Genomic DNA, 288,358 nt, shown 5'->3' with positions numbered 1-288,358 from the left:
AGTTTTCTGCCTTCTGTCTCTCTTCATCTCTCAATTAGAAGAACACTGGAAATTTAAGAAAAAACCCTGATTCTACAAAGTTCTGATTGCTTCCTGTAAAAGCAAGACCAACAGAAGGTAATCGTGGTCAGTGCCTCCATAAACAGACTCACCTGCCAAATCAAGAGAAATACTGAGAAATACTGAGAAATCAAAAATATAAAAAAGCTAGTGGAAAACCTGGTTTATATTTAGCAGAAACACTTTGAGTTAAACTGCGGAACTGAGAGAGTAAGTGAAAATGTTTCTTTTATGCCAGCATGCAGGGTATGCAGTTGAAATCATTTCTGCTGTCCAGAAGAGGGGACATCGAGTTCCTAATAGAAGCCAGCTGTATTCATAATGCATTAATTTGAATCATGGAAGTTATTCTGAGTGATACACTAACAACAGGAACGTCACATACCTCAGCATTTTGGTTTACTTTGGATAAGGGTACAAAGGACATTGATTCAGGCCTGTCTTTACTATATACTTGATCAGAATTCAGGACTATTTCTCTGATCACAACCTTTCACAAGGTTTCCAATCTGATGCTTTATTCAGTGTTTTTTTCAAAGTGCACAGTGTCATTTTAATCAGTTGGGAGCTGCTTAATTCACACTCTAGTAATACCATTAAAATTTATTTCATTATTCATATTGGAATTATATGGTTGGTTCACAGAATATGTTTTGCACTCATTTTTTTCTATATCTTTGAAAATTAAGTCCTAGATGTTTTCCTACTCTTAATTTCAGTTCACACTAGAATCTCACATTTCAGTGAGACAAATATTTCTCAGCACAAGCGAAAGCAACAAGATATTATATTTTAGTATATTTCATCTACTTTCTCTGCATCAGTTCAGGTAGCTGCTTAGCCAAATACTATATTAATGTAGTGTGCTAAATTTACAAAGAGCTCTATTCAATGAAACAGCAGAATACCCTTTTGGCTTGCCCAACTGGATATATCTGTAAAGAGACATTTGGAAAAATGGCCTAATTTCATGTTGTAAAAAAAAATGCAGAAAAGTAAGACCTTCCCTTGTTTTCCTTTAGTTACTGAGAATTATATAGTGTAGACAACTATAATTCAAAAGATGGTGTTATTTTAAATACTTTTCTGAATAGTATTTAAAAATTTAGTTCTTTTTTCACCTACACCTGATATATGCCTATTGCTATTCTGACATTTCCAATGATTTATCTCCTCCAAAATCAAGGACAGCCTCTTAGGTCAATTTTCAGTGTTTAATTTTGTATTTATTTACAGATACAGAAAATAGACCTGCTATGTGTTTGTTTCCTCTCAAGCTGTTTTAGGCTAATTCTTTTCCCACCATGGGGCCACTCTGTCTTTATTTAACTTTGTTTTATTTAAATTTTGTCCTGTAACCTTTGCTATTTTTTTTTCTTAATAGAAAAAAGATGATGCACTATTAATGTGGCTAAATTTTCCATTTAAAGAATTCTAACTTGGTGTGCTTCACTACTTAATATATTTGAGATTGCCTAAGTTTTTCCCTCCATCAAGACCAAAGAGAAACATATTGGTAAAATGAGCAACTTAAAGATGACAAGCTTACTGTCAGTATTCTGCTCAGCATGTAAATTTGGCAGCTGCTTAACACATATTCCACTTTCATAATGATGGACACTGGAAAATGCAGTATTTTTCTCTCTCAGCCTTTCCTAATTCACTCCATATGTAAGGAGGACTTACCTCATGTACCCAGATTTCTAGCACCCCCTCCCCAAGTAGGGCAGGGTCTCCAAAGCAAATAAATAAATAAATAAATATGACCTTGGTGGTTTGTGGTGTTTATACACACTCTCAGTCACATATACTCAGAACCACTAAAATTCACCAATTCCCCAGAGAGCCAAGATTTAATTTGGATCACACATTACAGGCCAGACTAGAGAGTATCTTTACAATAACAATATTTACACATATTCATCAACAGATGGTAAAACAGCATAGGGATAAATGCTTGAAGAAAACTGAGCAGTTTTTTCACAGAAATAATGGCCACATCATCTATAGATCATCAATAAAAAGCAAATCAGATATGGATAGAATATTTAATTCTTGTCTAAGTTGGGTTTTCAAATTATATTATAGATCAGAAATATTTTCCTTATGTGTCTAACCCAAAACTGAAAATCAAGCTTACATTATTACTCTCTGGATTTTTGCCAATGCCCATTTACTATGCAAGACAGAAATCAGAAACAGCACTAGGATGATATTTGGCATTTGCAGCTGAAAACAGAACTTTATTTAGAGCTGTTTCCAAAAAGTTGACTTCACCTGCCATAGTTACATGTGTCCATATGTAGAATTAAGAGAGAACAACACAAATGTCAAAGCATAACTTCCACAATTATTTAGCTGTTTTTTTATATACATCACTCTTCTTTGCAAGACTGCAAAGACTAATACAATTTCTTTCACTGGGTTTTCCTCCTATATCATAGCAATATCATTTCTTCAAATCCTGGTGTATAATCCAGCTGCTCAAATTGGGCTCCCACTGAACTTTCCCTTTATACACTATCTGCCTTGAGTTAAAAAAATAACATAATTCTCCTGCCATGCATCCACACTTTGCAAAATAATGCTATGAAGAAAAGAATTCTCTTGTAACATAGATTGTCTTAATTTCTAACAGTGTAACACAGCTCCCCCTCACCACCAGGAAAATAGATGATGTCTAATACTCCCCAAAAAAAGGTAAAGGAATACCTCAGAAATTACAATTATTTATGCTGCTTGGAGAGAAAGCCTGCAAAAACTGGTGGTACAGAAACCGCTGTTTAGATAAAGGACAATTTGCTCATTAAATTACATCAGATGTCATTCTTTTTAAATGCAGTCTGAAAAAGTCACCTGGAATTATTATAATATGATGCAGAAACCTTGACCATCAATCACATGCTGGAAAATTGTCAAGTGGCAATAATACTGGCAGATAAACTAACATTTTTTTATATTCTAGCATTTCATCCCTCAGACATAGAAGGTAGACTGCTCAAAGGGTGGCATAAGACTTAGTGAAACCAGATGATCTTGTTAAAGAGACCAATTTTTTAATGTATTTTACTTGCTGAAACATAATACATAAAACTGGGGGTTTTTTCCTGACATCAACTATAATAGTAATCTCCTTCATGACTCATCTGCCTATGCTAACCATGCTACTAAAATCTAGTTCTTTTGAATCAATGTTCCTTAGGACAATTTACTACAGATGTGGAAGGAAACCTCAACCCAGCATGAAAACAAAGGCTTGTTTAATAATTATTTTAAGCATTCATGTGAAACTATAGAGTGAATTTCTGTTTGTACAACATGCAAAACTTTACTTGTAAGATACGCAAATGTTTCAATCCATGTCCTCTTTCTGATCAATTGCTCATTCAAATTTTCAAGTAGTGAAAATTACATTTAAAAAAAGAGTAGCAAATGAAGACTCCTGTGGTCACCTTTGGAAGTTAAGATGTGTGTTTACTTGGCAGTTTACCACAGTGGAGAGGAAACATTGCTGCTGGCAGTAAACTGAGAGTCCAGTTGCACAGTTTAGCTGCAGCAGAATGATGTTCTGGGTAGGTTAATTTAAATAATTTTTGTAACTATGCTGTAGACATACCATATCTAAAAGTGAATTGTAAAAAAGAGATGGAGAATAAAAACCTTGTGTGATGTAATTCCTCAACCATTATAAGTAAAAAATCCAGTGATGCATAAACAAAAGACAAACTTTTCTTGTCTTCCAAGGCTGTGAGCAATGAGACTATCTGGTTATGTACACAGGATCTTCTAGGCAGAACAATAGTTTAGAAGCTCTTCCTTGCTGGTCTTTTTTGGGGTTTTCCCATCACTAGTGACTTTTCCTGACATTATATTGGTTAGCTATCACCTATAGAAGCTTTTAATTACTAAAATAAATAATTTTAAAAGCATAGTTATCAGCAGTATCATAATAATAATCTTTTTTTTTTTGCTGTAAAAAAAGTGTGCATTTGTTTACATCTTTTATCTGGGCCCATCCCAAGAAAGTACTTCATGTCCTAAGAAGCACTACTTTCCTACCCTGGAAACTTTGCAGGAACCAGCCTCTAAACAAGCAAAACAAGGCACATTCACAATAATATGTAATTTTGGACTAAAACACTGTGCACCAGATGTAGATGACACGGGTTCAATAGAAAAGTTCATGGAAGAGAAATCCACTGAGGCAAAGACACCTCAACCCACATCATTATTTCTGGTTCAAGATGTCCCTGACTGTCAAAGTGTTGCAGAACTGGGCAGATGCTCTCAGGAAGTATCACTGCCCTTCCATGCCTCTGCAAAACCAGATTTTATGACACTGGCAGGACCAGGATGGAGTGTGAGCACCAGAGCCACTCCAGTGAAAACACTCGGCAGCACGTGCAGGTCAGCGCTGCCCGACTTCAGCACTTGCTTCAGTGAAAACCCTAATGCACTGTTAAGAGAAAGCAACCTTTTGAGATTCTTGTGGACAGTAGCTGCTTATAGAAGCTGTAAATTAGAAAATAAGCTTTTCTGGGCAGAAGACAGATTTTCTGTTATGTGTTTGTATGGTGCCCACAAAGAGTTCATGTAATGAGGACAATAAATTTACTGGGACAGCAAATCCTGAACGTTTCCAGTCACAGCTTCACTTAAAGGGCATAATGACCTCTCCTTCTGTAACATTTCTGAGATTATGTCTCTATTCCTAGATCCTGTGCCTTTTCTATTTCTCTGACTATAACCCCAAACAGGAATTACAAGCCCATATTTGGGAATTAGTGCAGCCATAGATTCTTGCCAGCTTCTGTTGCCACTTAAATAGTACCAAAGATACAAGTACTTGGAAAAGGAAGGTTGAATATGAACCTGCCAAGCTGCAACAACAGTGCTCTTATCTGTGGTACAATAATATGAACAAATGAGTACAATAAAAATAGTTTATAAGGGCAAAAATATCAACTTGCCATAACAGTTAAGCTTTTTCTCCCTTTAAAAATCTCTAGTAAACAAAATATAAAGATGTTAAGAATTATTCTTTCCCTATTTTCTTTTGTACATCTGTTATCTTCTTGCAGCCAATTTTTTACTGAAAAGTTGATGTTTTGTTGAAGCAAATCCAGTAGCTGTACAGCTGTGCTGCTGTGCAGAACAGCAACCCATTACTCACCATCATGAGAACCATGCAAAACTTGGGAAGAATAATTGGCTCTGAATTTCAAGGTTCTCCATATTTTCTTCCTTCTTACAGTATTCTAGAGATCAAGGGGTAAAATACAGCAGTCTTTTATAGTACATAATCTAGTCCTGCCACAAATGCAAGGTAGGTTCTTCCACCATTCACCATGGAGAAGTGGCTTTTCATTTAGTTTGCATTTTCTGCTTGGCAACAACCTGGATATGAACAACCCACATGCCATAGATGACATATTTCTAGTTGACATTCTAGCTTATCTCTTTCATATACACTTACCTTAATGAAAAGAAATATGAAGGTCACTCGTTTTCAACAGCAAAATGGTGCAGTTCTGGACTTTTTTTAACCTCACAGACAACTCAGAAAAACAGGGTGACCAGCTCTTTTTAATTTTACTAATAATGGTTTGTATATCAAGTACAATTCTTTATCACATGGTAAAGTGTTTATATGTGTCCCTAACATCTAAATCTGAATTTTACCAGCTCCTATGCAACTAAATCTAAAATAATAACATTTTCTAGCATCCTCTCACGTGGAAGATAAGAATTTTTCATAATTCATGCTCCAAAATTTGTATTCCTGCTTGGTAATTTTTTTGTTTTCTTGACCAGCTTTTCTTTGTGTATTTCACAGTTGTACTGGTGCAAGCAATGTCCACTGGTGGAAAAATATGTGTGTGTCAAGTGGATATTGAAAAGGCTTCACTATTTACGTCAAATGTATTTCTACACCTCTAGAGGAAGTTCCTCATAAGTGTTTAGATATGCAAATATGAACACTTCATTGCTACTGGTCAGGTACTGTAGGAATTCAGTATCAAAGGACACTTATTCATGTCTGCTAGAGTGTGGACTGAGTTTTAGTTGGTTATTGGTTCAGTTGGTTAATAGTTAAGGATTTCTACCTTCTTACTTCCCAGCAATCTTTGAGCATTGCATACTTCCCTAACGTGAAGTTTCAATGTACTGCTGTGCAAAAGCTCTCTGGGATATCTCATGCTTCTGCTTATTAAAGAGGCCCACAGATGGGTTTTAATGATCATTCTTTTGTTCTGTATATGAAACCAATGTTCTTTTCTAAAGAAAATAACACTGTGGATAAGAGGTATGTTCCAGTTAGTGCTAAATTAGAACCAAAGTATTCAAAAATGTCTGTGTGTTCCTGCCCTCAAGTGTTGGCAAACTCTGTAACATACTTTTATAACACGCTCATATTGAGTGCTTCTTTAAGAGGAGATGTATAAACCAGCATTACATGAGGTTTTAAGGGCAGTAGGAGGAAGGCAAGAAATGGTACACAAAACAAGTATATGAAATCCTATCAGCAAATCTTTCCTTTCTGGAACAAAATATTCTGACATCCAGTATCAGAAAGCTATCAGTTCTGAAAGGCAATAAGCAGTGAAACACACTGGAGAAAATACACCAGTCAAGTGTGAAAATTATTTCCTCAGTGACACACCACCCTAACACAACCTTTCTTTTATCTGGTACCTCCTTGACATTTCTTTCATTTTTGCTTTAATGTTATTCAGTTCCACAATAATGGAATTACATTCAGCTTTCTCATTTCACTCCCTTCATTCTCATATATAATTTCTATGGAAGTACTATTTTCATTTCATTAACACCATTTCCACCTCTCAATCCACCTCATTAGCTCCTCTTCACCACTTCGCATTTTTTGCACTAATTTCTGCTCTTTTATTTTGTATCTTCCTTTGCTTTCTATTTAAGCTCTTTTAACAACACCAAAGAAAGGATGTTGGACCATTTTTCACAACAAAGAATAGATATTTCATTCTGCATCTGTGATTACATCATGTCTTGCACTGCTGTAGATATCTTCCCAAGCACTCACACCCCTGATGTGCATTTGGGTGGTTGGAACCTGTCCTGCTCAGCATGTCTTCATCTTCTCACAATCATTTTCCAGAAAACTGTGTGTTCACTTTTCCACCCCAAAGCACAGTCTTGGCCAGCAACTTCATCACAATTAACCTGCCTCTTTGGCTAAATTCACAGGTTTCCTGCACAGGCTTCTTTCCCTCATGTGATTGTATTAGTACTGTGCTCTTTCTCCATGTTACAAGACATGGCTTCATACTTTGCCTTTAAGCTAACAAGCCAGCATTTCATCAAAAATTTAATGAGGTGTCTGATAAACCATTACCTATATTTTTCCATGCATCACCATGTGTATGGAAAGCCAGTCTTCTTTTGAGGATGCTTCATCAAAAAATATGTGGAGTATTTTAAAGGAACAGATTGTCTGCAAAGCAAGATCTAGAGGGTGACATTAGTGTGAATACCTAAATATTTCCTGGGTTTTCTGTATTCAAAATTACAGGTGTAGCCACACAGATTCCCTGATACAGGTTCTGCTCATAGTTGCTAAAAAATTAATGATTAGAGAAACGAGGAAAGGAATTATGGTGAAAACTACTTTTATAGTTGAACTTCCACAAATGGATGTTAATTTGATGAGTGAGTGAGTTTGATGGAAATAATAATCAGTTAATATGTCTCATATTTTAAATTCTAGGTCTTCATTGAAGGCAAGCCTTCCAAAGGGCCACCTAAAGTTTTATTTAGATTTTAACAAAATGAAGCAGATAAAGACCAATCAGCTTGGAACTGAATGAAAACCCACAACAGGCTAATGCAATGTAGATACGTTTGTGGAAAAAAAAAGTGTATGTAGCGTATGCACAAGATTATACCACATGAAAAAATACACATGAATTTACTAACTTCAGGCCAAAAATTATGTTGCTATTCTTAAAGAAGGTAATAATGGGAGGATTGCACCAGCAAATTAACAGTTGTTAAACCAGTGGAAGAAATGTTGGGAAACTCCTGCTTCCCTTCAGAATATTCATGCTTAGAGCATTCAGAATATTCATGCTAAAGCATTTCGGACTCAGATGTCTAATTAGAGAAAAGTAAGTTTTAATCAAATCTAACTGAGGACTATGTCTCTATTCAATATAGACATTTGAATATGTGAATGCCTATATAGACATCCATACCTACATAAATGTCGGAGCAGTAGAGAAAGCAAAAGCACAGGAGGTAAAACCTTTTGCTTCTCTCTGTGACTTAACAAAAGTAAGACATTTCAAAAGAATTTCATCCACTTTATCCATCAGTTATCCCTCTTTAAAATAAGAACTTGCTTCTATCTCAAATGGAAGAACTTGATGAGAATTGCATTAATGGGAATGTTTGCTAAAACTGACCTCCACTACGAAATTGCATCCTATTTCCAGTGGAAAGGAAAACTTCTAGCAATACTGTTGAGCTACAAAGAAATATATTAAGTAGAGCAGTATTCTGAGTGTTTATAGGATCTGGAGTGATGGAGATGCAGGGAAACTTTACAGATAACTTATTTTCATTCGCTTTATAACTTTTTCTATTCAAATATTAATCACAATAAATGCAATACACTGGACAAAGAATTGCATATGGATTTGTAGTACTGCTAATTTTGACCTGACTATAATGTAAACACATCACTTCTCCCAAAACAGAAGACAAAATAATGCCACTCTACATTGTATCTGCCTCCCTGACGTAATTCCTTGGAGAAAGATTTCTTTTAAGCATTGTTTTTACTTTCCCTTAAATCTGTAACATAAGCTGCACACACATGCATCTGCTTTCAATGGATATAATTTACTATTTGTGAGGTCACAAGAGTGTTCCCACACTGTTTAGATTTTAAAGTACCATTAATGGGAGAAAAAACACTGCATCTCTTTCACGTATGTCTTACCTCACAAAAATATAAAGAGGTATAGTCCCCAATATGTGATGCTCAATGTTTTTGAAATTACAGCACTTAAAAATTTTTTTGGCATTAAATTAAAAACACTAACAAATTGCTAGTGGTAAAACATTGCATGAACATTGTTTCTTGCAAAATATTGGAAATAACTATTGTAGCATTACTCAACAGTTAAGCAACCTCTGTTTACTGTAAGTATTAGCTCCTTGAACAACGTGTCCTGCATATGTAAATTTATTCCCTTTGGAACAAAACTCCCAACTCCTAAGATTTGGATTTAAAAAGTAAAACTAGATGAATAAGTTCTCTTGCTAACTGGTCTAATATCCATAGCTGGAAGAAATAGCTTACTTCAAATGAATAACTAAATAGAACATGGCTAAAGAAAAACATGATTGTTTTTCAAATATTTCTCCACAAACAGGTCTAAAGGATACATTTCATTTAATGAAAAGCATTATTTTGTTTTGCTTCATGTAGGTACACCTGAGAATCAAACTGTGTAGCAAATTCTCTTTGGAAAAGCAACTAGAGCACTGTCCATCCTACAACCCAGAATCCCTTATTGGTCAATAAATTCCTATTTCAGCAAAAAGAGGTTTAACATATTCTCTTATCTGTCTCTATCTATGAAGGGAAGAGGAAAAGAAGTGAAAAAATTGAAGAATTTCCTCAATAATGGATAAGTTCCACAACATGATGGAAAAGTATAACTCATTAAATTTATCTCCTTTTCCTCCACATAGAGCTAGATCCAGAAAACTAATAATGGCTTCTCTTGGAGGGCAGGATCAGAATTGGTTGGCTGCATATTCTCTCTAGGATACTGTAAATGGAGACAGCCTTGATGTGTAACCTTAAGTCTAATTTTGTAGTTTTCTTCACCCAGATTTCTTAGATTGTCCTCCTTGGATTTTGTAAACATGGAATAGAAGAAGCTTTCTGGATTGAAATATTTCCAGTTCTAATCCATTCTTACAATGGAACTAATACTGACTCTTGTCTGAGTTCCAAGAACAATTCTAATTATTCTTTCACACTTTATTCCAAATATATATTGTAACAAATAAAGAAGTGGTGCTTTTTTATCCATGTCTTTGTGCTTTATCTTTTTTTTTTTCTCTCTTAAGTAACCATTATATATAACTTACTAATTCTAAAAACATCAGTCTTAGGGAGAGCTTGTTATTTAATTACTTCTACTGTGGTTGACAACTAACATACAGAAAATTAATTTAGATACCACATTAATCCCAGAAGCTTAACAAAACTGGAATTTGGGAAGGAATACAACCATCTCCACTGTACACTGAGAGGAAAGAATGTCACAACACATTTAGCACATACTATGCCAGCAGTAGTAAAGCAGAGATGGGAGTTAGCACCTGTTTAAGAGGAGAACAAGCATGCTAACACTGGGAGTCGGGGGAATTTCCCACTAAACTACAACATATAGAAAGTAGGTCACTTTTACTCTTTTGAGAATGACAAAAAGCAACAAAATTCTGAATTATATATGAACCATTACATTCAATTTTCTTCTTCTCCAGCAGCTCCCAGGAGTCTTGAGGATAGAAAAATCTGGATTTTACGACTCTGGCAATTATCTAAGTTAATGCCATAGAATTCTCCACAACCATTTTTATTATAGTTACAGATCTGTCAGCCTTTCTATTTCACTCCCCTTTACAATTCTTTCTGTACTGCTTGCCTCTGATTTAGTGCTTGCTATAAAAGTTTACTCCAGACATAACTTGGCACACAAACATCTTACAAACACGCTTTACCTAAAATAAATCTTAAATATATCTGCAATTTAACTTATGTAGCTCTCTTGCCAGGTGTTATTGGCAGGAAATAGGGTCAAGTTCAAATGTCTGAGACATCTTCAACAAATGTGATTGGCTGAAGTGCCCCACCCAGAAACCTGGGAAAACAAAATATCTTCCCTGAGTGACCCTAAAAGTCAATTATTTTCTATTCTGAAACATGGGGTCTATGCAAAACAAGTAAAATTTGATGTGGGGAAAAGGAGAACTGCAGTTTGACAGCACACCAAAATAAACAGTGACATTTATAAATAGGAATAAGAAATCTGTCTGATAATACAGTTGAATTTAGGGGTCACATTTTATTGAATATAACGTAGTAGGCTAAATGTAAAAAGCTGGTTACAACACTTACATGGAAGAGAAAAAACATTGAAGGTCAGCACCCAAAACAGAGGCCTAGTAAAAGAACCATCCACTGCAATTTTCCTTAGGGACCAAGTTCAAACTCAGGGCAATGAATGTTGTTCAGTTGAGTTCACCAAGGATGAGAAAGGGCAAAAATACAGGCACAGATAGAGCAGGCAGCAGGAAAGCCCCAGAGAAAACTAGAGAGCATGTAGGATGATTTTGATAAAGAAATGAAGCAAGAAAGAGGGGCTTAGGGTAGACAATTATCTGAAGAGACTGTTAAAGCAATGAGCCTCTCATGTTTACTTCTGACATTCAGGGAACTGGAAGTTTGTAAATATAGACAAAATTGCAACAAAGAATGATTACATTTCACCATAAATTTGTAAAAAATATTGCATTCAGATATCAGCTAATCAAAATGGGCTAAAAGGAGTGAAAACCACTCAAAATAGCTCAGCATCCTTGCACCTGAATCCTACTTCTCCCAGTGCAAACGTCTCTGTTACAGCCCCTCCCCTTTGCCTGCTGAGCACCACATTTCTGCCAGCACAGCACGAGAGTGTAAAGGCAGATTTTGGCAGGTCTATTCCCAATGGAAATGCCTCCCTGACCTCATGACGAGACTGCTCCAAAATGAAGCTGGGGAGAAGTCAGGGGCACTGGTGTAGCACAGCTAGCTCAGGCCCCTCCATCCCTGTCAGCCATCAGGCCTCACTCACATTTTATTCATTCTTTGCAGCCTTTAAAAATTAATAGCACCAAAGGCCTTAAACGTAGTCTTTCCCATCTGGGAACACTGGCTTGCCACAAGGCTTCAGTTCTGTTACAGTTTTCTCAATTTAAAGCCTTAAGAAATGTGTTGTTTTCTCATGTTACTACTCAGCATGTGGCATATGGAAGATGACAGCAGAGGTCGATCTTGTGAGTTCCACAACAATATAGAAAACACAATTTACAAAGAGACAAAATAAGGGTGAGAAACAAAGGAAATCATCAACATGGAGTGATGCCAGGAATGGTGGATTTCCAAACAAAATCTGTGTCCAGGCAGTAAAACTGAACACCAGAACTAAGTCTCCCTGAAGAATTTATAATGGAAGGAGAAAAAAATCATTGGTATAACACTGAGGGGCTATAGTGGGGCGAAGATAATCAGGACAATCCTGTTGGAATAATGCCCCCAAATGCTGGAACAGATCATCAACATATTCAAGGAGGCCAGTAGAATGAACAGCAGATACAAAAGTGTTTTGTTTTGCCTTTACCTGGATAAGTAATTGAAAAAAAAAATGTTTATAAGGCAGAGTTTTCATTCTTGGCACCCACAATTAATCTCAGAAAGAATGGAAGCAAATAAGTCCTACATTTTTAAAGCAATAGACCTAGTCTAAATATGCAACTCATCGAAAGAGCAACTGAAGTGATCAGTGAAAGAAATATAATGATAATGTATTGATACAGAACTAAGCAAACAGTATGGAGCATGCAGGTGCCATGTATTGTAGATGCCATATAACACATATGCTCCAGACTGCAATTTGACAGAAAAATTAATGGCCAACCTATAAACTGCAGTGACAGAAACAGAGGAAGCAGAAACGATGTATCTCCATACACCACTGACACGCCAGGAAAAACAACCACAAGCATCTATTCTTGCTGATTCCGTGACCATTTGGAAAGATTTCCACTGAAGGGAAAGCAATCTGCAGCATCAGTTAGCAGATGCAGAGATTCTTTATGTACATTTATTACAGAAAAAGGCAGACAGACGCTCAGCTGCCATTTTTGCTCATATTATTAAGTCAGCAATAGATCTAAATCAAACTAGATGGCTGAGCCACCTTCACTTCAGCTTCAGCCACATCATGAATTAGTAAAAGCAGGTGCTGATGAGGTGTTATGAAAATGTTTCAAGACCAATAGGCCAAAATAAGCTGTTGATAAGAAGCCCATGAAACAAGTGATAATAATTCTTGGATTCAATAGCAGATGACAAGATTGGATTTTATTTAAAAAGGACCATAATCCCTTTGGATTCAGTAGCTGACACCAGGAAATGGATAAATACTTCACAACTGAGAACAGGCATGCCAAACATAATTCAGGAAGCACAGCTCTTGCCAGAGATAAGTTCTGGTTCTGAGTGTATACAATGCAGCATGAGGTGTGCAGAAATGACTGTGATCTTTGTAACAGAGGGAGACTGCAGATTTCATCAACCCCAGCTTCAACTGGGAAGAGATCAGAACAGACCTACCCAGTTTCACTGATGAAACTCCATGGTTCAACTACACCACTCCAATTTCTCCAAGAAAGACCATCAGAAAGACACAGACAAAAAGTTTTATTTGGAAACTGAAAGCCTGGCACAATTAGCAGACTGTGATCAAACTGCTAGTATGTCAAATCTTTTCCTGCTGTAATCCTTAAACACCACATTTTAAAATTTTATTATGCAACTATCATAGTCAGAAAGACAACATTAAAAGAAAGGCTTTTATGTTATGCATGTCCCCAAAAGAATGGACTTTCGGGCATCAACACACAACTCACAATGAAGACACCTCTGAAATCTTAAACTTGTTCTGCTTTGTTTAATTTTGTAATATTTTCACACCTACTGTTTACTAATATAATGCTTATATTTAAAAATCTTCTTTCTTATACAAACACTTTATTCTAGTCTTCAATCAGTAGCTGTATGAGACAGAAAGCAGGAGCAACATAACTTTACTAAAGGTAGAAGAATATAGGAAAGGATCAGGATATGAAGCTCTGGTCAGTTTTCCTCACATAACTATCTGTGGCTGATGACCACCATATGAAATCATCCCATTATTCACTTACTTGTTAACTCCTGTTCAAATATTACCTAAGTAGCACCCAATTATTATACCAGTCAAGATCCACAAGTGATACTGTATATTACAAACAGACCAGATTGGCCAGATCGCAAGCTGTGAAAGAAACCCCAGTTTTATCCCAATTGCCTCAGAGGTTTGGCAAATTAGTAATACATGCATATTATACAGAATATTTTCTTCTGAAGAATTTCAGCAGATCTTCAGCATAAACTGTACTTTGAATACCAAATGTGATGTTTGCACCCAAAAGTGATCTTTGTTTTTTGCTTCTCAATGCAACTCTAGCTACTATGACAAAAGGGAGATAGGAATTGTCCTTCCCTCAGGCCAGCAAATACACCACCCATGACAGGACAGTGCAAAATGAGGTGCAACACTTCTCTCCAAACACATTCTACTCCCATTTTGCTGTTGAGTTCTTGGGTTCAAATGAGACTTCCTTTTAAGTAATATGGTGCATATTTCTGGTTATAGACTCATTAGCTTCATGGATTGTAAAAGCCCAATATATATTAGCAGTTTAAAATGAGTAATAACAGTTCTGCCTTCTTTCAATCTGATGAAAACTGTATAAAGGTCACAGCACTGCTGATGCCCACATTTTTTTCTGTTTTACACAACTGAGTAGATGAAGTGACTCATGACAGCCAAATTCTGAGATCAGGCCCTAAGCAATGATGACATCAGATGTTGCCAAAAGACATTTGATTCCTCTATTGTGAAATGCCAGCTTGGTACTAGGACATGGTGAGAAGCCAACTCAAGTTTAGAAAATGCTATAGTGAGCTATTGTTTGATACTAAATACAAGATCATCACTCCTGCTGCTGCTGCAAGTCACAGGGCATCCAAGGACACATCTAACAATATTGCCACTTTCTACTGTGTTTGCAAAATACAGCAACAAAGCTTCACGCACCCAGACTATAGAGAGTGTCTGTGCAAGAATGGAGACAAGGACTTGATGGCAGAAGTACAAATTAAGAAGCTGAAGCTAATAAAGCTAATGAAAGCCTATCACCAGCAGTAAACAGCATGTTGCTTCAAAGGGGATCTCATCTCCTACAAGTTTCTCTGCATCTGACATTTTGCAAAATCCTTTGATTTATTTCTGAGCAATACAGTATTTTATTAGGTTTTTCATGCAACTAAAAGGACTAAATACTCCTTCGTGACTCTCTGATACTATTTTAAATGCCTAAACAGAAGTATTGTTGATTTCAGCCAGTGAGGGTCCTGTCCTAAAGCATGAGTGATGATACTGTGGTAGATTTACTATTTTCACAGCAAAAGCAGAAAAAGAAAACTGAGAGAGCAGCTCCTTAAACCTAAGTAGTTTTTGCTTAGTAGATGTGGGCTTGCTTGATTGGCAACTGTACAATTCATTTTGCAAAACAATTTATGATTAGCAACATATATTATGCTTTTAATTAACTAATTTTCTATTTTCATTTTTGACTGTGGAATGCAGGACAGTTACACAAAAGGAAAAAATACACAATTTATTTTATTCCAAATAAAGTGATATGAAAAGGTTCTCAGAGTGCAGAGTGCCAAATTAATCTTACTAAAGCAATTTTATTGTCTTTTTAAACATATAGAAATATGACAAGGATAGCAAGTGTTTTGCACTGATAATGTCAGTATTTGAAAAATTCAAATAACACCTATACATAATCAGATACCCTGAATATTTGGTTCTTTTTTTACAAGATTAATTCATAAAGACCCTCCCTTATTTTATTTTACCAGATCAAGCTTCCAGTTTACCCACCAGCCATTCTTGATGGTGTCCAAGACAGATCCCAGGAAAAAGTGTGAGAACAGTGTAATATACAACACTAATTCCCCAGAATATTTTTCAACCTCCTGGGATTTGTGGCTGATGCAGGAACTAACCAGATGTAGCAATTAAATCTTTAATAGTCCTTAATGGTTTCTTCTTGGACTTTTCACATCTGAGAGTTTTTTCACTGTCCACAGCATCTTGTTGCAATAATCCTGACAGGTTAAAAATGTAATCTGAGGCAAAAGTACATCTTTTTTCCTATTTTGAAATTTACACTTTCTGCTTTCACTTTACATATCCTACTCCTTTCTATAACTCTTCACAGTAAAATTGTTACATATTCACTTCTGTGCCTGCAAAGATAATGGAACAGATCCTCCTAGAAGCTGTGCTAAGGTACATGGAGTGATTGTGGCCTTCCACAATGGCACAACCACACCAGTGGACAAGGGAAGGGCTACAGATGCCATCTGTTTCTGTAAGGCCTTTGACATGGTCCCCCCAAAAAAAAACTTGTATTAAAACTGAAGAGGAATGGATTTGATGGATGAACTGTTTGGTAGATGAGGAATTTGTTGGGTAGTCCCATCCAGAGGGTAATAATCAACAGCTCAATGATATAATGGATGTTCAATTCTAAATGGAGATCAGTGACACGTGATGTCCCTGAGGGGTTTGTGTGGGTCTCAGATTCAGTCAAAGGAAGAAACTGAGAGTTTCTATCCAGGCAGAGGCCTGGGAAAGCGCCGGACCCCATCACTTTCCCAGGCCTCTGCCTGGCTAGAAACTCTCAGTTTCTTCCTTTGACTGAATCTGAGACCCACAGGTTTGTACTGGGAAAAGTACTGTTTGAGATCTTCAGCAAAGGCAGAAACAGTGGGACTGAGCTCACCCTAAGAAAATTTACAGACACCACCAAGTTGTATGGTGCAGTTGACATGCCTGAGGGATGGAATGCCATCCAGAGGAATTTGGACAAGTTTGAAAAGGGGGCCTGTGCCAAGCTCATTAACCCCAAAAAGGCCAAGTGCTGGTGCTGCACCAGGGTCCAGGCAGCTCTGCTATCAACCCAGGCTGGGGATGAACAGATGCAGAGCAGCCCTGCTGAGAAGGCTTTGGGGTGCTGGTGGATGAGAGGCTGGACATGACCCAGCCATGGGCCCTGGCAGCCCAGAAACCACCTGTGTGTGGGGCTGCATCCATAGCACCAGGGGCAGCAGGGGAGGGAGGGGATTCTGCCCCTCTGCTCTGCTCAGGTGAGACCCCACCTGGAACACTGCATCCAGGTGTATGATCCTCAGCACAGGAAGGACATGGAGCTGCTGGAGCACGTCCAGAGGAAGGCCACAAAGATCATTGCAAGGATGGAGCACCTCTGCTATGAAGACAGGCTGAGAGACTTGGAGTTTTTCAGTCTGTAGAAGAGAAAGCTCTGGGGAGACTTATTGCAATCTTTCAGTACTTAAAGATGACTTAAAGATGGAGACAAACATTTTAGTAGGGCTTGTTGACTTAGGACAAAGGGCATTTGTTTTAAACTTAAAAGAGAGTAAATTTACAGTAGATACAAGGAAGATTTTTTTTACAATAAGGATGGTGAAACACTGGAACAACTTTCCCATTTGAGGTCAGGTTGGATGTGTCCCTGAGCAATCTGATTAAGCTGAAGATGCCTCTGCCCATTGTAGAGAGTTTGAACAGGATGATCTTTAGTGGTCACTTTCAATCAAAACTATTCTATGATTCTATCATTCTATTCAGAATAACTTAGTATTGTCAGCAAACTAAGATACCTCAAAAATTTCTCCTACTCATTTCTAGACCATTTATTAATATTGGGAACATTGGAGGCTCCAGGACAAATCCCATGGATACTTCACTGGTCATCACCTTTTGCTGTGAAAACTGACTATTTATTGCTGACTTCTATCTCTTTCATTTATCCTCTGACTTAGGTTCTTTAAAAGATATAACCTAATAGGTTAAATCTATCATTATTCCTTTATCCACAAGCTTATTGACTTCTCAGAAGACTGTTACTACATTTGTAAGGCATGACCTACCCTTAAAAATCTATATTGACTATCTGCCAACAATATCAATTCCTCTTCACTGGTTCTTCAAAACAGTTATTTACAGTAATCCAGCTTCCAAGCTTCTCTAGAATCCTTGGGTGAACATCATATATTGCTGTTCATTATTAACAACTTCTTTTGTAAGCACTTCTACAGAACTATGAAGTTTAATAACTTCTTGGATACAATGTGCATTTGAGCTTCCCACTGCTTACACAATCACAAGATTATGGTTATAACCATGTAACCAACAGCTAGAGTGAAACCCAGCACAAATTAATGGCATGTGGAGAAATGGATATTATCACTTGTGAACATAAAGAATGCAATAGGACCTTGACTTCTTCAAGACTTATTTTCTACACTCAAATTAACTGAGCCTGAGAAGCAACTGTAGAACTAATCCTTGCAGGAATGTCTAAACATGAAATATCAGCTAGTGATATAACTTGTCATCCTACACTTCCAGGTCAAACCTTTTCCTTCCCAGATATGATATAAACCCCAACCATAATCCTACTTATTATATGGACAGTGAACTAGTTCTTGCAGCTAAAGTGCATTAAAGAGAGTAACTGTATGGTTACCAACAGTCTCTCCAAATAGGCACCCTTCCCACTCGGGTGAACAAGGTATTCCATAAGGTATTGGAATAACAGCATTCACCCTTCATGATGCCCTGCATGATGCATTCCTACCACTAAAGCTATTCCAGACCCAGTGACAAGCTAGGCTCAATGGGTAATTTCTTCTTAAATTCTACTTTTAAGCCAAAAAAAAAAAAAAAAAAAAAAAAAAAAAAAAAAAAATTAAACTGAGTGAACATCTCATTAAGAAAAATTGAGATTCATTACAAAACAACATTGTTTCTAAACTTTGTTGATCCTAAACAATCCAACAGTGAGCTTGGCAGAAGAAGATTCCCTCTTTTATATCATAATGCCACACTAAACCTAAGCCTAATTTTCTTTCTCTTTTTTTTTAACTAGAAGTGACCAATTTGTATAGTAAATCAAATTATAAGGCATTTGTTCCCAATTATGCAAACTTTCATCCTATCTCTGCCAGTCTTGCAGAATGCAAGAATAAAAAGGCTTTCTACCTTTTTTTATGAAAACCTGATTCCAGTCCTAGCCCTAAAATTATCATGTACTGTAGAGAGAGGAAGAATCTGTACTGGAATACCTAATATGAAGCATATGCTCCTGCCTACGCCATAGTACTCTCTCTGACATGTTTTTTTCCAGTTCCCCAGCTTTATCCCAAGCCTTCCTTAAATGGAAGATGTGTCCAGGAATACTGAAAATAAAATATTTGCTTATGACTACCCTAGCTTCCTTCTGAACTCTTCCAAATCCAGCAAAAATCAGACTTGCTACAGCCTTCCTTTCTGATACCTTCTCTTTCCCCAGTTCCTAAGCAAAAAATTAAAGATATTCACCCCCAGTGATATCAACACTCTTATTCCTGCCAGTCATGTGGATATGACACAAAAATAGGTTCTTAAGCCTTCTCCTTTTTTTTTTTTTTTTTTTTTTACATTTCAAATCTAACCTATAGATTACCTGTACCAGGAGCCTTCTGGAACAACTGAACATATCCATTCCCTCTTTCATTCTTAATGGCCACACAAGTATCTCATTATAAGATGACCTTTTGAAAAGTTGTTTTAAATTTAAATCCAAACCTACTGTTAGAAAATTATTAATCCAGAATAAAGTTCAAGAACTGGTGAATTAAACCACAGTGGTATTAAAAGGATTCCTTCAAAAGATCAAAAAACAGTTAAAGAACAATAGTACGGCAGTGGGTCATTTAAAACTCATTATAAGTACATTTTTGGAAGTTTATAACTAAACTTAAAACAGTGAAAGAGTGTTTAACACTGAACAAGCAATAAATAATGCTTGCCTCATGGAACTCAGCATCTAAAAGAGAGCCTTGAAGAGGACAGGATGCTGTAGAAGGTTTAGAAGGGGACACTAAGAATGTGATTTCATTGCAGGTATGCCTGACCCATCTGATTAAATAAATGTTAAGAGTAAAGAGATTAAATAAGTAAATGTTAAAAGTAAAGAGATTATTTAACTGATATTGTTAAGTATTAATATGTCTTTAAAAGACACAAGTTTAAATGAGATAGCAGCATCTGGTATATCAAATTCAGAGGTTAGTTTGCACTTGGAGCACTTGGTAGGCAATCCAAAGATGGGAATGAGAGATAGAGTGGGATGTGAGAACCCCTGTGTATCATCTGTGCTTTTGCTCATTAGATGGAAAAAAGGTACATTATATTCAGCAACATATTTGTGGTTCTGGCACACATTCAACCAGATTCAGCTGTTGCCACATCACTCTGCATTATACAACCCACAGGGATGACAGAAACCACTGACAAGGTGGATGCAAAAGACTGGATAGTTTTTTACTTTGACGGGTTAATATCAGCTAACTATCTCCAATGCATCTGTCATTCCAGAAATATCTGTTTTTAGAAGGATCTAAAAGAGCATTAACGACTGCAATACAAATTGTCTGCAGGCAAAACTGCAAGTGAAATTTTGGACATTTTATGTAAAACCATGGCTACCAAGATGCCATTGCTCCAAGATAACCTAGGTGATAATTTAAAGTGTGGATAAATTACAGATAAATACATCTACAGCCAATGTTATCTTTGAATCAGCCTCTTTCTCTGTAGAATTGACATTTTTCTCAGGAGGTGCATATGTTTTATTACACATACAATAATTTATAATATTAGAAAGAAAGTAAAGCCAGATTCAATTGGAAAGACAAAAATCCATCCAAACCACTTACACTGGATTACTAAGCATTCCCTGCAAGAAAAGCTTCTATGGTCTTGTCAGGAGTGGAAGCAATTTATCACTGAATTCAGCCCTTAGGTGTCTGCACAGAACTTCAGATTTCAGAATTGAGCTCTTTGACTTTCTTTTACAGGTTAAAAATACTTGTTAAAGTCATCTAAACTGTTGCTAAGAGAAATGACACATTTGGCAAGGATATGTGAGTGATAGCTGGATATTCTTGAAAATAAAGTCAATTTGGCTTACAGTTTGTTTTTTTAAACTTCAGAATTGTTAGTAATAGTTACCAATAAAATTCAAATCATTATATAACACAAATTCAGTATACATTCACCAAAGGGCTTCTGTGTCTTCCTCAGAATCTTCCTTTGAAGCCACATCAGCTGAGACAAAAATACAGACAAAAATTTAGATGTAAATTTTAAAACATTTGCAGAAATGTAAAATAAACACGTCCCATGTCCTACATGGATTTAAGTACAGCTTTCCTCTTGCAATAGAGAACAGTGAGCCAGACTCAGCTCTTCACAGCTCTCTACACCAGTGTACCTTGGGTGTTTGTCATTCAGATTGCTCTTAACATATACTGGAATAGGTGTGTTGGGATTTAAATCTTATCAGGCTAAATCGGTGTAAGAACGTGACTAGAAACCAACTTCACAGGTTATGCATGTCTATGAAATCCTTAAGGAAATAAGAAGTTTGATTTGTTTTCTGCACTGTTTGGAAGAGAAATGTGATGTTACTCTGTGTACTTCTAAATGGTACTATAGAAATATGAAGGCAATGATTTAATAGAAATGAAATTGTTACTTCAAAACTCTAAGTGAAGTTCTAAGCCACTCCTTGACTACAAGTACATAACTATTTCCCCCAGCTTCCCTTGGGTTTCTCGATGGTTTATGAGCTCCCTGTTGGACTGTATAATGATCATGTACAGTATTCTGAAGCTGAAGAGCAGTCCTGTAACTGGGTTTCTAGCACTAACATCTCAGACTGTCTATTGCATTCTTAAGTGTTGTCTATTTCTTAATAATACAAGGGGAAAAAAAGCCTTGATCTTGTTCTGTAAACACTGTTGTCGGTCCAAAACAGCTCCAAAATCTTTAATAGAAAGAGAGGAGTATTGCTTGGGATTTTCATGCATTCAGATGCCAAACTTCTTTAAGAACCTTTGCATTTGTTGTAGCCATGACCTCAGCTAACCCAAAGAAAGCCACAGGCATGTCTCCTTTCCCTATTGGCAGCTACTTTAATTGGCAGGTTCACAAGGAGGACTTTTGTTTGCATCCTAAACATGCACAGCACGATTAAAATGTTTAATACTTTCATCCTCAAAGTGCAGCAATCAATATGTTGGGTTTTTAACAGGCCAAGTCATTACACATTTAAATAGCATCATTCAAGCCCTTAAGGAACTTGTTTTACAAGAACTCAAAAGGTTCCCTATTGAAAATTATATGGATTTAGTTCAGTTTAAAAATAGACATTTTGTTTGTTTTCCATTCAGTTGCTCTACTATTTGATGCTCTTTTCTTGCACATGTAGTCTCTGAGTATTTTACTACCCCCTGCTGTATGGAAAGAAAACTGTGCAATAGATGTGGACTGTGCTACTAACACCTCTTGAGGGCTCCCCAACAGCTGGAACACCAAGGGGGTGGATTCAGAGTGGCTGGAGATACAGGGCTCGCTGTGGGTCATCACATCAAGTTCCTAGTGGCCGTGGTGTGGGTAACAGAGAGCAAAGTTTTCTTGACAGCTCCAAGATTGTAGACTGCTACAGGAGTACTGCAGTTACTGGGTTTGTATAGTGCATATCCTCATGTTTCCCAAGCAACTAAAAGTGCTTTGCGAAGCAATGAGTCAGATGCTGCTTGTGCAGTAACCACACACAGGGATTTATGTTTTCAGGAACTATGTGTCCAAGAGCAGGATATTCTTATATAGGTCTCTGGCACTAAACCTGTTGGGCAGCCACTGAATTAGACTGAACACCTCTAAAGCTGTGTGAGCAACATTTGGTGTACTAATGTGTACCAGCACAACCCACATAATATTCACTCACTTCAGCTGCTATATTACATGAAGAAACTCTCCACTCTCAACCCAGATGAACTGCCTCTCTTGGTAAAGGGCATAACATTAAATTGCCTTCCACACTTGCACAAAAAAATACACATCCCACATGCAGTTTGTAGGTCAAATAAAGTGTACAATAAAATTTTGCTCACCCATTATAAGAAGCCAGAGAAGAACATTTCTCCTCCATTTTCTTCAAGAAGCAATTTGCCAGAAAATCTCCTTGTTTTTCTAACATCAGTTCCCTGTGCTGAAGAAAAGGGGTTTGTGCTCATTGGCATTTCCTCTCCTACTAAGTTCACACTGGGTTAACCTCGTTCACAGAGGTAAATTTGTTTCAGATTGAGAATCCCCTGATATCAAGGCTGGTTGGTGGATGGTTCACTATTACCCCGCCCCACCTGCCTTGCTAAGTAGCAAGGCGGTCTGTTCCTGGACTCCCCAGCTCTTTGTCCTAGCCATGCTGCCTGGCTTTTTCAGTGTTTCCAAATCCACTGAGACTCTCCCAGATCAGATTTGGGGATTTTTAATACATGCCTTACTGAAAACACCACATACTTGTATTCCTTTCTGGTTTTGGATGCACATTATCATTATTAGAAATTACAAAAGTGCCTGTGAAAGAGGAAGTATATTTCCCACAATACTATTTACATTGACTGCAAGGGTGGTTTGCACAGCTTTGCTGGTAGCCTTGAAAATAATACATGAGGAATATTTTTTCCATATTAAAATGCAGCACCCTAAAAAACTATTTTTTTAAAGGTAATAAATGTTGGACTGTAACCTAGCATCAGGCTGGAATAATGGCAATTTAATATATGTATTCCCCAGCAGCGGAACAAGTCCCAGATGGGAACTCCCAGAGTTTCAATTCAATGAAACAAGGAAATTACCTGCTCCAAAACTTTTGCTGCACCAATCCTTTCCTGGTCTGTGCCAAACCTGATGCATGTCTAGTGATGGACAAAAAGTCTGCCAGGTCTTCAATGCTGTTTGCAGGAGACAGAGAGTAGTTTGGCAGTGCCTGTTCATCCCTATCACCTTTGACAAAGGCTTAGGCAGAAACTGAAAGCAGCCCCTTACTTATTCCTCTGGGTGAGCTGGGACCTTAGTCCATAGATCATTTCTGATGCCTTGGCACAGTGCCTCTGTCTGAGTAAGCCACCATTGCACGACCCTCCTTTCAGGGCAAGCCCTTTGCAAAGGGCACACAGCTACACATGCACGGCTTCCACCACTGCAGCAAAATGAGCTCAGCAGGTAGACACAGACACCTGTCCAAATCTCATTCCAGTCCCTAAAACAGAACTGATAATTTTTGTACTTTGGGTCCTCTGATGACATTCAGCACTGAGTGATGCCAGTGGATGATACATGTGCAACAGGCAGGGGCTGTATAACATATGCTGTGAAAGAGATGGATTAGCCAGACAGTTTCATACAGCCAACTCTTTGCAAATCCAGTCATGTCCAGCACAACTGATTTCTCTAAATTCCTATTAACAATTCTTTTAAGAAGTAATTCATTTAACTGTATTTTGCTATGATGTCAAATACTTTATTTGATGATTTTTTAAAATTTAATATTTTTCAGACTGTTCAGCTAGCTCAAATAATAAAAATGCCTTATTCTGTCTTCATTTAATTCACTTCCCATTTCAGGGGAAAAAAAAGTCAAGACTAAACATCTACCAAATGTTATTCCTCTTCAACTGAATGTGACGGATCGTCTGACGATCACATAAAAATTAAACAAAAAGTGCATTGTTCCCTTCCAGATTTTTCAGCTGGTGTAAATCAACATAGCTTCACTGATGCCAAGTTGCAGGGATGTACATCAATTGAGAATCTTGCCCTTTATCTTCAGAGAGAGAGATTTCACCTTCAGTTTAGTTTCTCTGTTTTTTGAGGCTCAGGAAAACCGCAACCTACTTTCCTTTCATGCTCTGCATATCACCATAAATAATCTGTTTTGGTTTAAGTTCATTACTTCTCCTAACCTCAGAAGAGGTATTGTGGAGAAGGCACAGAACAGATGTGACTGGTCAGCCACTCTGTCCAAGCCTGTTGGGCTAAGATCCACATATTGCAATTACTCAGTGTTTCAGTTCTGTCTTTAGCAAAGACAAATATGGACAGGCTTTCCTCACCCCTGGCTGTCCATTGATCAGGTCCCATGGTGCCATCAAATCTATAATAAACTTTGTATCAAAATGAAATAATTTTAATTTAAACTAAAATGCAGTCTTTAACGTACTATTTCCCATTCAGTTTGATCCTTCTAGCTCCCTAACAACAGAGGAGCCCAGCTACAGCAGGGATCATGTATCCTCTTCTGACCACAGGGAAGTTGCAAGCACAAGAGGAAAGAAGCCTTGAAAAGGTACTGCTCCAGGATTCTCAGTCTTCCAAAGCTCCTTGCTCAGGGTGCCTCATACACAGGCACAAAGAAAACTGCAGCCTAAACTCAGAAGCACATCTGCACCACCAGTTCACTTCTCCAAAGGAGCTGGAGAGACCCAGCCCTTGAACAATCTCTGCAATGCTGTTCCAGACTTTTTCCCTCACTGGCTGTAGCACCATTGGTTGGTTGTCTTCCCTCAACCTTCCCTGCCTCCCTCCCCATGATCCTTTTCTCTTTCCCATTTTCAACCACAGTCCCTCCCAAACCAGACTAATGAAAGTTTTGTTTTCACTATATAAGCCCAGTACATAATCAAATACATTTTAAAAAATAACAAAACTGGGGAACTGACAAGACATATGTCTACCATCACCCTATATCCAAACACTGAGGTTTGAATTTGGCTCAGACATCTCTGAAAATGCCAAATGTGGATTTCCACTAACAGAGGGAAATGGATCCATAGCTGATGCAAACAGAATAAAGGTGCATTGCTAAGTTGCCTAGCAAACACATGGAGTAAACCATAGAGAAGGAAGTTGCAGACTTCGGCCTGACAAACTCCTACAATAAGTGTTTAATATTAAGCAAGAATTCCACCTTCAAACTGGACACTCACATGGTTAAAGGTAAGTAGTTGCCTAAAAACTTGAAGGACAGAAGTCTCAGTCCTGTAGGTTTTTTTCATACTGAAAACTAACCCATATGTAGCCCTTAGATATTTCTGTAATAATTCAAATCAGGCAACACCAAACTTCTTTTATTTTGTTTTAATTGGTTTTGAGGGTAACATTAAAAACACATTAGCTCCCCTGTAATAGAATTCAACTGATTTGCTTAGGTCTACTAGTGCAAGTGAAAACAGAACAGAACTTAAGGGATCATTCAGGATGAATTACAGGGGAAAAAATTGCAAAATTTCGGATTTCTCACAGAATTTTTATGGAGGATCAGATGTATATGGCAAGCACTCAGTTCTGCTCCAGGGTGTCTGGCCACAGACAAAACAAAAGCCAAGTCACCTCTTGTCCCAAGGATCTGACAAATTTGGACAACAAAGCACACTGGCAGCCCCTTGGAAGCTTTCAGATGTTTTCACACCATTCTGATGGAGCATCCAGTGTGGACATTATTAGAAGCACAACAGTTGCATTCCCACCCCCAGGGTGTCCAGCATATGCTGGGCTCTGGCATTGCTCATGGCAAGTGCGTTGGTGAGCTCACATCTAGCCAGATCATCTCTTCATGGCAGCAGGACACTGAACTGTAGACATGTCAGGATGAGAAAGGTCAATACAAAGGAAATGTGGGGATGGGATGGGATGGGATGGGATGGGACGGGACGGGACGGGACGGGACGGGACGGGACGGGACGGGACGGGACGGGGGTGAAAAATGAATGGAGAAATAAGAAAGCTAATTTATGGAGAATAAAAGATGTTTAAAACATCAGCTTTCCCTGATGTTTTTTCCCTTTCCCTGAAGACTACAATTCTCTTTGTGTCTGGGGTGTTACTCTGGATTTTTTGTTTGGGCTGTTTGGGGTTTTTTGATATTGTTACATCTAATTTTGCTTCCAATACACTCTTCTATATGGTAATAAAAAGCTTCACCATTGTCCATTACTGAAAATTATTTTATGGAAGAAGGAGGTAGTAAGAAGCACAATTCCTATTGCATGATAAGTAAAATTCTCCCAATGGGTCTCTGATCATGATAATATATGCTATCAGAAAAAAAAATTACTACAAACAAGCAATATAACAAATAGCATGTGCAAAATGTACAGTATAGTAAATACACTACAGGGACTACTTACAGAGTATCTTCCACTCCATAAGCATCATCAACCATTTTCTGTGGTTTGGCACATCAAATACTTGCTATGTACTGTACCATTTTAAAAGCATTGCAAATCCTTGGCTGGACACCAAGCAAATGCTGTACATTACATTGCCAATTGTTGCCTTGCATATTCAATGTCTGACCTCACCTCCCTCCACAGTTAAATGTGTAGAAACACCAATAAAATACATGATGTTTATTTCCAGTGACACATATTATCAAATGGCTCTGTCACACTGAGAAAGCAAAGGATTTCTCTTTAAGGGCAAGTCTCAAAGGAAATCACCCCATTAGGAGACAAAGAATTCAAAATTAATTATATTTGAGAATCAATTCTGTTATTCTGTTAAAGAACTGGTTTACAAGTCAGGTAAGGTCCATTATCTGAAGAGCAACATAGGACTTTGTGCACTGCTGTGGATGGACAGGCATACAAGCGATCCTTATGCATTCCTTAAATACAACACTGAGGAAAAACACGCTACACAATTATTAATAAATATGTCACTAATGTAGATAAATACTCCAGATAGAACCATCTACACACATAAGGTAAAGGAAGAGAGAGAAGAAATTGTAAGCAGGCAAACAGGAACATTTACCTTTGCAAGAGGCTTGACTGGGCCAGAAGATCATATTCCAGAACAGCTCCCAATACTAGAGATTAATCAGTCCATCCTCTCCTAGCAGGCTGGACAACCTTCAAGGGTTTTCTCACTCCTGCCTGCCTTGGGCACAGCACAAAAATCAGCACTGCAACACAGGTTGCAAATTGTGATATCATGCAGATTCTAGCAGAGGGAAGAGGGATTGCCAGCTTACTGAGTGCAACCTAGATATCAGGAGTTATCCATCATGAGTAGGAACCAAATACTGGGATGTTGTCAAGTCACCCTAGCTCAGATTAGTAAAAGGAGATTAGAAAACATCAACCTCACTGCAGGGTGATCATGGTTCCATGATCCAATGTGTCCAATTTCTTACCAGAACATCTGATATTTTCTTACCAGCTCTAAAAGACTTTCACTACTGGTCTGGCCTGTATTAAAGCTGGAACCTGCAGCAAGAAAATTTCCAAGAATTAATCCTTTGGGATTAATTACAAATGAATCTCAAACTTTTTAGTCTGTACTTCTTTTTAAGGAAATTTTCTGTGAATAATAAGAATGAATTTGCAGAAATTCAAGGAAGAGTATACAAAGAGTACTCATTCATTTCTTAAATGAAGAAATACATTCCAGATTTCATTCTGAAAAACAGTATCAAGAAATCAAAACACGTACAGCATGCATAAGGGTGACACAGAAACTATTATTATTGCTATTATATGTCAGTCATAATGTCACTAAAAATCTTGTGAGTTCCCATGGATTTGAGTTTGTATGGAAACTGTGTTTATTATGTACTGCTTTTAAAACATGATTGTTTAGCATATTACAGTTCCTCTTAGGTCACTGAGGTTTTTTTCTGAAATACATTAAAATGTAATAATAACAGCCCCCACAGTTCAGCACAAAAGTTTAGGATTTTGTACTCTATTATGACAGAGGACACATCTAAGTATTACATTAGCAAAGTGTTTACCTCACTATGCTGAAATTATATCAGTGAAGAATACATGCCCTAGGGCATCTAGCTGTCTCTATTTGTACTCCATGACAATCTTTCCTCAGAAAGTGCATCCCTAGCAAGTGCATTTCTGGAGCATTAAGTTATCTGTATCCTGTGTGACATAAATTCTTTCCTTAAGGTCAGCTGAAATGTAAATTCTGCCCTTCCCCTCAATTCTATTTAGATCAGCAGACAATGCTGTATTTGTCAAAATATCTCCTTGTAGAAATGTGGCCAACTCTATTTACAGATTGATACTTATGCACCAAGGACTGATACCAAATCTTGGTTTGAGTTATTTAACCCAAGGAAAGGAGCCAGTCTATCCCTGTTTCATCAGAAGATTGATTACCAATGGCCACCTGCCAATGCTAAACTGATCCAATTTGAGAATGGATTTCAAGTCCAGACATTTTTTTCAGGAGATTGTTTTCTTCTATGCCAGCTTTTCACTCCAAAAAATATGTGAATGTCCAAAGTTCAGAGTTCTAAGGATAAGTTATAAATTCAGAATCAAATATTACCTGACTCTGTACTGTGTGACTGAAGCTGCAAATTGAAAAAAAAAAAAAAAAAAAACAACCCAAAAAACAAACACAAACAAAAAAAACAAACACAACTTTAAAAATGCAAATAGCTTTTGAGAAGCAGAACCTGAAAGTCGCCTCAAACCAAGTCAGCACTGAGCCCTAATAACAGCCCATGTCTAGTGAACGTCTGCTATTTCACATATGTTTTATGTATATATTCCACATGTCTTAAGCATGTTAGAGTAATTTCCATATTCTTTTGAGAATGACTTCTTATTTCAGTCACTCAATGTCAATACCTATTCAGAATTACTGAGAGTGGGACAGTAGCCCTCAACCACATACTAGCTTCTCTACAGTCCTTCTGTAGGCAATTTTCCAGAAGGGCTTTGGCTCCCCAGAAGCCTACAGTCTTAGCTAAAAAGCAGGAAATATAACCAACAACGTAAGACTGCAACAAGTAAGACAAAGAAAACTTTGAAGATCACTAGATCTGAGATCCAAAAAGACATCTGATTGTATAACAGAGGCCACAGAGTTTCATCCAGGTACTTTTGCACTGAGCCATATAATTTCTGTTTGAACAAAATATATCCTCCATAAAGGCATTTTGTCTTATTTAGAAATGTCAAGAGAGAAAGAATTCACTTCTGGGTAGTTTGTTCCAGTGGTTTACGCCAACAGTATTTCCAGAGCCTACAGAATGAAGAGATATTTTTTTGCACTTATATAATTCCAGTTCTCATCTCTGCAGACAGAAATTCATTAAAGTCAACAGTCCTCAACCATCACTGATTTAAGCCAAAATCTTTAAGTTTCATTGACTGTCTTTACTTTTAATATAATCAATTTTTTTTTTCATGCCAAGAATCCCCAAGATGTTTACTTGTTTGACAGGGAGGAGGAAGAGATTCTTATGCTGAAATGTTTCAATCAGAAAAGGACTGAGGATGCTTGGGTGTGCAGACAACAGGGAAAATATGGATCTTCAGACAATTACCCAAAACAGCATAGTCATACATTGTTGACAAAAAAACCTCATGATAGGGGAGATACAGCTTGGAAAGAAAATCAAGCATTTGCTAAAGAACTGAATGATCTAGATGATAAGTTTAGCATGGACTTAGGAACACAGAGGGTGGTAAGATCATCCCTTTCTTCTGCTTTAGAAATGTCTTCCCACCAACCCACTTACTCAGGTGAACTGATTTGGTATTGATACTTCAATAATTTCTTGTTACCACTATCTTCATTCATTACATGGTAAATATGGTCAGAGTCTCCTCAGATGTTTGCAATAAAGCTGTTGCAGTGAATGTCTCTGCGGGGTGGGTTCATCATCATTGCAGTCAGCAGTTACTGCAAGCACTCCTAACTCCAAAACTGCCACAGATGCAGTCAGCTTCTGCTTGTCTCTCACAGCTGGCCTTCTAGCAAATAAATGGAAATGGCACTGCTTTGCTGTAAAGGAGCACAGAGTAACAGCCCTTCACATCAACCAAAAGCTCCAGTTCAGCTGAGAAGGGGAAGGGTTAAATTTTGCATGGGACTTGTAGTTAAAGTTTGGATGGGATATAAGAAAGGAAACACAGGGAAGCTAAGGTTCATGAACAAGAATAGTTGGACTGAATAAAAAACCATGAGAGCAATTAATATAAAAAATTATGTAACAGGTAATGTCATCTTCATCAAAGTTTTGTGGATACTCCTGAAAAGCACCCTATTGTAGGTTATAATGTTGTTCTTTTAGATTTTATATATATCAGTGTAACAGCCCTTTGGGATCTTTCTGGAGCACAACAGAACACTGCTAGAATGTGTCCCATGTATGGGTTAAAGAAAAAAATTAATAGGGAGACCAATATTGCAAACACAGGCTCCACCCTGTCTATCATGGAAGTAATATTATTAATCATTTCTTCTGGCACTTCATAATTCTGTTCTGGTGGGAATACGTTTGGGGAAAGCAACTTTTAATACCTGAAGTGCCACTCTAGTAAATATTTCTCACGAAGAATTCACAAAATCTCCTACGTAAGCTAAATTGCACTTTCCCATTCTTCATAAGAACAAACCTTGAAAAACTTTATTTTAGGACATTTTAGGACATTTCATTTTTAGGACAAGCCTCTGTCCATGCCTTGGCATTAAGAGAAATAAGAGGAACAACCTGATGTTGAATGTAAAATCAATACTTGGAACTCCAGAAATTTCCTTGCCATTTAGCCTTTAGACACAAGATGGCAGCAAGAAATTCATTTCAAGCATTTGCTCCCAGTAGCTCAGCATTACCTGCAGTAATTGTTAAAGATTTGGGTTTGTGGGCTTGGTTATTGTGAGCACTTGATGGCATCCACAAACACTCGTGCCCTCACACTGTTCTCCTAACACCCATGGCCCTGAACTCTGCTGTTGACTCTAGTCATAATGACCAAATATTTATTGTACTCCATACACAACTGTACACAAAAATACTTCTATGGCAAACAGTGTTGTTAAGGAGTGTCAAGCACAGCCCTTCTAGTGGACATAAATCAGGGGCAAACTCATTCATTAAGTCTTACTTTATTAAGTGGCACTTTATTTCTACTCTTTCCTATTGTGACATTTTTCCTTTCTCATAATTTTAGCTTTTAGGATCTAGAGCCTTTAGTAGTCCTGAAAATTTCCTTTTTTTATTTTTTTTTTTTTTAGGTTTCTTCAACCTGTGATGTTTTAGAACTTATCTGATCCAAAGTACCACCTTTAGAGCTGTTCAAGAAAGTTTTTGCATCTTTCTAACTATTCTGTATCAGAAGGAATTTCTGGCCTTTAAATTCAAATGAAAAGTGGGGTTTGCCATTACACAGGAGAATTATCTAATTTTACTCCATTGAGAAATGAGTAGTGGAAAAATTCAGATTAGTCTACAGCTCAAAAGTTCCTCAGTATTTGTGAAGCATTCACAACTTTTGTTGATAAGAGAAACTGCTCTGAGGACTCCTATGACCAAAGTAGTGCTCTAAAATTAAAGGTTTTGAACCAAACTTGCCACCTACAGCCTATAACAGATTCAGATACTCTTTGGATCAAAGGAACATATATATAATACAAACACACCATAATACCTCATAAAAATTAAATAATAAAGAAAGTTAAAGAGAACCCAGGTCATTCCCTCAGATAAAGCAACATTCTGGAGCAACATTCCTCATGTGGCAAGCAAGCCAGAGCTACACTGACATTGCTCCACCTAATGCTAAAGTAACATGACTAAAACACACTAAGTGAAATTTTTTAAAAAGTAGGAAAATCTAATAAAGGTACCCATATATACATCTGGTTTTATCCATCCACCTCCTAAATTGATTAAACTTACTTGTAGGGAAGCTACTCATTTTAATTACACAGTCCATCAATGATGCATGTCTGTCTACTTTACTACATATTTTCATTGTTTTTCTTTAAATCATTTTCTTCAGACTGTTAGCAATTGATTTTTTCAAGCATCTTGTTAAAACAGGACCATCTGATTTGGCATGATAATACATATTTAATCCTTTAATATCTCAAAATAAATATTCTGGTTCATAGTAGCCAGACATTGCACTTGACATTACAAGGACACACAGCTATTATATCATCTTGTTTGGGAAACATGTGATATACAAGTATACAGAAAATTTGGCCCTTTGTTTAAACCTTGTAAGTGTTTCTTTCCCCTCAGAAATACATATCTGTCCTCCAAAAAAAACATCTCACAAGATTAATGAATATTTCCTTTGTTAAGAACTTTCATATTCTCTGGTTAAGAGGAACTATGTCCAGCTAGTAATTAATCTGCACTCTGGTTCAAGGACAGAATTATTTACTTACAAACTTGGAATGCCGGAGATTGAAAACACATTTTTATTAGGATACTAACAATACTAAGAGTTGAGGTGAGGTCTGAAGAACTCAGATGAAATTCTTAAAATATTTACCAAAAAATATATTCGCTTATTTACTGGTTTTAGCGCTGAAGTTTCTACTGAAGATCAGTATGTCTGTCTCAAACTAAATAAACCTAAAATGAGCCACAAAATTACATTAACTTTTTTGCTTCAAGTAGTCCTGAGGTTCCCACAAATACTAAAAATATGTGCAGCATGTATTGTGTGTTTAGATGGAAATCAATTTTTCTTTTCTTTGAGAACATTATTTCTAGCATAATAGAGACCCTGCACTTACTATTTTCTATCCACAAAGTTCTGAATATGTTCTGATTTGACCTGCATTTGAATAGCTGAAGATTGAATTGCATTTTTTACTTTTCCAGATAGGAATTCCTATTTTAAGAACATTCGTTTTTATCTGCTATATACAGAGTTCTCTTCAGAAAACAAGCACTGCAGGAGCAAAACTCTCTCCCACCAATCCAATTACAGCAAACAGACTCCCAGGGCCAAAACTTCACGCCCCATTGTCTTCCTGAAAGATTTTGTCACGACCTGAAATCTTCACACCTTCTGCTGGTAAACTAAAGGCAAAAGACGGAAGATATAAATTTTATTTGTTATCCTGGGAGACAAATCCTGGCACTTCCAGTAAATTGTTGCCCAATTTCAAGGTGAGTGAGATTTTTGAGGAATCTCCTTAAGCTGTAGATCATGCAAGGAGAAGCACAGACCTGGTACAGGGACATCTCACATGGAGTAGCTCTGGGACAGTTTTCCACTGACACAGCACAAAGCAAACAGACTCAGGAGAAGAACCAGAGCCAAAAGGTTCAGCTGGAAGAGTAAAAAGCTGTGGCTGATCTTTCCATATTGGTCACCTGTCCGGTGTAAAAATCTCAGCATCCAGGGTTCCAACAGTCCCTCAGTTCTGCACTTGGTGCAAAACCTTCCTCCTCTGAAGCCAGCAGATCTCAATTGCAACAGAATGCAGCTACAAATTACATAATTTCTAAGGTCATCCAAAATAATGTAAAATTAATTGTTTGTTTCCCTTTCCATGTATTTACAAACAAATACACCTTGAATACGCTCAAATATTGTTTATAGGTGCTTTCCACAAATGCTCAATCATATGGTACAAATACTATACATAAAAGTGAGCTTCTGAACTGATGAACAAGTATTCATAGAAACCATATTTTAAAACTTCATTATGAAGTTCACTCAAAAATTTATCCAATTTTTTAGCAGAAGCCATCTTTAATATGCATCAGAAATTAAACAGAGCTACACTTAAGTTTCAATTTTATCTGAATCAATACTCCCAGGGAAATTATCAATAATGATCTTTTTTTAATTATAAAATTTGTTAAATCTGAATAATGAATAATTCAAAATATCTGCTTTGTTCTTAAAATGTAGTAAAATAAAGTGAGAAACTACATTTATCAAATAAATTATTCATTGCAAGATTAGTCATTCTGTTCTGCCAATACATATCACACAAACAGATTCAATTACTAGAATTATGGCTTGAGAAGAAACCTTGTCTGATCTTAGCTTACAGTTTCAGAAAAATCACTTAGTCAAACACAGGACTTCAACACAAAGGCTATCATTAAGATAATGTCACATATCAAAGAAAATAAATGTAGTCTGAAGAAACCACTTAACCTAACAAATCTTCAAATAAAAACATATAATGTAGCTTAAAAAATAAGTTATATGACACCATTGAAATAATAGGCTGTTCTGGAAAAAAAAAAGGGTATTATAAATTTTTGAAGAAAAAGATAGCTATTAGAGAGTATAAATACAACATTTTTGAATACTGATATGAAATTTTGCAAGAAAGTAGGAGTCTTTAATTTGGATTGCAGCCTGAGACTCAGTTACTTTAGAAACCATTACACAAATATTAGCTCTTCGAATTCTTTTGTCTCTTTCTAGTCCATCTAGTGAATCAGTACAGATAACCTGCAACAGAGCCTACATAAAACTGTTTTGCTGGAGAACAGAGATTTCAATAAACTCAATCCATCTTAAATATGGAAACAAGAATAATTGTTAAACTATGTGACATTAGAAATATAAGATATTTTAAACTGAAGTGAGCCCTTATTATTTGTGAAATATTTGTTATAACTCATAAATGTGATTTGTTTCATTTGCCTAGACTTTTTTATACTCAAGAGATATAATGACTGTTCAGAATCAAACAGAAACTAAGTGGCACACACAGAAGTAAAACACAGAGGTATTAATACAAATACTTCCTACCAGGAGCTTAAAAATAAGATAATAATGGAAGAAATTATTGAATTGTTTACAATTATTTTGCTTTTTCCTTCAATCTCCAGGTCTTAAAGATCCTAAAGAATAGGAAAATTCATTTCAAATGAAATTACTAAATCTCAAGTTTGTCACAACTGAAAAACAAGCTTTACAAAATTAAGAAAATGGTTTTTTAAAAATTAGAAACCAGAATGCAATTAAAACAAAATAATAATAATTTATTTGTTGGGACAAACAAATTGATACTGAGATTAATCTGATTCGTGATTTTTAATGTCTGCTGCAGCAGATTGCTTTCAACTAACTGATTTACTTTTATTTCATATCATGTACTATCACCGAATCACAGGATGGTTTGGGTTAGAAGGGACCTTAAAGAAGGGACCTGGTTCTAACACCTTCCACTTGACCAGGGTGCTCAAAGCCCCATCCAGCCTGGGCTTCAGCACTACCAGGGCTGGGGCAGCCACAGCTTCTCTGGGTGAGCTGTGCCAGCGCCTCAGCACTCTCACAGCAGAGAATTTCTTCCTCATACCTGATCTGAACATCTCCTATCCACTCTCTTTAGCATATTTGATGTCATTCTCTGTTTTCTCATCACTGCATCCCCTTGTAAATAGGCCCTCTCCCATTCTCTTATGGCCCCTTCAGGTACTGGAAGGTACAAAAAGTTCTCCCTGGAGCCTTCCCTTCTCCAGGCTGAACATCCCCAACTCTCTCAGCCTGTCTTCACAAGGGAGATTAAACCCTTTCCTCCAACATGTCAATGGCACCTCACAGCTTCATGTCATCTTCAGACTTGCTGAGGGTGCCCTCAATCCCACTTTCCATGGCACCAACAAAGATATCGGAGAGCCCTGGTGCCATTTGGACCCCTGAGGAAAGCTATTCTCATTAATAAAAGGCAGCAGTTCTTAAAAGTCAGTTATCAACAAAAAATAGAACACATTCTAGACCTTGGTTTTGGTCTTACTGTAGTGCAAAAGTTCTTCTCAATAAATCTTATTTGAAGAAGACATAATATTGAAAAAAAATCACCCAACAGAGAGCATTGTCTAATGTCCAAGTGCATTTGCGCTGAGTTAGTAATGCAACCACTGTGCAAGTATTTTTCAATGCCTCAGAAAAGCTTCATTAAAATTAGGATCTGAAAAAGTACTATGCGTTATATTATCTGTGTATTATTGTATTTATATTAACAGTCATATCTCATTATTCAGACTCTTATGCAGTAAAGCCTTGCTCCACAAAATCACCACACAAATTACTAGAGGCATCTATCTACATAACTAGAAAATTATTGCACTATTGAAGTCAATGGTTCTTTATACAGAAGATTTAGTGGATTGAACATATTTTGATATTGCACTTTACTTGTGGAACTTTACTAAAATCTGAAACTTTATTGATGCTAGGGGAGAAATACAATATGGATTCCATACTATCCAAGGTGACTAAATTAAATAAATAAGTAGATAGACAAATAAAATGGACAAATAAAAATACTGAAACATTTTAAGCCCACTCATATTCAAGAAAAATCCAGACTCTATTTTGATAAAAATGATCATCTGAACATTTCAATCTACAGTGCCCATTTTAAAAATAAGTAGCTCAAATGCTAGGCTTGAAGGAAAAGAAAGTAAATAGCAAAAAATATCAGATAAAAGAAATGCAATTTAAAAAAATATTGTAAACCAGAGACAATTGTATAGTCCTAACTGAAAGAGCACAGGAAAGAGAATGTGATAGGCAGGCATGTACTTTTAGAACCAACACACTTCATTTTGTACAAAATGTTCCCTTGGCTCATCAAAGTGTAAAGAACAAACACCAACCAGGAATCTTATTCACCAGAAAATTATTTGTGTTATAGCTGAACTCAATTAACCACCAGCTGAAGAATTTGATCCAAGATGATTAGAAAGAAAATAAGTCAAATGCAAAGTACAATTTTAAAATATTTTAGAATAACTATATTCCAGTAAAAAAATAAAAAGCATACATTTATAGAAAAACATAAAAATACATATATTCTCTCAAAAACAATTTCTTCACTAAGAAAACTAGTGGAACATTATCTAGATATTATTGCTATAATTTAAGTATATAATTCTATGGAAAAAACTGAAGGCCAATGTCTCATTTTTAAACTAGATTATGCTTGAGAAGGCCTCAGAACAGCTGAAGTCATTAATAACTTGGTGGAACAGAAAATAGTCCTAAAATTTGGGCAAAGAGAAGTGGAAGAGACGGAAAGCAATTTGAAAGAGAAGATATAAAGTAAGTGTGATGAATTAACGGGGAGAGGGGAATGAAATCACTTAGATGAATTTTTTTAAGTTCAAAGTTCTGCAATAAAAGAAAATCTCAAATATACAGTATTGAAAAGAGATGGCTGGAAAAGAAACAACTGGGTAAGTTGGATCACAGACTGAATGAGTCAACTGTAGATGAACGTTTCAAAACAGAATAATATAATTCTGTGTTTATTAAAAATAAAGCTCTACATAAAACACGGAAGGAAATTATCCACTCTACTAATGACTGGTAAAGCCTCTGCTACATCTATTTTGGTCTCTCAATTTTAAGAAAGATGTGGTAAACTGGAAAGAGTCCTGAGGAGAACAAAGAATAAGGGGAAAATTATAAAATGTGACCTATCAGGAAAAAACAGAAGACTGAAGACAGAATTATAAACATCAGCCAATGTTGACTTTAAAAATTCTAAATTCATCACATATCCTGTTTCCATCAAAGAATGGCAAGAAATAATTAGCTTCATGTGTGAGAGAAGACTGAGATTAGATGTTAGAAAAAGTCTTTATAGCAAGGAGACAGGCCCTCCTAGTGTGGGTACAAGAAGGCTGGTGGGGAAAGTAACCACAGCATTACTTTGCTCCAAATAAAAATTTTCATCTGAAAATTAAGAAGTAAAATGACTGCAATGAGAATAGGAGGAGGGAGACCCTGGCTCTCCAGCAAATAGCCTCTTTCACTCACAGTAACTATCAAATACTCATGACCAACTCTTTCCTGGTAAAAACTACTACAGCTGCAATGGCTTGACATTTTTCTTGGTCTGTATTATCAGGTGGCACCAGACCCTATGAAGTGAAATGCTTTTATCCAAAGACAGCTGTGGAGAACTCTGGACAGTAGCCTTGCATCAGTGGTCGATTCCCTAACATCTTAACAGAGAGAGTTCCACACGAAGCTGTGCTTGCACTTCAGGGAGGTACCACACTGACTTCTCAATTATCTTTTCCTCTCTGATAAAGCTATGGTTACACCAAGCATCTTCCTTCTGCCCTTCCATTACACAAGCCATTCAAATTTATGGTCAGTCCCTAACAAGCAAATACACTGGACAAGAAGATAACAGCAGCAGCAAAAGAAACCACAAAATTCACCAAACGAGGCAAAAGGATATTAAATCTAAAACCCTGCAGTTGCAGGAGAAATATTTATTTGCCTCCATCTTGGTATTCTGGCCAAGCATATTTGTTTGAATTTGTAAATAGTCTGGTTCAAATAAACTGTTTTTCTGAGTAGTTGATTTTAAAGTTTCCTCTTGTGAGGAAATTTTCTTGTTGTTTTGCAGATAAAAATTGAATATATTTTGAAAAGACTGTCTACATCCATGGGGGTAGAATAATATTTTGACAGAGGAAATGCCAATGTTTCTCTGCTTCATTCCTGGCCAAAGTCACTCACCAAGGTATGGGAGGTGCTGGGCAAAGGTCAGGCTTTTGGGTGCACTTTGGCTAAGTTTCTGCCTGGCTTAAGAAGGTTATTTGGGAACTATTGGCTCAAATGAATGCAGATAGTATCTGTGATTCTTTTTTTGGGTAATTAATTTGTTTATTGCCCTTACCAACATGGAAGACCTTATTTTCAAAGAGTTAATGACTGAAAATTTGACTTATGCCCATTTCTTTTTAATCTGCTCTGGGCTATAGTCACTGCTGAAGTGTGCTGTAAGGAGCACTGCACACTGCAGTGCAGAATGCTGATCAGGTGACAGCAGCTGACTGCTTCAATTCAGGATCTCCTTAGCAGTAAAGTAATATCGTTGTAAGGTGACTGACCTTCCACACAGGAGGTATTGATAAGTTTAATTTTCATGGTGCTGCCCTATGCTTAGGCTGCAGAGTTATATCATTGGTCAGCTGCTTCTCTGCCTCAAAGCTGGGGTGCCCCAGGGTGGCACCTGGCTCCTCCTCCTTCTGCCACAGTGCAGGATCTGAGGCCCATTCTTCTGGATTATGCTGGATTATAACAGCCTCAGTCAGGAACTCAGCTGCCTGGTGTGCAGTCCCACCCTGACCCAACCAAAACCTCCCTCTGTCCACATTTGATAGCAGGGATGTGAGGGGTTTTGTAAGACGCCTCACCAGATGCTGCCAGATGTTGTCAGATGCCTTGCCAGAGTTTACCATGCCACAGCTCCTTCTCTTACCTATGCCCAACACGGTACAGCAACATCCCACCCCTTTCTTGGAGCAGCTTCTCCAGTTCCAGGCAAGGCAGGAGCTTTGTGTAACGTGAGTAAAACTTTAGGCACTGAAGTGCAACCCAGGCACAACAGCAGAACAGAACAGACTGACAACTTCTTCAACTATTCCACCTAAGCAGGAACTGACTATAAAAAAGCACTGGAGAACTGCATCAGCAAAAGGTTCAGAGATAAAATAAACACTGTAAACATAATACAGCCTTTCATAGTAGGAGAAAGACTGAGGGAGGAGGAACAGTACAGCCTTTGCTGTTTTGACTGGCATCACTGCTTGTCTCATTCTGACAGGTTGCCAGGTTAAGGTTTTGTTTTGAATAAGTCGTTTCCCTTTGAACAGTGGCAACTGTTATCATTGTTACCCTGTTACACTGAATATAAAACAAAATTTCCACCAGCAGCTTTCATACCATATGTTTATTCTAGGAGGCAGCAGGCAGCTAGGATTTGGTAGCAATCACAGTGAGGAAACATTTGCAGGACCTGTCTCAACAATATGATTGCCTCAATCACAGTAATATCATACAGAAGAAGACTCTGAATTCACCACTGCTGTCCATGAGACCTAACCTAAGAAATCTAATAATGTATTTTTTTCTCTTTAATTGAAAGATTACTATTTCAAGAATCATCCCTCTAAAGTGCAAAGCATACACTCGAAGAATAAGTCCTGAAATCTTGTCAATCATATTTTAACTGCAAAATTATTTGACACATTTTTTTTAAACCCTTTCACTTTTTCTCCACAATAAATCTAGACACAGCCTGGTAAAAGCAGTTTCCCGTAGAAAAGTGATATGAGGGGTGTAAAATAGGATTTCATAATGGTTTCATATTAGCACATTTCATATTAGCATATTACCAATTGGAAGGTGTCTTTGAATATCTCCAAAATCTATCATGATTTCCCAGTTACTCATGGAAAATATTGTTATAAAATTACTCCCATTTACTTATGATGTAGGTCTTTTCATTCAAATCATTTAAATATGAGGAAATAGATAAATTAAAAGCAATGTAATCTCTCTTTAATAAGAGCACCTTCACAGAGAAATCAGATTATCATTAGAGTGGTCAGTAGCTCATTGAAGAAGTTCAGTAAATACAAAGTGCTCCCTTTTTGCCTGAATTCCTCGAATGGACGACAAATTACCAGTGATCTCTCACTCCTAAACAAATTTTCTTAAATATTTGGTAAGATAGCTAGAAGTTCCTAGAAGTGGTTGAGAATAAACTACCCATATGGTCTCCTGGACTTAAAAAAATTCTGAAGTCTGATGTAATGTTACAGGCATTGGATGATAGTTTATTAATAACAGCTTGTATTTTTGAAAGAACCTAGAAGAGTTATACTTCCAAATCCAAGTGCCCTTTAAAGGGAAATTGTTGCTAAATCCCATAGTTTCTTTTGAAATCCCAGACATCATTAAAAACTAGGAGAGGAGAAAGATACATTGTTTTGACCTTAAAAGGGATCAGTTGTCAAGAATTTCAGCTGCTTGATATTGAATGAAAGGTATTTATTTTTATGAATGGGAATGAGTGGTCTTCAGCAATCCTAGAATTTAGCTAACATTCACATTACCCTTCTCATAGGTAAAATAAACTTCCTATTCCAAAGTAGTGTAGCTTATTTACTACTCTGGAAGTAGCTAGATAGCCACCTTTGACTTATTTAACTGCATTTTGTTTTTTGAACATTAACAGGAACACTTCATATGCGTGAGATTTATGCTGAGACAATTTTTACAAGATTTAGAAACCAGAATGTGAAGAAAGCAGATCTTTTAGAAGGTAAGACAAACAAGACAAGGATGGGGGTGTTGAGCTTTTAACAAAATATAGATGCAGATATCGTTGTAAGAATATATACACAAGGAAAAAAAGCCAAAAGTCTCAACAGCCAAAATTCATTGTTATGGCAATGGATTTGCCCCAGTACGGTCTGCCTGTCCTTGTTTTAACAAGTAATTGTTCATTTCTCAGTGCCAAGTGATTTCTCTAAGCATTGAAGTTGTTGCCTTCAGTGTTTCAGCTGGAGGGAATAAGCTATTCTGAAAAATTACCATGAAAGCAGATTAAAAAATAAAATAAAACACTGTATCAGAAAAGGGCCAGTCTACACTTTCACAAGTGGTAAATAAATACAAGACAGGAACTCTTTCTTCCTAGAAGAGTTTACCTCCTCTCCCCTCTACCTATTTATTTCCAAGATCACAGAGTACATAGGAAAAGCACCACTGAAAAAAATAGGAGTAGGCAAGAGAGGAGTACACAGTAGATGTTAAGATATGCACAGAAAAACATGCAAGTAAAAAACACAAATTAAATTCAAGGGGTTTGAGTTGCTTTCTTTTATTTACTTGTGCTGAAGACTAACACACTTTTCATTACATCACATTATGATCCTATTCTGTGTTATTAAAGTGTGTTACATTTACAGAATCTGAAAAACTGATGTGGTGAAGCAAGCTGCTGGAAAATATGTATAATGATGCTTGGACTGAAGTATTTGTATCCTTTCACTTAATAATGCTCAGTTAAATAAAATCTGACAGCTTCCTTATTAGAACTCTGAAGTGATGTAGAACATCCACCCTCAAGGACACCTCAAATGTAAAACAAACATAAAGAGGGCACACTTTTCTCTCTCCACAAAACGTTCCCATCTTTTGGCTGAAACAAAGAATCTGCATAAAGTTAGCTGCATGTCCCCAGTAATCAAGAGAAGGAATTGGAAAATAACCCTGCCAATTGAAACTGCAGGAGGCTTTTTGGCCAATGTAGTGTCAACAGTGTCCCTTTGGCCAACCAAGAGGTTATTGAAACAACAGGAGAAAAAAAATACATAGAGTTGTCAAAAATGTCCATGAAGAGATAGGGCCAAATTTTTCAAAGACAGAAGTCTGTTTCAAGCAGACAAAAGAATCAGCAGGAATTATACACCTGTATATGCCAAAGTGCCACATGAAAATGTCTGAGTGTAAGTAGATGAGAACAAAGACAGAAAATAAATCAGTGCAAAATGTTCAGTCCCCACTTTTTTTTTTTCTTTTTTCTTCTTCTTTTTTTTTTTTTTTTTTTTTTTTTTTTTTTTCCCACAGAAAGAAGTGCAAGAGGAATTTTCTGTTCTTCAGTGTTCTGGAAGTCAAAACTTTCAAATATATAAGAAGTGAAAATCTATGCAAATTTCATCCACAACATAAACACTCAGCTTACATCTGCTCTGGCAATTTGCACATAAGGAAATATAATCTCTGTGTTTTGTGATAATGTAAGCACAAGTTCTTGTATTAACTAATGAACCAATCGTTAAAGACAGAGCACAAAAAGTGATCATAAAGTTCTAGAATCTTCTATTCCAGAATTCTTCTAAAAGTTGATGACCCACTGCTAAACATTGGGAGAGATCTACCACAGCCAGTAAGACTTCTTGCAACAAATTAATTGGAAGGCTGACAACTAAACAGTTGTGATTTCAGAATTGTCTGGAGACTTGACTGAGTTTAGGGGATGAACCTAAACATGACTGTATTTCTTTTCAAATGTATTCTTACATTAGTGGATCCCCTGCACCCTCCAAAGCCCCTTGAATGAAACAGAAAATTATTGACTAAGTCAGAGATATCTAGCAGACTTAATGGAATGCACTGATTGTGTTCAATCACATCTGCTCCACAAAGAGGCACTACCTGGCTCTGTTCAGAATAAGCCAGGTGTCCAGTCAGCTGGAATGAGCAGCTGACTTCAGAGGCATCTGAAGAAATCAGAAATAGGACAAATATATACTGCCTTCAGATTAATCAAGAAATGGCCTTTCCTGTCCAAAAGCTAGGCATCCAAAGAAAAAAGGGATTGCCAGTTGAAGATTATGTGTCTCTCTAGAAGTATTTCCATAGGGACATTTCTTTGAATCAGAATGACAGGAAGGAGAAAATTTGTCAGTGTATACACTACATCCACAAGCAGCTTTCTGAGAAGTGGCAGCCAAAATGGCTTTGTAGCTTACATGAGATTTACATTGAATATCCCTGCTGCCAAATCAAGATTTTTGACTTTTTACACTCTCTTCAGAGGCTTTTTATTGAACATGGGGGGAATAAATTGTTTACATCTCTTTATGGCAAATGACAATATTTCTACAAATATTCTAAACTCTTGCCACAGGGAAAAAAAAAGAACCAAATCATGTTATGATTCAGGTCTGACATATACCTTAAATAAAATTATATAATAAAATAAATATACAAGGTAGCCTTTGGAGAAAATGCCCACATGAAACAGCTTCTACCAGAGTTCCCAAAGGACTGATTTTGTAAGATTCAAACTAGCATCACCATTCAGAAGCTAAGAGACCCAAGGAAGAAAACTGGAAAAAAGTAATGTTCAACTCTCCAAATCCCACTCTGCTACACAGGCTAATGAAAAACAGTTGAAAAGAAAAAAAAAAAAAAATCAGCAGAAGCAGCAAAGAGAAAAATATAAACAGAGAATATAGGAGTAGTCATGGAGACAGTTCAGTTACTGAAAGGATTATAAAGGAGTAGAAATGGGTGAAGTAACACTGAGACAACTTTGATATTTGGAAACCAATGAAAGGTGGCAAGGTTACAAACCAGAGGAAGTGAAACCAACAGGGGAGGACACAGGACAGCCATAACAAGACTTGGTGGACTAACATTCATTACTGGAAAGCTGATATTGAAATATATGATAATCTTATGAAAGATAGAAATAAAATCAGGAGCAGAATACTGCCATATTTTAATAAAGACTATTTCTGCAAATAAAAATTTGTAGTACCATGGACAAAACCATAGCTTTTAAGGTCAAAATCAATTTGAATGAAAGACTGTAAAATTAATTAGGGTCAGAAGTTTACCATTGCCTCACATGGATCAAATCTGAACCTGGATGAGTACCTCATTAATATTTTGTTGGAAGAAAAATGGCTATCAAAAATTGTATCATTGTGTGGACATATAAATTTCCAAGACATACTGTAAAAAACATGCTACCAAATATGGTAGGACTTACTTAGTACTGAATGTGATAGCCAACATATTTCTTCACCAAACGTACTGTGACTAATAGGTACTGTTACAAAAAATGTTCTGGTCAGCTGGAAATGAAAGATCAAGCAGAAGACCTGGGAATAGAATTTAATCACAAGATTACAATGAGTCATCAGAGTGATGATAGAGCACAACGTGATACTAGCCCATGGCACAAGCAAAGTATTTCCAATAGAAATTGGGATGTATTAATATTGTTATAAAAGATAACATAAACTGAAGACAGTGCTCTGTGTTATGCTGTGTGCAAAGATGAACTCAGACCAGAACAGGTGAAAGGAAGGTCCAGTCATCCTTGCAGAGAACTGAGAGTCTACTTTGGGAGGACAGATAAAAATGAGAGCACAGATGAAATGTGGCTGGTCTCTATGAATTGTGTTAGCATGAGGTAAGAACTGGAGGACTAACTACATGGTTATGTTGGGAAGGAAATAAAGTGGCCTGAATTAATTTAGGAAAGAAGAAAAGAACAAGTTTCCTTACAATCAGCTGCACAAAGCCTTGAAAGAGCTCCTTGAAAGAAGTGCAGGAAGAAAAAGTAATTGATGAAATTAATGATGAAAGATAATGAGGTTAGAGATGGGACTACATGATGCAGTTCATCCCCAGTGCAGAAGACTGCAAATAATGGTCCACTAAAAGCCTTCCCCTGTTCAATGTCCACATAAAATTATTAAGTGTATCTAAGATGCAAATTTTCATCAATAGATAGCAAGCTACTCACACACAAAAATTAATACCTGTGTAATATGGTACACAGAATCATAGAATGGTTTGGGTTGGAAGGGACCTTAGAGATCCTATTCCAAGCCCCCAATATGCTTAATACTTAGTCCTCTACATAGTGTACAAAGCTGTAATGATTTATATAAATGTTTATATAAATTGTTTAATATGTTAGAATTTTTTTGCACTGTATATAATAAGATTCATAAGACCTACACCACAGAAAATCTGGAAATATGAGCCAAATCTATGTAGCACCAACTAGTATCAAATACCACTCTTTTTTCACAATGGAGATTACATTTTTCAGTCCATTCTTTCTTTCTTTCTTCCTCCTACCTTCTGTTTAAAACACGAACATTAAATAAAACAAAAGGGTCACATTTAGAAAGCAGAGATGAAAATAGGTGTTAACTTGGACACATATAATTTAGGCTATGTTTAAAAGAGAATAATACACTACATAATGTGTTTCTTTCTCCTCTGGCTCAAAGCCAAATCCTATACCACACACAGTGCTGTGTATGGGTAAAGTTATTTTCAGATATTGTCACAAATGTTACAAAGTTTAAAAACACTGAATGCTTTTTTGTGTTATCTATGGTGGACCTGAGGATCAAACTTCTCCTAGCTGTCCTCAGTCATTGGACATTTAAAAGGAATGAAGCATTTATGACCACTAAAAAATTCTGTAGCTATGCAAGACAGAACAACAAATTCACCATCAAAATTGCATTTTTCAGGAAATAAGTGACTGTGAGTATGGGGTCAGAAAATAATTTCTTCTTAATTTCTGCTTTGATTTTGACAGATAAGGGGATATTTCAACTTTCCTTTACAGTAGGGGTAGTAGCTCTTGCTATATGAGGACAAGAGATGAGGTATGGGTTGAGGCTCTGGTGTGATGTCGTTTTCTTCCCTTTCACACAGAATGAGTCTTTTTTTATACTCTACATATGAGGACCAAATTCAGCAAAGAAAGCTATGTAAAACTGACATAACTGTAAGAAATTTCAGGGTTGAGCTCATAGAGAAACAGGGAAGGTTTTTCTCTAAAATTCAAGAAGCTTTTTGTGTGAACTTTTCATCAGTAACATACAAAATTATACAAGCTATTGAAATTTCATAACTAGTATCAGAATATCAGTGCTTGAGCCAACACCCTTCTGACCTCAGTTAAACTCAAAATTGTCATCTTGATGTAAAATTCCTCTCTAGTCTACAAAAAATAGCTTGACCATTCCAGGTAATGAGCAGAGTTACAGAGATTGTATGGCTCATTCAGAAAGAGCTAATTTGGAACTTGCACATTACATGTATATTTCTGCATCTATACTTGGTAGGCACATGTGACATACACAGTTGGATAGGAATGAAGGAGGGAGGAAAAAAGGATTCAGAAATTAATTACACTTTCCACATCCAGGCATGTACACTTTTAAGGTCCACGCATGAGATTTTAAATATCTGCAAACCACATCTCTCAAACCACATGCAGAACAGCTACATTACTTAACTTCAGATTGCATTTTAAAGTATGTAAAATCTCAAAGACTACTAAAGGGCACATATAACTTCCTCTAAAAAATCAAGCTTTGGGCATTCAGGCTGCTTCTCTAGGTACTCATCATGGAAAAGTGTAAGTTTGCAAGTCACAGGAAATATATTCAACAGCATTCTTCACGATTTCACCAGAACATGAATACAGCAGACCTCCACTGCCAAGGACAGTTTTGGTCTATCTGCCTGTGTTGGGCTCATTGGGGAACATTTTCCACTGCCTTCTTTTGGCAGGACATCTAAGAAAATGTGGAGAATTACATAAAATCAGATCCACCAAAATCAAAACACATAACCAATTTGAATAGAAACTAAGATTGTTTTCACTATTACAGCAAGTCTTCCGTGATACAAGTCCTAATATTATAAGACATGTGCTTGCATTGCAACAAGTGATTCAAATCATTCTCACACTTGAATCATGGGTAGATTGCTTGCAGTACATCTGTCAATCTGGAAATTTCAGATTTTGTTTATCTATTTTCATAGGAGTTTTGACACATCAAATACTTGGGGTGACAAAAAATGACAATTCATTTTCTCTAGGTAAACACTTGTCAGATGAGGAATGATAAAATCAAAATAGGCTTTTGTATTTGTCAGTCCATCAATTGCAGATTTCCTGGCTACTGGTCCAAATTTTAGTTACTGCTTCAATGCTGTTCAAGAAGAAAAGCAACACTCAGATAATTGTCAATTCTGCAGCATGAAGAGTTGAATGGCATGAGATGTGTCTAACAATAATAAAATTTCTACCCTGTCCAAAAATACACAGAACAACTCTTGAGGCCTCTTCACTGCAAGCCATCACACTGGGGCTGAGAGCAGACCAGCCCCACAGTGAAATGATTGAGCAAAGCCTTTGAAAAGTCAAGTACTTTGGATACTGGAAATTTAATAGAACTGAACTAGTCCTAGCTGGAGCTGTGAACCAGTCAGCAAACTTTTAGGCATCAATGGACACTGAGCTTGGCTCAGGAATCAGGGCTCTACTTGAGAAAAAATGAATTCTCATTACATATCCACCCAAACAATTGTAAATCCCTTGTAACCAGATGCTCCCACCATCTTAGATTCACACAAGACATAAAAAAGAACCAAAGAGGAATTTAAAAGCAACCAAAAGCCAGAGCAGTAGGAGAAGGTTTGGATTACAACCTGCCTGAGCTTGGAAAGGCTTCACACACTCTACTTTTCAGCTTGAGCCCATCTGCAGTTTTCAGTGTGTTTGTCAATTTAAATTAGACCTTTTGAAAAAATTATCTTACCACTAACTCTTTAAGTGTTATCTTAGCAGCTGGGTAAATCATTTGCACTGAAATTCTGACTCCTTCCAATGGGCCCTGCCTTCCAGGCTACACGAGTTTATGAACCCCAGAGCATTCAAATGAACTCTGCAGTGTAGTTGTCCATAAACATAACAAGCTCCAAAATCTCCCTCCACAGCCAACATCCCTTACTCAATACATACTCTGAATTCCTCTTCTTCTGCTGTCTCTAATCCTCTCAAACACCTCATGCTTTCCAAAATCAACTAAATGGAGACCTGAAATGCAGAGGAGATGAAGAATTAGATAACACAGTGTTAGTCTGATTCCCTTCCAAGCACAGAAAACAAAGCCTAAAGGTTCACTTACCCTGTGGAAATTAAAGATGTTTAAGACAAGCCTAACCTGCAGCCTGCATCAACCACAGATAAGGAAGGGCCTTCACATGTATTTATCCATATTTATTTTTCAGGTGCACAAAGTGTATGCACCACAATTCTCTGAAAACTTTGCGAAACACATCACACCATGGCAAGCAGCCATCAGAAAATGACCAGGACAGCTAAAGGAATCATTTATAAAACAACATTAAAAAAACCTCACTTAGTAGATTATTTGCTATAAAATGTAGCTAGGATGATAGCAGAGAGCTACATAAAAGCCTTGAAAATATTTGTTTGTTTTTAATGGTATGACTTTTCAAAATAATTGTTTTATTTCGAAATGTACTTTAAGGAGAATTCAAAATCCCACAAATATATGAAATAAAGTATTTTGGTGCAGAAAATGTTTAATGTAAGCATAAACAATGTTTTATTTGCATTACATTTGGATTTTTCATAACAGTGAGATAAACAAAATTTTTTCACTTTGAGTCAATCTGAAATAATTTCTTAGATTGTTTTAGTTCAGAAAGTAAAGGGGATAATTAATTATTCATTAAGACCTAATGGTGAAGTTTTCACTGAAGAGAGGCTGGAACTTTCTTCCAAGTACAAATTAAGTCTTATTTGTTTATTTAATTTCAGTTCAGTATGTGACTATGTATATATATAGAAGAAAATAATTGAGATTAACTTATCATTTTCCATGTTGTAGGAAGTGTGCTTCTCCCCAGATGTGGCATTCACATATCTAATTCTAGCTCACATGCCACACATTATATTACACATCAATATGAGGTGGTCAATGTGTCCTATAACCAATGCATCATGTCCCCTGCCTGAACCCAACCTGGTATAAGGTCACAAAGTAATTTAAAGTAATAAAGTTATGAATTTGATGCTAGGTTTTTACTGCTGAAAGACCAGCCAGAAATTATGCTGTGCATTTTACCCCATACAAATGTCTGTCAAACAGGCTGAAAGTAGCCTCTGGAACAGATACTTTAAAGTTCATCTTCAAGCACACCATGCAACCTGGCTTAGTGGAAAATGCTTATGAGCATGCAAGGGGCCTGAAATACTAAATTTATAGATCATAAAACATGAAGAAGACATTGGTTTTCTACCTCAAGATATTAAACAGCTGTGTTTATTGTGAGAATTTTTTTACAGATAGGAAATCAGACATATTGCCTTTTTTCTAATAGGAGTAAGAATTCTTTTTAATTCATTTTCTGAAGCCATTAGTTTCTGTCTCAGCCACTGTCTTAGCACTGTACATGCTTTCATCAAAATGACTCAGCTGTAACTATTTTCACTGGAGTCAAGCACAGGCTTCATAATTTCCAATTCAGTGCTATTCTTTGTCATCTTTCTTATTCCTAACTCTGAAATTAAGGCCTTATGCTTTAATAAGCTGTCTTAGAACAACTGCTGAAAGAATTTATCTGTGACAATACTTGGCAAACTCAGATTTCTGGGTTTAACCCCCTGAATCACTTCTAAGGACTTTGCCATCCAGGTACTGCAGCATTTGAAACACCACCTGCAACACAGGAGTCCAGCATGTCTGACAGATTTTTTCACAGGCCAACAATACCTTAGTGCAGATAAAGAGCTGCCCATACAACATTATGTGGTTGTCTCAGACAGCTCATGAGAGTCCAGCCAGTCGTGGATGTGTCCTAACAAATCCTCTGAGGATTTCCCATATGCAGATATTATCAGCAAATAACATAGCTCCTTTTATGACTAATGCTTCAAATGACACAATGGCTAAGGGATGGCATTCTTCATGCACTGCAAGAGCCAAGCATAAATCAAACAGTTTTCATCTTTTTTTAAAATATTATATGGCCACCCACCAACACCATTTTTAGCCTTCTTTTAGTCTTCAAGATTCTGTATTTTTTTGTTTGTTCACTGGAGCCTCATAGCAGGCAAAATTTACTAAAAAATAACAGAATAACCTCTTTCCTATCTAATGATTGGCACTGAGAGAAACTTTTAAGTTCTGGTAAGTCTGAAGGTCTTCTTCATAAAGGTGATTAGCTTCTCAGCATTCTACAGGCATTTCTGTAAAATTACCTAGACAAGAGTGATCTAAACTGAAACCAAGATTTATTAAAAACAGAGAAAAGGGAATTCAAAGAAACAGTTTCCTGAATAGCAGAGAATTTAACACTTCAGAGAAACTGGATTTCTATGATGGCACATGGTAGTGATGGGGTGAGAAACATAAGTTCAGGTAGTTTGCAGAATACGGGTAACCTGATACAAACAAAACACTGTTAATATGTTCCATCCTCACCTGAATATACATTTGAGTACACATATTCCTAGTAAAATATCACAGTTCCAAATTTTTTGATGTTCAGTCTAAATACTTTTTTATGATAGATACACAAATTAAAACAAAGTATGTTTACACAAGGGTACATTCCTCAGGATCACTTCACATTGCAACATCCACACAAAGCAGATGGTTATGTTATTTTGTCTTCTGTCTTTAAGCTTGATAAAAAACTAATGGTAACAAAAAACCAGTGATTATACCTGGCTGCAGACATCACTGGAGTAACTGATGTAAAAGTTGGGAAAAAGTGAAAAGCTTTCACCAAGTGAGAATTGCTGTTTCTTTCCAGTTCTATCATTTCACCTAGTAAAAAGGCATTACCTCTATACAAAATTTTGCCCTACCTTACTTTACCTAAATATCTCAGAAATATTGCAAGTTCAAAATATCTGCTGATCATCTGCTCATTAGCTTCTCCCACTGTGAGTCATATCTATAGCTCAAGGAGAAGGACAACAATTACACTGTCACTACCCTTGCTAACCACGCCAGAGACCGTGCACTGGGAACGCTCAGATATCCTTGCCAGCACAATAAGATTTTCAAGGCCACATTTCATAGGGTAACCGTGGTGCTAAGCCAGAGCTGTGTCACTTCTCTGATATTTCCTGAACTGAATGAAATCTTCCCACAGCACAAAAGAAAAGGTCAATGTCCACTACTGGCAGATGTGCATGAGAATGGCTGGATTTTAACGATATACTGTGTTCAGTCTTCAAGCTGTATGTCCTCAGCTTTACACAGAGTGTAGGAAAGAGAAAGGAAATCTATACAATAGTAAACATCTTCAGAGCAAATGAAAAAACTTTATACACCTTAAAATATTGTTCTCAAGTTTCCTCATGTAATCATTGTCTCCATGGGTTTACATATATCTATTCATTGAATTTATTGGCTGTACATGCTTTCATCAAAATGACTCAGCCATAACTGTTTTCACTGGAGTTAGGCACAAGCTTCATAGTTTCCAATCTAGTGCTAATCTTTGTCATCTTTCTTATTCCTAACTCTGAAATTAAGGCCTTATGTTTTAATAAGTGAAGAAGATACAAGATACACTATTCCACAATCCAATAAAATTTCTCCTTTTTTTAGGCATATTCACATTGGGCTGAGTCTTTGTTTAGAAAATGGTTAAGGTTTCTAGTTATTGAAAGAGATCAAATATATACTGAACTCTACTTTATTCATTACAGAAATCAGCTTCAGTGTTTTGTTATGAAACTGTAAAACACAGCACCAAGGAGAAACACAGATTCCAAAACTCTGTCAGAGAACCCCTTGGGCACTTCAAGAGAGATTAAATCTACAGATTGTTCAGGACAAAATAACTTGGCTTGCTTTTTGGCACCAGAAAAAAAAATACCACCATTTCTAAGACCTCAGTTTCAGTTTGCTCCTGATTTCCCAAACGTCTCAAATTCTCACTGCTGGAATTCCTCATGGCCGAATTCCTTCCAGTTTTTGTTGAAGAGCCTTCTTTACAGAAATATCACAAAATTATCTTGTGGCAAAAATGGGTATTTTCTAAACCCTCATCTTAACTATCTAATCCCTACACTTAAGCCTTCATCTTCATTTCAATCATAACTGAAGGCTCCAAGCCTGATTTAGGGAAGTCAGGAGGTACAATCCCTTGGTTTAAAATAAGAAATACACAGAAAAGCAACAATACTGTACTCCCACATTCTCAAAAGCAGTTTCAGACTCTGTAAGTGTATCCTCATAGTCTGCAGAGGCAAGGATAGGAAAAAACCCACCCCTGAGAACCCCTTCCATGTGTCTAGGAAGGGCAACACAGACCAGCACAGACTCTCACTCACAAGGGAGAAAGATTCATCACCAGGGTTATCCCTTCATGCTGACCTGCTCAAACAGCCCATAAAGCACACCACCCAGAAGGTATATCATCCAAGCCTGGTTTTAAACACAACTGCCCCATCAAAATGAACACCTGTCATTCCCTGTGGCACCAACACTGCCTAATCTCAAGCCTGTAACATGACTGTACTGCAATTTCAAAGCAATATCCATTCAGACATCAGCAATATCTCAGTTCACAACATGCCCTCCTGTCCACATTAACTTTCCTTTTTTATATATTATTAGCTTTCAGTTGGCAAGGTTTCCTTATCTGACACCCTTTGCACTAACACAAACACTCCAGCAATCACAGCAGAGGGGTATGAAAAGGGCAGCTGATCCCTTTAAGTGATAGTACGGATTGTTTAGGCAACTCCAGTCTATTCCTCACTGACTGGTGTCAATGGCAATTAGCCATAATGGTATTTGCAATGCTGCAGTGGAAGAAACACTAATCTGTGTTTGTATTTATGTCAAATTGTGAGCCTGATGTATTAGCACTGACTGGTGCTGCAGCAGGCAAAAACTCAGAAACTGTAAATCTTATTTTCCCTTTGAAATTTCATGACATAAGAACTGTACTTCCAGGCACTTTTGTGCTCTTTTGCTTGTCAGAAATGTGGAAAGGGGAAAAAAAAAAAAAAAAAGCAATGCTAAAAAAAAAACAGGGACTTTTCTATATGGAAAGTATTGCCTTTCCTTCAGAAAAGCCAACTATTCAACCTTTTTGAAATTTGGTAAGAGAAAACCAAATAATTTTGGCCAAAGCCACATAGAAATAGTTTGGGGGTTTCCCACAAAAAGCCCTGCAAGTTTCTAAGAAATTCTAAGATACTATCTGGAAGTACATTCAAAAAAGTCTTTTTTCCTTTCAAATAAAGATTCAGACACAAAGGTCATTTGGGGTAATCTTCTCCTCCTTATTTCATCAATTATGATACTGAATTTAATTCCATCAGAAGGAAGCCTCTCATCAAGTACTATATTTTTTTTTTTTTTTAATTAAGAACTTTCACGGCTTGCATGGGAAAACAACACAAGCCATTTTTATCTGTATCTGTTGTTGTCTGCTGTAGTGGGAATCTCTAAAAAATAAAACCCAGCATCACTGGCAAGTATTGTGACACATAAATCCAACTGTCAATTATAAATTCTGACAATGCTTAACTGTTCAATTCAATCTCAGATGAAGCTAAAACCAGGCAGTGCTACTGAAAAGAAAGATGGTGACAAATTGCAAGTATCAAAATATCTTATGCTGACCTGTAGGATTTATGAGCCTGAAAGCATCTGACTTCAAATTTGAAGAACTTTGGAAAATTTTACTGTTGATTTGTTCAGCAGTATTTGAGGAAACAAGAATAAAACATATAATAAACCACAGTCTATGCATGATAACATAGCTAAACAGCTAAATATATAAAGAAGAGTTTTTCTATAATCCAAAAAAAAAAACAGCAGCAAAAGAAAAAACAAATATTTTTTTAAAAAAATACAATTTAAAAAAAAACAGACCAAGAAAAGAGAAAGGTCTTCACTTAGTTTTTCTCTATATCCTTAACAGTTTTAAAAGTCACATAAAGATATAAAACTTATATTAAGAGAAATATGGAGAAGAATAAAGAGAAATATGGAAGAAAAAAAAATAAAACCAGAGAGAAAAAAACCCAGACTTCACGAACACTCCTAAAAAATTTCCATACAGGGAAAAAAAAAAAAGTGAACTAAAATTTCAGGAACAGAGCACTTAGAATTTATTACTGCTTTCCCAATACCACAGATATAGGCAAAATCAGAGCATGTAAATGAGTTCATTTAAGTCTCATATTCCTGACAGTTTTCCAATGAACATTTCAGACTCATTTTGAAAAACACACCCAAGACAGATTTTCTTCTGGTGTTTGCCTGAATGGCAGTCTTGCCTCTGCATAAGAATGCTGCACTGTTTTCAGATCCATTCCAACACTTTTCCTAGTGTTTCACTTTGAACTGAACAAAATGAGAATTCTCAAGATGCACCCTTTTAGAAAACTGAGTCACATCAGGTCACAGTGATTTGGCTTCAATGACTACATAAAACACTGCAGTTGGCACAGATGTATCATAAACAGCTTGGTAGTGATTTTGAACGAAATGTGCATGCTTGGAAGCCTGCTGAAAGATGGAGACGTAGATTTTCACTTCTCAATTCTGTTCTTCATGCTGGCAAAGCACCTACATGTTACAGGCAAATGCCAAACTGTTTGGATGCAAGAGTTTACTCCCTCCCTCATTTATATCCACTTTCATAGCATTCTCATGTAGGCTTTCTTCTCTGTTTACTCTCAGCTTAGTGGTGTGACAGCCTCTGGTGTTCCACCTCAACAGTAAATCCCATTTCCAAAGTGCCTTCTCAAGAACCACACTGTAAGATTCATGCGTCTGTCTTCACCAGAAAGCATTTTTAAGGATTAGTTGGCAAATCTGGGGTTCAGAAATTTCTGCCAGGACCAGAAATATATCCCAGCTCTTCTATGCAATAATAAGTTTCCAGCTCCCACCTTGTCACAGCTGGGCATGAAGAGGACAGAACTGAAAGTATCGATGTGGCTTTGGAAGAAATTCATGCAAAAAGTAAGAGGAACGAAGCACTATTTTTCCCCAGCTTTTCCCTATGATAAATTCACTGACTTGAATGGAGTCACCCTGGAGTAGAATTAATATAATACAGTGATAAATCAGGCCTATTGATGCACTGACAGTGCCCCTGTAGGACCTTCTCCAGCCGCCAGCCTACTGAACATTGCTCACAGCATTGTCTTCCCAAGCACTGTGCCATGCCATTTCCACAGACAAATTGTTTCCTGACACAGCAGAGATAGATCTCCATGCTTCCTGCTTAGCTAATGCATTATAACCACATTGTTTTGCACTGGTTGCCCTCTAATTTGTGTGCAAAAGGATTTCTGAGTCAAACACACAGCCCTCAGCTGTGGCAAATCCATGTGGAGTTTTGACTCCTAAAGGATCCAAAGATCACAGAAGTTACAGATGCCAAATGTACTTCCCTAACTACTTTTATGATTTGATTATTTGGAAAGCCAAGAGAGAAAAGATGGATCAGGATACTGGAGCCAAGAATGCTTTCTAAGGAGGGAGTGATAGCCTAACTCCTGGCCTTGAAATCCAAGGTAGCAAAGGATGCCCTGAGGAAATATTTATACATCTCTTGGCCCTTTATGGACTCCTCAAAAATGTTCTGCATTTTGTTTTCTGACAGATATTAAACTCAAGAGGCAGTTTCAGGCAGTGAATAATTATGTCTGTGTCATAATTGTTTGGTAATTAGCAGCTCTCAGCAGCAGCAAGCCAAATAATAAACGTTTCTTCCAAGTATATCTAATCATTGTTTTGATGACACCTTTCCAACTCAAGGTTTCTCATTTCTGGCCAATGTCAAAAACGCCACAGGGGTGGGGCAACGTAAAATGAAAATCGGACTCCTCTTTGGAAATCAGATAGGAGTAAAAATACCTTAAGAAAAGAAAGTCCAAAAACCAGGACTGTTCCAGCCTTCTTTCAACAACTCCAAGAGACCTTTGATGGTAGAAACATTCTGGTTTTCTCCTGCAGATCCAAAATGCCAGTAGATTATGTGCTGTTCCAGGCAAAGCTACAATGACAAAAATCAAAATTTATGTTCAACATACTTACTTCATGCCTACCCTGAAAAGTTATGTCAGTGTTTAGAGGTGAGAAGGAAGGCAACATCAGAAGGAAGATAAAATACAGATCACCATCTCTACAAACTGTTCCATCAGTTTGTAGAAATACTACAGAATACAGAAGCAGAATACAAAAACTCTGGGGCTGTTCTTCTTGCCTCAATCCCCCTGTAATTAATAGATAGAGACATTGCTATGGACAGAGTCCATTTGCCATTTTACAGATCTGCTCTAGGGTAAGTAGAGCCAGCACCAACAGTCCCTTGACTACACTGACTTCATATCTACATATCATAACAGAATGCTCAAGGACTCCTATGATAGCATATGTTTGCATTTCAGATGTCTTTACATTTAATTAAAGTCCACCCTCTTTCACTAATTACAGAGGGCAACTGCCCTTGTAGGCCTATATGAAGAAGTCTCCTTCAGAAAATAATGACTGCCATCAAGGAAAAATACAGTTGTTTGTCCACAATCTTCAGGAAACACTTAGGGATGCTGGAGACAGAGAACAATTTGTCAAAAACTTCCAAGTTCCTCTGTCCCAAAAGGCAGAAAAATAGATGCAAGTCTAATACTAATGGGGTAGTTCCAACACATTTATAGCTGCTTTCTTCCAGACATCTGTCCCACCTTTTCTACCAGGAGTATATCTTGGATACGCCTGCAGTCCAGAAAGCCAAATGTATCCTGAGCTGCACCCAAAGCAGAGTGGCCAGCAGGCCAAGAGAGGTGTCCTCTGCTCCCACCTGGAATTCTGCATCCAGCTCTGGGATCTCCAGCATAAGACAATGACCTGCTGAAGTGAGTCCAGGGGAGGGTCATGAAAATTATCAGGTTATAGTGTTGGATCACCTCTCCTGCAAATAAACACTGAGAAAGTTGAGTTGTTCAACCTGGAGAAGGGAAGGCTCTGGAAAGACCTCATTGCTGTCTTCCAGTACTTAAAGGGGTCTTATTAAAAAAAAAAAAAAAAAAAGAGGGAGAGTGACATGTTCAATGGCTATATAGTGACAAGAGAGAACAAGGGGTTTTGATGAAAAGAGGAGAGACTTAGATTAGATGTTAGAAAAAAAGATCTTTACCCTGAGAGTGATGAGATACAGAACAGGTTTCCCACAGAAGTTTTGGATGTCCTATAAGTGTTCAATCCCATGTTGGTTGGGGCCCTGAGCCTTTCTATGATCTTCCTACCCTCTCTACTCTTTCTGTGGAAAGACATTTTGTCTAATTGTAAATTGGCTGACAAATAACCAGGCCTCAGTCCTTCACTCCTCAGGGCTAGGAAACTCCATCAAGAGAATGGGGAATATACTTCAGAAATGGGGGGAGGTACCTATTGTGTGACATTTTCAGACTCCAGAGCCACTCTCCTAGAGCCCTCACACACTGAACAGGCTGCTTCGAAGGTTATATCCATCTTATATACACTTCCATTTGTTTGTAAAGCAAAACAACCCCCACAAACCAATAAAGACACAACGCCTGCAGAAAAAAAAAACTCCACAGATTAACTAGATATCCCATGTATTTACTTTAGACTTCAGTGCTAGTGACGGTCTCTATGTGAATAAAATAAACTAGCACATTGACAAATTACCCAAGTTTGAAGGAATAACAAGAGTTGAAATTATTGCAATTACACAATGTTCACAGGAATGCCAAACTGAAATTCTCTGAACTGTAAATGAGACCTGAGGGTCAGGTTCTGGCCCAGGAAACACATGAAAAATCTCAACCAAATAAGTGAAGTAGCACTAACAGTAATCCAGTGCAGGACTGTGTGGGCTGCCTCTTCCCTGGGGAAATTTTCCCACCATCTAGGCTCTGAGTCTTTGACTTCAGCATTAAAAGTACTGTCTTTTTCTAAGTTCAGTCATTAAGCCTTTCTTGCTCCTCTACTATTTATTTTCTTGAAGGAGAAGCTGAGCCTCAGCTGTGAGAACACAGCAACCTGGGCAGCCTGACCTGTACCTATTGAACTCCATGACTTCTCCACAGAGACAGATGCCTGAAACACAAAGGGATGCTCTGCTTTAAATAACCACAGTCCTTCTGAGATCACTTCAAAGGGATATCCCTCACACATGATTCTGGAGCCTTAGGTCCACAGTTTAAACTCAGTTCTACTTTACCAGCAGACAGAGTGAGGAGGAGGAGAAGTAAACTAAGATCTCCCTAAATCTAAGTAGCACAACATTTGCCCAGCCTAAGTGAACAACAGATCCCTTTAGACATAATTGCCTATGGTTACCACAACTCTCAATGCCATAGGGAGGCTTTCTTGGATAACCTTCAGTCCAGGATAATCAACAGACGCTTCATATATTCTCCTGCCTGCCCAGCCTGCTTGCTTCACTGTGACCACTGGACTGTTTTGACTTACACACCTTCTGCACATCACCAGCATGACGGAGACAGAGTTGTTTCATCTACTTCCCATTCCCATCTGATACAAACCTGGTGCAAATTAGAACTACTTTCATGTGTTATAAGTTGGCAGAAAACTTAACTTGTGATCTTCCAAAAAGGCTTTTATTACTGAGCTTCATATTAGGTGCTAAATTCTTATTCTTTAACACTTTTCCTATAACTTGCCTTCATTAGTTAAATCGATGCAGCTGATATCCCATAGATTTGCAGGGGTTTGCACCCCCCTATGCATGACCCTGGAAGCCTTTTTAATGGGATGTTGTGGAGTATATTTTGGCAGGACACTGAAAACAAGTTTATTTTACTTGCAAGATCACATAATCAGCTCAGCAGTGCTGAAATGTGGCAATGAAATCCTCTCATCGCGTAGAGATGATGATCAGCAATACTACCAATAGATAGGAAAAACTAACCGAGTCGTCCTAGTCAGTGGATCTTACTTGCATTTAAGGCTGACACATACATAGCAATTTGCCTCTGTTCTACAGCAGCTGCAAACTATTAACTATGACAATGAAGTTGATTTTTAAACCAACAAATATGATGGCTATTATGAAAGTTTTACCACTGTCACATGGTGTGCAGTCTTTAAATTCATCCCTTGCTGTGTGGCTGAACTTTTATTGAATTTTTTTTTAAATTAAAAGAAGGTCATTTGAGGACAGAAAACCTCTTTGTCAATCAGACTGTGCAGTGCACAAAACTCTTCCAGAACTCTCATAAAAGCCAAGACCAGCACACTGCACTTAAAGCTCAGTGTTGCAGAGATACCACAACTGCATTTGACAGATAAAAAGATACTCCCCCTCATTCCCTATTGCTTCTTTCCGCCTCCAAAATGCCATCATCTTTGCTGGGTTCCCAGAAAACATAGCTCTGAATGATCTATTTGCCAACTTTTCACCATAAGAAGCCTTCAAAATTATATCCATGGTCCAAAGCACACACCTTTGCTCTAATGCACTGATAGAAACAAATCAAATGACAACAGCTTCCAATCCAAGACTTACAGAGAAGAAAAAGAAGGATTTTAGCTTCTTTTGACAGCATGTGATGCACTGGGGGTATGTTTACAGTCAGATATCATACAAAATGTCTCTCATCACGTACAAACAAATTGTGGCCAAATAAATTTGTAAAAATCGAGATGTAATCTTTAGATCATTTTTTATTTTCCCCCTACATGCCCAGTGAAACAGGACAAAATTTTTTGATTTCTAGAAGCACTTATAACTATTCAGCTGAAGAAGTGATTCCTCCTGGTTTCTATTTCCATTCATCTTCTTTCTCACCTCATCATATGAGCTACCCTTCTCCTTCAAAAGAACTGTGCAGAAACCCACAGGCAGAGCAGGGGGTGAGCCTCACTATTTTACATAACAAAATCATATGCATCAAAACACACACACACACACACACACACACACACACACACACACACACACACACACACACAACTTCCCAAATGTCTGAGGTTAGTTATCCTTCATGTCCTGACAAGTTACACCCACCTTTCCCAGAGGAACTAACTCACTCCATAACAAATCCCAGATTTTTGTTAAAACAGCAAATAAATTAGGACCACCTACCACCCAATCCTGCAAGCACTTACTGGTAGACATCCCAGCCTGCCTACTGCCATGCACAACCTCAGAGTTTCAGTTGGCCTTTCAGTTGTCCGTGACACAAAGTGCCGTATCTCCGGCAAATGTTTCCAGAGTTATGCTCCATTGCTAGGTCAAAATCAGCTCAATTCTCTAACCCCTGTTTACAGTCAGCCTCCAGCACTGGCTTATGTTGGAATAATTCATAAGAATGAAACACAAGGATGGATTTCAGGATAAGGCCCCCAGTCAACATGTGAGAGCATTTATGACTCTGTGAGACCTACACTAAAAAATAACTTAAAAACAAACAGCATTTTCCTATGAGTGTCCAGTTTTCCCATGTTCCAGTTTGCTTTTTCAAGAAGGCTGGTAGGCTGAGATATTGGTCACTATGCGAAAACGACAACATTCAATTAAAACAATGGCAATTTTCAAGAGACACTTTTTTTGAATAGATGTATGACATTCCTAGACATTCTATTAATTAGCAGGCCCCAGGCAACACATTTGGAAAAACAGAACAATCCGGCCTTTGATTTTTATCCAGGCCTTACCCAAGATCACACAGAGGTAGCCAAACTGCTGATAGATCCCCCACACAGAGCATACACCCCCAGCAAACAGCTGTGCTAAGAACTGCGTGTAAATCACTTTGAAGAATTCTCAATCTGCAGAGAAAGAATGATTTATTCATTAATGAAAAACTGCTGGTGTTGGACTAGGCAATCAGAATTTGCTAAGTGGACTCTACTAACAAGTCCCAAATTTGTTCCTGTGTCCTTTTTTCCAGTTACCTGTTTTAACTTCACTTTAAAAGTCATTCTGAATGAAAAATATATCCTGGATGTCTTCTGTATTTCAGGACCAGGAATTCAAACAAGCCCATTACTTTCAAAGTATGGAGGTTATTAATATCCTGATGAGCATCTGAAATTAGCAGCATCTCATGTTCTACACCTACATGATGGTTATCTAGGAAACTGGCATCCTTGTTACACCTTTTATGGGCAGCTATAGCTATTATCCATCGGTAAACTGGATGAAAAACACCATCTCAACAGATGTTGTAAGATGCCGGCTGAAACACTCCAGCTTTTGATACTCCCACCTGCATTAATAATTTGTGGTTGCATTGGATAAAGATCTGTGAGTTCCTTCACTTTTAGGAATTTATTAAGGTAATCAAAACTTTAGAATCGTTCTTACTGGTTGTATTATTCATTTCATCTGTAGACAATAATGCCCCTCTTACATTAAGGATAATTAGGGCCTTAGATGGGTTTTCCACATTTTCAGTAATGCAGCTGTAATTAAAACAAAATCCAAAGGGAAAAGGGGAGGAGTATTTGATCTTGAAAGAAGTCAGACTGTCTGGAGGATATGTATTTTGAAGGTTTTATTGGTAGCCCTCAGAGAAAGGCAGCTATAACCTAAGCTTGAAGGCTAGCAAGGGCTATGTGGGTTTGTGTGGGAGGGGGTTAAGTCTAATTTGTAAATGGTGAGTTATTAGCCCTGACATTTGAGAATAGACACTGCATTGTGTTGATGATGAGAGCAACCCTAGTCTTCTTGTTAATGGCAGTGATTCATTCTTTCCCACTCAACTATTGTTCCCATTTACCTGGCAAAGAGAATTACTTATGTGTTTCCAGTTGCTGATTTCTGGAGAGACTGCTCAGATGAGGAAAAGCAAAGGAGAAGACATCCACAAAACAGGCAGAGTTCTGGGAACAGCACTAGTGGATCTCCGAAAGGCTCTGTGGCCTTTCCCCCTCCTCTACTCCCCTTTGCACCTGAGAAAACCCTAGCTCTTTTCTGCCTTACTCAGAGTTTTCAGACTCCCTTCCTTTCAACTCAGCATTCCCTTAAATCCATGCTTTCAAAATTATTTAAACTATGTGAAGATTTGTAAAATATTTGGAAGCTTTAAATTACTTTAAACCTATGTGTAGTCATACATTTGGTAACACAGAGCAACCAGCTTTGGATTTTCCACTACAGCCTTACCCAGCTGCACAAAAGCAGCTATGCCAACAACTGGCCTGCTACACCACATGAAACCACCCAGAAATCCCACAAGGGGTCTCAGCTAATTATCCTCACAGAAGGCCATATATTGAGTTTTTTTTAAATTGTCTGAAAGCCATGGAATATCAGGACAACAACCAGGAGTAAGTAAATCAAGACTGAAGCCTCCAGAGAGAGCTGTCTCTCCAACAGTGTTTTGTAACATGCCTGGCTACCGCACTCAGATTCTCTGTTTGTCACTTGGCGAGCTGCAAACCCAACACTTCTGAGGCTGCCTCCCCTCCTCCCCAGCAGACCGTGACACTGGTAGATGGGCCTGATCCCTTGCTAAAGTGGAAGAGCTGCATTGACGTCAGTGATGAGACTTCTCTTTCTTGCAACTACCAATCTGGCCCTCCCACTTTTACAAATGACCCCAAGGGGACGATATGAAACACAAAGCTTGGAAAAGTACAGAACTATGACTTGGGAACAGCCCATGGCACAGATTAGGGAACAGTAGCCATAAAGAGTTTGAATCCAGATGTGAAATTCCCCAAAGCCAGGACTATTCAATCCCTGTCTCATATGTGAGGCAAACAAGCAAAATTAACTATTGGGTCAACCTTGCCCATAAGACACAGCTTACTGTGAGTAACTCCACAAGAAAATCTTTGGGAGCTCTTTACTTTCAGGACATGCAAACAGCTCCATGTTTGTGAAAATGCTGCACCCTTGGTGCAGCCAGCCAGGACCACTGCAGCAGGCAGGGCAGGGCAGCTGACACTCTGGGGTTTGCTCTATGCAAATACTTCTTGTGCCCAGGGAGCACAGAAACCACAGCTGCAGCTCTGCCAGTGGGGTGGAAGGTGTCACATCCAGAGGCAGCAGTGGGCACTCAGCTGACCTCAAGCAAACAAAGCCTAAGTGGAATGTGGTATCCTCAATTCCATCTTGGGTTTCAAGTGACTAAGTGAAGAGATGCATGAAATTCATATTGAGTCCCCAGATTACTACATGCATAGAGCTACAGCTCTCTCTGAGCTGCCTCAGCCAGCCATAAAGGTAGCTGGGCCTTGGCCATGCAGAATTCCCACAGATTTCAATGGGAATTTCAGTGTTCCAGTCTGGACTCCAAGAATGCGGTGCTGGACCCAGAGCTCTGATGGCTGGAGCCGTATTCAATATCAGCGTCTGGCAACACCCATTTGTAAAACAGTGACTCATTCACAGGCAGAACTTTAGAGGGACAGACAGGATGACTTTAATCATTTCCATTTCGTTAACAAAGCTCAGTAAAACCAGATGAGCATCCTGGATGATAATACTTGGTATTAACCTAACAATTGCACTGATCCACTGCCACAGTTAGGAATAGTTTTATATCCTACAGAATGCATGGTTTTCATTTGCTTCCAGAACATAGCAACTAATGGACTTCTGAGGCTAAGGAAAAAATAATTTTTAAACACTCATGAACTTATTTAGGAACAGGGCTTTTTTCTGAAAATCAGAAGCATGGAAATAAATTATAGAAATTAATTTGCCAGAGAACATCTTCAAAAGTACCTAAGTGACTCAGGAGCCTGAGACATCAGATAAATCAGCTGCCATTAACACTTTCCATTCGTTGTTAACAAGAGAACAAGTGTTTTGTGAAATGGACTGTATAGGGAGGGACACTTAAATCAGGCAGCTATTACTGCAAGGTGCTTATTTGTGCACAGTCCTTTCCTTGGACCTGTTTGGTTTAGATTTAAATATACAGTTTTAAGTCTTTTCTCCTAATACAAGCATAAAACCTCAGACCTGAGAGAAAGCATCTGAAAGCAAATTGCTAAAGCTGGAATTTGGCACTGGATTTTTACTCAAGATTTTTTTTAAAAGAATGGGCTGTCTTCAGGGCACCATTTTTTTCAGATCACATCTGGCTAACCCTTTTAACATATTAAGGATGCAATTCCCTGGCAGATTTGCAAAAGGATGCAATTCCAACTGCAAATGCTCCAAGATGCCCTGGTAGAAGCTACCTCTGATCCTAAAGTCTAGTAACTGCAACCCTCTGATTCTGATCCAAAATTAATATGCTCTGCTTCCCAGCAGAACTTATCAGTTCAGGCTCAGCCACATACTAATGATGGCTACACAGAATCCCATTCCCAGGCAGCTTTCATCCAGCCAGCTTGGAGCATGGACAGAGTGAGTTCATATCTGCCTGCAAAATTCTGAGTAGATGTACCTTCAGTAACTCAAGCAGTTAGGAGTAGAAATGCAGGATGATCTTGAGCAATATTCTCACAGTTCAGTAAAGGCTGGCTTTGCTCACTAATTTGAAAAGCCTGCCAGAGTGTGGTAGTTCCCTTTGCTTTCTGGATTGATATGATTATTCCTTACTTTGAGTATCAAAACTTTTCCTGGCTGACACTTTTCCAACTTCACAGTAACTCTTGCTCCACTAAGAAGACAGAGTGATCTCCTGTTCAAGAGCATGTGTTCCTTCAGGAGTTGCCTCCTTGAGAGAATATAAAATCAACAAGTGCACTACCTTTCATTAACTTAATTTCCCATATTCAATAGGGTAACAGGTCCCTAGCACGTCACAAAGTATTACTGAATGGATGAGATAAACACATTTAAATTCAGCACTGATGTCTGAAAACCCTCTGGTTAAGATCATAGCAATTAGGCAATACATGAGATTTGCTACAACAGCATCCATCTTAGAAATGAGATAAACATCAGAATCTTCAGTAGAATTAAACTTTCTACAATGCACACAAATCCTATTGCTTTATCTTCCTATAGTAAAATGTATAACTGGATTGCTTCTGAATGTTGTCCACTTTCAGCTACAGTCCCAGCTTACTGTGCAGTTCTATCATGTCTCTTCCAGCCCTTTCAAGATCTCAGGCCATTGGTGTGAAAATGGTGGTTTTCACTCACCATTTTTATAGCAAAATACATAACAGTAAGTTTGTCCACCCCCTCTACCCATTGCATATTTAGGTTAATGCAATAAATCAAGTGGAAACTACCTGCTTGGAGATCTGCAGTACTTCTAATCTCAGATAGTATCAGGAGTTAAATGTAAGACAGAGAATTCATACAAGCTATTTCTCCCTATCCTTCCAAATATTCTCTGCTTTCTTCTCAGTTTTCTCCTCCACCATCATAACAGAACTTCATCACAGTTACATTCTATGTAAAACCAAAAAACCTATTTAATCTTTCAGCAACAGTTCATCTAATTTTGGTTTTTGATGACCCCAGAATCATTTATTTTCCATGTTATCTTAGTAATCATTGTTTTTTTAGTAGTATATTTGTCCAGACTCATTCTAGTCCATACCATATCTGTAGTTCATTTATTATTTATTTTTAAATCATAGGGATAATTTCTCCAGGCTTATACAACACTTCTAGTTGGGCAACACCAGCCTGTCAACACCTTCTTTTCCTTTTTGCAGAAATTCTTCCATCATGACTGCAGCATCCATACGTATTCCAACTTTTGCATAACCTTGTCCACTGTCTCTAGTATTCACTTAAATTTGAATTTGTCCTTTTCAATTTGCTTTAAACAGAGTCTGTAAAAGTCCATCTAATTCAGCAAAATCCTTCTTTAGGACTAGTAATGGTGTTAAGACATTGGGATTTTCATGCTTTGCTTAATGCATTTTCTCCTGCACCTCTTGATTTCAGTTACTTTCTGCTAATACTTTCCATCCAGCCTGGGTAGCAAGGCAGTGGCAGGTGTTATTGCAGCAGTATAAATATATATTTAGTCAGTCTTGTGTTGTGACAATAAACTAACAGGTTTGAAAATTAAGGTGTGTGAATTCTTTGAACACATTTGATACCTACAAATTCTTCATATGCTCTGACAAAACTGTCTAGGAATGCTAATCTGAAAATGTGCAAGAACTATAATGACAAAACCCCCCAAATGTTTAATATCCTACAAATATGTGTTTACAGGTTGAAAAAAGTAAATACTGCCTTTTTCTTTTACTGTCCTATTTAGCTCTTTCCTTTCTCTTGCCTCAGTTAATACTAAAAGACCTGTGGAGATGAAAGCATGATGTCTGTGACACTCTGATGCATGGTCCAGGTGCAATACACACTGATGTCCTGCATGTGAGCATGTCTTGCTCTACTGCACTGGCTGAGAAACCAGCTAGATTATGTTCAACAACAAAGCAGTTTTCTTTTTACTCTGCCCCTGGCTTAATGACAATGTCACTTAGCATTTGTGATCACAGTTTGTTGTTTGCAGTGCTTATTTATGTGCAGCGCTATAAGGTGGGTAGCACACACTGCCTCTCACTTATTTTCATAAGCTGAAACTAATTAATGTTTTGCATGCCATGGATAAGAGGACAGCTGGAAATCATCAAGGGGAAATGCAAGCAGTACATGAACTGTTCTTCAGTCAGCTGTTTCACTGCCCAAGGCACACACAGGCAATTCACAGCTTTGTCTCTCAGGTCCAGTCTTGCTTTGCTCTGTCACTCAGAAGTCAATACAAGTATCCCAACTTTGCAGTGGTATAACAGAGAACATACTTGGGCCCAAATATCCTCTTGGTACTTCAAACATTCTGGTTCTATCAGAACTTGAGACTTAAAGCCTTCTGGTGACATGGACAATCAGGATAAATTAGCAATTAATACTACATAATTGCTCAGAAATCTCTTCCAACTCACAAATAAAAGTTCCCATACTCAAGCCACAAGTCTCGGACTACATACTCCATCAATAGACATATCTTGTCACATCTCCCAGAGGCCAAACACAGGGTTTGTCTTAACCATGAGGAATAGAAGCAGAGAGCTGAGGTTCACTGCAAATGCCATCTTACTGGTCTTCATTACCCAGGCCTGGGAACAGTTATCCAGAATGCTTCTGCTAATCTCAGTTTCTGGTTAGCTCTCCCTCACTTAACCCTGAACCTTTCACATACACATGAAGACAAACACCCAAAGTTCTACATGCTAAGACTTAAGCAAACACATTTTGTGCCAGGTGGCATAGGCCAATAACCTGCAAAGGTCCACACCCACACAGAATTACACAATGGACCACACGTAGTTTGGAGTATGCCATTTGCCTATCACTAAGAATTATCAAGCACCAGTCATTTCCAGAAACTGTTTGCTGGTCTCAACAGATCAGTTAAACTGCATTTATTTTTGCTCTAAGCAATACCTTCTATGCCTGTCATTCATACCAATTTGTGAGTTCACCCAGATACCCTTTTCCAGGTCTTCAAACTCAGTAACATTTAATTCACCAAGTGGAATTTCTCTGGCTCTTCTCTGCAATCCTAATTTCAACTTTTATCCTGATGAGCTGCCAGAGACAGAGTCTACTCCACAGGGATCCCAAATGCTACAGCCCACTGCAGCCCAACACTACATGACAGCAAATATTTTGAAAGAAAGAAAAGACTCCAAAAAAACATCACTGGAGCCCTAACATTCCAAAATGTGAATTCATACGTCAGTTGTGACATGTTCAAGCCTCGACACTCGGCCAATGCACAGACCTCCCCAAAGGCTGAGCGTGAGGTACCTGCCTGGTGTCTTGGGTCTCAACTTTAATCCACTGGATGGCAAGGGGCTTGAGTCCAGCAAGGCCAGCACTCCAGGCAAGACCAACACAAGAATTTTTCTCCCTGCACAGTAAACAATACACTATTTAGCTGATAGCCTCAGTGATTCTTTCTGAACAAATACAAAGAATAGACGTGGATTTCCAGGAAGTAGCTCCTGATCTCATCCAGAATAATAAATTGCAAGATATTTTGTAGATTTTCAGCTGACATCGGAAAGGCCGAGCTAACAATCCAATTAATCTCAAAACAAAAACAGCCCTTAATCTAACATATATCAGCAAATTCCAGTTTCTCTCTTTTCTAACAAAAATAACAACACTGTAGTTGCCAGTGCATTAATAAGATCCTATTTCTGCTCCAGAGACTGAATCGAACCTTTGTTCTTCACAGCAAAGGATTAAGAAGGTTGCTATTTTGGTAATGAGATGTGGAGAGGTACTTACTTTGCAGCTGAGATCCAGGCTGCATGCCTGAGAAAGGAATAAACTGTGTTACCTCAGATGAACTTTATTTGTATAACCAGTATATCAAACTCTGTTAGTTTGATGCATATCATTAGCAATAAAGAGAGACTATTAATGAATAATTACAATTTGATTAGAGTTTAAGCTCATTTACAAAATATGCCTTATGTTGTAGATAAAGTGATGAATGTAGATTTTAAGAAAACAACACATAAGAAATTAGAAAAAGTAAAACTACTTACTTTCTAGGTTGCTATTGGCCAGTTGCTTTTTTTTTTTTTTTTCTTCACAAAAAAGTCCATTTTTTTTCCATATATCTCACTTCTTTTATCAAGCACATCATGGAGAAACACTGTCATAAAATGACACATGAAGGAAAAAAAAGTGTCAGAAAAAAAAGCACATGGACAGGGACAAATAGGAGAACACTGAAAAGAAGATCAAATCATATGACACAGATCCAAGTGCTGAGGTACCAACTTAGTGCCCAAAATGATTGAGAAAACTGTTTGTGAGGCTGTAAAAGGAAGCAGTGACCTGTGAAAATGAAACCAACTTCATGAAAACATTAGTCATATAAAAAAATATGTTGTTTATAGTTATCATAACAACATTTTCATTAAACAAACATGTTTGGTATATAAAGTTGCTGCAAGTAAAACATTTCCAAAGGACTAGGGTAGGTAAGGTAGTGTGGTTAGAACCTGGCACCATTTCATAATTACACAGGGATCAACTTCTTGCACTTAGAAATGGAAATGTTTGGGGCTTACATCAGAGGAGGTCTGAATTTCTAAATGAAAAGTATTTTTGTAACAAGATCTAGGAGCATCTTCAGATATAGCAAATACAAACAGAAGTCAAGGCAAACACTCTCAACATTTCACTTGTATCCTGCCTATTGGCTGTTGACATGAGGAAATACTTTAAAAACATGACAAAAAGTTAAGCTATTTACTAACTCATTTCCAGTCTATCAGGCCAGTGTATTTCAAACACATATATCAAAGACCCACCATGATGCAATACAATCCCAGACAGAGCCAGAATGTCAGAAAGAAATTGCTCCATCAGTCATTGCTGATACCCTCTGGGAATGATGATTTGCATCTGATGAAACTTGATCTCTCCTTCTCTAATGAATAGCAAGAACAGAATACCAAAACTCCACAGAAGTTCATATATGTCTAACAGGTGCCAGATTTCCTAGGGAAACAAATCTTATGCAGTCAAGCTTTGTCTGCATGAGTGGTCCCATACATATTACCCCTTCAATAATCTTTTGGATATGATCACCAATTCCAGCTACATCTGATAAAAGCAGACACCTCAGAAACAATTAATTTCTTAACAACATGCAGAAAAATCATTGGATGGGTGAACAGAATGGTGTTAGTAAGAATTTTAACCTGAAAAAGTAAAGGTTTACTATGAACATAACCTATTAGGCTTCAGAGAATCTACTAATATCGAGCTCTTGGGAATTTCCTAGACACTGGATAAGCTCCAACTAGAGCTTGTGCCTTGTTAGAAAACCAGAGAATCCAGTGCCATAGGATACAGTATTTTATTTACTTCAAGGTCAGAGCAACTGTTTTTCAAAATCAACATCAGTACAAAAGAAATTGTGTTCACAAGATTACATTTACAGGTAAAATTTTAATCAAACATGAAAGGAATTGGGCTCAGTGCAGAGGTGACAGAGGAATATTTTTTGGCCTGTAATATGCAGGCAGTCAGAATGTACAAACAGTTCTCACTCTTTGCGTCTACAGAACATGTTGATTTCCTTTTAAATCCTCCAGCAGGTTAACTAGACAAAATATTTATTTACAGCATAAAAGAGGATGAAACTCTTCAAGGACTGACATCTGAGTATCAGTGTGAAGTTATGACAGGAGGATCCACACTCATTAAATTTTCCACTTTTACTCTGCCCAGAAACACCAGTATTGAGCATAATTGCAGATTATAAAATAACTCCCTCTTTGAAAACTTTAAGAATTTTCAGCATGACTTAAGTTTCATATCATACTGGTTAACTTTCAATAAAAAGTGTTAAGGGCCTGGACACTAAAGGTTGATCCACAATGGTGCAACTCTGATAGGTCTCAAAGACAGCTATTCTTAGAGAAAAGAAAAGGAATCCAATTGATGCAAGACTGGACACTCAGATTTAATATGCAGATTCTTCACAGACTTCCCTAATATTTAGATATTCAGCCAACTAATGAAAATTCTTTGGACTCCTCCCTAGGAGGAAGAAGAGACATTATGGTTGAACAAGATGATTGAACATGAAATTCTGGAAGTGGCAGTTTCATTGGGGGGGGAAAAAGAATATTTGAAAATTAAATTTGGCTGCCATATGGTGTGGGGAACTCAAATGGAAAAAGAGTGTCTTCCATGCTTCAGCTGAGTTCTCTGGTAGCTGACTGTGCCTGCTCCATGCAGCCTGTGAGGTTGAATGGATACCCCAGGAGGAGGCAGATACACAGCTGGGTGACAGCTTTAACAGCTGGCTTCCATTTCTAATGTGCAGTCTGAGTTCTGAGAGCATGAATGGATACACAGATGCAGGGGTACACGTACACACATTTTTCTTTTACAATGCACAGACCATCATAAAATCACCTAAAATGCTCTCTCACTCTGTGTATAATATGTCTACAGACTCAGTAATTTCTATGACAATAGCCTTCTTTGTTCAAATTTTGTATTATCTCAGATTTCAGGACTTCATAGAATTATAAAAAATAAACCCCCTGCTTCATTTAAACCACCATTTAAATGAAATGGTTTGGTGATCAGCAGTCTCTGTAGCACAGTTAGCAGACAATTCCCCAAATTCTATCAAATCTCTCTTTCCCAAATATGTAAGACAATGCCAAAGTCAAAATCAAAAATTACACCTGGTGCATCATTCTAGGTAACAGGGAGAGGCCCAGGGTTCCAAACATCAGTTCCAAGTTATACCAATTTAAGAGCTGAGAAAATGCAAGTTATATGCAAGTTGTATTTATATGCATAATTAGAATAACCATGGCCTTTCTCTGGCTTAGTGGCCTTTTATAGAAGCTGCAATGCATCAGTGCATCAGGGACACAGAGGGAGAGGGACAGACCTGACACTGAGTACCCTGCACTTGCAGAAGTTGGAAACACTGGCAGGAGGCAGCCTAGGTCCATCTTCACTTGAATCAACAGGTGTTTAGAGTGCCCAGACTTGCTGAAAATTAAGCCATGGTTGTCTCCACTTGGGCAACCACACTTCGAAGCACTTTTTGAAAACGTAGCCTGCAGGGAAATGAGGGTTAGAGTGAAGCTGTCCTTGCTCCCAGGCCTCACACAGAGGCAGTCTGTGACTGCAGGACTCCTTTTTCCTTTTTTCCCTCACATACCCTAGCCCTTTGCAGTGAGGTGGGGCCAGGGGGAGGCATTTTCAGCCTTCTGAGGACCTTTATACTGTATTAAAAATATGGGTTCTTTAATGTTTCCTTTCTCAAAAGTAGTAATATAAACTAACTGAGTGTGCTCTTAGGGGAGCTTTTGGCAAGGGTATGGGACAATCCTGTGCCAAACCTCATCTTTGGCATGAAGAAATAAACAGACTGTGGTTCTGTATAAAGACAAAACTTTTGGAAAGCCTTTAGAATATTTCTCATAATGAAATGGGGGGGGGAGGGAGGTGGAGTGGGGGGGTATTTTTCTTGAAATTCTGAATACTCTCCAGAATACAAATCCAACCTTTAAATGTTTTGGTCTCTTCAATTATGAACTCAGCTTCTTCACTAAAAAATTGAAACAATTAAATTATGAATGATGGATATGATCTGATTTTGAACAATCCTCATTAAGGCTATTTCCATACCATTTCATCTTTGTATAGTAAATAGAAATATTGTATCAGATAAGAATTAAATTATTCTCATCACTCTACATTACAGAAAGGGAAACTGAGATTGAAAGATCATGTGCTCTGTCTGTCTAAAGCCACAAATTATCCACTGCTCAGAATAGCAGTGCTCCAAACTCTGGCTGCTGAACCCTATGCTTCTTCATAGATGATGTTCCCATTTCCCACTCAAGGTACCTGAACGAGAATATTGTCAAAAAAAAAAAAAAAAAAAAAAAAAAAAAAAAATAGGGAAAGAAAGGCCTGGTCTTGGATTTTACTTCTGCTTGCTCCCAATAGTGTTCAATAATAAAATGAATGGCAATGCAGATTGTATAGGGGATCCAGAAGAAAAGCAATCACAAAATTTTGGAAATACCTTAGTAAAAGGGTCCTGACAATGACATTTCTCATTACATCATACACAACTTCTGTGCTATAGAATAGCTCAACCTCCCATATTTAGCAAATGAGGTTTATCACACATAGATCTGAAACACTTAGATGAAGACTGAGCATCCAAAAGGCTACTGTGGTTTGCCAATACACACACAATCCTTTTGGACTACCCAACATATCATGAGTGTTATTAAAAGAAACTGAATACTTTAAGAACAAGTTTAAGAACATTTTAATAGTGTTCCTTTTTGATTTTGGGTGGAAAGGGATGCTGTTCTCTTCCTTTTGAGGATTATTTTTTCTAAGTACATTTCTAAGTCCTACTTAGTTCTGTTTAACTCCAGCCTAGTAAACCCTTTGTGTGTTTCTTTTGCTCTCAAGCCTCTTTAAGCACTTTTTAGCCCAACAAGGGTTTTGCTGTATTTTCCCTTTTCATTCTTTCAGAAATCAAGTCTCTTTGCCTACAATTTGAAGAACTGCTCCCATATACATCCCAGTCTACTGCTGTAGGCAACAGAAAAGTTTCAGAATTAATAACCTATGAAAAATGAATGAGGCAATTTTTAACTCATAAAGCTTTAAAGTTCTCTGCTTACTCGAGCAGATATGTCTGTAGTAGATTCATTCATGCCAGATCATCAGCTTTTCTCTGAAATAATGGCAATAACACAAAAAATGATTTAACATAGATGCCAAAGTTCTGATGTCATCATGGGACTGCTCAAGCTGGAGCCAGGACTCTGCTGGAGGTCAATCCAGACCTTGACATCAGTCTACCACTTCCAGAAAATGGACATACCTCTCAACTCCACAGCCCTCCATTACAGCTACATAGTTGACATTTTTTCAAGCATATCACTGCAAAAAGCAGTGGTTAAGCCCAAAGCTTCAAGAATTTCACTAAAAATGTACCAGTATCTAGTTATGCAAAGGCCTTTGGTTAAAGAATACATAAACTCCAAATACCACTGAGACTTGGGGGTTGCATTTTTGGGGGTTTTCAGTTTAGGAATTTAAGTTGCATCTTACTGTGAAAAAAGAGAAAGCAAAAACAACTGTGAAATGGTACTAGTCCACTAAAAACTCAGAGTCATAAGTTATGATGCCACAATAATAAAGAAAAAGTTCATGTAGGACAGAAAGACAGGCTGTGACCTCAATTCTACTAATTATCACAAAGCTGTTTGCTTCATTTTTATGAATGCTTTCCTATCTTCACACTTAGTACACTTTGTTGCAGTGCTGCTCCCCTGATAGGTGACCAGTCCAAGCACTTATGTATGTCCAAGTGCTTCACATCAGAATTTAGCACTTCTTATGCAAGAAGAGAAGTTTTCCTTAAAAATTTCCCCCTTATTTTCACTATAACTCACTGCAATGTATGTAGACATTGTATTAGCATACAGAATAGGGCAAAATGGGGGCTTTTAAGTTTAAGATGCATATGGCAACATTTTAGGCTGTAAGTGATTTAGAAGCATTACTGGAGAGGTATTTCCTGTAAGTAGCACAATTAAAAAGTGGTTATTTAAAAGGAACTAACAAAGCAACAGGGTGGAAGTGGCTGACCTACTGGGAGGTGTAACATGAGGGTGGCATGAAGTCAAGAGTGCAAGACAGCTGCATAGTACCTTAAGAAGCAGGACACTGAGGATCAAGTGAGACTTACACAATAAAACCAGGGAAGAGGTTCAGTGGAGAAGAACTTTTCCTGCATGAGTGAGAAAGCTCAAGGCAATATTTTCAACTGAGTAAGCACTAGCTGATGCAGGGGGATTCCAAGGCCTGATCCAAGTCAATGAAAAAGGCTGAACTGGCCAGGGTTGCCATCAGGTGATAGAGTCCAAGTCCTCCAGTGAATTCAGATCCTCACAGTCAGGTACACCCTGAAGTGCTGCTAGTGTTCAACCAAAATGCAAATGTGAAGAGAATATTTCTTCCACAAGTGCTTTTTAGGCAAAGCTTCAAGGCCTATCATGAACAGACACTGAATTACACAGGCAAGTACAGACTTCCACTGGGTAAACATCTTTAAGGCCATGTGCATGCACAGTAGCTCTGAGGAGTACAGCTTGTGTTCACTCCACTGACCTCATTCTCATCCATCTATGTTTAATGTAGTCCACCACAGCAACTGAATTCTCTACTTGCTAAATACACAATGTGCATAAATTTTGGCTTTTTCTAAATTGCCACAGAAGGTAAATTCACAATTTTTTTCAGCATAAAAGCGTGGGTTTTATGCAAACTTATTTTCTTAGCAGACAATTGAAAACACATTTTAAATATATTTGTCTACTATTTAACAAAGAAAATATGAGCAGATGTTTTTTGGATGAGCTACATTGTTTATTATTTTCCTAAGATGTCCAAAACATGATACTTATTTAACCCCTAGAGTAGTGACACAGAAATTACATGATGTGCATCATACATCAAATAATGGTCACTCCTGCTGTTCTTTAGACATTTGGGGCTTAATTTGCAATTATTTGCATTTATAGAGCAAAGCTATACAATAGAAATGGGAACACATCTCCTAAGTTGATACAGAATTGATTTTCAAAGGGTGACATGCACCAAAAATCCTGTTGCGTGATTAGTATAAACATATAAACAAAAGAATGAGGAACAGCGTTGTCTGCTAATGGATTTTCAGTTATGAATTTCCATTGTTACAACATGTGATTAATTTACATGTTCAAATTAAGTCTCTATTTTTGCATGTTTAATTACGAGGTATTTGAGAGCATGGTTGGGTGTGTTTGATTATAAGCAACATCTAGGAAAAAGCTTGTAATTTGCAATTTGCTTGTCCTCATTTAAAATGTTCTCATTACATCATGGAATGAACAAGTTAAAAAAAAGGAATGTCTCTGTTCCTAGCACACAACAGACAAGTCATGAGCTTTCCTCCTAATATTTCCTGTAAGGATAAAAGGTATCTTTTTGACAAGTGAGTGACAGAGGGAATCTATGAAAACAACAGTGTGTCCTTGGAGAGTCCAGTAATGCACATACTGTGGATGCTATCATTTAATCTTACTTCAGAGTTCTCCCAGTTCCAAAAAGTTCAGACAACCCTAAATTTTAGTGGGATTTCCATTTCATGCCTCTGTGCCATGCATGAACAGCTCCAGGGACTAATGCTACAATTTTCCTAGTAAAACACAAGGGTCCAACTGCAAAAGAGGGCTTAGGGCTGTCAAATAACTGGTTTTTCAGTTCAGCTGCCAAGCCAAACATTTGAAAAAGAATGTTGTTCAAACTGAACCAAATTCACAATTTTTCCAGGTTTCCACACCAAAACCACTACCATCCCCACCCAGCCCACTGTACTTAGTTTAACATTAAATGTTCCATGTGTCTCAAGGGGAAGAATTTTTTGAAAATGCAAACATAAAAGACAAGGAAATACAATGCAAGATTTGCAAAATTGTTGCAAAGGGATTGTTCTCTCTCAGTTCATATATACAGTTCACTCTTTGTTATACTAAGAATGCTTCCTACTGCATTGAAGCCACAGCTTCCAAAGTGAGTACTGTTAACATAAGGCTGGAGTATCATTCTTACTCTATTGCTCTTTCACTCTCAACTATCATTGAATTAGTTTGCATGAACTGGCTTATTGGACTGCTTCCATTTTGGAATTATACAAAAAGCAATTGCTGAGCTACTCCTATGGGGAGTTAGAAACACAAATTCAAATTCCTGTCTTGATTGGACAGGGCATGGGTTTGAGCTATGATCTGATTTTGCTTGTGTGACTCATTACTGAAGGATTGTGAGACAGGTTCTCACCCCTTGTATTGAGAATGGCTCACTTTGCATGCAGCACTTAGGTGGCCACCACCAAACTGAATACCTTTAAAGCCAGCTGACTAGCACAAGCCCCTCACAGAGAGGGCATCAGACCCACAGACAGCTCCTCTGAAGCAAAAATGTGTAAAGAGGAGCAAATGAGAACACAATGCAGCAGAACTCACTGCTGCTAATTGTTTGTGTCCTGTCCTAAGAGACACGAGAGCAGGATCCAAATCTTCAGAGCATAAGGCAGAATTGAACCACAGAATCCATCACTGCAGATGAACAGCTTAACCACCAAGAGAGGAGGTAGAAGGCCTACCTCCTTCCCACCTCTGTCAGTATTCTCAGATTAAATTTTCTGGTACATAAGTATCACATTCTCCTAAATAATTCACTCACTGCCAGAAGTGACCTTTTTTGACACTAAATTTTTCTCTTGTTTTCCTAGAAGATATACACACACTTTTGAAAAAGAATAGTGCTTAAAACAGGAATATCTTGATTCTAGTAAAGTAAAAAGTCTGGTAAATATAATACCAAACTATTCTAGATAAGACTTGTTATGTATTATAGATCGTGTTGATCGTGCACATACTCATGGTAGTATACATATTTGGAAATGCTTGTATACATGAAGCATCAAGGCATTGTATCTCAGATCAACTGCCTGATTTACAGAAAAGTTCTGGAGAAAATCCAGCCTTTGCACCATTCCTACTCATTTCTACAATCTATGCTCTTTTCTGAATCTTGGCACTGTTTCCGCAAGGCATTGGTTGGATAAGCAGCAAAACGTAGTATCAAATACCTGAATTCATGAAGGCTTGTGAAGAAACGGCCCTTCTGTTTGGTAAGCTTTGTACATCTATAGAAATGCAATAATCTCAGAATCACAGAATGTTGAAGTGTTGGGATGGGCCTTAGACTCCATCTAGTCCCAAACCATCCTGCTACGTGCCGGGACATCTCCCACCAGATCAAGTTGCTCAGACCTTCCCTGTAGCCCCTCTCAGATACTGGAAGGTTGCTGGGGTTCCCACAACACCTTCTCCTCTCCAGGCTGAACAGCCCCAACTTTCTCGATCTGTGTAGGGGAAATGCTCCAGTCCTCTTTATCAACTTCAAGCTCCCCTCTGGACTTGCTCCAACAGTTCCATGTCCTCTTGTACTGGGGACACCAGCATTCTTTGCAGTGCTCCAGGTGGGGTCTCACAAGAGAAAAGGGGAACAATCACTTCCTTCAGCCTGCTGGCCACATTCCTTTTGATTCAGCACAGGGTTCTTAGCAGTGATAGCAGTAAAAAAATATTTTTTTAAATACATTTATCAGAACCAATGATTTCTCATATGACAGAGAATCAATATCAAACATTTTCACCTCATACTCGTCACTCACACTTGCTGAATAATGGCATGAATCAAAGCAAATCCTGTCCCAGAAGACAGATCCTAAGATGCTGTAACTATATACCTGAGCTTGCTGAAATTTAATTCCAAGTATGCTTTTCCAGGAAGAGACAGCTAAAACCTGCTAAAAGCCAACACCAACCACCATATATTTTGGCAACATTTTCTTTGAATGTACCAAATAACAAGGAGGTAACACCTTTCTTTCAGCATCAGAGGTTGAAAATATGACAAACAGAAATTTTATTAAATAGAAAAGTTTGCTTCACAAAATGCCTTTTAAGAAATGTTGAACAGGATTAAACCAAGAAATGACAATTTTAGTCAAATAGTGGAAATGAGAAGGAAATATATTTAAAAGGGAAAAAAAAAGAAAATTGAAAGTAGTGTTTTGGGTGGGGTTTTTTTGGCATTATTAACACATAGAAACACAGCTTTAGAAATTGCATGAAATTAAAATTATTTTGTGTTACTGAATACACTTTCATTTCTTTTGCTTTCTTTTTCATGAAGGCTTAACTTCTAATCTCCAGCAGTTATCATTATAGCTGAATCCTGCATTTATTGCTCAGGGGCAAAAAGCCATTTGCAGAAGGATATTAGGTTTATTACTAAGCAGTAGCTATGTGGAAAAAACATCATGTCTTTCAAAGAAGACCTGGCAGGTAACATTTATGACTGAGTAAATTCCATAATACTACTCCAAGCAATTGTTTTTGCTTTCTGCCATGTTTTTTGTGAGTTTCTATGCGCTTTTCACTCCACTTGAGGCATTCAAGTGGTTAGCTTCTTGACTAATGATGAGTTTTAGCTTCTAAATGTTGCACCAATGCTTTGCTTTACCTGCCACAGGAACCCAGCTATGGCTGAGGGCATAGTTGGAGGGCACAGAACTCCAGCCATTGCCCAGGAGACACAAACATCTCCAGTGGTGGAACTGCATTCAGAACACACCACGTAAAGACAGACAAGACGTTCAGAAATCAACAACAGCAAGCTGAAATACCACACTGGCACAGCCAGAATATTTCTTCTTCTGTGCTACGTTGTTCAGCAACATCTGAAGAAACTGCCTCTCACTGAACTGTGGCACACTGACCTCCCCAAAAACCCAGATTATGAGAATGCCTTAAAACACAGCTGGATCGCTCACAGGCAGAGTAATACATTCAGAAAGCATTGCAAGATCTCTAGCTTACACAGCTTTAATGTGGGAGGGCTTTAGGTGGAACTTTTAAATATTAGCTAAGGAAAAGAGCTCTTTATATCATTTCAGCACAACTCTTTATTCATTCCATTTGGATTTCTAATTGTAGCTTTGCTTTTATTCAGTTAGTGGATCATCAGAAATTTGCAGTATTCTGGACATTTTCAAACATTTCACATATTTCTGTGTTACAACTGCAGTGGATCACATGACATGCAGCTGTGTTAACATATTTAGGGTTTGGATACTTACAAACTCCTGCACTCTGGAGTATTATTTTTCTACTTGTTTACATTTGAGAATTACTGGATTTTGTTGGGTTTTCTAACCACAAGGTTAGAATTTATGGAGAAAAATTAAGCAATAAATAGGTACAGTGTCTTACATTCGTTTTTCATGTCCTGCCTGCCAGCAGAAGGATTAGAGAGATAAAGCTGGTTTTCTTCTGTGAAACTGTAGCTAGTCCAGTCATAAGTTCACAAACACTCCTTTCCGTTTCAGCTATACTTTGACCACACAAGTATGGTTTACAGATTATGGAAGTTACAGAAACTTCCATAATCTGTAACAGAAACATAGCAAAGAGCTCCCGACAGCCTGAATTATGTATCAGCAGGAAGAGATTCCAAGGGACCTCTCCATCCCTGCAGTGCTGAAAAACTTCTGGAGAAATCTTCCTGGATACTGACAATCTCATCTAACAGGGAAAACTGCTCTCACCCAGCTGCTTCATTGTGGGAAAGTATCAGTTCACAGAAAAATTACTCAAAAATACAAAATTTTACCCCTAAAACACAGATAAATTTGAGCATACCTGCTCAAATTCTGTTATCAAAAATAAGTCCAAGATATGCCTCATCACTTAGTTTCAGAGAGTGAAGAACAGACCCAATAATTCTTTCTAAAGGTGCATCATCAATAAACTAAATGTACATTATCTTGTTTGAGATTATTTTTTATTCTTAATTCTGCAGGGCTTTTTTAGTTGTTGCTGGGGTTTTTTTAGTGCCAACAGCTTCAGTGGTGGAATCCGAGACATGCCAGACACTGATACTGGATGCTACTAATACAAATTTTATCACAGATAAATCTGCAACTGGATATATAAAGAAGAAATTAATTGCACTATCTCTGAAGGAAATATCTGAAAGTATATAGACAACACTTTTTAAATAGGAAATTTACAAAGGAATTTGTTCATAAGGATTGTTGAAATTGATTTATTTAAAAGATTATGGGTCAGTCAGTTGGCTGCAGATGATTCAATGGTCCATTCTTCAAATCAGCATTGTGAAGCTTGGAGAAACAATAGCAGATTCCATGTTTGGAGACCTTGGAAGAGTATGTCACCTGCAGTCCCACAGTAAAAGTGCCTCAGAAGATACTCAATAAAGGGATGGAGTCCACCTATCCTTTAGCTGCTGCTACAGGTGTCTTATAGGCATTAGTTTATACCTGCCACTCTCAAGCTCAGACACACTTCAGAATAAAAAAGCTTGCATTCAAATGCCACCTTCAATCCAATTTCAAAGAATAAAATAATAAGATTTTTTTAAATGCCCAAACAAAATTTCTTATTATTATCTCAAGACTTTTTCAAGAGTAAGGGGAATAATACAAATGATTAAAATTTTCCTATCTGAGAATAAGAAGCACACTTTTGCAGAATTAATTACTCCCATTAGTTAATCTATTGCTCAACACTTAGTTCTAAATTAGAGATCAACACAAATTAGGGCACAATTCTGACTTGACCTTGCAGACCTGGTATAAGGTCTTCATTTCCAGAGAGCATCACTGTTCTGCAAAAGCTGATAAAAACTTGGACATTCTGCTCTGTAGGAAGGAACTATTCATATTTCCAAACGAGTCTTCATTCTAAACAGAAGTCAAAACATGGCACCTCCAAGTTTCCTGCAACAAGGAAATGTCAACAACATTCTGTCTTAGAAAAATAAGTGCATTTCATTGCTCCAGGGGAATCCTGAGATTGCCCCAAGACCTAGAATTGCTTGAGGAACACCCTTGAGGAGTAGGTTGCACTAAGTCAGGGCAGATTTTCGACATCCTCAGAAATAGAACTGTTTCAGCTACAAACCCATCTGGTTTCACACACAGCCAGCTTTGATGCACTACACATTCCTGAGAGCCTTTGAGCTTTGCTCATATATATGAAACAGAATCTGCATTTGGGCTCTGTTTTCACCCAATATCCAGTCTTGCCTTCCCTTTTTTTCCCCCTTTCCACACTGTCTGCCTGCACAAAGAACTGGATGTTAGTGTATATGATCAATAGAATTATTTTTTTCTGAGACAATGCAGAGGTTTATCAAGTCTTCCCTTCAGTCTCAGTGACAATTGATTATTTCATTGAAAAAACAAACAAACAAACAAAAAAAAAACAGTCTGGTATATCCACATGTACCTAGACAGAATTGGTTTCTTGCCAAATACAATGTCACCATCAGGGTCAAAGCTTTGCCATCAGACACCATCTGTCTCCATCTACTTTGGGTCAAACCTCTATTTAAATGTCATAAAAATAAAAAATAAAACTAATTTTTTTTTTAAAGTCTATCCAATACAAGCTATAATGCCTCAAGACCACTTAACAGAAACTTGTATTATCACACACATACACCCTTCTCATCCTGATCCAAGAAGATAGCAAGCAAGGCAACACCAAGATAAACCCCTTCATTTTATATTTTCTGATCCTTTACCCAGTACTATATCCTTATTATTACTACAACTACCACTCATCAAGGATACGTTCTGATGGAATTTCCATTACACTTCAGCTATCCAGTTACACTGATTTTGCTTCTGCTTTGCACTTCTGGTTAATTGCCTGATAAAAATCCAGATGCCTCTTCTGATTCTGGACAAACAAGAAAAAAACACCTTATCCTAATACCACAAACATAATGAAAACTAAATATGAGACAAAATTTGCCACAGGACTTTGAATCACAAGTGGGTGCAAGGAGCCAAGATACACAGGAAAAAGGAGCATAGACGTGTGAGCAGGAACAGGATGATGAACTTTTTAAGTTTATCAGTTTGGCCAAATCAATTGTAGCATTATCCAGAATGACTAGCCTCTTTTCAGAAAGAACAAAACACTTGTCACAGTAAAGACTGTTGGAAGACACATTAAATATTTCTGCTTTTCCTAGTAGTCCTATCCTGCATTCCCCATTGAACAGGGAAATAATGTGATTGCAAATGGACAACAGGATCACAGATGGGAAGCAATGATGTAAGCAGCTGTGAACAGAAGGGATGTGTGCAACAGGAAGCTCTTCTGTTCAGAAATGGGTCATTCTCTGAAAGTATTTGAAAACCTTGCAGCACACTGAAATGATTTAACCCATCTCAGAAATGTTTAATGGTCTGTACAAAACAGTGTCACATAACATCAATCCTAACCACTTTGAATGAGGCAAGTTACAGAGAAAAAAAGCCTGGACAATGCAGATGCCAGAAATATACCATCTGGATCCCAAGTGTCAAAAGAAGTGACAGGTTGATTGTCCAAACTCATCCTTTTCTATCCTCTATCAAATCTGCATTCCACTTTCTTTTCTGTACTACTGGAAGCAACCCAGTGTCAACACAGGTGAAAATGTTCCTAACAAGCATCTCTCTAGAGATTGTGAGAATAGACATGGTTTGCACAGTGTACAATTTGTTTTGTTTTCAGGAGTACAGCCTACTGGAATCACTTATCTGAAACAAATTTGTCTGGGTTTTGCAAGCCATTAACTTGGCTGAAGATTAAAATTGTTTACAATGTAGTCAAGTCTGCCAATCAACATGCTGCTCTGTGATTGTCCTGCACAGAATTGCATACTTCTCACCTAGATTTGCCATCTCCTGGAAAGCGAGGATTCCTTTTTTTTTTCACCTGGAAGGCGTAGCTACCCACAGCGAGGGAATAAAGGGATGCCAGAAACCATAGAGCACTATCTCATTTTAACAGACATGCTACAGTGGATAAGAGGCCAAGAACTGAACATTTCTATTGCATTAAAGGAATCAAATATTCACAAGTCACAGCAGCTGCGGAGGAAATCGGCCAACAGGCTGGTAAACACACAACTGGCACTGCGAGCTGCCCCAGCACACCAGCACAGCTCCCTGCCCGGAGCCAGGGCCTCTAGGAGGCACTATGGAACTGCACTGCGGGGCACTACGGCGCTCGCAAAAGCAGCCACAGCCATAAATCCTCTTTTCACATGTTGTTGTTCATCTGCTCTCTATGAGGAGATGATTTATTTCTGTGGTAGGGAGCTACTCAAAGGAAAGCCTCAAAACATCCTAACAAGGATAAGTGTGACATATGTGTTATGTCAGCCACTACCCATTAGAAGGCCCATTTCCTAGAACTGACATAGTTGCAAGTATTTTCTGTAAAACAGTCAAAGTGCTGACACCTTCTCTGGTATCATGGAGGCCATTGTGAACTAAAAAATGCAACTTCTACTGATCTTTTTGTTTAGAACATTCTTCATAAAATAGACATGTCAGGATACATCATGTTCTATATGTGATATACGTACCACATGATATATATCCTCCACCTCAGTATTCTGGGCCAAGCTTTTCTTCACACTCTGTATTGCCATGGATAATAATTCTTTCTCCATAAAGAATGAGCAGTGTTCATCCTCTACAAATCAGTATTCTGGTCAGGGGCAGAATGAGACTCCTTTGCTTCAGATAGTATGGGTGGTAAAGTTCCATCTTTGTTCAGTTGAACTGATCTGGTACAGAACTGGAGTAACATAGTGATGAGTCAAGCTCACTATGTTTGCCTGTGGAGTATTTTATTGTGTTCTTTTTGTCTGTGGTTCATGTACATAACCAAAAAGGTCACTCTACACTGAAAGCAGTTGTTTTGCCTTTGCTAATGGAAAAACAATTCCGCATCTCACAATCCATAACAATAAAAATAAGAACAACAAAACTCCACCCACATGAAAGAATCAGCCAGCAAGAAGATCCTATTGCACAACATCTCCCATCTCATAGAGGCCAACCCATCCCAATTCTCCCTAGATATCTGTTCAAGAAGCTGGGCTATAAAGCATGCCCTGAAGGTGAACAGCTCCAAGAGCTTTTGGTCCTTTGCTTGATCCAAGCAATTACTGTGACTCATTGTTCTTATTTCATGACTGACTTTAGTTTAAGGTCAATGTGACAATGAGGTTGTCATGTTTGGACAATAAATGATACACAGAAAGCAGATGTTAACAGGTGTCTTCATATTATTCCCAGTTGCCACTGGATATATATGTTTGCTGGCATGTTATGGTACAGACAAATTTGGATTCTGAGCTAAATAATTTGTCTTTAAAATTCTTCATAATTGTTTTATTGGAATTCCACTTTTATTGCAACTTGTGGCAGTCAATAAAACTTTATGGCTTTTTTTTGTATAAAGGTCAAATATGCATAAAGCGTATGATTTAATTGAAAAGTTGAAATATCTCAACTAAGAAAAACAATGTTTCTCAGTAGCTTTTAACAGACATTTGGTTTTGATGGTTTTCTTCTGATTTTACTTCTATTTTGCTGTGGTTTCAACCAGAAGTTAATCCACACTCTTTCAAAACATAAAACAAACACGTTACCTGGAGAGAAGGTAAGTTTAAGAAGTACTTTTTATATCAGCTTGGAAAAAAAATTCCAGGATGTTTTCACTTCTTCCACCAAAATTTTCCATATATGATACTAACAGAGTTTACATACATCATTAGCAGTAAAAGCTTCAATCTCTTCGCTGAAACACTTCAAGTCTTTATGAAAACACTTTCAAAATCAGCACTACCTCCCGTGAAGGAGAGGGAGTCCAGGGTGAAGTCCAAACACAGCATGGAGGTTACCCTGTAATCAGAATCAGAGGTCTGATTCACTGCTTGGTCACACAGAATTCTCCAGACCTCCATGGCATGGCCCTTTCCTCCATCAGGAAATGTTTTGCAATGGCACAAATCAAGCTCCTGAAACCTTCATTGCAAATCAAAAATCAAGACAGCTCAAGGCATATATTTTGGCTTATGATTTGCAATATTCATTAAGAGAACAGCCAATTCAGGTACAGAAAAAAATATCCTGAGCAAAAATAATGAATACAGAGTTTGTTACAGCAACAAGACTGATGGTCTCATCTGTAATGATCTAACAGTGGCTGCCTTTATATGGTACCTTGTTTTGATTTTCATATCAATAATTACATTATGTGCCTCAAAACATCTGGCTGGCTGGTTAGCTTGATTCATGTTAAAACCATCCTGTCTGTGGATATGCATTGGCATAGGAGCTATTACAGAGTTACATAACAGATTGCAGAAGCAGCAACGATTCCTCAAAATTTTGTGTGGCACCAGGTCCAAGGGGCACTCACCATGCTCCCTTCTGCCCTTAGAAGCTACGACTTGAATACATGAACTGCACTTCCCAATGCCAAATGAATCCAGTGGCACAAAAATTCCTCCTTGTGCTCTTCTCCGACAGCTTCTTTCCCCTGGCACAAAGTCAACACCAGAGCTAGTACACACTTTGTGATGTCACCTTGTCACCTAATGAAAAGTAGAGCGAGAATTTCTGCTGCACATGGTCCTGACAATTGCTGATCAGTATGGTCATGCTGAGATATAACTTCCAAATAAATTGCACTTTTCTTTTGGCTGTAAGGGTCCACATGGATGTCCATTCACAGGGTTTTGCATTTACTACTTCATGTGTGGCCTTAAGCACCTATGAGATAGCCTTCAACTAGGTCAGCCAGTCTAAAACACTACCATGGATTTGTCTGGCTTCTTCACTTCTTAGTATTAAATGGATTAAATCAGTTTAAGGGACTATTGGATATTTCTCTAATTTGTTTTGAAATTACAATATATTCTTTCCTCATATGCAGAGCTGCAGAATCTCATTGTGAATTAACATGCAAAATAACTTTAAAGCAATCACTAAAAAGCCTGTATTTCCTTCCCCTTTTTCCTGACTTCCTGGACTCTAACCTAAACTCTCAAATCAGCTTTTTCTGTTTGGGGTTTCAGTATTGACCATATGTTTTATCTGCTAGTTCTAGGACCAAAGCACAGGTTTATGTAGCATCAGCTTTCAAATATCTCCTGACCTATGGACAAAATAGAAATTTGTAAAATGGGCCGACAAGTAGATCATTATGTTATTTGCTTCTCTCTTGCAATAACTGTTTCTGACAACTGTCAAAGTTGCCAGACCACCAATTCTAATTTTATTTACATTGCAGAGGGAAGCTATAACCTGAGTGGGGAAGAAAAAGAAATGGTCTCTACCTACTTTACAAGTTGTCTTTTAAGACATTTTTAATATTATCTTTCATATTTACAACCAAAGTATTTTGAAGCCACAAGATGCCTGTTCTGACATCTTCATTAAAACAAGTAGAAGTAATTACACTGCTCGGCATGGTGTATACAGTCATTTGTGTTTGCTCAAGGTTGTTATCAGAAAGACTAATGAGTGTTTGGCATTCTACAGCATCTGAGTTTCCTTGTACAGGTCAATCCCTTCAGAGCAGGTAGTGGCTGACAGATGTCCAAGAGCTGCTCCATGTGCATGGGCCACTTTACATCACACGGACCAGGGAGAACACTTAAGTTTAAAATTGGCTGAGCAGTCACTGGTTTTAAGTTGGAGCCACAAAGACCTGCAGCACTGAGTTGATATTCTGGGAGAAGAGATGGTTCGATTCTTCTAGAATTTCCTTCATTCCTCTCTAAAGCAAGAATAGAAGCCAGGGAGGAAAGTACAAATCAGGATGTTTACTACATCCCAATTCTGGCACCAGTGGTGCTAGATACTTGGGGCACAATGCAAAGAAAAGCATTAGTTCTAAAGGGAAGCATTTAATTTTTTGCAGGACTTGTCTGGATACATAATTCATTCAGACCAACAATCAGGTTCACTGATAAAATATAAAATATCTTTTGATATAAACTCATTGCTTGCTCCAAAGTTAAATCTTTGCCTGAACTCTGATTTCCACAGTGATTTTAGTGTGAGGTTTGAAGAGTCTGTGTTTTCTAAAAGGGCAAATTGTAGGTCACAGATTAAGAAATGGTTTTAGACATCTGAGTCAAGATTCTTTCCACTTAATTTTTTAAAGACATAAAGCTCTGTGCAAATTCACAAGCTTCTGACAGTCTCTCTGATCAAAATCTCTACTACTCCTCCAGTACATTTTCCTCTGCCTATTCCCCACTCCTCCCTGTATCCTAAGGCCAAATTATGCAAATAAATGGCTTGGGTTTTATGACCTAGACACTCTTGAGAAATATTAACCCAAAGTAACATTAATTTTTTCTTGCTTCAAGTTCCCTGACAAACTTGACAGACAGAGTAGTTTTTCAAAAACCTCACTAAGATACAAGTTATCTTCCAAATAAGTACTAATGCCCAATAAGGCAAAGACAAAACAATTCTAAGATTTTGTACAGAGAATTGTGCAAGTCATGCATTTTAATGATAATTAAGGTTTTTTTAATTATCTTTAATTCTGAAAGGGTCTGTTTGAGCATGTAGAGGCAATAAAACGTTTCATTTGAACTCCCTAATAGATGAAAATTGTCAATTATGATGTATAAAGTCAGGGATGCCTGATTCACTAGACCTTAATGTTCAAAAGAAAAGGCATGTCCTAAGTCCAGACAGATTAAAAGCAAAAAAATCCTAAGGCAGCATCATAGTGTGAAACTACAGAAGACCAAAGGATTTGTCAATATTTACTGGGCTATATATACCCATCTGACTTTGTTGTGCAAATCATTTATATAAATTCACAACCCTTATCAGACATACACATGAAAATATGTGTTTGCATATACATGTATATGTATACATATACAGCTACCTGGGGAAAAAAAGTCAGGCTAGCAGAGCTACCAGAGATTTCAGTAAGAAGTTAGAAACTAAATGTCATAGAACAATTATAACTTTGACTTGTTTAGAGATACAGTGATGCTGAATTGAGCATTTGTGTTACCTACTGTAGCCCTCATATTGCTATGGTTGCAAGATTGGTTTTCTTTTAAAGGTAGTTTGACTTCCTGAAAGGACTTTCCATCCCAGCCTTTATTCAGTGAATTGCCCTATTGAAACCAGTTTGATCTGCATTTGCAAAACAGAGCAAGACCATGTTTCAGTACTGAAATTAAGACATACCTGCCCAGAGAACCTGATCCTGTTTGCCTCCTGCATGAAAACAGCTTAGTTAGGAACAATGAAACCACTAACACAGCGGAGGCAAGAAATTCTCACCTGAGAAGGATTAGTAGAAAATCACAGGAAAAAAAGTTTTGAAAATCCATTCCTAATGCCCAAGGTATGAAACTATTGTATAATGTAATCAAGACCTTTAAGAGTAGCAACCAAAGACCCTTGATATGCTCTGATTCAATTGCAATCAGCAATCTGTTATATAAATCAGGGCAGAATGCCATAAAAGTTACCATTGATGTAGTTGAACCCTAGTGACCTATTATGGGCATTTGGTTTTCTCTCAATTTCTCTTAGCAAGAGGAAATACATTTCAGGTTACCTGTATTTCTCCTGAGCAATTTTTTTTCAATTCCTACCTGTCTACCTCATCAAAGCTGTCTCTGCCTTCCACTCATCAGAACACACAAGACATTTTCCAGGACACAGAAGGACTACCACAGGACTGCAGTGAACACAGTACTGATGTAAATTCAAATTGCATGTATCATTCCTGATGATGGTCATTATTATTTTAATATTTCATTCTGGATTTAATATTCTGTCTGATCACTGTCAGCTAGGGATGTATATTTACCATACCAGCAGTGTTGTTAGGGTAAAGAGAAAAGATTTATCATTCTTTCAGGATGAAGGTCATGAGGTTTTGTGTTGGGGCATTTTGTTGGGGGGTTTTAATTTTTTGAGACAAACTAATTTGTCTCATCATATTAAAAAAAAAAAGTCAATAATAACAATTCTTTTTCCTCATTAGTTCTTCACTAACAACATCACTGCGATGTTTTCTCCGATACTTCACTTGCATTAGAGCAATTTTGTTGTTTTTCCAATTCCAAAGCAGAACAATAATGACAGTAGCATCCAAAAGAGTTTCTTGTAATTGCCTAAATTGTACAGCACCTTACCAGGATGTTAGTAAAACAGCCAAAGAATTTCACATTATAAAACTGGGCATATCATCTGATATAGCAATTTTGAGCACATTTTCAGACTAGTCAGAGTTTATAAGATTTCCCAACTCTAGTTTAGCCAAAAGTCTTTCATGGACCATCTGGTTCTAATGAAACAAAACTAGAATATTTGGTGTCTTTTTCACTATGTTACATTAAATTAAAGCTTAAAACATCAGTAAAGCAAAATCCATTCTTTTAATATTGTGTTTTTTAAATTAAACATTAAGTATTTTGGCTAAGTAAATGTGTTTATTTTAGTAAAACTGTACAGCAGATACTATAAAATACAGTCAGCAGAATCCTTAGTTCACTTACTCTTGCATATTCCTGGTCCATAGCCCACTGAGGCAAAGGGAAGTGTTTCCATTGACATCAATGGGCTCTAAATGAGGTTCCTGCTGTGACAGGAAGTCAAGGATGTGAGTGACACCACATCCTTACTCATCCTAAAACGTGAATGAGGTTTCTCATTTCTCCTGAGAGAAAAGGTTCAAATTATGCTTACAGTAGCTCTTCCTAAATTATGCAATAAAAGGACCCAACTGTGCATCCCATACACACTTGCGTACCTAGCTGAAATTCAGTGAAAACAAAATATTAATGTCATAAGAGGTTTTATAGTGGAAAGGCATTGTGAACTATATAATGTTTGTATATACTCTGTCTGGCTATAAATTGGCACTATAGGTGCAACTTTCACAGGTGCCTGCAAGACTAAATCTTCCAGCAGCTGTTTGAGCAGCAATGGAGTTTTGAGAATCCCACCCTAAATGTGGCTTATCATTTCTGAGCTCAGCCACAACAGGCTACAATTCCCTGCATATCACCATCAGTCTTAAAAGTTTGTTCTGCATGTGGAAATACAGAACAAGATTTCAGAAGATGTGTAGAGAAAAGTCCATTTTTAACATCAAAAGTGCCTAGTTCTGTAGACTCAAAGAGGCCAAATCAAGCAACCAAGAAGGCCAACCAGCCACTGCCTGAAGAAGCTGCCACCTTCCACAACTCAGCTAAGGTCAACAACAGCCAATATGATTTCTTACTTATGGAACCATTTTGTTTTACTGTAGCAAGTGGCCATCATCGTTTTTTCTGTATATTTTTCTTTGCAGCTCCTATCAATATAACCCTCATTGCAGAGATTTATTCCACTTATAGGAAACCCAGTAGTAAATATCCCACACACAAATATCACAGAGGCTGACAAGGATGCAGATACTATTCAAAGGGGCTATCACAGCTTGTTTTGTTCTATTCACTCCCTTAAATCTAGTTATGCTGGTAAGGTAGACTTCATTTTGTTTCTACTTTCTGTTTTTTTCTCCTTGGTAGTTTCCAGGTTATAATTACAAAATAGCTAGAAGAGATAGTTCCAGCCCTGAATTCCTTACAAAGTCCCCTAAACAGGAGTTTTTCTGCAGGAAGAAAGGGCTGAGAGAAGACTGCATGAATTGGCCCATACGGAGTTACATGCTAACTGTTGTTATTGTTCTCAGAGAGTGCATTTAAGGTTTTGGGAACAAACAATAAAACGAACAGCTGAACAATTTTAATCATGGCCCAGTTCCTAGTTACAATTATTTTTAAGCTGTCTCACCATTAGCTAGACTCTGATTTTTATTTTTTTTTCCCAATGAAAAAGTACATTATGTAAAACTTAAAGAAATACTGGCTTTAAATGACAGGAAAAATAAAAAAATAGATTCTGAAATGTAGCACGCTGTGACTTGTGCTATTATCCCTACATTTTTGTATGAGTTACACATGATTTTTAAAATATTCCATTCTCTATATACCTCATGTACTAGCCAGTTCTCTAGGAAAATATGCTTTCCTAGATAAGTTGAAAGAGTGGCCTCTGAACTATAAGACTAGACAGAGAATATCAGATTTTGACCACAAACATGTCTGAACAAAACTAGAATTCATGCTCATATGAAAGGCATATTTCATGTATTCTGCATTTCAAAATGCTACAGCAGGGACACATCAAATCAAAGAAAGATGACAGCTCACACAAGGAAATGGGAACGGGAGGATAGGATGGCACAAGGACGTGAAGACATTTGGAGAGACTACTGACCAAGAATATCCTTTTAAGAGCCCCTCTTCATTCATTTAAGGCCTGATCCAATTACTTCCACTGGAGTCAACAGGAAGACTTGTGGTCTTCAGTGTCTGTTATTGTGGCTTATTACTTGTGTTACAGTAGCACACTGAATAGTCAAAAAAGTCCAAGCACTGTAATACCAGGTGCTACACAAACACCCACAGTGGCAAAATCCTTTTTTACCAGTGCTTGCATCAAGCACATCAAGCAAGACCTTGAATCATGTAGGGGAAAAAAATATAGGCAAAAAAAAAAAAAAACCCCAAAAAAAAAAAAAAAAAAAAAAACCACCAAACAACATGGGAAAGAATCCAAAGGGAGCCCAAGGGATTTGGGATTTAAAATGGATTACAAAAAGAGTCAGTGGCAAAGCAAGGAAGACTGGTTGCCTGCCCTTTTTATTAACCCATTCTGTCTGCTGATGAATTTTGGGCCAAACCCACACCACACAGTATGAATTATAATTGAGTGAATTTAGTAAAATGCTTACCTGCTAAATAAAATTAATTGCCACTGTGTTTCTACTTAAGGAGATTCCTTGAGTACTGCAGACACACTGCTGTAAAAATATTTAGTGTGCAGACAGCAGGAATCACAAGTGCTCCACTTGCAACTCTTGTTTGTAATAAGAATTCTGCAGGAAAATGTCATAAACAGAAACACAGAATCACTTCATTTCCCCCCAGCCCACAGTACAGCAGGATCAGTTATAACCATGTCATTCCTAACAGCTTATTGTCCCATCTATTGATGGATGCTCCAAACTAACAGTAAGCAACCTGTTCCAGCACTTGTCCTCCCTTACCATTAGAACTGCTTTCCTTACTTCTAATCAGAACCTTTCTTGTCACAGTTGATGCTTAGTTCTTCTCCCACTATGTCTTCTCTTAGGTCTTCTCTTCTTTAGGTTAATCAACCCAAATACTTTCAGATCTCTAATTAAAATCATCTTGTCAACTGACATTCAGTTTCAGACCCACTGTTACCTTAGTGATTTTCCATAGTTTCTACTTGGGTTGTCCATTCTGCATTTACACATTTACACATACACAGAATTTACTCCTGGCTAAGTGCAATAACTTCTACTTGTCTGTCAAACAATCTTTGAACTTCATTTCTAAATGTATTTTTGAATTCTAATTATTTTCTTTAGGGCATATTGAGTTAGTGTCAACTGCAAACTTCATAAGTCTATTCAATACCATCATAAAGGACACTGCTTAAAACCTAGAATACTGGGAGGCCCCAACAGATACCCATTCAATATATTAAAGTACTAATAAAAAGTAGTCTTCAGATACACTTAGTGTAAGCCTCTTTTTTACCCACTACACAGCAGGTTAATTGAGAATATTTGCCTTGATTCTCATTAGAATGCTATATAAAGCAACATCAAAGATCTTACTAAAATCTGTATAGACTTGTTAATTCTTCTGTATTCAGGGTCGGCTGCTCTGTTGTGGATTGGCTTGACACAGACAACTGATGCAATTTGTTACTGATTGTTCTTCACACATTGGGTGCTGTTGTCTCTGTGTTCTATGTGTTTAAATTTAGGTTGTTTGCAAATTCTCCAGATTTGGAGGGAAATTGTATTTATATTGATCAGTCTGTTCTTTCTAACATTTCTTTCCTCTCCTTTCCAAAGCTAGTCACTACCTTTTTCTTTTTTCTCACCTATCTTCAGCAAGTTATCAGTCACTAATTATTCTGAACCTCATTTCCTTTAAAAATCTCTAAAGGTGTTACCTAAATTCCAGACAACCTGAAATCATCAAGCTAGTTAAATACCATGCAGTTAAAACCTGCAACTTTGTGAAAATACACAGAGAAGCATGAAGGTTCATTTTGCCATTTCCTGAGTTTTTAAGTGTTTTATTTTGGAATTTTAATTGCCCCTTCAATAAAACCTTTCTCCCCTTTTTAAACAATTGGTGGAAATGGCTGGTTATTTTTAGCAGCATGTGTTATTTATTGCCTAGGAACAAAGCTGGATCATTCACATACAGATTTAGTCTTATGGCTATGAGGAATAAATGTCCTGTTTGGACTCTTTGATGACTAAAAATAATTATTTCACATCTTTCTTTCCCAAAAGCTATAGCACTGCATAGAAATATCAATGAAATGCAGCATCTGAACTAATCAAACCTATTCCACAGAACTATTTATCCCAGATACAAAATAATGTCACAGAATCACAGAATCAATTAGGTTGCAAAAGACCTTGGAGTTCATCAAGTCCAATCTACAACCTATCACCACCGTATCAACTAAACCATGGCACTAACTAACCATGCCACATCCAGTCTTTAAGCATTAATGCTTTTAGATGACAAATAAAAATCTTCAAACACTTTTCAGAGGGGTTTTTGCACAGTGAGGCATCACTGACTTCAGCCAGAGCCAGATCAGAGTCAAAAATGGCGATGCCCTCCATCTACTGCCTTTTCTCTCAAATACAAAGCCAAGACTAATCTAAGTATACTCTTAAGCAAATGAAAGGGTTGCTTACAGTCTTGACACCAGTCTACTACTAAATTCCATGAATGTGCAATTATGAGAGTCCAAAAATTCCTGCCTACCTTGGCAACATAATACACACATTGAAACTGGAAAAAGAATCAGCAGAAATAGTCATAACAATAATCAACCTCATTTCATAGTTAGCTCCCTTTCCACCCTACAGTCAAAATGGAGAGAGTAATTAACAAGTCATTTATTTCTCTGTGACTCTATATTTCCAAGATTTTTAAAAAACGGAAAAGAGTTAATTGTGAAAACTTAAATAATCTTCATAGTGCATAATAAGAGTACTACATGAGAATATTTAGGTGGAATTGCCTCATTTGTTTTATTCTTTTTCAACTGTTGATAAGCATATATCTAATGATTCCAACTTCTATGAACCTCCTGCCCACTAACCACAACCTTTCAGTACAAGGCCCAAACTACTTAATAGCATCCTGTAAGTACAGTTGTTTTCAAAATAAGAGATTATGGAAGAAACTCTGTACAGAAGGACAAACCTATAAAAAATTCAGATGATTTTTATACAAAGATTGGCTGGAATATCAAACAAACTGCCAAAAGTTTTGCAGCCAGCAGTTAAAGTGACTTGTGTACATTAATTCAAGAAAAAGTTGGATTATGCTTTGGAAAAGAAGGAAATACTACAGTACAGCAGCCACTAGCTTTCCCCCACCCCTACCCCTCTTTTTTTTGTACAGCTGGGATTATGGTTAGACTGTTCCACATAGTTAACAAATATACTACAATTAGCAAACTTGCTTCTTTCATTTTCTGTAATCTGCAAGAAAGTTTCCCATGGTTTTACAAGGCTGACCAGTTGGTTCCTTTTGCAAGACTACATTTATATCTATTTGCTGAAGTAAACATGTCTCTTTTTTTTGGCTTAAGAATGCCTAGCAGCACTTTAAAAAGAAATGTGAGCCTGAAAAAACAGATGAGAAAGACCAGATAAAGTAGAACATCCTAATGAGTAGATAATTCAATAGATACCTGGAGAATAGAAAAATTGAAACAAAGAGCCATCTTCATTTGTTACATGTTCTGTCATGTTCCACCCTTTTGTTGTCATCAGAACTTATCACACAGCGGGAAAAACAATTAGATACAGGATAAATAGTTCAGGGAAAAGAACAACAATATGAAAAGTCATATGCAAAATCATTCTTCATCAAACTTTTATGTCATAATAAAAATGAAAAAAAATTGTTTTTGTTGGCGAAGTGATCACTAACTTTGCCAGAAAATTAAAACACTGAGATAATCACCAACCCAGGAAAGAAGAAAAAACAGAAAAAAACTGATATTTCACAGAGCTTCAAATATTCATTGGGAAAGAGAAGGTTCAAAGATTCCTTCGGATCAGTAAAGTTTTGTCATTCACTCAAGCTGTCCTCCTGGTGCCACAAACAGAAGAAGTAAACACAGAACAACTGGTAAGAGTCCTAAAGGTTGAGTAACTTAACTGCAGTGACCATAAGATGGTGGAATTCAGGATCCTTAGGGGAGAGAATCAGGCAAGAAGCAGAATCACAGCATTAGACTTCAGAAGAGATGATCTGGCCTGATTAAGAACAAGTTCAGGAAGAATCCTGTGGGAGAGTCCTGGAGCAAAGAGGCATCCATGATAGAGGGTTAAATTTCAAAGATCACTTCCTCTATACTCCAAAAGCATCTGTCCCCACGTGCAGGAACTTAAGCAAAGGTGGCAGGAAGCCTGAATGGATGAAAAGGGTGGTCCTGAAAAAACTCAGAGAGAAAGTATACAGGATGTAGAAAGAGAGGTAGGTAAACCTAGGAAGAATACAAAGGCAATGTTTAATCACACAGAGATTGGATAAGGAAAGCCAAAGTCCACCAGCAGCTGAAGGATGGGAAAGGGAACAAGAAAAGTTTCTACAAGTACAGTGGCAGCAAAAGGAAAGCCAGGGGAAAATTGGGCCAGCTGCTGAAAGATACAGGGTACATCAAAAAGGCCAACTCATTCATCTTGATATAGAAAAAACCTTTTTCATTTTCATAAGAACAATCAGTCACTGGAACAACCTCCTAAAAGGTGGAGTGGAGTCCCCATCACTGGAGCTTTTCAAGATACAAGTGAAAAGGGTGCTAGAAGATCTCCTCTAGAGTTCCTTTCCTGCAAAAGCTTGGATCATGTATGTTCTTACAATGTCTCCCTCAACATGTGTTGTTCTATGGTTTTCTGATTCTGATTCTATGATTTTGTATTCAATGCCCTCTTTACCTCAGTCTTTAGTAGGAAAGTGGTTTACCTTGATTAATTCCAGGCCCTAGACACCAGTGGGAAAGTCTAGACCAAGGATTACTCTTCCACCAAGGGTAACTAATATCAGTTAACCAAATTGGACACCTGTGAGTCCATAGGACTTCATAAGATGCACATATTTGTGCTGGCCAATGTCATTGTGAGACAATTATCCATGAACACTTAGGGTGCTCAGAACAGGTTTTTACATGGGAAAAATTCTGATTCCTGTATTCACAAAGAGCAAGAATAAGATTTTGGAGAACTACAGACCAGTCAGCCTCACCTTGGTCCATGGGAAGATGCTGAAGCCAATCTTGGAGGCCATTTCCAAACATACTCAGGACAAAAATGTGACAGACCCTTGTCAGTATGGATTTAGGAATAGGAAATCACCTCTTCTATGATAAGATTAGTCTGGTGGACAAGCAGTGCATGTAATTTATTTTGACTTTGGAAGGGCTTTTGACACTATCTCCAATACCATTCTTACAGAAAATGAATATAAGTGGAGAGGAAAGTGGGCTGACAACCAGCTGAATGGCTCAAAGGGCTGCAGTCAGTGCTGGGAAGTCCAGATGAAAACAGAATCCTTGTTGCTACACCCACACTAATTAATAAATAAGCCAGAATGAGAATAGAATATCAGGTAGCTATAATGTGACATCATCAGATGATGTTCTACATGCTGGAAGCAAAATATATCAGGTTTAAATTAAGATAGAGAGTAGATTTACTAGAAAGCTTTTGTTTTCTTGTTTCAAATATTTATCATAATTTTAGACCGACAGCTAGAGTTCATCTTTTGTAATTATAAATTATGGCTGGATGAAACTTGTCTGGGCCTGCCCTTGATTTCATTATTCGTTGCATTCCCTTAGTCTTTGAGGAACAAGTAGTCAAATTAGGAAGTCCTCTTACAAAATGGTTTACAAGAAAGCAGGGTTATTTCTGCAAACAATGGAAAAGTCCATTTGTTGAATAGCTATTCACAAGAGAGGAAAAATATGAGGTTATTTGGGAAAAAAAAAATCGTGTCAAAAGGTCTGCACAGTGACGGAGATGCCACAGTGATGTGATTTACCTTGGCATGAGGTAAAAAATTATACACCGAAGCTCCAGAGAGTAAAAGATTCACAGTTGTACGCTCAGGCTGTTACCAGAAACAAAGCTGCAGAAGAAAATAAAGATCAAATACTAAATTATGGACAAAGGTCAGGGAGAAAGGCAACATTTCTAAAAGAGAAAGCTTGAGATAGTATCTGTAAGCAGTGCTAGTGACAAGGGAGAAAGGGAGAAGAATTGTGTCTGTACATGTTTATTATTGCCAAATAGGTTGAAAAAAAAATCAACATCACTGTTATGGTATTTTCTTTCACTGGACCTAAAGGACAGCAGCAGCGGAATCTGCTGTTTGTGTTAAAGTGTCAGGAGGAGAAAGATCAAAGACATGGAAACATCTGCTTTTAGAAGCCACTTGAAAAATAATTATGCAATAGCCTGTGAAAAACATCTGTTAAAAATGCTGCTATCCACCCATCAAATAGAAGAAAGACACTTCAAGAAAATATATGAGAGACCGGAAGAAGATCAGGGCTCATTTTTCCCTTGAAACATCCATTACCTCAAATCTAAACTGAAACCCAAAGGTAAGTTTAGCAATAGAAATATATGATAGAAGCAAACAGCATAATAGACAACTGCCAAACAGATGGTACAACCTGTTATTACATAATCAATACAAATAGAGCCAGAAACCATGCTTAGCATGTACTCTTTCTGAAGACAAACAAATTGCTTCCTGGGAATTTTCAGCCCTCCCATTCACACAATATAAGGCCTTCCATTTAGTCAAGGAGTTCTCTGTTCCACAAGAGCAAGACAATTCCAGCTCAGAGACTCCCTGCCAGTCACTCAGAGGAGTCTAAGTTCACACCAGGTCTCCACTCATTATATGTGATTGATTCAACATCCGAATCTTTCAGGAGGACTACTGAGCCCAATACAGAATTGTGTCAACATAATTCTACCTGGATTTTAATAAATGCCCTCTCCTTACTCCTTTGATGTGCTGTACACATTCAACAGATTATTCAGTACTGGAATACATGTCCTGACATAGGGGATTTTATATAAAGCATTTTAATCAGCAATTAAGACAGACAATGCATATGTGCTGTTCCCAGGTTCCTGCTGATTAGCAGAAACTGGCTGAACTAAAAATTTAACACTCTTCTACCCTGTGCCTACTGTAGCAGAAGTAGAGTTCATATTTTAGTTCTTAACAAGCCAAAAAAGCAACACCTTCCAACTTCTGCATCAAATAATCAGCATAGCTAACTTCATCTACATATCAAATGGCATATTGGTGAGCTTCTTCATTGAATGTGACAGAAAGAGGCTGGGTATGAGACCTTTGCCTCTCTTGTATCCTCAAGTTCATACTCAAATTGAGTTGCAGAAGAAATTCTGCCTTTCCTACCAAAAGAAATTTCCCTTGGGCCTCAGAATGGACCTCTTGAATGTGTTGCTGCATTTGCCTCACAAGTGGATATTTGTCAATAGGAAGCAAACCACTTGCTACAGATAGAATATGGTATTTAATATACTCCTGAGTTCCTTATTCAGGAGTAAGGGACAAGACACAACAATGTAAAATATTATTTTCATATCAGTAAAAGAATGACTTCAACACATAGTCACCTTGCTGCTTATCTGTCAGAAGAAAATAGAACAGAGGGAGGAGGTATGGTTTTAAACATGCCCAAAAAAAACTTTAAAGCAGATTTTTAATCCATAGTAATTCACAGGAATTATATTCTCAAAACAGTGGTTTGTAAGAAGCATCATTGCAATGTTTTTATTTATAAATAAAGAATTTATATGAAACTTTTAGGCTCTGTTACTCCCAATTTCTTTCTGACCTATCAACAGTTCTTAATGCAGATGGTTTAATGATTGTTTTATTTTCTCTTAATTTTTTTAAAGGAACATTTAGTGAACCAAAAATTCAACCCAAATCTTCAGGGTTTGGTAAAAAACATTCACGGTTTTCTGCCTAAAAGCATTTACAGATGAGGAGTAAAATGCACTGAGTATGACAGCTTTAGGTATTTGTCAAGGAGTGGGAGGGCAGGTGGGAGAAAGCTATGAGTATGTGCTGCTGTCCTCAAGTGTTTCCTTGAAACCCATAGACTTCCAGCAGTGTTCCAAAACAAGATCAGTGTCAATCTTAAACATTCTCCTGCACATTCTTCTAAGTCCCATGGAAGTACACATGTTTTGGAGATCTGGGAAGAAAATTTATGAAAGTAAATTCCCTTCGTTAACATGACAGTGGAAGAGCTCTGCCTATCACCTCACCTTAAATTAACTGGAAAAGAGGAAAGATGTTGAACTATATTGCCCTTTGAATATTTTGCTCAATTAAACAATGCAAAATTTGGCTCAAGTAAATCATCTGCAAATTCCCCTCTCCTGAAGCTGGAGTGCAGTGAAGACATCAATTGAAGAGCAACTTAAATATTTTAACAAAGCACAATACACTCTGGTTTTGTGCTCCAAAGTACATGGAAGTCTATATTATGGAATGAGACTCCCAGATTAGAGTAGGCCTGCCTGTGTAGCAATTGGCTTCAGTCTAGAATTTCCACAGCTAACATAGGTCAAGTGTGTCAGACCAATTTCCGAGTCAGTAGAGCAGCATGTGCACACAAATGCTATATGGTTGCTCCCTGACTGTAAATGATCTAGTAACAGTTCATTACAATGCTGCCAGTGACTTCTAGTGCCAGTTAATTTAGGTCAGTGTAATTTATTCAAAACCTTCGGTACCATGTAATCTGTATTAAAAGCAGAAATTGCCATTTACTGACAATTTCAAGTTACCTAGGATGGTGGGGGGAGCGAATAACTATGCTTACTAATACATTTTGAGGTTTTTAAAGAATAACTAGAAAAGGAAATTCCAGCATCTTGACAGATGTGAAGACTGACCTACACTAAGAAGCTAATTTGGATTACGATAGAGCAATTTAAGTGCAAATCTTCCAGATTAACCCCTGAGATAGCAACTTCTGGTATGATTTGCCTTGCACAGACTTGCCTGAGAATTTGTGCAGAAAATTAATCTGAGGCAATTTATCAGAAGAAGCCTCTCTGGAATAATTTCCTGTAACAAAATCCCTGGGACTTCTGGTACAAGTGATGTTAGTTTGTACATTCAAGTCCTTTTCTACACCTGCCTGGGCTGTCACCTACACCAGCTGCTCAGCTCCACCAGACTCTACTCCCCAGCTCTACCAGTGAAGAAGCAAAAGCGTGATGGAGGCTCCCCTGGGCAGAGGGTCACACTCACATTTTCACCCAGCAGTGCTCTCTTTGCAGTTCACAGCCAAACTTCAACCACATGGGTCAACACAATTCCTAGAAGACACTAGAATAAAAGAATTAACCACTTTCTCACATGAGATGCAATCAACACATCAGTGAGACAAACTGTAATTCCCAACATATTGAGCAGGGACTGCTCCCGTCCAGCAAACGGACTTTGGTCCATGCTATAAATCACCACAAGCAGCAAAAACTCTGGAAAATCTTGGCCTCTCTGGAAGAAACAAATTTAATCTGGTCTTCAGACATTTGGTGAGGAAAATACAATGTATAAAAGCTGCTCACAGAAGGTCATGAATGATTTGTATTGTGTCGTGTTCTGAAAGCAACATGTGATAGTTAAATGCACTGAGAACACATGAAATCAGACAGGTTTCATTTCTGTCAGCTGCCTTATGAATCCTCTAGTCTTGCTATTTGCTCATTGTATGGGTCTCAAATAATTAATTTAAGTTAATCAGTCATCAATTAATATTATGCCCATTTCCACTTAGAAATCTTGTAGGATTTACAGCTAATTCATTTATGCTCCAAACTATCCCCTTTACAGTAGAAGGAAACAGCTTAGCAGCTAAATGTCAATGATGTCACCAATTATTTTTAAATTTTTCCTACTAGTCAATATATAGATTAATTTAGGGCTTTTTGGAGTTTTTTTGTTTGTTGGGTTTTTTTGTTTTGATTTTTGTTTCTTTGTCTGTTTGGGGTTTTTGTTTGTTTGCTTTTTGGTTTTTTTTACTACAAATCAATCTGCAATAAACAAAAATATGTAGTTCCTTTTCTGGGACACTAAAGATGTGAACATAAAGTTCCACAGCACTTAGAATTTTGTGGAAACTATTACAGAGTAGAATGAAACTCATATATATAGAGTGGAGCCTTGCCAAGACAGTTTAGCTCCCCAGGTGGATAGGTAAAATTTAAACCAGCAGCATATCAAATTCAAAGACAAAACTTGAATCTCAGTGTAGCATTTGAAACACTTTTGCTATTGTTTCTTAACTCCATGTATCATTTTTAAGCATCTTCCCACTGCGAATGCATAAAAACAGAAGGTCTCTAGAAACAGTCTGTCTCTAGAAATTGCAAGTAACATAACTAATGAATTTTAGTTTATTTGTGGAAGGTAGAAAATTAAAAATATACTGATTTCGTCCTTCAAAATTCTCCTACCACTTTTTCATTTTCAATCAGGCTGAAATAGATCTTGCATCAACGAAAGCACAAACTTCTGCAGTTTGAAATCGAGCAGTAACTGCATTCAGGTATAGCAGCACCAAGTCCTTGCTCTCTCTGGAGTGCACATGTTCTCTAGCATGCCAGGTCTGTAAGGAAAACTATGATGAGCTGGTTCTATCAGGTCTTCTACACCTCATCAGCTGCAGCAGCTCATTTTCTAATGCCCATTCTATTGCCACACCTGCATGATGCTGCATCCTCTGCCACAGACAGAGTTCTGTGGAGGACTGGCATTGGCAGAACCTTGGGCTCTTAGCAACATGAGAAGCCTCAGCCGTGCTGTCTCTGGGTCTCTGCACAGAGCATTTGAATCACTCCCTTGGATTTGGGTATCTAGATTCTGTCTAAGTTTTTCTTTATTCACCTAAGTGCTTTTTTGGATCTCACTCTAAATTCTTGCATATCATAAAACCTTTTCCAAAAACTCCATTAATTTCTCCAGCAATTATCAAAAGAACATGAGATTTTTTTTTTTCATTAAACAAAATAAAGAATGTATTAAATTGTTTTTCTGGTCTGAAATGAACTATTAAAGAAAACACATCTGCAAAATAAACCTAAAACACTGGTTTGAGTGCTTACACCACTTTATAAAAAAAAATATAGTGATTTCTGAGACCCTACTGTTGCTAGATCATAAAATCTAATGCATAACTGCTATGTAATGTATAAAGACACCTAATTAACCAGTTATATGCATACACTTTGCTTATCCACACCTAGAAGCACAAACACTGCACATAACTCTTTGCAATGTCCTCCACACTACTGAGAGATTACTCAGCATCTGCATGAAAACACACTCCTTCTGCAAGGGAACACAGAATTAAATAAATACTGCATGATCTAGAAACAGCAGGACATCTAATCCAGGCAAGTATAACGATTTTGCTGTGTTTTCTTGGGAAACAAAAATACTCTCTTTTATCCTTTCAGAACCCCAAGATGGAGATAACCAGCATCATTTCTCAGGGCTGGTGTCATAAAATGAATTAAAATAGTAGGGACAGGTTGCTAATATTAAATAAACCTGTGGAATGAGAAAGCATCCATATACATCCTCCCCTTCTCTTTAACATGTAAAATAAGAAAACTCGAAAGGTTTTCAACTCATTACCCTTACAGGAAGTATCTTTTATTCCTCCTGGCAGACTTTTAGTATTCAAGCTGGAAGATGTGGGTTCTGCTTTCATCTTCTTTGATTTATATAATGATCCTGTTTGTTTTTATGAGCTCAGTATACTGTCAACAACAACAGGACTCTCAGCTGGGCTTTGTGGATGCCGATGCTGAGCTGAAATTGAATTTAAATGGCTCTGAAGTTTGTCTGAACCACAACCTTCAGATTCATGACCAAACTTAGGATGGCATGAGACCCATGTTCTGTCCCAGGGCCATTCTTCTTCTACATGGTTGTTTCATTCCCTTGACACTCCAAGGATAACATCCCCCAGGAGGGATGGAAGTTTTGCTTCTCCCAACAGCAGAAAAGATGTAATACTAGGAAAGACATGCCCCTTGGAGATGAAAAAGAATGGCTACATAGACATTATCAGCCCATGTTTCTTTTCAAGAAAGTAACAGAAGCAGGTGAGCATGCAAAATCTCTAATCACAAAATTAAATACCAGTGTTAGTATTTTGGATCAGTGTTTTGACTACAAGGATACATAAAAGGTAGACTTGGAAGAGAAAAAAAAATCAAGGTAACATACAAAATTTGTAAAAAGTGTCCTCTTAGGGGAAAATATCCATTAAGTCTTTATCTGTCATGGCTCAGCCTCACTTTCCATGCAAATCCCTGTAAATTAAGAAAAATCTGAAAAAAAAAAAAAAAAAAACCCAAACGATAAGTCAGAGAAGTGCATGAAGCAGCTCTTGAAAATACTGAGTATTTGGTACAGACCTCCAGCACCAACTAACTGTTAACACAGCTAAACTGCTGCTTGTACTAAATGGAACAGAAGACTTTCAAAGACCCTGCAGAACGTCTATAGTCCCATAAAGAGACAGTACCAATATTCTAAATAAATTACTATTATAATTTAAACTATTGATAAAGTCATTGCAAACTTCACTAACGTGACATTAATTGCTGTGGCTACATTTGTTAAAGGAGGATCCAAAAATACCTTTCAACAGCAGGAGCAATATCAAGAAAGAGCATTCTGTGCCCTTCCAGGTCGCAACACGTGAATACAAAAGATCTTGTTTTGTTCTGCTAAAGAACATTTCTAGCACAAGTTCAAACTACTTATGTCTAAGTCAGGGGTTACCTCCCACTAAATTCAGCAGCACCAAGGGATGGACCTTCAAAAAGCTTCAGTTATGAGAGGATGTTCATGTCCATATGAAACCAAAGGTTTTATTTTTCACTCCACATCCAGTTCTGTCAACCTCTAACATGCTGCATTTACTCTCAGCTCCTAAAATATATTATTTTTTAAGATGAAGGGTGTGGGGGAAGCACAGAAACAGGAAAGGGCAGACTATATTAAGATCACAAAGCCACACCACATTTTCAGCAACTAGCTGATCTCCTATGAAACAGGATTTCAATCTTTGGATTCCCTACTAACAAATTCCCAAGAGCTTTCTGTGTATGATGATCACAAATTTTCCTTTTTTTTTTTTTTTTTTAATGATTCTTCAGAAAGGGCACAAACTGATCCTTTGGAGAGATAGTGCTTTTTATCTGCAGGGACTTTGTAAACAAATTGATCCAGATGTTTTGCTTTAGAACTCTCCAGACACAGTAAATTATTCCTTACTACATCAACACTTCATTTCCTCTATTTGCAACTAATATCTCAAAACAGAACCCTTTTCAAAAGACAAATAATTGAAATGTTGTATCAGCATTAACAAGATCATTTGGACACTTTCTTTTTAAAAAAAATCTGTCTTCTGTATATGGATGCATTTGGTTACATATAATCATTTCCAGAAAGGATCAAGATCAAATGTATTAAGAATGTATTTGGATCCTTTTCCTAAGCCACTGCAAATTTATCAAAGAAATACAAAGAATTTTATTTTTCCTTTCCTTTGTTACATGATTTGTCGCATTTATCTTTAAAAAAAAAAAAAAAAACAAACAAACACCCTAGACATGTGGCATGGTAATGGTCTCCAAAATCTGAGTAAAAACTCAGACAACAACTAGTTTATGTAATTAGAATGAAACTAAAGTGAGAATAGGACAAAGAGACAGAATAGGTATATGAATTAGGTAAAAGATATTTAAGAATATTTGAAAATATAGGCACATATACATTCAAAAATTAATGGAGAGGAAAGAAACCTGCTCCCTGTGTTTCTTGGTGGCATGCCAAATAGACTGCTTCTCATAAATGCATATAAATATGATATTTTAAAATTAATTTATTTTAAAACCAGTAACAAAAAGAGTTCATTTACTTTAAAGATATAAGGGGCTTCCAGAAATATAATGAAAAATAAATTTTCTGTAAAAAAAGCCCTATTTAATATATCCCAGATGAATATACTGTATCAAAACACATTTTGCTAACTTCCTTAACTACCTTCGGATGTTTCTCTTTCATTTTAAAATGTAAATGTTTCTCCACAACATCAAAATAATCTCTCCTATTTACATGCTTTCTGAAGATCTCATACTGTCAAATACAGCAACCAGGTTTCCATCCTATGCCTCCTGAAATAGAATATTTGCTTTAAAATGAAATCATTGGTAGCTTTCCAGTTACTGTGAGGACAGCAGGATCAACTGAGTGCACAGCAACAGATTAGGAAGCAGGTGGCTTGAGGCTAAATCTAAACAGTTTCCTCACATAGCTTTGTAAAGTGGGGTGCAGATAACTCCTAATGAGTGTTAAGGGCTGTCTAGTCACTTAGTTGTATACAAGGTCTAGACAGGTCAAGGTCTAAGGATCAGAGCTTCTAATTACATTCTATTAAATGCTTATTAGTTGTAAAAGATGTCACTAGAAGAACCATCAGAGATATAGTGCCTAATTATCAAATATTAGTGCCCTCATAAGACCCTCAGGACTTGAAAAACTATGATAAGATACTGAAAAAGAAAAATAGACAGCCAAAAAGGAGGTGAATCTGAGGACACAGCTGAAAATTGAGGTCATGGTGCTATATCACATTCCCCATGTAAAAGAGGAATTTGAAACTCATCATCTATTGAATCAGTCGGTATTTGGCAGCATCATTTCTTATGTTGAGTTAAACCATTTAGGAGACAGATTCGGAGAGTCTTTCATTGCAAAATGAGCAAATAATGAAATACATTTATTTCATAACCTGTATTTGCTGCAAACACAACTCACTGAACTGTTGCTCATTCCCTAAAAGCTAATAAAAAAGAGAAATAATTATGACTAAAACCAGCATGCTTTTTTATTTCCTTTAAATAAAAGCCTCATATGAAAGCTCTTGTGGTTTGGTGATGGTGTGCTGTTGCTGACTGGCAGGGCAGGATTTGGCCAAGCAGCCCCCCAAAGGCTGTTTCTGGGCTGTTTTTCTCCCAGCACTCACATTAGGACAATACAGCAAGCTGGACAGATAAAAGGGAGGAGCACATGTTAGGCATGAATTCTGCAACGACATATTTTAAAACAGCAACAACGTAAGTGAGTAGTAAATAAACAGTCCCAGGCTGTGGCTAGTGGGGACAGGCATCCACAGCCAGGAACATCAGCACCCAACTGGGTCATAGGCAAAGGTAACACCTGTCTCAGGTCAGGGAGTGCAGTATGCAGTGCTCGGGACTGCTAAGGACCTTGTCCAGCTGGGAAGATAATCCCAGGAGACAGAAATATGGTCCCCAGGGTTAGGAGACAATCTCCTGAGGTTCCCTTGAAGGCCAGCACAGCAGTGCTGGAATAACTCCAAAGAACTCTGGCCTTTCCCTTTCCTTTCCCTTTACCTTCCCTTTCCTCCTTCCTTTCTATTTGAGCACCCAAAAACATGACACCATTCAGATGTCTTGGACCTATGAAACATTTTGGAAAATTAAAGACTCCAGGCTTTATCATGACCTCTGGTGCTTCTCAGTCTCCTGACAGCCCTCAAATTACCTGGACTGCAGCCTTGCTTGCAATATCTTGGCTCTGCTGTTCCCTGTCTGCCTGGAACCAATTAATGCATTAGCACAAAAAAAAAAAAAAAAAAAAAAAAAAAAAAAAAAAAAAAAATTAATCATCCTTTTCTGAACCTCAAAAAATTCAAGTTTTGGACAGACCTCTATGGAGATGGGGCAAGATTTGAACTGAGTTACCCCTTCCTGACAAAACATTTTGCTATTTATTTCCCTTCTTCCCAACTGCTATCTAAGTTGTGGAACTGCATTTATCAGGCTTGCTTCCTTTCCCTCTGTCCTTTATAGCACCCTGGCAGAAGCTAAAAAAAGGGCACCACTTTCTACTCACAGTCTCCCAGGAGAATCCTCCCAGGATTCAAACTGCCCAGTACAAGGTGGCAAGAACCTCCTCTTTGTCATCTTTTCTTTTGGAGCGAATCTTTTTTAGTCTCAAACTGCAACGTACCAATGCCAACAGGAACACTCAACCTGTTTTTACCTCATTCATAAATGGAATAACTTATTTCTTCCTTCTTCTGAGGTGAATTTCTGAACCTCATAAACCTCTTCTGTTTCCTGTAATCCTATCTATCCAGAAAAGCACCTTTTAGTATCATTCCCTTCTCCTGGCATAGTACTTCATCCTCCCTGAGACTCACAACTACTCCTCCTGCCCTGACAACCCTCCACCAAGCCCTCCCACAGCCTCAGGGCATCCCTAAGCACATACTAAGGCTGAAAGAATCCTTAGATTCAAAACCTGAGGATACCCTCACTCCTGACAAGCCTCTGCCTCCTCCACCTACTCCATTCTGTAATGATAAGAAGAAAAGGAGGCTGCAAGGAAAGCCTGTAAGAGCAACTCACATCAGCAGTGCACCAAACACTGCCTTTGCTCTACCAAATCAGTCTCTAGATGCTCCTCAGGGCTGGCACCATTTAATAAAATCATTCCATGCCCCCAGCAAGCAGAGAGCAGCACGGGCACAGTAGGGTGGGGTTCAGTCACTCCTAGCGCAGAAAGACGTAGCTGAACCTCAAGCAGCTTGGCCACTCTGCACGTCTCCATGTCCTGCAACCCCAGAGCTACCAGGAGGCCCTGATCCCAACTACAACTCCTTTCAATTTTTTGTCCCTTTACCATATTTTCATTTCTGTCCCAAAATACTCCTGTATTTCTTTTTTTATCCTTAAAAACACAAGAGCTGACTTTTTAAAATGCCAATTAACCAAGAACAGAGGGGAAATGACACATCAGGAGTAAAATGGAGCACTCAATTCTCTGGCTTGCTAATTAGGATTTATGTACTGGAAAAATCCAATTCCTGGCACCGGTGAGTTAATAAAGAAATGAAAAAATGTCTGGAAAATTGGAAAAACTGGTATAATTGTATAAAAAACCTAGCACATCTGGTCATTTCGCCACACATTGTTATTAGCACCACAATTATTTCAGCAGGAGGCAAGCTGGGAAGAAGTAATACATGACCAATGAAGAAAAGCAGTAGCAAGAAAACCTATCATTCAGACACTAACTCCTGAGAGAAAGCAGACTTGGCCCTAAACAGAAAAGTCTATTTTAGCATGCACCTCTTTAAACACTGATTTATAGTGTTTAAACTGGAGATAATTGTTTCCACTAGGGGTATCACAACTGCAAAATTACCCTGTTCTTTCTGTGAAGTCATTTACATTGGTACATGAATTACTAATGCTTACTACTTACCTGCTTTTTCTACGGGTAGGGAGGAAAATATGAGGTGCAAAAGAAGATAAAACAGATCTCCAGATAGCAATTCATACAGCATGTATGTGTGTGTGAAGAGGATTCACTTACATGCTCCTGAGACTATAATGCTTAGCATAAAGATTTCCCAGACCATACCACTAAATGTGGAAGTTACTTGTCCTTCTTTCATAAATGTTTTTATAGAAAGGCAAGAAACAATCTAAGGAATAATGCAAATTACAGCTGTGCTTTGTTGATTCTCCTTCGAGTTTTTTCTTTTATATATTTGCATGGTAATGCCTCATGATATTATTATTTTGACAGTATAATAGGGTTATCTTGCTTATTCCGCAGCATAATCCTTCAGGAATCTAACATATTGATTACTAAGATCTTTTTCTTTTAAAAAATGTCCATAAAATTATCAGCCATACTTCAAAAGTAAAATATGTTAATTTACATTGTAGCTAAATTGGGCAAGATCCAGTAAGGGAGTAAGCCAATTCAGTGCTAGGCACTATCTTTCAGTACCTCGAATCCCAATTCAAAAGCAAAGCCTTGGTCTCTTTATTCAATTCAGAGGATAAAGTCATGCCTCAGCGCTTAATCCACAGCAGCCAACATACCATGCAGGCAGCTGATGGAAACATATTCAGGAGGGAATCCCCTAGAAGTGGCCCTGATGAGTGCTATGCTTTAAATCCTGATCATTCAGGGCAGCAGTTTCATTTTGGAGTCTCTGGAGCCCAGAAGTCTTGACTCACATTACGTATTTAATCTATCTCTATGGGGAAGAAAAATCTCAACAACAAACAAACAAACAAACAAACAAAAACATGGTTAATGTTTTCCTATTAAAATCAGGTTAGGAAAGCAGATGAGTTCCCATCTTCATATAATCACCCAGTAATTGCCCAGGCAGTAAAGGATCTCATTTCTTCTCTTAGCTCAAGGGAGCCCAAAATCACATCTCCAAAGAAACGTTCCGACTTGCAAGTATGCTCAATCCCTGAAGCATAGTCAAGAAACTCTGGGCCCAAAACAGAGAGCAAAAACTGAAGCCAAACAGATCAGTAGCTTTCCTTGTAAGGAGGCATCCCTTTTCCTCTTCTACCAGGACTTTTTCTTTATTTTATCAAGCAGCAGCTCCATGGAAAATGCACAGTATATCCAGGGAGCAAGGAGAAGAAACACATCTCTCTGTGTAACCTGAGCCCTTCTTCACTTGGATGCTGGAGTGAAACAATGCAGCGTGAGCAGTCGACTACTGCCTGCCCAGTGGCAAAGCTTCATGAAGTAAGATGGACAATGCTCTGCCACACAAACCAAGACTAAATGACAGCCTAAAGACCAGGTATAACTCATTTGGTGGAAGATGTAGGATTTCATATTATTAGATAAAAGGGAACTGGAGGATTCTCATTGTGCTCAATGGTCTCAATCTTCATGCTGGGTAAAACCCTTTGTGGTGACCTTTAGAAATAAGTCAGCAGCTACTACTTCTTTAATTTTTTTTCTATTCTGTGAAATGACTGGATGTCCCAGCATGTGAATACTCCTTACAGATTAAGCCCATCCGAAATTCACAAACCTGCCAGCTTTGCCTTTCCCACACTGATATATCATCTACCTCTTTAATTTAAACTTCTTCCTACATGTCTTCTGACCTTATTCAAACATCATCTAATTTATTCCAAAATATGCTGCTACAACATGTTTGGTTTTATCTCTTGAAACTAGCAAAACATTCTTCCCTGTCCCAAAAAAAGTGGTCAACAAAACCCAACCATATTCATCTCAACCATGTCAAGATTTCACTGTTAAGTATCCCAAAGAAACACAGGGAAAGGGGAGAAAAGCATGAACTTGGACTAATGGGCTTGCTGTGTTTCAACTTGGAATGAAAAAGAGCATCTCAGCAAGTCCATAGAAAACACATCCCTTTGCTGTTTACAGTTACGAGATACTATGTTCCCATCCACATACAGAACTGATCTACTTTTTTATATTCTATACTAATATGTGAAGACATAAGCAGAGGAAAACTATTGCTAGATCCCTTTCAGGTTAGTATCTGATTTAGATACTGAGATGCTTTGTCTTGTCCATGCTAAGGTGCGTGTACAAAAGACAACACTCAGGCACCAGGGGAATGTGGGCACGACAGCCAGAGACTGTTGACCCCTGGATGATGCTGGATGGCAGCAATCCTCTGTTATTACTGCTCATTTCTACCCATCTTGTTTTTAAATCAGTGACTACCCATAGTGGCAGAGATACTCAAACTGCCAATGAAGGAGCCCCTCAACTGTAGTTATCTACACCTGGAAATTCCTGACCCCTTGATCCACCAATGACCTTTGGTTCCTCAACAGAAATTACCTGTGCACTTTAGCCATTTCTAATTTCCAAATAGGCAATAAATTCAATAAGAAAAATATAGTACAGGGGTCAGCTGGAATGTCTATCATATCACCACTCAGTTTAACCCATCAGTGTTCATAAACCAGTGCCCATGGAATGTAGGACATTCCAGTTTCAGATGGGGGCACAAGCGAAGAAAGAGATCAAGATCTCTTTTAACATTTTTAATTAAAATGGATTTGATTTTTTTAATCTTAATAAAGATCATAAAACCATATAGCAGCAGTTGCCTTAATGTCTGCTGTGATTATAATTAACCTTTGGTCTCAGACATTAGACAGTGAACTCTGGATTCCTGAGGCATCAATTACATGGTAGTTATCCTATAATTGGTTTGAAATCAGTCTCTTTGAGACACTTGTACTAAAGACCCATGTCATTAGAAAATATCCATGCAGTTGAATCATCACATTTTATGAGGGATCATTTTGTTGTTTGGCCTCCAGTGGTGACTGTTCCCCCATTCAGTGTTTGCAGATCCTTATCAGCTCACATTGAAAAACCAGTATTGTCCATAGTCAGAAATGCCCTTTTCCCTGCATTTCTCTACCATGCCCACTCTCATCCACAACTGATTATCAGCCAAGATTTCCAAGACTGATCACTGATGTCCCCTTCCCCAGAGGTGCAACTGAAAATGCAATTTTTCTTATATTCCACCCCTTAGAGAACCTGCAAGAATCAGATGCTTCAAAGAGACTAGATAGAAGGAATCTAATTTTTTATTGAAGTCACTACAATTAAAACAGATTATCTATTAAATGATCAGACTTGCTTTTTCTCATAAATACATGCAATATATTATAAATAAGAACTTGTTTACTATGTATACTTCAAGTGCCGACAAAGGCTAATAGGGTTGTGTCACACAAAATCAGAATCAAATACCACTTCTCCAACACAAAGAAAGAATAACTTGTGAAGAATTTTACATCTTTGTATCTCAGTGCACTTTGACAAAAAATAGCATAAGTGTTCTCAGCCATACTTCACCTAACAAGGCACTGAAGTGCAAAAGGGTCACCAGGTGTGTTCCATGCAGAGCTGGAAGCACAAAAAACAGCTCCTCTAAATATTAGCCCTCTGCATATATTTTTCTTTCCCCTGATTTTTCTCTTTGTATTAGAAATTCTGCTGTCAATGACTCTCAGGATTGACCACATCATATTACAAACTCAAGGGAGTGAAAACTAAACAACTGCCGAAAAGAAATTATTCGTTTCTTTCAAAGGGAGAAGTCTTTGTTTCTTCTTTTTGTTTTAAATTACTTTTTATTTTTTCAGCAACTAACGCAGGCTTTGATTAAGATTTTCTTCCACATTTTCACTCCTGCTGTTCTTTTGAGAAAGAAATGAATACCTATCCTCTGAGATACGCAGGAAATCACCGGGAAAACCATAACAGAGCAGACTTGGCATTTCTTAAATTTCTAAGTAAAAATCAAACAGCAAAAAAATTAACATGCTTTATAGAACATAAAGCAGCAAAGAAGACTTGTGCCAAAGCTTTAAATAAATTCTTTTAAATCTTCCTAAAAGAAAGTGGGGGGTTGTTGGGGGGGTGAGCATCATTAAGCTGGATTCCATGGAAAGAGTTGTTGTGCTTTGGGGTTTTTTTGGTTTGGACTAATTTTTTTAAGAGCTAAAAGAAATTCCAAGGCTTACACTTGCCTTGGAGCCTCAATGCCAATTTTTGTGGTTTTACAACCACAGTTTCTTATTTTTCTTTCCTTCTTTTTTCTTTCTTTTTTTTTTTTTTTTATTTTTTTTTGAGAGAGAGGGAGGAGATGTTTGTTTATTTTTCTAAAGTATTTCTCTCTTTCCCATTGTCATGTACGATACCCACACACTAAACAAGGGAAACTAACACCAAAGGGTATTCAGAGAGACTGCCTATTTAAACCAAATGGCATTTTCCCTTCATCACCAAAGTGTAAAGGCTCTCACCAGCAGGACAGTTAAAGTGAGAATGACATTTCACCTCTCTTCACAAACTGGTATGAAGTCCTAGAGGACCTCAACTCCTCTACCAGTTTCTTTTCTAGCCTTTTACAGAGGCATCATTTCCAAGATGGAATTCTATCCAAAATGCATATGAATGTACAAGACAAACAGGACAAGGGTATAAAATAGAGTATTTTGTCATCCCTCCTTTTCTTACACTTGAAATTAGGCTACTGTTACAGGCACTATGTCTATTATGAAGGAGAATTTGTAAACTATCATTGTCATATCATAAGTACTTTGTCCACCATTGGCTGGCACCAAATAAAAAGAAAGAATCTTCTGCATGCACAAGTCTTCTCTACATCCAACTTAAAAAGATATATGGGGGTAGTCAAGGGGAAGCCAGGTTCTGCGAGTGACACTGTGAGCTCCTTCATCCACTGTTCTGGGTAGCTTCAATACTTATGTGTTTTATCTTAAAAACCTCTGTGAAGAAATAGCAAAGGTTTGGGTTTTTCTGATTGCTGCAGGTTTCTGCTAATTTGTCATACTGTGGTTTATGTTATGGTAGGGGAAAGAGAACATCCTTTGCTGATTATGATGCTCACAATTTTGCAATCTTGTTTGAAGTTTTAAATAAATAACATCTTCTTAACAGTAGTTTGAAATAAACAGTGACATTGTCCCTGGTCTTTGTACAGTATTTCTTGGTTTAGGTGGTGGGTTTTGGCAAGGGGAGGGAAATGAGAGCAAGATGTTTCCCTCTCCCATTTTTCTTGCACACTGCTAGAAAATCTAGTCTTACTTGTCAGCATGCCCAAGATTACAGAGATTGCTCCCTTCTATTTCCAGATTATCTCAATGAACCCAAAGTTCTCCCCAAATTAAAGGGCAGACAAAAAACAGCTTTAGAGGTACCCTGCTTCAGTTATGGGACTTACCCAGACTCATTGCCTGCAATGTCTTTGGAGACAAAGGACCTTTAAGACATCCATCCTTCCCAGAGGCCAGTATAGGGACGTCAATTCCATATCAGTTGTGTGATTGCCTGTGATTTAGACTTGCTTGAGAAAGTCTGCACTGCTCTCACAAGCAGCATATCACAAGGCAATAGTGAGTTGTTGATGGTTCCTAGTGACTCAGTTTTGACAACATTAGAAAAGCATTTTACAGTTTCTTGGAGCTTCTTTCCAAAGTATTTGACTATTTTCTGTTTAAAATATAACACCACCATGGAAGTCATTCAGGCAAATTCAACTGATGCTCACTACATCACAAAATGATAATCCACAGGGGTGTTAGCTTCCTTCTGCATTCTAAGGACTGCTCATGATTTTCATAGCTAAATCAAGGCAGGACACTCAGAAAAACAGTTTAGAAAGAATTAGTAAGTTTAAGACTTGTTGTTTACTTCCTAAGACCATGAAAAACTTATTGCTCTAAAAAAACTGAATAAAATAAATAAAAGGAGCATTAAAGTAAAGGAAATTAAATTGACAAGCTTGACTAACCTGATCTTTTCTATGACAAGGTGACTCAGTTGTAGATGAAGGAAGGCTGTGCTTGCTGTCTACCCAGACTTTAGTAAAGCCTCTGACATTGTTTCCCACAGGATTGTCCTGGAGTAGCTGCCCACTTGTGGCTTGGACTGGCATGCTCTTTAGTGACTGATGACTGTATGGCTGAGCCCAAAGATTTGTGGTGACTGGATTTACACCCAATGCAGCCAGTCACCAGTGGTGTTCCCCAGGGATCAGCGCTGGTGCCAGTATTCTTTAATAACCTTATCAACGAGGGGACCAAGTGCACCCTCAGTTTGCAGATTACACCAAGCAGGAGTGTGATCTGATGCAGGGCAGGAGGATTTTGCAGAGGGATCTGGACAGGCTGGATTGATGGCCCAAGGTCAATGGTATGAGGGTCAAAAAAGCCAAGTTCTGGGTCCTGCACTGGGGTCACAATAACCCTGGGCAGTGCTGCAGGCTGGGGACAGAGTGGCTGGAAAGTGGCCCAACAAAAAAGGACCTTTCCTTCTTCCTTTCTTCTGTATTTTACAGTATTTTTAAAGTTTCTTGAATATAAGAAATGTGTTTTACTCAGCAACATCATACCCTTTGTTCCATAGTTTGAAAAAAAAAAATGCTCCTTTTAGCTATTGCTTTTTCCAGACCATGGGAAAATACCAGCAGTGAATTTAAGATTCATGTTCCTGAAGCCATGTACATGTTGTTATGATCTCAAGTATGCTACTGCTTGAGAGCTTGGTTGCACACTTTATGAGTGTTTGTGGAAACAGTAACATTTTCCTCTAAAAATGAGGATTTACTATGAGTGAAAGGGGTTAACTTTCAGCAGTTTACCCAAAACAGAAGTTCATTATCATAGCCATTGAAAGGCAGACATTTTAAAAAACAAAAATAAGAACCACACTCTTCCCATTTCTCTCTCCCATTAGTACTCTTTCCCATCTTCTGTAACATCTTGCCATCTGTATTCAAGTTTCTGTTTATCCCCCTTTCTTCAGAAAACCAACTTTTCAACTTATCAGTGTTTCTAACTTATATCTTCTATATTTTCTTTCTTCCTCTCAGCAACCTTTGCCCATTTCTTCTCTTCTCAGTATCTCACTTCTACATTTCTTGTGGTACTGCCTTTGGATTTTCAGGCTCCTGAATCAGTTTGGTCTTAGCATTAGAGAGGTTTTATCCCCAGGTGAGCATTTGTCTGGGTAGCAAAAAACCACTAAACCTGGGCATAAAAGCATCTATTATTTACAAAAGCAGAAAGTTCATCTGCAGGTAACATTCCCATAATAAGACTTGGAGTTTGGTTCACAGCAAGGAATGAGAAAACAAGAAATGAAATTTGTCATCTCATATCTTAAAAATGGGGGCATTTTTCTGGGTTCCCTGCAGCTTAGCCTGATCTTGAGTTTAGCTTTGTTATTTTTAGAGCACATATTTTTCACCAGCTGAACATTAGTGATCCTCAATCTTTCTAAGGATTATCTAATCCTAATTTTACTCAATTTTTCTTATATTTTGAATACTTCCCTATGCTTTTGCAGGATTTCTTCTCCTGAAGTTGCAAATAATCCCACTACCATGCTTTCCCAGATGTTCAGATGCCTGTCTCTCAGAGAACCCACAACTCTATTGTCAGAGGTTTTGTCAATGTACTTCTACAGCCTTTTTGAGGACTTTTCAGTTTTTTTTATGTATGACCTAAAACCCTAGTGCTGAAGATAGCCAACATCAGACAAGTGCTCTGTGACATACTTATCTGTCGTCCCTCCAACAGCAGCTGAGGCAGCAGATTTTCCCTGGAGTTTTCTCTAGACTGTAGGACACATGCCCAGAATCAGTCAGGACTGGAACTTTGAAAGTTTCTAAAATACTGTGGCTTATCTAACCTTGCTTCATGATTAGTAACACTGCTTAGGGATGAAGATTCCTTTTTGCTGGGTTCTGCGGTAACATAAGAAAACATACATACTCTGTCCCAGTGAAATTACATTATGGGCACAGAACAGTTGAGAAACAAATACCCAAGGCAACAACGCAGCACCAGGTAGCCCAGCCTGTAAAGAACACTCACTACAGACCTATTTTTTGCCAAGGTTTCCTTTAGCCATCCCAAAAACTAAAAAGAAAAGTTTTAGAGTAAGACTACCCATCTGTTGAGTAGCTGGTTATAGGAAATTCTTTTCAAGCATTAGCAGCAGTAGAAAGAAAAGCCCAAAGGTAATTGCTCAAAATAAAAAACTAGAAATGAAAATTGGAATCACATGCCAAATGGAAGGCCAGTTTGGAGATAACATCTGAAGGTGAAGCTGAAAATACAGAAGACCACACAACCAAAGCAAAATAGTTCACATTTGTTAGGAGACATGTGGATGACTGCAGATAAAGGAGAATAGCTGATCTTAGATAATTCTGTAAAGAAAGGCATGAAGATCTGAAAGTGATAACTTAGAACAAAGCTTCTGTTTGCTGTGACTTTCCAGGTCAAAAGCCTGAACAGTAGGAAAGATGGTGATCAAGTAAGGATGTATAAGAAAAGGCTTGGGTGAAAAATTAATAAGCCCAAGTTTGGCCATGGTGGACTTGTGCTGGTGATGAATACCTTCAGGAATTTCTAGATGCAGGATAACATGTTTGTTATCAGCTCTGGCAGAGGAAACTAAGTATGTTAATTGTCTGGGAAAAAAATCAGAAGTTAAATTCAACCCTGCATAAGGAATAAGTCCTCCTAATTTCAGTCTGTTAGTTTATAAGATTCTTTTGCCTTCATTGTAAAATATTTAACTTCTCTGACTGTCACCATTGCTACATTCAATTAATGACAAGACAAAATAAAAAAGATGATGTCTGCTGAAAAGGATCAGCAGTAGATTCAGTAAGAGGGATATTGCAAACAAGAAGCATGGCATATATTCGCTGAGATCCATTGATTCTAAGGTAAACCTGTCAGTCTGTGTCCAACCACCAGCTTCTTCCTGTGTCCAAATAAATGAAGTGTTTTGATATCCTGGCTTTCTGTATGTCTAGATATGCATGGCAAGTCACAGAAATATCTACAGATGATAAATGGACAGACAAAGATTATCTGGAAGAACTGGACAGCTCCAATGGCTTTCAGTTGTTCCTGTTCTTTTTGTCTCTTCAAAATTCCTATTCAGGATGTATGGTAGAAAACAGAAGATGCTCCTGGTAATAGGAAAAGATAGCAAACCATCTGGAAAAATCTGGCCTGGCTTTCCTCCCCCCCCCGCCCCCCCCCCGCCGCCTTTAACATGTACAGATTTAGAGACCAGAAATTGTTCCATATAAACAGCAGAGAATAATTCATTGCATACATGGTGTTGTATGTCTACAAACAGCTGTAAAGCTTGTTTTTCTTGCAGTATTGGCATTTTGAAGATATTGCCTTAAAAATGATCAATAGAAAAATGGGGAACAAAATTGAAATTTCTTTTTTTAACCCATGGTATATTGAAAAGAGAATGTTTCCCTTCAACTTAAATAATAAGGTCCCCCTACTAAAATAATCCAACTGAAAAATGAGTTAACTGAAGATTAAATTTCATTTGTCTCTCAAAATTAATGGCCTAGTCCCAAGCATATCCAACAGTGGCCTGGAAAAAAACAGAGTTGAACCCTACATTTTGAACCAAACATGAAAACTGTCAAAAGTATCTACCTAATCAAAAGTATCTACTAAACAGTAAGTGTTATGACAGGGTACTTAGCAAGAATTTATGAACCACATGAATCTGCTACTCCACAATCCTGAAGGTTTTACAGCTGTCTACATCTGTGCAAAAAGATTGCAAAACGTACAGATAACATCACTTTGTACTGCTGCTGATTACTAAACAATATGCAAAGTAGCAAAAAATCAAGTTTTGTGTGTCTCTCAGTTACCCAACATGGATAACCAGTGATGTTTACTCTGTGATTGTTCTCCCTAAAACTTTAATATATTTATAAGACTGCTATATGAAAAACACATTCCCCAATGGCATAATACTTTAAAAGATTCAACAAATAAATTAATTTAGCATGTTATGAAAGAATTAAACAATGCCAACATATTTTTACTGTTCCCATGAGAACTACTAATTTCTTATAGTCCTGCAAAAGTCAAGATGGCCCCAGAGAAAGCCAGGAGAAACCTGCTAGTCATTTACGTGACCGGCAATTGTCATTTCTGAGCTTACATCTGGTAGAGGCCACCTTCCTAAAAAGGACAAGACAGGGTGATATTTCTTCTGACACCAAGTTCTCTGGGAGTTAACTACAAACACACTTACACCTTGTTTTAATACTGTTTTAACAAGCAGAAGCAAAGCACTAATATTTTAAAATATATATTTCCTTAGTAAGATTAAAATTCTTCTGTGATTGTTCTGGCATTTAAAATAATAATAGCAATTTTTTTTTTTAAAATGGTATTTAGCTCATCCTACAAGTTTTTACAAGTTCCACAGAATTATGGAAGATAATAAAATGTGACTGTACTACTAAAAAAACCAATGTGGTGATGTGTCACTTAGTTAAAAGAATTGGCATATTTAGGGATAAATTCTTAAATACTTAATCAGAAGTTCTAAGATACATCAGATAACATGATTCATCTTCTTACTGGTATTTTCAGAAGTGCCTGTTGGTTTCTATGGTCCAGAAAGGAAGTTTTCAATGAGCTGCTCTTGGCCCTTTGCAAACTCCCAAGTCCCAGGTCACAGTGCCACTGCAGAAGAGACCCATTTGCACATAATGCTCTCAGAAAACAGATCTTTGGACATATTTAAGTAATTTTTACAAATTCTGAATCCATCAGAGTCAACAGCAAAACCATCACTAATTTTAACAGGGCCTAGATTTTTCTCTGAAGTCTCTTCACTACTCAGCAACTTCGCTGGTGACCAGAAGTGATTTTTGTGAGATGGTCACCTTGACTACCATGGTCAGACTGGCCAAGACACTAAGCAGTTTACTCACAGGTAAGTGAAATTCTAACATTTTTAATTGAATGCACTGCTTAAAACATGGGTGACTGAACATAAAACAGGTAAAAATCAGAGTCTGGATTTTGCAACAGATGAGGAAAGGGCCATGAGTCCATGAGGGAAGTATGCTACGACATGATTCCCCCTCCCTCACCTACTCAGCATGTGTACATCAACCAAGTGTCACCATGGCATCCCATAAGTACACAGTGAAATATGAATTAACTCATGGAAATGCTGGTTGCCAACACATTTGTACTTTGTTCTCTAATTCACTTCAGTTTGCCTGTTGTGTTGTTGAGAAGATAGCCTTGAAACAATAGTTAAACTTTTACTCAGTGTAATTCTGTCAAATAAAGGGCCTGATACATTTTCCTATTTTGTTTTTTAACTGGAGACAATGTTAGAGCTACATTTGTAATACACTTCAGTAAAAACTAACCATAGAACCACAGGAAATGTACTGTTCATTGCTCATGGCATCCTGAAACCATGAATACTACATTTTCTTACTTTGATTAGAGACACCAGTTGTTTTTTTAGCCCAATACACAATGGTAGGAGGGAGGTAGGAAATGAAAGCATACTGAAAACATATTACTAATATACTGTGATTTGATACACATGTCCTGTAGCTGGTGTGAACAGCCTGGTAACAATTTTTAATGTGATTAGTGTCTTTTTAAAGGGAATTTGGCCTTCCATTGACCAAATATACAATAATGACCAGAACTAACTGCATTAATAGGAAGAATATCATCACAGAAAGACATGGAAATCTACAATTTCAGTTTGAAATATCACTACAAGACAATGTCAATAATAGTAGTATGTGTATTTCCTATGCAAGAAGATGCATATGTTGCAATTAGAAGCAAAACAAGAATATTTACATTTAGAACATTTTGAGCTACACAATCACTGAAATATTTTCATTGCAAAAGTAAGTTCACTACAGGAGCAATAACAGAAGATAGAGAAAGTGCTCTGAGTGCAGTTGGAGAAATGGTAGAAAATCTATTATATTTCAAAAACATGAACATTTTTCACTGGAAAAAACATAATTAACGTATGCCATGTTCTTGACTGCACACTTCTGAGGCACTGTAGGTTATTTCTTCCTCAGAGGAAACAGAAATCATAATCAATGCAACAGTACATTAATTCATAAATTAGTAAAATCTGAGCATAAACAACTTGATAAACACAGCACCACAGTGTCTTACAGAGCCAGTAAAACTTGTGCATGTGGAAAAAAAAACCATGTAAGACATGACACTGCCCTTTAAAATAACTTAAGAAAGCTTTTCTAAGCTATGTGATACACCAAAACTCTAATAATTTCTTAGAAATTAACCTTCTGACTGTTTTGTACTCAGAAGCACTAGCAGCTATAAATGTGGCTAGATACCTTATGGGTAGGTTCTCTACTGTTGCAAAAAACAGGGCAAAGCATAGCACAAATCTCTCTGAGATAACTGCTAGTAAATTTTAATAATATGAGCAATTATTTATAGCTGAATATTTTGTAAATCAGGATAGCTTTGGCATTTTTGAACCACAAAAAATAATTTCCTTTGCACCAGCCTAATTAGACTTTAAGCAGGCAGCATCTAAACTGATAAAATCACAAATTAAAAAAATAAGGACATTATGGTGTTGAATTTAGTGACCTGAGCAAGTAAAATCCCCATTAAAAGAAAGTTTGTCATCAGATTTGACAAGATGGTGGTTACTAAGCACAGAATTAAATATTTTAGGCATTCACTGGAAGATTTTTCTTTTAAACAGTGGCTGCATTTTTGTTATTAATTCAACAATCCAACCACAGAAAAAGTAAACCATTTAAAGTATTCTTTTGAAAAAAGGCATCAGAGAAGAAAGATGCACTAATTACTGAACATTTCTGCCTCATCCATATATGTGGGTCCTTGATTGAATCCAGCCCGGCATAAGGAAAAATAAAGAGCACAAATTAAATACACTCAGGAGAGCTGGGCTTGGCTTCATGCCCACCCTCATCATAGCTAAATTCCACTTCCAAGATCCACCATAACACTTTCCTCTTAAGCTTCCTCTGGGTCACAATGACCTTTGTTAAACGTTACAACAAGTGATAAAATGAAGACTGGGAGTACATTTGTTGCACAGTTAAAATTGAAAGGAACCAGGGGATCTGAACCAGATTGTAGATAAATATAATATATTGCTCAGCTACATTCCCCTTTGTTCCAGATGTGTGATTTGTTACTAGTTATAACAGAATGCAAGCTGTATTTTGTAAAGATTAAAACTAACAGATTACAGAATGCAGAAGCACCATCTATCAAATTTCTAAAAGGAAATTGCACCTGCCTTCAATCTTGTCCTCATTTGACTGAGCCCTCTGAGAAGCACAATGATTTAATGCAATAGCTCTTCACATTTGAAGGGTGTGGTTCAGCACTGGCTTTGCAAAAATGAGTTTAAGAGTCTAAATTTAGCAGGTAGTAAAAGTTTATCCATGAAAAAAAAAAATAAAGAAAAACTCTCTTCACGTTAACTGTGTACATCAGTGTAATTCACAGATTGTGCCCTGCCACTTCCCTGGGACTGACCTACATCAGCTGTATTTTCAGTCCTACAGTCCTCTCAGGCAAAGTGGGTAGCATACCCACTGCTTTGCACCAATGCCATCCTTCTCACACTTTCAAAAATGTTGACCCCTAAGTTCTTATTAAAAAGTATGGGAGTTTAGCCATGTAGCTGTAGCCCTGACAACTGGCTGTGATCAATGTAAAAGTAAACAGCTATTTAAAGTTAGTCTGTTAAAATGTCCCAGTTTATCTTCAAGCAAAAATGTGAAGCAAAGCTTTGTTTCTATTTGTTCTTTCCCAAAGACAAAGATAAATGATGTAGTAAAAATAATCGTACTGCAATAAGGAAACAAGGCCTGCTATTCACAACATCTATATTTGAGGCACAGGGAGACAGGTGACAGGAAAAAACTCATTTCATTTGTTATTACTATGGACACTGTTACAATTTTCATTCTTATCTAGTCTCAGCTACTGATATTTTTGATGCTTTAACACAGTCCTTACCAAAGAAAAATTTACACGGGGTTCAGTAACATTCTTGTGAGAGCAAAATTTAGTAAAACAAGGAAGAGCTGCACATGCAGATGATGATGGTCTGGCAGCTGGGTTACACTCAGAGCTATATCCTGCAATGAATGGGGCTATTTGTGCCCCAAGGAACTATTCAAAAACCTGTTTTGGCCCATTACCCTACACCCCCCAGCAAACTTCAAACACACACATTCTGTCTCCAAAACACAGCAGGAACTACCCGCAACACCAATACAGCTCAGATCCCATCCATCACTACTGCCCTCCCATTCTGTGCAGGGCTCACACCAGGACAGGACCTTCTATTTTGTGTCCCAGCATGGTGCTACTCTGCAGAAGAAGTGCTGCACGCAAAATACTTGCAGGAACTCAGCAGGAACCCAGCCTCATGCAGAGTCAAGAGATTGGCTAACAGTGGAGCTCACTGAGGAGGGGCTTCCCAAGCCCTCTGCAGCAACCCACCTGTCCCTTTCTGCAGATGCAGAGGAACAGACTGGTACACGAGGAAATTTGGAACCAGATTTTGAATTCCCATTATTCTTCAGATTGTGTCATTTTCCAAATGATTTTCCGTGGAAAGAAACACACCACTGATCATGTATTAGGGCAACATTGTGCTGCAAGTCTTATGCAGAGCGACTTATTGGGGAGGCCACAAAGAGGCCTGCCAGAGGAAAAGACATGGGATTGCTTTCAGCCTACATGAAGCAGATCCTTGAACAGGAAGCAGAGAATGAGACAGTAACTCCAAGAGAATGCAGAAGTCAACCTCAAGAGATCAGGTGACTGGTGGCATCATGTATTGGTATGAAGCAAACCCAGCCAGCTCTCACCAAACAAAAATCTCAGCAGGAACACCCAGGCAGGAACCCCTGCGCTGAAGAACAAGACACCATATCCCAGTAAGATACCACATGGGCAGAAATTGCTGCATTATATAACGATGAGCTTGGCTCCTACCTCTCTCCATGGCAGGGATTCTCAGCTCCCAAGGAGTTCATAACTTGAAGGAGCTGTGAGATGTTGCCTCTGGCCATGGGTGTGGCTTTAGCACTACCATAATTTCCTGGCTCTTCTGTCTCTGTTGTCCATGTCAAGCGTTTTGAAGTGGCACTGTTACTTATTTCTAAGCGCAGTTGCCACTGATGCTGAACAGTGATCCATTGTTCCTATTGTTGCTTCTTCACTCAGTGGTTCATAAAAACAATGCTTAAGATGCATCTTCAGCACAGGGAGTCCTAAAACTGCCGAGTGTCAGAAGCTGGAAGAATCACTCTGTACTTGCCCTGCTTCTTATGTTTCTCCCTGGGCACCTTCTGCTGGCTGCTATCAGGAAAAGTGTGCTGAGACCTTTGGTACAAGCATCTACTGCTCCTCTTATTTGCTATAAGAGGACACTAATCAACACTAAGGTGCAGTTATCCTCACCAACAATGTCAATGCTCTTGTCCTGTTGTTTAAAAACTGCTTTCAAAGCGTAACACCTTGACTTTCCATGTCAGTGTCCTTCCCAGATTGTACTGCATTGACTGAAGCAATCTTTGCTTCATGAAGAAAAGCCTGAAATAAATATTGGAACATATTGATATACTCTGGTTTGGACATTACCTAAAAAAAATCAAACACAGCACCCCCCCCACCCTTGAACAAAAAAAAAAAAAAAAAAGAAGAAAATCCAATCTGCATTCTGTCACCAGGTTCTCATTAGGATTTACAAATTCAACAATAACAAGTGGGATTTTTGAGGAAGGGGAAAATTAGCAAAGATAAAATTTACCAGCATTTTCCAGCTTTTGATAAAATGTCAAATGGGTGTTTATTTAATTTTTTTTTTCCCATTTTGAAATCCTAATTTCAACAGCTGTTTTCTTTCTCCCCATGGAAAATGAGATAAATGTTTCAAAACCATAAGCAAGTGGCATTATCTTCTACTAACAAAATTCCCTATTTCATTAAGAAATTCTGAATCAGAGGGTTTCCATTTCTTAAAAATAAAAATTAAAAAATCAGAAACTTTATATTCAAGAAACAAGTAAACAAGAATTTTTCTGTTCTCATAAAAAAGTATGATGTACTATATGTGCAATAGAAAAACTAATGATCAGAGCTGCACAGCAACTCTGAATTTTAAACATATGGCAGAAGAGTATGTAGATTTCAAAGCAAAATAAAGCTTACTAAAATGACCTGATAATTTTGAAGGCAGAGGCTTAAGATTAAAGAAATCAATGTCCACAGGATCCAAACAGTCACACCAGAAAATGTGGGGAGTCTGGGGAAAATCATGTATAGTTTCTGAAGGGAACTTTTCTTTAAGCTATTTAATAAAACAATTGTTCAATAGATGCTTGCCTTTCTCTTGAGTAAGAGTTACTCCCAAAGGAAACAAAGCTCAATATGATTGAAAAATATTTGTAAACTTATATATTTTGAACAAACAGAGGAATGTATTTACTAAGGAATGGGTAGCTTATCTATAAGGAACAACTAATGAAATATGCTGTATCATTTGTTATCACAATAAATGGCAATACTTGAATATAAAGCATATTCAAATACTTTGTCACAGTATTTTTAACAATATAGCTGTAAACTGCATATGCTACACCAAACTGACTGAAAAAGAAAGATACTGTGTTATTCCTGAACTATAAAACAAAGCTAGTTTTTAAAAATGCATTAAATTAATGACAAATCTTAAATCTTCAAAAAGGAATTCATAAATATTACACATCCATTTAAGGTTTTTTTAAACAATAAGATTTGTAAGAAAGATACTTGCAAACAGATATTACATTTGAGATTATATTAACCAAAACTATCTCTGCGTATTTAAATGCTTGCAGAGATTTGTTTCTGGCTAACAATTCAAATCATACGTCATACCACAGTTTTGGATAAACAATGATCAAAACAGACTAGAAGAGCAATCATGAAAGGACTAAACAGAGAGAAACAATAATGATGAAATGTTGATTTGTCCCTGTATGGCAGATTAAGGAACCTGTACAGAGCGGATGTCACATTTTTTTAGCAATGCATGTACCCAAATTTGCTTTTGGCAAACATTGCTTAACTGCTGCTGTTTTTCATGAAGCCAATGAAGACTGGGTTAGATAATGAGCTGGCATGCACTTTTGAAATGTTTACTGTGTTCCTTAAAGTAAGGGAAACATGCTGGTTCTTAAACTAATTTGTTTTTTGTTATTGGCTACCCCCATCTCTCCCCTAGTATTCTGTTCTCTCTGTCTTTGGAACAAACAGAAGATGACTGAATCTTTTTATACTTTTTTTTTTTTTCCCTCTTACAATTATACAACCAAAAAATCTGTAGTTTTCAAATGGCAAACAACTGAGCCATGTCAAGAGCCATGTTAATCTCATGTGTTCACTCCATTGTTAACAATGAAGGAAGGGGGATGGGGAGGACAAAATAAAATCTGTCTATTCTGGCCTAAATGCAGGACATGAACGAGGAGACATTCCACAAACAATGTAGTCTTTTTCTTCTGGCAGGGGGAAGTGATGGGGAAGATGATGGCAGCAGGACTTTTATGGAAGGAGAAGCTGTACCCATCTTGACAGTCAATACAGCATTCAGAAAGCTTCCATGGTGGGAAGAATTTCCCACCCTTTGTTAACTAGGAACTTGATTTGAAAATGCAGTTTTTAATTAAAATTGGCACTTCCAAGCTTCATGCTGGCATCCACCATCTTGCTAAACACTGAGCTCATTTGTGGTTCCAGCAGTTTGCAAGGGCAGTCTCGGAGGAGACAACCATTTCCCATCCTGCCACCCTTACTCAGTCCTTCATCCCCATCTTATCATGAGTACATGGGAAATTTACTCCACTAAGACAAAGCAAGGACTGTAGGATGTGGCCTCATTTGGCTAGAATCCACAGATGCTAGTCTTTATTACTTTTAAGGCATTATTAACGGAACAGAATTCTTCAGAAATGTTTGGAGAAAAACAGGGTCAGTTATTTTTGAGGCTTCTGCATGCTTCATTTCACTCAGACATCTGCAACCATCATAATGGATAGAGATTCTGCTGCTTAGCTCACATTTCGTTCTCTTCCCACCTATTCTGCAGACCGTAGAATTCAAAGACAGAAATTCCAGACTATTGCCACAAACAACAAAAATTTCTGGGTAGATAAGATGCAGAATTTACCTATCTATTTCACATGACTGGACAAAATGGCTTATTTATTTTATTGATTTAATGAATAGATTTGCATATGTAATGCCTTCTGACTTGAGGGATCTCAAATGAAAACTAAATTTACAAGACTGCTGAAGAAACTAGCAAAGTATCTTCATAGTATCTTCATTAGGAGATCACATTTATCATTATTTATCATTTATCATTATTTAGGACCTTTTTCTAAATAGTTCTCTGAGGGAAATTTTTTTTTTAAAAAGTCTATTTTTTCTAGCCATGCATATTCTGAGATGATGAATAACAGGCTGGGCGGGTAATTTTTCTGGTTTTTAAATTTTATTTGGATTGATGTCTTTACAATGTTTAATATTGTTAGGTTCACTACAAAGGATTTCACTTCATCTTACAGTAAAAGAAAAATATTATGCAAATTGCATAAAGGACTTCACAAGATATCCAGTTCATGTGAATACTAGCTAGCAATGCAAGCTGTTGTTGGCTTTTGAAAAATCTGTCAACAATTAAGCGCATCAAAAGAAAATTCATAAGCTGATTTAGCAGAAATGTCTCACAAAGCCTGAGCCCTGTAAGGTACATTAATGTATTTAGTTAAAGTTATATTCAAGAATTAAAGTAATTGCCAAAGATCCATATATTTGAACTAAAAGCTTGCAGAATGTACAAATCCAAATATAGAAAGAACCTCAAGATTTCTAAATTACTGCAATTTGGAGTCATTTGCAGAATGATTTTCCAACAGGAATAAATCAGTGTTCCAAGCCTTCTCATAATATTCTGAGAAACATCATCTTTCAACAAGTAGTACAAAAAATGAAAGCTATCTAACACCTATCCCCAGTGTCCATTTACCAACATACATCTTATGTACATCTGTACAACAAAACCCAGATCTTCATTACTGCATTTAGAACATTCTATAGTTTTTATTTAAGCCAGAGGACATGATTTTAATAGGGTTCCACAGAATATGAGAGTTCCTCAATCCTGAAACCAAAGAAAGTAATCCAACAAAAGAATATGTGTACACTGCAAACTGCCTCTCCATCTCCCAAAATCCTGCTACAGAGCACACAGAGCCTTGCAAAAAAACAGGAGTTCTTTTGTCTTGTGACTTGTCCAAACCATGCTTAGCAATCTAGAGAAGTCTCTTCAGGAAACTACAGGCATCATTATGGAAATTCTCTCTTCACTGCATGTTAATTTGATTATTTTTATTCAGAATTTTGCACGTATACACCACTTGACCAGATCTGACTCATCACACTTGCCCTGTGTTTAAGATTTTATCCTAGCTTCTTCCAGTAATGAATTTGTGTTGATTTTGTAAGATCCTGTTCATGACCTCAAAGCTAGTTCATAGGGTCAGACCTTTCATTTTTCTGTGTTCAGCTATTACTTTCTGCCACTGCTCTTCCATTATTCAACCTCCAGTCTTACAGGAATAGGACTTGGCTGATACTTATTTTTGCGAAATTCTTTGCCTTCCGATTTCAGGAATTTTGTAACTCTGTGCTTCAGCGTCTGATTAAATCTGCATTAGGATTCTGTCCTTAATCTAGAGTTCAGCAAATGTTTTAGCTTCGGTCTGAGGCAACTTGCAAGAGCAAAACTAAAAACATTTACGTTTTATTTGGAGAAATCTATTGGGGAGCATCTGCTACACTATCTTTCCACATTTGTAGATGACACTTACTCATTGGCTACTGTTTTTTTCCTTTTACATATGAGCACAGTGCAGATATTGCCAGAAAAAAAATCAATGTTGAAGGGAATTCAAGGTAGCATGACTGTACTAGAAGTTTCAAAACTCAGTAGTAACTGTGCCATTTCTCCCCAAGTAAGCAGCCCAATACTTAACTTTATTTGACTGAATCCAAATACTAAGATAGAAATCATATAGGTGTGAAACAAGCAATTTCCATCCCATCATGTAAAAATACTACACATGAGCTGCACAGTACTCATTAATCACAATACTGTTCATCGTTCCAAATCAGACTCAGTGATTTTTATAGACATCTGTTTTCTTTCACATTTACCACATACATGGATGTAGTGTCACTATTACAGAGATTTGACTCATCGAAAAACATCACAAGTCAACCACTAAATCAGTGAGGAATATGCAGCCCATCAGAAGCCATGAATAATATAAGATCCATATGGGCTTGGATAAAATTACTGAATCTGTGAGGCCATCAGGCTTTTTGCACCCTGCCTTGCTGGAGATGAGGTGGTGCTCAGCAAGCAAGCTTTCTGAGCAGCCAGCAGCCACAAAGCTCCTGGAAGCTGGTGGACATAACTATCTCCTACTCAGTCTAAGTGAGGGAGCAAGAAAATACTCCTTTTGTTTAGCAGTAAATATAACAATAGAAGCTACAAGCTAAAGCACGAATTAGCATGACAAGGTTGGAGGAGGAACTGGGCGGTGCAGCCTGAGGGATCTCCTCCAGACTCAAACACAGAAGCAGGAGTTGGACTTTGCTTGTTATAACTACTTCTTGTCAGAAGAAAGTAACAAGAATGAGAAGACAGTCCAGAGAGGGGTTTGTAGAGACAGTAATACAATCCTCAAAGAAAAGCAGAAAGCTTTTGGGGGAAAGTGATAGCTGCTGGAGGACTGATCATGGCTGGGACCAGGGACAGTACAGCCACTGTGCTGGTCAAAACAGGGACATGCTGTTAGAGCACTGCAGTACCACAGTGGAGCTGCTGCTCCTGACTCCACAGTGCCAACCATTCTCTTCTGCCATGACAGAGGGCCTGGGCTGCAAAAGTGGAACACCAAAGACCCAGGTAAGTCCCACCTGACTGTTCCTGCCACACTTCTCCCATGATACCACCCTGTACTATACAAGAGGATGGGGGCAGGCTTAGCTCAGCAATGCCAAGCAATAGGACAAGAGGCAATGAGCAGAAACTGAAGCACAAAGAGTTCCACTCAGACATAAGGCTGAACTTCTTTACTGTGTTGGACAGATTAACCAGAGAGGCTGTGGAGTTTCCTTTTCTGAAGATATTCAAAAGCAGTCTGGAAACAATCCTGAATAATGTGCAGCAGGGCACCCTGCTTGAGCAGGGAGGTTGGACTAGATGACCTGCAGTGGTTCTTTCTCACTCTCACCTTAATGATTCTGTGTTATACTTCTTTGCCCAAAAATGTCCTTACACCAGGAGGAGTTGGCACCAAGCATATGCTTCCATTGGAGCTGCTAATCTGGGTTCAAATCTGAAGTCAAAGTGGGAATTCTACCCTTGGAGTACTCTCCTCTCCAGACAGACAGCACGGTTACTACCAGCTCCAAAGCAACCAGCTGGCACAGAGCAGCAGGGAATACCTGTGTACATCCTTCTCTGGGGCATCATATCATCCACGTCCCTCCATGGATCTAGCTGTTATTTTGCACTGTGTGCTTGAAGCAATTGAAAGACTCTCACTGGCTTCACTAGGTTTAGATCAGATATTTCATAGAAATTCATGATGGAGAATGACTGACTAAAGGCTGCAGGATTTAGCAAGTATTTTTATGAGGGAATGCACAATTGCTACTTGCTGCATACCTGAGAAGCATAAAAGTAACAAAAAAACTTCAGGCTCCAAACCCCTATTTTATCTCTGAATTCAGGTATTTTAACCAAAGAGACAGAAAACAAGCTGGATTTTTTTTTTTTCCTCTAGCTTTTCCTACTGACTTTCCTCTGAATTTTTCTGCTGTTCATCCCACGCTGAGGTTTATCTTTCTGCCCCCAGTCAGAGTATAGTGTTGGATACCTAATTTTAAGTTGCTACCTTTGTGATTCTTTACTGCTATAATTTTCTTTCCAAATTAGTTATTTTAATGTATTTATACTAGTACAACAGTATTCAATTTTTACAAAACACCTACTTGATATCTAAGCTGTGTGCAACTCTTGGCAATCTACTAACATAGCAGAGAGGCCAGGTTTGCAGAAAACTGTCTCCTGCAGATCTAAGAAGTATCTTGTATTAAGCATATTAAAAAAAAAAAAATGAACATCTTCTGAAAGCTAAGCAGTTATGAAGAAAAAACAGATTGGAGTCTCTAAAGAACAGAGAGAGGGCAAGTAATTTGTGCTAAGGCAGTCAGGAAATCACAAGCCTAGAAAGACCATGCAGAAAACTGTCTGTATTTTGCCAGTGCTACTGAACAATACCCTACTGCCTGGCTTTTTAAATACTTTTTAACGTTTAGCCCTTTTTAAATGTGTAATTGTGTTATGGATACTAATTTCCTCAGAACTAAGTATAATTATTCTTCTAAATATTTGGTCCATCTCTATTGTAAGCTCTTCTTAAGACAGCTTCAAAATATTGTTAATATTTTTGAGTTAATAGTGTATTTAGAAGGTCGTGTCAGGTTATTGCAGGGAGGATTAAAAGATTTTCTTTCCTCCAGAGCCCTTTGTTATAAGAAACCAAAGAAATTTAAAACAGGATTTATTCCTTAGAACCACGACAAACCAACAGAGTACCGTGGCAAGAGCATGAAGTAAGAGCACTCTGGGCCAGGAAATTTACAAAGAGAGCTTTCTTCAAACTCAAAAGTTGAGTTGAAATTTTAAAGCTCTTAATGGTTCTACATTAAGGGCAGCAAAAGACAACTGGTTTCACAGTCATTCCCACTTACAAATTCTCTTTCAAAAGACTCTGATACAATAACTGGTGAGCTAGTGGCTGTCACTAACACAGGCAGACATTCCTGGCACATATAAGCTTCATTCGGTACTTGTCAAGCCAAGCCCAGCTGGCTACTCCCACTGCCACTGGCAGGAAGAAAGGATAGTGATGAGCATCATTTCAGTGGAGAAACAGGAAAGACAGACAGGAAGGAAGAAAATAAAAAGGAGAACCCAGGAAAGTTTGGTCTCAGATGTCAAAACAAATCCACTGACAGATAAAATGGATTTTCTCAACAGATGTTACTTAGAAACAAACAAGTCTCTCAACCCTTAGGATCATGCCTGTAGGAAGTTTTAAGTCAGGTCTGCATCTTCATAGGAGTGCTGTCATATTAAACAACTACTTAGACAGAGTAATGATAATATCAGGGTGAATGATAGGTCAATTGAAGTGGATGTGCCCTCTGACTTAGTTTCAGATTGGAATGAACCAGCCTTATGAAATGATTGTGGATGTCCCAAAATACATTGCTCAGAAGAAATTTATTTGGAGCATGTCAAAACCCCCCAAATCCTACAAAAACCAAAGCATTAGGTATTGTGGTGGTTTCCTCTTATTCTTTTAAAATGATCTATCAAATAAACACAGCTTAGACCTTGCTTTCTACATTATCTTATTCTGTTTACACTATCTTATTCTGTTTACATTACCTTCTACAGTATCTTATTCTGAAAAAAAATTATATGTAGATATGTTTTTCCCTCTGTCATTAAAGTTACCTTAGCATGACAGTCACTTCTAAACACGACATCAAAGTGGTTTCTTAAGCAACTGAAAGTAAGAGCATTGGTCACATGCTTATGTTCTACTGGAACTGGGCCTATAACTATTCTGACCATTTCCAAATGAATGTGTCATGCCATAATGGATATCCTGAAAAAAGAACTGATGCAACAGCATCAACAGCAATATTTATATATTGTTTTGAAAGATTTCATGAACAGGTGGCTTTCATCTACTACACAGTATTCCTAGCTTAGCTACTGCAACGGTGAACAGATGTTTTTCGGCATCATCAATAGGATTACTCTAGAATTTTCTCATCATAAATCAGCACACTGCAATGTTCATTCTGGTGGGCAGTTAATATATCCTGCTTCTATCAGTTCATCTATATGATAGTTCAGAGGAGGATGAATGAGCTCACTTCTATTTGAGATGACAGCTTGATGCAGCATTTCCAGGCTTAGCCTAACATGCCCTTACTTGAGGTCAGCCAGCAACCAGTCCCAGAAAACATGTTTGTTAGATGTAACTGAAAACAGTTTAGCACTCACATTAAAGTAATAATTAAACATGAACAGTGTGCCTTGATGTTGTTTAAATGAATGACACATTCCATGCCCAGAGCAGTTTTCAACCCAGTTTTGTGACAGACAAAACACAATAAGTGATCCAAGAAAGAATTAATGAAAAGAGTACCAAGAGGTTAAGCAGCTATCATTCTGACTGAGCCATATATTATGGTGTCTCAATAATGTACCTCAACAGAGAAGGTGGAGCTCAGTTGCATCCAGCATGCCTCCACTACAACAGCTGGCACAAACGATCAGGTGGGCTTGTTAGCAGCTTCCTCTTGAGAGCTGTTATGTAAGCATGGAGACTGTAACAAGAGAAAGAAATGGAAAATAGCTAGATAAAAATCAAGAAAAAACCTTATTTATAAGCATCTACCTTTGTAATTCTAACCTGACAGAAAAAGGAAACATAAGTTTTTTTCCTCAACTGTGTAAACTCTAATTTAAAATAGCTTTTCATAGAGATTTGTTTACACAGTTTGTATCAGCTAGACATTTCCCAGAAACCCAGAGCAATTGATACTATTGACATCTGTACCAAGAAGTTTCTCTTCTCTCTCTAAATCACAATGCTAAAATGAGAACCCTATGTCAAGTGACTCTAGACACACTGCAAAAATCCACTAAGCAGTAAGTGAGCACTTAAAGAAATTAACTTTTATTTGGGCTGGATGCAGCTGCAAAAATGGGGCAGGAATGAACAGGTTAGAATGCCCCATTACTTGGCCTATTTGAGTCATTAGAATTCTCTATACTGTGAAAGAGTAACCATTTCTCCACTTAGAATTATTAAAAGAATCTTAAAAACAGGTCCAGAAGCAGCTACACAGTTAAGTAACTGAATCCCAGCCTCTGATGTCTTGCTTTCCAAGTGACACTCCTGAGCTGCCCATTTCCAGGTATACTCCCAATGGGCTTTCCTCATCTTAACAATCCTTTCCAATTCAGCATCTGCAAATGAGGCTTCTCATTATACACAGGGTTTAGGCATTTTCATTCAGATGAACTATACTAGAACAGCTACCTTCAGCACTATAACATTTATTTCTTGTGTATCTAAGCTGTCAAAAGGGCCCCTGGCCACAGAACTGCTTTGTACCTGCTCTGTGCCATGTGAGGGGACACTGGCTCACATGAACAAGAAGAGATGGCTCAGCCTCAGACAGCTGGTGAGGCTACTGTGTCCAAGTGTCCCCCTCATTCTCCCTGAGCTGATATTTGAGCTGTTCACAAACCAGCTGCTGAACCAGTGGAGTTATTTAGCTCTTCAAGGGTGGGGTAAACAGCTAGAGGTGATAACCACATTAGCTGTCTCAAGCTGGCAGTAACATATAAATCAATCAGAGGCCTCTAGGCACATTGAAATGGAATACACAGACACCAGCAAACTAAGCAGGAAGCTGCTTAAACCAGCCCTTAGGAAACACAAAGACAAGTGCAGTATAAGACTGCACACACACACACTCACACAGATTCACAGTCACAAATGGCTCAATCTCAGCCTTGGTTTTCTGTTCTTCCTCTGCTGAGAGATTTTTATCCTACATCTCCCAGCAGAAATTCAGCCATCAAGATACCCGAGCAGGTTCCCACTGTCCTGCCCATCATCTGTATACACACACCTTTTTATTTTCTTCCTTTTTAAAAAATACTATTTCTCCTTCTAGATGCCAATTAGTCTCAATAAATACATCTACCTCTCCTTCCTCTGTAGTAAATATCCTAAGATATATTTTCTAGAAATCACTCTTTTTCTTATCCCTGCATAGGGAAAATTTAGTAGGAACATAAGTAGGAGGGCACCAAGTACAAAAACCCCAGTCCTAGATAGTGTTACATCATTCTCCTGGTGAAATGTTTTAATTCACCAAAACAGGCGAAAAAATCTCAACATCTATTGACTGAAAGGTAAGAACCCTAAGGAATGCTTGATTCAACACCACAAAACAGGCCTTTTTCTGACTAAATTATACATATTCTCTACACTTTTTTTTTCTGTAACCACAAGCAAGACAGAAAAGAAAGAGGATGAGAACACATTTCCCTCAGTTTTAAGATGTGGGCTGAACCCCACAGGGATTGATGTGGTCAGGAAACCGGCAGGTGGCACAAATTCAGAAGCAGACTGATAGGTTCTGTGGGTATTTCACTAGCAGAAACTAGCCCAAAAAGGATTGGCATAGAGGGAGAAAAGGTAGGTGGGAAGGCAGGCAAATGCCAGTGACACCTAGAGATATCCTAAGCACTAAAGAGACATTTAAATATAATTCCTCACATTAATAGATATAATTCCTCACATTAATCTAGCCCACTAGTTCTGGTGATTCAGTTGCCTGCACAAAGAATTGTGCTATTCTGCCAGAAAGTTGCATATCTATGGAAACATATGGAGAATTTCAGCCATCACCTTATCTGCACTGATAATTTATTTTCTTGAGATAAAAGCAGCAGCTATAATGGCAAGAAAGTAAAAATATTATGCTTGTTCATACCTTCTTTTCATACAGTTTAAGAAGAGAGAACTTCCCCTCTTCTTTATGCTCAGCACTGGCAGATAGTGTGACTTCCCTTCTAGAGCCACACACATTGTGTGTACAGGTTGTGTCCAACACTAACCTACAGAACCATTCTAAGGAAAAACACATAAAAGAGAAGTGTACTTAAAAATAGAGTCACAATCATGTGCTGTACTCAGCGTGCTTAAACAGTGCATGTAATACAGGTCAGTTAATAACCACTCACTCCTCAGGTTTCTAACGTGAAGGAAGATACAGAATGGAACCATAGTTCAGCCTGGAACTAATTCTGGAGTACAGCCAGACTCATGCAATCCATAAAAATTCCTGTGTCAAAATGATGTGTCCCATTGTCTTGATGCCTTGATCAAGTTTTTGAAGTTTCTCATTTTTGTGACATCTCCTACACTAACAAACTTACAGTAAACATATGCTGAACTAACTTACCACCACTGAAGTTCTGCTCAAGAATATGCCTTCGAAATTTTTTAATTGGTATATGTAGCAGTGAATGCTGTCCTTGTATAGCTAGTTCTCTTCTGTACAAATTACAGAGTCCCTTGACAAGGTAGTGAAAATGCAAACATTATTGCAAAAATTCCCTTTGCCTGCAACACCTTACAAAGTTACATGCTTTACTTATCAGCCACGGATGAACTGACTACAAGAAAGTAACAGTAACACTTAGTCCTCCTGTAAATAATCCTAAACACAGAGTTCTCAATTATCACAGCAGTCTTCAGACAATAAATCAGCATCCCCTTGTTTTATACTTAATACTTCCACATTTTTACTCAGGTTTCCCATCAGAAAAGAAATCCATTTTATTAAAAGGATTTTTTTTTAAGTTTTTTCCACTTCCTTCAGTTATTTGCATGGGAGAACTGGAATGGCAATTTATCAGAGCATATGGAATATAGGTAGAGCATACAAGTACACTGTATTTTCATAAAGTCTCTCCTAACCTCCTGAAAAGCCACTGAAAGAATAAGAAAAACCAATTCCTATTATAACTCAGTAAACCTTGTTAAGATTGTTAAGGAACCTCTGCACTCCTGGTGGGATATGGGTTCCTCCTTGCCCCAGCCGTCACATGGTAGATGCTCTCCACCAGAAAAGCAGCCACGGGTTCCTGACCAGGGAGAGCCTTGCCGGGGATGTGCGGTGCCACACCTGCCTGCCCCGGCTGGTGCAGCAGCCAGGGGGGATTGCATCACATGAGATAGGAATGCGTGGTGAGAGATCCCCAGTTCTCAGAGACTGAATACATATGAGGGCTATGATTTTTGAAGCCAAATTCTTATTAAAAACAATAGAAATTTGGGTGTATAAATCCCTTAGTCTCTGTCCAGCCAAAGCAATTCCTCTCCCCCCAGCCTCTAGCTGCTACCCATTGGTTAGCACTGCTGGTACCATTTTTTAGAAGGATTTGTTGCACAAAGAGAGAGACTTATTAAAAACAGAAAAGAATGTGTTGTGCCTCTGTAGCCAGAATCATAGTTTAAAAATCTGCATGCTGTATTTTCCTGAATGCTCAAAAGATACAAAAGAGTTATAAACCCATAAGAACCACCTAAGCTCAAGTATATGGCTGGTTTTCATCTCCAGTGATTCAAAGGAGGTATGTTTACTACTGCACCTGGCACAGCATGCTTCCAGAAGAAACATTAAAAAACAAAAATGTTGTCATTAGGTTTTTTTTTTCTTTTTAAACACTTCTCTCCATTATATATTGGTTCAAATTACTTGTGATCTGTTTTAGGATAACAGTCTAAAATGAAAATATTTTCATCTTATTTTATGATTATTCTCTTTTGCTATAAATAACCACTCAGCTATCAGGCTCTTTAGAGTCCTATTTTGTCTTTCCACTTCACTCTATAGATGGATTGACTAAAATACAAGAAGGATTATTACCTTTATTGAGCTAACAAGGTGTAATTGTTTTCTCTGCTCAAGGTGAAATTCACCCAGAAGAACCAGCAGCTTAGTGCATATTTGTGACCAGACCCTGAACTACTTGTACAACCATTTCTTCTATTACTTTCTATTTAAGTAATGTGAGTTCAGCTAGATATTTGTGATTTTGCCAGGAATGAAGGAGAGGAAATAAAGCAGCCCTTTAAAAAACTCTCAAAGCCGCTGGAGGACAAGTCAGCTGATGAGTATGTTTATTGCTCTTAAATAATTTGGGAAGAAAAGAGGAACCATTTCAGTGTTGAGAAACCTGTTAGTGAATAGACCAGACACTAGGTAAATTGCTATGTTTTCTTTTTATTTTTTTTTCTGCTTTGTAGATGACTATCACAGCAAGATTATTTTTTTTTCTGTTACAATTATTTCTGAGATGAACAGAGACGTCCATTGTCAAACCAGTGTCCCAGGGTGTCAGCTGCCTGCCTGCCAGAAGCCCAAATCCATGATATTACAGACATACTGCCAAGTTTCAGCCAGTGATCCAGCCATTGCCCAACGCTGTTCATGAGCACTAATAAAACTGTCAGGTGTGACTCAGACCAGACCAACCAGAAGTGACTACTGGCTCTGGGGAAGGGCTGGGGAAACAGGGACACAGGAAGTATTCTGGACAACCTTCCTAATGGAGATGAAAAATAAATCATCTCAGACCATTCTATTTTGTTCCATGTTTATAGCCCACAGGTTAAAGGAGAAAAAGCAAATAGGATCTCAAGTTTAGAAAGATTGTGACACAAGCTGTACAACATGCCCTCAGCATTTTCATCAGGAAACCAGTAGAAGAAAGTTCTTCAAAATACATTACCGTATGATTCCTGGATGAAAACTGTATCATTATCACTTTGTTTTGAAAAGATTGACTAAAGCCCAGCAGAATGGTGGAATATGTAGATACACTTCAAAATTGCAGAACATCTGGCTGTGAAAAGTAGAAAAACCTTCACAGGTTGAAAGGGTTGTCAATTAACAATTGCCTGTGAAACTGATAGAATGAAATAAAAAAGACAAGCTCTGCACTTCAGCAGGAAAATCAAATTAGCAACTACAAAGTAGAAAAAAGCAAGTTAGCTACAGAATTGTAGATGTTAGAAGTATAATTCTCTTGTAAATATGGTGTTCTATGAGAGGTAACACCTTCTGGTACTTGCAATAACTCAAATCAAAAATAAAGCCCAATTTTGAACTATATCTTTCAAGATTTATGCAGATTCAGTCCAGAAAAGGGAAAAAAAAAAAAAAAGGTTGGAATATACAATCTAGGAAGAAAAGCTGAAAGATTTGGGTTTGTTTAGTCTAGAAAAGAGACTGAGGGAAGACATAAGTCTTCAAATATGCAAGATGCCGTAATAAATATGACAGTGATCAACTGTTCTTCAGGTTCAGCAAGGTTAGAAGAATAGTTCCTCTTGCCGTGTGGTAAAAGGAGATTTGTTGGCTATTAGGACAAAATAACTAACAAAAACAGCCATACACTGGAACAGCTCACCAAAGCTGGTCATGGAATCCTCATCACTGGAGTCCATTATGGAAAAGTTAGACACATCACTGTCAAAAATAGTCTTGGCTCAGCCACAAAACAGAGAGATGAACTGGTTGCCTGAGCTCCCTCCCATTCCTACACTTCTATGATTTACTAGGGAATATGCAGTTTCTTGCACAAGCCACTCTTTTTAGGGGTTTAGTAAGTCGCATTGACTAATATATTGCATGCAAAAATCTCTATCCCAATGCCAAGTATTCCAAACTCTATTTAAAACTTTACCACTGTAAAAACTGTTATGTTCTAGCAGGAAAATACAGGAAGTAGTACTCTGCAATATTATCGTACCAAGGGACAAGCCAAGTAATTTCAAAAGACCTTTCAAAATCTCGTGTGTGACAACAAGGCAAGGTCAGAAAAGGCCAATGACATTTGTCTCAAAGGTAAGAAAACCCCAACACAGTTGGGGTTGTCACAGTCTGACAAAAGCCAACACACAGCAGTGGCTGAGGGCTACATAGAAATTGATTCAACACACTGGTACAGCAGGAAATCTCTGGTGTCCAGGGCATCTTGAGTATAAGAACTTAACATCTAACTAGCTGACATATTTCAGAAGCTTTCATCCTAAAGGTGAAATATCCCTGGAGATATCCCTGGTGAATTTATTAAGCATGTCAGACACTTAATAAGGAATCCCAGAATATTTATAACATTGCATTAGGAAAGGTAATTCTATTTTCTGCATCAAACTATAATCAGTTCTTTGCAGAATGGCATAGAAAGCATTTGCAGATTGTAAGACCCAGCAATGAGTCCATTATAGACTCACTGACAAAGGCATTGCTTCATGTGTCACCATGTGTGACACATCTACTACAAAGAACCAAAATTCCTGTCTCAGACCTTACATACCACTGAGTAAAACCAAGAAGAAAAGGAAGTCTAGTCCTTTGCTAAGAATGAGAAGAAAGGTTAAAGATTGCCATACTGCTGGCTCTGGCAGAAAATACTCTTCCAAGAAGTGTGGTGGCTCCACTCCACTTTAACAACTAATGAAAACATTAGCGAAGTCCAATGAAGGCACAATAGCATACTGTTAAATTCTAGGGGAAAAAAAATCAATTAAAGCTAAAATATTCAACACCTGAGAGCTGTTATCAGCTCCATAAAAGATCCACTGAAATATCCACGATGATCTGACAAGGCATAATTCTGAAAAGTCCTTCTGAAATCTCGCAAACTTCAGTGATACCCAGGCAATTGGTATATGCTGTCTTGGTCAGAGTCTCCTGAATTATTTGCCTTCAAAAGCATTTCACAAAAGTGTCTGATGACAGCATGGAAGAATGTAAGCTACCTGCAAGGATAATTCATAAGAACAATAGCCAAGGACCTGAAGGAGCTCAATTTTCTTGCTAAAATTTTTCAGGCAAGCTTCTGCAAAACATCTTTCAGTTTTAGAACATTTCTACCATAGGGATTCTGTTTTTCAGAGATCCCATTCCTGCATTCCTTGCAAACCCAAAAACACCCGCTGACATCATTGGGCAATGCATTGGCATCAGGAATACAGGACTAAGCCAACAGAAGTTGTGGGTAGCCAAAACTGTGCTGGAAACAATTCATCCCGGTTTGGTCAAACCAACTTTTGAAATCATAGCTGGTGACCTTCCTGGGGTCCTAGCAGACCCCACTCCCTGCCATGCTTAATGCAGATGAGAGCACTTCTCACCTCCTCAACCCTCACAAGCTTGGACCCAGAAATCCTTTTTCCCACACTTAGGGAAGCAGTTATTCCTGCTTCCTGGCTCAGCCGCATTCCCTTACTCTCTGGCCCCACTCCCGGAACCAATTCATATGCAATGGGCTACATATCCTGCTGGTGAAGAAGAGCTAGGAGGGACTGTCTCAAAAAGATTTAAAATCTTATTAATGAATACAATATGAACTTCAAAGTCCTACTGGGGAGCACTATTTGTGTAATGGCAAGAAAGAAAAACAAATGTATCTTGAATCCTGACACTATTAAAAGCAGTGGAGAGAAACACACAGGGAACCAAGATTTCAATCAACAATTGATTTGAGACTTATTCTTGTAGTGGATGGAAGGAATCTATTCCTGAGAGAAGCATAGAAAAGGAAACTCTGGATGGAAAGAAAACAGAGATCACAAAGGCAAAGTGCAAGCGTTGAGAAAAAGCCAGAGTGAATTACAACAAAAGCAGCTAAAACAAACTAACAAAACCATGTTAGTTAAAATGGGAAAAATAGCTTTGTTGGTATTAGCTTAATAGGCTTCCTGTAAAGAGTCAATGGGCCCTTAATTTTCTGTTATTAGTACTGTGCTTAAAGAACCTTAATCATCTTTTTACAACCCAGACATATGACCACCATATAACCCCAGGCATATAAAGAGCAGAGACACTGCAGATTCAGGACTAACTCTGCTCTCAAGTTGGCAAACTAGTTTTGGCCACTAGCTTGCAGGGGAGGGAGCAAATCCAGCCCTTGGCATGAAAATGTCTTATTCAGGTAATCAGGGTCAGTTGCTCCCATGCAGTTGTCAAAACCTTTGGAAGGTTAACCACCTGTCTTGTCCCAGGCATGTTATGATCAATTACATTTCTGAAAAAAAAAAAAAAAATTATTGTATTTAACAGTCTCATCCAGCTACTTACTGCTGCAGGTTGTTGATGTGTGACCTGTGATGAACCCTGAGGAAAACACAGAATCTCAAACACAAAACTCTATTGAGAAAATCCCTTTCTGTAGGGGGATCACTCTAAAGCAAAAGTCCTTTTCCTTTTGTATATTAGAAAGAGTTGGGAGACCAGTATTATATTGTAAACTTGGTTTCTCCCTACCCTGCACAGTACTGCACCAGTCTTCCAACTATAGCACACTCCTACCTAGTGAAGCAAGAAGACAGAAACATGATTATTATTTTCTTTACTTTTCAGGCAATGATAGTATACAAGGAGAAAAGAGAAGAAGACAGGACAATGTTAATATAATTAAGACCTTTAAGTAGATCAGTTACAGTTCTGAGTATTCTTTCTGCAAAACCAACACCGAAATACAAGGACCAATTCTTGGTAATACAAGTTGTTTTCCCAGACAGCATATCACTGGTAAAAACTCTGCCAGACTTCCTGCCAGCCTCCTCAGATTTTGGATGATGTTCAGAGACTGAACCCTCCAGACTACAAATATCAACAAGAAGAAATCCCATTTTGCAGTTTTCCTCCTATTTGCCTTCTCTGCAATTAAATGTCTTCTGCTATTTAGTCTCTTCTCTACCTTCAGCAGAACATTCATTTTCCTGCTTCAGCAGATCCAGTGTTTGGATGTTCCAAAGAAAGAAGTTAAGAGCTATAAAACCTCTCCAAATTTCTCTATTGTACTGTTTGACACTACGGGTGTTTTTCATTATGATGAGGAGAAAAGACCTGAAACTACATTTCCCAATAGGCATGACAGATTGATTTTGATGGTGCAGAAGACTGTCATTAGCTGGCCATGACATTATTGTACTCATGTCATAATAATCATTATTACAAGTAGATCAAAAATAAATCGCCTGAAAACGAAATAAAAAACCTTCACACCTCAAAAGACAAATCAAAATCAGCAGAAGTAATACCATATTCCAGCAGCCTTCCTTTCCATGAATGCATTTTATGCTTAATATTCCATTTCCAGATTTATTTTTTACTTAGTTGCTATATTCACTTGCAACTGAAGTATGGGAAATAATCCTTCAAGTCTTCTTAAAGTCTAAAATCAATTGTGCAGCTTTGCTTTTAAGTTTATATTTGGCTTTGGAGAAAAGAAAATCAAAATACCACAATGTTGTCTTCAATCTTTTCATTAATTTTACAGGATTTCTAAAAAAATGCAAGCTACATATCAAAACTTTAAATTACAAAGTTCCATCTTGGGATCTGGAAGAGTCTGCAGTTAATATTCATTGCAATTAGAATTCTTCATTGTGCAGTGGAATCTGTATTCAATGGCTCAGTCAGAAAGCATTTTTTACATAGACTGAGGCAAAATTTTCATGAAGTATTTGATAGACAGAGGAAAATGGTTTTTGAATTAAGCAATACATATAAAATTTCACAATCTTCTTTGACAGCAGATGAAATTCACCTTGTGCATCCTTGACCAAATCTGAAGTAAATCAGTTGATATCAATGGAATTAAACTGATGTCAAAACCCTTGGGGCAGTCCTACCTCTTTTGTTGCAAAATTCCCAACTGTTGCAAAACTCCCAACAACTTCAGATCCCATACATGTAGCTCACAGGCACAGTGCTGCTCTTGGTTGGCCTACTAACCCTTGTGACTTTACACATGCTAAGCTTCCCCTTCCAGTCTCTGAGGAAAACCCTCTGTCTATTGAAGGTTCCTGGCCTAAGGTATCTTTTTCTTTGTTTACTGTCTGGCTGCAGAGCTGTCTGGCACAGATTTCAAAGTACAGTAGCTCAAAAATATGCTCTGTGCATATGTGCATAAACCCTGTAGTGGATTGCATCACACATCCTGCATCTGAAACTAAAAACCTTTACCTGGTTCTCTCTGCTATTTGTGGTTTACGAAGCAGGTAATAAAATGCAGCTGTATCAGTAACACACCTCAGTAGTTTAAGATCATTGATTAAAGTGGATTTATTCCAGAATTACCTCAAGTAAATGAGTTCATTATATTTTTTCTTTATGTGTGCAAGAAAAAAATCCAAAATACTCTGAGTTCAGCACTGTTCACCTAATCCAGCTTCAATCTGTGCCAACATTCATAGTACATACAAGAAATTCTATACTCTACAGTTACTGAATTACATTTCTTACAGTTTTGCAAAGCTTGGCACAGTCAAATGCTCCAAATAAATTCAAAAGTACATTAAAAAAGTACCAACTTAGTGTCAACAGAACAAGTCCCTCAGATCAATAAGAAAACTGTTCTATGAGCTTCCAAGGAGGTTGCTTAATGTATTGGAGTGGATTGCACTGAACTTGCTGAAGTCAAGCATTTAAGCAATATTTAGTTTACATAACCTAGTGATACAGAATCAGAATTAAACTGCCCCAGTGAATGAAGGCAGCAATGAGAAAACTGCAAGTTAGATTCCAGCCCAGCCATTATATATCCTTTTATATCTATGGCATAAATATATAATTATATATCTATGTCCAGCTTCAGTGAAACATTGTCATCACTCCTGCCACTACTGTCCAGGATTCAGCTGGGATAGAGTTAAATTTCTTCCTGGTAGCTAGTGAAGTGATGTTTATGTTCAGTATGGGAATTATGCTGATAACTCAGATGGTTTAGCTGTTGTTGAGCAGTGCCCACCTGAAGTCAAGGACTTTTCAGTTTCCCATGCTCTGTCATGAGGAGGTGCACAAGAAGCTGGAAGGGGAATGGCCAGGACAGATGAAGCAAACTGGTCAAAGGGATATTCCATAGCACAGAAGGCCATGCCCAGTATATAAACCAGGAGAGCTGGCCAGGAAGGGCTGGGCATTGGTCAGCAGGTGGCGAGCAGCTGTATTGTGCATCACTTGTTTCTTTTGAATTTTATTCCCATCCCTCTTCTTTTCTTCATTATTATTATTATTATTATTATTATTATTATTATTATTATATTTTACTTTTTTTCAGTTATTAAAATGTTCTTTTCTCAGCCCATGGCTTTTACCTTTTTCCAATTTCTCCATCCCACCATAGTGAGGGGGTAATTAACAAGGGGGAAGTTACTGAGGGGAAAGAGGTCCATGATACTTAGCTGCCAGCTGGGATTAAACCACAAAACAACCCCAACAGCCACAACAACCACAAATTTATTTTTCCTTAAATATGAAAAGAAAAAAACTTTTTCATATTTAATTGGTGATTTTGTACTGCAGTTTACCATTGCTTACCTACCAGCCTTTCTAAAAAGGCTGATGCAGCCATGGCACAACAGCAGTACTGGAGTCCCAGTGAATCCTAAACTGTGATAGATTGTTGGTACAGGTGTCTCTTCTCAGTCCTTGAACTTCTCACACATCATGGATCTTGTCAATTTAGACACAGTGAGAGGCGAGTTCTAGCTTTTTTATTCCAGGAAAAACAGGACAAACAGAGAAAGTACAAGGTCCTTGGAGGATTAATCAGCTCCCAACTCCTCCTTTACTCTGGACAGTATGTGCTGGCCTAACAGGAAAAATCTGACCAACAAGACTGAAATCTGGCTTTTACCCACTCCTAGTGAAAGCAAAACCATTATGCAGTCTAAATAGATGAATAAATTTCTTTCAAGTCTATTAATATCCTTGATTTTAAAGCATTACCACATCATAGGTTATAATTACTGTTACTCAAAGAAAGGCAAGAATCTGGTAACTCTTACAGAATAGCTGGGGTTGGGAGAGACCTCTAGAGATCATCTAGTCCATCCCTGCTGCTAAAGACCTATGGCAGGCTGCACAGAACCATGTCCAGGCATGTTTCAATACCTCCAAAGAAGGAGAGTCCACAACTGCTCTGGGCAGCCTATTTCAGTGGTGTCACTGACAAAGCAAAGCTTTCCTCATTTCAGATGGAACTCCCCCAGTTTCACATTTTGCCAGTTGTCTCTTGTCCTGTCACTGGGCATGAGTGAAAAGGCTGGCCCCATCCCCTTGGCACCCACACCTGAGAGATTTGTATACACTCAGATCCCGTTGTCTCCTGTCAAGGCTGAACAGGCCCAGGTCCCTCAGCCTTTCCTCACAGAGATGCTCCAGAGCACCCTTACCATCTTTATTGCCCTCTGCTGGACCCCTGCCAGTAGTTCCCTGTATTTCTTGAACAGAGGAGCCCAGAACTGGGCACAGCACTCCAGATGTGCCTCACCAGGACTGAGCAGAGAGGGGTAAGATCCCCTCCCTTGACCTGCTTGCAATGCTCTCCCTAATGCACCCCGAGATACCATTGGCCTTCTTGGCCCCCAGGGCACACTGCTGGCTCATGGACCTTGTTGTTCACCAGGACCTTCAGGTCCTTCTCCTCAGAGCTGCTTCCCAGCGGGTCAGCCCCCAGCCTGTGCTGGCACAGTGGGTAATTCCTCTCCAGCAGCAGACCCTGCATTTGCCTTTGATGAGCTTCACCAGGTTCCTCTCCACACAACTTTCCAGCCTATCCAGGTTCAGCTGGATGGCAGCACAGCTCTCTGGGGTACCAGCTACTCCCCCCAGTTTTGCAGTACTGGCAAACTTACTGAGGCTGCACTCTGTCCCTTCATCCAGGGCACCAATGAGTAAGATGAGTGAGACAGGACCCAGTGCCAATCCCTGGGTAACACCACAAGCTACAGTCCTCCAGATGGACTCTGTGCTGCTGATCACAAACTCTGAGCTCTGGCATACATTCAGTTCTCAGTTTACCCATTTTCCCTCTCATTCAACCCACACTTCCTGAGCTTGTCCATAAGGATGTCAGGCAAAACAGTGTTAAAAGCTTTGATGAAGTCAAGGTAGACAACATCCACCACTTTCCTCTCATCTACCCAGACAGTCAGTCCATCCTAGAAGCCTATCAGATTGGTCAAGCATGATTTCCCCCTGGTGAATCCATGCTAACTACACCTGACAACTTTCTTCACTCCAGCATGCTTAGAATTATTCCATCCCTAGAATAAGTTGTTCTATCCCCTCTTCAGAGATGGAGGTAAGGCTGACTTGTCACCCTAGTTTTTTTAAAGTTCTTTTAAAAAATTTTATGCCTTTTGATGTTTACATATTTCTATTAGAGTTTCTCACGCATTGTTCATGTAAATAATAATTGGTTTGTATTTTTATTTGTGGGAGGAGAGAATTGATGAACTGAATTGACCAGTGTAGTTGGAGAGGTGGCAATATCATCCTCCAAACCATTGTCACTTTTAGAATTCTCTATATTGCAAGGTCAGAAATAAAATTTCCTTCTGTTGTTCTTTTGCATCTCAGAGTGAGTGTGTGAGTTATTTCATGTCATAGTGTGACATTGACTGGCCTTTCGTTTCCTGGATCCTCTTTCTTGCCCTTTTTGAAGACTGGAGTGACACTGACTTTCTTCCAATCCTCACATGTTTCTCCTGTGCTCCATGACCTTGGAGAGTGGTCTGATCTCAGGCAGCTCTTCTATTCTCCATCACCATGGAGAGTGCCTTAGCAATAACATCTGGCAGCTCCCTCAGCACTGCTGGGCGCATCCCACAGGGGTCCCTTGATTTGCAGGAGTCACGTTTGCCTACATGATCTAACCTGATCCTGTTCAACCAAGGGGAAGTCTTCCTTGCTCCAGACTCTTCTCTCTTGCCTCCATGGTTTGGGACTCCTGAGAGCTGGCTTCAGCAGCAAAGACTGAAGCAAACAAGATATTCAGTAACTCCACATACTCTGTATCCCTCAAGACCACAGCACCCACCCCATCCAGAAGCAGACCCATATTGTCCCTAGCATTCCTTTTGCTACTGATGTACTTAGAGAAGCCCTTCTTGCTGTTCTTGACATCTCTTGCCAGATTTATTCCAAATGGATGTTTCCATAATCTCTACTACACATCTGAAGCTGGACAGAAACACAGTACATGTTTGTGAATGGACAAGCATGGATTTCTTTCTGCAGGTGAAAGGGTTAAGCATGTTCAGTTTTCCATATTTCTTGATCAGCTGATCCTAGAGAGGAGCTCTAAAGCCTGCAGTCCAATTCTAGCTTCAAAACTTTGCCAGTTTGCCCTCACTGCTTGGCAAGAAACAGCAAAATTGTGTTAACAGTTTCTTTCAAGAATACATGTTAGTAAGTGCCAAATGACAGTTGTAATGACCCTGATGCATTTCTCTCCTTAGGGCTTTTTTGTTTAGAAGCTGGTTGCCGCCCACGAAGAAAAAGATCATTCTTTGTCATGAACTCTCCCATCACCCTGAGCTTTCTCCACTGCCACCAACACTATACCTAGTGAGAGCAAAGTAAGAAACCACCTCCTATTTAACAAAGAGCTACTCCCACATGGGATTATAAACACCAAAGTATGCATTAAAGCCCTGCTAAAATTCAAGGAGTCTTTCCGTCAATTTTAACAGGCTCTTGGTCAGGTCTTGAGAGTCTGTTTTTATGAAATCACTCATTTCTTCCCTTGTTTATATAAAGAACCCTTTTTTTAAATCCATGCAGAAAGACTCTATTTGGACTTGTATCAGGGCAATGGTTTAATCATAAGTTAAATTAAGAAGTGTCACTGTCTGCAGCCAAAAGAAAGAAGCTAAGTCTGACACGGCACCTGTGCACTGCTTCTCAGGCTCAGCATTGACCTTGGTTGACAGGAACATGTGCCTGAAAAATGCACCCAAGGGGAAACTCATCACAACATGAACAATCACAGCAGAATGATAAACACCCACACTGCACAAGAAAGCTGCCAAACCCTCACAGCAGCCAGGACTCCAAGTGCATCTGGAAGGAGGTGTACCAAAAGAATATGTGTGTATGCACAAGTATGTACATATGTATTTGCAGACACTCTCTTGCCCCACTTTGTGCCTAGAGTACCATATTTCATTATGTAATAAAATGCAGGCATAAAAATACCTTTCTGCTCCCTTATGACAGAGACAACTAAAATTATCAGGTTCCCCACATGCAATCACAGCAGAAGGTTATGATGTCTTGCAGTGATTTAATCATCCTGATCCATTCACATATATTTTTCTCCTTAACAAGATAACTGATGTGTTTAGCTTTGAGCAGCTTAGCTTTTCTTTTAATAATTTATGATTACATGCTCCCACAAGATCATCAAAGCTGTGAGAAGGCCATAAAAACACATTCAGTAAGAAATTAGTCTGTGTTTCCTCTTAACTAATGGAAGAAACAATGGTTTAAATGTTGCATGGATGACTTTCTTGCACATGTGGTCTTACGCAAGATCCCTGCTGTGAAAGTCTAAGGTTGGCAGGCATCAAGGATGAACTGAAGACCCAAAAGAGTCTTTATGGGCTCAAATCTGTTCACCCACACAGGTACTTGCACAAGCAGAACACAACACATTCATGCAAAGATCACTTAAACCATGAAAGATCAGGTGCATTCGGTGTTCACATTGTCAGAATGAGCCTTTCTGAAAGTGAAATGCAGAAATAGCCTGTTGTGCCAATGAAGACTGAAAACAATTCTTGCTCTCTTCTATCATCTTTCATCTAAAATGTTTGCTGTCTCCTGCCACATGCAGCTACCCACAGACCAAGAGTAATGAGTGCAATAAAAGAAGTTGAAGGTGCTTAGTTCTTCAGCATGAGAAGTGTATGTGTAGCAACACAAGCAAGAATGCAAGAAATCCATTTTTTCCATACCTGTATGTCAATCACAGGAGATCTGCATCACTCTTGTAAGAAGCAGACTTGGAAAACAGTTGCACCTCTGGTGAAATGTATGGATATTCAGGGCTTAAGCATAGGTGTAATTGCAATCTGCCTGTAAGAATGTCTGATAAACTTCAATTTTGAATGCCAAATCTGACACCTTTTAGGTAGCTTTCACATTGCAAATGCCAACTCTGCTTAAGATGTGTGAAATCTTTGATGTGGCTAGAAAAAGCTGTAGATCAGCTCAAGCAGCAGATCCTGCAGGGTGCAGAGCCACTAATGTCCCTTCACAATCACAGATGGAGTGCATTCCTCCTGTTCTTGCCCACATGTGTGCATTGCAGCATTTAGTCACATAAATATGGGAAGAAACAGTGCATGATTTTGTTTTTGTTTCAAAGACTGACTGTGCCTGCAGCCTTGCCAGAGCCAGATGCTGTAACTCTGCAGAGTTGCTATTCTGCAAGATGGGCCAGAATCTTCCAGTCGCTGGGTGTGGTGGGTGCGAGGTCGCCTCATTAGCATTGTTTGAAGCTGCGTGGGTAGTTTCCATTGTGGTCTAGCAGCCATGCAGGACACACCCAAAGAAGCTGGGTGAACTGCATGCAGGATTTAGCCCACGCTAAATTCCACACTTCCACAGCTGGATTGCTACCCCTACTCCAGCAAGTTAGTTGAAAGCCTGGTAGGTTCATCTCCAGAGACAAGAGATGGGTGAGATATTGAAACAGGAGACCCTTGTTTCTGCATCCTACAGCTCTTGAAAATAAAGGCGAGTTTAGTAGTAGGAGGCAGATCTGTTCAAGAGAATGTCCCAAAGTGAGAAAACATCAAGCTTTCATGGTTTCAGACACCTAAGCTGGAAGTTCTGGAAACGCTGAGTGTAAAAGGAGTAACTTCCTACTAACAGTACAGAAAACATGGAAATCCCAGTATTTTCCAGACTTTTTGATTGCTGAACAGTAAGAACAGATTGCCAGCTGGGAGCTTGGAAGCCCTGCAACAGACTTCCAGGCAGCCCACAGAGCAGGGCTGCCAGAGCACCACTGATAGCATGTAGCTCTGCAACTACTCTACAGAGCTGATAGTCAGAGTCACCTGTCAAATGCCATTTTAACTGAGAAGCTGCAGGAACCAGGGAGCATATTGATTTCAGAAATAAAATGTTTGTTGTTTCCAGCAGGAAATTATCACAAAATTTCTGGTTGGCAGAAAAATTTCTTTTCATTTCCCAGATAAATTTTGACCAAAAACCTCTCCCCACTACAAAAAAAAAAAAAAAAATCCCATGAACCAGAATTTCTCTTCTTCAGCCAATTTAAATCAGTAAGAAGTGAAAGGGAGAACAAGAGGGAGGGGTACTGTTAACCTGTATAAAACTTCTGAAGACCTTTAAATTGCTAGACTTGTTTTCCTGTAGTCAAAGATGTTAATACCAGAAGGAACAACAGCAAGTTCTTATCTCCAACTTTACATGAGCTGAAGTTACCAAGGCTTAACAAGTTACCACATGTCAGCTGAATCAAGCAGTATTTGTACATCCTCAGCCCTTAAGTAGCACAAGACAACGTGGTTTAACATAACCATATTTGTTACTAGCTAAACCAAGTTTCATTGCCTTAAATACGCCTCAGTCTAAATGTATAAACACTTCTGGTTTACCTTTAGATCTCAAGTTGGAAGGCACTGTGCTCTCATTAATCTGCAGCAATATATATATATATATATATATATATATATATGTAAAGAAGTATTATTGATTTGCAGCATCATTTCTTTGCTGTGCTACTACAGTGCCATTAGGAGCTCCACATGAGACCAAGGCTGCCAACTCCCTTATTTTAAGGTCTCTTACCAGGCCATTCTGTGATTCTACAATTCCCTTACACAATAAGCAGGAGCAACAGCTGTTAGTCCATCAGTTACTGATTAACTGAGCTAATTAACTAATAATTAATTAATTACTGCTTCTATTTACCCAACTGTTCCAGCTCAAACTTATGTCTGAGTCTCATGAGAAATCTCTCCCAATCACAAAATGTGCTACAGATGACTATTTGAGCACATCACTCTTTTTTATATAAGGATGTGCTGCTATGCCCAGTTTATAGATTTAAAGGGGAACCACATCAAGTAATCTAACAGTCATGCAGGAAATCTGTGGTGTAGCAAAGCCTCATATCCAACAGAATTCTCTATCCATTTTACACCATGATATCTCCTCAATGATCTCTCCTTTGAGACTACAGTATGTCTCAGTTTCCCGAGTTAGTTGTCAGGAGTGCTAGCTTACGATCATTGAAAATAATAAAATTGCTCCTATTGCTATCACCTGGTGCTTTGCAACTAATTTTAACAGAAACAGGCTCACTGAGTTCAGAAATCTAAAAATACCACAATGCTGCCCTGATATTGCAAATAGAGCAGTAGACTTCTTAACAGTTAGGGGGAATATGTATATACGTATGTATGTAATAATAGAGATATGTAAATTTAGAATATGTATGCTGTTGTGACAACAACAGACTTAAGTTTTACTTCTGTAGCCAGAAGTAACCTGCAGATCCATTAAACATCCTGCATCTGACTTTTGCCTTGTTTACTTTCTCAGGGCCCCTCTTAACTTATCTCTCAGTCTGTAAGATTCCTAGTCTGATAGAGATTTCAAATTGCTACCATTATGAAGTAACTGCAACGATTTAAAAGGAAACAATAGCCTACATCTATGGAAATTATTCTATTATTTTGCCTTAAAATAGAGATAGAGGAAAAGGCACATTTCAACACTGAGGTCAATATACAAGAGTACTAGCTCACCCTCCACCAGGACTGTCAAATGTAAGGATCGAACATCCCATGGTTTGCTGTGATTAAGGACACACTCACTTCCCAGCATTTGTTGCAGTTCTGGCAAGTCGTGAGACAGCAGACTTTAAATCTGTAACATGACTGATAGAAGTGTTGTTTTTAAAGGTTGAAAATGTTTTAGCACTAAATATTAAGTCACTCAGAGATTAGAATATGTATGGGATCAATTTTTCACCACATTTCATCAGACTTTTATGCTGTGAAAAATAGTGGGGTTACTCTGGCATAAAACCAATGCAATGGAATGGAGACTCATACCTGTGGTCACTAACGTGGCCCAGTTGTATCTACAAAAGGATATAGGGAAAAATATTAAGAAAAGGTGTCAAAGCCCAAACATGTTCTAAAATAACTTTCCAGTGCGACACTAAGTAAAATCAACATTGTTTTTTGATAAACACTTTGGTAGCATGTGTTGGAGAGTCTGAGTCTCACTTTTCACTCATCATTGGGACTGCAGAATTTATGTCCATATCAATTACAGAAAGTTGCACCATCTGGCCACCAAGATGCAGGTGAGCCTGAAGCGGGACAAACTTTGTGACACAGAGGTCACATGCCATGCAAAGTTACAGATGGAAGCAGATTCCAGCAAAAAGCCTGATATCATTCTAGGCTGAAATCATTCTGACATCTGCTAGGCTGTGCTGTCTCCACTTCAATTCTCTCTCAGACATTTTCTTATTGAATCCAAGACTACCTTTTAAGTTTATGTTCTCATAATAATTACACTCATTTTAAGTCAGAGAAGATTCATGAAGGCCATGAAAAGATAGGCCAAGCAGTACGGAAGAAATATCTGCACTAGACAAAGTTGCAAGACACAAATCCTGGAAGATGGTATTCTGGAGAAAAATGGCTTGGCAAGTTGAAATGAAGGCTATAAAGTCATAAAATTATAGAATCATTTGAGTTGGAAGGACCTTAAAGCTCAGAGCCTTCAGATAGAAAATTCATTTAAATCAACCAAAAATGAGAAGGTCCACATTGCTCTTTGCTCCTTTGGGTTTGTTTAGATCAGCTCTGTCTTTGAGCTCTTTCTGCCAAACTCTTGACAAGTTTAATTTTGAAAACTGACAACAACAAGGAAGCTTTTAACCGTTTTTATATTAATCTACTTCAACTCATTTTTATCTAGCTAGAGGCAGGGTTTAATCAATTACAGGTTCTTTCTCTAAAGAAGGCCTCAGCTCAACTTAACCACAGTTTACACTGTGGCCTACATTACTAAATTCCAATGGCATTTAACTTTTCAAGGTCTTTCTTTAGAGTGGTAACACTGAGCTTTACATGATACACAGACAAGGGTTTAGGAAATGCCAGATGGTTACTCCTGAAAGGATTTACTGATGGACTACGCCACCACTAATGGAAAACTGAAGAGCACACTTAGCCAGAGTATTGTCAGACATTAGGATTTCTTACTACTCATCACACACACACAAACAAAAAAAAACCCTTTCATGCTTACTGGGAAGCTCCTGGAAGAGCCCAATTCTGCATTCCCTGCAAACCCCCAAATTCCCTTGGATTTCACTAACAATTTTGAGTTGCACAAGCATAATTCCCTCTCCAGCTAGTAACTTCTGCCAGAGCCACAAAAGGCATGACTCTCCTACAACTGTTAGCCAGAAGATTTAGCCTTTTTGAGCTCAAATTGTCAAGCTTTTCTCTAGCTCTGGTAGTTCCAGGTTCAATTCCTGGTAATGATTAGGACAACAGTTATTTCACAGGGAACACTGAATCCGTCGCTAAGTACTTCAAAAATTCTTAATATAGAGGAACACCTTTAGTTTTATTTTAGTAGGCATAAATGTATACCCACATGCTCTCTCAATATATGATTGGAGGGGAAAAAAGCATTGAAAATTGATTTGAAAGAGGAGGTGCAGATAAATAATAAATGCTTATATAACACAAAATGGCACATAATATTAGAAATAATTTACTGCAATAAAAACCAGATGTCGCTGTGTCTGTAACAACCCCACAAATTTCTACTTGTCTGTTACCTCTGGGGTTTTTCTTTTACATATACACTTACATGTTAAAACTTGCAATTTCCATGGCAAAGACAAATCAATGAGCTTTTATGTCTGAGCTTATGAGGTTTGCTAATTTTCTAAATTTGCCTAGCATAAAACACATAACAGCTTCAAGCAGATGACTCAAAAAATCATATAACATTATCTGTGTATGTATTTACAGCTTATGTTTAGGAGGAAAAACACATTCAGCGAGAGAGTGACATCTTTTCAGGAATTTAAACAAAACACACCAAAAAAAACAGAGTGAAATTTAGGCTTACAAGCAGGAAGATATACAGCAATAATTGCATAACAGCCTCACTGATTTTTTGCATTGGCTCAAGGAAGCTCACTGTATGAGCACACACTCTTCGGTACACTGTAGCTAAACACAAAAACTGCTTAAAATCCCTACTCTGGAAAAACTTCTGAAAAAACTTAATTTTAAATTCTGCTGCAGTCAGTGGGACATGCTTATCCATATTTATATGCTTGGCAGCTGAGGACCCAAAAGATCTACAGCAGGTTCCTCTTTCCCCTTGCACATTGAGGTTCTTTCAAATCCCACCAACCATTTACAGAGCTCCAGCTCTCAGCTGAATAAAATGCTTACAATAATCTGGAGAGCACAGTCTAGACAACCCTAATCCTGAGAACATATTTGCTACCACAGGGTACCAAAGGTCTTCAAAAATTTTAAAGAAGTAGAGAATTTCCTTCCCTTTGGAAAGAGTGAAGTCCGCTGCATGTGTTTACTTGGACTCACCCTAACAATTGCTCTTTCCTCCACAAAATGCATTAAGGGCCTAATATCCTACTCTATTCCTACAGTGATCAAATTCTACAGACACATAAATTATCAAATATCAGCATTTAAACTGTTACAATCCTTTTTGTCAGGAGCAGTAAAAGTCTATATGTGTATATGTTTAATCAAGATGAAAATTATAATCTAAAGCAATAGGAGGACTTGACTTCTGTCTTCATAGAGAAGAAACTGCAAGGTCTTTTTCTTTTTTGCAGAAAAAATAACATTTACTGATGATATACAAATGTTAAGAAGAAAAGTATGAACAAACAAAAGCTGTTTCATCAAATTCTCTGACAGACATTTTGGAAATGCCAAGATGCTCTACATTAATCCGATGCAGTTTATGGCAGGTAGTTAACCCTTTTAAAATCATAGAATAGGTTAGGTTGGAGGGAACCCTAAAGAATATCAGTTCCAACTCCCCCAGCTATGGGCAGGGACACCTACCACCAGAGCAGGATGCTCAGGACCCTATCCAGCCTGGCCTTGAACACTTCCAGGGATGAGGCACCCACAAATTCCTTGAGTAAGCAGTGTGTCACTTCACTCACAGTGAAGAAATTGTTCCCAATATCTAATCTAAACATGCCCTCTATCAGTTTAAAGCCTTTACCCCTTGTCCTATCACTCCATAACCTTGTAAAAAGTCCCTCTCCAGCTCCCTTTTCAGTCTCTTTAGGTACTGAAGGTATCTAAAAGTCCCCCAGATCATTCTTTTTTCCAAGGCATGAGTGAAGCTGAAAACTATGAGACTGACTTAACTCATTTCCCTGCATAGTACAATTTGTTTATTCTACAATGGGAAATCCCCCTTCTTCTTTAGTCAACTTCAAAGTTTATTTTGGTGCAAGATTCCCCTCAGATACAGCAATGTGACCACCTGACCTAAGCTGGAGTGTGGTAATACACACCCATACTGCCCTTCCTCCTGAAGCATCTTTTGCAATGCGTTTTGTTCACACACCAAACACTCTTTCACCGATAAACTCTTTATTGGGAAATTAGGTAAACTGACCAACTATGTGTACCAATTAAGGGTAAAACTGATAAAAACTGGCTAGAGGAACACACAAGCTGGGGTTTATAATAAGAGAGAGGAAGCCTGCTGGAGAGAAAAGAGCAGGGGAAAAGATAAAAGTGGTCTCTGAAAATTAGAACAATTTAATTTGTATCTGTATATATCATGTATTTGCATTTCACCATGATAAGAACAGGATCCACAAAGAAACAGTATCATTGTATGAGGACAGACCCCCAACAGTCTTGTACAGGACTCTGCTGGGAAAACTTGTTCAGGAAAGGTCTTCCCCAAGACTCCTACCAGAACCTGCAAGCAGTTTGCAACCTGCTCCCTGGCAGAGCTCAGACACTCACAAATTGAGATGACAGCTGGGCATGGTTTTATGGAGCCTAGCAAGGCCCACACAGTGCAGTTGGGTGCCTGCATCCCTCTGCAGACCTATCTGCTACAATTTTACTCAAGTTTACACAGGCCATCTGTGTAGCAGCCCAAGTGACAATGCCGCTGCACCGCCGCCCACCGCACCAGTGGCTGAGCAGCAACGCCGTCTCGCTCTTTCCAACCACCTTCTGCCACAGATCCCTCCACTATGAGCCACTGATTTGGAAACAAAAATCCATGCAGGGCTATTTCTCATGGAAAACAGAGTTAAACACTGTGGGCACCAATCTGTAAGGCAGGGGAAGTCTGAGAGGCAGATGCCCTAGCAGGGACAAATCTGGTGGTGGTTAGAGAGCCACAGCCTGGAGTACATTTTGAAAAGCTTACATATTGCACAGCTCCTTAGCTACTCCACACTGTGCTTCTGTACACTGCACTATAAAATCTCCCTAGTGCAGTAGGTGGGCTGGCTATTTTTAAAGTGCTTTGGATGAGTTTAGGCTGATTATTATGCCTCTTTGATTCTCCTCGTTTTTGCAAAACAGACTGAGTTTTGACTCAGAAAGAAATACGTCTGGCAAAAGAAAACAAAGTCAGGCTTTATGTAAAATTTACACTGAACATAAACCTAAGTCTAAGTACAAGGCAAATCATTTTGATAAGTGGTTAATAAGTTAATAAAGATACTATTCATCAACCTACTGGAGTCGAACATTATAGTGATTTATAATTCTCTGGAATGTTTTTTACTGGTGTATTTATAACTGCTTACATCACATGGTCCTCACATGGCTAACCAGCTCTGCAGGATATGTTTGTTATTTAAGAAAAGCATATTAATGAAATCTTAACATAAAGTGAGTGACCAGAAAATATAGTGACAGATATTATACTTTATACTCTATACATCAACTACAAAATTTACCAGATCATTCTTTAAATAACTGTTAACATATTGAGCCAGCGGCAGTAATTCATACATATTAAGTAAACAGGAAAGTAAAGGTTACAATGGAAAACTGTTCCATTGCTGTAAAAGTGGAACCTAGTGAGCTCCAAAGCTCACAAGATGCTGCTGAATCCGTTCTCAGGTTTAAGAGTTTGAAGCTCAGCTTCAGGGAGTGTTTTAATTCAAATTTAATATAATAACAAAGTGTCTTATTAATTCTTCCTGGCAGGTTAGAGGAGGATGTTGTATGCACTGTCTGTATCCTTTGTCATGCAGCTGGCAGCAATGCTGGATTTTCCTAGGGCTCTGCAGGAGTAGCTAAGGAAGACCTCACCATTTCTCACTACAGCAGGCACTCCGTGTTCAGACTGCACTCCCAGCTGCTGTAACAGAAGGGTTATGAACTCTTGCACTTCCACAAGTCCACTTCAAACAGACTTTCAGTGCCAGTAGTCTTGCACAAAAGCTTGTTTACAGATTCAGAAAATGAACAGAAAAATAATGCAGTTGCTCTCATGTCAAAATTTAACTGGACTCGATAAATATTTTAGGATCCAAGGTCCTAAAATTCACATCCAAATATAGATGACACATAAAAAATAAGGTAATTTTAATAAAAAGGTAATTCCTAGAACATTGCTTGAGCTTTATTGACTAGTTAGAAAGACAAACTAAACAGCCAGCTTATCCTGGAAAGAATGAGACCCTTTTTCACAAATGACTGTGACCTGTTTATTGGGACACAAGACTGGACTCAGAATATATAAACTGCATGCACCTTCTGTGTCTGAACTTTGGTTACCTTCCTCTTTTTCTCTATTCTTTTGAGATCTAGCACTAGCTGCATTAACACTTTTTCCTTATTTCATCTAGTTGGCTTAACTTTCAACTGGAGCAGAGCAGAGGAGACTTGTTTGCACAGCAACTCCAACCTTCAACCATACAGCAACAATTAACAGCAACTTCTGTCACCACCTCTTTGTACTGAATAGGTATCTCTGAGCAAACAGACCCTTGCACAGGAGCCCCAGGAGCCTGAGAGGCTGCAGAATCATCAGTAAGAAAACCCACAGTCCAGAGTCTGACATGGGCTGGGTAGACTAACACTAACTAAAGTTACATCACAAGCCCAAATGAAGTTTGAACAAAGTGCAGCTACAGGCAACACCTCTGTTCTGTTTCCAGATCAAATAATAAGTTGTTTGTGTGTTTGAACACGTCTGTTTGTTTGTTTGCTTGTTTGTTTGTTTTGCATCTCATTCTGAGACCCTCTTTGTCTGACCTGAATGTACTCCCAAGAGTTCTATCTGGACCAGTATATTTCTCACTGCAAGTGCTACATCAGCAGCTTAGCACATTGGAGAGCTTCGTTCTAAATTCAAAATTGCCCTTGTACTTGGAGGCGTATAGAATGTACTTGAGAGCATCACAGGCATATCAGTTTTCCCTCTGTGCATCCAGGGATGACGTTGCAGGGTACCATCTAAATCATCCCACTTGCAATGTAAATAGTCCAGCACTGCTTGCCTTCTAGGCACATTGAGGACATCCCTAAGACATGCAGTCACTGCAAACCTTTCTGCTGGTAAAGATGAAATGCTGACCCACGGCCCTACGGCTACATGCAATCATGCCCAGTCAAAACCTGGTATTTCTGCAGCACAAATGCACTCTGTGTGCTTATGCCATGCTTGGAGCGTTTTGATATAGTTCTGCATCATTTTGCAAAGTTGTAAAGTCCTCCAGGACCACATAAAGACTCTGGAGAAATGCGGGGGGGAAGGCAGGAATGGGAGGTAGAAAAATTAAGAAATTACTAGCAGTAGTCTGTGAACTTCATGAACCTATTACAGAAAGCCCAGATGCAAAATGCAGTATAGAGCTAAATTCCAGCACCTATTACTCACCCTACTTCTGAAACAAGAGTAAGTCATGTGTGGAATAAGATACTGCTCTGTATGAGACATCCATGGTTCAGTATGACCTGGACCACACTGCGTGAGGGATTTTCTATCCCAAAAGCAAAGAAGAAAATTGAGTGAAAAAGAAAGTAAAAAATATGGCAGCGTGAAAGTTCCAGGTAAACAATATCAGAAGGACAAAATATGAGTTGCAGTTACATATATATACCCTGAACTCTGATTTCAGAGTAGATACACATACCATGTTGTTGTCAGGCATTTGCCATGGGGTGGATGATTTTGTTGGACCTTCTGGAGGGAGGAGGGGGAAAAAGCAGTCAGATATTTTTTATCATCCTTAAAATTACTGGAATTTATTTCCAACTTTGTTCCAGCTGCAGCTTATTTTTTTTCCAAGATTCTAAGCATACCCTACCCGATGTGTGGGCTAGGCAGGCTTTAGAAATGCAAAAGAAACAAATTAGGGAATTGTCTCTTGCTTTTTCATTCTGTCCTTACTTTCTCAATCTTTCACCATTTCACACAGATTCCAAGCTGTATCCCCACTGAGAAATGCAGGGCATGTTAAATAAGGAGTAGTTTGATCAAATAACAAACTCTGAACACAGCTGTCTCCACAGTCAGTGGTCTGGTCTCGTCCTGTCTCATCCCATCACCAGTCATTCCAATGCAAGCCCCACATTTTCTATCTTCCTTCTGTGCCCTCCAAACTCCCTCTTCTTTCCCTTTTCCTCTTTCACTTGCTTCTTTGCCTCCTGTAGACATGAGGACCTACCACCACACTATCACACTCAATCCCTCAATTAAAAAGGTGACATTTTGTATCAAAAATTAAAAACTAAGCAATTGTGAGCAATGATGAAGGAGGTAAGACTTCAAGAACAATGCACCAAGGAAGCAAAAATGTCTCTGTTGGGCTAGTGTAATCTCTCTGTCATGGCCTAATGACAAAAAAAACCCAAACTGAAAACACTGTTTGCAAGCTAACCTGTTAAGTTCTCAAAATTGCCACCAGTTAGTGGTTTGGAAATTTCCTGTGTGGCTGCTGGCACCCAAACTACCATGCTTCATATCAATACATAAATTTTCTCAATTAATTTTTCAATGCTCTCTCATTTTGTATTTGAGAGAAATAGTAATTAATTGTCGCTTGAATCTTTTTACAGAACTAATTCACAAGGCTTCCATTAGTACCCTGTATGACTGCTGACATACCACATCCAATGCATATAGCCATAATGTTTTATTTCACACCCAGTCAGTAGTCACAAGCTGGTATCATCTTCTACAATAAAGCCAAAACAACTATCATTATATCACATCTATAGGACAGCTTTGGAAAATAATCTCAAAATACCTTTTCCAATTCATTACTCTGTAGAGCCAATGGCCATGTAGTGCAAATTAACTTGTATGTTTTTGGGTGTAAGCCTGACTGTGAATGTCAACCACTGATTTTCCACAGCCCAGAATACACACATTCACAAATTACTGTAATACATATAATAATGTTTTGTTAATGCAAGTTTTAAAAGAGGGTTAATGTTGCCTTAAGGTAGTCACTGTAGCAGTTTTAGCCTGCTTTGTAAGAGTTACTGGACAACGTGATATATCTATATGCAGAACAGCACTTGTATTTGGAAACATGATTTTCAAGAAATTTCAAGTTTTGTTTTTCAAGAATTTGTGTCATTTCTGCAGCTGCATATCATAGGGTTTTCAAAATGGGTTGACTCAGACACACCCAAGTATTCTTGTAGGGCTCTGTTATTTACAAGCCACTCTATTAAAATGGAAGTTATGATTTGGCTATACTCATTACTTTGTTTTCATTGTCTTCACATACTTTCATACGTCTTTGTCTTGGTACTACTAGGCTTCCTAGCAACATGGAGAAACTCAAGATTTGCTCCTTCAAAGAATTCATGGCCCCAACCCAAAGAGTCCCACTGACCACCGTGAATTTTGATTAAGGTTAAACAGGCAGAACACTGTCAAGAGCAACAGCAAAATCTAAATCTGAATTAGAGGTATAATATGTTCTATCCTTGCAACAACAGAACCTTTACAGTGGCTGAAATTCTGACCTCACTAACACTGACTAACCCTCTCTGGAAGATTTCACTAATATGGTTCCACTGGTACATGCACCTTACAAGTTAATTCACTTCTGCTGTTGTCATTTGAGAGCCAGATGCCTAGAAAAATATCAGAATATTTACTCCTTAAAAATAAGATATGAGGGATGGAGAATTCTGAATATATAAACTCAACTGCTTAAGCAGACAATTCCAATTTTTCATATATCTGATACTAATTTCTTAATTGTTGCATCACAATTTACTAACAAGGCATTTGTCTTCTTCATTTATTTTCTTTCTCCTTTTTCCCTTTAAATTCACAGCTGCAAATCAATGCGAACTCATTCAACGATTACCCAGGAGAAAACTTCTATTTTGTAAAGTGAACATTGTGCTTTCAGGACCTCTCACTTTTAACAATGTTACACCCTTGGGCCTTTCTGTCTTCCAATTCCTGGCTTGAAAGCTTGTATTCTCACTAGCTGCCCCTTTTTAAGTATGCTTTTGTAAAACTGCACTGAAGTGAAAAATGTTCATGAAGAACTTTGGTTTATTATTTTTAAAAGCAAAGGTAGCTTTCTTGACTCAATCCTGGCATCTTATAGATTTTGGGGTTTTTTTACATTTTGGCCAAAAAAAAAATCAATAAAATAAAGTAATTCCCAGTTTCCTATGTTGCAGCCAACAAACTGATTACATTATTACTGGATAACATCACCTCTCTGGAATTAGGCTGCTAGCTGAGGTTTTATTATAGTAGTGAATTCACACTGCCATGGTTAGCAATGTCAGCATTTCAATTATAGTAGTCTCTTCCTCCTCTTCCTCCTCCTCCGCCTATCTTTTCTCAAGGAACTGAAATTTGGACTTAAAAATGAACTTAAGGTTGAAGGACTGACAGCATAATCCATGCCACTAAATCCATGGTTATTATTTCAGCAGATTTCTGACAAGTAGCTTTAGAGTATTTTTAAGTACAGGCCCGACTTCATGCCTTCATCCTATATCCAAAACTTGAGCGTGTATGCAGAATATGTAGCACTCATTACCATTATCTTTGTGGCTTAAGCATCTTAATACATGAGCTTTTAATAATTCCTCATTTCAGGGAGCCACTGCTTTTAAAATTGTGCACCCAGCAGACAGCTTGGACTGAAAGATGTGTGTTGCTACAGCTTTGCTTCAAAATTCTGTTTCAAAACAGGGATGTCATGCACAAAACATGTTTCTCAAAAGCACTGCTGGTGCACTCCACCTGGAAGCTCTGAGAAAAAGTGGGAGACCCACTGCAGGCTCGCCATGAAGACATCCGCCATACGTTTTTGCTGGGACGTGCCAGGAGGGCTCCATGGAAACCACGGGCAGCTAAAACCCTGCCGCGTGTTTGCCGCAGAGGGCAGAGCACGCCGGTGAGGACACCGGCGCTGCCCGTCACTCGGACGCCGAGTCCCTGTCCCGGTCTGTGCCCCGCGTCCCCTCCCGCCCCGCGTTCAGGTCCTGTGTTTGCCTTTGTCCGTGTGCGGGCGGCTGTCCCCGGGGCACACGCCGGACGCGCCTCGGGGACAGCGCGGGGCACATGGCCGGGCTGCGCTCGGGGCCACGGCCGGGGGTCGGCCCGGCCCGGCCCCCGCCCAAGCCCTGGCGCCGGAGCTCAGCCCCGCCGGGCACGGGCCGCGAGGGACGGCCACCCCCTCCCGGCCCCGACGGTCACTTACGTTGGGGGCCGGTGCCGCCGGGAGCGCTGCCGGCCGCGGGGACGGACCCCGGCCCGCCTCCGACAGGGGTGCCGGCCGGGAGGGGGGCGGCCTCCCGTTCGGTGTCGGAAGGGTGAATATTTGCCGGAAACCCGGGCGTTTATTCCACTTGGCAGAAGCGGAGGGGGTCGGGCAGGGGGCATGGGTGCGACGGGGGGCACGCGGTGCCCGGGGAAAGGGGCGAAGAGCGGGGCCGCGATGTGCCCGCTCGCCGCTCGACTGTCGGATCCGCTACCCGGCGGCTGCCGCCGTGAGTCACCCCCGGCCGCGGCAGCGTCAGCCTCGCCGCGGCGTTGGCAGCCAGACGAGCCGCGGCGCGGAGCCGCCGCTGTCCTCGGATGAACCCGGCGGGGCTGCCAGCGCCAGCCGGGTGCGCGCAAGGCGAGAGCCGAGGCTGTGCCGGCGCGGCGGCGTGCGACACCCCTGCGGCGGGGATGGCGGAGACGGGGCGGGGGGCGGGAGCGGGGGGGCAGCCCCTCGGCGGCCGGGCCGGAAAGGTAAGCGTGGGACAGGGAAGGTGCGGCGGGGGCACGGTCACGCAAAGGGCACGGTGCGGGAGGAGGCGCTGCCCCCAGGGCCGCGCGTCCCCGAGGACGTGGCTGGGGCGGCCCAGGGCGAGGGGAGGAGGGAGAGGGGGAGGCGTAGGGGGCGAAAGCTTCTCCGCTCCAGGCACGGGGCAGATGGCTTCCGACAGCGGGGGTGCTCGTCGGTGCGAATGGCAAACCCCACCGGGGCCCGGTCCTGTTAAAAAAAGACAGCATCCTCTGCCCCGCGGCGCAAAGATCCGGTTCTTCTTGGGCGAAAGGTGCCTCGTTGCCCAACAGCCTTATCTCCCTTCTCCTGGCCGCGGGGAGCGGCAGGAAATCGGGGTAGCTGCCGGCAGCTGCTGGCGCTGTCTCGAAAGCCGCAAGCAGGGTCACGGCCGCTGCCGCGCTCCCACCGCCGTGTCCCGAAGTGGCGTAACCCGGGGAGGGGGGTTCATGGGCTTATCCACAGCCTCTTCCTTTGCTCCCACCTGTCATCTCTAGTTTTTCTTCATTTCTTTGCTGTCCGCCCACCCCATCCCCTACAGCTGGAGCAACCGAGTCCCTGAGGACAGGGCAGGTTGCCCACGCGAAAGCACGGAGAGTTTGAACCCCGGGAGGACATCTTCTGCCCTCTGCCCCTGACCCGGGCGTTCCCAGCGCCGCGCTTTCCGCGGGGCTTGCGACGAGCCCTGGGCACCAGACTGGGCTCCGCCGAGGGCGGTGAGGCGCCGCGCTACCCCCGAGGAGTCGCGCTGGGAGGTAGGATGCGCCGGGGAAGAGCTCGACATCAGAGAGACGAGAGCCGGGGAAAGGGCTTTTAAGGAAATTCTCTCTCGGTGATGTGAGGTCGGGTGGGAGGGACGGAGCCCCTCTTTGCTCCGGGAGGGAGAGACCTATCCGCACACGCTGATCAGGTCATCGCACAGCAGCAGGTGCCTCCGAGCCCCTTCGCTTCTTCCCCGCTCCGTCTTTGAGAACAGCGCCCGAGGGAGCCCACAGACACCACCTTAATAGCCGTAATAATTAAAAACAACAACAACAACAAAAACCCCCTTCTGCCTGGCCTTAATGATCCTTTACACACATTCCCCAGCCGCTCCCTCCCCCGTCCCCCCAGTGAAGGGCACTGATTATTCGCACTCCTCTGTTTGCCGAGAGCGCAGCCTGATGAAAGGACTTTATCCTCGAGTGACTCCATCGCTTGCTCCTCCTCCTCTCCCCAGCCTCGCTTCGCTCTCAGCCCTAATTGGGCTCTTGCTAATATGATTAAAGCCCAGTTAAATGTTTCTTGATAAATCTTGTCAAGAGAGGATCCCCTCCGTCCCCTCCCCTCTCTGTCGGTTGTCAGAAGCCCGGTTATAGACAGGACATGCCCGGCTCCTGCTGTTCGTACTCTGGTGGGAAGTTGGCATTTCACAATTGTTCCTTTAACAGGGTTGTTTTGGAGCCGGTCCTAGGGATTGTTCCTCTTCAGGCCGGGCTTGCTGATAAGAACCGCCCGTGGCTTTTATGTAACACGTTAGGATTTGGTCCTGGTCCCAAAATCGCACTGTTTCTTTAGCCTTTTATTTCATACCCACCCTCCCCCTCCTGCTCTCGCTGCTCTTAGTAGCCTGTTCCCGGAAAGGCTCTTGCTCGATGTGAGCCGGCCAGGCGCGATCGCCCGTGTAAAAGCCGTGCAGGTCCCCGCGGAGCTGCGCAGGGGCGGAAGGTGCGCACCGGGGGCTGGTCCCGCACAGCCGGCCGCTCCCGCCCCCGCTTCCCGGGAAAAGCCCGTTTTCTTCGGCTCCTCTCTCCGCGCTCGGAGCCCTCGGGCGAGGCTCTCCCTTTACTGCCCGTCCCTGTGTGAGGCGCCCCGAGCCCCCGCAAGTTTTGCGGCAGCAACGCGGCAACGAGCGCGCCCTGCCCTTCACCTGCGTCTGTTTCCTTGTGGTTTCACTGCAATTGTACTCGGGGGTTAAACCCCATCCCGCCCCTGTTATCCCTGGGGGGATTGTGGTTGAATTCGTAGGAATTAGGAACCAGCAGTCGGTGTCCCAGGGTGAGGGTGGTCCCCCGGGCGCCGGGCCCCCTGCGGCCAGCCACGGGCTGGCAGCGTTGCGCCTGTGCTGGCGGCGCCGACAGGCTCGCCCCCCGTTTCGGGGGGGCTCGTCGGTGGGCCTGTTGGCTCGCTTCCACTTTGGTGTTCGGTTTTTTTTGGGGGTTTCAGAGGTCCGGCCGGGTCTTTTCGAGAGTGTTTGGTGGCGGCTGCTTCAGCATTAATGGGTTTGGAGGCTGCGTGGGCTGTAGTTGTCGAAGGGGGAATGGGAACGGGCTCTTTGCTCCCCTGTCGAGCCGTGCAGCTATGGCCTGGAAGCTCTTCGATCCGTGGCTGGAGGTGGTATTTCCCGATGGCACACCTGGCCGTGTCTCCCGCCCGCGCCCCTCCGCAGCAGCCCGTGCCCCGCGTGCCGGCAGGGAGCCGCTGCCTCACCGCATTTCCACGGGGGCACGCACTGCCTTCGCCAGTGGGAAGCAGGGACCGGGCTGCCCGAGGGACACGGACCGCTGCCTCTGTCCCATACCCGGCGAAGTGCTCCCGAATGCCTCCCGTTCGCCACCGCTTCAGCCCCACAGGCTGCTCCTCTTCGTGCCCGAGGCTCTCCCGGGGACAGGCGGCGGCGCGCCGCCCCGTCCGCCCTCGGGGCCGCCGCTGCGGGAGGCAGCGGAGGAGAAAGGTCAAAACCAAAAAACGAAAAATCACCCCCAGCCCCGGGGAGCGCAGCTCCAACAAAGGCGCTTGTTCCCTGGGCAGAGGAAAACCCGAGCCAAGGGGCAAAACAGCGATGTCCCTCCCCGCCGAGCCCCGCTGCCTCCTCCGGGCGGCGGAGCCCGGGGCCGCGGGGCTGCGCCCGGCGGGGCGGGCGGGGGGCGCGGGGCCGAACCCGGCCGGGCACCCACGTCCCGCGGAGGTTTCTCCTCCTCACTTCGACCCAGCGGAGCGTCGGCCCACCTCAGGGGAAGTTTCAGCTGCGGTTAAGGATGGTTCCCTCTCCCTGCTCGTTCTTTCCCTTCTCCCCTGTGTGTTCCCCCACCGGGGGGGGGGGGGGGGGGTCTGGGCTAGTGCGAGACCACAAGAGCTGCGGCCCCTTTGGCCCGGGGCTGTGAATTTACCCGAGAAGAGTCCTAAATAAGCAGCTGTTTGTGCTCTAGCTGGAACGCTGGAGGCTTTCTAAGAATGGCGCTTTTCTTACACGAGGGTTGGGGTTTTTTAATTTAATTTTATTTTTATTGGTACATCGAACCAGCCTACAGCATTGCTGGCATCTTTCCACCAGGTGTCTGGGGCTCAGAGAAAAATTCAAATGAATCTGAAAATTGTGAGACGGTTTCCCTCCCCTTCTCCCAAATAAAATATGAGAAAGAATTGGTACAAACTGTCCAGGAAGGGATTCAAGATGGAAAAAGAAAAGCACCTTCACTCCACCAGAGTGGGGAGGACCCAGAAAGGCCTTCCACAGTCAGGAAGGAATCAAAGCACCTGGAAGATGGAATTTGACTGGTTTGAGAACCAGCTTCTGAGATGTGGTTACCACCCACAAGGAACTTGAGCCCATGATCCAAAATATCCCTTCCAATACTCTTCCTAAAAAATAATAATTTGCTTTTCTAGACACGAAAAAAAATTTCAAGTACATTGCACGCATAAAACTACTCTGCTTCACAGCACTCTTGTAGGTATGAATCCCTATTCCCACTCCACAAAGGAGTGAACTGGTTTGCTCCAGGGGTCACACTTGGAGCTGGGGGCACTTGCTGGGTCCTGAGACCCAGAGCTCCCACCACCACCCATCACTGCTCTGCTCGCTGAAACCCCCTGTGACGCTGATGCTGTTAGGAACTGAGAGAAGGCTATCTGCAAATACAAGAGGCTGCTTTGCAAGGTCCAGGAAACACCAGTTCTGGATGTTATTTTAAACCAAGTATATGGTATGAGGAAACAGACATGCAAGTGGGGGGGTTAGGTTTTAAAGTCTCAGTGTTTGACTGTTATTATTTACTTAAACACCACTTAGTCTTGATTAGTTACTTTTAGAAGAACCCAGTTGAACTGACTGAAAGATTTTCTACTCACCTGACTTACAAAACAATCGTTTTCTGTCTGAATAAATAGAGAGGACTGAATGATGCTCATGCTTTCGATGTAGACAGCAAAAGCTAGACTCAAATCTACTTGCTTTTCTTATGCAAATCTTCTCACTGGATTAGAAGGGAAAGTAAACAGCAGTCCAACCTTAAGATCTTTTTTCTTTTTAGAGCAGCCTGTTGTATAAATCTGAAATAGAAACTGTTTTCATTTGAAGATCAAATAGAAGTTATCTAGTGAAGCTGACAAACAGGGCAGTATAATCTGTTTGCATTTTTGGGAAAATGATAGCTCTGGTTTTGTTTCAAGGCAAGGAACTTTTAAATAATATTTAACGAAATAATTGACCTTGATGTTTAAACTACAACTTCCTTCATGTCATTAAGCTCACTGTTTTTTAAAAAATATGTTTAGCATCTGAACTCTGGCGTTCATTCTGCTAATCTCATAATAACATTTGTTTCTTGTGGAATTTTGTTTGATGAACTCATGGTGAAAGAGGAGAGAAAGAGTTCAGAACAACATGAGCTTTACAGCTCATTTATACTTTTTCTCCCTGAAAAAAATAGCAAAAACACCCTTATGCAGAATGACTTTTCAGGAACAATTTTGCAGATGGATGGATGAAGAAGAAACTTTCTACAGCTGAACCATAAGTCTTGGGACAAACTGTTCTTTTAACATGTATTCTAACTTTAAAAAAATATTGCAGTCCTTGACTGCAAAAAAAATGATTTTGTGGAGTTTGTCCTCATGATAACTAGGCTCTGAGTCTGCTTTTGAAATGTGAGAGAAATGGAACTAACTCCATAAAGTGTGTCTATCATATAAAGCTTTTAGGACAGCCTAATTCACACTATATCCTTCTCTTTGTTCAACTGACAGATTTCCAACTGCAGAAAGAGGCACATATCTGGGGACTGCTATTATCTAAGCTAAATATGTACATTTTGGATCAGTTCTATTTTATTTGAATACTCACAGTTTCTGTTTGGGGATCTTAAGCATGAAAGGATTGCAGTGATGTGCATTTTATTAACTATCCATCATTCTTTGTACATACACAAAGGTGCATAAACATACACATTTACTAGTCTCTCTGGTCTGCAAGAGTTCTGAAAATTACATGCAAAATTATTTCAAACAAAAGCAAACAAGGAACAAAAAAACATACACATTGCCATACAAGAAAATAGGGAAACAAACAAGGTGGGGAGAAATTAAAGCAATAAATGAACAGAGTTTAACAATTTTTGTTTGTTTGTAAATGAAAAATACCATGGCAGAAATGGATTTTTTTCCCAGTCATGTGATCCTTGAATTGCAAAACACTGGTATCTACCAAAACACTGTTTTGTACCCTGCACATTGTGTACTCACTCATAGATGAAAGTTCCTTCTTCCCTGCTGGCACACATTTTTTCTCTCCAATGAGAGCCTACTTTCAGAGCAAGTATGAGAAATCAGGTTGCTTTACTCCCAGCACAGGACATGTAGTTCACATTTCCACTGATAAACAATATTTGAATTCCCACCACAGGGTACAAACAGTCAGCTCAATAATGTTTAGAGACCTGGGATCTATAGAGCATGGTGGTGTTACACAACTGGAGATGTGACATTATCTGGCAGTCTGAGCAGGGTCACACTGGTCATGGGACAATACAAATTCTGTGTCAGTCATCGCGTCCATGCAGGTTTTCTCAACTTCACACAAGTGTTATGCAGTACGAGCAAGAGTAAATTGCCAGAGTCATTTCCCATCTCATCACTGTCCTCTGTCCCTGCCTCCCCTATGGCATAATTGGCACAGGACATCCCTCAGAGCTTTGCAGTCCCTCAGGTTCCTGTCCCCAAGTGACTAACTGGTGACAAGCTGTGTGTAACGCAGGGCAGCGCCCTTGTCACACCAGTGATGTGTTTGCAGGAGGTACAGCCAAGGGGCACTTTCCCCCTTAATACAAACTGTGACTCAACAGCAGCAAGAGAAGGGAGGAGGCACCCCCTATCCTATATTCATGCAGTTCCCCTCCATAGGTTGCCTCCCTGCCTGCCAAGTTATATTTCTATCACTTAGGCAGCTGCTGGTCTTCACTTTTACATGGTGAGAATGAGAACACAGCATCTGGGCATGGCAGTTCTTGACCTGATAGACTACAGATGCTGCAACAGAGCAACAGAGTAGTAGTTTTTGTTCAGCTGTAGTTACTTGTAGAAGCTACTGGCTCTACTTTTTTTTTTTTTTTTTAATGTTATGAGCTTCAAGGAAACTAGTACAGTAGCTCTTGCCAGTGAATTGGGTGCTGTGCCTGCTACAAGTCACATCAGACCTATAGCCTGTGTGTTTTGGGGCACCTAAGCTCATACATCTTTTCCCAACAACCAAATATAGCTTGCAACACACAGGCAGAGACAGAAGATGGCATTTCTGTCATACAGGGCATACATATTCATTCCATCTTCTGTTCTTCTGATGGTGATTTGTGAGGAGCCAACCTGGCATATTGCCTCAACCCAGGAAGTAAACTTCATCATCAGCACAGGTGTTAATCAGGCAGCTGTGCAAAACCAGATTTCTCTGTGAGAGTGAATGCAGTTCTTCTGTATTCTCCTGAGGATGATTTACCTTGAGACTGGGCTAGACCATGAGAATTCTCTCAGCCCAATATTTGTATCAACGCCTCTCATTCTTGATTAGGGAACCAGAAACAGTGACTGTGTCCTAAATTTCATCAGTCTCTGGTTATCTTGCTTTAGAGTCTTCTATCCTAAGAAAGTCTTCTTATCAGGCATGGTTATTCTTTGTATCCTCTATTCTTTGTATCCTGCCAAACTGGTATAGAACATTTCTGCACATTGCAAAACAAGCAATGAGTATTTCCCCCTATGCAAAATTCAGTGGCTCTTATGGAAATCATGTCAGCCAATTTGCAAAGAGCTTCAGGGTCTGTAGGTGACATGAACTTAAACAATACCTGCCTGGATACATCTCCTTACCTTTTTCTCCAAACATACCCGTGGGTCTGTCAGAGAACCCTGGGGGAGCTGTAACCATGATGAAGGTGCTAGGGGTGTGAATCCAGAGAGGATTAAGACTGCTAGCCACTGCAGCATGTCCCTGCTGCCTGCGCCTTACTAAAGCACAAAAGTCTTGTGACTGGCATGTCCTCCATTTCACTGGGTTACACGACACATGCCAGAAAATGTGTCAACCCACTCCCCATCTCTTCAGCATTATTAGCCTGGGGAGGGAAACACAGCCAAAGAACACGCACACAACTTTGACAGGTTCTGCCTAATCCACCCACATAATGACATTTCTTATGCTAAGTGCCAGAGCGGTGTAGGGAGGCCACTGTCTGTACCAGCTGCTGGCAAGTCAAAGTTAGTTTCATGGTTATGTTTAAGATGTAGCCTGATGTTACGTTAAGAAGTCTTTGTCTCCTGTGGTGCGGCACTCAGAGAATGACATCAAAAGCCTTCCTAATTCAGCCCCCGGGTCATCTGATTATGGGCATGGCACAGAGCCATGCTGCCCCAGGAGACCGTGAGTCAGGATGACATCCATGACTATCCTCTTATTCCGTGGAAGGAAGTAATGTGCCCTGAGCATGAAACAACCAGGAGTAGATTACATCCTTCCTCTTGTCAGCTTAGCCCTGCTGGCTGTTGGGGCAGGCAATGGGGAGGCAAGGGCAGCCTCTGATTTCCCAGCCCTGCTCCTCCACACCCTTACCTCAGGGAAGCTGTTTCTCCCATGCTGGGACATGCAGTGCAGGCAAACCACACGAGAGGGTTTTGCTCAGCCAGGCAAGGAAGAGGACACTCTGGCTCTCTTCTCCAATGTGGTGCAGGATTACATAACATAGTGAAACATCCATCCCTCCTCCAACAAGCCAGGCATATCTGATCATGAGGTTGCTGTGTGTTCTCCATCCCTTGGCATTTATCCTTGTAATTAGTCTATCTGTTTCTGATTTATTTATTTTCAGGCAGTCTTCTGCACCCTTGCTCCCTCATTTGGGCACATGGGGCAAACCACAGACTTGCCCTTAAACTACACAGAAAAATAAAATCAGAAACAGACTAACCACAAGAATCAATAGCAGGGGGCAGAAAGCACAAGACTGGATAGCTTCCTTCAGAGATCCATCTGCCTTGAAATGTGATGTAACTAGGCTGACATACCACATCAGCAAAAAGGGGTAACAGATTCGTCTTCGTAACCTGACTGGCAGGGTGAAACTGTGCTGGCTCAGAGAAGCCAAGGCATGTTTAAAAATCACTTCTAAGGAAGAAAAAGAAGTCCATTTTGTGTTCACAGAGCTAAAGCAATCACTTTCAAGTCTGACGTGATTCCTGTTAGTGTTATTGTTGCTTCCTAGAATTTAGGCTTGAATTTGGCAGAAGTCGAGAAGCCAAGGCATACACAGAACCATTTGTGAGAATCAGTGTGTCTGTGTGCATGGGCCAATTCTTTTCTGAATAAACACCAGTCCCTAGGCTGCTGGGTAAAGTGTCGATATAAGATGGCAGTCAGACATGTAGGCTCATACCCATGAGGTAAGGCTATTTAGAGATGCATGTCACCTTTATTCCCTACAAATAAACACAAATAGATAATGAAACACACCTCACAATACCATTAAAATATTTCTTTTACTTTCCACACTGTTCATTGTTTGTCTCCCCAAAGTAGCATCATTGCCTGGGAGAGAGTATCAAGACATTAATCAAAAATAGATGAGCAGTACAAGAAATGAAGGACAAGCAGACAAGTATAAATATCTTCCTGCATATCCAAAATACAGAAACTGTCTGAAAACCTTGTGATTAGAGTCAATACACTCGATCATCCACAGAGACAGTGTGCACAGCTGTCATTCCTATTCTGAACATCTCATTGGATACCGTGTGATTCTGCAGCCCTCCATCAGGTGAATGATGTGAAGTCATTGTTCATCTGATAGATCAGACAGTACAGAAACTCTCCAGACAGAAACCTCTGCTTATTTCTGGCTAGGAAGAATAAATCTTTTCTTTTAGGATCTGCAGAAATACAGATGCAAAAGCAGGACGTGGGTAAATGAGAGAAGATAAGGTATTGCTCCTGCAAGCAGAACATCCTGTCTTCAAAATGGGTGAGTACTTCTAAACGTTCCAAATATTTCATTGCCCTCCAAATAGATCATAGATCTGACCCTCTTTCCTTTCCAGATACTTTCCAGCATTCTAAGCCATAATAGGGACAGGCAGAAAGCAGAATTTTGAAAAAATATATTAAAAAAAATAAATGGAGGAAAATTCTGAGGATGCCCCGATTTCCATAGTCAACCTCCTGGATACTGCCACAGAATTTTGTACATCTCCAAGAAGATGTGGCTGATTTTGGTCGATCATTAGAAGAACTTGAGGTAGCTGTATAAACAGCAGATTTCTACACCTACAGGTCTTCATTCATTTCCTCCAGTGAGGTATTTAATTTGACTGGCAGCTAGCCTATCTGTGTAGCTGATAAGAGAAGGAAAAAAATCACCCTCCAGTCCTCGCATTGCCACTGCCTTTCCTCTGTTCTCATCACAGAAGTGTACAAAGAATTAAAGAGCTCTCAATACATTTGTAGCCAAATATTTACCTTAAGTGAGGTAGATTATATTTGCTTATTGTACCCATTGCCATGCTGGCACGTGTTCAAGACTGTCTAATTCCTTGGAGTGCTATTGAATAGTTTAAAACCCTTTTGTTTATAATAAACTGTTTGGCAATGAATGCACATTCAGTGTTGTCCAGGGTATAGTAGCTCCAGAGCTCACACACCTGGGGTTTGGGCACTTGGCGTTGTCTCACTTCACAAACAGAGCATTGGGGACAGTTCTGGGATGCAGCCAATTTACCTTAGTCTCTTGCAGGTTTATTACGAGTATTCTGAAATTCTCTCAGGTATTTCATGAAGAAAAAAGATAATGAAACCTTATTCAGAGGAAACATTCTTCAAGGAAATACAACTTCATCTTTATCAGCTTGCTTTTTTGAGAGCATACTCATTTTGACAACATTTTTAATGGAGACAAATTAAAATATTATTTACAGTAAATTATATTTAAATTATTGTTTTCCCTAAAGTGAAAACATATAAGTAGTTCCTTGTTTTGTTTAATCTTGTTTTGAACTTTATATAGCATTCATATATTTAACATTTCTCCTACTAAACTGAATATTTTAATGTCATTATAACTTTCGGGTTTTCTGGTGTGAGAATGATTTGACACTTATGGAACACTTCCACCATGCCAAATATATTCTCTTGGAATTTTCTGTCCCTGAAAACTTCACCACCTTCTCTTTTTCACCAAGTGTTGGAACTTCCCATAGGATGGAAATTCTGTTTACTGACCAGCTCTGCTAAAATTTCTTCTTCTATCAAAAAAAAGGGAGGAGGCTGTCACAAATACACAACCGTAAACTTGTCAGGATGCATTTCTTATTGTTGGCTCATATGTTGCCCTCTTTTGGTAGCTTTTGTATTGTACTACACATAAAATATTTAACAAATGCTGCAGCAACTCAATATCCAAAGGGGACTGAGTGCTGAATGTTAAAGCTAAGCAAATGCATGAAGAGAGCAGCAGGTTGTGAGTTTGGTACATAAAGATCTTATAGAGACATCCTGTTGGGAGAGGCAAAGCACTAGGGTATTAATAAAGCAGTAAAACATAAAACTGGGCTATAAAGGTTAGTGAGAAAGAAGAAGAAGCAGAAAGATCTGTAGGTACTCACTCATGTGAATAATTTAACCCTATATCTTGACTTCAATCCTCTGATGAGAACCTGACTTTGAAAAATTTGTTCGATCAAGACTTGTAAAGGGAAGCTCTGCCCTAATCATCACTCTGGTCTTTCCCTGTTACTTATTTCATAATCTATGCAAGGGTTTTATTAAATTCTTGTGGGTATTGACTAATAAAGCTCAGAAAAGTGCCTGCTAATTTTCCAGGACTAAATCCCTACCAAAGCCGACACTTTCTTCACCAATTTATTTCTGAATTATGAAATGAAATCTGCAGTGATTTGCTAATACTAGCTATGAAATCATGTGATAGTTACAGTATTATAAGCCTAGAATCATTATTTAAGCAAAACACTGAAGTGTTAATTTTTTCAAGAAGAGAGTTTTTTTTCCCTTACTATTTCTGACTAATTTTTTTTTAAAGCCCCTTCTCAGTCTGTGCCAATGATTAAGAGTCTAAAGAGATGGGTATTCACCTCCTCTTGACTTTCCAAAAGAACTGAGTGCTAACTCCCCCAAAATACCATTCTTAGAGAACAAACTGCTCTCTACTTCAGATAATTCTCAGTTATAAGCACAATAAATGGTTACACAGGAGAGATATTCCCACCGTATCTGTGATTCCAGTTCAGCATTCCACAGCCCTATTCTGAAAGATTAATTTTCTTTGGTTTGAAAACCAGCATCAGGAATTCAGCCTCACAGTAACTGTTTTATGAACAGTCACAGAGATTATATCAGAGCTCAAAAGGGAACTGTTCCTCCCACCTTGAATTGTGAAGGTTCTGTGGTAACTATAGGAATTTTTGGGATAGGGAAGAACACTGAGCCTTCCAATGTAAAGATATACATTCTCTGGTGCTTTATTCAAATCTATCCTAAAACCCCAACAACATGAACTCTTCTTGAAAGACCATCTGACAGCTTTCCAATTTTCACCTTAAAAAAATACACACAAACATTATTTCAGTGCCATCCTCTCCATCTTATATAATGTTGGCTGGTTTAAGATTTTACTGACCTTTGTTCCATGTCTTATGGTAATAAATGACTGCCTGGTGATTTTGGTGCATCCATTATGCACCTTTTGGTGGCCAAGGGCTCACAGACTCTGATCACGTTTCCTCACAGATCTAACCAAGCCTCTTCCTGCTCCAGGCTGATGAAGTGCTTTAACATGTGCACTGTTTAACCTGATATGTAGTTCCTTTGTTAAAGCCACCTAGCAGGGCTGTAAAGGGAGTTGTAAATCTGCAGCACAGCTCATACACTTTAAGTTAAGTTTATGCTTAATGAGATGTTTGGTTTGAGCCTGAGTCTTTCCCCCAAGTGTTTTTTCCAGCCTTTGAATCGTTATGGATTTCTTCCAACTCCTTCCAGTCAGTCAGTGGCTGGCAATATTGAGCACAGAGTTGAATGTAATAGCACAGATCTTTTGCACAGGCAGTCTTACCTCCCTGCTTCATGGTACATATCTGTACGTGCACAGCTTTTATAACTGTGCAAATTCATGTTTCTCTCCCATCTGGTCTTCTCTTCACTGTACCTTGAAACTCTATCAGAAATACTGATAGCCAGGACATGTACATTCCAATAAGTCCTGACATTTGTTTTCCTTTTTGTTATTGTGAATTGTTTGGGTGATTTTGTGCTTAGCTTACTAGTATCTGCCATTCCTTTGATATCATTATCTGCTCTCTTCTGTTTACATTCTTTCCTGGTTTAGTATCATCACCACATTTCACTATTTTTCTGTTTACCTCTACTCAAAGAATGTCATATAGATACCAAATAGAACAGTCTGTCAAAAGTCCCTGACGTGACCTATAAGACATTTCCACAAGCTACAACAATTGATCATTGCCCTTTGTTTACATTCTTTCTCCCATTTTAGTCTACACAATAGTGTTCTCCACCAAAACAATTGGTTCTTTCTCTCAACACAAATACCCAAAACCATGTCAAATGACATACTCAGTGCTCCATACAGCACTCACCCACATTCCCATCATGCTGTGTATCTCTCAGCTCACTCACTGAGCATACTGCCTTGCTTGCTGAGTTACAACTTGGAGCATCCTGGCTACAGCCTACAGCCTCGGTCCCCACATCTGTAATATATAGAATTTATATGTTGCACATTAACATGAAAAGCATATTCCATATGTTTTACTTTTTACAAGACCATACTTCTTGCTGTTCCTGATACTATTTGCCTCAGTGTTTCCTTGGGATTAGTTGGATGACTTAGCTGTAAGAAACAAACAGAATTTTGCCTAAAATATTAAAGTTATTAAATACTTAAAATATTAAAGACATTGGCCTTGATTTATTATCTTTGAGGTTACAAATGTCCATTAACTGTCCTGTCTAGCATTTTCTGTCACAGACATTACCTGATTCCCTATATACGGAGCCCAAAATTTCTTGGAGCCCAAAATTGCTTGGCTGACGTGTTTTCCAGAAAGAGATTCAATTTTGATATGTACACAATTGCTTTCTTGGGCAGTTTGTTTCAGCAGTTCGTCACACTTACTGCTACAAATCCAAGCCTTGACACTTGCTTAAATTTATTTGGCTTATATTTCTACCCACTGATTCTTGTAATATATTCATCTGATGCAAGACACTTTTTTTCTTGTTGTGAAGGTAATTATACACTGTAATCCAGTCATCTCATTTTGCTAAGGGAAACAAAACGTACTTTCCAATCTGAAAGCAGTTCTTGTACTTTTTCTCCCACCCTTTTTCAGATTTCTAGCACCCACTGTGCTGCAACACACCCCAGCCACATAAGTCAACTCATGTATCCCTGCTGACTTGTTCAAAAAGGAGGTTATTCGTTTTTCACACCAGATTGAGTTCTGTGTCCAATTGCTTCCCTGCAGTGATACCGTGGACTCTTCAACCCTTGGGATATGATTTCTATTGCATCAATACAGACACTATTTGTGCATGATTTAAGATTCTTTTCTACAGAGGTCCTGCTTACCGAATTTGGGCTGCTTCATCTTCACAATTTATTTATCATTCCACCAATTTTAATTTCCTCCCTAATTTACTAAGCATTGTTTAATCTAAGAATGTACTTGTCTCTCAACCATTAAGGGCAGTATTAAGGCCTGCCAAGTGTAACACCCATTCCTGCAAACTGACTTCAGAGCTTTCCTTCAGAGCTGATAGCTGCTTTTTGACACCTATCAGTTAGTCAGTTTTTAATCCCCTCAGCAGTTACTCAATACCTGTTGTACAGTTACTCATTTGTATGAAATGCTTAGACAGAGAAGGCAAACAAGTGTATTTGAATGCTGAAAAAATGGGCTCAGAACTTAAATCCTGGAAAGTGTTAAAAAGCCTAATCCCGACTGGTGCCTAAACACTTACAAGCACACAGACTTACGTGACTCATTGTAGGTCCACAGTTATGAAACCTCATGCTTTGTATATTTTTCTGTTGATATTAATTTCTCTTATCTGTGAAAGAAAAACTTAGACTGTTGGATAAACCGCACATTACCTTTCGTACTCACACACACAGGGCTTCCCTTTTGTTTCTCTACATCTTCACAGGTAACTATTCTTTTTCAAAAATAATTGGCAATGTCAGTATAAATCTTTCAGATAGTATTTGTAATATTATTGAGTTCAGATCATGCAGCTTTGGAGAGTTTCATCCATATATTCAAATATTCCCTCATCTGCTTCTATCAATAGGATTTATTTATTTGTGTCACAGTGTTTCTTTCTTGTTAATTGCTTCAAGTTATTTTATGTAATTAAAGACAGATGGTAAAGCAAAGTTCAGTATCTCATCCATTTGTTAATCGGTGGCTTATGCAGCTCTATAAATGTAGCGGGGATGTTATGATTTTGGTGTTTTGTGTGCTGTGCTTTAAATTAAATACTGGGACCAATTCCGAGTTACACTGAAGCCAATGACAAAAGCTGCCATTGACCAGGATCTCACAGTGGGAGACTATGGATGAGGAAAGCTGTGAGCCAGCTCAGTGTGGTGTTTACACTTTACAGAGGCACACAGCTCACTCACTCCTACACCCAGGTCTCACCACGGACCTTTGCATCAACAGCTTCCACAATGTGTCAGGGGCAAAGGAGCAGCCAGGTCAGGGCATTGATGAAGAGATTTATGGAAACCCATCACTGGTTTCAGCATTCTTTCGGTTTATTCTATTTTGGGTGAAATTATATTTTTTTCATATGCAAGAGAACAAAACATCTGTTTTCATTAAGGACATCTTGTTCTTCAGATTAGAGGAAATTACCAGAAAAGGAACAACAAACAAAAGTCTCCAGAGGGAAAAGAAGCCTGCCATGTGCTCCCTTGGGCAGCCATCTTGAAGTGATCCAGAGCATTGGCAGCCTGGGAGCAGCCCAGGGGGATCCCAGATCCCAGCACAGATCCCTCCCTCCCGCCGTGCATCACTCACTTCACACCCAACCTGCTCATGGGTTTATTTTACCCCAGCTGTCTCTTACCTCCAGACCAATCTGGACAGTACTCTCCTCGCCCTGCAGGCTCTAGCACACTGTGTTGTTTTGGTGCCCTTATCCTTCTTCTTTCATAAAGAAGAGGCTCATGGCATACTTGCTGCTTGCCTGCCTGTTCCCCATGCTCCCACACTGGGAAAGTACCCTCTGTACAGGCATCAGCAATGGCTTTCTAACCAACTTTCTTGCTCCCATCTTTCAGTCCAACAAGCAATTTGGCTTTATCTGTTTTGACTCAGTACAAGCCTGCTCCTATTGTTTCTCACATTCTTGCATTTCCACCACAGTATGTGACTGACAGAAAAGCAATTCCTCAATTAGACTACAAGGGGTGTGCTGGGAATCACAAGTCAGCCTAAGGATTTATGTGCTAGACCAAATTATCGTAACTGACACAACACTTCCAGCAAGTGAGTTTGGAAATACCAGAATCTCCCCCATCCCCTCACCACCACCACCCACCCCCCCCTCCCCTGGCAAATTAGGGGGCAAATTAGAATAAGGATTCCTCGCCGCTACTGTGAGTCATGCTCACATTGGGCATATGGCTGGTGAGGTCAGTGACAAGGGTTATTGGGCTTCAACTACAGAAAAAAATGGATTTTTCTAAAAGGCATCACAGTCAGAGCAACATGAAAGAAGAGGAATGCAGAAGCCACCAAGGCCCCTGAACCACAGGTGAAAGGGAAGCACAGTTGGACTCACGTTTCTAAAAAGAATGAGCACATACAGGTGGCATAGGATACTGTGCCATTTTATTCATCTAATCTTTTGGCCCTTAACATAAACGTTTATTTTTTTACCACGGATGCTCACCAAAGCAACAAATTAACCTATTTTACTCAGCCTAAAATGGGATTTTTAAAAATGTTAGCACCACTTATTCTGGGGAACAAGCAGTGAGGCATATTTGAAAATAACTGAGTAATTTCTGCCAAGCAGGTGTCATGCCTAAACCCTATTTAAAATTCAAACATTGAACTTTAAGCACATGCTTAAGTCCTGATAAGAGACAATGCAATTTAAGTAAAGCGTAATTGAGCGTGTGCTCAGCTGAGTGCTTGAATCAGGTCACAACCAATGAAGGATTACTGGCACCAGCAGTACAGCCTTGCACTGCTGAATCTGCTATGGCAAGTGACTTTTTTTTTTCCTTTTACTCATCTTTACTTCTTTTTTTGTGTGTGTTCCTGTAAAACAGGTTTCACCCTTCAAGAAACCATCTGTATTTGGCACCTATTTGGCACATTTATACCTATTGTAAAAGAATGACAGTTGAAAATTCCAAACTGCTTTAACTATAGAGAAAAAAATCTTCTAATGTTGATGCTGAAACAGAACTTAAAGTATTATAGGTTGATAGTTCTTTTTTTCTTTCTTTTTTTTATTGTTAAATGCTAAAGCATCAAGCAAATGCACTTTACAGTCTATTGCATCGGGCTCTTTTTCAGTAGGTTGGCTCCTGCCAACAGCAGGTTCAGAACTGCCAGTTCTAATTAAAAACTTTATTTTAAAGATACATTTCACAGTTTATTCATGGCATCCTGAGAAATTTAAATTGCTGGATTGAGCAAATTGATACAGTTTCTTTTCTATTGATTCCCAAGTAATGTCTTTAATTAATAGTTTCACCAATTCACAATTGAAGTACTGTGGCTGTTGAAATCAATTTCTTCTTTTAGATTAATCACCTAGAGAGGATTCACGTAGTTGTGCCTATTTCTTTGAACAGGGTTAATCTAATTTTTTTTTTTTTTTTAATTTTGGATTGCATCAATCTAAAAAATGGTCAAAGAGTATTCTGGCCTCAAGAATATCAGTGACAAATCCTTTTAGTAGTCCCAGTTGTAACAGAATATTGCCATCATAAACTCTGTATAAATAGCATTGTAAAATCTCTGATTTATAAGCATATTGCATAGCAAAAACTATTTTGATAACCCATGCTCTTCTCTGCTATGTCCAGCTTTCTGGTTGCAAAAAATATGAGTTTTCTGCCTTCTAGATTTGGTGGGAAAATAGCACCTTCAAGAGCTGAACACCAGATCTAGAAATGCCTCACCTGTGGGTGTCTAAATTTTACTGAGGTTTATTTCTCTGCCACCTAAGGCAAAGAAATAACTTGAATAACATAGGATGGAGCTACAAAGGAGAAAAATAAAGCCTAGGCTTTTGATTCATCATGGTTTTATAATTGTTAATCAAATGCACAGTATTTATTCTACTTCAATGACTGCCACTTTTAATCTTGTATCCTTTGTAAACTTTTCAGATTAAATATATAGATTGCAATGTTCTATTAGGTGATTAAACAATATGTCATACTTTTATTTTATTATTTAGTGATCATTAGCTGCTGTAGAGCATATTACCAGCAGCAAGTCCTCCAATTAACTGGTACTGACAGTATCATATCAGAAAAAATCATTACAATTCACTAGCACCCTGTCTGCATTCTCACAACGATATAAATACACCTCAGTTGCTTAGTGAAGTCAGATGTTTGCATTTACCAACAGGTTTTAAGCAGGACATGGGCCAGAAATTCCTTAAGAGTTTCAGAGTACAGGCTGCATCTTCCTAAGTTTTGTCATTGAGACTCACCCCTGCTTTCTGATTACACAGAAACCTTCTGGTTTTAGTGGCTGAATAACAGCCCTGAGGCAAGCACAACTGTTAACATTTGAAAGTGCTAGCTAGGAAATATTTATGTGTTTTTAGCTACTTTTAGAACCATTAAACTGTTGGGGGGGGGAAAAAAACAAATCACAAACGAAAAACAAAGCAAAAAAACCCCACAAAACAGTCAATCCTATCTGATGAGCCAGCTCTTCTGCAGACACTCCCCAGGTCTTTGGTGGTCTGCAGAGCACAGCTTCAAATTCACTGCAGCATTTGAAATCTCACTCTTTGAGCAGCTGAAAGTTCTCTGCACCTGTATGTTTCTTTTTATAGTAAGAGCTGGATCTGGCTTCAAATGCAGGATAAAGAAAGACATATAATTTTGACTTAAGAGACATTTAACTAAACCACCAATATATTCTCTTAATTCAAAGCAGGAATAGGATGAACATCTCCAAATCCAAAGAATGTATTATATCATCAACCCCTTATTTTTAAGTGGTTCCAAATCATCAAAAAGATTGTGTAAGAGCAGCTGATTCCCAATATAGATATCCTTTTCTTGGGCACCAAGTCATGCCAAGACCCTGGCTGAAATTTTACAAGTGTCTCAGATTGTACTTTAAATAATAATTATTAGTCATAAGGATTGGCTACCTTTCTTTTCTTTGAAAAGAAGCTATAAATGTATCATCATCTATTCATTTCTGAAATAATCATATTGTTCTCCAAAAGAGTTGGGTTAAATTTACAAAATTTAGAAACATATGTTGTGGGACATGTTTAGGATGTTTCTACTCCTAAACTCAAGTTTAAAATTATGTGTCCCATCCCAGTTGTGAATTCTATGAAAAGTATGTTCAGTCAGAAGTACAAACATTTCTGCAAATTTCTTAAGGTGAGATTTCTTCCTTATTTACGTAAAACATTTTCTTCTTGAATAAAAATAATCTGATAATTACTTTTATTCTTGCTTTGGTGTACCAGTTCCAAGGCCCAGTCATTAACTAGGAGTCCCAAGTGAATAAGTGCTGTATGAACAGGAAGAAAGCAAATTTTCCCTGCCCCAAAGGGTTTGTAATGTAAACTCCTAATTTAAAATTCATTAATTTTACACATCACCTTACATAACAATCACAATGCCATAAAGGAGTGAACACATGCTTGTAATTAAAGCCATGGCAGTCTCATCCCATTGTATGAAAAATAGCTCTATCATAACCGTCCTGAGTTGGTGCCAGACTAGCAGCTAATCATGGGAGAAAGATGATCTAACACTTACAGAACATGAAAATAGAAATGAAACATTCTGGTTCCAGCCTATTTTCTCTAGACTTGCTGGGTGATCTTGTGCGTGCTACTTAAGCTTTCCGCCCCTCAATTTGCCCATGTGCAGAACAGCAATAACAGTATTTATCTGACTCAGAAATGTTTTGTAAGAATAAATTCATAAATCATTAAGTCTCTTACGCACTCTCAACACGCTTTCTCCACAGCATTATAGACACTTGAGAAGTACACATGAACTACTGGTTTTAGCCCCAAAATGCCTCTAGAAAGTAGAGTTCAGGGAATGTGTGGCAGGAGCAAATAGATCTATCGTGGTCAAAACCTTTCTATTCCTGTGCTATTTGCATTTCACCTGTAATAAGCAATAAGGATAAAGTTAATCAAATTCATTTTGTCAAGTCTTGATTTACAACATGTTAGCAAATATATGTTCAGAAACTCAGACCAAGATTTTCTACATAAAACTTCTGGAGAAACTCCTTCAATTCTTAATCTGTATATTGTTTTCATAAGAGATATCCAACTCTAGAAATTGCAAAGATCACAGTAATACCTTACAAGGAGAGAAATTCTGGTAAATGCTACTTTGGTGGAGTTTTCATCTTAAAAGAATGCAGGGATATTGCTCAGTAGTCGTAGCATCACTGTGCTCGTACGTAGCAGGAAATGCCAATACTAGATCATCAAGATCAGTAGTCCCATTCATTGACAAAACCATTCATGATATGAGGATGAATGAAGTGTCTTGAAAGTTAGCAGCCTCTGATTCTCTGTGCAAATCTCACAGTTCAGGACAAAGCCAGTGTATCAGTGGCATACTTTCAGCATGTAATCGTCTGTAAAGTCACGTCCCAATAGAAATAATGAGGTCCCGTTCATTATTTGCCAAAGAAGTGCAGCAATTTAAGCCTGACTCTCTTCTGGTGGAAAATTAAGTGTTTGAAATTTGGACCTGATCCTACCTTCACTGAAGTCAATGATAAGGCACCACCTGGTTTCAAGGGAGCAGCAGCAGACTTTTTGTAATGCAGAGATCACATTAAATTCACTTACCCTTCTCTCCCAGAGTGAAAAGCAGGTCATGGGTCTGATGTTTGCAGCAATAATGAGGAGGCTTTAGAAACCAAATGGGATGTAGCTGATTATTTTAGCACAAATTGAACTGAAGTACTAATGACTTACCAAGCATTATTCTTAACTGTTGCACAATCAGCACATGATGACGTCCAGAAATAGTGTAACATCATACTTTGTTCAGCAAAAGCCTCAAGGGCTGATATAAATCGAGAGGCAACCTCACTAAAGTAATTTAATTGCATAAGACTAAAATTAGTGAGAGGAGAGTTAGACCTGAAAAGGACCTCTCCAAGCAGTGAAAGGGAAGGTGTCACCTGCCCCCAGCACTCTCCATCTGAGCCAAGGACTACCCAGCCTGCTGTGCTTGTGGAGGGCTAAGCCCCAGCAGGGACTGCATCAGCACTTCTGTCACAGTCTGTGGTACCTTTGCTCAGGGAAAAAAAGGGGGTTGAGACCAGAGAAAAAATTACTTGATGGGTCCGCCCCAAAGGAAGCCACAGGGAAATCAGATACTTGGATTTTACTGCGACACCAACTTGTCTCAGTCAGACTGAGGCCAAAGAACAGGGCTGCTCTGAGCCAGTTTTCCTGGCCAAAAAGCTGGCACACAGATTGCAGTGAATATCCTGGAGATATGTTCTCTTTTTGACATTTGTCCTATCTCCCTGACAAACACAGCTGCCCCCAGCAGAGAGGCATTAGCTGCTTCTGACATTGGCTCCTAATTTCCATATTCAGTGCAAGATATTAATTTTGCTCCAGTTTTAATGCCGTTTACTCACATATGTTACTCAACCAACCCTCTGTGAAAATGCAAATTTCTTGTTCCAAGTATTCAGCTCCACTCCTTCTTTGCCATGGCACATCCTCCACTACAGTGATGTGCTTTGAGCACTGACCTGCCATGTCCCCTTTATTTCTCACCAAGATCCTGCCCCCAAATGCAGAGTGCTACCACAAGTCCCCAGATTGTCCAGTGGAGATCACAGCCACCCATAAGATCATGCTGTGAGCAGCAGCAGGACACACAGTAAGGCTACAGGTGGCAATACAAGATCCCATTTGCCAGTAAGTCAGAGAGGATTATTCTAACACCAAGAACAAAAAAACAACCTTTGAGCAGGACTCTGAGGCTGACAGAGCCATGCCTTTCCCTCTTGAATGTTTCTACATTCTGAAGTCAGAGGGACGCTGAGAGTACCCGCAAGCAACTCCTTACACCTTTTTACACAAAGCCAGGATCATGTTCTAGCAAGAGAGCCACAGTATTTCCAAAGCATGTTCATCAGGAGACCCTTAACTCGTTCTTCCCCTTATGCACAGCAAACACTTGTACTTCTATAGCTGTGAGCATCCTCTTTTATGTACAGAAAGCTAAAATTAAGATTAATAACTCCTGTGCAGAAAGTCAGCATTCATTATAATGGACAACTCTGGCTTGTAAAGCTAAGGGGTCTTTTATATATTGAATAAACTGTTCACCAGCATTATATCTTTAAGCAGTATTTTAGCTATTGTAGAACTATCTGCAAGTCAGCATCTTACATGGCTCAGAGAAATTAACTAAATTGAAGACTTAAACTAAATCAATGCTCAGCAGAACTGTAGCCTTATTTTTGGATGCCAAGCCACACTACAGAACACTTTATTAGAAAGCAAAGAGAATGTTATTTTTCAACAGAACATGTGTGTGTGTAAAGGAAAAACATTATCCACAGCTAAAGTTACCCATGAAATACAAATGCAGACGATTAGGATTAAATGTACTTTAGGAACAAAAAACTTTGCATCTTTCTATAATGCCTTGCACTTGAGAAGTTTTAATTAGATAACAATAATTAAGTCTGTCTGATAACATCACTGTGATATACGTCTTCATTTACAAATGGGTAAACTGAGACTGAAAGTGGTCCTTTGTGCCAATTTGTGCCTTACCCAATAAATCAAAGAACAAAACAGCACAGAACTTCTGATGTCCTGGCTTCCACTTCACTGGTCAAAATGTTACCAGATCAGATCTCATGCCAACAGGACCTTATGCTAACAACCTCTTTGTATTTGAGAGTGGGACCCAGAGTTTTCAACTCCGTTATTGCAGTAACACTTCATCACTTGTATTCCTGTCTATTAGTTTAGCATATACAACTGTTTTTACAGCCAAACAAAACAAGTTTATGAATTCACATATTTTTATTTTAATTATTGATTATATTGTTTTCCAAGAACCTCATTTAAAATACCATTGAAAGTCTTTTTCTCATTTGTCAAATGCCCCAGTAAATTTATTCCCCTTTTATGTGGTATGGATTATTTACTCTTCATTTTCTACATGAAACAAGCCCTGACTAGTTACTAGATGGCAGACATGTCATATCCAAATCCCAGAAACCTGCTTATTTTATTTCATAGGTCTTTTGAGGGTTTGGCTGTTTTCCTGATTTTGCACATGTGAGCTCCATCTTTCTGAGAATGCATCAGCCAGCCTGCCTGAGCTAGTCACAGGCAGGATTAGTAAAATCAGGCATCTGCAGATGTTAGGCTACCAAAAATGAATACCAGTGTTGTATTCTAGGGGCTTTTGTTTGGTGAAGGACTGTGGGCCTTGGCAGGGAGGAGTTGGGATACTCCCGCACGATAGCTTATCTGCATCCAAAGGAGTGTCAGACTTTATAGGATTTAGCAGCAGCATGGCTAATGAGGACAGAGCAGCCTGACCCGTGGAAGTGTTGAGCAACCACAACTCCCATTTACTTCAGCACTTTTGTAGATCAGATCCTCAAGGTTATTTGCTTTTTGGAATAAGCTACTTGTGGTCTGCATCAGCCTTTTCTCTTGACAATGGTGGCCCATGCCATTCGTTTGTTGGCTTTGGCCAACCGTGCCCAGCGTGGCTTCTGATCACAGATCATGAGACACAGTTATTTTTAGCATATCAAATTTGCAGAGACTAAATGCCTAGTTTTTGCAAAGTTGTTGAAATGCCTGTTTCATCTTGTTCAAAGCATTTCTGTCTCCAGGTCCAGCAAACTGCTGCTTTTGACAAACTGCAAGTCACCATCCTGCTACTGAGCAGACAGTGCCTGGGAGAAAGAATCAATTAGATAATAAAAGTGTTAGAGGATTTGCTTATTTTATCACTTCGTTTATCCTTTCAGTGTTATTGTTCTGTCAAGAAACCAAAACATGAAGAACTACAATACAATTACTCTTTGCTTTGACTCACACAAACCAAGAAAGATGGGTCAGTGAGGGCTGTCACAAGCTGCACCCATTACCATTGCTGTCCTTTGGAAGGAGCCTTTGTTCATTTTTCCTCACTTCTGGCTACTGATCAGGAAGGGCCAATAAGGAGGGAATTTCTTTGGTGAGTTTCTGCATTGTTTTCTCTTCTGTATTAGAAAGAAAGAAAAGAAACTAAGCAACACAATACAGAATTCTGACTTACAGAATGCTAAGTGTTTTTTTTCCCACAGACTTTACTACCTCCCTACATCACTGCCATTGATTTATCTGTTTCACTGTGTGAAAAGCTTATCCTCTTCTAGGCTGAATAGCTGAGGTATCATGTACTGCACGATTCATACCATCTCCCAAAAAGCTTATTTCCAGGGTTTTCATAAGGAGAGAAAATAACCTAATACAGCTGTAAATTGATTGATTTAATTTTTTTAAAAAAAAAGAGTTTTCTAAAAAAATTTCCTGAAACTAATTGCAATGAGTTTAAGCTTTTCTACAAGAAATGAGACACAAAGGGGTCTACCCAACCAAATTCAATTATATTGCAAATTATCTACCTACCTGAGTACAGATCCCTTCTTTGTCTGATTGAGAATATAGATATAGGCATAGGACTGCCACATGACTACTTTATTGCAGAGTTCATCTGCCTCTTTCCATCCCCCTTTCCCCATTTTCTGCCAAGCTGTACTTCCTCCCTATTGTTAAATGCTCCCCTTGGTCTACCTCTGAAAATGTAGCCCTTAAAATATCCTGACAAGCTCTATGGATCTATACAACAACAAGGAAAATTTGGTTATCAGAGGACTATTTGTCACACACACTGAACTTAGCTCAGAGCCTCATTAGATCCACATATGGAGCTTCAAGGGTATTTGTTTGGGATGGGCTGTGAACTTAACCAAAGGTAACTCCCATTCACTGGCAGATGGAGGAGGTGGTGCCAGTAACATTACTGGGTTCAGAAATACAACACAGCTTGTCATAACATGTTGCTCTGGCAACATCTGTTAACAGCCCACAGAGCTATGTAGCACTTAAGCCAGATATAGCCATAATGTAGTCTTTTGCACTGAGCTGCAGCTATTTGTACCTTTCCCAGACAGCAACATGTATTATTTGCTCCTGGCCTCAGAAAACCCCACCATTTCTTTCAGGGTTTATTTTCATTTTTCTGGGATTAGGCTACAATGCCATGGCAAGTACATCTCAAGAACAGAGATATGTATTTGTGGAGATGTGACACTCAAAATTACATCAAATTCCTTCAGGCACTCCTGACAACACCCAGCCAGAAGCAGAGTTTGGTCCAGACAGCATTGCTTCTCAATCAGTAGAGCTAATTTCTTACACAAACTCCTCCCAGCTTCACCAGCATCACTCCAGATCCTTAACAACCTAACATCCATCTTCATATACTCTATTCAGCAATGGGGAAGCTAGTCTGGCACCACCAGGAAAGACTATGGAAAAAAACATTTTTGCTTTTGAGTTTATATTTATGTCCATTTTGATGTGTTACAGCTGCGAATGGATTTGCAAGGGCCAACGTGATCTCCTACAAGCCGTGAGGTCGTATCGACACAAATTCTCTATGACAAATCTAGTCTATAAAGAGGGGTAGGTGATAGGGAAGGAGACAATGACTTGTGCTTTCTTGTGCACCATCAGGACTTTGTCACAAATCACAGGGTTTTTTATACTTTTAGAACTTTGCATGTTCATTGCATGAAAGGGGTGACATTTTCCAGAGTGATATTTACTTGAGAATATTTCTGTTGTGATAAGGGAGCCCTTCAGGGTGTCTACAGAGACAAAAGTCAAAAGAGGTTAATGCATGCCACAGCTGTTCCATACCCTTCCTCTGGGTCTAGTAAGCCTGGTGGGTTTTTCCACTGAAACAGCAAGGGATTTTCCTATCAGCAGATCTCCCATCTTATCTAGATGTCGCATCTCTTCCAATTTAAATGCTACGTCAGTGGTTATTAAGCCTGCATTGCAAAGAAATAAAACTAAGGAAAACATTCTGGAGGGTGCTCTGGATTCCATTAAAGGATTGAATTTCTCACTATGTTACACTTTTTCCATATGGCTGAAACATGGAGCTGAATACATTCATATACTGCTAGTGGTATAATCCCAGATGGTGACAAATTACCTCATTTCAACAGCAACGTATAGATCTTTATGACACCAATGTTCAGCCATGCTCTTGGGATATTCTCTCCAAACAATGAATGACTGGCAGATAGCATAATGTTTAACTTCTGCCTTCACTTTTGTACACACTTTATGGCTAACGCTGCAGAGCTACTCATTCGTTAAGTACTGAGCCTTGTAACAGCGTTCAGATGACACGAGATATTCCCTGAGCTGCCAGCCAAGGACCTCCTTTGGCCCTCGAAGATCAACTGGTGCAGGCAGTGTGTCACTCTGTGTGTGTAAAGATATGCTCTGGCAGGGTAGAAGTGAACTGATAACGTCTTACCCCTGCTTGGGCCCTTCAGCTGCCTCTTGGGGAAGCGTGAAAGGCTGCCAAGCTCAAGATGTGCTGCATCCTGCAATTTGGCTTTCCAGAGAAGAACAACCCCTCCCCCCAAACTCACCCACGCAGTTCTTTACCCCAAGAAGAGGTCATCACACAAAAAGTAGATAGGAGAGAGAAAGACTGCACACTTGACTGTAACTGCAATAGAGAGAAGTCTGGAGTCCTCTTGAGATGTTGTGTAAATGGAAAGCAATCTGGGCTGTCTCCATTTTTTACAGAAAGACCTCTGTGCTTTTGTGGACTTCATGGCCTGCCAGATGGAGACGGCTCCAAGTAACACTGAGATCTTATTGCTGCAGAAAACCAAGGAGAGCTATAACCCCAAGTACTGCAGGTGTAGGAGGGAGTACTTGTTCAGATGATGATTCATGTCAGCATCTGAATAAATAAGGTCAGACAGCCAGAGATTATTCCAGTGAAGGAGAGTTGATTTGTTTGGGGGGCAGAAAGGAGGGGCTGTTTGTTTGTTTCGTATCATTATATTGTAACCCTGGCCTACTCTGACTTGGTTTTGGTTTTTTTTCCTGAGATTTAGTGCTCATTTATTTTAATTAAGACCTCCGTTCAGCAGAACATATAACTGGGTGTAGACTACCTGAACTGGAATAGCTGTATCAAAAGGACAAATACTAATGGTAGCATCTACTGTGTAGTCAGCATAATGTAGCCTTTATAAACATATCTGCAATCTGTTTTATGGAAGATGTTTCCACTACAGACCATTAAAAATAAAAAATCGCTTGCCTCAAAGGGGTGAAAAAGGATTAATTAGTTAGTGCTTGTGTAGCACTGTGGAGATACAAATCACGGGACTGTGTTATTGGTGAGCAAAAGATGCCAACAGGAAGCAGCATTGTTAAAGGCACGAGGACTAACAATGGTTTTGTTCTCGCATTTGTAAATGATTCGTCTGCTATTAAAAGGTGTTGGCCTTTCAGCCTAGGAGACTGAAATCCTCTTTCTTCATCCAAAGGAGCCTTCATGGGCTGTGCATACTTTCTCACACTCCCTCAGTAGTGTTCCTCACTTTTAGCTTATAGATGCTAGACAGTAGCCCATTCTCCATAGTCCTTTTATTGCTTGGCCTCTGCCTCAGCTGCCAAGAGGGGTGCCATTTAGACTCATTGTTATGGTAGCTTTTATGATCTAGACATGGTGTCTAGGATCAGAGACTTCCTAGCAATTTTGCATATGCTGCTGCACTGCCGTCAGAAGAGAAGAACTCCTAGTAGCCAAAAATGTGGGCAGAATTCAAAGCAATGACCTACAGATGAAAGGCACCCCATCTGGGCCAGTTAAGCCATCCAGCCCCTGAATGCCAGCTCTTCGCTGAATGAAACCGTATTGTGATGTGATGCTCAGAAAGGGAAAGAAAAAAGAAAAAAGAAGCAGTTTTAAAATATCTGTGGATAACTGTGGCTGTCTAGAGCTAGGGCTACAGACATTCAAACCTTGCTTACATAATATTTCTATCACGCACCATCCTCCCACCCAGCTCTCCACATCATGCCAAGGTGCTGGAGGGAGGTCTTGTTCTTATTTATGCGGCATGAATACAAAATCAGAGAGGGTGGCAGAAACTTTCCACAGAAAGGTATGGTGCCTTGGCATGCTGAGGAAAATAGTAGAGCAGGAACAGCTTGTAAATGAGGGGGGAGGAGAAGGATTAAAGAAATTGAAATAACGGTATTCGAGTATTTCCTCAAAAAAACAGGATGACTGCAGTCCCTTAAACCCAAAAACTCAGGGAGAAAATACAGAGCAAAGTATCTTTTCTCCCTATGTTTGCTATATTGCTCACTTAGACGAGGAAAATCTTTTTTTACCCCATTGTCCTCAGCTTCTTTTTCACCCTGTTGTCCTCAGCTCCTTTTTCACCCCGTTGTCCTCAGCTCCTGACACACATATGACCTCTGTCCTCCTTCCTTGCAAACAGAGGCCAGATGAGGAAGGTGGTTTTGTCACCTGGAGTTAATTTATTCCAGTCTCCGCTGTGCTGTGCTGCTGTGCTGGGGTGGAACCTTTTCAGATGTCGGGATGACAGGAGAAAGAAAAACGAAGCAGCAGAGTATGTGTGGCGGGTGGCCGAGTCATCCTATCACCACGTATTTGTGTAGTTTCTTTTAGTGCCATCCAATCTTTCCTTCTGTCCCTAAATGGCCTGTGTTGAAAATGTCCCTGCTTACAGTTGCTCAACTGGAATGAGGACAAATTGTTTGCAGTGGCCCCCTTCCAAATGCTTGTGCTGTAACTTTTGTCTTGACTAGTCTCTGGAGATATCTCTAGAGTGAGTTTCCTATGACTCGTTTGTGCTACCCCTAAGTCATGTCAGATTTTCTTCCTCTAGTCTTTCAACTTTACAGCAGAAATCTTGTTTAAAGCATCTCCTTCACAGAAAAAGCCAGAGCAGGCAGAGGCTTAATGCTGTTATGTCACAAGTTCCCCGGTGAATTAAAAGTGAGGGGGTTGGGTCTCAAGGGTGCCCGAGGTTACAGAGGGGTTCTAGCAGGCAAGTAGACCCACAGGCACAAAGGGGATGGCCACACCAAGCAGCTCTGAGCTATTAAGTCCTGGTGGTGTTAGGACTGCCTTGCCTTCCACACTGAGATGGAAATGCCTGGCCCCTTGGTCCTCCAGACCACTTCAGCTCAGCACTGAAGGGGTGGTGAAGGTACTCTTCCCCTTCACTTTCACATGTGAATTAGTCCAGGATGACACAGCATCAAAAAAAAAAAGTGGGTTAGCAAAGCCTGAAGAACTAAGCCAAGAAAGGAAGGGTTTATAGTTCCAAAAACCATTTGATGAAGTTTTGCACGTAGACTCATTAATAGATGTTACAGAAGAAAAGGTTCATTCCCCCCTGTTAGATGCATGACCTCTTAGACATGTATATATATATATATATATATATATATATATAATATTTTCCAATGATAACTGAATTCAAAAGCCATTGTCTGCTTAAATATTAGTTTTTCATCGAGAGTACAATCTGCTTTTAGAAAATAAATACAGAGTTAATAGTACAAAATGGTCCTCTTCAACACTACGAGGGCAGAAAACCAAGCCTGCATAAAGCATCTTCCCTGTCCCTTTACATGCTTTGCAGAAAATGATCTGAGCATCCTCAAACTGAGGGAGAGTGAAGCCAGGAGATGAGTCTGCTGTGGTTCCTTACAGAGTTCCTGGGCGTACAAGGTCCATAATGGGGAGCAAATTGCAAGACTATCAACCCTTCCTGCCTCTTGGCTGGAAGTAACCAGCCATCACACAGACCCGTGGCTGATTCCTCGGGGGGGATTTTGCCTGCTTAGATTTCCCAGGGTTCCCAAGTCACCAGACAGCTCCCCTCAAGGCACCTCAGCACCTTTTTCTTTGTGTCACAGGAAATGGGAGTGTGGGGAAAAAAGAACAATGGAGTTTAGGGAAGGCATCCCATGGTTCCAGTCATGTGGTTGTTCACATTACACATTGGGTGGTGCATCACATTGCAATGGCATCTCCTGCTCTTTGACCATTTTCTGGTCTCCTGACTCAGCAGAGAGATTATCTCCATTGCAGAGATATCCCTGTATCTCTGAGACAACATTACCACCTAGAAGTAGACAGAGCACAGCTAGCCAAGGCATTCCAGACACTAGAGGTTGCTCAGTGTTATGAGGCTTAGCAAACACAAGAATTTTGTACAAGTCTGCCATTATTCTGGGGATTTAAAATCTTTGTCACTGGCTATCTTTTATTCATTATTTTTTCTTTTTCTTTCCTTTTTTTTTCTTTCTTATTTTTTTTAACACAACCAGTGTCATATTGTGCCTCTGCCTCCCAGTTAGCCAGCCAAATGATTGCTTTCATTGCACCAGAATCTCACAAAACACTATGACTACTTTGTTTTTCATTAGCACTAGAGGGGAAAAATAAACAAGCTGGGCTCATGGTTTATAATTGCATATGTAATTACCATTTTAAGACTACTCTTTGCAATACAAATTAGCTCACTGTCCTTTGTATCATCTCTGCAGTGCCTCTCAGAGCAAATGTAAGCTATCTCTTTTTTTGTCCATCATGCAGCCAGATTCCAATCTCGGATGTGCTGAAAACAGCGTGATGTACCTCTAAAAATGATCTGCTCTGCTTGCAAACACAGTGACCAGTATTTGGAGCCATGCCTTGACATTTGCTATGGAGTTGGAAGAAGAACCTGTCCAGGCCAATCTTTGGGTCCAATCCAGCTGGCAAACATTTTATAGCACAGCAAATTTTTGTAGAGTTACTCCTGGTTTGCTTTGTTTTCAGCATCTCAACAGATCCATGGGAAGAGATCTGCTGATACCACAAAGGCAGAGTTTGCACTTGGCTTGATTGGTTTCTTCCATATAAGTAGTAGGGAAGATGAGGAGCATATTGTCAATAAAACACAGACATTATTTACAATTCAACATCTAAAAGCTGCCATAAAGTAGTGAATAGCAATGAATAAGTCCAAAGCCATTCTACTCTGTTTTGGCTACTACTTTATGCTCCCAGAGCTCCTATGTTCAAAGGGACAAAGCAGAGATGCCCAGAGGAGAGGAAGTCTCATTCTAAAAAGCCATAAAAAGAAATGCATGGCCACAGATCAGGGGATAATTTTATGTCTCACATGTTTTCTGACCCTATGAAGAGCAGCTTTAAATTGTTGCTTCTCCTTCTTGATTTTAGAAGTGGCTGAAGCAGACACCATAGTTTACAAAATAGCAGGTGGGCATGAATCCTGAAAAAGTAGATCCATAACAAAATCTTGGTCACTGAGGGCAGAAGGACCCTACCCTTCTGTCTGTGGCAGGATTGATCTAATTATTCTATAACTGTTCCTGCAGATGGGTGTCTGGCCTTGAATAACTCCAACGACAGCGATTGCCCAACGGCTCTTGGCAGCTTGTCCAACTGCCGAACAGTTCTTCTACAGTTTTGCCTAATATTTAACCTAAAACTTCCCTTCTGCTTCAGCCAATTATTATTTGTCCCATCTTTGTTGACTAATGAGAATAATTGATCCTTGTCCTCTTTATAACATTCCTTTATGTCTCCCTTTATTATGTTCCTCACACTCTACTTTTGCCTTTTGGCTAAAGGTGCCAAGTTATCTTAACCTTTCCTCTTAGATCTGAATGCCAGACTTCTTACTATCTTTCTTCCACTCTAAATTCTTCAATTTGTCCACATTTTTCATACAGAATTGAATGCAGTTACTCCAGTCATGCTTTAACCAGTGCCAAGCAGAGCGCAATAATTACTTCAGTAACCTTACTGACCCCATCTAATAACAAAGGCAAAATGCAGCATGTAATTAAAATCTAAAAAAATAACTATTTTTAAAAGCTAATTGCCTTAACAATCAGAACATTCTACAGCTCAGAGAGCACACACTAAAGAATTTAAAGGTTATTGTTCATTCAAAAAACATCTTGTTCAATTATATTCCCTATATTATATTTTAAGCTATGTTTTTTTACTCCTATTGGGAATGGTCTGCACTGCATCTCTCACACTCCCTTACCATATTTTTATTTTCTGCACGTTTAACTCCTAGAATCTCCATGGGGTCCTGTCTATAGTAGGGATGTTCACTAAGGATTTCCCACTGTTTTGAGACCTTCTGCAGCTCCACCAGTATGGCACAGCAGAGAGCTCCCACTCACGCTTTTGATCTTTTAGGCTATTACTATGTCTTCCAGCTTCAATAATGTCAGTGGAGCAAAGCCAGCAGTGAGGCATTTTTAGAAAGCTTCCTTTACAAGGACAAAATATTCATCTCCTTTGCCAAGTCCATGGTGCCCTACCTTGAATCCCCTTCTCTCTGTGGTCTGTCTGGTTTTCTTTTAAAAGGACTTCTGTCCTCTTCAAGTCATCAGCATCATACATGCCCATCACAGTCTGTAACTGTACATTCTCCTGCCTCTCAATGGGTACCTCTTCAGGAATAGAAATCCTTGTTACAAACAACACAAGTGATTCAACACTACTATCAGTCTGCTGACAACAGCCATTCTTGGAAAATGGTTACATTAATTTCTAGAATCCCTGAAAATAAACAAGTTTTGCTCCATTAACAGGAATGGCAAATTCAGACTACAAACTCACTTGACTGAGCCAATGCATTTAATTAAATTGGTTTGCTATTACACTGATAAGCAGAAATATGACTATTTTTAATAGACTTAATAGTTTCTATTCTTGTTGCCTCATAGCACCTTAATTAAATTACAATTGTTCTGTTGAAAAAGATGTCTGTGAACACCTCCAGACAACACAGGAAAATATTCCTGAAAATATTCCTAAAACTATAAAAATTGGGAGTGTGATACTGCAGGGTAGATAGGACAAAAAGGAATAGGGCTAAGATTGCAGTAGGGAATATTCAGATTTTACTTAAGAAAAACTCAACTCTGAATCATTGGAATATATCATCTGGGCATTGGAATAGATCATCTTGATTTTCCTGTCCTGTGTTATCTTCTAGGACAAGTTAAATGTACAGCTGACAGGAATGACCCAGGCATAATTGGTTCTACTTTGTTACACACAGATGATTGAAGTTCTCTTGAGGACCCTTTCGCCTCTGTTTTTCTATGGTTGTGTTTCACTTTAAATTTCTAAAAAATGAAGTAAACTCCTGATCTCATTTACACACATCCAAGCCTCTCATATTCTATAAAATCTGTACATTTACAAATGAGGTCAGGATTTGGCTTCCAATAATAACACATTGTAATATGCCAGCAATTCCTCCATAACATGGAAAAGAGCAAAGTACCTTGTTGTACCCTTAACCAATACATACAAGGCAAAATAATCACTGCTTTTTATAGCCAGACCTCATCCAAACACTTGTGCAAGACCCTCTCATATAGCTAAGTAAAGTAACACATCCACACATTTCCACCAGAAGAGATAGCTTTGGATGAAATCAATCAGAAATACCACCTGCAAATGTATAGTGTACAACCAGGCATTAGTTGGAGTCCAGGCAAACAAGAACTTAAAAGACTTATATTTACAAACTTATGATTGCATGGTTCTTTGGTATTTAGGTATTTTCTTCCTTCTTTGTTTATTACAGTGCTCTGGATAGAAATTTAATAGCTTGGATTTGGTTTTTTTCCACTTACCTTGAAAGAGGATTTGCACACAGTTTTGTAGCTAGATTTAAAACTGCCAAATGGTCTTTTAAACAATCCCCAGTGCTTTCAAAGGAGTTGTTCATGGCCTCTTACACACAAGTGTGTCCCTGGACCCACATCAGGAACTGATCCCATCCCATACAAATAAAGCTTTACCTCTTTGTCCAGCAGAAAAAGCACTCCTGCTCAAAACATGCCAGGACACAAAATCCCCATTGTATTCCACTAGCAAATTCTGCAATAAGACTCCATTTAAAGCCTGTTTAGGTTGGTTAAAAGCTTGCCATCAACTCAGTGAGGTTTGAGACAGGCTCTTAACATTGGGGTCTTAAGGACAGGAAAGCCTCCATATACACCCTAGCTCTTAGGGAAATCACTGGGGTCAGCAGAGGCTGATGGACTTCAGCAGATCACTGAGGTCAGCAGATGCTCAGTGGGAAAAGAATTTTGTGCTGATCCAAAGCTACTAGAGAAATAAGAAAGTGGGAAGATTGAAGAGAGTGAGTCCTCCCCACATGTCATTCACCTGCAGGCTGCTAGGTCTGCAGCAGCTGGAAAAGCCAACCAGAAACGTTCTTTGGAAGTGATTGTGTAGAAATGCCTGCATGACGTGGTTTTTATTTTTAAAATAAATGTAAGATTCCATCCCCTAATTCACACAAAAGCTAACAAAATATAGTGGTTTTTTAATGATGTACAAATCAATATTATAAAAATAAGTAAATATTTTCTTTGGCAAGAAAATATCAAATACCTCATCCTTGTAACATGCTGGTTTTGTATTTACACAGCGTAGTGTCCCACATTACCATAACATGTTAGTAGCATGAAAATGTTTTATCTGCCATGCCTCAGACAAAGCATGAGTTACTGTCTGCAGTGCCCTTAAGCTAAATGTCATAGTCTTCACAAGATTGAAACAAAACACAGAGAGCAGTGAGCAGTAACCACATTAAGGTTTAATGCTTATAAACACAGAAGGTTTAACACTTGGCAAGCCAAAATTCCCCTCTGACCTGAAGACATGCAGATCATGACCTGAGAATTAAGTGCTGTGTTAAGCAGTCAAGCTGTCTCCATAAAGAAAAGACAAAAATAGCCAAAGACTAGCTGAGCCATTGGGTTGGCATATGTCGGGTGAGACCAGGCCCAAATCAGAGTGGATCTGTAGCCAGGTGGGCCAAGCCTGACCTAGCCCAGCCTTTCTAGGCAGGGCTTCCTAAGAAGAAGGATTTTCAGAGGTGCTCAACACCCATTGTCCCCACTGACCCCCAGGGAAGAGGAGCACTTAAACTATCATACAGCCAATCTCAACAAAAAGCTTCCAGTATTAGCTAGAGGGAGAGAGATAAAGTGAAATTACTTTCCCCTGTGTTTTCCTAACCATGAAGGTGCACCCTTGCTTGCCCTGTCTCCCTTCAAGGGCTTCTCCTAAAAGCAAGTGCCATACTCTTGGAAAGCTTGGGGATAGAGGGGGAAAGAGAAGGAAGTAGGAAAAGTAAAACGTGAAACAAAGGTTTTGAACTAAATGCTTAAAGATACATAGGTCAACCTTTGTTTAAGGAAAGAAAAAAGGAAGAAAAGGTCTGCAAGGCAGAGAAGTTGATTTGGAGAGATGAAGGTCAGGAAAGCAACAAACATCAGAGATGAAGAGGAGGAATGCAGCAACAAGGGGGAGTGTTGAACAGCTGTCTTGGGGAGCTTAAAAGGGATGTTCAGCATGCTCAAAAAACTTTAATTTTGCCATAGTAGATCTGCTTGTGCCAAATTCCCACACAGAAAAACTTCAGGGACATAAGACTGACCTCGGTATCATAGTTTTACTTCTCTTACTTTCTTCACTACAAGCTGTGTTTAGCTTGTAAACATGAGTGTTCTATTCTCAAGCATTTATTGCATTCCTTACATGATATTTTTGAGAGTTGATCAGTATGAAGCTTATCCATGAGGTTACTATACAATTCCTACAGGATTAAAATTGGACATTTCTCCATTTGTTCATAAATTGCCAAATGCTGTTACAAGTAACACTCAATTGTAATAAACTTTTATTTAGGGTCCTAAGGTGCTCATTACAGAGAGATGCATATATATATATATATGTGTGTCGTGTGTGTATGTTAAATTAGGCAATAAAAGAATCCCATGCTGCATAAGACCTAATCAAAAGGCAGAATTTCCAATCTGGAGGGAATCTTGTTATTTCAACTTTCATTTCCATCCAAAAACAGGTCAAGAAATCAAAATATCAATTAAATTAATTGGTGAAGCAAAAATAGCAGAATAATTAAGGTTTGAAAATGTCTATAGACAAAATGCTGTTTCTTCCAATTGAAAATATAATTGTCCCAGGCTGAAAAGTCCTGGACTATGATCCTCTTCTCACATGGCTAGAAATCAAGACTATTCTGCTAGAAATCTATGAATTACATTGGTGGAAACCTTCACATGGGCAATAAAAATACACAGAATTACAAGCATTTGATAAAGCCAAGTGCTTCGGAAAGCTTTATGCTTTCAAGCTTCAGGGCATAAAGTAACCCAGGAATCAGGAGAAAATTTCATGGCTTATCCCCATGACCATGATAGTGGAGGCCAGGCCCTCACTAGGGCTGTGGGGAGCACATCTGCTCAGCAGAAATACAGGAACTTCCATATTCTCTTCTGTTTAGCAAATGCTGGGATTATGGCACACGCTGGACACGGGCTCGTGAATAGAACTTGTGAATGGCAGAGTCCAAACTGTCTGCTGGGCTTCACAGGCAGCTGAGAGACAACAGGAGGAGGCAGCAGCTGGCCCTGCACTGGGAAATCCTGGCTGTCAGAAGCAGCCAGGCAAGATCTGGCAAGGCACTCCCAAAGAAAGTGGAGACAAGCTGTCTGCCCGGCTCTCTGAATGCAGAAGTTTTGGGCCCATGAGCAAAGAAACTCTCTTCAGACTTTTGACTCCTCTCCAGAGTTCAGGAAATTAGAATTGGATATATTCATTGTGAGGGATACAAGGTGTCACGCCATTCTGCTACCAAGTGCTCCTTTTACTGAAGACAGCTCAAAATTACTCTTCCTGTTTGGGCCTTTCCTGTTGTTTTTTTTTTTTTCAACAGGATTCTTTCAAAAGGTCGTAGCCTTCAGGCCACAAGGTAATCTTTAGCCATCTGCTTAATTTTTTCGAGAAACCTGACACCAACCCTTGTTGAAAAGTGTCACTTTGGGGGAAAAAAATACATGGATATTCCCACACAAAGCTCATTTTGCAGGGTACCAGGGGACAGCTCAAACTCTGGACAAGGCAGATGTCTTATTTGTATCACCAAAGTCAATACCAGCAAAAACTGCCAGCTGACATTTGATGTAAAATGCAGAAATTGAAGAGTACTACTGCCATGTCTTCTAAGAGTGAGGACCAGTGTGTAACACTTGCACCACCAGCACCACCAGCTCTTCCACAGGGAAGGTGGTCCCCGTGTCTGGAGCAGCAAAATTACAGTGATGGGAAACTGTGGTTTCAAGTGTAGCATACAATAAATATTTTAAATGCCATAAAGTTCAGAGCTAAGCATTCAAATTCAGGATGTTCATTTGTCCCAGATCTAGTCATTTGAACATCTGGACATGACTACAGCTGCTGCTGTAGAGGACTGTTAAGAAAAGAGAGAAGAGCCTTTGGGGTACCTCATCTGCAGGCACTCATTGGTTGTTCATAATTTTTTAAAAGTTGAAATTACCATCTGGTTTTGTGTAATATGTAGTGCTCTAAGGATTATATCACTAGGTAAAAGAAAAGACTTGAGGAAATTAACATCCCAGCTTCAAATCTGAGACTTTTAGAGGTATTCAAAGGAGTTAAAACCCAATTGCAAAAGAAGAAAAAATAGCTTTTCCAGACAAACTATTATCACAGTCCAAAAAAGAATGCAGAATATGCTGAACCAAGAGATTTATAGATAACTTCAGAACTAAGCTGAAAATACAGGTTGATTAGTCCCCAACCATTTATATTTAGCTGGGGTAAATCACTTCAAAGACAAGTTCAGTCACCACCTGAGTGAGAGAATGCAATGGAAGGGTCAGTCAAAAATCTTTCTTTAGAGAGACCTGCATTGTTCATTCCTGACTCCATCCAGCCTCCAAGCCCAACTCCATTCTACAGTCTTGTCTAGCCTCCACAGTGATTTTGTAAAGTCAAACACAATGGAAGTGCAACAAAACCAATTTTCAAGTCATTGAGCCCTCACACAAAATAGGGACAGATTTTTTCCACATAATTCTAGCAAAAATTTTCAAGTCTCAGGCTAGGGTATTGGCCATCAGATCATTTCTGCTGCCCAGAACAGGAAACAGCATTCATTTCAAAATTATTGAGAATGCTGGAAAATCTGAAATTAATGAAATAACTTGTAATCAGGGCAAAAATAAAATGTCTAACTTCAGAAATCAGCTGGATGGATCCAAAATTCAAGATGAAATTCAAGACAACTGTATTTACTGGAGAAAAAAAAAGGAAAGCTTGAGCTAATCTCTCACCCAAAATCCAACCACAGTGTCTGGACTCAACAGGGTCAGGTTATTTTCCCATAGTATCAAAACCACAACTAGAAATAGTCAAAAGAAGTAACTGTCAAAAGAAGACACTCATTTCATTAAGTTTCCAGTACAGCTCTGATCAAAGTGACAGTTACACTTCAACAAAGTCTTTTGATCTTGTTGATGCTCAGCTGAATGGAATCATCACGTCTTCAGAGCCGTGCCCAATGAGAAGATAAATTCTGACTGCTCATTGCTGACAAGATTGCTTGCTATTTTTATCCTAGTTAATTTTTACTTTAAGAAAAAAGTTGAATTCTCTCTGTCAAAATCAACAGAAGAGATATTTAAAGGTATGGCAAGATACACATTCTCTTACTGGAATACAATAACTAGATGAATTCCAGAGGTGAACTCAATACTACACAGCAAAGTCAATCATGCTGGTAGATATATTAAGCTAAAAATGCAGAACTGATTCAAAGAAAGATTTCAAGAAATAAAAAAATCTCACCAAAAACACAGGAGAAGAGAAAATACGAGGTGTGCATGGAGAAAATGGAGATAACATTAGAGAAAGAATGCAAAACACACCAGCTAATGGGTTAGGAAAAATCATAATTAGTCTTGCAGTTTTGCAAGAAGTCTCTCAGCTTGCAGTTTCTGAGCCATGATGTACAAACCACCATTGGCCAACACATCTTTGGTGGCAGCCTGCTGTCAACTGGCTGAGCATTATCCTTCTTGTCCCAGAGGTTACATCACACTGAAGATGCTGTTAATATATGTCAGACTGAACCAAGCCCGTGCTATCATTGCTGCAGAGGCATTTACAGAATTGCACATGAGAAATTAATCAGATCAAAGGGCAGAGAGTAAAAATTTATCTCATCCCTCTCTCCATATGGAGTTGCAGAGTATTCCATGTTAAAAAATAAAAAGATTCTTGTGTCTGTTCAAAACTTTGCACCAGAAAGTTTGAGAGATCAGCTGCAGACCAAGCCATGGCTGATATATCAGTCAATGCAGCATTTTAAAAGAGTTCACAAAGGAAAAAAGTAATTTTGATTCCTGATTTAGAGAAATTCCTGGCAAAGAAGTAACTATGCTCAACCCCCAAATAACCAAACACCCATCCACTGCATGTGGAAATTATTCTGCCATCATTTTACTACTCCAGCAGAGGTGGTGCATGGCGTTTTGAAGATTTGGCTCTTTTCAAAGGCTATTATTTTAAACATTTTAGTAGTGGGAACTGCATGGAGATGGCAATTATGGAATTAGAGTGCAGTGTGGAGAACGTCACTTTGAAATCATTTAGCTCAGTTAATTTCCTTTTTAAGTGCAATAGAAAGCAGATGGAGCAGGGAGGGCCAACATGCCACAGAACTCCCCAGGCCTTGGCCAGCACTCCCTTCCTCAGGTCTTACAGAGGGGTCACCAAATCCTCATGGAGTTATTATTCTTTAGGAGCACCACATGCTAGAACTCTGCCAGGATCCTGGTCTTTGGAGCAAGTTGCCTCAATCCTAGGTTGTGTTCAGCATCAAATAATAGACCTAAATTGCTAACAAGGTCAACAGGGACACAAGGCTCACACCAGAAGAGCAGTGCAGGGGAGCCAGAGAGAGGCCAGGGGAGCAGAGCAGGAAGATTAAGTGCTATGGAAAAGAGGCCTTGATGGAGGGAAAGAGGCCTCCAAAGAGTTGTCCAGTATGAAGGAAAGGCTGTTACCAAAAGAAAGCGTTGCCATATGCAGCAAGAGTTGGACAAGAAATTTTAATCTTGACTTGCAGAAAAGATACACTGAGGTCAGGAGAGCAAAAATAAATGAAGTGCAAGGTGCAAGGGGAGTGAAGCTTTGAAGTCTCAGTGTGTAGTTGATGCTGCATCATTGGAGGTGGCAGGGAGGAGTTACAGGAATTTCTCTCAGGGACCATCTAGTTAAGTGTGATCTTTCCTCGGAGCAAGGGGATGACTTCCAGGGATACTGTCCTGCACAACATCTCTTGGATAACTTAATAAAGTCTGTTATGGCTTATTCTTTGTGTTTCTTATGCAGAGAAAGAGGGATTCCCTAGAGGAGAATAATGTACAATAAGAGGAATAGATTCAAGTGCTGGAATTGCAGCGGAATCTAACAGAGATTTAGGAAATCCAAATCCATTCCCTGTTAATGTAACAGGACAGATATTCCCCTCTCAGTGTCAGTAATGCAGAGAGCCCAAGTCTCAGGCCAGGATTGCTTCCACCAAGCAGAAACCAGAGTGAGCCCCAGCCTCTGAACCACCTGATGCACAGCTCCAGTGTGACCCACACAGCACACTCACCCCTTGTGTGTTCCACAGCACAGCAAGCACATTAAAGGTGGGTTGTGCTCCAAGCTTTCTGGTATCCATTGTCCAGTGTGCAGGCAGCAGCATCACCACTGCTCCCCCTTGCTTCCCCTCTACCGAGCAAGTTGCTTGTGCTCATCCATACAGCCTTTGCTACTATTTCCCACCTATCACAAGATCTGCCTTCTTAAAAACAGTCCATTGTGTCAGGTGGACAGACTTGTTCAGGTGGACCTCCAAGGCATAGACAAGACTGATGCCAAAGATAAGGGCAGCTACCTCAGACTGATGGCAGACATGGGACAGATGCTCGCAGGAGGTGTCCATTCTCCCTGGAAGGGCTTGTGCTGTGCATCTAGGATTACTCTTGATGGAGGCAACACTTCTACATCCATCAGACTAACTTCCTGCAGTTCCCTTCTAGAAACTGCTAGTAAAAGAGAAAACTTCTGCAGTTACCTTAGAGAGTTTTGCCATTCTAAGTTCTCACCAATATTAGGAGTTACAGGTGCAATTGTGATAGAGGTCTGTGAGATTAGCTAGTTGGTCTGCTTGTGCAATGTGTCCACTTAAAATACAGAAAGCTGGTACAGCTTCTTACCCTATGTGCACTCTCCAGATACCTAAACAAACTAATAAAAGCAACTATAACTAATAAAACTAATACTCCTTAGTATCCTCCAGAAAAACCTCAGCAAAGAGATTTCTTCTCTTTCCCTTTCTGAGCCCTAAACAAAAGGCTCAGAGACAACTGGCAACTACACCAGACACCTGCAAAAAGCAGCTATTTGAAACACTGCTGTCTGCCATGGGAGCTAAGGTTTTCATCCTACCTCAGATATTGGCAACAGAACACTTTTCAGCACCTAGGCAAACTCTATTGACAATCTCCTACAGAGATTCAGGCACTATATCAATACCAGTATGGGTCTGGCTGCCTGCAAGCTCCCAGCAGAGCATGTGATCAGCTACTTGACCTCAACATGACAAATCTGGGGTGACAGGCTGGACAGGTCATTGCAGCCTCTTGCATAACCCATTCCAGGCCACTAGTAAGCAACCCATAAGCCAGGTCACCAAGAAATCATTCTGGCAGTGTCTGTCTTTTGCTCCTCTGTTTTTCCTCCCCACATGCCCTTCAGAGGCAGTATCCCTTTCCAGCCTGTCACACAGCATGTACAGAGGTTTCTTTCCACTTCTGTTCCAGCCACCAGGAACTTCAGTCTCTGTCCAGACCAGAGAGGTAACCCTAAAGCTATCAAATATACTCATGTCTCCAGATTCCTAAGTCAACGCCATGGCTATTGCTCCCTCAATTCTTTTCTGCCTACTCTCTCCTTCTTTGAGGTGTGACTCCATGTTGTCCCTCTCTTTTTTTAACTGTCACTATAAAGAGACCTGATGACCCAGCACCCTGCAGAGAGATCCAACTCACAACAGGCTCTGTGTGTCTCTCCAGGTTGATGCTGTTATACACCAACTACAGCAACAAAATCACAGAATCATAGAACTACTCAGTCTGGAAAAGAACTTTTAGATCACCAAGTTCCATCATTAATGCAGCACTGCCAAGTCTACAGCTAAACCATATCTCTGAGTGCTATATCTTCATGTCTTCTAAATACCTCAAGGTGCAGTGACTCAACCACACCCCTGGGCATCCCCTCCCAATGGCTAACAATGTTTTTGTTGAACAAATGCTTCTTAATATCCAATCTAAACCTCCTCTGGCATAACTTGATGCCATATCCTCTCATACTATTGCTTACTTAAGAAGAAGAGACTGACCCCCATCTCACCACCGTTAGTTTTAAAGAGCAATAATGTCTCTCCAAGACTCCCTTTCTCCAGGCTAAACACTCCCTCAGCTGCTCCTCATCAGACTGTGTTCCAGACCCTTCATCAACTCCATTGTCCTTCTCTGGATATGCTCCAGCCCCTCAATGTCCTTCTTGAAGTGAGGGGCCCAGAACTGGACACAGGGCACAAAATGTGTCACACTCACCAGTGCCAGTGCAGACGATCACTTACCTAGTCCTGCTGGCCACACTATTCTTGATACAAGCCAGGATGCCACTGACCTTCCTGGCCACTGGCTCATGTTCAGCTGTTGTCAGCCAGCACCATCAGGTCCTTTATCACTGGGCAGCTTGCTGGTAGCAGCATAGCAGTATCACCATAGTGTCAGTGAGAGCTTCCAGCCCTCCTTCTAGGAACACACTTCCAGGGCTGTGTCTTCTTTCTTACCTGGTATTAAGAGGTTTCTACCTGGATGTCTCCTTGTCTCAGGCCCACAGCTTTACTGGCCTCAGGTATTTTTCCTACAGGCAAAAATCCTGGTAAGAAATCTCCTTACTTTTGGGCACACACCTGTTTACTTTAGGTCTGTCATTGGTAAAGGTATCAGCGTGGCCAGAGGGAAGGTGCCACCTCATTGCTCTGGGACTGCAGCAGTGCTAACCACAGCCCCAAGATCCCAGATGTGCTCCATGCAATGCCAGAGCACAAAACTCTGCAGAAGCCCTGACCATGGAGTAAGAAGGCTGCCAGGGTGTGACTGGATGGGAATGGCTGGCAGAGGGAGAGAGGGGAAGATGTCTCCCAGTAAGCTGGTGCTGCAAGGGTGTGAGCTGAGAGACAAGACTGCTGGATGGGAAGTAGATGCATTGGGCTAAAATCATCTCAGCCAAATAAGCTCCCTCTCTGCCTGTGCTGGTAGCTTATTCCCACCTCTCCTGCCTTTCCTCCAAGGGCTGGAGCACATGGGAGGACGTGTACTCTCCCACACATCACTCTGAGCAGATACTGGGAATAATCTGTGTTGGGTGCAAGGAGCCAAACTAGATATTTCCTTCCCCACTGTGCTTCTGCATAGGTTTCAAGAAACAATGCTCCTTCTGCATTTTGTTTTAAGGGAATCAGTTCATTCAACAGGGAGTCCAAAAGCAATTTAACTAAAGAACATATGGCATAAGCTGTCAGTGTAGTTTCACCCTCCCTCTACTGCCTCATCAAAATTAACATAACCTTTTTGATGAAGAGGAATGGCTAAATCTTTAAAAAGAGGCAGGATGGTGTTTGATCTCTAAGGGAAATATTAAAAATCTTTATTCAAATACATTAATATATATTAGGAGGCAGAGACAATAATTACATGGGGTTTACACCAAGTTATTTAAGCAGGAACAGAATGCTTGGCACATTAACATATAGAATACTGCTCTGGAAGTTCAAATGATAACAAGACCTAATAGGATTTCCCTATCCCTAATTCTGCTGAATCCAAGTAAGACCGATTTAAAAATTGAAAATGTGCAGGAGGTGGCTTCCAAGACAACAAAAGGCATTTCTATGCTCTGAAAAACAAGCTTTGAGGATGCGACAACACATGAAACATTCCTTCAGCCGTGCCTCTGTTCAGCGCGGCTTGGGTGAGCTGAGGCTGCCCTAGCGGCAGGTTTGTCATATCTTGCTTCATTTCCATACGCACTGTGCTCCCGCGGCTTTCTTGGCGGCTGCTCGCAGCTGTGCCGCGCCCGCTGCATCCGCGCCCCGCAGCCCCGCGGCTGCAGAGATGCGCTGCCCGGGGGCACCGGCCGAGCATCCCCGCCCGGGCCGGCTCACGGGCTTGATCTCAGCAGGACGCAGCGCTTGAGGCTGGGAGGACGGAGAGGAAAGGGGCAAGTGAAAAGGAAGGAAGGAAATAACCAACCAGCACACACGCAGCTAAGTCTCCTGAAAGTTCCTCAGAAAAACAGAAAAGCAGCGAGATAAGCATATATTCTGGCAGGGACGTGCATGTGTGAAGGGCACGTACGCCCAGATGTACCAGTGGGGAGGGGTCTAATGTGTGAGCCCTTTTCTGAACAGCAATAACCTCCCGGTTCCATTTTACTGCCACATCAAAAATAAAAGAGGTGCCGGAATTTATGGGTCTGGGACCAGCATAACAGAATGAATCTGCACAGGCAACAGCAACTCTATTTAAAGAAGATGGAGAGGGATGCAAGTTTAGAAACATAATAGACAGCAGCATTAAACAGTTTTCAGTGAAATCCACGCTCATGTAAAATTCCAGCATCTTGGACTAAACACCTTTGTTAGAAGTGATTGAATCCCTAACAGCTGCAGCAAAATGCCTTCATTTGCAAGTGTTACTGGTGGATAAGCAAAATTATCTTGTTATTATTGCTATTTTTAGCAGCACCCATAACACTAGCTGCTTTCCAAACAGATTTCTCTCCAGTAAGCTTGCTACAACTGTTGTGTGCACGTGGATGTTAAATTATTTTCTTCTGTAGTACAAGTTGCTCACTGTAGGTTTCAGCATTCAAAAAGCAGTTCATGAGGGATATAAGAGCAATTATCTCCCTGCAAGCACCATTCATCCTCTGGACAATAAGATTTTTAATGTTGAAAAGCATGTTTGATTTTAAATTCATACTTAAATTTGTAAGAAAACACTGTGGTATTCTATGTTTGAACTAACAATTTTATTTTCTTTTATCACTGCTACAATTTTTATGGACAATATAATCATCAAATACTTCTGTGAATAAAAAGTAATAAGTGAAAGCTTAGCGATTTAGAGAATAATATTTCAGGAATTTTGCCTCAAATAACCAGGTCTCTTTTTTTTTAATGCACTCCTATGCTTGAGGAAAAACAGTGGTGTTCTGTCAAATAAAAAAAAAACATCTTTCTCATTAGGACTGTGTTTATCACACTTTCAAATGTTCTGCAAACCAATGCCCCTATTTGTCACTGTAATTCAATATAATAAAAGCTGTCAAAACTGCTCACTTGCTCGCTAGAGACAAATTTGCTGAAGTTTTGCAGCATGAGCCAAATAACACAGCACCAGATCCTCCAGCTTTTATTTCACTTTGCTCTAGGCACTATTCATACTGGTTTCTGTGAAATTTTTGCTCAAGTAAGGGCTGAAAGTCTCAGGTTTTTAACATGAGACTTTTTTAGAAATAAACAGCACAGAAATCCCATTTACAAAGAACATTGGGTGACTGGAATGGTGCTGCTTGTGAGCTTTATCTCTGAAATGTCAAGCTTATTTCCTTCAGATTATTGCAAAATACAGACTAACTACATCCTTTATGAAATTCTCTCAAGGTCCATGAGGTCACTCTAAGGATTAAACACTGCCTGACCTTTTTTATACAGAGTCCAGAAGTGCTGTATTTTGGTGCCTACTACCCTTTCAGAGATGTTAGTCTGTTCCACTAAAAACAAAGATTATAGATCTCTTCCCTCGTGGGAAGAGGTTTGATGAAGCAACTTTCAGATGTTACCTTGTCCAGAGACTCCAGGACTACACTGTGTCCTTCTGGCAATAGACAAAACAGACAAAGTTATCACTCAAGGACAGCCTTGAGTAAAGGCTACATTTTCCATGTTTTTAAAAAACATGTTTTGATGCATTAAATAAAGAAAACACATTAAGAGCTATGTTTTGGGAATGAGTAGATTGGCAAGTCACGAGAAAAGCAGCCGGGACAGTGGTTAGGGCAGAAGATTAGAGTCAGCTTCTCTTTTTAGTCCTCACCCCATTACTGACTCGTCCTGAGATTTGGAGAAGACTTTTATGGTAAAATCTATAAACTAGAGTCCTTCGTCTCACTCTTTTGAACTGCCTTCTGCATCTGTGCAGACTACAGCAGTTTAATATGTCAAAACACTTTCACAGGCTCAGATAAAAGCTGCGAAATATTAACAGCTGTAGTGGCCAGCCAATGCATTTTTATCTCTTTTTGAACGTGTGCCCAAAGACCATTTGATGAAGATGTGTTCTACACCTGTAAAGAAATAGATTTCTACATAGACACAGGGAGCCTAGTAAGACCAAAGAACATGAAAAACAAGATAAAATCTACTGATGACTACAGCTCCTCTGACTGAATCCTTTATTGCAGCTGCATGGACAGACCCCTCCCTGAGTTTTTACTCCAGCCATTATTCCTAACTTGGCATCCAGAAGTCAGCCTTGGCTTCCAACCTGAATAAAAAAAGGAAGATAGGCTGACACACACTAGCCTCCATTAAGCATTCAGGGTATTGTGCATGTGATAAAGGATTGGATAAAACAGTGGCAAAAGTCTGCTATCTTCCAAGGCTCAGGGAAATAAACCACAAAGACAATTCAACAAAGTCCTCTTTGTTCCTGAATAGAACCAAGAAAATGAAAGGAATCTGGTGGAAGAGAGAAGGCAAGAAAGAGGTCTGCTGCAGGGAGCAAGTACAGACAGAATCGCTCTTTGCCGGTTCCTCTGACAGAGCAAGTGCATGATTATCACATGAGCCTCACAAAGACTGGAATTAAAGGGGCTGACTCGGCTGTCACATCGCTTAAGCTACACTGAGGTCAAAGGAGTTCGGACTAACCGAGGTCAGCAACACACAGCCTGGGAAGTAGGGGTCTCTTTTTCAAAGCGACAGTTGCTTAGGTTGATAAAAATAGATACCTTGAGCTCATGATAACTTATAAAGCCGTCCCTTTATTCCAGATTCCCACAAAGTGCTGTATATAATCAATAGTGCTCTGAAAAGAACAGAACCACAATGAAGGCAGTCAGGTGGTCACTAGAAACAAGTGTAAAGGGCAAAACACACAAGAAAAGTCACCATCTGTGCTAATCTCTAAAAGACCAAGGGAAAAAATAATAAGTCTGAACTACTGGCACACAAGTATGATAGAATCCAAATGCAAACAGGTGTCAATGGCACGACAGTAGGGGAGTCTGCTATTTGCAGGTCACCACATGTCTTCTGTATATTATTTCATGAATCCCATCCCCAACAGAGACTTCTCTTTGCTGATTTCCAGTGATGCCAGGGCTACTGATAAATGTCTCTGTGCTAAAAATAGTACCTATTCTCTCCCATGCCCTCTGTCCCCTTTCAGCCTCCACTTCATATGAATCAGCTCCAAGAGAGGGGCACTGACCTCACCTCTCCAGGAATATCAAACATCTCCACAGCTTTGATGAACCTTTTGATGAGAGTGGAAAAAGGAGAAATGTACACATCAGCTGTGTAATCACGTGCTGGATGAGTCTGGATGCATTCTAAGGTTTGTGTTTAAAAGCAAAACCGATACACATCTCCTTTGGTATGCAAGCACAGAAAAGCACCCTTTCTTTTTGTGTGGTTTTGTTGGGAGGGGGGGCTGGTTCTGGAGGCTTCAATAGCATTTGGATGGGGTCCACAGAAAAATCTACTAATTTTGTCATAGACATAGAACTAACTATATCATCTTTGCCATTATCATCACTTTCCAGATAAAATCAAGATCAGGATATTAGTGGGCTTGTTGCTCCACAACGTGGATAAAATAATTGTTTCTGCCCAAAAAACTTATATTGACCTTTGAATCCTGATTTTTTAATTAGGATTTTCTATCTTGACATTATTTGTGGCAACATACCGGATTTTTTTTTATAATTTTTACAAATACAATCTGTATCCCACTCATTCCTCGAGCCATAGCACTGGGGCATCCTGGTAAGAAACTAGATCTGCTGTGACACTGATAGAGTGAACAGGCTCAAGCATCATTCTGCCACAGCTCTTTTGCAATGGAACTTGAAAAAAAAAAAAAATCCTGAGAGCAAGACAAAGCAAAGAGGGAAACCTGCATGACTCCCAGGGAATCTTCACAGCTGTGCTCAAGCTGATTGTGCAGATGAACCTGAGAAACCAAGTCCTTGGGTAAGCTCAGTTATCCTTTACAACCTGGCTGTTAATGGCTATGTGTTTACCTGTCCTTGAAGAAAGAGCCTCTATTGTGGCTCATCAAACACAGAGGAATTCCCAGTGTCCTCGGGGAAGTCTGGGACAAAAGTTAAACTGATAATCCCAAATACACTATTTGTGCTTAATCATTTGACTGAGTTTAAACTGGAAATGCTGTTCCGTGTCCAATGTTGTAACAGCAGAAAACTGCAGGTCTTTTTTATTTCTGTTCTTTTAATCCAATTCTACTGCATCTTTTCTGTTCTGTTGCAAAGCTTTAGGCATTGTAGGTGCTGTGCCCCCTAAGTCAAAATCACCTTGCAGAAGGAGATGCCAATGCCTATTGTTAAAGGGTTTGTGTATGTGCTGAGGCCAGGTGAAGCAACCTTAGAGGATCCTGGACGAAGCAACACAGACAGATTCCACAGAGGGAAAGCCAGAATCTACAGTGCTTGTGAAGGGAGTGGGTAAAACCTCAGACCATGGAATTTGGGCTTTCTGATACACATGGAATCCAGACTGATGAGAAGATGAGAAGCAGGCACTCCAATCATGTACAGCCTGGGCAAGGTGAGGGGCTTTTTCTTAGGGACCTGGAAATATTTACTCCTGATCTGCTATACAATGAGAAGGGTATAAACAGCACTCTCTAATGAGTATTCGCCACTGAAAATGTTTTGGTTTTCTCTGTAAGCAAGCTTATTCTTGTATCTCCAAAGTGATGGGAAGTAATGCCAATTTCTCTTTCTGCATGTTGTCACCAGCTCCTCAGCTCAGCATGTCTTGCTGGTAACTTATCCTTCCATTGCAATAAAGCAGCCTTGGTCTTTCACACCACGTTAAAGAAAATAACCAGCAGAGTACTTAAACCAGGCTTGGCTTGACTGCAGATTTCAATTGAGTTCAGCAGTAAAAGGAAACCCTATTAGTACTACTTCCCCACAGCTAGCTTTGCTCAATGCCTAGTGTTAAGATAAATTATGTTCTTCAGTGTGTAGGATGAAATAAGAGTTGCTATCACAGCAGGGTGAGTTTTTCGAATATTACTTACATAGGCAGCAATCTTTTGTTGCCACAGAAGGAAAAATTTTGAAAATAGATAACCAAGCTTATCTCGGAGATCTATCACTTTTGGCCATAACCCATGATCTATATAGATTCACTTAGTGCAAAGTATATCATTTTGTCTAACAGCCTTTAACAGGGACTTTGACAGAACTATTATTTTATTCTGAGTACAAACAAATTCAGTTCTACAACTTCATCTCCAGTCATCTCTCTTCATTGTTCTTTTATTACAAGTATTCCTTGGCATGGTTTAAGAACTACTGAAGTATTTAATAACTTTTCAGAAGTAACAGCTATTACTACTTAGACTAGACATTATAATAAGAGGACAACTAAACAGGTCATTACCTTTGCAAGTTGTGTATTGAGAAGGATTTCAGAGAAATGAAATTATAAATCCAGTTACTTCATTATTCTTTGTGTTTTAAGTGAGAAAGCAGAATGGCTTTGCAACATTAAGTACAAATATGAAGGTACTGTTAGAGAGAATTTGCCAGTTGCTTAGCCATTGGAGAGCCACTTCTGGGACTACTTAGGTAGAGATTCTTGGCTCTACATCTCAAATGTGATCAACATTTTCTTGTAATTCTTGGTCACTAAAGGGTATGCCAGTTGTGAACAAGAATTTTGTGAACAAGAAGTATTTTCCATTCAGATGGAAAAAGTAGGGGGAAAGGTATGAGATGGAGTGTCTCATGTCTCTTGAGATCTATCCAAGACCTTAAAAAACCAAGGGAAATCTTTCTGTTGAGTTCACCATGCTCTGGATTATATCCTTACAAAACTCATTTTATTGTCAAGTCCATTCCTTCTTCCCCATCCTGTTGCTCAATTTGCTCTCTGCTGTTGGGAGCTTTTTTGCAAATATTAATAAATCTGTATAATATTTGGCCTTTAGCTGAGTCTCGATTCCATGGCACACTGTTGCACTGTGTGCGTGACTGAATGGTTGAGGGTTGCTCTGGAAATTACTCATAAAAATTAATTGTCTGGTAATACCACAATTGTCAATATGTGTAGGTTTCAGCATTCCCCCTGTGGGCTGTTGTAGCAGATCATAAAACTTCATTTCCAGGAAAGTTTCAAAACTTTTATTTTCTAGGGAACATTAATTATCAGAGTCCAGATGACCTGTCCCATTTCTCCATTAACTTCATCTCTTTTTTCTCTCATCAGACATGGTAATTTGAAGGCAACTGGCAAGAGATCACATGTCAGGCTCCTGGTTTTATATCAATGTCAGCTGAAGTGTTTAAAAGCAGCCAGACTCATAAGCCTAATCCCCAAACGAATGTTTATATGTGAGCATTTCCCCATTGTTAAACTTCTGTGCCAACAGCTGATTTACAAGTCTGACACTTACGCAGACATATGCTTTGGCATTCTGCAGGCTTCCTGCGACTCATGCCCTCCAGCACTGCTTGTTGACCTCCCCTTCAAACTCAGGACATTGATGGATCATCACAATGGACAAACCGCTCTGGACCTACATGGTCGTAAGAACTCTAGTCATGTCCCCATTGGAGTTTACAGTGATGCATTCTTCCACTGAGAAATTCTATTCCCTCGAGACCAAACCTTTTGTGGGTACTTACCAGTTCTTATGAAGTTTCTACCTGGGGAAGATTCTCATGCCTAGGATGAAATACATCAAAGAGCAAGAAAACTTCCACCCCTCCTAGATAATCATCCTATGATTGAGACACTGACTGGTAGTACAGGAGTCCAGATTTCAAGTTTCTGTTCTGCAAGATGTCAAAATCCTGTATTTCAGGCAAGCTTTCTGGACACCAAAATATCAAGCTCTTCTTGTATTCTGACTCTCCTGTTGGACCTGTTGCACTTTGTATAAATAAATAACCATTAATTGAACAAGGGCTTGAACTCAGGCTGCCCATTGAACTATTGCATTGGTCTTTTCCCAGGTCAGTGAATAGGTAACTTCTTGTATGAAGTTAGCAAGTTGCAGAGCAACAGAAGTAGCTGAGGGTTCCCAAAAACACAAGGAAAAAAAAAATCCTTGGTAAAGTTATCTAGTAGAGTATGAATCACCTGTTTTTCAGTCCTTGACCTGAATGAGGAAGGACTTCTTGCTGTTCTAGGAGAGGCGAGAGGCTTTGTCCAATCCTCTGAAAGGTCATAATTCCACCAAATTTTGAAAATAACTAATATTTAAAAGTCATACATTTTTCCTTTCTGAAGTAAAAAACAAAAACCTTTAGCTAAATTACCCTCTAACAAGCCCCTTGCATTTGAGTGAAGGTGCTACATATCTTTAGCATCACAGTATCTTGAGTCTTAAAGTTGCTGGAAACTCTACCCCAGACATGAAAAAGGACCTCACTTTTTGGAACTTTTTCCAGTTTCAAATGATTTCTTCACCTAACACTCTTCCCAGCTTTGCTGGCATTTTTCAAATGAAGGTTTAATTCTATTACTTACACACTCTTTTGACATGACAAATATGAGCTTTAGTCATATTTATATGAGTTTAATTCATGCAGAAAGATAAGTGAAAGCAATAGGGAAAAATCGGTGATTTAGTGTAACATTGCCATAAAAGATCATATAAAAGGTAAGACAAGAACTGGAGAGATTGAGTCCAAATCTTCTCACTATGCTGCTAGATAATATACTGCAATAATTAAAATTTACATTTGATGGTCAAAAATATTTATTTTCAAGCATCTTTTTGATAAGGAACTTGGATTAAGTACTTTGATTAGGAACTAAAATCCATGTTTTAGTCATATTCACCTCTCTATAAGCATATCAACAAATTGGTATTTTGGTAGATATAAGGCTGCTTTTTCTTTAATGTCATATAATCTTTCTCATAAGCACTTGCATAAAATCAGTTAAGAGTTAACCAACTAAAATATACAAATATGCGGGAGGTTTTATGAAGAGCTACAACTTCAAAAGGAGTTGGTTTAGGGGTCATGACCCCATTTTTTGCAATAACTTATGCATCACAAACTTACGTAATTGGCAGTAGATAACATATCACACTCTCAGTTTTATGTCCTTGGTTTGACAACAGTGTCAATTGAAGTATTTGCTAACTGCAGAACAAATGGAGCCTCATAGATGAAAATGTTTTCATTCCAAAACCGATGTTTGTAGCAAAACATTCCCCCATTATTGTTCTTTTTTAACATTACTAAATTCAGTATCAGAAATGGGTAGGGTTATACACATAATTTTGGACATCAAGAAATATTTCTGAATATTATTTATCCTAGAAAATTGGAAATACCTGAGAAAGGAAAGTATATATTTTTCTAAATAAAATATCATCAGCACAAAAGAATACATATGAAGTAGCTTTGGATCTTTAAATCTTTTTTATCTTTAGAGCATTAATCAGCTTTAAGATAAATTACTGGGAAATGAGTGTCCTGGATTTTAAAACATTTTAGTAGGGTAAGTTTAAGTCTATGTTTTCTTTTTCCCAGAGACTGCATTAAACAGCAGCCAAGAGGCAAGTCTAGACTGCTTCTCTGTGTCAAAACTGGACACCTGTACCATCCACTTAAAAGCCCATCCTCTAGAGACATTGGAATCTTCAAAAGCCACAGCAGAAAATGCATAAAGAAAAAACTTATTATGTAGAAAGGAGGCATTATAAGAAACCTTAGTGACTCAATGTCTCAATATCTATTTCAATTAAATGGTAGAGAGGCCAAAATTTATTGATTCTTTTTTTGAGTGATCGGAGGCTTAGGAGTAGGATTTGTTTGGAGTTTGGATCTGAAACGTGTGTTTTGTGGGGTGCAGTTCTCTTTCAAGACACTTCTTTCTCAACAGTGAACATATTGATACAAAAAATATTGACAATAATTCCCAAAACTGTACAATAGAGAGGAAGAGAATGGTGGCAATTTTATTAATGGAAGTTTTCCACTTGACTGAAATACAAATTAATATTGTAATTACAATTATATGCCATCAGTTTAGTAAAGCATTTATTATTATTTCTCATCTGAACCTGAATTTAAACAGACCTGAAGAAAACATAATATGTGTTTTGAAATCTGGCTCACGGTAGATTATCACCTATGATGTATATTATTTGCTAGACAAGATTTTTGAGTCAACTTTGTTAAAAACTTTTGGTGTCTGGGAGAGTAAATTGCCCTCAGTGAGACTCCATAATATAGCTTAACTAGCACAAGTTACAAGTTACAGACAAGGGAAAGAAAAAATTATAATGAATTGCAGGAGGAAGGACATAAAATTTAAAAACTGGAAAGAATGAAAGTAATATGCATAAGAAAAAGGGACACCCATAGAATGGTTTATGTTGGAAAAGGCCTTAAAACTCACTGGGTCTACCACTAAACCATGTCCCCTTCTTAGGGAAGGTGATTTCACCACTTCCTTGGACAGTCTCTTCCAACACTTGACAACCCTTTTCATGAAAAACATTTCCTAATAGCCAATCTAAACTTTGCCCAGTGCAAATTGAGGCCCTTTTCTTTTGTTCTACTGCTTGTTACTTGGGAAAAGAGCCTGACTCCCACCCCACTCCAACCTTCTTTTAGATAGTTGTAGAGAACAATAAGGTCCCCCCACAAGCCTTTTCTCCAGGGGAAATTTGGCCTGAAGGGATGCCATAACTGACTAAATCCATTTCTGTTTCTCTATGTAGGAACAATTGTATCTTTCTTCTTAGCAAATAATTTTTTACTTATCCTTTTCCTAGAAACATTTCAGCATAGATTTTATTCAACTTCTACAGTGCTTCATTGCCCTTATCATTACAAGCATTTTCCTGATGTCTGACTCAAATCTCTCTTGTTGGTACATAATGTTGCATTCAGCTCTGGACAACACACACACTCAAAAATATCTGGACTATATCTTCCACCAGCATTTTAGTTCATCCTTACATATTATGCTCAGATTCACATAACAAAACAAACTCATACTCACAGACTTTGATACAAAACTAAATCAGAAAATGCATTCCAGAAGTCCATATAATGATCTCCAACCAGCGCATACATGCAGTTTGAGGGACCAGCCCAGAACTATTCCAAAACCTTAATGCATGCAGGACTGTGGATGTTAAGCCATCAGCACCAACCATTTTATTCTATAGGTCCTGTTTCACTTTCAGCCCATACTCTTACAAGGCCACACTACTTACTGAAGTAGATACAGCCACTGGCAAACACTCACTGAAGAACAGCAAAAGCTGTGATGGGTTGGAGAAAGCTGTTAATTAAGAAAGAGGAGGCCCAATACAAAAAGGCAGCAAAAGGCATTTTATAGCCATCATTTGCCCTGGCCCTTGTAGCATAGAGTAATTATGATCATGCAGCTGTGCAGCCCTTTGCCTGGGTTTGAGGACAGAAAGGTAGATTGTAAGAGCCAAGAACTATATTGCCTTTAATAATGTCAGATTTTAATTTGGTATCTCAGAACATAACCAAGGATAAGATGTAACTAAGATAAGAAAAAAAACAAATACTTAATTTCAGAAAACAATGAACTGGCATGATGTTTCTTAAACAATGGAACAGTCTCCCAGACTCTTCCCAGTAATGGAGCCTATTTGTTTGGTGTTTTTATAGCCAGACTGGCAAATGCTAGGAAACAGCCTGCAGGATATAATCTTGCTTTGGCAAGAGATTGGGCTGGATGATCATTTCCATCTAAGTTTCCTCCCAGTTCAGGCTCAAGTTTTGGAAGCAGAATCTTACTTTCTTACTTTGTATTTACCATTTGAAACCATACTTCAGCTGCAGCTCCTAGATATGACACTTAGCCTCAATAAATTCTGGTTAGAGTTCCTGGGATATTATAAAAACCTCCTTAGAGATGACTGGATGGCTTTCACTGCTGTGGGAACCCTCAGAACAAGCCTTTGATACTCACAGAAATGGATGCATGTCTGTGTATGTCTGAGAAGTCAGAGTCATTCATCCCTTTAGGCTGGCAAGAAGCAACCCAGCATTAGCAGAAACATTGTGCAGCACTGTGAGCAGGTGACTTTGTCTGAGCTGCTGTTTCCTGCAAAACCGTGGAACACTGACACAGTGACACAGCTTCTGGATTCAAGCTGACTTGTACCTTGTCCGTCTGCTGCGTGCTCAGAGGAAGCTTTCCCCTGCTCTCATAGAAATGTCTTCAATTCATTGTTAATAAGCAAAAATAAAATCCCAAAATCCCCAAAGAGTTTCTCCCTTTTGACTCATACCATGCTGCCTTATCTTTAATGTCTGCCATCAGAATGTCAGTACACTGAAGCATGATACATTATTATTGAATGTCTAATAAGAATCAAGCTATCATGCATCTTTACCCAACAAAACCAACAGAAACCAAGGGAGCCCCACTTCACTCACAGACAGAAGCTGAGAATGTTACTGATTCTTTGGGGCCAGCTTGTCCTATCAAAATTTCTGTAGTGTTGAACATTCTTCTCTAAAAATTTATTTCTTAAAGACATCCCAGTTTAGTCAGCTATAAATGGGTCATCTAAGCCTTACAAGTAAATTTGAAAAATTACAGGCACATTCTTGAATGGAGAGGCCACATTTTTATTTCAGCAACATGGATATAAATTAGAACCCTTCCTTCTCTCTTTCTCAAAATAAAGAACAATGCTATTTACTGTGCCATATATTGTAGCCCTTCAACACAACTACATGCACACTAAGACCACCAGTACCAAATGCAGAATTATCTATTGCTATGTGAAAGATAAGTACACACAACACAGCAAACGGAAAAAAAAATTGAAAACAAGCTTTAAAATTAAGGTTACAGAGCAGAAATAACAGGAGAAGAACTTAAACATATTGCTGCCCCAAGAGCATATGAATTTCAATGGAAAATAACTACCAAATGTTTCCAAAGCCAACCACAAAAAATCAAACAAGATTCAATTTAAATGCAATTTATTCTGAGATTTTGTTGTTATAGAGTCACACATGCATGTAGAATTCATGGTTATGTCTCAAAAATTAAACTCTTCTGGACTCAGATTTGTGTAACTCCAAAAAAGGATTTTAAAAAGAGAAATCCCTCTATTCTGTGAAACAGTTTCTGGGAACCTTCCTGGAAATCCCAGCAAGACCAGCCAAAGAAAATTATCTATGGGGAATTGTGATTGTTGCAACAAATGTGAGCTTATACTCTGATTCATTTAATTAACTTCTTTGAGTGAATAATAGGATACAAAACAAGGGATATACTGAAGAAGAGTAATCAAGCTAGAACAAGATCTCTCCAGTTATTAACTGTAAATTACACAAATGTAAATCTAGATCAGCAAAAAAGCCCTACCACACTCACATGTTATGATTTTTTAATAGAAGCTTTAAAGCAGCATTTGTCAATGGTGTTAATTTTAAATTATATGGCTAGTGACAATGCTGTATACCACCCAAGATTTGAGCATGCTGGGAAAATCACATTTCTCTTTTGAAGTTATATTTTTTTTTTAAATCATTATTTAATTATATTAATGGGTACAGAGTGAGAGAAGGAAACACACACAGTGAATAAACTAAAAGAAGAAAATAGATGTATAAGAGAGATATTAAACATTCATATTCCAAAGCCTGAGTAACTTTTCATTTCTATTTCTATTGAAATGAATAGTAATGTGCAATAATTGTGGTAGGAAAATAGAAACTGTTCTCTCATAAGAACTGTTCTGCTACTTCCAAACAACAACAGCACTGTTAACACATTCATTTGTATTGTACTGTATTAATAATAGTCAAAAATTGTTATGAACTTGTGGTTATTGGGTGCATTGTAGTGCATTGATAGGTCCATGAATTCCTCTTGGACAAGCACATATGACACTCAGCAACTATGGATCTGTGGCTACTATTAGCATTGTCTTTGAGTAGGTCAGCAGCTACATTTGGGTGAAGACTGGTGGCCCACAAGTAGATGTACATCTAGCCATGCTTAATGTGGTACAGCTTGGAGAGGAGCCACTTTGAGAAATGACATTACATCCTGGGAAGAAAGTGTAACAGGACGAAAAGCAGTACTCAGAGATGGAGACTGAGATGCTGCTAATTCAGAAGTGATGTAGATAGCCTTTTCATGAAGAGTAGCAACAGAGATGAAAAGAGACACAATGCTTTATATTCACCCCTGCAGTTTCTGATGTACCATTCAAAACACTACCATAACTAAGGCATGCCAGCTTGGACCAGGACTTCCAAGTTTGTTTTTTTTTTAAAGTATGTCATACTTCAGTATGGCCTTGAAAATTTGCCTTAGTCACACCTTGTGTTTCAGATTAGTCACAGGTTCCTGTGACATTTTTATGTTCAAGCTGGGAAAGATCAAACAGGCCAACTGAAAAAACTTAATGCACTTCATTTTTCCTACTGAAGAAATATTTTTTTAAAAAAAAGTTTAAAAAAAGCAGCAAACCAAAACTTCAGCAAACAAAAGAATAACCTACCAGATATATTTTGAATAGAAGGGTTGTATTTCAGGCATTTATAACACTATCCAGTTACAAATACACCAAATTCTGGCACAATTTTATATAGCTCAATTACAGCAGAAAAGTGAAAATTTGCACCCTACACTTCAAATACATATGGGGAGAGGAATTCTGCATTTGAACAGCTGTCTTATGTGGAAACACACAAGATATCTGAACTGCCAGAAAGCTGCTAACAACCTCTTTAGTACTGCCATCCTTATGTACCTCAGGATACAAAGACCTGGGCTGAACTCCAACATTACGTTGTTCAGAAGCTGAATGACAAAAATCCATCTAGAATTAAAAAATTATTCATCAAATTAACATGCAGTAAATAATGAATTTTTTGGTCCTTACTTATTAAAGCAATTTCCTCACATCACCTTTCCCAGAAAGTGAAGCCTGAGACATAATATACAGTGCTAAATTAAATGTCATACAAACATTACTTACATGTGCAGAAGTACCCTGCTTCAAGTGCTTACTCACTGAATGCCATTCAAACAAATGGCAAATTATTGGGGGTCAGGGGCAAGCATTACATGAGGACTTTTCAGCTATTCAAAGCTGTGAATCTAAGGTGATGTATTGTTAAATTAAATATCTGTACAAGAGGGCTGTGGTTACAGAGTTTGATGGCAGTGAGCGCTGTACTGAATTTAAATGTCACCTTATTTATCATCCTGTATTATTTTTAGAATGTTTAGTGCTAGGAAATATACTTATGCAACTTTAATTCTATACTAAAAAGCTCTCTATAAGAGAAAAAGGTTGATGCCAGAACTTTTTAGAAAAAATATTTTCTGTTTCTACAGTTCTCATAGCTGTAAAAATAAGCACCTCTTCAACTATAGTCTATAACAATATTTACCATATCAGGTCATTTTGTGAAACTTCCATGCAGGTGTTTAACAGATTATGGCTTGATGTCCTACTGGGAAAAAAAAATGCATCAAACACCAAATAAAGTAAATCATTTTTACACAGAGAATGCAGAATAAATGTTTTATAAAATCCTTCTCTGACCAATTAGGACCTAGAAATGAGAACAAGTTCCAAACATCTTTAAAAGTGATTCATTAAATGCTGGAGGCATCATCACTGCCTCCTATTGCCAAATGCTCAAATTTCATCATCTTCTCTCAGACCAACTGGCCAAAGTGATGGTGGCACCCACTAACTAAGCAATTTCTGTCCTGATTACCCAGATGAGCTGACGCTCTCAAAAAATGGGGCTGCTCAGCACAGGACCCCTTCCTGTTTCCTCAGTACACACAATTTTCCAGTTTTGTTCCCTCTAAAAAGGGTTCATATTCATGAAGATTGCTAGGACTAAATTTGGGTGGTTCTTAGCAATAGACAGATATTAGAACCAAAATATTCCCATTAAATCAGCCAGATCTAGGATCCTCCCCTTCTTGCTTCTTAATTGTCACCATGACAATGTCAACACTTCAATCATCAGCACTGAACATATGCGAGATGTGGCCCAGCTTGTCTCTTGGAGTCGTTACCTAGACTGCTTTCAGATGTACTACTGCATTTGGTTTATATTTCTTCAGTTTTCTGCACAGTCAGAAAGTTGGAGAAAGGGGATGGGAACCAGACAGCCCTTGTGGCATAGAGAAAATAGCAACATAATGCCCAGTCCTTAGGTTAACAAAACAAAACTGCTTTAAAGGCCAACTTCAACACCAGTGTTGGAAGAGACTGATGGCAGGACTGATTGTTGCAATATCTCTTTGGCATATGATTCAAAAGGAGGTGTGTGCTTTGTCACAATAGCTGAAGTCACTGTAAGTCATATGAGGAGCAGCTGAGGGAGCTGGGTTGTTTTGTCTGGAGAAAGAGAGGCTCAGGGGAAACCTTATTGCTCTCTACAACTACCTGAAAGGAAGCTGGGAATCAGTGACAAGAAGAGGAAATGTCCTCAAGCTGCACAAGGGGACGTTCAGGTTGGACATCAGGAAGAATTTCTTCTCTGAAAGGGTTGTCAAGCATTGAATAACAGGGTTGTGAGGCATCGAAATGGACTTCCCAGAGAAGTGGTGGAGTCATCATCCTTGGAGATGGTCAAGAAATGACTGGACATGGCACTTAGTGCTACGGTTTATTTGACAAGGTGGTAGTCAGTCAAAGGTTGGACTCCATGATCTTGCAGTTCTTTTCCAACCTAAATGAATCTGTATATAGGAAAAGTTGTGGCTGAGTTAAACAAGAGCAAATATTCCTCATAATGGAAATCTAAAACTTTAATATTGTAATACCTTTAATATTATGTTACATCCTTAATGTTAATTTCGTATAAGAGTAAGTGTTTCATAAGAACAGTTTTATTTTTAAGCAAAGCCTTTGGAATTCTTTTAAAAGATGTTTACAGTAGTTAAAGAAAGATCACATTTTAAAGGTACATTTCTAATTACATTCTGGCAGAACCTTAGCTGGGAACACTACCAGCACTATTTTGATAGCAAAAGCTGTGACAGTTACATCAGCTAAGGTTATCTGCTGTCTTATTATCATGATCAAATTAAAATACAGGAATATGGTCAGCAGACCATATATATGACAAAGAACACTGGGGTGCAAAGATTGGGAACAACCTTAGGAAGTGTGTGAGTGTACAAAACAGGACTGGAGTATTTCACTGGAAAAACTAAACAATTTCAAGAAATGAAGCAGTATGAACAGGATGAAATCCAGAACTGCCTAGCTCAAATTCATGAAGCTGGCAGCAAAAAATATCACAATAAACTGGGCACTTGCCAGCTGCACGTGGAGGAGAAAAGACTAGATGGTTCAATCAAAGTCATGGTTAGTATAAGGCCCTAAAGAGAGGCAGCAATGGTAAACAAGTACAATTCAAAAACACATGGGACATCCAGCAGTGAGGGATGTGCTGGTCATACGTCACTAGAATACTGTGTAAAATTTAGGTCACTCCTTTCAAGGACAGACACAGCTGTGCTCCATATGGGGAAGTTCCACAGCCACAGCCCTGTCACACGGCCCCCGAGCATGTGCCTGGGCTCCCATGTTTGTTCCTGGGAAATCCCATGCCATGCACCACATGAGCAGGAAATCCAGCCTGTGGAAATGTGAACACAGATGGCCCACGAGTGCACAATCCGCCCGAGCCTCTTCGGTCACACCAGGCTCACCAAGATGGGTTGACTCTGTGGTGTGTTGGCTGATACAAGAGAGGCTTCAGAACAAAATGTACCCAAACTTTTCATTTGTGCTTTGAGTTTCCAGTAGGTCCAAGCCATATTACAAAGCAGTGCTCAAATAACACAGCGTGTGTAGGGTACACCCAGCATGTCCCCAATGTGCCACGCTCCTTGCCCAGGTATTCAGCTGTCAAGCTGCATCTGTGTTTGTCTGTGACTTCCAGAGGCCAGCCTGACTGATGAGAATGTGCTGAACCTGTGACCATATTCTCTGCCAAGCAGTGCAAATGCAAGGAAAAGGAGGAGAGGGTAGAGCCATTTTTTGTTCTGCAATTAATTCCTTCATATATGATGTAGCAAAATAGACTTGTCATGAAACAGGTGCAGAAAATTGCTTCTAGAAGAATCAGAGAAATGGAAAATTCATCTCACAACAATAGACTGTGCACACATCTGAACAAACAGGTGCAGACCAATGTGAGCCTCAGCTGGACTCATACTGTCCCAAAATCCACATGGCCTGAACTAAATCAGTGCTAATGAAGTCTCCAGCAGAACTCACAGGCTCAGGCTTAGCATTCCACTGCCATAGCTCTACAGGCAGTAGGAGAGGCTCAACTCATATCTCAGCTCACTGAGATTGTTAGCAGAGAGCTTGGGTTTGCCTGTCCCCATCAGTGCCAACCCACCCTGCAAGAGTTTGGCTTGTTAGTCCCAGTGGAGTGGTGCCCCAGGGTGTAGGACTGCCCTCAGTTATTTTAAAGATCTTTTCCAATCTAATGATTCTACAATTCTTTAATTCACAGAGAAATGGGAGACAGGATAACTGCCTCAGCAAAGAGACAATGTTGGCACGCCAACAAGCAGTGTAAATATGCCATAGATAGAGTTAAACTGAAAATATGAATAATTCTATCCATTATAGCAGCAAGATCCTGGAAGAGCTCTCACAAGTAATGGCAAAAAACTAACAACTTTTAAGGAGATGTTTATTTTTTCTGAACACATCTCTGTGACACAGAGGTGTCTGAAATACCCACAGATGCCCCATAAGACCCCATCCTGATAATCTCTGTTAGCTGTGAACTGCAAACCAAAATCCAATTGAAATCAGAAATTTAATTAAAAGCAGCACTTCTGAGCCAGCTGCTGGCAGGCATTATGCTGGTAAAAAGTGACAGCTGCTTCATTGGCAGTGCAATGTCAACAACTGTAGAAGAGGCCAAGGAATAGACATGGGCCACAACTGCTCAAGGATCACCCCACTTTGAAGAAGATACTTGTAAAAAGGCTTCAAAGGCTTTTGTCCATTATTTCATCAGCTAAGATACTTTACTCCTCATTTATATTTTGCTGCTGTCTTCCTTGTTTGGGGTTTTTTGGCCCAGTGGGATCACAATGCCAATTAAAATTAGTTAAGAGAGAAAATGTCAGGTCTTCCAAATACCACATAATTGTTCTTACAAACTATTCCCTCACTACCTAACAAATCCAGGGTTAGTTTGAAATAAATGTGCTCTTCAAAGATCATTCCCATTTATACAAATGGACTTAGATCCCTTTAATCCATTTTATTTGCATATGTAAGTATATGATTCCCATTTTTAAAAAGGAGTTATTAATACATTTCTAAAAAGGCCACATTTTTTTGTTTGTTTCAAGAAATATAAACTTGGTTTCAAGTAAGACAGAATAGCAAGAGACTGCTACTGTGGCCATTAAATTAATGGTCCACAGGGAAGGGTGGACCATTCCAGGTATGCAGAATAATTCACACATTAAAGATAGTGAATTGGAACCCGAAGTTTCATATCTAAGTTTAAAAGTAACCATTTAGTATTTAGTTGTTTTTTCCTGCTGGATCTTCAGGTAGATGTGATGTGACCTCAGAAATGATGAGCTGTATCACATATATCAGCTTGTCACAGTTTTTCCCTGTGAAGAGACTATACTGCTTAGTCTAAGAATAACTTTAAAATTCACAGAAAGTGAGAACTGTTGAGCAGTTAAAAATAAAAAGTCATAGGAGGACACACTGTTAAGCATAAACATTAAGACCCTTCAAATCAACTTAAGCTGTTGAGCTAACCTAAACATTTCAGGTCAGATCCTGATTCCAGTGAATTCAAAATGATTGGCAGTGATAACTAATGTTTCTCCTTTTATTTCTGTTTTCCTGCTAATGAGTATCAGATTTAACATTGCAAGACTACACTGTAAACAAAGTGCAAAGTTAATCATTTTCAAAGGAACACTTTATTCACAGTAGGCTGTGTAGGGAAGAAATTAAGCCTGAGTAAACAAACCATGAAGTTAGATGAGAATATAGAGAGAAATCAAAAAATAAGTTAAAAAATTAGTGGGTATATGATGAAAGCAAAATATGCTGCTTACGAGGAAAATTCAACAACTGAGTAAAATGCTGAGTAATTTCATTTGTGCGTTAAATTATTTGCAATTTCCTGCATAAAAGTAAAAAATAGAACAGAAATTCAGGATCGTTATGCCAAAGATCTTTCCTTCATCCAAGAGCAGAGGAGCTAGAAGGTTTGCACAGTTTTATGTCAATTAAAATATTCCATATAAACAATGTATACTTGTCCAAACTAACTGACTTCCAGTTCTTTCTGGGAAAAGTCTGAGTAAGAAATACTGCATTGCAATTTAAAATAAGCAAATTTCATCTATTTTGGAACAAGTGAAGAATTACATGTAGTTCAGATACTTCAAAATCTTTCTATCTGGCTGCAGAGGCCTATTATTAGGATGTGTTAAACCTCTCCAGAAACTTCTTTCTACTATTGATAAACAATCCACACATTAAATTAGGAGATTATGACATGTATTCCTTCCAGTTCTTATATATGTCCTTATGTATGTTTGTCATTAATCCAAAACAACATTGCCAAACCTCGACCACAGAAATGGTAAAAATAAGTACCAAAGCTCTGGGAAGAGAAATCCTGAGGTCACAAAGAGAAGGTAACTTCAAGGGAGTATCCTGGAAATTAAGTCCTATAAATCATCATGGGCTGAAAGAAACAAATTCAGCAATTGCATAATGCCATTTTACACGGCTAAAAATAATAAGTCGTGGGGTGAATGCCAGGAAAAAAATCACTGGAAAACTTCACAAACATTTATGTTCAAATAAAAGGCTTGAAGCAAGAAAGTTGTTTGATGAGAGCCTCAGTGCACAGCACTGGTGCCTTCCAGCCTCCTGCTCAAATGTCAGTTGCTTCAAACAAGTCAGTCATGCTAACACCAACCATTTACAAAAAACCAGACCCCATTATGTTGATAATATACATTTTAATGATGGTGGGGATAAAAGGTCAGCAGAATAATCATCTCCATTCTATATTCAAAGAAGGCTGATGCTCCTGCCTTTCTGAGTAAACTCCTCCATTCTTACTAAAATGTTTGTTCCTCTGCTCTACAGCTTATTCAAAACCATTAAACCACTGCTGGGTAAAACCATTATATTGTAGAAAATGAGGGTCACCCTGAAGAAGATTATCCCATACAGGATCCCTAAAGATTTTCCTTGAATAAATGTTTTTTTAAATGCTACTTTTTCTTGCCTTCCCCTCTGAGTCTGTTAAAGACTGAAAATTTAAACCTGTGTATCATTTCAGGCAGGGCACATGCAATCACCTTAAAACCTGAGAATTATTAAACTATATTCTATTGAAAATCTTTATATTCTACTGCACTTGCTAAGGAAAGTGAAATGATGAATATTGGACTCTGATTTTTCAGACTCCCTTTTGTCTGTTATCATACCACGTGGCTTGTGCAAAATCACAATCACAAGGAAAGCACTGGGAGTTCTGCAGCTGATCACTCACAGCTTTCATCACACAAACCTTGGGGCTCTGAGGACCAGCCTGTGACAAAGACTGCCAGACAGCAGTGAGAGGCCCCCTTGCAAAGGATCTCAAAGGTGCTCCCTTTACCCTGACAGAGCCTGGACCCAGTCTTTCACCTCCAAAATATCCCAGTAACATTTTGAGAAAATACTCCTGCTAGGCTGCCTTCTAAAAGATGAAAAACTAATCTGAGTTATCAGTCTGCTGTCCCCATCTCTAAACAGTGCTAGTATATTGAATTTTTATGTCATGCACTGAAACGTATTCTGTTGCAAAACACTGCACACAGTGAATTTTGTTATAATCTTCTGAGAAGAGATTTAGATTCAAGGAAATTGTGTCTCCTTTTTCTCATCTACAGCACACCTGAAACAAAGACAATACTAGAAGTATTTTCTCTTTTCTGACAAAGACTTAATCTGTATTCACTGTGTATAAAGTCTCTGCTTAAGTATAACTCTGCAGGGTTCCACTTCTGGACTAGACTGTTGTCTTTGCTGCAGAGCAAACCATTCAGACCACTGTAATTGTACTGTACTACCAGGGGCTCCAGCCTGAGCTCTTGAGCCACAGAAGCTTTTGAACAGTTTGCTTGATGGGTTGCAGGGATGTGCTTGGCACAGGGGGTTCTGGATAATCTGATTTCCCACTGATGGAGGTGTGTTAGCAGCTGCTGTTGAAGGTGATATTGCTGGCTCCCCCCAGAAGCCATCTGTGCACCCTATCCAGCTACATTGCTCAGCAGGACCTTGTGACAGCCACTGGCACCTCTTGTACATCTGTGCTCTTCCACTATCCACAGACTATCCACATCTGCAGTGAAACTTGTTTCTGCTCTTAACACATTCTCCCTGTGCAATTCCACCCAGGAGTGGATGGATAATATTGCTAAGTTAGTCTGATGGGATGGTCCTATTAACCCTGCCATGGCCACAAGCTGTGACCATTTATCTTGTGCTTTCCCTGCACCACAGATGATCATTTTCTTTCATCATTAGCAAGTTTAGGGAACAAACTTGTCAGGAAATAACTTTTTTTTCCCTAAAGCCAAGCTCTTCTGCCTCCTTGGTCCCCAAAGCATGTCACTGCAGATCCCTTTAGGACCACAAAAGACACAGTGCAAGCAGAAGTGAGGAAGGATTGATGGAAAGTTGCGCCTTCTGTCATTCAGGTTGCCCTGAAAATTTTGCTATTAGACACTATTTTAGGGATTCTAAAGTAAACCCACTCACCAAAACCATCTGGGTTTAAAACCAGAGTTCTTTAATCCAGAACCTTTTGGTTATCTAGTTTCTACCCTCGCCTGACAGGCTGCTGGCACAACAGTGGCACTAGGGAACAGCCATGGAGAGGCAGGTGCAGACACATCAGGGGAACTGTACATTTGGTCACATGTCAAAGCCTTGGTAGATGGCTCACAGGCTCAAGAAAATGTTGGTTTCCACTTACTCAGGGTGAACATTGCACTAACAGACCTGTGGCATGCTTGTCACAGGACAAGAATGATTCAGACTGACAGAGACTGTGGAATCAGTTCTCCCAAATTAAACAACTCTTTCCCAGTTCAATCCAGAGTCAGCAAAAAGTGAGGGAAAAAATTTGAAAGGTTCAGTGCACGGAACCTCTTTGTCATATGTGACATGCTTGTCATGTATTCGAAGGTAAGAGTGACAGGGTGGGTAGGAGATTCAAAGGCCATGGCTCTGCTACTGTTTTTATAGACAATCTGCAGCACAGCACTTTTTTTCTTTCCATACTCAAACCTACTTCAGTCATTGCCTTGGTGCTTGGATTTGTATGGTTTTTTTCTGAGTCATATATATTTTATTAAAAAAAAAAAAAAGACAGAAGGGAGGAAAATAAGAACAGGTGTCATCTAAAAGTGGTGAAAGATTAAGCAAGAGGCAGCTCCAGAGAAAGCCAGACCCATGCACAGTCTCCAGCATATGGTAACTTTTCCAGAGGTGTTGCTACAAGCAAACAACTGCGAATGGAGTTTATCCACCACCAATTTCAGCAATATAACATTTACCCACTTCTTACAGATACCAAACAGGTGAGTAATTTACCACTGCACCACTGCACCTCTCTTCAGTCACCGGGTGGCCACTTAGATGAGTAGAAATTGCCCAGCTCTTATTTCGGGAAAGTCTTTTTCATTTCCTTCACATAGAGTTCTACCACATTAACTACATGGAGCTTAGATGACATGAGAGGTGGAACTCTTCCAAAATACATTTCAGTTCCTGTCAGAAAGTATTGCGTGCCTTTGTGCAGGAAATTATAAAATAGAAAATAAACATGTAAATATACCATTTCAACACATCCTCTACATCAAAGCAGACCTGATGGTTTTAATTTCAGCTTTTTGAGGTTTTGCTTTTATAAGTTGCTGAATTTATTTTGTAGCTCCTGTTTATGAAAAGAACTTTAAAAGAGTTATAAATTACATTTATCAAATGAAGAAAAACTACAGCTATAAAGTTCTCAGAAAAAAGGAAATAATGTGAACCATGTATGTGCACTTGTGCGAGGACACACACATACAAACTTATGTATTTTTAAGTTAGTGACTGCTGAACCACAGACCACATGCAGAAGAGTAAAAACCACCCATAACCAGATGTGCCACTGTAAAACCCATATTTTAGGATATATTCTATGAAATCCTCAGTATACAGGAAGATATAAGTTCCCACACTATTAATATCAGTGATATGGATTCCTAGAAAGACTGACTACCTTCACACACCTAAAAATAGTTCCAACTGGGAGGTACAGCCTTTGGGAAGTAGAGAGGAGCTTTCATGGTGTTAAAACACAGGATTTTGAAAACCATCCAGCTTAACACAGACGTGAGAACAGCACCAAGACGTCACTTCAAACAGAACCAAAGGGCTGCAGAAGGAATTCCACCCTTTCCCACGAGCGCTGCACCTCGGCTGAGCCCGTCAGAGCAGGGCTAGGGCCACGCAGAGGCAGGGCCATGGTAGGGCCATGCAGAGCCACTGTTTGTTCCACCATGAAACAGTGACCTCGGGACTTGCTTGAATTTTCCTGTGGCAGGAGAGTGTAGCAGTGGGCTAGTGAAGCAAAATGTTTCAGTTCTCTGCTCTATGCACGGCTGGATAGGAAACCCCAATTCAAAGGTTTCCTTCAAGCTATAAAAACAAAGCAAAGCTGTTTACAGGGAATGGAGAAATAGTCATTTCCAAAGTCCCTATCCAGCTGCAAATAGGGTATATAAGACCAAATAGCATTTTTACCTCGGAATATCTCTCACTGATCTAGTAGAGCAAAGTTTGTTGATATTCAGGGTTGCAAACCCATCTGTTTACTCAGGCTTTTGTCTGTCAGCATAGTTTGAAGAGGTCACTTTGAGAGATCAATTTTTTTCCTGGGGGTTTCTTCAGAGCTACCACAATTTGTTATTGCGTCTCTTTAGAGGCTTTAATTTGTGGTTTTCAAGATTGCATAACTGCACAGAGAGGTGGTGAGAGGCCCACATGAATAGTTCAAAATAAGTTTGACAATATAGTAAATATCTACTCAGTAATTTTCCCTGGACTGAGCACCGTGGAATGCCAAAGAAGTTATTAATCAGGCTAGTGGATGAACGTGGCTTTATGAGGTCTGGAGCATACGTTTCCTTTCAGATGTTAAAATGCTGAATTACCTTGCTGCTGACTCCAACTGAAGATGATGCACCAGGGCACTACAAATCAGCCATCTGATTAGATTGCTCTAAACAAGCCTATTCAGAAGCAGATAAAGAAAAAAATAAAATGGGATTTTAATTTTGCCTTTTATTTAGGGTTCTTGTAATAAGATACATAAAAATGAAGCAAGCTGCCTAGCCTCCCATGAGGAGGCTCAGCATTCATTTTTCCATTTTGCAGATGATAGAGAGGAGGTACAGACATGCACAGTCACTTTTGGAGTACAAACTGCACCTGGGAGACTTGCAGGTCCTTGGGGCCTTTGGGAATCTGCAGCCAGGGACCTGGCATTGGCCACAGGCAGAAACAGGGCACTCAGGACCCAGAGGCACATTGCATTGCACATCCCAAAGTCAGTGTGACAGGCACCTAGGTGAGTGGCAGCTGCAGCGGTAGCTCAGGGTTGCATGAGCCACATTTGCATAGCAGAGGGCAGTGTTCAGCGTTTTGGACAAGTAATGTCCCTTTCTGAGGAAGCTGGTGGGGAAATGAACTGCATGCTGCAAGCTGGGAACCCTGCAACAATGGAATGGCAAAGTTCTGAGCAGAGACACCAAATTACATTTAAACTCTGTTCTTCTGGGACAGGTCTCCATCTAGTTCAGCAGGAAGGAATTTGCAGGCCATACATTCCTCCTGATGGGTGAAGACTGAAGGTGGCTAGTCAGTGTTCAGAACTGCATAGTGAGCGCTCTGCTACTGATAGAAAACCCACCCAACCCAAAACGACTCGCTGTCCACTCTGTGGGCAGCACACAGGTCTACTGGCCATGCCCGTGAGGTGACACTTCAGCCCTCAGTTTAAGGATTTTGCCAGACCTCGTCCCGTGAGAAGCTTGTGTTTGTATGTCACTTGGCAGGTGCAGAAAGTACTGCTGGCTCCTCCTGGGACGCCGTAAGGGAGTGTCTGCCCCGACTCGCTGCTCTGGGGGATGCAGCAGCACCTCTGTGAGCAGCGGGACATCGCAGGCGCGGCGCTCTCCTGTCGCCTCCGCCGTCTCCTCTGCCCACCCATTGTTGCGCTTCCCGCAGCAGCGGCCCCGCAGCGGCCGCGATGCCGCCCCGCACTCGCGAGTGCCGTGAGGGGCAGGTGGCGGGGCCGGGGCAGGTGGCGGGGCCCGGGCAGGTGGCGGGGCCCGGGCAGGTGGCGGAGCCGGGGCAGGTGGCGGGGCCGGGGCAGGTGGAGGGGCCGGGGCAGGTGGCGGGGCCCGGGCAGGTGGCGGGGCCCGGGCAGGTGGCGGGGCCCGGGCAGGTGGCGGGGCCGGGGCAGGTGGCGGGGCCCGGGCAGGTGGCGGGGCCGGGGCCGGGCGCGGACGCCCCGGCCGGGGCTGAGGGGCCCCGCGCTCCCGCCGCCGCCGCGGCTTCTCGGCCAACAGCTCCCTCTGGCGGCCGCCCGCGCCCCTCCTCCGCCCGGGGCAGCGCCCACCGGCCCGCGCCCACCTGGTGCCCCCCGCGCCGGGGCCGCCGCCGCCGCCGGGCCCGGCCCGCCCAGCGCGGGCCCGGGGGACACGGGGGGCTGGGGCAGCGCTCGCCGCCCGTCCCGCCGCCGGAGGATGTGGCCGCGGGTTCGAGCCCCTGGTGCTCCCGCGGCGCCGGGGCGTGCGGTGGGGCGGAGGCTGCGCTCAGGGGGCGACCGGGCTGCCGGGGCGGGGAGCGGGGGAAGGCGCGGCGAGGGACGCGGCGATGGCGGCTGTCCCTGTCACCTGCAGGCGCTGCCGGGACGGCCCCGGCCCCGCGCCCGCCCGGCAGCGCCCGCACAGCCCGTGGGGAGCCGGGCCGGGGGCGGGCTGTGCCTGTTGCATTGTCCCTGGCGGGGCTGGTGGTGAGCGCCCGCCGCTGCCGGAGGCCGGGGACCCCGGCGGTGCCCTGTGCCGGACTCTCCGCTCCGCCTGATAGCGGCTGCACCCTGCTCCGTTGCACGTCCCTTGCGGCTCCCGCCGGGGCTCTCTCCCCTTTTGTCTGTGTATTTTTAGGTCATTAGAGTGGAGGGGTAGGTAATCCCCAGGCTCAAGTTCCAGAGGGGCGGGTTCTGGACGGAGGTGGAGTCACTTTTCATTTAAATCCCTGACTATAAAATGGGCTTAAAGAGAAGCGGGATCTCAGCTGTGCTGCACAGACCCCGGCACGCAGGGTGCGTGGGGGCCCCCCGGCAGCCAGCGCCCTGCAGCACAAGCCGCTGCGATGCTCCACTCCGTCGGCGTTCACACCTTGCAGCTGCTCACCCAGGCGGCCGCCTGCATCCTCCTATTTCCCCGCTTCCTGCTCACCGCCGTGATGCTCTGGCTCCTGGATTTTCTGTGCATTAGGAAGAAGATGCTGACGATGCCCACGGCGGAGGAGGCGGCCAGCGCCAGCGAGGAGCCGCCCCCCGACGACCCCCCGGTCTGCGTGTCCGACTCCAACCGCATGTTCACGCTGGAGTCGCTGAAAGCCGTGTGGCACGGGCAGAAGCTGGACTTCTTCAAGTCGGCGCACGTGGGTTCCTTGGCCCCTAACCCCGAGGTGATCCAGCTGGACGGGCAGAAGAGGCTCCGCATCCTGGACTTCGCCCGCGGCAAGAGGCCCCTCATCCTCAACTTCGGCAGCTGCACCTGACCCCCGTTCATGGCCCGCCTGAGGTCCTTCCAGCGCCTGGCCGCGCACTTCGTGGACATTGCCGACTTCCTGCTGGTGTACATTGAAGAAGCACACCCCTCCGACGGCTGGGTCAGCTCGGATGCAGCCTACAACATCCCCAAGCACCAGTGCCTCCAGGACAGGTTGCGGGCAGCTCAGCTGATGAGGGAAGGGGCGCCCGATTGCCCCCTGGCCGTGGACACCATGGACAATGCTTCCAGCGCCGCCTACGGTGCCTACTTCGAGAGGCTCTACATCATCCAGGAGGAGAAGGTGATGTACCAGGGAGGCAGAGGACCAGAGGGCTACAAGATCTCGGAGCTGAGGAGCTGGCTAGACCAGTACAAAACCCGGCTTCAGAGCCCCAGCACGGTGGTCATCCAAGTGTAAAAAGGACCTGGCAAGAAGCGCAGGGGTGGAGAGGCGAGGGAGGGCGGGAGGAGAGGTGGGGAGGGAGAAGGCACTGCGTCGCAGATGGCAGGAGCTGTCTTCCCGCGGGGACACTCGAAGGAGGCTGCTGTGCGAGCTTTCGAGCAAGACGTGCCATAGTCCTTTCTCTATTCAAATCATGTTGATTTGCCAGCCACGCTCTGTCAATACTGTATTTCCATGTGCGTTTTGTAAATAACTCTCTTTCTTTCCTTTTTTTTTTTTTTTTTTTTTTTTTTTTTAAGCGTTTACTATTTTTTAAGGAGGCTCTCTTCCTACGGGATCTGTTCCCGGCTGCGTGTGTGCGCGGGTGTGTGTCTGAAAAGTTGTGTACAAGTGCTCCGTGCTGCCTAGCAAGTGCTAACTGGGATTTCTAGTATTTCTTTGTGATGACCGATTTTTAAATGGGTTTCTCTAATGCCAGGAAATCGCGTCTGATGTTGTCAAATACTAGAACTGCCAATAGCCAGAGCTGGACGGAATGTCCTATTTATGTGGGGGGGTTTTGTAAGACGTTCGTTCACCTTCCTTTTTTTTATGAATTTTTTTAAATAATAAAGGTTGAGTAACTACACGTCTAAGGTTGACTGCCTTTCTCTATCTTCAGACCGCTACGTTCACTTTCCCTTTTGCCTACCTCGCAGCACCCCCCCTGCAGCCGAGGAGGGGCAGGCGGAGCGGCAGGCGGGAGAGGATGCGCTGCCGGGGGCTCGGGGGCGGCGAGCTCTGCCTCGGTAGAGGCAAGAGCGCGCATCGCCCGCGACCCGGAGGGAGGGGAGAGTACTGGGTGTCCCCATGGGGAAATCCAAACCTCCGGGGCTCCTGAGGGTGGAGACCGGCCAGGAGGACCGCGTGCTCCGTCAGTGACCCCGGTGAGCCGGCCCTGGATTGAGCCCTGAGCCCTGGAGGGCGAAGGTGCAGGGCTGACCGGCGCCGTGCACCGAGTCCCGACCGACAACACAGGCTGGGGAAAGCCGTCCTGGGCGGGAGAGCTGCCCGGCCGAGGGAACCTCGTCTCGGGCACGCAGGCGGTGCCGCACCGGAGCCCGGACGGGGGCAGCGCGAACCGCACCTGCGGCGAAGCGCGGCTGAAGGGCTCGGGCAGGAGGGCAGCGCCCGGCCCGGCCGTGTGAGGCTCATCCCCACCCCCGGGGGCCGGCAGCTACGCTGGAAAGGGTGCGGGGTGCCGAACCTTGCTCCCTTGGACCCCGACAGGTGAGACAGGGCGTGGAGAGCATCCCGCAACCTCCGCAGGAGCCCTACAAAGCTGCCCAGAAACAGTGGGTCTTTAAGGACCACCCGTGGCGCCTCTGAACGCCTCCACGTCCTTGACAGCAGCGGGACGAGGTGCCCGAGCTGTTAAGCCCCTAAGTTTTGGAGGGGGGTGCACGGCCCGAAGGCAGGGCAAGCCGCGGACGGCGCTCTCCGCAGCTGGGCACCGAGTCGCGCCCGCAGTGCTAAACTAAACGTGCGGGAAGCTGTTTGTAAGGGCGTTATAGCCCCTGTCTTGACAATGTTCCTCTGGACCCGCAGTGTTCCAGCCTTTCAACATTCACGGTTTAGAGTAGCACGCGTAACTGCTCCCGCCTCTCCCCGCAACAAAAGCTGCACCGTGTGGTCCCTCACAGAGAAATACGATGCTCCGACCCTGCTCGTCCGTCCCCTTCGCCCCCGCAGCCCCTTGGAAATCGGGCCGCTTTGCTGAGGCGTCAAAGGATCCGGCTCAGGTGCCCTCTTCGGGCTTCCCGACCCGCCTGGCCATTGCGCCTGCTCTGACGGCGTCGAAACCCATTCAGCCTTTTTTCACCTTTCCGCTGCCCCCAAGAGCGGACCGCCCGGCACCGGGCTCCAGGCACCGGTCCCGCCCGGCTCAGGTGCCTCCGGTTGTTGCTGGGGCGGCGGGGCGAGAGCCCACCCTGAAGTGGTTCTGCTTCCCCTGGCCGGGCGCTGGGCGCAAGCACAGAGCCCTCTGCGAAGTCCCGGAGCGGAGGGGAGCCTCGCTGGCAGAGGCAGCAGGACAGGCTGCGGCAGGGCATCACCCCGCTCCCTCCGGCATCACCCCGCTCCCTCCGGCATCACCCCTCTCCCTCCGGCATCACCCCGCTCCCTCCGGCATCACCCCGCTCCCTCCGGTATCACCCCGCTCCCTCCGGCATCACCCCGCTCCCTCTGGCATCACCCCGCTCCCTCCGGCATCACCCCGCTCCCCGCGGCACGGGCAGCGCCCGCCAGGCACGGCAAAGGTGTGGGTGCCGGAGCCGCGGGGAGCCCCCGTCAGTGCCTCCCGCCTGCATGGGCACATCAGCCACTCCACGAGGGACGAATGAGCGCTCCTCGCTGGTACGAGACTCCCGAGCAGCACCACCCTCGCCCTGCCCCGCCGTGGGACAGCGGAGCCCCCGCTCCGCCCTGCTGCCCCGGGCTCCAGCGCGGTGCCGGCCCTGGCCCTGCCCTGCAGCGCCTTTCCCAGCCCCGCGCACGTCGTGCCGTAAAAACCGAAGGCAGAGGAGCAGCGGGTCTCCCCTCTCGGCGACAAGGGCAGACTCCGTGCACGCGCGATTGCTTTTTTTTTTTTTTTTTTTTTTTTTTAACAGCTTAGTTTTCCTGACTTTACAATAAAGCCATTCTTTGCTTTCTCACCTCGTTATCTCTTTCCTTTATCCGTTTTTGGCAAGCTTTAGTTGTAATCCGAAGTTACGGCAAGACCCGGGTACATCCCCACCCCGGCCTGGCCCCCAGGACATTTTCCGGTCATACAGACAGAAATTGTCACTGTGGGCTTTAATAATAACAGAAACAGCCTCATCTTTACTCTCTACTACTAGCAGATCTTGGTCAAAGGCTATATGAGGTCAGGATTTTTTTTTCCCCTAAATAAGTCAGCTTTCTAAAGCTACAATCCTTTAAAGCGAACACAGAGATCTTATTTATCACTTTCTCTTTAATCAGCAACAGAAGAAAAATTTGCTATGAATTCCTGGAATCCCTGAAAGAGATCACACTTTTCCTTTGCACAAATCAAAGTTATCTGCTTCTATTGTATCCTCCACTTAAAATGAATCATAAGCCTCCATCCCACTGAGCTTTCTCGGGGATACTTGTTTAGCACAGACGAGAACAATACGCTGTACATCTAAAGAGCCCCGGGCGGCAGAAGCCTCTCCGACTGATACAAAGGATTGAGAAACGTCCTATCTTTAAAACGCATTTTTAGTGCCTTTCCACCTCCCTACTGCACGACAAACATAAGTCAGAGAGCGCAGAGAGATTTATCAGAGAGAGATCTGAGTGGCAATTACATGTTCTGTCAATAATTAATTGAATTATGTCCTCATCATAATTACATACAGTCCTCTAGCCAGGAGGAGAAAGGAAAGAAGGAAGTTGTGGTGTGGTCAGAGGGGGATCTCAGGACATGGTTCCAGTCATTAAAAATGTGATGTAACATTGCAATCTGGTGTACTCTGAGACACAAATGGGGAAACAAGCTACTAAAATCTTATTTGATTTACAGCAGGGAGTCAGAAAAAGCACTTGCCTTCATTAGTTGTTTTCATTACTGCTTTCTGCTGGGGGTTTGGATTTAAAGGTATTCTGCCATGCAAAGAACAAAGTCTTGCTCATTTGAACTATGACCTATATGTTGTAGTCTTTCTATTGTTCACCACATACTACCTGACTACATTGGATGTTTCTGATGTTTGAAATAAAAATTTAAATTGGTCCAGAAATTAAAATTAGTCCAGCAAACCATCCTACACTCAATACAAATGACATATTCAAATAGTCTTGCAAGCAAATTCTTACTCTGACGCTTATTTTTCTGTACTTATTCCAGTCATAAGGGAGATCATCATATCATTATTAATTTATTATTTACTAAGAGCTGTTAGAGTACTCTTTTGGTACACAAATGCAGGAAAACAAAGAGCTTGATTCAGTTCTCACACAAGTTTTGCACTGGTGTATCTTCAATGACACGGGTGTAGTCACTTCAGAACCACCTGGGTGTAATTATGATCAAAATCTGGGCTATTGCACTTCCTTTGCTTTTCTAATGGTTCAAATCCTCTATTTTTCTACAGCATGCTGTGGAAGACAGACAGCTGTTTGCATATAGAGCTCAAAAATCATTCTCAAGTTCCTCCTCACTGTCAGTGCCAGGGTCCTATATCCTGCCACAATTTAAGCAAGTCAGCACATTTCCTCACCATTCTGCATCCTCCCTACAGCATGAGAGCTGTAAACCCCATCAATATGTGTTTCCTTCCACTTGTTAAGGCAGATCCTCTTGGTGTCTTGAGCTTTAGATCAGGTAGCTCTTCATTCTAATTGCTTTTAAGATCCAGCTGCCAAAAGGGAATTTGACACCTGCTTCCCTCTTTGCAAATTTCTCTTTCAGACAAAAGTTTGATGATGAAACTTGAAAAGGAGTTCATTTGTGACCTCCACTTAACTTAATAACTCATGTATTTCTCATCTTCTTGGCCTTCCACCTGCTTCTTCAGAGATTTTGGAAGTGGTTTACACTGGTAAATGCACAAACAGGTAATGGCCAAAACCATCTTCACAAGAATTGCAAACAGTATTCCGTACTTCCTAGGTGAAAATGCAATACGGGACAAAATTCTTCAGCCAGTTTTAAAATTCTACAGCCAGTTTTTTTTGTTGTTGTGATTTTTGGTTTTGGTTTTGGTTTTTTTGCATGAGAATGCTTCTCAGAGCTTGTGCCCTCAAAAGTAAGGCTCCCTCAGCCTGATCTATGGAGTTCCTATGCCAATCAAACTTAGAAGATCAGGTCTGTATGTTGTTTCATCTCTTTGGCAAATTAATAATTCTGTCCTGACTTTGCTCATGGAAGCTTTTGCTTCTGTTTCCTTTCAAGTAATAAATATCCTCCATCTTAAAAGGACCTTTAGGACATGGCCATATGGGGTAAGGTAGCTCAACCCCCTACACAAACCCGCAGTGGCCAGAATTACTACAACACAAAGGTGATCCCTGGAAGTCTGATAAAGTGTCCAAGAGCTGCATTTCTTACTTCTTCAAGAGTCTTCAAGAATGAACTGGCACATAGTTCCCACAGAAGGGGATTCCATTATCCATTATAAAGCAATGGGCACCATGGAAAATTATGAACAGATAAGGATTTTACTGAAACCCTTAGCAATGAGGGTAAGAACCATAACAAAACTTTCATTCTTTTATGCCGATCTCACCATCTTAGGTTTATAAAGCAAGTAGTGCTTCAGTGGTCTGCATTTGACCAGATTTTCACATTCCATTCCAAGTCACCCCAGGCTGGATTTTTAGGGTCATATTTCTATTTTTCTTGCATCTTGATTTTCTTGCTTGAAGAGTCAGTCAGGATATATCTTCAGAATCACAGCATATTCTGAGCTGGAAGGGACCTACAAGGATTATCAAGTTCAACTCTTATATTATTGGCCCATATGGGGATAAAACCCACAACTCTGGCATTATCAGTACCATGCTCTAAGCAGCTGAGCTAATCCCTTGCAGTGACAAAAACTCAGTGTAGCTATTTAATCACTACAGGTTGTCAGGCATAATTTCTCAAATTATGTACCACTTTACAGAAATTAAATGAGGTGTCACTGCATAGAACCTCACTTGAAGTATCATTAATTTTAAAAATTTTGTGTTGAAATATCTTCCAGAGCTTTCTTTGAGTTCATATAACTTTGCAAGTGCAATTATAACAAAGATACCATTAGTGCCAAAGACCTGATAGTGAGAATAATTCCTAAGAGTAAAAAATTAATTTCATAGCATCTGGATAAATTTTAAAATTCATGTTTATGAAAAAATGCATTTTATTAAGTTATAAATAAAATTCTAATATATATTTTATGAGTTTTAAGAATTGTTTTAATGGAAGTGACCCTTAAAAAAACTATGGGACTGAGCTGAAGAAATTCTGGAAGTTCCATGTGAGAAAAAAATATCGTTTATTTGATCATTTTCCATTTGTGATGAAGGACAATCAGGAAAGAATAGGGTGCAAGGCTGCTGTCAAGCAGATTTGCAGCACATGGACATAGAGAACATGCTGTGCCACTAGCGCACAGACACACACAATTGCAGTGATCAAAATTAGCCCAAAGTGTATTTGGAACATTGGAAAGGGAGAGGCAGGGAGTTGTGCATTTTATAGAATAAAATAGTTATTTCAAGAAGTGATAAATATACAAAACATTTTTTTAATTATTAAGTTAATTTCTATGTATTCTCACTCAGAAGTGGAACAAATCCATTGCATGGTGAATAATGAACAGCTTTGGGGAAATGGAAGAGATTAGATGGAATTCAGTTGTCTAGTTCCCTCTATTTCATTTAATCATGATGTTTTTTTCCTTTTAACTGTCTATTGCCTTCTCTAGAAGGCATACCACTGGAATTATTATGCTGGGTTCTAGTTTATTTGATGTTCATGCAGATCTGTGCGCATTTCTATCAGTGTTTAGATGACTGAAGTATCTTTGATACTAAATCATCTACCATGACATCAAACTGAATCAATTGCTCTACCTACCTGATTAGAGCAAAAGTATGGTAAGCAAATGCAACAGAAGAATTTGGAACTGTTCCCCAGAACTGACCGTCCAGACCTCTCCTATTCCCACGAGGTATCTTCTGTTGATTCATTCAGCCATAATAAATTCCAGAAATTGTCTATTGGGAGGAACAGAATGGAAGGAAAAAGCCGATTGAGGAAGAAATGTCATGGATCTTGCATTTCGGGGTTTTCTACTAACCAAGTAAAAGTATTCTGCTGCTTTTTCATGAACACAAAGTCAGGTTTGGAGGAGCTCCATAGTGATTTACCAGTAGAACTGAAACAAATTGGTACATACCTTAGAAGTCCATCTGTTTTCTAAAGCTGGATAGGAAGCTACTCAGAAAGATGTATATTAGCACTTCCTGCAGAGACTGCTGGAAGCTGGAAAGATCTTTTCGATCTTTTTTTTTTTTTTTTTTGCCACATATTCTGTGTCACTATGAAATCACTTTGGAATCTTCTGGTTTGTTAATAATCTAATCCCAAGAAAAGAGACTTGACAAAAAGGAAAATCAGAGTTTATTCTGTCTTTCCAGTTATTGAACATGCCCACTGACTCACAGTTCATTCCTAGATCTGTCAAGCCCCTCTTGCTCAATGCAACACGGCAGTGGTTCAGGGGCCAAGCGATGGGGAAGAAGCCACTGAGGGCTCTGAGAGGGACCACAGCACTACAAATTCCTGAGATAAGGGCCAAACTGTGGGACAATGAGAAGAGGGAGAAGATTGTCCATTCCCCTGCACAGCACTGATAGCTGACAGACATGCACAGATAAATATTGTCTCTGAAACTGGTGATATTTTTGCTACCAGGTGAGAAATCAGGGCATTCGTTGCAATTCCCATGTCACTTGTTTTTAGACAATGGATGTGTCATCATTGCAAAATGGAATTTGGGGTTTTTTGGAAAAGAAATCAACACTTTAGTGATACTTTTGAGCAAGTCAAAAGACACCCAAGGGTATGATTGCCTTGTATGCTGTTCTTTTTAATAAGGCCAAGGAAAAGCACCACTGGATGGGATCATCATCATCTGCCACTTTAATGCAGACAATCGAAGAAGTCTCCTTACTGATGGCTGTAAATTCATCATTATGGTTACCACTCAGAGTCATTTGGCATGACATTTTTTATGCATAGAACAGAAAAGTGCAGTATTAGCTCCTGAGTGATTGGATGAGTTGTACATCCATTAATGTGCATAACAGAAAATGTTTCCAAGCTATGACTTATCTCTCCTACACAAACTGAGAAGATGCAGATTAACTTGCTGCTGTTTAGTCAAATTTTTGCTGCATTTTTTCATTCTGTCCAAAGTCCTGTATATATCAGAATCTACTATCATCATGCATTGTAGATTCTACTGCTGACTCTGAGATTGTAGCAGTCTGACTGTGTTCACATATTATGAAATTTACTGGATGACAGGGAATATGAGAGAAAATTAGTTGCACTAACTCCATAATGAATAAACATTTCTCAGTTAACTGCTTTGGGAAATGAAAGAATTGGTAGATCATAAGCCCAGGAAAACTTGAAAAATGTTTAATCAAATTTTTTATCCCCCCAATTTTTAGTTCAACTTGGTTAAAATCCATGTGTCATTCATCTGAAAACTGCAAAATTAGTCCACCAAGAATCCATCATAATATAAAAACTTAAGAAGTAAAACAAAAAACCTTATGCTCACTTTCATAATAGGCCACCTTTTTCATTTAAGATGTTTCATTTCTAAATGTAGCTAGATTGAATTTTCCAGAAAAAAAATTAAAATTTCATTTTCCGCTTTGGCCAACTCAAAAATATACATTTTCCAGTTATTCAAGTGAAATAAAATATACATTATTCAAATTCCCTGGTCTGTAGTGTGTTTTCCTGTTCATAAATCGTTCAGGAACTGGTTATGATCGGTTAATTTATACAAATACCTCATCGATCAAATTACATGAAGAAATCTCAGCCAAGAATGTATCAAGTAATTGTTCACTTAGGATATTTATTTGACTGTGAAATAGAGCCATCACTTGTGTGAATGGTGTCATATTTGCTCCCCTGCTGATTATATGGCTTTTTTTTTCAGAGAGGAAATACCAAATATCAAAGTAAATATCAAATATCAAGTAATAGTATTTTTTAGATGTGACTTGTCAGAAAAATAATCATTAAATGCTTACAAGATATACAAATTTTCTATCTAGACAGCAGCATTAACTATGTTTAAGCCATTGACACATTTTCAGAACTCTGAACCAACATCTTTTATTTAATAATATGCACAAACTAGAGCTTATAAGAGAGACCTAGATTATAAGAATGCTCTTAAAAATAATAAATAAAAAGCCTACATTTTGGCATCTAGACTTCCAATATAAGCAACAGGGAGAGCTCAACCCTACCTCAGCTGCCAGATAGTGAGGACACTCACTTAAAGGAGGATATTCTGGTGCAAGCCCAGCCCATGTCCGTGGATCTGAACCTGGAAATTCCATAACTTGGACAATATAATAGCCTGTGAAATACAGAAACCATTTTTTTGGAGCTTTAAGGGAAGAGATACTGGTCAGCACTTGTGGCAAATGGTTGGAGAAAGATTGTTCACTTTCCTAGCAAAGATACTTACTGAGGATATAAAACAGCTGTGTTACAGTATTAAGCAAAATATCAGGTACATGCCATAACTGTGAGGCTACTATTTCATTCCAGATGGCCAACATTCTTTATTTTATTCTGACCAGAAAGGCTATTCTGACTTGAGAAAGCTTCCCAACATTTAACCAATACATTCCCTCATAAAAGTACTTAACTCGCCAGAAATTTACACGCTCCAAACAAAACAAAAGAGAACAAAAAAAGAAAAAAGAAATAGAAGAAAAATTTTATCTAAGACTTTAAGGTCAGCTCTAGGATAGACTTTTGGACTCACTTGTAATTGCTTTCATTGTCTGACTGGTCAACATGGTTACTTATCTTACCCTGCTGTGCATATGACCAAGTGTTTTGTAGACAGGCATGCGGGCCAATAAAACCTCAAAAAGCAGTGAAACATTCCCATCAGTCCAAGCAACAATTCTCAGTGTAAGTAATTTTCTTGTCATATCTCCCCAGGCCCATTCTTTCCCTTTCTCTCTCTCTCACTTGAATTTGCTCAGAAATGCTCTTTCTCCATCAACATAGCCTCATGTTACTTCTCTGCAGTTCTGCTGCCCTCCATTCTAAAATCTGGCATTACAATGAAACTTCCAAGAATTCCATTCTCTGAAGCATTATGAGTCACACTGTAGTCCTCAGCAATATTTTTAAAACACCAATGTTTTTTTAATCACTCTTGAGACCCACAGAAGAAAGTAAGGATATTATCTTGCTAACTTACAGTCGTGGTTGTTTTTTCTATTGCCACCCACACTCTCTCATCTTTCTCCAGATACTCTGCTCCAGTCTCTCAATAGTGCAGGCATATGGTATTCAAGCATGCCAGAGTCTGACTTCAAGTTTTAGTCATTTTTCTCCCTGTAAAAAGGATGGGGGGACATTGAGCCTATGACCATTTGAGAGCTTTCTTTATGGGAAAATTTTATTTGGGTTTATACTTTAAAAAATATATATGCTGTACTGTAAAACTAACAAAGAAACATCAGGTCTAAGCCATAATTCATCTTATCTGGATACCTCAATGCCATGTGTCTGGTATATCAGAGGCTACACAGAAGTCACTGGTCCAGTCATGAACATAGGAAGGGGAGAATTTATGCCTGCTTGCCTTCTGGCAGTGATTTCAAAGCAAAGCATTTTAACACAGGAGATGGTTATCTTCAGGAACTGGAGTTGTAAATACTATCCTTGATAAGAAAAACATAAATCTTTTTTCTACTATTTGTTGAACTTTCAATTTTAGTTAGAAAAAGTAATCCAAGTTACTAAGCTATAGTAAAGTTATCTGTTAATTTTCATTGTGTTTCAGTGCTTGCTTTTTTTTTTTTTTTTTTTTTTTTTTTTTTTTTTTGAGCACGAGGTATGAGGCAGCTTCTATTACGAAAGAGTTATTTGCATCTTAAGACTGAAGTTCCACAAATTGCTGTTATCTGCTATGCAGATGCTCATGTGACACACTGAATAAATATACCTTAAGGTAAGCACAGAACCCTGGATGATGGGTGTTCAATAAAGAAGATCCCTAAAGACAACAGTTATTTGAGTTCTGTAGAGATCAGCTTTTGCATGAAGCACTTGAGGATGGCTGGCTGCCCCATGATAGTTTTTAGACAAAGATGCCAGGAAATAAGAGGATGAAGAGACCTAGATTCTAAATTACCAGCTGATCATGTGAAGAAAGTACCTACTTAGGTCTCAAAAGTTACTGAAAATTGGTCAGTGAGCTTGCCTGTGCAAGAGATGGTTGAGAGAACTGTGAAAATAAACACATCATTGAGAAATGGAGGTAGGATGAGTGAGATTTACTTAAGAAAAGGTGAGAACAGTGTTAAACAAAATAGAAAAGAATCCATATTAAATAGTAGCATTAATGCAGTAAGCCAGGAAGCTACAAGTGATCATGACTCCTCAAGAATCACAGTTAGACACGTTATCTCATGTATTTGTCTACATAAAATAAAACACAATCATACTGAAACTGCTCATTTTGCATCCAATTTATACAGGGCTTTTCTGTCTCACTGCCTCATACCAAAAGGTGTGGAAAAGCAATAAACTTGCTTTTCATTTTGGTAGGATTTTGCTTCTACTCTGTGTGTCTCTAAGAAATCTTGACCAATTTTTTTATTTGATTGTACCAACACTAAAATTTGGAGTAAGTTTTAACTGCTGGGCTGCATCCAAAGCAGTGTGGCCAGCAGGTCAAGGGAGGTGGTTCTGCCTCTCTACTCTGCCTTCATGAGACCCCACCTGGAGTTCTGCATCCAGTTCTGGGGTCCTCAACACAAGAAAGACATGGACCTGTTGGAGTCAGTCCAGAGGAGGGCCACGAAAAGGATCAGAGTTGGAGCACCTCTCCTGCAAAGAAAGGCTGAGAGAGTTGGGGCTGTTCAGACTGGAGAGGAGAAGGCTCCAGGAAGAATTCATTCTGGCCTTCCAGCACCTAAAGGTTGCTTGTAAAAAAGAGGGAGAGCAGCTTTTTACACAGACAGGCAAGGGGGAATGGTTTCAAACTAAAAGAGGAGAGATTAGATGTAGGGAAGATATTCTTTACCCAGAGGGTAGTGAGACACAGGAGCAGGCTGCCCAGAAAAGCTGTGGATGCTTCATTCCTGGAAGTGTTCAAGACCAGGTTGGATGGTGTTTGGAGCAGTGTGGTTTAGTGGAAAGTGGCAGGGGGATTGGAACTTGATGATCTCTAAGGTCCCTTCCAACCCAAACAACTCTATGATTCTAAGATGCTATAACTACCAGGCCAAGACATTTAAAAATTGCTTTACTCACTGTGGGCGTTTTTAAGATAACAAAAGAAAAATTTCTAGGAAATAGGTCAAAATATTAAAGCATTTATTAGCCCAATGTTAAACTTTTCAATCCGTATTTAGTCTCACTTGTGTCAGTAAAGTTGTTAATTCTCAGTGACAGATATCCACAAATCTCAGTGAATGAGTACGAGGTACAACTCGGCCAAACATCACACTATCGAAATTCATTATCATTATAGATTGAGGAGCCTATTTAAATACAGGCATCTAGTTTTGGATGTTTGTCATAGGAGTGTAGCAGTGATGTGCTCAAATATTTGGTAATTGCTGATGTCAGTATTGAACTGCAGAGATTTCAATTTTCCACAGAAGATGCTGTTACAAGTAGAACACCTCCTTAAGCCACTTGTTTCTTTATTTTTATAATTTCTAAGAAAAATAATATCCTCACCATCCCTGAACCCCTATCAGTGTGATTTTGTGCCTTGGGCAGAAGAGACACTACGAACAACCTGTGGGCTGGGCAGCACACTTCAGGCTTAGCAAGGAGAATGTCATCAGTCAGAGAACAAGAGCTGAAGCTAAAGATTCAGAGGTTGATCTGAATCATTCTCCTAAATGATACTTCATACTACCTCTTACTGGCTTTTTGGGAATAATTAGAAACAGGCAGCAGTTGCACCATTTCTGTAAGTTTAAAACAAGCTGAAAATCAGAATTGAGTTTTTTGTTGCTACGTTTTCAACAGCAGAAAATGTCAAGCGCACAGGCAATTTCCAACTGAATTTACAAACACTTTATTCAGTGCTCTACAGGCAGAAAAGCCAAGTGACACTATAGGGAAATCCAGCACAAAGTATGAGGTATAAAGGCCTGAAAATGGAGATTGTTGTGAAATTTAGAAATGTGATACTGATGTGAATGTGCATGTCTCTAAAACAGTCTCTTCTATTACAGATCTCAGATGTGTATATGCCAGACGTAGCTGAGTGAGAGCCAAAGCCGAGATTAATTTGCTTTTGATAGAAGTTGGATACATATGTATCTGAAAATCAAAACACAGAAAATAATATCAGAGAGTCCATAAAAACAATTATATTTAATTAGTTACAGGTTAGTAGTTCATTAGGAGAGATGCATGACCTCACCTTAAATGATTTTTTGTTTCATTTTGTTTTCCTTGCATAAAATAAACTTCTGGAATTTGGTTTTCATTATAAGCATTCTTTAATGAACTCTCTGGTGCTAATTATTTAGTCAGAAAAATAAGTGGTGTTTTGTTCACTTTTACCTTCTTTTTCTGTGAAAAAAACAAAGAAGCAAAACAGTACTGGGGGGAATCAAAGAGTAAGTATCCAAATAATTTAGAAGATAAAGACTGCATATTTAATAAGTCTACCCTAGTATGGCAATATGATGAGAGTTACAGCTGTGACAGAGATTTTAATTGGAGAAGAATCAATGCAGATCTGCAGATGGAAGTCATGTCTCAAAAATGTATTAGGCTTGTCCAAAGGAGCATGTGAATAAGAAGATCCGGTAACTGCAGTGTTGCAATTCTATACTTGGATACTCTCGTGCATATGTCATGGATTTCTATGGAGTTTGGGGAAAATTCACAAGCCTTTAAGAGAACGAAGTTACCATGGCACAAGAGGAACGGTCCTCTTGAGTATTATTAGCTTTTTTCACATTAGGAGCAGCCAGTTGTGAGAGGGGAAGAAGCTGCTCGCAGGGAATCTCTGCTGTTCAGCCTGCTCCCGAGTAACCTCAAACACGGAGCAAATGCAAACTTTCTAGGTTCTGCTGGTGATCCAAAATTACTCAGGATAGTCAAAACTAAAGTGGTACGAGGCAGAGTACCAGAAGCACCTCGCAGTCCCAAATCACTTGATGGTAAAGTGACAGATGAAATTAAATGCCATTTCTAAGTAGGAAAGCAAAAGGTGGTACACATTTTTGTACTAATGCCTGCCAGATAGAACTCTGAATAACAAAGTCTACAGAGATTTCAATGACTTAATTAAATGAAATATTCATTTATATCCATGATTCAGGGTATTCCTGACAGTGCCTTTTAATTTCATTGGTGATCAAGATTTTATTTTAGACTACAACAGTATTTTTTATAATTCCATTCGGAGATGAATCTTCTCTGTTTTTAAGTGCTTCATAAATATAAACTAATTATCTTTATAAATTATATAATAATCATAGAATGAAAATTGAGATATTTCAGTTAAAGAAATTACACAAAATGCTAAAAATATGTCAGATAATTCTATACCAAAAAAATTGTCATTTCCACTGAACCCCTTCTAAAAAGAAATTAAATTAAATTTATGGATTTCTCAGGAAAGTGGCAAAAATTTTAAAATGTTGATATATTTCAATCAGACATTTCTGAAAAAGAAAGGTTCAATTTTTCACATTATAAAAAAATGCAAGTGTTTAAACTGAATATCTTAATTTTAACCAAACAGTACAATTCAAACAACCCAAAGTAGTTTTAAATTGTATCTTTTTTTTTTCCCCAGGAGATGTTAAAGAATTTCTGTTTCTTGTTTCCACTTGCAGTGACTTTATTTTACAAAATATAAATTTATATTTTGACAAACAAACACATTCATTCACTGACCAAATCAGGATCTATATGTCCATTACATGTTTTGAGTGGACAATGCCACAAAAACTGCCTTTGAGAAATTCTTAATATATTCTATGTAGAAATAATATTTGTCTAGAATTACCTCTTCATAGATTAACTTTCCTGGATAGAGAATGTCCTTGGTGATTACTGTTCCCTGAAATATCTTTCAAGAGGTTTGTGCACTAATAGTAGATACCAAAAAAAAAACTGAATTCCTGCCCCAGACAAACCAAGGCTGAAAGTAAAACTTTTACTGAAAGATGAGGAAAAATACTGGGAAAAAACCCACCTAATTTTAATAGAGGATTTTATATTAATCTTCAAGGTTTTGGTAGTAAAGCACTGATCCATGGTCTGAAAAATTGGCTTCACCTGCTCAGTAAATCTGTAATTCTACATACAGCCCAACTAAAGCTCTAGGCATATGAATGATTTGTATTAACTATCTGGTTTTAGATTTCTTCAGCTGCTGTTCTTTACCCATGCAGGACCTCTGTTATGTATGAAATTAAAATGCCTTAAATAGCTCCATGCACTAAAAAATGCCCAGAGAGGGCTGTATAGCCTGCAGAAAAGAAGGCTCCTAGTGTAAATAAATATCTGAAGGTGTGCAGGTTTTCAGTGATGCCCCATGAACAGGACAAGAGGCAATGGGTGTCAGCTGGAACCTGGGAGTTTCCATCTGAACCTCAGGAAGTCGCTTTTCCTGTGAGGGTGACTGAGTGATGGCACAGGTTTCCCAGGGAAGTTGTGGAGTCTCTATCCATGAACAAAAAAGTCATTTGGACATGGACCTGGACAAGTATCTCCATTTGGTCCTGCTGCAGAAAGGGGGTGGTTCCAGATGACCTCCAGAGGTTCCTTCCAACCCCAACCATTTCATGATCCATGATTCTGTGAAATATCACTCAAATTGACAAAAGATTAAAGAGGAAAAATGAAATAATAAAGGAATAATTAAAACAATAATCTTAAACAAGAAAACTAGGGAAAGTATGCCTGAGCAACTAGAGCAGCAGAATCTTACTGGTACCTTTATTTATAACAAGTATTTAATATACAGCTAGGAAAAAAATATAAACTGAAAGGAAGTCCTATGCATCCACAGGTCATAGAAGAATTACCTAGATAATTTTTGAACTGACAATTAAATTGGTATGGCAAGAGGAATAGGTACTGAGAAATGAAAAAAAAATTAAAGAGAGAAATACGGTCAATACTTTTCACAAGGAGGTCCGAGGAATTCCAGGACTTTCTTTCCACTATCTTTTCTCCTTTCAGAAAAGCAATTGGATACATGCTACTAGGAAAAAAAAATGTATGGACCCAATAAGACATCAAGAGCAGACTAGAACCATAAGCAACAGTAGAAAATTAATAGGAGCAAAAGATCACAGGATAATTCAGGTTGGATGGTACCTCTGAAGTTTATCCAGTCCAGCCTCCAGCTGAAAGCAGGGTCAGCTGTGAGATCTGACCAACTTATTCATATGTAGCTTGGTCTTTAAAGCCTTCAAGGACTGCACAATTTCTCTTAGCAACCTCTTCTGATTCCTGAGATTCTGATCTGTTCTTGACTGACCAAACTGTAAAAATGTTTTTCCTTAAATCCAGGCTGACCTTGTCTTTTTTCAACTTCTGCCCATTATGTCTAATCATCCCATCATGTAGCACTGGCTCCATCCTCCAAGACCCCCTGAAAGCTGTATCTTCTCCATGTTGAACAAGCCTCAGCTTCTCCTCCTGAAGCAAATTCTTCAATCCCTGACTATCTTGGTGGCCTTCACTAAACTTGCTCCAGTTTTAAATTGACTTCACAAATCCTGGGCAAGATGTATAGGACACTCATTTCAGAGATAACCATAATGCAGTGATGAATAGTCTTTTTAGAGCAGTTTGGAATTTTTCATCAAAGATAATTGATAATATATAAAAGACATTATTTGAAAAGATCTCCCTATTCAGGAATGAAGGCAAAGTATTCCTTGACTATTAATGAGATCAAAGTCCCACTTATATAATTACATTTAAGAATCCAGTTGCATTTCTTAAAAAGGATAGACTTGAGCACATGTTAAAGCACTTTCCTGAATCTGGGCAAGAATTGTTATATGTAAAATACAACCTGTAGCTGGACTTTATATCTGATTACAGTGCCTTTCATAACTTTACCCACAAATTATTCATATTTTCCTAAATCTTTACAAAGCCTTATGAACTACAAAGTAATTAAAAGACCAAAGCAAAAGGTAATGGAAGAACATATATCAAGTTTGGAAAGAGGTGGTACCAAATGCAACAGTGTTCGCTCACTTAAGTATTACTTAAGATTTCCATTAGTTATCCATGGTGACAGATAAACAGCACTTATATTTGTAAATTATGTTGTGCCATACTAAATGCTATGAAAAGAGGGAAATACTTTGCAAAGGAGTCTGAAAATATCAGACTGTGGAAGCCAACACTGCTTGCCTTGCTGATACAAAATTCCTATTAAAACAATAAGGTGTGCAGAATTTGGCTTCTGGAAATAGGAAATAAAGGAACAAATCCAAAGCTCACTGAAGTCAAGAGGAGACATTCTTCTGACCTCAATCGGCTTTGGATATCGCCCAAAATGAGATTCATTCTGGAAAAATGCAAGCTGAAGGAAATAATAATTCAAAAATATCTGGGAGAGATGTTTGGAAAACCTGGAAATCAAAGAATACCTAGGAGACTTTCTGTAATATATAATACGTGACAAGGACTTATGAACACTGTTACAAGCCTTTTCTAAAACCTTATTAGTCTAGAATTTAAGAAAGAATAGATGATAGAAGAAAACCCATCCAATTAGAGAGCAGAAGTTGCAGGGATATCACATCAAAGTGCAGGCAGGTTTTTTGTATGGAATCTAAAATGTGCCAAGCATCAAATAAAAACACATCACCAAAGGTAGCTGTCCCATTTAAGAAACCACTAATTTCTCAGCTGTTTTCTCAGATACAAGTCTGCTAGTGTCTACCAAGATCAAATGCACACATTGCTTGCATATAGAAATCCATGGTCAGCCTTCAATATGACGTAAATGTCACATTTTGAATGTGGTCCCTCTTCTTATTTTAGTGATGTTGACAAAGACTTTTAAGATTCCATCTTTCCCATTATACACAAACATCCTGTGCTAATCCAAGGATGTCCTCCCTTGGTGGAAGGACACACACTTTCAATCTCCTCTACACCTTGCTGCTGTCAGATGGTGAAATTATTTCAAGGATATACATACACCTCAGTGAAATGAAGGTCTGACCTTACTTTCAAGATTGAATAGACTCAACATGCATGTTATAAATTCTCAGGATTCCTATCCACAACAATTATTTCCTACAATTTCATTGATGAAAAGTGAATAACGACATCTGTAAGCACATGCTATATAGCAAAAGATTATAAAGGTAGTTTCCCCCCAGCTGGTTTTCTGAAAGAAGCACCTATTCTTGTCTCCACTTATTCAGTGAAAGAACGTAAGAATGGTTTCAAGCAATATGATTTCAAGAAATAATTACAAGATGATTGTGATAACAATGACAAAGTTCTAGAATGTGTTAAGGTTGATACACTGTAGATTATATGCTATTTAGTACCATCATTTCTGGTTTTAAATCTTTCTATTCTTAGATTTTAAAACAAGGATCGGTTGTTTTGATTTTTTGGAATTGTATAGCTGATCCTTCAGAGAAAATGTTGGAAAACATTTTATTTTGAAATATTCATCCGTATGCTTCATATATTCTTGGATCACTTCACATTTAAAGTTCATTGGCTTTTGCTAGAAAATTATGCCTCAACATGACTGCAATCCTTTCAGTGCTCTCAATCCTGTGAAATCCTGAGCACTAATTTTGATCAGTTCTCAGGATTTCTCTGAATCTAATGTTTTGTGACATCATAAAGTTTGATGGAATGAAATCTCAAAGAAAGAATTAATTCTCATGGGCCGGAAGGAAAAGAGGCACATGGATTTTAAAACACAGATTGTAAAGAAAGTTCTACAATAAAAATGGCAAAAGAGAAATTGTGGATAACATTATATACAAGAGAAACCTTCTGAGTAAACTGCTTTGGAAAATCTTTTTATAAATCTTCAGTACGGTTTTTAGAAAGTAGAGTCCTATGCTCTTACTCTAAATCCTCCCTGATTTTATAACATTGATACTGGAAAAATCAAATCTCTTGCCTGAAAGCTACAGTTTCAATTAACAAGGATGTTAAGCATTTTTTTTCAGATACATGAAAAGAGTGACAGGATTATAGACCACCAAATTGGTGGTATTTTAAGAATCTGACAGGCTCAGCACCATGTGCCATTCTAGCCTTCTCTGTGTATCCTTTGTGGTTAAAACTCTTAAGCACTTTAAATTCTTTTGGTCAGTATTTTTTTCCTTTTAGGGGAGACAACTAGAAGCACATTCCAAGTAACTATTTATGGTGTACAGAAAATTATAAGATACTAAAATCACCTCTTTGAAGGTGTTTCCAGGCGTTGTATAGTAAAACAAATATTTTATTTGTAAAAAAAAAAAAAAAAGTTGTTGTTTTAAATGTAGAATATAATTATCTATGTTCCAAATCAAATGAAAGACAGAAACAGCACAAACACACAGCAAAATAACACATGTCAAATCCTAAAGCCTTTACTTGGACAAATCTCCCATGGCAGCTCTTGGTGGCAGCTTTGCCTGATGAAGTATAGCTGAGCCAGACCTGAAATAAGCAAAAATTTAAGAAACCACATGAGTGGAATAAGTTATGGAACAACAAATGAAATATTTATTTTTGTTGTCTGGGAAATAATGACAATTTAGTGCATTATTAGTATGAAAGCAGAAGTCCACTAAACCAGCAGTCCTCAGATACATTTATCCAGATACAACAGAGGACAAAAAGATGTTTGAAGAAGCAGATGACTTTCCAGAATATTTGATACAGTCTGGAAGAAATATGTGAACAAATTTTTCAAATCATCAAGCTCTGGCAAAAAAAACCTGACTGTAGCTTTGCATAACTTCATTTAAAAATGGCTCCATCTTCTCATGTTTCTTCTTTTCCAATGTATAAGACAAAACTGTGGACTGGTCCTGTGCAGATGACATATCCACATGTTGGGGTTCGTGGTGGGAAAGAGGCCAAAGTCACTGTGCTGGAGCCAGGAAACACACCTGGAAGCAGGTTCCTTGGAGCCTGACACCTGGGCAAGAGCTGGTGGCCATGTAGCCCAGCCAGACTGTCCCACTGGGCAGAGCAGCACACCAGGAGACAGGGAAGGAGAGGAGCTGCCAGCCACCTGCAGCTGGTATATCAGGTCATGCAGCAGGAGACAGATTCTGGCACTGAGCTAGGAAAGTCTGTAAGACATACCCCTATCTGTGGGGGTGAGTGGATTCTGGAGCCAAATCTATGAGTCTCACACTCGGTGCACAAAAACTTAGCAGCTCAGATGGATGGGTAAAATCTGTATCAGTGTAGAAACTGCATGGCATGAAAGCTTTACAGTTCTGCAGAGGAATCTGGTGCTGCTCTGTACCATCTGTGCACCAATTGTGTGGATTGTTTGTTGAGCTTTGTTTGGTTGGGTTTTTTCATTCGAGAAAGATACATAAGTTGGTAAAAAGAATGCACTTCAGGTCAGTTTAACTCCTGAGCTATTCTTTTTGGACCTCGCCACTTCTTATTATAGGTTCAAATTCTGTATTAGAGTTAAAAAGATGATTTGTGCCTAATTAGTGTTTTCAGCAATTTATTTAATCTCAAAGACAACAATTTAATTTCAAACTTTGCTCAAATTAGAGGGGAAAGTAGAAAAAAAATCTGGAAATACAGAAAATATAAGATTAGAGATCTGATTTTCAATGTTAGATCCTTACAGCTGACAGTATATATTTCTATGTGCATGTAATACAAATATAGTCTGTCAAAACATAGTGACCGTGTGATAGTAAATATCTGGCAGAGCCAGACCATGAAGTGGATGCTTCCATTAGGTTTGTGCTTATTTCAATAGTAATATGATGAGGTTTTTTGCACGTATTCTTACAATATATCCTTAGTAACAAGGAAATCCAACAAGAAAAAAATAATATAAGTTTATACATACATTAAACCTTTATATAACTATGCACATTCTATGCACATAACAATAAACACATGAGTCTATGAGTATGCAGTAAACACATTTCAGATCACAATTTAAAATTAATGTCCACTGGTACTCCAAACATACTGTGGCCCTCTTGGAGTGAAATCTGAGGCTATTAAAACAAGTAGGAGCCCTGCTTAATCAGGATTTTGTAGACTGCAGAAGTCCAGAGGAGGATCCAAGAGAATCCTTGAGGAAATTTAAGATCATACGACATCAAGGTGTAAAAAGGCATCACTCCTATCTGCTTTTTCAGAGGCTTCTCTTGACTTAGAGGAAACACAGCACCTTATGCTCTCAATCAACTGAAACAGCAATGGAAGAGATGGACTAAGACTTGCATAAACATTGGTAAATGTCTTGCAGGAATGTTTTTTAAAATCATGATGTTCTTTTCTGGCTTCTGGGGTTTTGGCAGGAACTCCAGTGTCTAGGCCCATTTCTGTGTACACAATTTAATGATGGGCTTGATTAAGAGACAGTAATTCCCAAGAGGTTTAGCTATCTTACTTAGTGACATGAACATGAGTACAGTGCCAAAATCAAATGGTTACATCCTGAACCAGTGAAAATTCACAGATACAAAAGCATGATGGATTCTTCATTTTTCAGGTTTCATGTATTTCTATTATTTTCCACTGTATATAATCTATAATGCTTCCTAATCTAAGCAACAACCAATCTGGCCTTACAAGACCTTTTGCCAAACAGCAAGTAACAAAAACGTCAGCCTACATCTGCCCATGAGGGAATTACATTGAGGTCCAGTTATATTTGTCCCACTAACTCTGTCTGCCAAGTGAGCCAGCTTCCCTCAAATGAGAATTTAAAGGAAGAACGCAGATGTTGGTTCTGGGATAAACTGAGACAAGACTGCAAAGGCAAATTCTAGACAATGAACTCTGTTGCCGGGTAGTTCAGGAGTCAACCTCAAAGGAAAACAAGGCAATGAGTTCATAAAAATGAACCTGTTGACCTCCTACACAGGATTACAAATTTCCAGCAAGGTCAGTAGGATTTTCAGGCATATAATATATCTCAGGACAGGACTGAATATGCTTTCAAAACTGGCTTTTCATAACTGAAAGGTGATATTCTTGACATCCCCTGTATTTAACTAATGACACTGAACTTCAGACTAGTTGACCATTTTCTTTATCCTCTCCTTCGAAGACTCAAGGAGAATAACCCTCTCCTGTGGCTCTACATTCCATAAAAATTCAGTTTCCTGAAGTATGTTCTCTTGCAGGAGAAAGTGGAGATGATCCACAGCCTACAACTCTACCATATATTCCTTTGCTGGAATAAGAAATGTTTTTAGATCAACAACTTAAGAAGCCAATGGAGCATCTATGTGCCAACATTTAAGTCTCTTTTCAGCTGTGAGAATTCCATGCTTTCTAAGAGCCTTGCCTTCTCATAGGAAGATGGCCAAAATCTCCCAGATAGAAGTTTGTGGCAGAAATCTACAATTTTGGATAGCTAATTACTGCTTTTGAATATATATCAGTGTACATGAATACATTATTCTGTATGTCTTGATTTCTCTTTTATTATTTCCTTCAGTTTGCCCTCCATCTGAAATGTAGTTTATTATGAAATTTTGAATGTTTTATTTTTCTTCCTTTTTCAGTCTTGTGGTTGTTCTCATTCTGGCATTTAGTGACTTTTCCCTTCACTTGTTCATTGTATTTCTTTAAGGCAACAAGCCATTCCTGTGGTGCTGGATGGGGTTGAGGAAAGTTGCCAGCAAAATTTTTGGTGCACGTGCAGTAAGAGTCCTCTCCCCACAAATTCAGGTTTGTAAAAGGTGGAAACTAGGTGGAGTTTCCACAAGCAGTGGCACATTCTTTCCAGAGGTAATTGTAAGGTCATAATTCATCTCAATTACTCACACATATTATATGCTTATATATTTGTCACTTACTATGATAATGTAACAAGTATTTATGCTTATTAGACATATGAATATGAGTGCAAGCATAACATTTTTCAATATCTCAAGTAACACAATGAATTCTCAAACAGCCTAGTGCTTGCAAATACCATTTCATGAACAGAACAAAAAGTATCTGTCAAATAAAAACATTCACATACAATGAAACACAGATATGTTCCTTATATCTTATAACATTTGTAGAAAATTTTTAGACAATTCTTTTTCTCACATAAAAATGTTTTCATTTAATCTATCTATATGAAATTTTATATTCCATTTGCTGTACTAGAAACTCAACAGTGTGATAACCTTCAAGGAAAAAAATAGTGAAATGAACTAGATAGAGAAAATCCTTGCTTTCTTTTTCATTATTATGACAAAGTGCAAAACTCAAATATTGAATCTAAGAAATATAAATTATATTGTAGTTAACATAAGTGTGATGCAAAACCCACGGATATATTTGGAAAACAAATGAGTTTTACAACTCACACAGAATGTCATCAAACTGAGAATCGAATACAGCAGATAAAAAAGCTGGAAAGCAATGTAAACTGTGTAAAGGTTAGTGATGGTGCAATGAAACTTTGGCTATTTTGTTCCATGCCACTTCAAGAGATATTTAGCTGAAAGAGAAAGGTGTCAAAGACAAGTAATGAAAATGTGGTTACAGGCACAATATGACCCTATTATAAGAAGCGACTGAAATGAATAAGTGATAATATGACACAGACATCAGATAATTAAATTTTGGCAGTAAATGCCAAGAGCAGTTATGTCAACAATGTTATTTCACAGGAATTCTCAGCAAATAAATACATAAAGGAAACTTCATGGTTTTGATCACTACTGTAAATGTAACAAAGAAAGAAAATGAAGGGGCTCAGTCATAACCTTCAACTGCCTGCCAAAGTAAACAAGGAGGCGTTTGATTTTGAGCCAATAAAGATGAAGTGAAAAATGAAAGTGGGAAAGCTCTGCATAGAGCTTTTTCTGGTGGAGAAAGACAGGCAGATGTGCATGATGCTTTATTTATGGCTTTGGTAGAATACAAATTATTTTAAACAAATTGAAGCCCTTTTTTTAAAAAAAATATTAAACTTTAGAAAGTATTAGTCCTTCAGATGTCTGCTGAAAATGTTAAACAAGGTACAGAAATTTGGCAAAAGTGGAAAACCGATTAGGAAAGTGAACTTTTCTTTATCAATGTTGTTTCCCATAGAAGCTAAACTTAACTATGGCATTAAGCTTCTAACTGCATTATCAGGTTATCTAACAGATATTTTTCAAGACAAGACTACCACAGAACAATGGTAGATAATAGATGAGAAAGAATCAGCAAGACAGAGACACAGACTATTTCTGGAGTTAACACGTTGTACAACAGGATATAAATCAGCAAAGTAATAAATTCTGCAAAACACTTTTTAACACATTTCATGAGATCATAATTCATATTTCCTCAGATGTTTGACAAAAAGTAATTGCATTTTCCATTTTGGCCATTACACAACTTCCTCAAATCAGTTTCAAAGTTAGCCCTCACACTGCTTCTGCAGAAGGATAAATGATCAGTATTTCCTCCAATTCAAGAAATGTTGGCACACCACACCACTGCATGCAAATTAAACTTGTTTTGAAATCAAAACCAGCAGTAGTTTGATATTGGAAAGATTTTTTTTTTTAATAATTCACAATTTTAGGGTCATTCAGGGGCAGAGATCAACAACTCCCAGCCCAATAAGACTGTACTAGAGAGTATAGCAGGAGAGAGACACTGACCTTTTAGATTCAGCCTGCTGCTATCCACTTGTATGGCCATCTCTTTCTCCATTTCCTACTTGTTTTTTCCCTCTTAAGTAGATATTTAATGATTTCTTTGATAACCTGTCCATTGTTAAAAGTGATAAAGTGCTCATTTTCCATTGTAATAGAAAACAAGTATGGTTCACTGATAATTGTCTTATTAAATACTTGATGTACAATTTGACACTATGACAGATCATTGACTGCAAATACTCCCAGAAATTTAGTCTTCCAGCCAAACTTAAAAGATTATTTTATGTCAAAATTGAAAGGGAAGAAACAGAAAGATGCATAATGAATAGAGAACTATTGCAATACTGTCTTAATGCTGTCTTACATTCTCCAATGTGTTCAGTATAATGTCAATTAAAACATGCTTCTCAAGATATTTTCCATATCTTTCCACTAATTATAGCATTATGTCCTATGACCTAATAAAGCCCAAGATCTTAAATTAAAAGGAAAGCCAAACTGAAGGAATTATGGAAAGAAAATACTTCAATAAGCAATATTCACCACTAGAGAATCTAAAGTAAGAACTAGAAATTATGACAATCAGAAGTGCTACCTATTAATGAGGAAGAATTTAATAATAATTTTAAAACATTTTATAGTGACTTGTATTTATCTTCCACATACTGAACACAGTGACAAACAAGTGTTACACAGAAACAAAGCCAATTTTAAGATAAAAAAATGTTTGCTATTCAAGCCATGGATCTAGTAACAGATGGAAATTGAACCTTTTAGACTGTTCTTACCATAATGACTACTAGGAGAACTTACTAAGTCCAATTATAGACACAATTAGCACATTTTAAGGACATAGATGTATAAAGAACTGAGGCAGATCTAACACCAATAAAAAAGTACCCTGCTTTCTGTTATGTTGGCTTATCAGACTCTGCAACTGGAAAAGGATTCATCTTTTTCACCACTTCCCCAGATTTTTCCTGTTCTGGCTTCTAGGGAACAGATTTGTCTTCATGATTTTTAGTGACACCTTCAGTTCTCCAAGAAAAATGCACTACACAGTTTTTTCCCCGTGGTGCAAACCCAGCACAGTGCCCTCCATCCCATTTCTCCACCAAGAACGAGTCACTGGGCAGAGTCAGAGGGCACAAAATGTTTTCCTGTGGTTTTTGGATCATCTCTGTGGGGCCATTGGCAGTCAGCACACCTGGGATAGACCAACTCAGAGCACTTTTCTACTATCAGAGAACTTAAATAGAAATTTCTTCCCTTTCCCTTAGGCAGCTCCATGGTATATCCTACTACATCAAGGTCCAGCAATGTCTCTTGAGCTATTACAGTACAAACAAACAGAATCCTAACACTGTTCAACTCTCACTTTCCAACACACTCTTATCTTCCTATAGCTCCTTCTCATAGAATTTCATCTTATGTAATTTATAGACATATTTTAGTTAAACATTATCTGGAGAAGAATTACTAACCCACAAAGCAGGCTGAATGCCTCTGAAAAAGAACTTCTGACATCAGGAGGTTGTTGATACACAATTATTGTTTATTTAAAGAGCTTCTGAGAAACTGTGAGAAGGCTCATTGCTATTTATCCCAAAGCATGGATGTTAGCCTGCAGTTGGAATGGAAACAGACTAATGTTTCCAATGAAAAAAAAACCTTCTAGCCAAATTTTAATTGAAGCTAGATAGCAATTGAAACATTTTTTTCGCCTGGGGAATAGAAGACATTGAAAACAAAATTGTATCAATGAATTTGGGATTATTTTAATACTAAAAGTCTAAACAATATGAATTATATACAGAAAACTATTTAGAAATTCTTTTGTGACTAAAGAAAAGCCAAAACTTTTTTCCAGAAAAAACTGAAATACTGAGGTGGATACTTATGTGTTTTTCCAATGTGAAAATACTTATCTGTTGGCAATCTGATATTCCCAACTCCGTCTGCTCATGATCATAGACTAATTCTCAAAATTAATTCTTAAGATCTTCATTCCACAGTTTTAAAAGAAGCATCAATGTATTCTGAAGACTTTGTTCTCTCTTAGAATTTCACATTAGTCATTAAGCAATCACCTTTCATTGTATACAGTGCTTACATCTTGCATCAATGTTTATCTTTATAAACGGTGGTCTAACGAATATTCTGGAACTGATTGTTTATCACTACAACTCACAGGCTTGTCTAAAAGGAAGAGATGCTGTTATTCTGTAATTCAGAGAAATAAAAATATAAGGCACCCAAATATGTGATTGTTTTCTTTTTTTGTTTCCAAGACACATATACAAAAATCTGTTCAGCAAAGCAGTTTGGAATTGTTAATTCTTCTGGGAAAGCTTTGCACAGAAACTTCCTCTGTAATTCCTACTTGCCTTCACACATACACCTTACTAGATCCTAGCTAAATACTCTGGATCAAGACCGTAGCTTCAGTGTTCTATAACAAGGAGTGTCTGGAAAAAATTACTCTTAAAATGTCTGGATCTCTGGAAATATCAAAATTAGTTACTTTAAGGTTTGCATAAAACCTGAAATCATTGTGAAATAAAAATGCAGTCAATACCTATGCAGAAAAGCTGTGGAGGTTTGGATGGGGAAATACAGGTGTGTCTTAGCACTGCCTAGACTAGAGACATTATACAGAGATTCCATCATGTTTAAAAGACAAGAACATTGTGAGTCCTGAAGAATTGTTTTCTAAGGGTTAACAGTAATGCCATCATATAGGATATTACCATTATACACTATTACCTATTCTCTTCAGTAATTAATTACCTCTGATAAAAGACAGTTCATTCACTTTGAAATACTGGTTGAGTTCCTCTCTCAAGATTGCTAGACATGCTGAAGCCAGGATGCCTAGCTTGTCAGTTATTTCAATAATCTCCTTCAGTATCCAGAGTCTCCATCCAAAATCTGAGTACAGAATGTAGAAAATAGGGGCATCTTGTATCTATTGCAAGTTCTAAATCAAAAACCAAGGCTTACAATCTTCAAAGCCTGTGAAGGCACAGATCATCTCATATCAGTAAGTAGTAAAACGTTGTTCCCTTTGCAAGAGAAGACTCCAGGCCAACAGAACTCGTCTAAGAATTCTAAAGACTGTAGAGCGGAGCTTAATTCTGGAAATGAAAATGAAGGAATGACTAGACAACAAATTCTCTATGAGTATTGTATGTCCTAAGGCAGCCAGTGTTCTGTAACTATTTAAATCACCACTGATGAACAGGTAAGACAATAGAATGGGAACCTATGTCTGCCATATCAAGAGCAGTCAGGAGTGATGTCATGGCTGAGAGACCATCTGGCCTTCATTAAAATAGAGAAGGAAGTATTAGGACAAAAGAACACAGAGAAGAAGCCATTTGAATCTGTGTCTAGAAAACAAAGCCAAGTACTTCAGCAGCCAACGGTGTTGAGAAATAAGCAAGCCCACTTAGACTGAGGAGAGAAGAAGTTGATCCACATAAGCCAATTCAAGAAGCAGACAGCCTTGGAGTAAAACACACACATACCACTGGGTAGTGATATGGAGAATTTAGACTCTCTGGCATGAGCTTTTTTAGTGATCAGAGAGAAGATAAATATAACACAAAAGCTTTCTTAACTCCTGAGAAGAAAACCTCAAAGTCTAGCTGCCTTTTGTATAGTATCTGCATCTTGAACAATCAGCAGAGAGAAAATTCCTGATAAATATGGCCCTAATTGAGAAAACAAAGGTAATCCCACATGTAGGCTTGGTCAGGTGATTTAACCTTTAACCGAAACAAGGCTTTGGACTAAATCCTCAGTTCAGGAGAAGCAAATCTATTAATTGCAAAAAATCTGCAAATCATTCCTTTTCAACAGACAAGTTTCTTACATGAAGACCAACAGCACACCTCTACTTATATCACAAGGACAAAATTTTGGATCTTGAGTGCCTGTGATGCAGCAAACCCATTGTAATAGCTAACATGGACCCATTTCAAGAACTTGTGGTTTGAGAAGAGATACTGTTTAAGACCAGAGGGCATATCTAGGAGTTAACTTTTTTCCCCAGTAACAATAACCCTTGAAGAAAGAGTAGAGTCTCTAAAAAAAGTTGATCAAGCAGTAAATGGAAACAGCAGTGTTAAATATGCAAGGCATTTTGGGGGTCTGTTTCTTCAAATAAATACAGATTTGGGGCAGTTGCCAGACTTAGAGGGAGAACAGAAATTTGGGGACTGTTCCTCATCAAAGAGATTATCCAATAATAGGGAAATACCAGAAGAATCCCCCTCCCACAAGGTAAACTGCACGTCTGTTCTTTCCTTAAGCCACAACTAACATACCATGCCTAAAATATGAAGTTGCTCAAAGGAATAATGACACACATTCTTGGTGCACACAATATCACCCTTAAAACTACAGTAGTAATAGCCCTGAAAATGTAAATAGCATTACAGTGTTTATCTCTGTACTTGATCACACAAAAGAACTACTCCAGAAAATCTTTTATCCTTCAATGTGTCCAAATGCACATTGGTGTCCAAGGTCCTGCTCCTTAAAACAAGGTCAAAACACAAAGCTATTAGTTTCAACAATGCAGGATCTAATTCTACATGTAACACTAGAAGAAAGACTCATATTTTCAGGTACATCATTAGTCAAAGATATATTTCTTAAGTACAGTATTTATTGCAAAAATACTATGTAAATATAATAAAGGGTTAAGCATAAATATTTTAAACCAAAACACTTATGTATTCTTTCTACTTTTATCCCTATTCATATCATAACTCCTCAAAAAATAGTTAATTACTTAAACACTTGCAGCTGATACAGAATGCGTTCTGAATATCCATTAATTTCTACAGCTTAAGCAGCAGTATGCTTTAGCTTGAACAGTCAAAGGATGCTTCAAATACAATTAATCTCTTCCTCAAATAAATGTTTTCTGCTTTGTGTGAAAAAAATTAGTAGCTGAACTAGCCAAAGTAGGATATTAAACAGTTTCAGAGTTAAGAAAGGGCTGAAAAAAACATAAACTACATTGGATATGACAAAAAAAAGAGTGGCATGACCAATTAAGTGAGGTTCTAAACAAACTTAGAAGTTTGATGAACACTAATTGGCTTTATTGATTCAATTAAGCCTAATAGTATAGGGACAGAGTAAGAAGAAGCATTATTGATGACAAAAAATTAGTCAGAACAGTAAAATCTAAAGCTTACTGCTAGCATTTGCAGAATTATGCTGTACTGAGCACAGGAAGTAAAATTCATTAACTACAAAGACAGTATCTCTGACTTTGGAATTTCCTGAACAGCAAACTGCTGGAGCTGAGGAGAATATTCTGACTAAGTATTAATACATTATTGCCCTGTTTGAACACTTTTCTTTCCAACAGCATTTTGTTTTAGCCAGTGGGGGAGGTAGGAAACTGGCCTAGGGTAACCTCTAATTCAACCTAGGACAATCATTGTCAAGTTCTTAAAATGGATCATGGATGCATAAAATCAATAAAGGCAGCATAATACATAGGGTCAAATCCTATAAAATATAATTCTTTTATATTATCACAATGAGGCGGTGGTCTAAAGAAGACTCATTCTGGATAATTCTTTGAAAATAGCAGTTAAATACAACCAGGATTCAAAAAGGCACGCAATACAAACTACTAGGAAAGAAACAGAAATAATTATAAAACAAACTATAAAACTACCATGTTCCCAACATCTATAAAGTATGCAGTTTTGACATTCTACCTCAGAAAAAAAGATCCTATAAAACAATAGTTTTAACTCCTACAGTACTATAGTGTCTATAAAACTATAAAAACAGAATCAAAGACAAATAAATGTATGGAACAGCTTCACATGGCTGCTCAGGGCAGATGGGTGCTTTTTCACTGGGTAATAAACTGGCTGACTGGGCCCAGAGAATGGTGGTGACTGGAATTACATCCAGCTGGTGAGCAGCCACCCAGGGGTCAGCCTTGGGCCAGTCCTGTTCAATGTCTTCATCAACGATCTGACGAGGGGATCAGGGGCACCCTCAGTCAGTTTGCTGATGCACCAAGCATGATCTGCTGGCAGGAAGGCTCTGCAGGGGGATCTGGACAGGCTGGATCGATGGGCCAAAGCCAATGGTGTGAGGGTCAACGAGACCAAGTGCCAGCTCCTGCCCTGGGGTCACAGCAACCCCTGCAGTGCTACAGGCTGGGACAGAGTGGCTGGAAAGTTGTCCAGCAGAAAAGGACCTGGGGTGCTGGTCAACAGCAGCTGAACATGAGCCACTGTGAGCCCAGGTGGCCAAGAGGGACAATGGCATCCTGGCCTTCAGCAAGAGTGTGGCCAGCAGGACCAGGGCAGGGATCACTGGTGAGGCAACACCTCGAATGCTGTGTCCAGTTTTGGGACCCTCAGTTCAGGAAGACCATTGAGGGGCTGGAGCGTGCCCAGAGAAGGGCAGTGGAGCTGGTGAGGGGTCTGGAGCTCAAGTCCTGTGAAGAGCAGCTGAGGGATGTGGGGGTGTTTAGCCTGGAAAGGAAGAGGCTCAGGGGAGACCTTATTGCTCTCTACAGCTACACAAAATGGGGTTGTAGTGAGGTGCAGGTCACTCTCTTCTCCCAGACAACATATAAAAGGACAAGAGGGAATGGCTTCAAGTTGTGCCAGGAGATGTTTACATTGGATATTCTGGAAAAGTTTCTTCTTTTGACGGAAAGGATGGTCAAGCATGGGAACAGACTGTGCAGGGAAGTGGTGAAATCATTATCCCTGGAAGTGTACTAAACATGGCTCAGTGGTAGAGCTGGCTTGGACTTGGTGACCTCAGTAGTGTTTTCCAACCTTAACGATTCTCTGTTTCTACTAAAAGAAAAACAAAACACAGCAAGATGCTTTGCTTAAAAAAATTTAGAAGATTGAAAGCAAAAGATGACTAATATTAATGTTGGGATAACTAAAGTCATTAATGCAATTAAAGAGGCTAACAGAGAAGAATAATCTGGTTTTTGTTGCTCTGCAAATAATCAGGCTCACCAACAGTATTATCATATAGCAAGTGAGAAGCAATATTAAGCTATACTGACCTTTAGTCTCATTTCATGTGACTGATCTGATATTCTATATTACATTTAGTAAATGGAATCAAGAACTTATATGTAAATATTAATATAAAAATAATATCAATAGATCTGATGCTTACAATTATTATTATTTTATATACATTTATTTTTATGGAAAGAGTTACTTAAAGTTGAATCAGATTAGCAGTTAGGGTTCAGGAAAATGCCAGCCACAGTAGTTTCCTGTACATTTTTACACCTTCTTTTGAAAGCACAAATGTATCAGCAATTTTCAGAGACAGGATACAGGACCAGATGGAATTCTTATATTCAGATGAACATAAAGTACAAGCCTTTAAAGTTCTGATTTTTCACAATTCCTGAATAATGTTCATCTAATGGAGCTACATATTATTCCAGGAAATATATTTATAAGGTCATGTTTATTGCTCTGTATTGTTAATATTTCTCAAACCTCCCGTACCCCTAAAAGGACTACTTCTTTTAAAATATATTTCTTGTCATGTCCCACAGCCCAAGAATACCCATGTTTTACTTTCTTTTAGATTCCAATATGACTTAGGCACACTGAGTAAACAGACTTAATAAGCTGAACTCAATAGTGACTTCTCCACTTACATTTTTTGGCAGAAAATGCCTTTCTGAGTTTCTATTTCAGTAAGATTCACTTAATACATCCAAAGCTATGTAGGCTTTGATCCACAATTACAAAGTTAATATATATGGAGAAAGAATAATGCTGGGAAAATGCTCTCTTGGCAAATAGAAGCTAGAGCAAATTAATCCCACAAATTTCCCACCTTTAATGAGTTCAAACCTTGCCATCATTAATAATACTGAAATAGTTATTAACATTTGTATAAATATAATGAGAAAAGGTCTTTGGACATGCCAGCAGGATCGAAAGCTATTGGAACTTTTATCACATGAGCAAGATCAAAACCAAAGCAGCTATACTTGTTTTTTTTCTTTTGCTTTAAGTAACTCCATAGCCCAGGCATCTGACTATCGTCTTGACTTAAAGTCCTTGGCTATAACCCAAAGACAGGTTCAAATAAGGTTCTTGGATTCCACACACATGCACATACACACGTTCTTTGAATCCACTCTCCTTGCATGCAGGAGTCAACAGGAGTTAAGGGCAGCACTTCAAAATATGCCCAGCACTTTGCAGGATGTGGCCTTTTATCCTAATTTGACCCCTTGTTGCTTTTACCAGTTCTACTAATAATGTTTCTCTGCAAAAACAACTATCCAAACCCCACTGATGCCTACTGCCATCTTTCCTTAAAGTCCTATACAGCACCTACCCCCAAGTTACTATAGCAGTTTCTATATTCTATATCATTAATTTTAGAAACTAAGATAATTCTGAAGACCAAGACAATAAAATTCTCTAGTAAATACATAATTTTTCCCTGAGATATTGTTCTATTGTAGTCTGTAAGGAGATGTCTATTTATCTTTAAAATTATCAGGACTGAATTCTCATTGCTCATGATCCTAAAATGTGGATTAAGAGTTTATCTTGTCATCCAGTTACTCTAATTTTATTCAGACTGGTAATCTGTCTAAACTGAAAACTTTCTGCCTGTATCTTTAGGTTCTCATTCAACACAAATGACAACATTAGATTAGTGGGAAAGTGGAATGATGCAAATCTAGACCTTGTTCTCACAGTGACTTAAGATGCATGTGTGTATCCAGGACCTCACAGACACCATAGCAGAATTCAGTCGTTTATGCACAGCAGTTTTACAAAATTAGTGGTGATGAGTGCATTAAAAAGTCATGAATCTTCTGGACTTCATTTATGGATCATCAAATGAACTACTAAAATTTCCTACAAATCAGTCATCAGTGCCCAAAAGTTGCATTTTTAAGTACATATTTAAATACTGACACAAAAGCGACTTGAGCTTTTGGGAAGATAGTCAGCAATTTGACTGTTTGTGAGCCTACAAAACTGTGAAGGAATCACATTTCAGCACCTAAGCTTGCAATTATGAGTTCAAATGTTTTGGACTTTATTCTAAGAGGTCATAATGCATTTAACTATGTAGACATTTAGCTTATCAATTCCTTAAAAATTCTGTTATTAAAGTAATTTCCCACCAAGTTTTAGAAGAGACAGGACAGAAGTTTATCCAATTGGAATCTGAACTGTGGAAACATCGGTGCAGAAGGATTTTTCATTATTGGCTTTTTAACAAGAACGTTCTTAATTTCAAGAAGCTAAGTAAAAGGAAGAAAAAGTTGTCCTCCATTTGAAAGATATTCATTTTTTAAAATTTTTGAATTGTTTGCTGTTTGCATAAGTATAATCACTTTAAGTTTTGTTTCCAAGTAAATTAAGTATTAATTGAGTTTTCATCTTTCCACAAGTCCATTAGTAGCTCTGGAAAGAAAGCAGCCAGCAGCCAGCAGGACAATACTACTGTAGTATTTGACACTCAGGTTAACATATCCCAACTTTTTTAACAGATCTTCTTTTTAGTGTTTAACCATCACACCTCTTTTCCAGGCCTCTCTCTGTTCATCTGCAAGAGATATAATATTATTATCAGAGTAATCACATATTTACTATATTATTATTTTCAAGTGCTTTCACATTCTAAGATTATTGGCACTAAATAAAAAAAAAATGCTGCATACAACTTGCAGAGTCCTCATTTAACAAGTCTCATGAGATAGTTTATTAGTAAATAAATTCTCAGTGAGAAAGCGAGCACATTGCCCAAATATTAATGTATAATTTCAATATTTTAAGAACTCCATTCATAGAATAATCTTTTTTTGGAAAAATTAGCACTAGAAATTGCTTAGCAGCAGTCCCTACTATTGTTATTTGCACTAGAAAATGTATCTACTGCATTATTAGTACTAATACATTAATAAATCAGGATGTATTTTTATATTAGTAAGATACAGTAAGTGACTTGTGTACACAATGTTACAATGTATACATCAAGTCATATGTTACAGATGTTGGATGATGTTACAATATAACATTATATCACATTAAATACATACATAAATAAAATGAACTGAAATAAAAAGATGTGTGGCAATACCCTGTAGAAACACAAGTTTCCCAAAGTCTGTCTTATACAATACGATGATTTTCTATTTCTAAGTACAATTTAAGAGACAGAATTCTACAATCTGTTTTAAAATACTTAAAAGACAGATTTGAACAATGCTCACTAAAAAGTTTTGGAGTCACCAATGCCTTTGGAGGCAAATAGTAAAGCTGAATGGTCTAATGGTTGTTTTCAATCAAAATTTATTGTTTTTATCCCATGTAGGAGCTGCAGTTCAACATATGCCACAGCTCACTCCTCCCAGTGAATCAGAGGAAGAAACCCTAAAAAATGTTGACCACTGTCTTCTCAAATTTGATATTGCTGCACTGTTGCTGATCTCAAAACAGGCAATTGATTCACCTTGATTCAAACATACTTTTTAATCTATACTTTGTAAAATAATTATTGAAATCTGTCCCTAGTTTTGTAGTATTTAAATGTAATCCATTTCCAAACTAAAGACTATTTTCATAAACACACACACAAAAATTAGGCCAAACAACGACAAGAAAATAAAAATACTTCAATCTGGAACACACACCATAATGTTATATAAGCCATAGGCACACATATCCAGAATGTACAAGGATATGAGGCCTCTCAAATTTAATAGTAAATATTCTTTAATTCATTGTTTGCCTCATCCTTGATATCGCTCCGTTTTCAGAATCTTTCTTTTGATATGAAATCAATTTTGGTTTTTCACTGAAATCACTAAGGAAGACAAGGAACAAAGAGGCAATTCAGGGAAAAAACCCAACCTCATGCCAATTTACCATAATATTAAACAGACTAAAGCATATTAAGAAAAAATTTAAGCAGTCAAATAAGTACTAAGGGAAGTTCAAATATGAACATTCAAGAAAAATGGAAGTTGCAACACACTCTAAAAAGTACCTGATTCTTCTACTGCAGACTGTTTCTATGTACTTAAAATTCACAATCAAAAAAAAAAAAAGGAATGAAAGGGTAAATATAGCACAGTAAGGACAACAGCTTGGGCTCCTTGTCCAGGTGTTTTTCTCCTGCTGATAAAACTGAAAGGAACACAGATTCCATTAAACACTTCCTTATATATATAATAATAACTGTATAAGTCAGTTACTCTAAGACACCTCTGGGGGCACAATTTTGCAATCCATTCAATATAATCAACTCCTACAGTCTCAGCTAGTGACCTGACAACTTTTAAGGTCCCTTCCCTACCAAACCACTCTATGATTCTATGAACTAATAAGCAAGCACAGAACATGAGCAAAACAATTCCAGCCTCATGTGGTTCATAAGTAAGGTGAAAAATCTGACTGGTTCTCTTTCTGTAATGCTGCAAGGGCTGATGTAAAACTGAATGTAGAATCTGAAAGTTTTAAGGTTCTCCCTGCTGGACCTTTGCCAAAAAATCCAGCCCATTATTATATGTATTTTGAATCATCCTTTAGCAGTTTTATCATATAATTCTTACAGAGGCAGTGCTCGCATATAAATCTGGTTATTTACTGTAATGAAGCTCAGAAACATAAAATCATACTCTTGGTCCCCACCCAGGCATCCCCTGCCATAAAATATATTCTATTCAAAATTCTGAAGTTTTTGTACAACTTGTATGCATTAGAAAATATAAAGTATGAAGCTCCTTTTAGCACCAGGAGTACTCTTCTACAAATCTCAATTCTTTTTTAGAATGATTTGATAACTCTGTTAATGCCAGTGAGAATTCTGGTTGTGAAAGAACAGCCACATCAGGGACTAGTCAGGAATACAGAAAAAGCAGAGTACTGTGACTAATATTGTTAATGCCTCTTTACACAAGATTACAGAGTCACATTCTCAAATCCTGAGGGGAATTTGGCTTAGTCGTTCACCCTCTCTGATACTTTTAAAGAACAGAATGTAAGGTTCTAAAAATATTTTTTTGGCAAGAAAATAATCTCTGACACTCTTAGGGGTAAAATAATTTCACAGTAGGTGGGTGCAGGAAACACTTTGGAAGGTAATGAAGAAACTGCAGTTTGTTGTGATTAACAGACAAAATAATATTATGGAGTCATGTTCTCCATTCCTTAAAAGAAATATGATTAATTACAAACTTTTTGCATGAAGTCTCTCAAAGTATCCACTTCATGTTTTTCCTTTGAGTAGTAAATGACTTTGAAAAGTGGTATTATAAACAACAGACATGTAATGAAAGAATGGTTAGAATGTAGGGTCCCATGGAATTTTTTTAACTGTCATACAATATATCAGAAGCCATGAATTTGTTTTATTAGCTAAACAAGCAAAAAAAAAAAAAAAAAAAAACCATACAGCAAGTAAGATTAGTATTTAGTTAAGTATCTTTAAAAGTATTATTTTACTTATGTTGCTAATTCCTCTATTCATAAGTTTGTGTTCTCAAACTATAAAGGAGCATGTGGAATTTAATTATTGATTTTTAAAAATAATATCAATGAAGAATGGGTATTCCTGAAGAGAACACGAAGTGACATAATTACTCAGAAAAAATTAAGAATTCACATTATTTTAGATTATTATATCAGCACTACAGCACTACTTGTTTTAGGCAAAATGCTTCTTATTCTTAAAGCACTTAGTCCTCTCATACTCTGTTACCAGCAATTTTTGTAGCACTGTTTCCCAGGAGAGACCTGCTGAAATACAGAAATAGGCACTCCCTGGAAGAGCTGTGTGAGTCCTCTGTCTGGTAGCACTTTTATTGCACAATATTTTCACCAAAACATTTAGAACTCTTGCTTAATTTAGAAATTTGGTTTTATTTCATATCAGTTTCATTTGTTAACTTAATCAAAGATAGAAATATTATCTCCCATCACAAACCAATATATTGATGACTTTAGTACTATATTCTTCATTAATTCCTGCACTCAGCAACTTCTCTTTTAGAGAAAGGCAGCAAAAAATATGCACCTAGAAATTGTGCCATTTTCAAGCTGAAGAAACAACTCCCCTCTCATATCAAAAGGTCATCAGTTTAAAATATAAGTAGTTGAATTTAATAGCAAATTGCTCCCAGAGCCAGATAATGAATGATTTTCACAATGGTGAGTACTTATTCTCTTATTCTTATAGTCCCAGCTCAATAAACAGGACAATTAATTTTTTTAAGTGGCTATATTCTGGCCTTTTGTTTTACTTGATAACAAATTTGTAGTTTTGTTGTTTCATACTACTGACAATATTTAATATTATTAAAGAATGTAAAGGACATAGCTTCTTTTCCAACATCCCCAGTCAACTTCTCTCTTCTTCATATAAGATTTAAAATCTCTGTAAATATGAACCTGCCTGTAGCCTAGGTCTCCACTGAATCCCAGGAAGGAGCTATGCCTTTCACAAGCCAGATTCTGATTTATACCCTGTCTAGAGATATTTGTTTGAAAGTCTGCAAAGCAAAAAAATAATGCAGTATTTTTTTTCTTCACAAATTCCACAAAGCTGTACATTGAAAACAATTTAATTTTCCAAAACTATAGCTCACAAATTGATACAAAAAATATACCACCATGTAAAGTATTTAGTAGTAAAATAGCTTTTCTTACTAAACATATTATTTTTTTCTGACTTCACGTTATGGAAAATCACAAGGCTTTTTTATTCTAGAAAGATTAAGCAGTTGGTGCAGAACCTGACTGGAAAAAGGATTCTGCTCTCTGTAGTTCTATAGTATAAAAACTACTTTACAGCTACACTTCATTATACTTTAGGCTTTTATGCAGCCTATTCAAATTAAATAAATTCTCAGCACATTGACATGATCTGTCAATTCAATTTATATTAAAAAGTAATTCTTAATACTTTCCAGATATTTAGCTTGGGCAGCAATACACTCATCAAATCTAAATTACAGCAACTAAAATCAATGAAGACAGATTTTCAGATTTGTTGTCATAGCTCTACACATACAATTGGTCTGCTTTCTCTGACTTGAGATCTCAGGGCCCTTGGTTTAAGACCGATTGCTTCCAGATGTATGGGAGAGTGACAGTGGAGAGAAAGAGAAGGTATACTTCACACTGGTGCAATTGAAATTGCAGCGAAAAACACAATCTGCAAATCAAAGTCAATTCCTTCAAAGTGTTTACTTATCCTCTCCTCTGTTACACACTGAATTATTCTTTCTTATGTTTTTAGTCAAATTCCAGAAAAACAGAGACTTCGCCAGCACAATTCCTTAGACATAGGACTCTGTGCTGTCCTATTCAGGGCAAGACAATAACCCTATCCACTGGAGAACACCTGCCCTACTGGATTGCATTCAGTGAAGCCATCTGTAAAGTGACACATTTGCCATATGAAAGATCTAATATTCTAAGCACTGCATACATCATTACACCAGGAGAGGAGGGGCTGTTCCACATGGTTATTAGTGGAAACGGAATACAACTGTGCTAGACTGCCAGTTCATGTTCTCCAGATCATTGGTGTACAACTATCACCTGCACATGACATTGTAGCTCCTCATGGACCTGTGAGAAATACATCTGATGATTTTATTTCCTGTATTCCTTCACAGATTTCTAACAGAAGTGAGCACTCTGCCATTATTGTACTCGGTTTTTGTGCAAATCAGCAAGCAGCACAAATTTTAAAGGAGCAGATAAAATGAACCATGTTATAGGTCAACAGAGAAGGATATTATCCAAGGAGCTTTTGCTATTCTTCCTTTGTTGTCTGCCCTGCTAATTCATTTCTGCAGAGCTAGCAGTCAAGCTCCATTTGAAAACAGGATATTGGATAAGAAAGTCTGTGTTTATTACAGAGCTCTACTACTGTCCATTCTATACTTCAATGAAACACTGAGAAAACTCAGTACTGGAATACAAAACAATAAACCATGAGGCTTCATAGCCAAATATAATGTTTCCAAGTGTTTCAGAATAATTCTTAAATTCCTGCATTTGTATTTAAGTTGAGATTCTTGCAATCATGAACATGTGACATGGCAAATTATAATTAACATTTGGTTTTATTGTACTTCTTATTACATTAATAGTATTTTTTCAGAAGAATACTTTAAAAGGGTAAAAACATACATAGAAGACAACATTTAAAAAAACATGGTCATCAACTGTGTGCAATTTTCAGTAACATAACATTGAATTAATCTGGTTTTAGCCAACAGGAACATTAAAACACATTATAACCCATATAATACTAAAACTTCATTTTCTTATGCCCTTAAGTTATTAGTTCAGGATACACAGAATCAAGAAATACAGAATTCAAGAGAGTTAGGCAAGTGGAAATAGAAACAGGAGACAGATTCACCTGGTGGTACAGACCTATTGAAGAGAATGTGGAACTTAAGTAAATTTTGTTTGCTCTTTCTACATCACAGGCTTATTTTTACACAGCTCAAGAGATAAAGAGCATTATTTTGGTCCCCTATGATGTAGGACCTGTCTTCATATAAACAGATCACAGCCTGTCACAAACACATAGTTTCCTTTTACAGATCCTCTACAGCCTTTCCCCCAGGATATCTGTGTATTATTTCTTCCTGACATAACTCTTCATTTCTTTATTTATCTGCAGAATACACATAGCAGAGGCAGAAATTCTGGGACTTCTCTATATTTCAGATAAACAATGCTCAACATTCAGAGGAAAAAAGAACAAGTCAATCTTCACTGGCGATTCAAATATTGCCCAAAAAACTGCTGATTGGTGCTTTCTGTCTTTGCCAATCTGCAGTGTAAACTTCTCACTCAATTTCTGGGGACTGGATATGGTTAAGTCATGAAACACAGCATTATGCTCTGACATACAATATTTTGTCACTAGCAATGTGAACTGGAATTAAACTCATGAGTCAGAAGCAAGAGGATCCATAACTCAGTGTAAGCCCCTGAGTAAGACCTTTCAAGTGTTCTAACACCTCAGCTCTCAGCATGGTGTTTTTGAAATAACAGCCTTCACTGCATAGTTACATCTGACCCTCAGTGGTGCACCACTTACAGCACTAACAGTTCTTGTTGACATGTTAAAAATAGTTGTTGCCTCTTTCAAGAGAATTGTTTCTTGACTAGTTATTGTTCTATAGCTACAATTATGTTGACACAAATTTGATGTTTTCATATTGCAGTTTACCACTGTAGTTTATATTACTATAGCAAACGCTGCTCAAGAGGATTGTGGAACAAAGGCAACAAGACAATGACTTCTGTCTGTGCACATGAGCTGTCCAAATCAAGTATTTCATTTGGTCCAAGTACAAACCTCAGTGAAAAAAAAAAAGGCACTGCAAAAATTTTGCAATATAACTTGAATGCTAGAGAAAAGAATACTACATTTTTATGTTCTTATTTTTTGCTTTTTTTTTAAGAATAATTCACATGGAAATTAAGAAAGTATTTATTGTACAGAACTGAAAAGCAGCTTGACACAGTAGGAACAAGTAGGAACATTTGTGAATTTGAAAAATAATTTATAAAAACAAGTAAGTGATATGAATTATCTCATATACATCAATGTCAGTAGAAGCCCTTTAGTATCCAGTGCTTATATTTTATGGAGCATTAAATGGTAACAGTTAAAAAGTATAATGCCACCTCCTAAAACATGTCTGCTAAATCTGGGTATGGAGAAGAAAAATGGAAGCATTGTTGAGCCAGGTATGTGGTCCTGTCGCTGGACCTGATACACAAGTGAGCTGGCTGTGTGTCAAATGGTCTTCAAAAGTAAAATCAGAGCAGTGGAAACATCAACATGTTCTTTCCAATCTGTTCTGCTTCTCACTTGCTTCTCTGTTTCCTGCTTTCACTTGGCCTTGGATCTATGTGGGGTATGCATGAATCATGAAGCATCAAAACCTTGTTATTTCCAAAATACATGATGAAATATTTAGATAAGATTTCTGCAAAATGTGTCAGAATTGCTAAAAAAACAAACAAACAAACCCTGTCAACACAAACACACTCAGAAAAAAAAATACACCAACCAAAAACCCACAAAAAAAGATGACCTAGGATTTTTAGCATAGATAAATTTCCTAACTTCCAGAGGAGGAACATTTTTAGAGCATGAGTAAGAAATAATTTAATTTTTTGTACTATCTATATTCACAGTAAGCAAATAACACTTTCAATCTAGACCAGACATTTTAGTGAGTAAGTTTTAAAAACTGATGCATCGAAATCTCAGTTTGTTCTCTTACACCAAATTTTTCATTTCCTTATTTTTCCTTAATCCATATGCTGTATTTTTTAAATTACAAACAAAAAAGAATTACAAAAAAAAGAAATTAAGAATATTTTGTGTGCTTGTAGATAACAATATCTAGAGACACTCTTACCATGAGAGTTAGACTTTAACAGCAGTGTTCAAGAGGAGACTAAAAACCAGCTGTGGTCAACCATGTTAAACACCATACGTATGAAAAAATGACCATTGCAGAATACAATTACATAAGTCCAATAGTCTGGAAAATCACAAGGAATCATAAATATAAATATAAATATAAATATAAATATAAATATAAATATAAATATAAATATAAATATAAATATAAATATAAATATAAATATAAATATAAATATAAATATAAATATAAATATAAATATATTCTGATAAAATATATGTAGTGCTGCTGATGCTGGTGGTTGGAGCACATATTATCATCACATTGTATTCAGCATTCAGTTAACTGCTCCTTGCTGTGCTATGCAAATCAAACCTCTGAATTTATGAATTATAACGATGACAGCACACACAAACCAGTCCCCGCTGCTGTGGCCGGAGCCTTGTGTTAACGCATTCTGCCACTAGAGGATAGTGTTGCCATATGACTATGCACACACATCAAGTGCAATGAGCACATGAAAATACTGTAAAGTTCAAGTTGCTTGCTTTCTAAAGCCAGGGGGAAAATATTATATTTCAATAAAGAATTTTTTTTTACCCTGAAAAGCCCTGAAGACTTTTTTTTTTAATAAAAATGAGAGAGTAAAATCACATGGCATATTTTTTATTAGTTTATTCTTAGTAAATTTAATATGTAATCTTTAATATGTTATTTGTTTTCAAGTAGATGAGATTAATGCACCTTGGGCTGAGTGTGCTACCTGAGAATCTCTTGGAAGGACACAGCCTTGGTGCAGGGGTCTCACATAAAGCAGATAACTTAATTTTTTGTAGTGGTACTTGATATGTGTGAGAGTTACAGGTATCAGAGTTGAAAACTGACTGACAGTGTTCTGAGGACTAGGAGCCAGATCAGGCCAAGCTCTGGAATACTCACTTATGGCAGTAGCAGGAATCAGAAACTCACTCCTCCTACATTACTTACACCTTCACTTCAGCAAAGAGATAAATCAGCTGCAGATTTCAATTAAAATATGCAGATCACAATTAGGAGAAAAACCTGTGCAAGTTTCAGGAATATGCTGTATTAAATAAAAAGCCATAATGAATTGCTGTCAGCAGGAATAAGAAAGGAAAGGAGAAGATACTGTCTCAGTCATACCCCACAGCTCTACCTGATGCACTACAAGTTTCTCCATAATTAAAAATAAGAATTCCAATTTCTCTGAGAAAAAAATATCAAAATCTAACTTCAGTCTGGTGATGAGATGGAGAGATATTCTTCCATGAAGAGGGCCAGGATACATTTTACACACTTGTTTTCAGCAGTGGGAATCCAAGCAGAACACAGTCAACTCATTTGGACCTATGATGACCTTATGACGTTATTTCACACTGAACACCGCACCCTTCAGAACCACAGAGCATTTCTTCTTAATGTTTATTAAGTGTTCACAACTTACATTACTAACATGACAATACCTAAAGTAAGGTGTCTATTTACTGAGTTATTTTGTATTGCTTTCATTTTAAAAGTCCATAGGATTAGCAATCGTTAATATTTGGAGAAGGAAAACAACAGTACATGGGGCTCAGAAAATGCAGTCTATGAGAAAAATGAAGAATCTGAGAGTGCAGAGCTTTAATTCTCTTTATACATGAAAAAGGCAGTTATAAAAAGATGATCATTTATTGCTCAATGTATTCACTAGAAGGAAGCACAGGAAATATTAGTTAAATAGTACATTGAAAATAATTAAAATATATATAATGATAATTCTGCCAAGCCGTAAACTCACTCAGAAGGCTGTAAAACCTTCTCTACCAAAGGTTTTCAGTAAATGTAAGGGAGCTTGTCATATATTACTCAGGAGAAAAAACTAACAAGAGTAATAAGTTATCATGGATCATCTCCTCAGGCATATTCCACCTTTCCTACATATTTGTAATTCTTGTATGATCCTGAACTGTTGCAGACAAAAATCTCTAATCATTTGCAATTTTACTAAAATCAGTACAAACTGGGAAAATGGTATTGTGTCTGACAGGTCCACTCATATTATTGGCAATAGTAATATGACATTTTTAGGAAAAGGGATCTGAGTTAGGTATACACAAAAGCTATTAATAATTAAGAAAAATCCATCCCCATTGTTGATGGGGTTCTTTCAGTTGTAAACACATACTTAACACACTTTCTCTATGTGTACAAAACCGACCACATAAATAATTCCCTCCTCTTTTCTTAGCTATCAGTTCATCAATAATATTGAGCAACATCCAATCTTGGAAACTCTACTAACAATTTCTGAAAGTTTTTTCACAGCACTGAAACCAGTCACTGGAAAAAGTAAATAGTAGCTACTAAAAACAAAATAATCCAAATGCTTCAGTCTTGTCGTGCCACAACTGATGCATTCTTCTTTCAAATAGAATTATTTAAATTCACTTAGGAATATGATTTTTTTCTAGGTCATCTTAATTTAAAGTGAAGCAAATTTGAGTAATTTTGAACCCAGCAAACTCCAAAAACATTTAACAGCTGCTTCATTATGCATTATATTTCTACAGCTATAATCACATTGCTGTGGTTGTTTTCATAAATATATTTTACTCCCATTTTAGCAAACTTTTGTATTAACATCTTAATAATCAAGCTTTACACTTTACAGTTTGAGAAGATATTTAAGCAATAAAAATTCTGTGTGTAATCTCTGCATTATAAAAACATCCACCAAATCTGTCAGATCTTCTATACTATGAACTGCTTCATTCAGATAAGAGTTTGGGGTATTTTGGCTATGACTGCTGAAATTGGTTTTAAGTTGCAGTTTTCATTTTCTTACAAATTAATTTCATTTTCCTTTAAACAATTGCAACAGCTATTTAATTGCATACAGTGTCAGAATATGTGCCCTGGGTTGCTCAATTAAATCATTGTTATTACTATTATATAATGTTATTACATCTGCACTAACAAGGTATTTGGCTGTAGTTATAAGTGTTCAGGCACATTCAGGTTTGCTTTTAAATGTACAGGATTAAGCAACTGTGAGTAGACAACTGCTGGCAAATAATCTTTACAGAAATGGCCAAAAGATTTCTTAAAAAAGAAGTCCAAATACATTGTAAACTAAGATACTAAACTCTGATCTATGAAGTATTTTAATCAGCATTAAGTGGGTTTTTTTGGCAAGGAGACTGGACCATGACCACTCATACATTACCCACAGACATCAGTATAATTATTCTTTAAATTTAATCAGCCAGCCACAGAGTTATTAAGAAATTATTTTCTCTCATATTTCCCCTTTTAATCTCTTGGCTCTTGTGATATGGCTATGAAACATTCTCCAATTGCCAGTAACTGTGGAGGACCTGGATTTTTAATGTCAGAGTTGCAGCTGGATTTTGTAATTCAGACACTTTTTGCATAACATAAATAATAAAACAAATAATATTTCATATCCCACCTTAATATTCATCTCATCTTTAATATAAGGGTCATATCTGAAGCTGAGTTTGGCTTCAGGAATTTATTCATACCACTGAGCCAACCAAGGCTCTGAACAATGAGCTAGTTATAGTGGTCAAAGTGGTACAGTAGATGTGACAATACTGATACCAGCAAAAATGAGACACAATTTGTCCCACTTGAAGAATAACAATAAATATGACTGCAAGAAAATCTCCATCTAAACCAGTTTAAGACACATCTGCGCTGTTTATCTACATAACCTCTTTACAGTTTCTTACAGAAGGATGAATACCAGGAAGAGACAAGGCCTTGATGCTGGTCCTTGTCCTGAAGGTTAAAACTAAAATGAGCCATCAGACTGGCAAGAAGATCAGTCTGCAGAGAATCCTTAGAGAAGCTGTAATTCATGCTGCCAGTTACCTACCAGGCACTGGTTGCCATAGCTATAGCTCCTCTGTCCCTGTGTACTGCAGTAACACAATCTCAAAGCCACAAAGGCATAAAACCTACAGAAATCTGTAGCAGAGGTAAACAGCCAAGCCTTTGGTGGTTTTGGCCAGTCATAATATCTGATATTAAAATTAATTTTAAAAAACAATAGGCTAAAAAGAGTTTTTATTCTGCAAATAATTTGGATCAAGGATGAAACCTGCATGCCATTTTCTTCCAAGTGTATACAAACCACCCTTTGTAAGGGAAAAAAAGATCAATACATAGAAAAAAATAACACTTCCAGAGACATTAAAAACTTAACAGCTAATACAATCTTGTTTTGGCTGCAGGTTTTCAGCTGTCAACTTTTCAGATCATATTGTTCATCAATTTAAAAACTAAACAACTCCTCTGAATGATAAGACTGTAAATTATGGGTTTGAATAGCTTAAGTTCTAATGCAATAATTGTATTGTGCTTGGTGAAATTAAAAATATTAATTAAAAATGTTAAAGCACTGTTCAAAACAAACAAAATTCTCTAGATATCTGACTATTTTTCTAGCACTGAGTTCAAAAGAGTTGCACCAATCTATGTCAGCATTCATCTTAAGTCTAAAGTGTTGCACTACTTGCTTCATAGCATTAAGTGATTTATATTATCAAGTACTAGATTACTTGTTATAGTTATGATAAAGTATTATACGAGTTACTTTTCTTTGTTCACATTCCCACTTTTGGAAAACTATTTTGAAACAGTGATAAAACTTATTAATGTAGTAAATATTCTTATGAAAACACTATGCAAACTCACACTCATGGATCAATTCTAATTTCAAGTAATATGCTTTAAATTGTTTTATCCCTAAAACATTAAATACAAAAAAAAATCTTGCCATGCTACTAAGGAGATGCTGGATCTCAGATGCTGAATAATGCTGATATAGCTCATGCTGGAAGAACTAATAGCAACATAAAAGCTAGAGCACAATCCACAAATACATTATTAATGATGTTTTCTTCTCCAATCAGCAGATGGCCACCGAGCAGCTCAAGTGACTGGTAATAGGATACACAGCTTTTCATCTCCAAGTATCTGCACCAGGTCTGTCTCAAGTGGGTTGTAACTGAAAGGTACTATTTGACAGCAATCAACAGCAAAAATGTAATAGCCAGTCTCAGTCAAGAGACTCTGCTTTTCCTGTGCAATCTGGTTAAGAAAGCTGCCACGTTATTTTCAAACTCAGGGTTGAGTAGGCCAGGAGACTTGATTGTCTTTTTAGGTCTAAAGGGTCAGCCCATCAAAACAATTTTGAAACCCAGGTGTAAGGGGGACAATGGACACAGTGGTCAGTTTCTGTTAGTGTCCATCAGGTGTTTTTTACAATTACTACCTTAACTTTTAAGCACACAAACAAACGAATAAAAAGACAACAAGAACAAAAAATAACCTGAGATTAATGGGAAAAAATTAGTGTAATGAGACAGACTATTGCTTTCACAAAGTTTTGCATGAAGGATGTGACATGTTCTCCTTCTGCTCTCAAGGCACAAAATTTTTCATATAGATACAAACATGCAGTATGGATGCAAAACATCTGTAGTGTCAAAAAAAGAATTAGTAAATTGATAAAATCAAGTGATTGTAACTTCCTTCTGCAGGAAACACAGCATTTGCTGCTCTCAACAAATTCATTATGTTCAGAAGTGTCCATAAGCTTTGAATTTATTAGAGGTTTTTTTATGTTTACTGAACATAACCACACTTAGGTTTTCAGGGAATCCAACTGAAATTCAAGGGATTTCAATACAGATTCAAAGGTTGTCTTCATTACCTGAAATCTGATAGATAAATTAGTCATAATGTAGAAGCCCTCTTCTTGTGAAAAGAAAATTACCATCAGAGTATATTTGGAGTAAGTCTAAAAATAGACATCTCAAAAACAATTAATCAGTCAATTCCAAACATAAGGTCAGTATCATATGAAAGGTTTTTTTATGATAATATTTTTGAAAATGTATCAGGAATGAAAGGGAATTCTACATGTAAAAGTGCTACAGACAACTAGTATTAGGTGATAAGAGTTGTTGAGTCGGAATTCTTGAAAATACAACTTTGTTACCTCCTTGACATCAACGAACATTATCTTTATGGTTTCTTTCATGTCAGTACAGAACATGATGCAGATGCTAAAGACTGGTCTCTGATAGGATTGAATCCCTTAGGATAAAGATGGCTGAACACATAATTTAAATCTGTACCTCTGTAACCGATTACAATCATACCTCAATAGAACAATTGAAATTCAGTTTGTATTTAAAGCTACTTGTTATCACTGTTATTAGAATCACAGTCCGGATTGCCTTCTTCTTTATTCTAGGCATTGCAAAGACAAATTGCCATAAACATAGAAAAGAGAGATAAAATATGTGAGAAAGAAAAAGAAACACAGAGATTAACTTGCCAAAATCACACTGCAAATTAATGGCCAAATTAAGAACAAAATTCAGATCATTCAAACCCCAGTCTGTTGCTGAGCTCACAGAGTATTCCCTCAGGCTTTTTCTAAGACATTTTTATTAGCCATCAGTATTTACTGGTGCTAATTAATGTTAGACCATAAAAAGACCTTTTAAACACGAAGCAGCAGAATTTACCATCTTTCAAAATTCCACTTCCTCTGTAACATTTACAGAATAATCAAGCAGTTGACTAGGAGGCTACTGAACTCTCATACTATACCAAGTGTATTTAAGGTTCACTCAAGCCTACAAGAGCCTCTCAGGCCAGCTGATGCCTTACCCTCTTCTGCAACCAAGAGCATGCACAGGAATGCAAGGGGCAGCATCAGGTGATGAACTTTATCCTTCAAGCTAAGCAATGCTGACCTAGACACAGCTGAGAAGCCTGGAAAAGCACCATGAGAGGTTGAACACTCATGGCAGTGATTAGCGAGCCTTTGCATCCCTTACCTTATGTATACCTAATAAATTTTACTATTTAGTTGCTCAGCTTTTGGTCACTTTCCCCTCATTCTGGTTTCTAGGCCATAAGTTATGCATATAGGCAATTTAGCATTTAATTGAATAATATTATATATGGAGCATACTGTTTGGGAAGGACATAGCAAAACTAGATCTTTCTGTGAAAAGGACATTTCCCTACTAGTGTGTCAATTACAGTTCTATAATGCTTCAGACAAACTCTTGTTTGGGCCATAATACAAGTAAATAAATTTAAAAATCTTTAAAGATTAGGCATTACTTCATCTAGTTTCTGATATTCTAGATAAATAATAAACACCTTGACGTATTTAGCAGAATGAAAATTCAAATCCAAGTTGGTGCAGTCAGAAAAGAAATCTAATTAACTTGGGGTGATGAGTAGGATTTTTATATAAATGTGTGAAAAAAAAACTTTATTTATAGATCTTATGTAGCTTATCTCATTTCAGTACACATTTTATTTACCTTATTACCGTTATCCTCTTTACATATATGAAAGAAACGTTAAACATAAAGTGCCCTGGGAATTATGAACAGGCACTTACCAATCTGCTTCTTTTCTCTGCTAACAACAGGGATTTTTCTTTCAATTTATGTTAAAAAGCAGACAAGTTAAAATGCCTGATAATTCTTCCTTTGGGGAAAAAACAACAAGAGTATATAAGGAAATCTGGGCATTTAGTCTATAAATTAGAGAGCAGAAGACAAGCAAAGGACTGCCCATAAAACTACCGTGGTAGCCCCAGTGAAAGGAAGAGAAGAGCACCTTTCACAGTTGGTCCTGGAATCATGCTACTTCTGTATGGAATATTTCTCTGAACAGCCAACATATGAACAAAGAGTCTTCAGATAAAATTTAAAATAAATACATGAGAGTAGCAATAAAAGCAAAAGCAGGCAACATACAGCATGCTGGAGACCAGAGCTGGTTTGGGAAATTAAACTCCAGGAGAAGAGCTGTGATTGATAAGCTGTGCTAACATTGATACATGCCATTTTCACAGCAAAAAACTGTGGACAGGAAAAGAGAAGCATGAAGTTTAACAAAAGCTATGAACCTCTGTGAAGGAAATGCATGAAGTATAAAGATTATGTGTCACAGTTCTGTGGAATGCATGCAGGAGAAAAATCTGTGTCAAAGGCCCTGTTTTATGACTTCTTAGTAATTGTCTATCCAATACTTCTAATCAACTTCCTGATGTTCAAAAGACATTCTAACATACCTAAGAACTGATGATAAAATGTAAATACAACTCATATCTCTGCAAAATTTCTGAAATAAATACTGAACATAAGATGCAAAGGAATTTAATGTTGGGGCAAAGTCTGTACAGGCATACCAGATAGTCAGTACACAACCTGATATAAATACAGATGGAAGAGAAATCTGCAGTTAAGTTGGTCTAACACTTCCTATTGTAAGATTCTGGTTTGAAATTATTATAAGCTTTGCCAATGTTTAATTGCTCTAAATTCTTTCAGAATAGCTGATTTTTTTAAAACCTTCAATAAAAATTGAGCTGACACCTTCTAAAATATGACTAAGCAAAAACATTCTGGTTTGATGAAGGTGATTTATTCTTAATAACTCTTATATTGAAAAACTGAATTTAGAATTATGAATTCCTCAGTACAAACAAACTGGACTGGAGCTCCTGGAATGGGCCCAGCTGGAAGACTACAAAGGTAATTAAGGGATTGGAGTGTCTCTTTTATGAGGAAAGGGCTGAGGTAGCTGGGCCCGTTTAGCCTAGGGAATATACAACTGAGAGGGGACCCCATCAATGTCTACAAGTATCTGAAAGGAGGTGGCAAAAGGATGGAGACAGACTCTTCTTGGTGATGCCGAGTGATAGAACAAGAGGCAACGAGTGGAAACTGATGACCAGCAAGTTCTACCTGAACATGAGGAAGAAATTCTTTACTGTGCACTGTCCATTCTTTGGAACAGATTGCCCAGAGAAGCTGTGGAGTTTCTCTCACTGGAGATACCCAAGAACCAGCTGGATGCAGCTCTGTGCAATTGTGCTCTAGGATGACTCTGCTGGAGCAGGGAGGTTGACAAGATGATCCACTGTGGTTCTTTCCAGCCCAATCCATTCTATGATTCTTTGGCTCAGGACTTTAACCAGGCAGTAGAATCTACAGCTGAATTAGAAGCCAAGGCTTCCATCAAAACACATAAGGAGATTTTCAGTGCACCTGCACTATCAGTTTGAATTATTGCTTGTTTTGCTCCAAGGTCCTCTTCATTAGCATTCACTTTGTACACATGTTTGATTATTCCTGGAATACTCTCTGAATCAAAATAACAAGGTTTGCTCTTAGAAAAATTCTAGAAGCCATTCAGTGACTAGGTAGCTCTAGGAAATGGTATGAGAACAAAATCTCTTGGTCCAATCCTCCAACATCATCCTTGCAAGCCTTTGCCTGGCATGACCTTGCAACATCTCTCTGATAACATGGCATAGTAGGAGATTGGTGTGCCACAAGTATTTCTCATTCTATCTTGGGCAAACAAAAAGGTTTTGCTATTAAAGAACCTTTCAGAATTGTTCAGATGTCTCATATATAAAGATAGACTTTAAAGTATCCAGAGGGAATCGGCCTGGCAGAGGCCTCTAGACTATCACAGCTTTCGAAGGCAGGGAGCTCTGACTGCAGGAGTTATCCTGACTACCAAAACAGACCTGGTGAGGCTGCTTCATGCTGAGGGACTTCGGTGTAGACCCAGGCAATGATACTTAAACCCAAACGTTATCCTTCCTAAGAGCTGGCCCGATGGCAGGATGTGAGCACAGCAGAGGAGCGATGTCTGTGCCATGCTTGCAGAGGCTGTGGAGGCCTGCAGAGCTCTCCAAGATCCCTGCAGAGGCTGCTCGGCGCAGCGGCAGGCAGCCTGCCCTAGGGGGAGCGAGGCAGAAGCGCTGCTGGTGGAAGATACTCCTCGCATTCCGACAAGGAAGCGCAGATTGCTCCTGAAAATCAGGAATCCAGCGTATGCATCATCTCAGAAGATGAACACCTCTGATCACACGCAGAGTCTCCTGAGTCCACAGACTCATGGCACTTGCAGGGTTAAGTCCTGAGCACGCCTTCTGAGTGTCTTTCAACTCTTCCCACACTGAGATAAAAATACACAGCTATATTAGCTATGACCAATCCTGAAAACAGCAGAAAAAGGTATGAAGGGTAGAAGGAGAAAATCTTGTATGGCATCAACAGGAGGTACAATTAATTGGATGTCTTCATTCATTCTATAAATACCAACTTAAATATGATAAAACTGAAATGTAGGAGTTTTAGCTGCAGTCACCTTTATGATACTAGTCTCACTCATCTGATACAAAATTATTCATTCCTTTGATATCCTGTGGGAAGAAGGAATGCTAGTACATGTATGAGAACATTGTATTTAATGCAGCAAAAGCCTGGAAGAGACTGCTAAAATTTGCACCAAAACACACCACAAAAATACTAAATTTAGACATAAAAAAGAGATGAATTATCAAAAATAAATATTTCCCTTCTACCTCCTAAATGCTAGGCAGAGACAATAAATTTTAAGCAGATTATTATATAATATTGTCAAGTAACTTAGCTCATTATAAAGATAAAAAAAAAAAAAAAAAAAACCACACAGAAATAGTGGAAATGTGAAAGCAGACACCCTAATTTATAAATGTCACAAACAGAGTTGCACTTCTTTGAGGTTTTTTCCTGAAAAGATTCAAGTCCATGACAGACAGCAAAGTCTTGCTTTTAAGATCTTTTAATTTGCTTCGTCGAGGCAGAAGAACATCAAGCGATTTGTACAAAGTATTTTAATGTTACTATTTTTGTAAGTCCTCATCTCTGGAATTTGGGTATCAGCACATAAATTCAGGCACTTCTCATAGGAATTGGCATTCTGGATA

The 288,358-nt window shown here is 39.0% G+C and overlaps 1 protein-coding gene and 3 long non-coding RNA genes across 7 annotated transcripts; 2 read left to right on the top strand and 2 right to left on the bottom strand.

Annotated features, from left to right (window-relative positions):
- Nucleotides 1-48,836: 48,836 nt before the first annotated feature.
- Nucleotides 48,837-69,351, bottom strand: LOC144246470 (uncharacterized). Of its 2 annotated transcripts, XR_013340141.1 has the most exons (5): nt 69,307-69,351; nt 69,044-69,070; nt 68,558-68,660; nt 56,743-56,881; nt 48,837-48,905 (listed from the first exon to the last, which is right to left on the bottom strand). It is a non-coding gene; the product is annotated as an uncharacterized LOC144246470 (long non-coding RNA). The 2 variants fall into 2 exon arrangements; XR_013340142.1 differs by lacking the exon at nt 69,044-69,070.
- LOC116183704 (uncharacterized) lies at nt 69,352-163,759 on the bottom strand. 2 transcript variants are annotated; one of them, XR_013340140.1, is made up of 4 exons: nt 163,634-163,759; nt 133,705-133,824; nt 101,267-101,334; nt 69,367-69,416 (listed from the first exon to the last, which is right to left on the bottom strand). It is a non-coding gene; the product is annotated as an uncharacterized LOC116183704 (long non-coding RNA). The 2 variants fall into 2 exon arrangements; XR_004148374.2 differs by lacking the exon at nt 101,267-101,334 and having other exon boundaries at nt 69,352-69,416.
- An 835-nt stretch (nt 163,760-164,594) lies between these two features.
- LOC144246381 (uncharacterized) lies at nt 164,595-256,611 on the top strand. 2 transcript variants are annotated; one of them, XR_013340089.1, is made up of 3 exons: nt 164,595-164,958; nt 173,372-173,466; nt 256,587-256,611. It is a non-coding gene; the product is annotated as an uncharacterized LOC144246381 (long non-coding RNA). The 2 variants fall into 2 exon arrangements; XR_013340088.1 differs by lacking the exon at nt 256,587-256,611 and adding an exon at nt 194,464-194,627.
- Nucleotides 234,564-235,471, top strand: DIO3 (iodothyronine deiodinase 3). The gene has a single exon (XM_021549630.2). The coding sequence runs from the start codon at nt 234,642-234,644 to the stop codon at nt 235,464-235,466; it is 825 nt and encodes a 274-aa protein (XP_021405305.1). The 5' UTR covers nt 234,564-234,641; the 3' UTR covers nt 235,467-235,471.
- Nucleotides 256,612-288,358: the final 31,747 nt, after the last annotated feature.

The sequence above is a fragment of the Lonchura striata genome, chromosome 6 (genome assembly GCF_046129695.1).
Source record: "Lonchura striata isolate bLonStr1 chromosome 6, bLonStr1.mat, whole genome shotgun sequence".
Taxonomy (NCBI): Eukaryota; Metazoa; Chordata; class Aves; order Passeriformes; family Estrildidae; genus Lonchura; species Lonchura striata.
The sequence above is the reverse complement of the archived record's forward strand: the minus strand, read 5'-3'. Positions and strand labels throughout refer to the sequence as shown.